Raw genomic sequence first — 259,137 nt, 5'->3', positions numbered from 1 at the left:
ATTCTAATGTGTCCAGTCGTAAATAAAACTCTCCTTCTATATCCTAATACAAATCTTCCCTCCACATTGAAACAGGTTTATCTTAACGCCACATTCATTTGATATTACTTCAGTGTAAATGAACATTCGTCCATCATTTTATATGGCACAAAAACTGCCAAAATTTGCAAAACATTTTCAAACCGGTTTTAACCCTACGTTTTTTGAAAATTTTCGACTCTGCAGTAAATGAAACTAAATGAAAAAAAAATAGGCGATTTTTTTAAGGTTTTAATCTGCTCAGGGCAAATCTGATTCAAATATGATTTGAATCACTTTTCAATCATACTCTGATGATCTGAGAGTGGAATGAAGATCTTAATAAAGACTTATTGTACTTGTTGGAGACGATTGACCGATTTTTGAAGAATTAGTGAAGGCTGAAAAACTTCCTCGAAAATTGTCATAAACATATGACATTAGGTTCGTTCGTAGAATAGTTTGCAATTTATTGGAAACTCGTTTTATAGTCGCTCACTTCAAATAATGCTCTGTAAGTGCATTATGCAAAAGAATATCAAATTTGAAACTAGTCAGAAACGGTTTGACACCGTTGTGCAAACAAGCCTAACATATCCCATCAAAACCCATCACATAAATCATAAAAATATTTTATCTGAGTGATACCAAATTACATTTTACTGCCAATATTTCCATATTACCGTGGTTAACAACCATGTGATGCGGTTGTCTAGATCAGCGTTTCTCAACCTTTTTAGACCTGCGGACCTGTAGAATTTGTCCAAAAATTGCGCGGACCGGTCAACTATTTTGAACAAAAAATTTCAATAGGTATTAATGAACTACTATTATAATATTTTTATTATCATTTATTTACAACAGTACGTCATAAGTACTGTTGTAAAAATTTCACGTTATAAAAATAAGTATTTATTATAATTTATAAATAAATAAATCTTTAACAAAAAGCAGAAAATTAAAAAAAAATCACATAATCATTGCATATAAACAAAATAAAAAATCAATCCTAAGATTAGCAAAAAATTAAATATCTAATTTTTGTTTATTTGGCATTAATGTGACGATTGCTGCTGCTCCTCTTCAATTAACTTTTCAATTGTGGGCTCTAAATTAGTCAGGCTAAGTCGAAGTGGTGGAACAACCGAAAGCCGATTTCTAAACTTATTTTTTATAACAGCTGAAAATCCTGTTTCACATAAATACGTTGTTGCGAAAGGGAGTAACATTTTCATCGCTTTTTCGTGTAGAGATGGATATTCATTTCTCGTATTGACCCAAAATTTATCTAAAGACGTGCTTGAAAAATTTCTTTTCAACATTATGTCTGAGCTAATCTCCAGGACGGACTCATGTTCTCTGTGAGTAAAATTTAATTGACTATTGTCATATGTTATGAAAGGGTTTGTTATCCACAAATTTTTTTCATATTTGGTGTTTTCAGATGGAAAATATCTTTCGAAACTACTATTTAAAGATTGTAAGTGGTGTGCAATAATAATGTTTAATTTTGCTAGGTTTAAATAATGTTGTGAATTAACAAAATCATAATAATTATTGAATATATCAATATTATTACTGTTTATTTTATTCAAACAAAAGTTAATTTTTTTCTTAAACGCAGCTATTTTATTAAACAAATGAAACGCATTTATCGCAGTTCCTTGTAAACTTAAATTTAACTCATTGATATATGAAAATATATCGCTTAAATATGCGAGTTTTGCAACCCATTCTATATCTGATAAATGTACTTTTAAAGAATTCTTTTTGTCAATTAAAAATGTTTCGACTTCCGTTCTTAACTTAAAAAGCCTAGTTAAAATCCTACCTCGCGAAAGCCACCTCACTTCTGTGAGCAGCAATAATTGTTCATATTCTGCACCAATCTCTTGACAAAATATTGCAAATAACCTACTATTCAAATCGCCTTTTTTTATAAAATTTATAATTTTTATAGATTCCGCTAAAACCTCATTTAATTCGGTTGATAGACTTTTCGCTTCTAAATGCTGTCTGTGGATTATGCAGTGCTAATTAGGAAATCAGAATTAGCTACTTCCTGAATTCTTTTCGTAACACCACAATGTTTAGCAATCATACTAGCCACCCCATCAATACATACACCAACACAGTTTTTCCATTCTAAAGAGTGTTTAATAATATTTATTTGCGTTAAAAATTTCAGAACTTGTTGTGTATGAAACCAATTCGATACAACACAGTAATTCATTCTTCTTTTATTTCTTTAAAGACAAAATCAACGTATCTAACGTAACAAATTAATATGGCCTTTTTAGCAATGTCGCACGACTCATCAATTTGAATTGCAAAAAAAATTGATTCCTTTATCTTATAAATTAATTGAGACTCAGAAAAGAAGAGAAAAAATATGTTTTTGCTAGCGCCTGTATACATTATAAAAATTATTAATAAACTTACTTGTATTCAAATGAATGCCGTCACACCCTGATTACATGACTCCGATACTTAAACAAATTACAACCACAAGCACATCTTTTACCATACATGTTCGAACATTTCCGAACAATCCCGAACATCGCATTATAGTTTTGTTCGTTGAGCCGATCGTAAACGGTTTAATGTTGTGCTAATTGTAAATTATGTAAAATGAAATATTAATTTTTGGATAATAATATCTTAAAAAAAATTTTAACTTGGGCGGATAAAAATTGTCCACGGACCGGTTAAATTTCTCTGCAGACCGGTGCCGGTCCGCCGGACCGACAGTTGAGAATTGCTGGTCTAGATCATTTCTTGGATCTGGTCGAAACAACACTGCAGATGATTGAATGGGTGAGAAGAAGATTCCAAAATACATAATTTTAATGTAAAATAGTCTTTTTGTTTATTGCAAAACGGTAATATATACAATATACACAATATGGCAATAACAGGTGAAATAACTGGCAGTGTAAAATTATATAGAAATAACTAAATTTTGGCGCAAATTTTTTTATCGAATGGTATCGATCCCCAAACTGAAAGGCCCTTATTTTATGCTGGATACATTTGCGACTAACCGAGGGGTAAGAATTTAAAATTTTATCACTTCTTTAAAGATTAATTTGAAATCATCAAATGTTCTAAAATTATCACAAATTTAAGAATTTAAAGAATAAATTTATGCAATATGCCTTATACATTTTACTTCCGAAAAGTTTTATGTAAATTCAAAATTAGAAACGGCTGAAAATCAATAAAACAATGCATAGCTGTTTACATATTATAATACTATTAATTAAATTGAAAAGCATGTCGAGAGTTTTAACGGTTTGTTATTATTCTGTTGTTTATGGTACAAATGTTAATTAATTGTTTTAATTATAAATAATTTGCATAATTTTGTTTCATATTGCTTTACATAGCTGAAGCTTGAGGTAGAATCAGAAATTCCTAATTTTTGAGCTTACTTGAGTTTTATTAAAAGACATAGCTAATTTCAAATTTCATCGTTGAAATTGTTTTACTGCTATATAACTTTATTGCTTCATGATCCCGTATTAAATTGTAAACTTTAGTAATTTGAATTAATAACTCTTCTACTAAAAGCGATCACCTGCTTAGTGAAAACTCAGTCTTAATACTATAAATACATTACACTTGATAACATAAATAACTCAGGGAGTAAATATGGGATTATACTGTGTTCGGTTTCAGAGAACATTAAAAAAGCCCGCTGATTCAGGTAAAAAATTCAACATTATTATTAAAATTAAAATGAAAAACATCACAAAATAAAACAATAATAATGTTTTTGATATTATATTATTTTGTATATACGCGAAAATAAAAAGCACTTCCATACAGATATGATTACATTTCCATAGTAGTATCATAAATAAATAATGGTGGTAAATTGACTTCTCACTTACCATTTGTATAACATAATTTGTTTTCTTGATGTAAGAATAGATTACCGATACTTATTGAATTTACATAATGTAAAACCTGTCGCCGAAGAAGTATGGACCTTTTGTTAAAAAGTGTGTCAGCCGTATGATATATGAGAGCGTTCCGGCGAAAGTGTATTCGGGGTTCAAAAGGTAAAATGTCATCTGGTACATAAATTGGAAGTATTGATCAATAAAGCGTTTACCGTTCTGTTCCCCATTATATACTTTCGTGAATATAATATACCCATTTTTGTTATCTATAATAAATACGTTAAGTTAATACCAACACAATATTCGCTAATTTCATTTTCTCATTTATATGTGTGCATTTACCTGAGTGTGGTTTATCATCGTCAACGTGATGTCTAGTTGAAACTATTTAAGTGTCCGCCACACCTACAATCTGTTCAAAAGTGAACGAAGTAATAAATCAGCCCTCTAAACGGATTTCAGTGACACAGAGAAACCCTTTTAACTAGAAGATTTCCAAGTATTTAATTTAGGTATCTCATAGCAAAATGATCCTTTTACCGTCTATATCGATTTAGCATTGATATCAAAGAGAATAGCGGAAAAGTAAAACACTTTAGAACACGGTGTGTGTTGATACAATGTAATTTTGGTAGTCTCTAATTACAACTTGCTGCATTAAACACGTACCAATAGCTTTCGTCTTTGTTGCTCTAACTGAAGTGGCTCTTTTCCGTTCGTTCCCTTTATTTAGGAAATAGTATTTCCGAACAATTTTCGCCAGAGACGAACATGCAAAAACAAGTCGAACGAATGGAGTAAGAATAGAAAACGGGTCGGTCAGCAGTTATTTTTTCCCGGTCCGAGATAGAATTCCCATGCAAAGTATCTCGTAAAATTTTAGGGGTTCGCCCGGTAATAGCGGAAGCGGATTTCTATGCGTCTCCTCTATAAAATCATCGAACCGGTTCGATTGCGGAACAGAACGAAACGACCGAAATTAGCACAAATATCACAAATAAGCGCAATGTAAAACTGACGAAAAAACCGGGAGCCACTTAACCGTATCGAATATATCAGGGGTTATTGGTAATAAATGTCAACGCGTTCCCGGGACTCGCACATTAGTATAATACGGGAACGCATTATGATGCACTCAGTGACGAACCGGGTGAATAAATAATTCCTCTTTATGACCTATAATCCGTAAATCACTCCCCCTTTCGGCGATGACGTGCGTGTTACGGTACTTTCTGTAAATGTACCAAAAATACTATCCGAAAAATTGATTTGCATGCCGGCTTTTGGTGATAAATCAACCGAACCAACCCATCCCCATTGTAAATATTCAGAGTGTAAACTGTACTATTAAAATACAGTACGATTGAATAAAATACAAAATTGTGAAATTTGTAAAGTGCTATTCGACAGTTCATTTCAATTTTACTATAAAAGTATATGTGAAACGAAAATATAATCAAAAATACATATTTTTAACACAAATAAGATGTACTTAGTTATTAAGAGAAATTGTAATTTAAAGTATAAAAAAAATCATAAATCGAAAATAAAAGTTAAAACGATCCATTGTGGATTTCCAAATCGATACCATACAGGAAAAGAAACTTTTAGTCGCCATCAGAATTACCTTTCGAGCGGTTTGTTGCTACACCAAATGTGTTTTCCTCCCGGGGGAATGTGGCCCGCTCCTTGCCATTTACTCTCAATATAAAACTTAGCGCCTGGGTATTTCTATATAGATAGATTAGGGCGAGGTGTTGGACCCAAGACGTATTGTGTGTAACTTTCAAAAGGTTATTTGTACCTTCAACATACGTAATTTAGAAATATATCTCTACCACAAATTTATTATTCTTTCACCAAAAACTCAAAAACCAATTTAAAAATGATGTCTTTAAATTTTTTTATTGGAACTATAGTAAGGGTCTTAACTTGGATGAAACAGTTCCGTATAAGGACAAGGGTCGGTTGTAGACTCAGAACAGCCCCCAATGTACTATGTTTGCACGAGTTTTAGAGTTTAATACTATTCATAAAAGTCGCTGACACACTCTGGTTGTCTTCTTATGAAACGAGACAGAACAGTGGATGGTGAACGACGCTGCTGAAGAATCGGAAACTACGAGGGAAAACACGAAAACGCTTTTACCATTTATTACGCTTCGAGTTACTTGAAGAGTAAAAACCGTATTTATATAAATTATGATATATTACACGTGATCAGTACATTTACATTTTCTTCTTTTTCAGTTAACGATGTATCAATATATTTTTGTTATATAATACCTAATAAAAAACCGAAATGGATTGGTTATTGTTTAAATGGAAATTTGTGATTGCGGTTTAACGCATTTGATAATTAAAAGCTTCTAGTAATTCATTCTACTAAAATTCCAATACTTGTCAAAACCATAATAATTCATTACAAATGCAACAAGTATTCATAAATTACAGTAGGAAATATGTTATTGGTACGAAAATGAATTGAATTTGCATTAAAATTTTAATAGATACATTGTTATTCCTCTAATAAAAGTTGTGTCTTCTCTTGAACTAATTACCTACCTCAATGTTGTAATCGAAATGGTATTAGGGGAATCACCTGTTCTCTTTGTTGCGAATATTGATCATTCGAACTAGTTGTTTACTATTGCCTTTGTGTTTTACTATCGTTAAGTGTTTACTACAGCTTTGTTTAATTACATACTTCGCCGGTTTTCAAAGTATGTCTACAATTGCCCATTAACAGTGATGTTGATTCCAATTATATAATTGTCTAAAAGGCTTTTATACAAAATAAGAAAATTGTCAGAAATAATTGCTACTTTTACAGATTATTGCAGTACCATACAATGAATGCCAATTTATTTTCCGTAGATCAGTTGTGTGTACATAATCAGAATGTATGATACCACCTAGCAAAAGTATTCCTAGATAAGCGTTAATTTCAGATGTAGTAATGGATTTCCATATACGAAGTGATTTTGTTACGTTATCTGCATTTGAGAGTTGTTATACAGTTCGGTAAGGTTAACGGTGACGTTTGTCTTTAATATAGAAAATAAAAATTTGTTGTATTACTAGTGTATAAGATAGTTTTTTGTCATCAAAGCTGGAATATAATGTCAAAAATGATTTTTAATTGAAATAGTTAGAAAATATGTTATAACTGAGAGTTACATCTCGAACAAATTGTTGTCAAGTTTGTGGGTCACATACATACGAGTTGTGCAAAATTTGGAACAGATATTTCATTATTCACGGTCACACGGAATTTAATGGCATCCATTATGTATGATTTCGTTACACGGGGACTATTTTCAAAGTTTAATTTCAATTTATTTTTACCGCGGATGAACCCGTGTGGCACAGCAGAAACGGCAGAGCCGCTAGTGTAAAATTTACGAAACCGAGTCTGCCTGCGAACTGCACGGACTTTTTGACACGCTGCCGGGGAAATTGTCCTCTATTGTGCATCTGCACCAGGATAGAGTGTGTATACGTTTCGATCCACTTTGAAGTTTTATCCACAAAGCAATTTAGCGGGGCGAAATCCTGTCTCTGAGAAGTTTTAACTGGGACGTATCCGACAGAAAACGTCACTTATACATTCCATTATTCCACCCTTACATCTCCACTCCGGAAATTTAGAAGTACCACTTCTGCGGTAGGTACACTCCTTTTATGCCTTGTAAAGACTTCTCCTTACTAGAGCATCGTGTGGAAGATAATATTATTTAAATTATGCTACTACTTTTAACCCCACTTATGTAGTATTTATTATATAAGAGAGTATGAATCGACAAAGTTTTCAATCCTAGCAACATCAAATATAACTCAAGAAGTTATTTGTTTCTGTAGTCGTAACTTGTTCCATGCGTGTTGGATACAGTACGTAAAACTGCTTTAAAATTCGTGCAACGCCACGGTCAACCAGTACTCTACGGAACACGTTGCCTTTAACTTTTAGGTTTACGTTACTCCATGCATCTGGGGAAACGTTTGGTCTAGGAGTAGTACTGAAAATCTCAGTTCTCTCTGGATCAATATCCTTGCTAGTCTTTTTCTCTAACATAAACCAATAAAAAAACAAATTTTCTCAAATCGATACCAAAACGACAAGGAAATTTAAGAATCGAAATTAACGCCATTATTTCTCATGCAGTTAAAACAGGAAATAATGAAAAATAATGGTTTCAATTAAAAAGGAATTAAATGAATCGATATCTCCACAACCGTTCGATGAAACAAAAAAAATTGTGAAGTTTGTTATCACTGAATATTTCTACGTGACGTTTGTGAATTTCAAAGTTTTCAGTTCGCGGGGTCGGAAAAACTGCGAAAGATTTTCGAGTAAAAAATTGGATCAAATTCATAATTTTATTTCAAACGGTATGCAAGATTTTCAAAATCAAATAAATAAATGATAATGGCAATAAAAAATTATACCCAATAAACACAAAAATGTGGAATTTGAATAAAAAGCATGTAAAAAGAATGCTAGTAAAGAAAATACTGATTCTACCAATTCAAACACATATCGCCTAAAAGTTTGCCAATTTCGCATCGGTATTGTGCTCCTTTAATGTTGCTCGCTTTTTGACATAAGTCAACGACTTAATTTCATAAAGAGAAATCTAACGTCCTTAAATGGCTGGAGCGAGATGGCAATTCGACCGTTTTTCGAGATTACCGAACTTCTTCTTCAATATATAGATCATATGTTTGATGATCATCGTCAGAAACTTATTTTGGAGGGCTAATCGAAGTATGTTCCAGGGCTAGCGCAGTACTACCTATGATCGACATATTTTAGGTAGAAAGGAGAATTGTATGAGCAATGCGAAGGAGTAGCCATGGGATTACCTCTGCCAATTTTATATGTAGATGTTTGAAAAGAAAGCGTTAAGGAAGAGTTCGTGGAAGCCAAAGCTTCCATTGCGTGGATGACACTTTCGAATGATCTGGAAACACGGAAAAGAGCAACTCCAGGAATTCCTAGACCACCTAAATTCACAACACTCCATAATCACATTTACTATGGATATGGAAGCTGCAAAACTTTCCTGGGTTATTGATCACTAGAAAGACTGATGGAGGCATGGGACTGGGAGTGTATCAGAAGAAGACACACGAGCAGATATGGTCCAAGCTTTGTTCCAGTGCGCAGAAAGGATGCACGACAAAAAGAATTAAATGAAAGAAGAAAGATTCCTATAAGATGTACTGCAGAAGAACGGCTAGACTATGAAAAGGGACATGCATTTGAGACTAATCATTAAGATAAGTATTTATTGCAATATGATTTCTTGGATAATACACCCACTCCTTTGGCTGTTCAGTCCTTCTTATTTGTCCGTCGATCTCATTTTAGTAAGTTCCACTTCTATGATGACTGAAAAATTTTCTTGCGGCACTGTTTATCTTCTCAAAGCTGTTATTTTAATTACAGTATGCCAATAGATCTTTTTTAGGTCATATTTCATATATACAAACTTATTTCCACTATTTAATAAAAGAAAATGATTGTCGTGTTGTTTCTATAAGTTAAATTTAATTGCACGCCGATGGCGTTGTTTTGTTTACTTCGTCCATTTCCTGTAAGCTTAGATTTCTTGAGCCAAAACAAACCAATTTTGTGTTACGTATCCAGCTCTATCTGCTGGTTTACGAGATATGGACTACCTATAAATCTTTTTCTGAAAAATATATATAAAAATTGATTGATTTTAATTAAAAAATTCTAGCAAAATACATTAATCCTTAATAATCTTTTTACCAGTAAGCACATCTAAATAGATTGCTTACGAAGTTTTATTATTTCTCGGATTTATTTTAAGATGTAAAAAATTTCTAAGACGATAATAAGCTTATCATTATTTCTCTTTCTCAATAATAACGATATCGACATTGTTTTACCCTGAATGAACCAGCTCGCTTCAAAATCCAATCCGAGCTTACCCAAGTTGAAACGGATCTATATTTTTCAATACTCCTACCTCTCCGTTAATTCTCCACATGCAGACAGTGGGCGAACGTATACCATCAGAATACTACGTTCGTGTAATCTTCCATCGCGAGTTCAAATCCAATTTAATTCTCGTAAATGATGACGACGGCGATTTTACCTATATTTTATCACAAAACGTTTTATATAACCAAAGCGTTTTTTTTTTCTTTTATACAATTTGAAAAAATGTTGAGAAAATATGTTAGTTTGAAAAAGCACAAGAATGTTGAGGATTTTTAAACGAGAACGCCAAAAAGTGATTCATGAAACCCCGACAATGCCCGGAAGAAATTCTTTTGCCTCAGTAGCGTGCGGTTGCGATTTACAAAGGTTTCGAATATTATTCTCATCAAAATTTTCCTGGAATAGAGGGGTAGACGAAAAGAGAATAGCCCGCCGCTCCGGTTAGAAATTATGCAAATTTAAGAGACCTTTTGGGGGATTTTAGGCTCATATAGGCTCGTATATACGCAGATACCTTTACAAATCGTTCCAGTTTATGATCGACCGACCACAGTAAAACATGTTTCTTTAACTACCCTTGTTCGCTTTACTCTCCTTTTAATGCCTTTGAAAGCATTTTAAATTACTCCGCAGTTGTAAAACTTCCTGATGGCTCGAAGTTGTTATTTGAGAGTAATTACTTTAAATCACGTTTTATTATTCATACGCTTCTTTGTGATAAAAGGCAAAGCAAAAGTAGGCGGATTCGCTCTTTCAGAATTTGTAGGATAGAATCAAAGTTTCGATGTATTTTTATCGAAGGGATTTTAAAGGTGGGTAGGGATCCAAATACAGACGTTCCTAAAAAAATATTTAACTCCACCTACGAAATAACGAAAAAGAGTGGGGTTTTCTTTACAATTCATTTCAGTGGAAACCTAATAGGAAAAGGAGAAATAAAACGTCAATGTATATTTTTTCTTCATGTTTTATAAGTAGTTGGGGTAACTTCAAAATTAATTTAATTTCACCTAGTGCCGAGGTTTCTCGTAGCACTCAAACGAAACGTATATATAAATTTTTACTTTTCGTTTATGGGTCCATGGCCACATCACCACCATACGAAGAGAAGTACCCTTTTTAAAAAAAAAACCGGTTTAATGTCGGCGGCACTCCATCAAAGGTGATCATTTTATTTTTTCACGAAAGCGAGTACAAACACGGTCCCGGATCGAGAGTCACTTAGCATCCGGGCAGCCATTTACGGACTAATGCAGTAGAATCCATAACGCGTAATGGAGGCGTAAAACTGCCGTTATACGCAATATATGAGAACGTTAGTGGCAGTTGCAAACTCGGTATTACCCGGTAATTATTACGGAAATTGTATTAAATGAGATGTCGCCCGGACGGCCCACACGAGCCCAGATAAGGGCTCCCCTTAAAAATAATTGAATCGCCTCGGTCGGGAAAGCGAAAATAATGTTTTCGCCATATTTGCGGTTAAAATACGTTCTCGGGGAGCTGTAAAGTAGTGAACTTTTTGATTGAAACTGAAATTGCTACATTTGTTGTAAACTTCAACCACCGTAGCTAATTGCTTCTCATAAAATTTATTATTTCCCAAAGTTTTTGAAAATATATTGCTGTTTTCAAACAAGTATATTATTCAAATAAAGCGTACACATTTTTTGGTTGAATAATTCAAAAAACATTTTACGCTCCTAAGAGATTAAAAATACTGTATTATTTAAAATAGTAGCAAACCATTTTAATATCGCAAAATAATTTCAATCTATTTTAACAAGAACTCGCGAAAACATTAATCAAATACCTCTCTACCAATAACCTGAAATTCTATTTATTTATGTATTAATATACAAAATGTTTACACAACATATATATCTGTTCCACATTTCAATTAATGTAATATAATAAATCACATAGAGATGCGATGTTTCAAGATTTATTTCCATTTGCATATTGCGAATACTATTTATGACAAAATATATGTAGCATAAAAGAGGATTTCAATTATTATTTTTTTAATTTATTCAGCATATTTTATATTTTAGCATACTAGTTACTTATATAACAGAGTCGCTAAGTTTTCTTTGACGATCGATCGTGCACGATGACATGTCATACTGAATAATTAAACGTTGAATAATTACTAATTTATGTTATTACTTGATAATGTGCAGCATTTAGTACGTTAATTAATACATCAACGAGAATAGGTCTTTGGAATTTCATTATAGCTAGCGATAAGAAATCGTTTAATCCCTTAAGATTAATAATCGTGGGTCTAACCGCTTGCCGAGTAATTAATTTTCTTGTTATCATTATCGATAGACGTTTGGTATGGAGGTAGATGTCCAGTCAATATGGGATATTGTGATAGATTTATGACATTATTGCACATTAATAACGTTTTTCATTAACATACATATATTGTTTTAATGATTATGTTTTAACATTTCGCTATCTTAAATAAATTGGAATTTTTGATCAACAATATGGCATCGTGATGACGTGATTAAATAATTAAATCGATAAATCGTAAACAAAAATGATTATAATAGTAAGTAGGTAAAGCTAAACGTAAATTATTGGATTTTGTTGTGCAACCTGGAAAAGCAATCGAAGATCGAGACCACGCAGCGATATCAAAAAATTATGCTATTTAGGATGAAGTTGTAGGTATGGAATTAATAGCACAGTTAATTCCTGTATTGTTATTACAGCAGCTTATATAGATTTATTTAAAGCAATAAGCTATCATTTATGATTATATATGAGGATTATAAAAAAAAGTTTGATTCTGAACCCAATCTGGTTCAGCATACTTAAGAAGATCGATCTTAAAGTAAGTCTTTAAGTATCTTTGAGCTTTTGGTACACTTAGCAAGAACAGAGATTGTCCCCCGCCGAAATGTTGAGGAGTTCACCGTATTTATACTTACATGCTCGGTTCTAGCTATCAGGGTGTAAGTAAGTTCATGTGTTGATAATGATGCGTATTAAACATCACTTTTGATTACAGCGACATGAAAATTGTTTTACACCTCATTGGAATAAACGGAAAAAAACTGTTGAAGAGGATGTGAAATCATCAGAACGAGATCAAATAAGAATAAGGTAACAAGATAGTAACAAAACTTATTATTTTTTGAATTTTTTATTTAATTTCCTATTCACTTAATTAATTTATACCATTTATTTTTTACAATACTCTACGTTGTAGAGGTGCAGTTTGTCGATAACGCTTTACCGCACTCATGCCAGGTAAGAGCCGCTCCTTACCTTACATAACCTGCTATAACATGGAGACCGCTACGAATTATGTATCAGGTGTGTAATGTACTAATATTGTCTTAATTATTTAAATCTTCATTTTGGGTTTACTAAACTTTGAACATTACGAATTAGGAACTAAAATATTGTTATTTGATTTTATAAAACGTTAAAAAAAAGATCTTCATTCAAATAATCTATAAATGGATGATTATAAATCCTTAAAGTATCTGTCAGCAACTGTAGATAACGTTCGAAATCAAAACACTTTTCGTGAGAACGATGCAGAGTCAACATAATCGGTTAAAAAAATAAACCTACGTTTATAAAACTCTTACGGTTTATTTTATTAAAATTAAAAATAAACGCAAAATTTAATCTTAATAAGTCCAACGGATGCGGTTTCATTCGTGAGAAGTATTGAAAAAATCGAACCAGCCAATAAATAAATAAACGTTGAGCTTTAACTAATGAGAGATTTGTTTATTATAGATTTATATACAGGTGTCCCGTATCTTCCGCATCAGAGCATTATATGGTTGTAGGATGCATTATTCTGAAACGATCTTTCTAATAAAATTTTTTCGAATTGTTTATAATAACCGCACGGGAACTGTTTAACGACAATAAGCCGATCGTAAATCAGACTCAGGTAATCGGTGCCACCCTCGGCCGGTCCGCTACGCCGATGATAACTCGTTTCCCACGTGTACTCACCAATAGATTCGACACGGAAAGAGAAATAAACTTTTTCCGTGAACGGTATTGGAGAGACTTTAAACAGTTCCCTTGCGGTTATTATAAACATTTCAAAAAAATTTTATTAGAAAGATCGCTTCAGAATAATGTATCTTACAACCGTATAATGCTGTGATAGTAGATATAGAAAAAACGTATTCAACAATTTCAAATAAATCGCATCTTAATTTTACACGAACATCTTAACCGAACTTATTACCATTTTACTAGTTAACTTAATCTCCTTGTATATAATTACATATATCGTTTTACCCTTAAATTGGCTATCGACCGTATAGTTTCCCTCCCTTATTGCTTTGATGTCATCTTCCTGTAGCGATGATTAATTTTCTTATTGACTTTAGGATAGTTATGTATACCAAGTAATAAGATACCTTTATGCAAGATATAGCGTATTACTAACATCATGTTCGTACCTTTAGCCAAATTTAAAATTTATTATATTGATTTTTATATAGAACAGAATTAATAAAAAATTTAGTTTTAATTTACATTGTGTGCTGGTACATAGAACTCGTTCAATGTGGATTTTTCGAAGAGCTCAAGAATCACGTAGTGGTGAGCATAGATCAGCGATGAAGTAATCAGTGGCTGACTGCGAGAGCTCGGTATCTTAAGGAAATGTGGAAAGTGACCCTTTTGTGGTACCAACGTATGTGTAGCAACTTAGGGAGGTATATATCAACCCCTATTGACGGCGGGGACGTGAACGGACACCGAGATTTCTAATTTGACCAATTCGGAAATCGCTGAGCTAGGAAAGGGGATATTAAAACGCCAATGTGTCCGATTTATGTCGCCAAACGTCGTCTTACAGAATGGAACGGCCGATAATTGATGGAACCTACAGCCGAAAGTAGTCTAAGGTCCCTTGCCAGATATGTACTACTTTCGAAGTGGAGGGTGCTTAAAGTGATATTTCGATTTACAATCCTCGAATCCCCCGTTGAGAAGTTCTTATTACTTTAAAGGACTTTTTAATAACTTCGATCTGGTTTCACATTTTTGATACATTCTTTTATTACATGATTAATTGATTTCTTAAAATTATTAATCTAATCTTAAAATGTTTATTATTGCAATCATTTTATTTGCCCATATTATGTATGTTAATTAGGTAAATCAATGAAAGGGAAAACTTGTGGGTGAATTTTTGTTTGTTTTGTTGAGAAGGGGGCTATAATAAAGTGCAAAAATAATCTAATAAATCGGGACTCCCCAAGTTTATTCTGAAAATATAAAACACATTCCTTTTTTAATTTCTTTTAAACTCTTCAATAAAGAAAATATTTGATACATTTAGAGATATTACTGTTTCAAAATCAATTACGTAAACGTCCACGCAAATACGATACCTTTAATCAATTTAGGAAACTTTGCTATCATGCTCCATTTAGAAGTTATGGACCGGGAATGGAATTTACTTCAATCTTCCAGGAGCAATTTCACGCCTTTCGTGTTTCATTGTCGATAAAATACAAGGATCGAAAATTTTATTTTTGAAGTACCTAGTAGTACTAGGGACGATGTTCGAAATACGTGAAACCTATTTAAAATCGAAATAATTTTTTTAAGTAATCAATATCGGGTCTTTTTCATTAAATAAGGAACCTTTTAAATGTAAAACTTCACCAGGAAGATTTGAATTTCCTGTGATTGCATTTCTTTGAGAAACTTAACGGACGGAAATATATGTGCATAGTATATGAGACAAAAGAGTCGATAAGTGCGTAGTTGAAAATATAAATTTGCATAACCGATTTTCCGTTGCTCGAGTTCTGAATATGAAAGTAGAAATTACGTTCTTTTATATCAACGAAGTTGTATGGAAAAAAGAACCAAAGATGGCTCGTAGCTGTTTTAATTAATAACAGTTTAACGAAGATATTTCCTGTAGAGGAGCGTTGGTTATAATGGCCATCTTCCATGCGGTACTAAATTTTAGTCAAATAGCTATTTGTCAAGTCATGCATTAATTAAGAACTAATTTCTGTGATTAATTTCCCTCGTCATTTTGGGAATGCAATGAATACAAATTGTGTACTAATATGTCCTTCAAGTTTTGTACAACATTTTAAATCAATTATTGTTGTATTTACACAAACTACGTTTCAAAATACCTTAAACATTGATGAAAATAGAACACCTGTACCGTTTCGATCATATATGTTGATGAACCATATCAAACCAGATTCAATATAAATGTAAATCTAACTGCAGCCCTGAATTGTCAACTTTAACCGGATTTATATGTATATTGATAAAAAAACGTTAAAAATAAAACAAATTTTATAAATTTTTGAATATTTAGTATTCGATGTTGGATCATAAAGAAATAAATAACACTCATATATCGCATGCTAAATCAATTTAGCTGGATACAATTTTATTTTGGACTACTACTAATAAAAAATAAAATTTAATCGTGTCATGTTAAAAAAGGTGGAAATTATTACAAAACTATTTGTACCTGAGACCTGTTGAACCAATCTTGTTAGATTGTTAAACACCATTAAAATGATTTGCATAATGAAAATTTAAAAATGCACCCAGCAATTTTCAGGATAACAAAAGTTAACAAGTTTGGTTAAGTAATGAGATCGATTTCCACGTTTATTCGATAGAGAATTTCCGTTAAACAGTGTATAGTTAGATACCCTTGTTAAACATGGTATGTAACTAATTTGAACCCGGATATTGTTACACTATTATCATCTTATTTTTATGATGGGATCGGTTAGGTAAAATAGAGATCGACTCGTTATCCATATTCATAGGGGATTTTCGATGTTGCAGCAAACGGCGCCTGCCGACCCGATATTAAATTCGCCGTAATAGTGCCGTTACCTCGGTCTACTATCTTTATGCAAATCGATGGTATTTTCTAAGGCGCGGATTATCGCTTTGGGCCTTTATTATAATATGGAATAACGGACGGGCGCGCGAACGAGTTGTATCGTAACATCAATGTTGTAGAGGGTCTATATCGTTAACTATCATCCGTTCTCGCTAATTTCTGATGGAGCGTGAGAAAATCACATTTCCCCACTTAATATAGCCTTCCCTATTGGATTATGGGGAACGTTGCACACGTAGATGTTGGCGTCGCGACGCTGCCAGCGACAATTTTATCGATTGGCTACGAAGTAGGTACATTACCTTAACAAGTTTAAAGACGGCACTCAACTTAATTCGGTCTCGTTTATGTTTTCCGTCTGCCGACGAGCTCCTCTGCTGCTCTTCAACTCCGCGAAAGCAAACGACTCACGTGTTTTGAGCGCTTCGTTGGTCCGGGTGTCGTCGGGCCCTTTACCGGTTGAGTGTGCAAAGAGAGCGCTCGTTCAGGCCAAAGAGGAAGAGGACGAAGACGGAACGGTAGGAGAAGAGGAAAAAGTCCCCCGAAGAGATCGCAAATAAAGGAACATCCCCGGTTCCTTCCATTCAATCCCATTCAACGCAGACATCAATTTCAATAAAAATGTCTGCGTGGTACCTAAGCCTCGGGTCGAGATCGTCGAGAATTCCAGAGAGGACGCAAAAGGGGCCCAGCGGCCTCCCAACTATTCAATACAATTTCAATAACAAATGTGACAAAAGAGCGACCGAAAGCTCACTTTTTCGTTCTCTCCCTTTTCCGCCTACCCCTTGCGAAATATTGAAATGGGTCCGACTTAATCATATCCGATGGGATTACTGGGTATGTTTTTTTTCGGTCCTGTGTAGTAGTAGGTACAGAAAATATAAACACGATCCCCCAGAGTATGCGATATCCTCGGAACGGTTACATTTTTATATCTCCATTTTTATCAACTCAATTTTTAAAGAAGAAACTCAATTCGTTACTTTTTAACATTATTTTTTAATACATATTTTCTCTTGTTATGGTTGATTAACTTTGTAATTTTACTTCTCCTAAGTTTGTAACCAGTTCAACCATAATCAAACTTTGTAGTTTAGCAAGTTAATTTATTTCTCTATCCACCAACGACTTTTCTCAATTTATCATGATTCTTTAAATACTAGTCTCGAAAATTTTATTAGACGGAAGCTGCTTAGTGTCATATTCTTGCCTCGAAAGAGGTCATTGCGGTCATTAAGTTATGCGGTCATTACAGAACCGGGCTAATAATGACCATTTGTGCGGGTGCCCTTCCAAAACCCACAACAGATGTTTGACATTCTCGAGCAAAGTCCCATGCGATTATCCTTCTCGAATTACATTTCACGTAATGCCAATGTCAAATGCGACGGTCGTCGTCGAGTTAATAAAGAAGGAGGTCTTTAAATCGAAAAGTATTCGATTTCATTTGTAGATATAACGAACCGTACTTACTCACCTACTTAACGGAGTAGGGGGTGGGGAAAGAAATTCGAAACTTTTGTTGAAGTTACAGAAAAGTTTTATTAAAAGACGAATAACTTATCAAATGACGTTTCCGTTTTGTATTCAAGGAAATAATAAATAAAAGATAGAAAGGAAATGTTTTGTATTTCTATTTCCTGTTAATTTATATATTGATAATTTATAATAACATAAACAAATTTTCTTATTCCATTAATTTTGACACTCTACCTGTTCACTACACATTCCAAATGCGATATGTTGTTCAACATGTCACTCAGGAGTCCATATTCTTTACCTGGACATTTATCCTGCCATAGTGCTACCCACCCCTTAAAGCTTCTCTGCATGTGGTATAATACCTTGTATTATTTATTTTAAAGAACTTGTCTCCTGTTTTTATCAATATTAATAAGCAGGTTGTCACGCAAGCTCTTCGCTTATTAACTACATCTCGATATCTCCACCAATATGCATTATACATGCTTTGAAACTAAATTTTAAAACCTAACTCCGCAAACAAATTTTTCAGTTACGCCACAATCAAATCCGTCCGTGCTGTCCATACCAAATCTGTGCAGAAAGGTCCTAAAACACCCATAACAAAATTACAATAAATCAAAGGACATTGGGACGTTAACCTTATTTTGTGTACGTGAACAAGCAGATGTTACAATAAACTGGCTCATAAGACTGCAAAAAAAATAAACCAGACCTGTCACACTTAGCCGATTACAATAAGGGTTGGAAAATTTGGAGCTACACTTGGTAGGAACCCTGGTTGATGGTTAAATAGAGTAAACCAACTCGAGTAACCAACCCAACCCAAGACTGTTAACTAATTCTTGAGACTCTATATGATTTAATTTAATACAAACTGGTCATTTAGGTGTGGATTATAATTACTAATAGGATATAAAGGGTTTTTTTCGATGAGACCTACTCGTATATTAATGAGGCCTTTATAACTTCAAGCGTCCCGATAATCCTGTTGCTGATGATAATGAGATAGTAAATGACTTCTTGTGTTTTTGCTTCAATCTACAAGATTTGGAATTGAGAAGCCTGGGAGATCACACCTCCGAGCAGAATCCTCGTCTTCAATCTAAACGCAAGTCACACTGCATCACCCTTCTGAGTTTCTGCTGCAGTTGCCAGCATCACAGCATGTTTATCAAATACTTCCTAGAGTTCATGAAACCTACTGACAATCTATTATAACGTGCAATCGGCGCAGCAAGTATCAAACCCTCTTCAGTCAACTCTAAAACCTTGTCTAAACGATACCTCAAAACATTATTATGAGAATTGAAGTTAAGTTCAGTGATAAATTTTCCTTTAAAATCGTAGCAGAAACGTTTATAATAACTTATAAAAATTTTGATTTTGGGAAGGTCACAATAACAAGAACAACTAGTAAGTTCATAAAAAATTATGGATTTTAAGATTAAATCAACTTACAAAGCGATTTGATAATGATATGAAAATATCTTTAAGCTGCTCGATTAATTGCACGCAATGTAGCAATAATAAATTAATCTCACCCCATGTTATAAAAGCACTAATAATTGCTCAGTTATAATCTCCCCAATGCTTAATTAGGTGCTTAAAACTCGCATATTAACTTAATCCCAATCACTAGTAGATTTTAAAAGTTGTTAGATGAATACTTATTTTCACGAATGTACACATTCCCTAGAATAATTGATAACCTTGACAGTTTCTAATTCGATTTAGGATTAAATGCTCTTGTCTTTAATAAATAATAGACATGGTGCTTAATTCTGATTAGAAACGGAATAAATATTAAACATGTATATTTAATATTGTTAGAAATGATGGTTATTAGTAACCGTAGGAGAAGTTAGAAATTTTGACGAACCCTCCTCAACTCTATCTCGACGGAGTTGAGAGACAGTTGCGGAGAGTAAACAAAATGACGAGTTGAACTGTTTCTGACAGTCGGAGATGATGCATGCCTAATTAGCCCAACCAGCCAGTTATATCTTTGCAATGAGCGGGGCGGGGAAGAAGAACAGGGGCGACGGTTTCGCGTATAAAAGACCACTTTCAGATGATAATCAATTACACGATTAGCGGAAAACGTGGATTTGACAGTATCGTGCACTGGTATTGTTCCCGTCTTTCGCCCTGATAATGGGGCGTTTCGTTGTTAAGAGATAGTTTTATAATTCAGCCTGACTGTCGCTGTCAACGGCAATAATGGAATATTTAAAACGGCGGGCCACCGTCGAGTCGCGATTGTGACAATGAAGCTTTATTCATTAAAATAGACTTGTTTACCTAAAACCACGGTTATTTTATATCAGAAGAATGGATACAGCTTCGGGGCAAATTTACTTTAACGCTACCCGCTTTGAATTTTTTATCTGTATCCTGCATGTTGTAGCGGCCTATTTAATTCCAGTTTTTTTTTTGTTTGAAACTTGTAGAGCTTGCAATACAATTTTCACGCTCAATGCCCCATTTTTAATCGATTATGTTGTGGTCGCACCTACGACTAACCTTTAATATATTACACGTAAATTATTATTTTATGTAATAAATCGATAAAGTTCAATTTTTGTTTGTTCGAAAATTATTAATTCGTATCCCCATTTTGTTTATTGTATGTTTATGGAACTAAATTTTTAACTTCTTTAAATATATCAACCTGGAAATTAAAAATTCCTAAAATTTTTTGTGATATAACTGTTGCAGTTTTAAAGAAGAACTAAATTCCCTACAAATGCTTTAAAATAAATTAAACCTTGCAATTTTTCAACAAACTTTAACGAATTTAAAAACTTCAATTTGCTTATTGTAGTAAGCGAATTTAATCACTTAAGATTCCTTGATAACTTCTTATTAAGGTCGTCGGATTCAAATCTTATAACGGCTTCTGATGGCTGGTTTTCAGAATTACTTTTACAACTAGCATTACGGCGCAAGTGGAAATTTTCCCTATTAACGTTCGAATCCGTAAATGAATTGCGAATTACGGAGGAAGAGAGATGATGAGTGAGTGACCGCGGTAATGCGGTTGAATTGTGCGTTTATTACCGGAGGATGTTGGAAATGATCGGGTAGAGTATATGGACGTATATTCATGGAAGAGCTACATATTATAGGTGGTCCTGGTAATAAACGGCTGCGAGTGAAACAGCTCGAAGGTGCATTAGGTGACATGGATATTCACTTCACTGTCCGGCAAATCTGAATTCGTGCGAATACTTAATGTGCCCGTTATGCAGATGTAAATGGAAATTAATAATTATTCACAGAGAATCGTTAAACAGTTTGTTAATCGCCTTTTAATCTCGCCTTTCAAATATCAAAAGCTATTTGGGATTTTTATTCAATTCAAAATACGTTTTAGTAAAGTAAAACAAATTTTATGTTTACTTAATGGTTGTCCTTTGTATTATGTAACCCCTCAAAAGATCGTTTCGTCTATTAAATCAACCCCAAGTTTACCTCGAAACGTTTCGTTTGAAATCGATCGTAAATAGAGAGCTTCTCAGACAGATCTAACTCTTATCGGCCAAGCCATCTGCCCTGTGTCCCAACAAAAGAGCGTTCGTCAATCACGGTAAATGCGTCTGCGATCGAACATACTTAAATGCAATTAGACTAAAGATCTTTCGTCTGGGATCGTTTATAGCAGACGACGCAAGATATCGTAAAACGTATCGACGTAATACTTGATGCGTGTATAACACGCCACAAAAACAGTTTAAGAAATGGAGCTTTTCAATTATCAATAACAAAACACAATTACAATCATCAATCCATAATGATTGTACTTTATAAAACGTATTAAAGATGAAAGTGCCTCTTTATTGCTACTACAACGATTGGATCTAAATTGAATTTTAATGGAAATCATTATTGCAAAATTTATAACGGCAAATATTTATATTGTAAGTAGTAAATCAATAATGTGCCTGGTAAACTACAACTTCGATTTAAAATAATCGAAAATAAAAATTAATTCGAAATAAAATTTAAAAAATATCTTTAATACTTACTACTTTCACCACTTTTGAAAGTTGCATGTGTGGTTGTAATAAATACTAAACATTGTACGGTACGAACTGCGAGTACGAGATTAAGGAGCACGAACGTGAAGTCAAATTACTACCCGGAATCCTAGAAACCACATGGACGTGTTGAAAAGTTAATTGAGCGTTCGTCAATTCAATTACCGGAGGAGATTGCAAATGTAACAACGTAATGTAAACTATAATTATAATATATAATATGCAACGGTTCATTATGCACACAAGGAAAAAATATAGCATTGATGTGATTTGATAAAAATCGTGAATATTTTATTTCTTTAAGAGGTCAACTTAGAAGTAAAATAACTGTTTATCCTAACTGCGTTATCATAGAGGTCGATCTAAGAAGAACAATCTGATTAACGTGTATAAAAATGCTGAAAAATGTCATTGCGTGCTAACCTACGAAAATAATAACAGCACTACATCAAGCTTGAACGTTTAGAAAAAAACACGCAAAGGCGTGCGCAATTACTAACGCTATATGAACCTAATTTATTAATTACTATAATTGTTTCCACCTACCGTGGAATATTGTTTAACCACTCCTATTATTATTTATTTACACTTAGTACATTTCTTCATTCCATCTCTAATTGATATAACATTATTGTGACATAAATTTCCTAATGGAGTTGGTGAAGTTTTGTGATGCAATCATATATTTACCTTGTTCTGATAAAATATGCGATAAAAATGTTTTGTTTCAATGACATCTGATATGTTGTTTAAACGAGAAGTGCTTTTTTGCACGCTATGAACAGAAGACAGGTTATCAAGTCTGCCTTAAACGTTTTGTAAATGCGTGTCTGTTCCAATATGAAAATCTAAAAAGAATTACCAATATAAATTTCCCTCGAGATACGATTTCTTCGACTTATTTTGAACTGCAATGAATCGTTTTATAAAAAATTAAATAATGTGGGAAAAAAGAAATTAATAAATCATATTAATTGAAATATGTACTTGTTGTAAGTATAAGCAAAAGTTTATCGAATTAAACTAATATAAATTCAAACTAAATGGAGAATTTATACAGGAATAATTGGAAATCGATTTCTACGACCCTTGACTTGATGGAATGATCGCCACAGGGAAATCGACATCATAGAAGGAAAGGGTGGATGACATAAACGCAATTTTTATTACCAAAGAGTTTGTCCGGTGGGAGACGGAAACTCGCAACTACCTCTCTGGCAAATCAAGTGTTTACTACTACTACCCAGCTTAGTTTAAACTCTCACGAATATAAACTAAAATTTAACAACATATTATCGCGTTTTAAATTTTATGTTTAAAACTAGACTTTAAGTAGGATTGGTTTCTGGAAGAACAGATTTTTGAAAACAGTTTTGCCATTAAAAAGGTAAGGAAAGAAGTACTTCGGCAATTTACCTTTTTATATCACTTTTAAATAATTATTTTACGACCAATTTTTTTTGATAAAATGTTAGTATTAAAATGTTCTGCCGTGGAGTAAGGTATCAAATAAAGGGTATTTGTGAACTAATGCATTCTGAAGATGCAAGCTTTTAAAATATACTATGTGTTATATGTGGCACATTTACTGTTTGAAGAAACTAGGAACTCGTATGTATAGGATACTTTATAGGCAAAAATCTCATCTCGAAGGATGATACCTTTGGGAAAGATGAGAAATCACAAGAAACACTTTCTCGAACTGTGCACGCTCAAAGCAGTGTTAGACTCGAGTTTAACCCAAGATTACCAAAGAGTTTTGTAAGTCCCAATATAAGAACACTACATCGAGTCCTTGTTGAGTTGAGACTTGTTTGTTGAAAAATAGTTAGTCAGAAAATTACCACAGGATGTTCCTTATCTCTGGAAGTGTTGTCGTTCCGATGAGCTTCTTAAAATTGAATATCGGGTCAAGAATTCTGGCTTCAGGATCGTTAAGGAATTCTCTTCAACGAATATATGAAGTGTAAACGGAAAATAAAAGGACAAACACTTTTATCAAAACGAATTATGATTTATGTAGTTGCTGTACTAAATGTGGCAAAAAATATGGCACATGTAGTTTCTGCCCCCAATAGGTTTGAACGGATAGATAATTAGCTGTTAGTTTGTGACTAGTTCAGTGTTTTATGAATGTCATGTACGAGGAATGATTAATTGCAAACTAGTGCGGAATTTGTAACTGTCCGATCGTAACTATGACTTAATTTAAATTTTTTTCACAAACAATTCCGTAAAAATCAGCAAATTTTAAAAATTGCTACGCACCATGCACCAATGTAATAACGAATTCAGCTTAAAAGGCTGACAGTAAAATCAGAATCGCAACTCGTAATTCACGTTGAATTCACGCGAATTAATTTAGATTTGGCAGACGAAAAAAATGATTTGCAAAATAATATTATAACTCTCGATTAATCCCTGAGAAGATTAAACAGATTTCTATTAAATTAAAAATTTTAATTGTGATGGTGTTTCTGCAAACATCACATTTTTTCGTGTAATAATACCAGATTAATACAAAATTAATTATAAAAGTAACTAAATACTCCAAATTGCGAACCACCTAATTAAAGACGGAAGATAAAGAGAAGTGAAGTAAACTTTTTCCAAGCGCACCTGTAGTAACGCTAAACTTTTTGACGTGATGTAGCCCAATTTTAAACTGGGAACACTGTTTATCAAGATTTAATTAACAAACTCGAATTCGTTCAAAAACCCATCTTACTTATTTCTAAGAAAAAAGTCTTACTCATTTCATAAAGTATTAATACACCGTACTTATGACGTATTTTGGTTTTAATGCAAAACAATTCCTTGTATCTTTATGATTGGAATTCAAACTGAATGAAGTTTATCAAGATTTAATTAATATAAACTTGAATATTCGTTCGTTTAGAAACGGATCTATTTTGGAAGGGGGGTTCAAGCGGGGGGGTTGACTAGATAATAAGGATTTTAGCGCGTGCGTTACCCCAACGGGTTCTTCCACTGTTGAACATGGAGCGCAGTTTTGGCCGCGCCACCGCCCGCGATCGTTCTTCAGAGTAGAGACACGCGACATCTCGCGACGGACATACGAAAACCACAACTTTTCAAAGCGCGCCAAATTTGGCTATAGATATTAATCGTTATTGCTAAATATTACAAAAATACTTAATCAAAGATAAATAAAAATAAAGAACTAAGAAAAAGAAAAAAAGTTTTTCGTGCGGTTGTAACTCCGCAAAAGTTATCCGAGTGATACTCGTATAAGTACTTTTAGGACTGTCTGTTACCATCGTTCTGGAATCGTTTTCTCGTCGAACGGTGAACAAAGAAAAGTTGCTCGTTACCATATTATGCACAGTCGATGAAATTCCCGACAGGAAGGGATATATCAAAGAGGAGGAGGTAATCATTTTCTTTATAAGTCGGATCGAATCGATTTCACGGTCCAGTTCAATGAAATACGTGTATGCATTGATGGAAATCTGAATCATATTTAATATATAATTTTTATAAAACAATAAATATTAAAAATAAAAATATGTCGATGTATATTGAATAAAAATTACTACAAAGTATCGTTCGATTATTCGATAGCTATCAAGTTAATACTTGCATGATATCGGGCAATAAAATTAATATCTAAATACTAAAAAGTGTTTTAACGGAAAAATCAAGCTATTAAATGGTTATTATTTAAATGTACAATCAACTTTATGACAATAGGCAACAAATTTTTTAAACAGTGTTTGCATCACTAATTAAACTAAACTAAAGATAAAGATTCTGAAAACTAGAATAACAAAGATAAAGGTTCATTTCATATCAAAGGATTTTTAATCAAGATGGATTAGGAGCGCCACCTCGTGAAATTTATTATTATTCATACAGAATAATCTCAAAAGAAAACCAACTATAATTAATTTATTTTTCTGTTCCACAATAAATAAATCATAATCCTGTTTAAAAGCGGGACTTTGGTTTATTTATAATGGAAAATAAATACAACACGTAACAATTCCGCGCATTATAGAAAATCCGGATTTAAATTGAAACCATTTTGATTTGGTAATAATCAAAGATAATCCATCAGGGTTTTGTATTAAAGCTGTTGACAGTCTTTTAGCAGTAGCACCAGTAATCAGTAATTTGTACCAATCTACTTGTAGAATGTTTTGATGTGTCACATATCAACTACACATTGAGGTTGGGCACATTAACTGCTAAAGTATATGTTATAAAAGATGATTCATCAAAACTGAGGGTTTCTACATAATCAAAGAATGCACACAACATTATGACCATATTTTTAGAAATTTAAATAAAATGTATGGGGATTCCAACAAAAAATGCAACGTTGTTGCCGAATATAAAACGAAAAAGGTCTTTAAGGCTATTAAAATTCATAACTTCTGTAAAACTCCAACTAGATTCATAAATTGTTTAGGGATTATAGAACTCTAAAGGGTACAGATTCAAATAAAAGATATAGTATTGTTTCAAAAATTGAAATAAAATAGTTTTGGGTGATCAAATCGAAAAATATCGGAAAAAAATGTACGCTTTAACGTTAACATAACTTTTTTGAAACTTGAAAGAAATATTCAGGAATTATAGTAAAAACTGAGCAGATTCAATAACCAATTTGAAATTGTTACGAAGTTTCAGATCAAATCAGAAAAATTTCAAAAGACTTTGCAGAAGAAGATTTAGCAGCGCAGAAATTAAAATTCCCAACCATAAAAAGTTCAACCGTTCCATTCTTTTCACAAATTGCAAATGACAATATGTTTATTTTTGCTACAACTATTTCCATAGCTTTCAAAATGACTACTTACTAAAAGATATCAGACATTTAGCTGAATGATTTATCTTCCTTGAGATATCTGAGGAAAGATTATAAACAAGGATTCTGTAATAACTAGTATTACAGCAAGTATTATTACAATAACATATAAAGTTGTAATAAGTATATTTTAAAGTAAATTATGTTTCCAAAGGAAGTTTCAATTAAATTAGAAAGAGGACCATGTGTTAGCGAGTTCTGAGGTGGGACTAGAACGTATTTTCAAAGTATTCGACGTAAAACTCATACTACCATCAAATTATTTAGAAAAGAGTCAAGGTCATTAACTCCTTTTCATATAAGCCCACTATTTATAAACGGACGAAATATTGATTGTTGCCATAATCATTAAAAATTTCATACTTTCTTTTATATTTATTACTGTTTATACTTATTTTTATAAGTTATTGAAAACTTATGGACGCTTAATAACAATTTGTCCATAATTATGCAATGTTGTGTAAAATTGAAAATAAAAACTTATTGTTCTGTTAATTTATATAAGAAAATTACGTGTTCCTGGTTTTGTTATTAAAATCCCATCAATTTTCGATTAATCATTAGATTTCTATCGAAAACCTCACACAGATCGTAAAACGTATCAACTAAGCCGATTAATTATTTACCATTCCCGAAACACCCAATTGCCTAATTGCAGAAAGCAACAATCGCATTTTCCTCTTAAATCGTATTTTGATGGTAACAAAGACATTTAGTTTAGTTTTTCAACATTATCACATTAAATTGTTTAAACTTCGAAATGTGTTTTGAAGCAAATATTGATCACTTTGTATCTGGTAACTTGAAATTTGAGACTCTATATTTATTGGAATTGTTGCCGCTCCTAGAAGTAGTATTGGTATCAACTAAAGATCCTACCGGTTTCAATACTTTTGCAACATCATCAGGAGTACTGAGTTAAATTAAAAAAATTCATATACTCGCAATTCTAAAAATGAAAGAATCCTGTTTGGTGTACTAAAACTACATTAAATTTACATTAGATTGCTTTTTATTTCATCTTCGTATCCCATTTACTTTTTGTGATATGATTTTTTTAATTTATTCTTTATAAATTTATGCCGAGAGAAACATTCATGCAGAGACTAATTATAAAAATTATGAGGTCCAAATTCATAGGGATAAACAAATAATTTCCAACAAATTAATTGCCAATTAAATTCGGTTTAATATCGTTTTTCAATTCATAAACATGTTATTTAAATTATCAAAAACCGAAAACAAAAAAAACGGATTATAAATAGCTTGTTATTCACTTTAAATATTGTGATACTTTAGACATCTTGTGTCAAGAGCATAATAATAATATGATTTATAGCTGTTATATTGGATACACAATTGGTTCTCTTACACGAAAATGTGATTAATAAAAATCTTGCTGAAGAATAAATTCTTTTAACCTTGTCAATCATTATTTTAGATCTACTTGTATATTAAAATCACAATACCATTCATTTAGTCATTGTGTTATGTTTAGTCAATTGATTTTAATTCCTAAGCCAGAAGGTTATTAATAATAAAAAAAACAATATGTGTTTCATTAAACGCTACATAGGGGACAATGTTAAAATTTAATAAAAATGTTTTTGTCGTATCTTCGTTAATATTAAAACCCGCTCGAATCATGTACCAACAAGGCGATCTTTATAGACGTCTCCTTCCGGATTTCATCTTTTCGGGTCTTAAATAAGGGCATCAGTAAATTTTTTATGAAGCGTCAGCTTTACGAGATATCGTGAATGCTGCATGATCCCGTCATAATCTAGAATTGCCCAGATACCGCGTAACTTTGGCGCTAAAACTTATTTTATTATTCCCATTTATGTAAGAATTTTAAATATAATGTATTTTTAATAAAAATTTTACTATTTCTACCTGCTTCTACTTAATGTCTTTTTTGGCGTGTACATAAATGTTGGAATACATCTTCGCGATGTTCATTTTTAGTCTTACCTTTCCATAAAATTTTCCGTTTAACGAGCGTTTATTCAAGCGTTATATGGGACAAGCTCATCCTGTTGGAAATATTGAGTTCCGCAAGAAGCAATTCAACCAACACTTGATTGCATTTTTCTTGATTTAGAGCGATCGCCAGTGAAAAATGGTCCAACGAATCAATCATTCAAAATATATCGAACTATGTACTATAAATCTTTATCGAAAGATATTTTAACCGTACATTTTTAGTATTATTTATTTTATTATATATTATTATGATCGTATAATAATATTATAATAAAACCTCGATATAACGGATTAATACTAGATCAATTTCTAGTTTTAGTTTAATAAAAAATATAAATCAATCTAATGTTGAAAAACAAATAAAGCAAGAACAAACACTAGCATTAGAACTAACACTAGACCCAGAACTAGAAACATTCGGGTTTAGCCGTCTTAAGAGACGTACGGCTAATCCCGAATGTTTCTAGTTGTAGGTTAGCGTTGGTTCTACTTTAGTTTAACAAAAATATACAGCTATGTATCTAACTAACACTAGAACTGGAAATAGTCGGGTTTATCTATGCGTTCCCAATTCCAATTTCGTGATTAATAAACAAAGTGATTTATTTTTTTTATGATTCATCCATCTCTTATCAGTATTTGCAGGGATGCATTAAATAGTCCCTTTGTGTTTTATTGTTAGTGTTCACTTTCAGAAGCTCATTGAATTTTCTAAGCTTCAAGTTGATTACACTTATTGTACAAAGTTCTCCATCGGTTTAACGCTTGAAGGAGCCTTACCTTTGTGTTGGGTTTATTATTAGGAATCCTGTTATAAAGTTAATTATGATTATTCCGATGTGATTCAGTGAACAATAGAAAAATTTGAAATATATGAATATGTAGCGGTCAAAACCAATTCTCATATTTTTCCTTTCCCTTTTTCGCAAATCTCTCTCGAGATATAGAAGCTCCATCTCATAAGTTCTCTTTTATCCTTAATACCTTCTCCAATTATTCTCGAGGGATTCACGGTCTTTGCTTTTCTTGTTTGCGGTGTTCTCTCGTTCGTCCTCCGGTATTATTCTCAATTTGTGCGGTGGATTCTAGCCCGCTAATCTTTACTTATTTCGAAATCTCTGTTTTCTACGTTTCTGTAATTATCAAGGACAAAAACAGTTATCCAGGAAGTTTTCGTGTTAAATTAAAATCGCGTTGTAACGGTAATATGTAAAGTAGAGTTAAAGTGAAAAAGGTAAACATAAAATCAAACGTGTACACTGAAAAGAATATACAATTGACGGAAGAAAATAAGATGCAAACGAAATGGGTACAAGGAGTAAAGTTAGAACATAAAAGTTCACAAGCCCTGTTAACAAGATATGCGGCATTGCATGTTTGGGAAACAGGGAGAATATAAATTTGTGCGCAAAACGGAACACCGTAATAAATTTTAACGTTAAATTCGGTAAGCAAACGAAATAAACTTGCGCGCAATGTACTCGCGTTTAAGGAATATTAGTCTCACGATTAGTTTGTTTGTTAAACCTCCCAACAAAATAAATAGCACGCCGAAGTTCATTCCGTGCGACGTAATATATCAATTTTATCTTGGAATTATAATAAATCAAAGATATCTGTTGCATCGGACTGAGCTGACCGCGGCCGGTTTACTCTAAACTCATACCCCTTTAGTGATTTATAAGCTACTATAAAGGAGGTTTTACTATACAATTCTCGGTATAAAGAGTTGAGAAAGTATCCCCCCTTTTCAACTTTCCTATTTTATCAGGCCAGGATACGGTTGTGTGGTTTTGCAAAATGTGATACATATTCAACGATATACGTCAACCACATATTACTCTTTCAGCGGACAATTTAACTTTAACTATAATCTTTGGTTTATAACTTCCATAATTTTCTTTATCCTTACACCATTTCAAAAAATTTATTATTCTTTTTCTTAAATAAAATGAAAAATCTCATTTTTACCCAACAGTTTCTTATTAAACTTTATTAAATTTTTATAAATTAAGTACTATTCGTCTAACGTCATAAATAAACAAAAAAATCTTATAAAAAATCTTAATAAAGTAAAGGTACTTGTAATTGAATTGAAATTGAATTATAAACTAAAAACTTAAATTGAAATAAGAAATATGTTAATTTTAATAAATTATAAAATTCTTTGATTAATGTAAAAACCCAGAAGTAGTGATACAAAAAATAGGTTAGTGTAGAATAGTGTCGGCAATAAAATTGATTTATGTGAGTAGACCAGCGACTTCATACATCCCCATAGAAAATAATCCAGAGGTAAAATCACATAATCGCGAAGATCAATTCACAGGACCATTACGTGAAATTATGCGCTCATTGAATGTTTTATGCAATAATCTGATTATGTGGTGCACTGTGTCCAATTCTCTCCTATTGGAGAGAGAATGGTGCAAGGTATGTCTTCTATGGAACAGATTTCTCTCTCTTCGTATTAATCCAATCATATCCATTTTCATGTTTTAGAACTACATTGACCTGTAAGATTTTGATTTATTGAAGATAATCTCACTTTTTCTGTTCTTCATCCCGAATGGTTCTTCATCATAAAATAATAATTTTAATAATTATTTGTGATGCCCATAACTTGTTATCCTCCAATATAGTAGAGTATAGATTGGTAGATAGGAATGGATTGATTTAATAGCTCTTGATAATTATCAAGAACGTTATTTGCTACCTGATTACACCACTTGTAGTCTCGAAGTGTAATTGTGCTACTATTTTTCGCCGGTCGAGTTTGTATGGTAGTGTAATTACTTTACCCATAACTTTATCGATATTTCAACACGTTTCAACTGATGTAGGAATCATTTCAACATTACTGTTTCATTAATAAAAACACAGTTGACCCATTTTCCGAAAAAACTAAAAGTAAAACAATTTTTATGTTCAAATATTTAGGCTAATAAAAAAAAGAAATAAGAAACAGGAAGGAGTTACTTTTGACGTGGATTGTATAATAATGATATAAAAACATCTGTTAACGATTTCAAGTCGAATATAAATTATTTAATTATTTCCTGCTGTATTCGCATTAAGCAACGTCTTCAAATTCTATGAGGTAAGTGCTCATTAGCCAAATCTTTCCACCTTAATACGCACTTTAATAAGCGAGAATCTTGGAGTATAGAGTAGTAATAGACGTTTCAGCAATGATGTTCACGTTTCAGTTCCTTAATTCAGATAGAGTTTGCGGTTGGTATCTGCACAACGTGAAGGTTGCTGTTGCAGAAAGCAACTCTTATACCTTCTTTAAGCTTTTATGGGCTTTAACTAGAGAAATGTCGAAAAGTCTCGAAAGTAACGTTTTATGTATTTAAGAGGCTTTCTAAAACTCGAGCTCATTAATAGTTTTAAAATGTTTAAATTAAATTAATGCCAATTGAAAAGCTCGCTTAAGCGTTTTATGTCCTTTCTATGCTCATTTATATCCGAGTTGATGAAATGTCTTTATTTTAAAGTTGAAATGCTTAAATGTAAAATGTGTCGAGTTTCTAGAATAACCGTTCCAATTAAGTAATTTCTTATCGTTCTTGTTCAGACATTTTAACTAAAACTAGTTAAAATGTTCCTTTTAAAGTTTCTTTGAATTTTAATATGCTATCTAATTATCATATCATATCCACATGCCTTAAGTGGAATTGAAGAAAGTTTTAACGAAAATGGCATGTCTTGAATCTAGAGTTTTATCCATCTAAACTGAATGAGCAAATTTTCTTTTCGAGGGGGGTGGGCGCATAGTCGAACCCAATATAAAGTCCAACTCGAATTCACGAACTTTGTTTTATTAGAAAAGGAATCCCTAAAGAGTGATATAAAATGCGGCGCAGTTTTTCATAATTTAGAGTGCTCGAAAAGTTTACGAGAAAAACCACAATTGTATTTTTCTTATACTCAGTTTATAATTTATGGGTATTTATTGTTTTCTCTATTCAGAAAAAACATTTTTTATTAATTCAATTTATTAATCATATCGGGATAACTCATTAAGATTATCCTCTGTGATTGACAGTCTAATACAAATTGGTTTGTCCTGTATATAGCTTTAATGCGTATACCTTTAGTAAGATGGTGGAAATGCATATCTCACCATCGATCTTAAGATGTCAGAGCTGTCCTCGTAGGCACTTAGGCAAAATTAATATTCTAATCCTTGCTCCGGTTGCTACTAAAATTACATCCGTTTCGAAATGAGTTTCTAAGTATTAATGCCTAAGAGAAGGAAAAGATCTAAAGTTGTGTCCAAGTTTACTAAAATATTACATTACAAGAATTATAAATGAGAATATTATATATTAATTAAATCATCTATTTGTGTAATAATAGTTAATAATTTCTCTTACGAATAAATCATTTAATTAAAAGCTTAGTTAAAACGTCGTCTTAAAAATTTTAAGACAAAAATCCACAAAGATAATTTTGCTGTTCGCGTATTGAACAATGAATGGAAAAGGTCTTTTTCATTTACGAAGGGAATTGCGTCCGAAAGAGTATGCCTTCCTACTCTATTGGGGTTGAGGTTGCAGGGATTTGCCCTTTATGACCGAAATATTATAGCGGTTTCCACCACGACGAACATGGAACAATCTTTTCCCCGCTTTATTCAATAAAATTCAATCTTTGAACGAAAATATTACCCAGTCTTCTAGGCATCGTTGCTGAATGAACCTGAATATTAAAATTTTAAAACCTTATGAAAGTAACGAAAAAAAAAATTGTTTACACCGTTTGTTTACTTTTTTTTTACGAAATGTTGATTGTGGTTTTATAATGTGTTTGCGCGAACCCGACATCCAATTGATAATCAAACATAACCGTTTAATAATGGAAAACATTCAACAACAACATCCGAAACAGTGTTACACCCAACGTGCAAATTTAAATCGACAATTAACGCGGTAATTAACGAATTCTGTCGACATATACAAAATACGATAATTGGACCCAATTTCAATTAGTGCTATTATTTAATTAACTTTTAATTTTCACCCACAAACCTTGAGCGATTTTATTTAAATTCGTGCGAATGAAGATTTCAAAAATCCACAGTGAATTTCTAATAAGGGTCATTATTCGTATTAATGAATATTCAATAAGAAGAAATTAAAAGGAACTTCGAATACCGTCGCGATGAATTTAAATTGGATTTTTTATTATTAAATTAACGCAAACGACTGTTAATTAAGAACCAAATCCTACTATGAAAGAAAAAAATGTACAAAAAGCTATAGAACAAAGGCAAGAAACTCAATTTTAGCTGCACCAATATACAAGTCGCATACTTGTTTTTTGAATTACTGCTTTACAAGTGTAGCTTAGTAGAATATGTTTTAATTAAGTCGGCTTTAACATAGGGCTAGTACTAACAATAAGTAATACTACACTTTTTATAAGATGTTGAGTAACTTTTCTAAAACTTTCAGAGTATAATATTCCGACTACGGTGGAGGAAGGAGTAACAAAAATGATTTATTCTACTGCAGTTCTGGGCGTGCTCATCTCTACTTTATGGCTGCAAGGTAAGCGCATATAATAATTTAATTTTGGTATAATTTGCCCTTAATAGCCATAAAGCTGTAATGTAATATTATTTTTTAATGGCGTTTAAAATTTTATAGTTATGGCGGTGGCTGACCATTCCTAGCGTACAACCTGCTTTATGGTTTTAGACAAAATCGATTTTAGCCTTTCTCGTAAAAAGTCTTTTATGCTATTACCATTACTTGTCTTCACTTCATATATCTAAAATAAAATTATTTATGAAGTGCAAACACATGAATATAATTTCGTTATTATTCTCTTTTCTAATTATTTGCACTTTAAACTGTTTTAATGAATAATTTTAATACACACAAATTCCAACAGCTATCCACACCGTTGCATTCTTTGTTAGTTAGTTCTAGTTTTAGTTCAACAAAAATACACTACAATCTAGTGCTATGTAACAACTGAAACTAGAACTAACACTAGACCTAGAACTAGAAAGTTTCGGGTTTAGCCTTGCGTCTTCAGAGTTTTAATTCTAGTTTTAATTCAATGATAAATATATAACAGTCTATCGCTGAATAACAATTAAAAGTAGAACTAATACTTGCATTAGAACTAGCACTAGATCTAGAATTAGAAACATTCGGGTTTAGCCGTCTTAAAAGACGTGAGGCTAAACACGAATGTTTCTAGTTCTAGATCTAGTGTTAGCTCTAGTTTTGCACTAGCACTATCACTGGAATTAACACAAGACCTAGAATCACTAGAATCATTCAGATTTAGCTGTATTAAGAGATGTGCGGCTACCCTAGTCTAGCGTTAGTTTTACTTTTAGATTAATAAAAATATACAATAATAGAACAATCGTCCATGATTTATACACAGTATAAACAACTCAAATTTATCTATGAACATGGAATAGAACAACTTGGGGAATAACTCGACTATTAATATTATATTATTATTATTAATATTATCAACATATTAATAGTATGATTTTAAACTATTTTGTTTCATTATATACGAAGTGCATTCTAACTATATGTAAGTTCCGTTATATCGAAGTTTTATTGTATTTGTTTAAAGATGAGTGTATGTACAAGTTCATTTTAACAATAGAAAATAGCCATAAACGTGATGTCTATTTACCGCGGTCTGTTGAGGAAACTGTTAGGTTAGGTTTGTTTGAGTTAGGACTCCTGCAACAACCATTGTTAGAATTCTCTCAGCTGCTCGACAATGGTATACGGACTGCAGTTGAAATAAATCATAAAAATTGTCCCGACCGCGCACTAACCGTAATAGGAACGTTTTAATCATCTGGGGAAATTAGAATGATGACCTACGTAACGGAAGAAAAGAAATCCAATCCAATAGGAAGAGCATTATGGACCTCTATTATGAAAAACGTAAATGAAAAATTATCTAAGGATAAATTGCTTTTAAGGTTTCGTTCCGTATCCGGATTGCGTTTTATGCAGCCGGAATAAAAAGGTGCCTCAACCTAATTAGCGGTTAGCTGGTTAGCAGAATTTAATCCTGCTCGGCAGGTTAAAAATGTAGCTCACGGGCGCCGACAAAACTCGAAAAAAGAAAACGTTACGCAAGTACAAGTCAAGCTTAATGAAAATTTTTTTAGAACTCCACATCCATTCGCCCTCGTCTCAAATTTTCCACAACGAAATGTGTCACCTGCAACTACGGCCGTAGATTTTGAAATGGGACAGTTGTTCCAGTTCTCGATATTGATTATTCTCGAATGGCACGATATATTAAAATGTAAAAATAGATCGTCTATATATTTCTTTTTAAGTGACATTTTAAAATATAAATTTCGTCAATATCATTACGAGAGGCAAAAAACATGAGGTACAAATACATCAATAAAGTAAATGTGACCTTTATTTTACAATTTATGTTTTAATCCAATTGGACACGTTTTTTTCAAATCCCCGTTAGCCAAATTTTTTCAATACTAATGTATCAACCCACAATATATAAACCTCCTAATGATACGCTTCGAGATAGTTACTGGTATGACATTTGCTGGTTGACGAAACTTGATTTAATCGATATGATTGGAAAGATATTCCAAGAAAGGTCACATTCCGAATATAGAATTTTAATTATCACATTACTACTGGGAACTTTAAGTTTCATAGTTTAATACTCCAGGGACACATATGTCTCGCAGTACAATACTGTTGGGACTTATACGTAAACTTCGTTTTCAGAGTAAAATATTCAGACTTCTTGTGAAAGCGATAAAAAGCACATAGTTCATGTTGAAATGTTCCCATTGCATTTATACACCGTAAAGCAAAAAGAGAAATAAACTGTCGAAAGTCAATCCAAAAACTTTCGTACTATTACATTGCACTTCTCTACATTTCAGTCTTAATATATAAATATGAAGAAAATAAGATTAATATTGGATTCTTTATATCATAAGAGTTTCCAAGTTAAAAGGTGATGTGAAATATGGGTACAAGATTAAAGTTAAGTATTAATTAATTCTTTAATAACAGATATGGATATGAACCTTGAGTAATAGCTACATGAAATGTTGGGTAAATGTTATGTAATCCTGAGAATAAGCTTATTACGGTAGCGATACTAGTAAAAAATACATTCAACTCGTGGTGAATCGTGGTGAAAAACCTTTAACTTCAATACCGAAGACATTTACAGTAACAACGCATTTCTAACAACTCTTAGTTACGTTTGTGGACCTCTGTCCTGTACACCTTATTTCGAGCTCAAAATATCTCTAAACGATAAGAGCAGTTTTATCATCTCTCTTTGTACTAGTTTGTAGTCCATTTTTTATTTAAAAGTGCATCCAACTCCAAAGAGACGCATGGGAATCTCTGTCACCTCTCCATTGGGCGCATCACTATTATCAGAGCATCAAACTCTTAACGTAAAACTACTTTCACGCATCTCTAGTATCAATGCTTCTCTGTGAGGATGGTAATGTATAAGCATTTCTGACACATTCATCATATTCTGTGTTGATGTATCTTTTCAATAGTCTGGAGACACAAGACTTTGTCCAATAGTCTCGGTAATTTAAAGCACCACAATAGAGATGAGAGTTGTCCAGAAATGTCTAAATGTTGTGAAATGGTTTATAAAATTCCCTATAAAGAATCCCCAGGGGAATACAAAAAGAACTTGATTTTATTGCTTATTGCAGAGACAGTAACAGCCATAGTTACTAATGTGATTATATCAGCTGCAGTTATTTCCATTATAATGCGATTTAGATTTAAAATTGTGATGAAGTCAATTCATTGATGTTCCAAATCTTTACAGTTTTATATTAGAGAAGAAAGATTAAATGGTCAAATAGTATGACCCCAAGAGTCCGTATTCGAAATGTCTTGTTTTTGTTTATGAGTGAGCTAATAAGTTTGCTCAGCTTGTTGATGATTAGTCCACGAAGAAAGGGATCCCTGGGAATCTTTAACATTTATCTTCATAAGCATTTTTACCATAACATCTTTATGTAGATGCAGATATAATTACAACATACCGCGCAGAGGGTTTGTATCGTACTACGAGATCTTTGCCATATTTCTACAAGGTGCATATCTGCTGTCAAATTATTTCTAGCTTCGAGTAATATAAAGATTAAATGAATCATTAAAACATTCTGCACAAAGAAAAGAGTTTTAAATGTACATTTTCAAAATCAAAATTAATTTTCTATGAAGTTGCTGGCATATTTTGCAGAATTGGGGTGTTAAAAAATATTCTTTTGGCGAGATAGATAATATAATAGTAAATAAACAAAATTTTAGCTTTAAAGAAAACACTTATGAACGTTCGGTACTAAATTCCGGCTATAAGTTGGGAACAGGAGCGAGACCTGTCGCCGTCTTTGCTACCAATAAAGTTGGTCTGAAGAGATGAAACGTGTACCGCGATTCTGCACAGAGATATGCTCACATACACACTTGAAGCGTATGCACGCCTCCGTTCGCGCGGAACAAAGGTATTCCGCATCTTCTTATCTTGACGGTTACCGATACGAAGCGTTCTCTATATGTAAGGCGAGGAAAGACATTTTACCATTGTGCCCGACTAACGGCACAACGTAGACGCTTTTCGTACTGTTCGTACATTACGAAACGTGTGTATATATCGTCGAATCCGAATCGATTCGGGAATGGGTAGAAATGGGGAGCGTCAACCGCGTCCGACTTTTATGGCCCCAGTTGAAATACGCCTCAGAGTGGATTGTAATTCACCTGAGAGTCACTAGTTCTGACAAGCTTTAAATATCGTCGCACTGTGCCGAATTGCCGTCGATCCTAATTTACAACAAACGACACCCGATAAAGTTACCACATACGTTCGTTATTAATTCCCTAACGAAGGTGAACATCATTTTTGTGATTCTAAAATTTTATAACTCTAGATAAACTGTATTTCCATATTTCCACATTTTTGTTGGGTATTATTAAACTCCCAAGAGTATTCAATTAAACCACGCAAATCTTCGTGACCATGAAATTTATAAGCCGGTATAATTTACAAGGGGTTCTAGTCTCCAGGGTCGATGAGAATTCAACAACTCCACCTTATAATAACAACTTTGAATAATACTCGCTTCATACTTTGTATTAAAATTTTATGCGAAACCGAATTGGATTTTGATATCATCTTCATTAACATTATAAAATAATAATAACGGAATTTGCATTTTTCAATTTTAATCATCCGCATGTTTAATAATAATATTTTAAGAATATAATTGAGTTATTGTATTTAATTAACAAATTATGTTAAGTGTTTAATAATGTTTTAATACCATTATAGAATGAAATTACTATCTGTGGTGAACACTCGACCAATTTAAACACAACCCCACGTTCCACAGGTACTCCCATCTGTCATTAGTGAAACTTAATAGAGTAGGTAGCGTAGAGCACGTTTAACGATACCCGGTATCAAAGTAATAAAGGAACGTGAAAGCAAAAGCACTTAGTGTGGTAGCGTCTCTAGAAAACCCACAAAAAAAGAACGAAGGTGCTGACGGTACAAAGAAACATATTGCGCGGTTAATGTGGAGAAACAAGGCGGCGAATTTATATCGGAAGGAAAACACGCGCTCCGTGGATAAAAACGATAAAAACTTCTTCGCGAAAAGAAGTATTAAAGGATTGTAATGGGCAAAACCAGGGTCATACTACGTCTCCCAAAAGAACACACACAAGCGGAATCTATAAACCTTTCTTTTAACGGCGGGACGAACGAATAAATCCTCGATGTGGATCCTGTGATGGTGGGTGCGTGTGTCGGAAAAAGGTAGATAAACCTACCTCTTTATTTATATTTTACCACACCCAACCTTTTAGGGTGTACATCTCCCCGACACGCCCTGCTAAAATTCTCGCGCGAAAAGGCAGTTAGGGGAAAAATTCGGGGATCGGTATAAATGAAAACACTTGTCTAGGCGCACTTTAAAACCGGAAATACCGTACGTGTAAATCCGTGAAGGATCTACGGTTTTATAAACGCGGATTTATACAAACTTTTACCTTGGAAGGCGTCTCCGCCTTTGATATTACCTTGCAAAACCTCGCAATTAGAGAATTTAATGAAACTCCGAAGTGACACTCGAAATAAATTGCACGGATCCATTTGGCGGAGAGGTCGAAACAGAAACAAGAAGGCAAGATTGATTCAACCCCTTTATTCGGAGGTGATTTAAGTTTCAAATTGGGATAAGAATTTCGGAATTTTAACAAAGGACTTTAATCGTGCCAATTAGAATCGGCAAAGATAATAAGTTGAAAAGAGTGTTACAAAATCCCTTATTAATGAATTGATTATAAAACACTTTCAATGAAAACCAAAATAATATCAACATCCCACAACAGCTGAAGTAAAATGAAATAAGTCACCTGTATAAGAATACAGAGTGAATAAAGAAGAATGTGAGAAAATTGTGTTGGAACTGTAACACCTTTAATAATAAAGGAAATAATTGATATAACGGATTAATACCGAAAAGGAAGAGTCTGTTATAGCAAAAAGTCCGTTATATGAAAAATAAACAACAATCTAACGCTAAATAACAATTAAAACTAGTACAAACACTAGACCTAGAAACATTCGTCTCCTCGTTTTACTTCTGGTGGAGACAATACTACTATAGAATCCAAGAGTATCTAGAATGTTAACGGTACCAGCTCTATAAGCATGAAGAACATGTAAGCTCTTTGCAATGGTTTACTCGGCTAATACAGCCTGTTTATGTCAACCGGGTATATTGTAACTATAAGAACGAGTGAGGCTCAACAACGAAAATCTACTGACTTGGTGTCATGAAGCAAATCTCAGAACTTACGAAGACCAACAACCCCAAAAGTCCAACAAGAATACCTGAAAACAAGTTACACACCAAGACGTCGAATACTAGCGCTAAAACTGAACCAAGGTAGAGATGACATCCGCGACCAAGCCTTCAAAGACGACACTTAAACGAACGACTAGAAGATAACATCGACAAAACCTTCAACAAGTTCTTTCCATTGATTTCACTAATGATATTGCTTCAGCTACTCAAATTCAACGCAGGATCAGAAGCTAAAATGGTGCTGATCAACGATACTGAAGTTCTACTGTCCCGTCATTTAAGTGTTTCAAATTTCGCAATGTACACCAGATCATCTAACTAACCACGAAGAAACATCAAAACATATGATTAAAACTACAATCAAGCATCACGTCAACCCAATACCGGACGTATGACACCTGGAAGCCACTAGTGTTGCCATTGCGATCACTGACTCACCATCTACAGCCGATTTAAACAGAATCTTCCCCCAGAAAATCATCTTAGAAGGGGAATTGAATTATAACTATTGTAATAGGAGCTCCAAATTGCCCACGCCTGCCGACAGAAATCTAGAAATTTTTCTTAATCAACGGTAATTGACCCGCAGGAACCCACTATGTATTCAACCAGCACTTTCAACGTTCACGATTACTCTGTGTTGAAGAAAGTGACGATGTCATATGAACTCTACATCATCCCCAAGCTGTATCAGGCCACAATCCAGTCCTGCGGCAACTGGGCTTACGAACACAAAACGGGAGCTGCTAATAACACCCGAATGTTGCTAGTTTTAGATCTAGTGTCAGTTCTGGTTTAAGTTCAACGAAAAATATACAACAATTTAGCGCTGAATAACAACTAAAACTAGAACTACCACTAGACCTAGAACTAGAAACATTCGGGATTAGCCGTTTTAAGAGACGTACGGCTAAACCCGAATGTTTCTAGTTTCAGGTCTAGTGTTAGCTCTAGTGTTAATTCTAGCTCTAGTTTTAGTTGTTATTCAGCTTCAGGTTATGGTATACTTTTATTGAACTAAAACTAAGTCCTCAGACGCACGGCTAAACCCGAATGTTTCTAGTTCCAGGTCTAGTCTTAGTTCTAGTTTTAATTGTTATCCAGCGCTAGGTTGTTGTATTGAAACTAGAACTACCGTCCTTGATTTATGCCCCGTATAGACAACTCGGGGAATGCCCCGAGTTTATCTATGAACATGCAATAGAGCAACTTGGGAAATAACCCGAGTTTAGAGTTTTTTAAATAATTTAAACAAGTTATGAGAAATTATATTTTTATATTACACATATATTTTTTTAAATGTTTACTAAGTGAATTATAAAATGTATGGTGCTTAACAAGCAATGTAAAATTATTGATTACTCTCACAACCGCAACCTTATAAGGGTTGTAACCACCCTAACCCTTAAGTTAATTCACGCGTATTTTATCCCCCCACAACTTTATTGACGTAAGAAATTTCCTTTAAATAGAACGTTTCCCCCGTATAACCAGTCAGTTTACCCTCACACATTTTTACAATCAAATACATAATAAATTTAAATCTGAATAATGTAAAAGACAGGGAGTAAAAATGTATAACATTTCAATCTCAGAACTTTATAAATAGATCACGTTTCGGTTTTCCTCGCTATTAAATTTATGTTGAAGCGTCAACAAACACAATTTCCTATTGTAATTCCGGTTTAGTTTGCGTCGAAAATTACACGAAACCAGAGCGGAAACTCTTTGCCCGCGAAAACACGCCACGGTCTACATATTTCTCAAGCTAATGCTCCCGCGGTCGCTGCACATAAATAGTTGGTAAAATATATACGGAGGAATACAAAGAGGAACGTGAACGTGAAGAGAAATATCCATACGTATCTGTCACACTGTCGCTCTTGCGGCCGAAAACGTCGCGTCGACGAAGGAACTATAACGACTAGAAAATAAATTCTCACCAGTGTGCATTCTGTGGTCCACAAACGTTATGTTTGTGTTCGTCCGCTAGCTGTGAGCGAGCGACATCGACGAATATTTGCGCTTTACGAAAAAGTCTACCAAAAATGCAGTAGCACTCTAACAATAAGATATATAGCCGGTGGGACACGCTTTGGCCACCCTAGTTCATTTTAAATTTAAGTGAGTTACGCCACCACCCGGAAGTTGATTAAATTACACAAGCCTGCGAATTCAAAGTTTTTTTATTTTTATTTTTGTTCCGTAATTCGGAAAATTAACCCATTTCGGACGCTGAACAAGCAATTCTATTCAGCAATATATATTCAATATTATATAAAAGTGCGCAATAATATTTTATAAAATTTATTAAATTATTTTTAAAATAAAAATGAGGATCAAAAACATATTAAAAGTGAAATAAAATATAATTTTGGATGCGATGATTAAGGTAAAGTGGAAACATGCTGAATAATTTATAAATTAATGTTATCTAAGTGCAAAGGTCCGTTCCCTTAACCAGCAACCGGTCACGAGTCGTAGCGTGAATCAAAGTACTTAAGATTTGAACCTGTTAACTTAACATTAAATTTCAACCGTAAATTATGTTAAACATGGTCCATAAACGATTTTGTAATTTCAGAATATCGTTCATTGCAGCATCGAAAAATTTATTGTTAATAAGTTCATAATGCATAAAAAGCCAAATTACATAGGTCAAAAGCATTTAAATTAGGAACACTCAATTTTATTACGCTGTCCTTTATTTCCAGTTAAAATGTTAAAATTCACCCCGTTGTAATTAGTAGTAACGTTATTAATTCAGATATATTTTATTCATGAAACCACACGCGTTGTTTTCACGTATAAATTTTAAGAGCATTTATAAATATATTTCAATAATTAAAATAATACTGTTATACTGACCAATTTAATATAAAATTTTGTCATAATTTAATTACAACAGATTAAAAATTATATCGCAGTTATAATTACTTTAAATTCCTTTTTATCTATTATTTCAGATTTCGTTAAAACACTTTCCACTTTAAACTAATCCGTACTATATAAATATTCCATTAAATAATCCGTATATATAAAATAAACAATAATATAGGTATATGCACGCTATAATCATTTTATCATTCATTAACAAACTGCATTTAATGTGAGTGGCACTTTCGATGTTACAAGATAAAATGTATCAAACACAACAAAGCTAATTTTCCATAATTCCCAGTCACGGAAATTCCCTGCCACTCAACTAGTGGCGTGCATTTCTACTTTTAACGATATAATATCTAATCCTACATTGAAAACAAGTATTATTATATTCATTAAAAAATGAAAATAACACAGTTATTAAAGTGTTTCTGAAGCCGATAAACACTTAATTCAATATATGATTTTTCGTATCTATGTAGAAACGTACATGTAAATTTTAAAGATATATGTCATCCTTATAATTAATATATACCTATAGATGGATATGAACAAAAAGAATTCAAAAAAAAAATGTTTTCCTAATTTTATAAATAACCTCTCTCCCTCTCTCTCTCTGGCTCTAGAGCCCGAATTGAACCTTAGCCAACCTCAACCTTTGTCTCCAATTTTCCCTGTCTCTGACCACTTTCTTCTCCCTATCACCACCTTGGCGTCCCGACTGATTGCATCCTGATTGCCCTCCTTGCATCCTTCTACTGATTAGTCGCTTAAGCATTTTCTCTTCTCCCATTCTAATCCCATGACCACCTCATCTTACACGCTAGAGTCTGATGAACTTCGATAATGGCGAGTCCTTATAAATGTGATGGTTGTATCTTGATTTCCATATATAAATTTCTTATACTGGCCTTATTATTCTCTTTAATATCAAAAATATTTACAATTTCTGCCGACTTCTGAGTCAACGTCCATGATTAACTGACAATTGGTCTAATCACTGTTCTCCATATTTAATATTTGGTTGTTCTGGAAACAGAACATCTTCACTTCTATTTCCTCCTTCATTCTGCATTGTGTTTCCGGTATTTTCAGTTTTTCAATGTCTAGTTTTCTATGTTTAAACATATGTTCTATTTGGTTCTTTGTGATACCGTCTGGTGAGATCCATGTCGGTTTATGTACATTCATGTATGGGAAGCATGTTGAGCTGATAATTCACTGTTTTCGTTAGTCTCATTGTGTAAGCTGTCTTTCTATGCTGCCCAAATATTCGACATCGTTGCCAATTTTTGCATTTGTGTCTCCAAGTAGTATTGTAAAGTCCAAGTACTAATATCATTTCCAGGGATCGTATCGTACGCTACTCGAATTCTACTTACTGATAAATTGTCTCTTTTTTATCTTGGTGCAGCTCTTCTGTTAGGCTATATACATTTATAATTGTTACATCGCAATACTTTGCACGTACTCTTAATTTGCATAGTCTTTCGCTTATGGATTAAAAGTGCACTATGATCGATTTTATTTTGTTATCCACTATAAAGGCTACTCCTAGTTTCCTTGGGCATGTGTGTTTCCCGCTATACATTATAGTAGGGGTTTTTGTGCCCCTGATGCCTAGTCTGATACCTAACCGTCTACTTTCTAGTATAGCTTTGATTGTTGGATTATATTTCTTTATTTCAATACTAAGACTTCTTCAATATTCTAAGGTTCCATGTTCCAACCTCATAATCCAATTTCGTTCGTGGTAGTCGTCGTTGATAAGACCACCCATCCGAGGCTAGGTTGTAGATTTCGGTACAATTAAGTTTTACGGGAATGGATTGTTAACCTTTAGCCCAATCCTCCTCCTTTATCTGGGCTTACAACCGGCAGTGATGATTCCTGGGCTACTCAATCCACTCATCACTATTATTATTAATAATAGTAACTAACGAATTCAATAAAATCTTGTGAAATGTCGGAAAATATGGGAAACTAGAGTGGATTATATTTCAAAATCAAGATAGCGCAGATGCTACTATAGTTTTACTAGATTCACATCACTGGTGGTCTCTAGAGTTATGGTTACACTGTTATTATTGGAAAACTGAACTGAAAACTCAACTAATATATACTTTTGTGACGTTGACCTTTAATCTATCCATGGCTGGAAAATGCCAATTGTTCGCTTTAGTCCCGCAAACATTTTAATAATACTGACCGTTTAATTTCGAGCCATGCTAACAGACACTCTGGTTATTATTATATTGCACCAAAAAAATCTGATGAAATCTGGCAACATGCATAGCATCCAATAGTAGTGTTTATAGTGTCGCCTGCTTCTAAAAAAGATAAATAAGGCCTTAAAAAATATAGGATCTCTACAAATTATAATATTTACCTATATTAAAATAAAAATTGAGATAGATATCCATGTTGCAAATAAAATTTGAATATAGAATTAAATAAAACAAAATAGGTTAACTTTGCACTTGCATAAATATTTTAATCGGGACCGGTTTCGAAGTTTACAACTCCATCCTCAGCCGAAAACTATATAGAAGTAATAAAAATGCAATTAATCTATCTTATAAGACAAAAAATCTTTTAACAAATGAAACGAACAAAACAAAATACTCACTGTCAACAGGCGAAGCTAACAGATGTAATCATCTTAAAAAACGTTTTGAAATGTTGAAAAATTTTTGAAAAAGTGAACAAATTTAAATTTTATACAATAACCAGAAAAATCGTTAAATTCGCAAAAAATCAAAATGGAGGAGACATGAGACGTGACGTGGATGCGTAAAAAAGTTATAATGTAATCTAAAAAACAATGAACCAAATCAATTAAAGCCAAAATATCATAAAACAACTTACAAAATAAAAACTTTAGTTGAGTTTAAATAAAATTCTTCGTGAAAATCAATAATGAATTATTACGACGCAGGTATGACCCAAGGTTTATATGTATATTAAAGGTTGTCTAAGTTCCTATGCTGCAATACTTTGATTTTAGTTTGTGGGCGAGGGGCAAGAGCAGGAGTGTTTCGTGACGTAAGCGATCACGGATTGCGCACGCAACCTCATGGCCATGTGGTGCTCCATGCCTTTGTTTAATTTGAATTGCTTGGCGGTATTATTTTCCACATGTGACGTAATGCGCAGTATGGTTGCGTACGAACCTAGACAACCTCTTATATATAAACCTTGGGTATGACCATCTTGGCGGAGCGAGAAGAAGAGACTGACGACCGAGAACCAGAAAAGTAAGAACGCAATAAAACCGGAAACAACAAAAAATTTAAAAAATTAAATCTTTAAATTGAAATTAATTAGATATGAAAAAATAGGTTTGCGAAAGAGTTGAAGTTGTTCATTCAGGAGTTGAAAATTATTAATATTTTTGTTTAGTAATTTCTAAAATTTCAAGAAAATCTAGTTTAGTGCTTTTATTACATGAATGTAAAAGTTCAACTCCTCCATAATCTATATTATGACCAGTTTCTATGTGGTTTGAAGATATTCGAATTTGTTTTGACTTTATGTTCCCGGATTCTAGTCTCCAGCCTCCTCCCCGTTTGTCCGATATACAGGGTGTATCTGAATGACTGCAACAAACTTCAAGGGGTGATTCTTTAGTGAATTTTAAGGGTACTTTGATATATGAACTATGGGCGACTTCGGCTCCCTTCAGGAGCTACACCCCTCTAAAAATGGCGGAAAATTTTGGTTTATTTTTTTTTTCTCAAAAACCATAAACGCTAGGAAAATGAAATTTGGGGAATATGTTTAACTCATAATAGGGCACGTTTTGACCCTATTTGTACTTTGCACCTACCCTTCTAAACTACTAAACGTAACCACCCCCGTTCAATTTATGCCTAGATTTTTTATATGAAGATGATAAATACATTGGAAAAATTTTAGTTAGATAGATAAAACTATTATAAAACTTTTTTGTCTCTCTGATGTTCTTCGAAAAATTAATAATTTCTGAGAAAAAAAATAATTAAGCAAACACTAATTGTTAAGCTGTGGGTTGTTAATCGAAAGTTGGAATGAATTTTTAATGAAAAAATCTTAGTAGGCTTTGCAATCTTTGTCAGAAATATTTTTGACGTTTAAATGTCAGTGGTTTTCTTACTTTATTATTGTTTTATTTAAAATTTTGAAACGTCGAGTGAACGAGCGTAAATGCGATAGAACTTTGTTCAAAAATTAATTTGAAAAACAATAATAATAGTAAGAAAAACTGACATTTTAACGTCAAAAATATTTCTGACAAAGATAACAGAGCCTACTAAGATTTTTTCATTAAAAATTCATTCCAACTTTTGATCGACAACCCCGATGTTTAACGTGCAGTATTTGCTTTATTATTTTTTTTCTCAAAAATTAGTCGTTTTTGGAAAAATTTTAGAGAGACAAAAAAGTTTTAGGATACTTTCATCTACCTAAATAAATTTTTTTTAATGTATTTATCATCTGCATAAAAAAAATATTAGCAAAAATGTAAAGGGGGTGGTTACGTTTAGTAATTTAGAAGGGTAGGTTGAAAGTACAAATAGGATCAAAACGTGCCCTATTATGAGTTAAACATATTCCCCAAATTTCATTTTCCTAGCGTTTATGGTTTTTGAGAAAAAGAAATTAAACCAAAATTTTCCGCCATTTTTGGAGGGGTGTAGCTCCTTAGGGGAGCCGAAGTCGCCCATGGTTCATATATCAAAGTACCCTTAAAATTCACTAAAGAACCACCCCTTGAAGTTTGTTGCAGTCATTTAGATACACCCTGTATATACTTTTATAATTAAAGCATCTGACCAAGTATACACCGCTCTCATCAAATATATTGAAAACTTTTTTAGTGTGATTAGTTAATAAATTTAAAATAGTGTTACGATTTGAAAAAACTATTTTAATATTGTAATTAGAAAAAATCTTGTGAAATTTGGCTGTTAAAGCATTAAATTGTAGAGGTTTATAAATTAAAGAATCAGTATTATGTTTTGTAATAAATTCAAATATCTTCAAACACCACATAGAAACTGGTCATAATATAGATTATATAGGAGTTGAACTTTTACATTCATGTAATAAAAGCACTAAACTAGATTTTCTTGAAATTTTAGAAATTACTAAACATAAAAATATTAATAATTTTCAACTCCTGAATGAACAACTTCAACTCTTTCGCAAACCTATTTTTTCATATCTAATTAATTTCAATTTAAAGATTTAATTTTTTAAATTTTTTATTGTTACCGGTTTTATTGGGTTCTTACTTTTCTGGTTCTCGGACGCCAGCGTCGCCAGTCTCTTCTTCTCGCTCCGCCAAGATGGTCATACCTGCGTCGTAATAATTCATTATTGATTTTCACGAAGAATTTTATTTAAACTCAACTAAAGTTTTTATTTTGTAAGTTGTTTTATGATATTTTGGCTTTAATTGATTTGGTTCATTGTTTTTTAGATTACATTATAACTTTTTTACTCATCACGTCACGTCTCATGTCTCCTCCATTTTGATTTTTTGCGAATTTAACGATTTTTCTGGTTATTGTATAAAATTTAAATTTGTTCACTTTTTCAAAAATTTTTCAACATTTCAAAACGTTTTTTAAGATGATTACATCTGTTAGCTTCGCCTGTTGACAGTGAGTATTTTGTTTTGTTTGTTTCATTTGTTAAAAGATTTTTTGTCTTATAAGATACAATGCGATCAAGAAAGCCGGTCCGCTAAAAACTACTTTCCCAAGCGCTTGATGCCAATACTTACTGCCCTCGTCACAGCGGTCACACCCTCCTTCCACTTGTTTTAATAGTGGTGGGGAAATGGGAGGAAACTTTTAGTTTAGTAAACATAACCTTAAAAACTCACACGCACAAAATTAAAAATGTTACTGTCGTTAAACAAAATTCGAAATGAATTCTCTCTGGAGTTAGATTGGTGGATGTAAATTTAAATTATGATGAAAATAATTAAAAAGGATTAATTAATAAAAAGAAAACCCTTTAAACTATTCTTTTGTAATTAATTTATTTCATAAATCAAAAAAAGATCTTTTATTTTATTATAAAAATAAAGGTTTAGAAGTTTTATTTATTATAAAACGAATTCAAAATCTTGACCATTCTTTTCTAAACATAAAGTGATTCTTCTTTTCATATTATCGAAGACCTGTACAAGTTGCTCTGCAGTTATTTGTTGAACATTGTGTCGTATTGCATCTTCCAATTCTTCTATGGTCTGTAAACGGTTTTTGTAGACAGAATTTTTGAAATGACCGAATAAAAAGAAATTTAGTAGGGTTAGATCGGGTGAGTGAGATGGCCAACATCCTCTACCGATTACCCAATCATCATAAAATTCATGAAGGAATCTTTTGTTTGTTCGTGCAGTTGCATTGTCATGTTGAAAAAATCCTTCTTCCAATTCATCATCATGTAATTATTCAATGAATTCTTGTAACAAACCACTTTGACAACTTTCCTAATGTCATGACATAAGGTAATTCACTACATTTTCCAGGCATGTCTCCCTAAATTTCTCTACACAAAGACTTGTTGAATATTTTCATACCCCATTTTGATCTTTTACTCCATTTCGAAGATAAGATTGGAGAAGAAACTTTGAAACTTGTCTTCTTCTAAGGTGAACGGCATGATTTAACCTAAAAATAAATCAACGAAATTTATACCAAACCGATTTAAAATAAAATAATTATTTACCTTAGAGAAAAATCACAATCGAATTTTTGTCTTAATAAAGACAGATAATATTAAATAAAACCGCAATAAACTCATAATGAAATATTGAAAACACCAAACCCCAAAACCAAGAACACGACTCTGAGCTCAGCTGATCGAAACCATTGAAACTAAAAATCGATATCACCTCGTCGACCAATAAGAACGTTGAAAATTAAAAACTAGTAGAGATGGGAGGAGGCTGTGACGAGGACAGTAAGTATTGGTATCAAGCGCTTTGGAAAGTAGTTTTTAGCGGACCGGCTTTTTTGATCTCTCGGTAGATTAATTGCATTTTTATTACTTCTATATAGTTTTCGGCTGAGGATGGAGTTGTAAACTTCGAAATCGGTGCCGATTAAAATATTTATGCAAATGCAAAGTTAACCTATTTTGTTTTATTTAATTCTATAAAATAAAAATGTCTAATAGAATAATATTCAATCTTTCACGTTGAAAATAAAATATTTCAAGTGATATCGAATGGTTGGGATATAAGGTTGGGGTCTTGAAATGCATTCGTATAAGAAAATTTATACCCCGATCGTTACGTACCCTTCGTCACGGTGGAAGTTCGGACCACCGAAGAACGACAGAGTGACATATACACATGGATATCTAGCGGCGTGTCCGACATCAATCCTCGGTTCGCCCTCTCTTTATACTCTTCGCCGAATACATTTTACAGCAACTTTTCCATGGGTAGAACGGCCTCACCACGGTTTTCGACCGTATTTTTCCCTCGACCGGCCGTCAGAAAAATACATTGCGGACAGAATCGTTGTTTACCGTATGTGTCTCACTCTCTCTCTGTATGTGTGTAATATCGGGGGCGTTGTACAGAGGGCAAACGGTGGATGTAATCCAGATCCGGATGGAATCTACGCCCGTTATTAATTCGAGAAACTCGTGCCACATGGACAAACACGATATCACTGTGTATACGCACGTGGATTCGTAGTCGTTATACACGAACTGTTTCTTGTTATTCAATATCCCGTAAGCGATTTCCTGCTTAATACCATCTAAATCGTAACGTAACAATTTTATTATTATAGTGTAATTAAATCGCTTTTAAATATTTCAATGCTACTACTTAAATTTATGTTAATGACAAGGTAGTTAAAAATAATACGAGTTAAGATATTCAAATCGTCTTAACTTTATGGCAACTAGGGCGATCATAAAATTTGCACGAACCAAATGTCTAAAAGACGAAAAATTTATCAAATTGAAATTAAGAGTGTTTTTCAAGTCAATAATTTTAGATGTGATATTCCAAAAAGTTTTATATTGACACTTTTAATAAAACATCCAAATCAAACTTATTACATAAATTAAATGTAATTGGCTCAATTTTGATTAACAACTTTATAACCTACTTGCAATTTCATAAACCATCTAAAGTTTATATCTTACGATATACCAGGATTGCTTGTGGTAGGAGTTAAGTAAATCCTTGAAGCAATAAAATTTTATGACTTCTGTTTACTAGAAGCTATAAGATCTTAGAGAGGCTTTAAAGAGATTTAGTTATGGAAAAGCAATATTCTTACACTTGACTATGAATATAAAAGTAGTTATTAACTCAATTAAACTTAAAAATATATATATTTAATTTTATGTTATTATTTATTATGATCATATTGCTTTAGATATAACACGTAGTAGTTGCCTTCAATTAAAAGTTAATAAATAACAGATTTCCTGAAATAGTCTGATAATAGACTCACTCCATTGCCGGTAATTTTCCTGGGATTAGAAATACTAATTTAAGTAATTTTCCTTTAACTTGTAAAGATGTTAGGAACAATAAACCTGAACATTTTCAAAATTTATCTCTAGAACTAAATCAATAGCAAAGGGAAACACTTTATTTTTACTATTTTTTTAGTAATGTTAAAACAATTAAAAATAAAAGCAAAGTTAGATGAAAAAGAATATCCAACTGATTACGTGATTTTTTCGCCGAAATTTTTTATTAAATGTATATAAAATGTACATAAATGCAAAGCGACGAGCGCAATCGATTACTGCAGACGCTCTAAGTACTTTTGATTATGCATGAGACGTGGAAGGGGAGCTAGAGGGCTCACAGGTGGCACAGGTGTCTCCAATGATCATTCTTTCTTTCTTTCTAAAGCTAAAAATAACATTTGTCCAGTTGCGTTTCGAAAATGGCTTATAAAATGATGAATATCGTAATTTAAAACGTTTCATTTTATTCCACTAAAATTCCAGTTTCTAGCAAGACATAAATGAACTTGCCATTTTTGGAGAAATGTATACATTCGAGATTTGCACGCTCTAGAATATTTAATAAGTCGCAAGTGACCAAATTTATTGAGGTTGATGAATCTATAATAAAAAAAATTTATTGCTAAACATATAGATTTAATCTGGATGAGGTGATTTATCCACTGTTCAGAAAACTCCAAAAATCCCGGCTTCAACTGGTCAAAAACTAGGTCCTTGACTAGTGCTGAACGTGGTTAATTTTGTTGCTACTGCAATATTTTTTGTTAGAAAAAATAGAAAGGAAGAACTGTTTGATAAAGCACTTCCCGAATCCCTGGGTGTGCATCAGGAATCTGGTTAGATGATCTCAGATTTATGACTACAGTGGCTTAAGAATTTTTGTAAGCACGCACATCCAATTCCAGAAAGAAAAGTTCTTGTACTGTTGTAATAACATCATCCTTGTGTGTTTTCCTGCACATTGTACATACAAGATGCAACTTCTTGATGTGAGTTTTTTTGGGTCTCTTAAAACATAGTACCATCAATCTTGCACCACCTGGTTAAAAAATCATAGCGGACGTGTTATTATTGCGTACCAAGTTAGTGCTTTTTTCTAAGACTTCTACCAATATTCTAGCCAACTCTGTGTATATGCGACAATTATAGCATTAGTAAACACTCAAAGTTGCCATTTCTAACTATTTTTTGGTAGCGTATTCTGGTTTTGCGCATGGTCAAGATATCCATCTTGAAATCCAACCTAACCCATTCTAACTTTTTCCTCTATCCCTTTCTTGTTCATCCCTTTCATTCCGAGTCTGAAAAATAGATGAGATTTCCGAACTGATCTGCAATTCGTATACTTCTATAATATTGAACGGTTACAAGTCCCTTCTGATCACGAAGCTCGTTAAAATATCAATAGGGTTTCTCTGCAAATCTGGTTAGGAGCAAGCTTTGCCACAATATTTATTTAGTCCTGTATAAGTAATTGAGAATCTCTAGATATAAACTATGTATTTTCAAGTAATGGAAAGAAGAGAAGACAAGGTCGTCGTGAGATTGACTTGGTCTGTGGAATGAAAAGTTTTTGCCTCATTATCGATTTGGTAATTTTTGATAAAACTAAAATTAATATTGAGGATTTAAATTTTGCGAAATTTACACCATAAATAAAACAACGAGATATAAAGTATTCCCATTTTTCATCCTAAATTTATTCAACTCACTTTGCATTACGTACCTTATAAAACTTTCAAATCTAGAATTCCATAAGACAAATTAATCAGACTGAATTATTGCCGTAGTAAATATTATTTTTTCGCATGTTGTGACAAGCTTATTTATTAAGCCAAGATTACGAGTGTTGAAATTTCTTCATATCGTACTTAAATCATGTAACAATCGAATTTTTATTGCGGTTTTAGATAGAAGTGCGAGTTAAACGAATTTTCTATATAATAAAGTTTTCTGTTAAAGTTTGTTGTAAGTAAATAATAGATAAAGTTGACACGTAAAAGTTTAAATCCGTCTTTATTAAACTGGGTGTTGCAATCGGCACGGATTCCAAAGTGTATTGCGACAACTTCGACGCACTTGACGTGTAGCCGTGTTGAGTTGGCAAAGTACCGAAATCTAATAAAACCGGATATTAGATTGGGAAGCTCCGCCGAATCGAAATCGGCTCGAGACACCGATAGCAGAGACGCAAATTTATCCGTTACACCTCTTTCCCTTTTCGAAAATCGATTCCAAGCTCGAACGTTGCGTCGCTACACAATAGACTTTTATCATATTCCCTCTTCGTTTCTTTAAATATAAGAACTAGAACGTTTCCGGGCTTCGAGACAAATCCGTTTCATAAGATTCCTATTCTATCGCTCGTTCTCTGTGTATTCAACAAATACAGTCGAAGATGGAGATCTCGTCGCGTAATAGCTCTCCATATACGTAAAATAGACGAATTGCTGAGATTTTACATTTGTTTCGGACGTTCGCAAACAAAGTTCTTCAACGAGTCGTTTCTTAAACAAACCATCTCGTTAGTTTTCGAGAGTTGGAAATTGTGGTGCTTTTTTAATGCCCATTAAGAACGAGACTCGGCATTCTCTTTAACGGTTCTTCCAAGAGACATTAAGCTTTATGTTGTCTGTTACTTGCACCGAGATAGAATCTTCATTTCCTTTCGTTTTCATTATAACATCTTTTTAAGGTTTTGAACGACACAATACGAACGCTTATTGGTCATTTATTGTACAAAGAATACGCTTGCACAATAAATGTAATACCATTTATGTTTCAAAGCAGCCATTTTTTAATATTTTTTGCCATAAATAACAAGATCAGTAAAATGGTATATATCGGCCACTACAATTTTGAGATTGACACTAATGGCTGTTATTTTTTGTCAATTTTAAATTGGAACTGTACAATCTGTCAGTTAGTATTTATGGAGTTAATCGTCAAAATGCATTCTGTAACTTTATTGTAATCCAATACTTTTTCATAAATTACAAAATATATTTAGTTTGCAGAATTTTTCTTTTGTTCTATAAAACGTTTCAATTTTTATAAATTCTATCACTTAAATTAAATAGTTCATACTTGTTTGTTTGAAGTATAGTTCTAAATTAGTTTGCCAAGTATTAATTTACGATAATCTCGCTATACCGAACTAAAATCAATAAATACCAAATAGGTTTCTAAACTATTATAATAAATTAATACTTATATTAACATTACCGAAATTTATATCTAGAAATTTCCTTTTTTTACATCACCGTTGTATTTATTCTCAACGATTTTTATTTCTTTTTGAAAGTGAAGATTTGATTCGTATGCAAATAGCCGAATGGTACAAAGAAGAGCCCCCATATATTTTAAAACGGGTCCGTAGTCAGCGAAGAGCTCGTTGAGCCGTTATGTCGACACACGGCACGCGTAATGATGATTAATGTAAATTGACTATGGGGGCGAAGTCATAAAGTAAACATGCACTCTGACAGGCATCAGCGCGTCACCTCTTTTTTCGTTTTTTTTTGGTCATCCTCCTCTGACCCAGGATTTTCATGATAAATTTCCTGTCACAAAAAATATCGTCACCTACCACAACGAATATATCACGTAAATCTAACCGCATTTTGTACTCCACGTATGACTATAAAAACATAATGATTTTTCCATTTAAATTCTTGATATAAAAATACGAAATTGATCAATAACTGGCGAGGTAACACGAAATAATTTTTCATATTACCTTTAAGTTAAAATTAGGTCATGGGGAGTGGTTACAATTGCTGAAGTAATTTAAACGGCGACAGAGAGAAAGTACTTTACCTACACCACGAAACTATACACAGTCTACAAACGCCTACAAAGGGCTTTGTTTTAACAGTCCTTTAAATTCTATTTTCGTTGCTTTGATTCAAAACCTTTTAGCTAACCGGTTCTTGCTAAATTAACAAAATGATTGCTTTCCTTGTCCTGCAATGAACCACCCTTTACGTAAACCGAAACGTTTCCGATTCAATATTTACAAGCTATTACAATCGTATTTACTTACTTTTTATGTTGCTAACGTGAATATGTCATACCAGGATTTGACGAATATTTAATTATTAAATTAAATTTATTTTTAATACTTTATTTATTTCACTTTCAAAACCCAAATACAAAGCATATAGTAATATCTGTAAAAATGTTGCCATGAATACTAATCAAGAGACTACATTTTGGACCTAAGGACAAGAAGTTAGTCACGTTTTGTGGTAAATCACTCCGAATTGTCTTTGAACAACCAAAATTAACGGTATATCGAATATCTATGAATCGTGATTAGTACAGATGATAAAATAGATCAAGAAACACGCAACCAAATAGCAAAAGCAACTAAGTTTGTTACCAACCTATGATCAGCTTAAATATGGAGATAAACACGAAAAGACGAAAATTTGATGAATTTCGTTGTTTTACAAGTTGTCAATGATAACACTCGAGAATCAGAGCATGTTAAAAAAAAACATTTAGAACAAAAGTTGTAGCAGATTTTATTCTTAACAATATTGTTCTCTTACAGTTTTGCTTTCAGATGCATAGATATCGAGAAGAATACGAAAATATTAAAATTTAATGTATTCGGTGTTTTTTGTAAATTGTTGATGATAACACTGGGAAATCTGAGCATATTACCAAAAAAACTTTTAGAACCAAAATTGTAGTAAATTTTATTCTTAACAATATTGCTCTCTTGCAGTTCTGCTCTCAAATGCTTAAATATCGATAAAAATATTCTTAGAATGAAGGTTGTAGCAAATATTAATCCTAATATTGTCTTGCACTTTTGCTCTTAGATGCGTAAATAATGGAAATTTTGAAAATCGGTAGACTATCTTCTATATCGGTAGATCTACTCTACCGATAAATCGTTAGGGTTGGCAACACTGGTTACTAAATACATAATAACCCGATGCGTAAGAAAGAACTAAACGCCAAAGCAAAAATTTATCTATATAAAACCATTTATACACCCACACTCACCTACGAGTCGGAAACATGGACAATGTTAGACAGACACAAACCAAAAATAACAGGTGGAGCTAAACCAGAAGAGACGAAGTAGGAAACAAGATCGTCTGCGAAAAACTAAGCTTGAATATTTTAGTAAAGAATATAGAAGAGAAACGGCTAAATTGGTATCAGATAAATAAACCAAAGAAATTGTAGAAAAATCCAGTGGGTTGAGATAGTAAAGAAAGTGGCGTTGAAAAGGGAGAAAACGTCCCCTAAGAAAACAAACATAAGTTCATGTATAGATTACATTACCATTAATGGCAGTCTAGGTTCGGACCTATATCATACACAATGTAAAATTTATCTTATTCCAAAAAGTTTCCATGCATTTTTAAGTTACACTTCAATACAAACCTTGTTTTCATAACACATTTCTGACTGGTTCAGGTACATCATGTCATAGTTATCTTATTATGTTTATGAACTCCACTCAATTTCTTGATCTACCTAATAATTTTAGCTATTTCACTTAATGACTTGTCTTTTATACTTGATCTAATAGTTCACTTGCGAATGGGTTGCGAAACCTCCATTTTTCAATAAAATTACGAAATTGTACTAAAGTAATTTTGAAGCGGCTTTTGCACGTATGAAGGATTATTTGTGGATTATCTGTTTATTTGTGTATATCTACCAATATTGCCACAGCTATCAACACAATTGACATGAAACTTAAGCCGTTAAGTCTCAAGATTAAAACATAACAACTAAAATTACCTGTATAAATAACCGTACTAATAATTTGAATTGAGTAACACGTGCAATTGATTTGTACGATTATTGCTTTAGAAATTGATGTAGAGTTCGTGTAAGTAAAAGAAAACAGTTGGAACAATCGGACAACTTAATTGATGAGATAGCTTCAATTGCCGGACACATTGAAGTATCAATTCCAGCTAGCAAGACAAATTGTGTTAAAAGCGACATAGTACGATAAAAATAAAATTTAAAAAAACTTAAATCTATTTTTAAATACCTATCCGATATATTTTTTATTATTATCTTTCAAATCACGCTCGATGAGTTACTTTTGTTCGACTCAAACTTAATTTGCTAATCAACTCTAGATTAACTCGGCATTCAAGCACGTGTCTTTCAATATGACATTATAAAGTTCAAGAACTGTAAGTAGATTACCGTTCTAATTTGCCGTCTGCGGCCGTTTTATGCTGGGAACGTCTTTTCGTCTCCAACGTTTCTAACGCATTCTAAACCGTTTTCAATATTAAGCGAACGAGTTGGAGCAGTCCGAATGCCGATCGAGTTATTTCCATTATTGGAGGAGGAAGCCGAATCAGTTCGATGCAGATTAAGAAATGCAATAGAAGACGGACGGAACGGAACGGTGGGAAATTTACTGGCTTAAATCCGATTTCTTTTTCTCCCCTACCTCTTTGGCAAGTCAGAGATTGAATTCACTATGTAAGATTGCTCTTTACAACATTTACTCGTTTTATCAAAATGTTGGAATTACGATATTAGTTTAGTTGGTACATTTCCATATTTATTAAAACGAAATAAACAACAAAATAAAAATAGGAGAAAATATTATAGCCCCTAGAGAATAACAACCCTCGTTATTGCACTTGGTTTCTCACGAATTTGGTTTTTCCACTTTAAAAGTTATACAGCAAAGTCCCATTTTGATGGCGACAAAAGAAGTTTATGTCGATTTTAACCATCCTCGGGGGCGTGCTACACGAACCGGAAAGGTCTATTTAATTTCTCTGAGGGACGTGTAAATGAAATAATAATATTTGTCCTCGGAACGCGTCGGCTCGTCCATAAATCATTTGAATTTCGAGCGGAAACTCGTTATGCCGCGACAAACATTGCTTAATCTTATTTGATAAGTTATTCCTCGAGTTTCCCTTTCAGACTCTTGTCAAGTTACGGTCGTAGAATTGAAAAAAAAAATGTAACATTAGACAGTTTTAATTTATTATTTCTTTATCTTTTTATTTTTCTTCAGACATTCAAAGTAAAATATTATTCTATATATTACATTGATGGAAAATGTGAAATGGTTAATGTCTGGAAAATAGATTGCACATAGTGAGTCAGTTATTTACAATCGTTAAAAACGTAACGAGTGCATTTGGTGGTAGATTGAACAAATAATAGAAATTCGTAAAGGTTTACTCTAGTAATTCGAAATATCCAGTAAACGAGTGAATACGTTTATTGTATCGTATCAATACCAGCTTCCAACACACATTTCATTCAACTTTTCATTTACATCGAATATACATTTTTAAAGTCTATACAAAGCGAAAACAGTCAAATGCATTCATGGGGATGTTGCAATGTAAACATCTCGACAATATAAAATAAAACAAAATCTTGATCACTTCTGTTAATAAACAAATTGTAGCGGTCGTGAGTATCTATATTGAAAGTTTTATTTCAATTTTGGACATAAATGCTTTTTCCTGTTATTCAAAACTATAATATAAAAAAATAAAAAAACAACGAAAAATGTTGAACAGAATAGCGAGTACTGTAACAATGACAAAAAATATACGTACGTTTGTCCATAATAGGCCGTTTGATGTTTCAAGTAAAATAACAATTCCAATTCGAGCTATATATTGTTTTTTTTTTAAATGAAATCCAACCATCGACTCGTGTAAACAATATTAATAACGTCGTGTTTCTGATTTTATGTAAAATTTGTACTAACTTTTCAAAATATGGGATTGTATTAATACATAATTAAATATCTTTAATGTTTAAGTAAAGTTTACAAATTTGTTGAGAATTTATAACGAAGGATTTCCGATTCAGGCCACGTACCTAACGAACAGTTTGCACTTTTGATTAAATTAGTTTGAGCAACCAACATTAATAATTGAGCAGGTGAACAACTAATGAACTAATCTTCGAATTATCTTAATTACTAGACGTAGTATTTCTAATCTGAGTAGCTCAAATTTGTTGTATTAATATAGGACGCCTATTCTTATAATTTTGATTATATAAATATTACTTAACTCTATTAACTGTTAACTCTCTCTAATAGATTCTCAGATACTAGCAATGATAAATACTGTATCATGCTAACTGCATGAATGAATGTGTTGGTGAAATTGCGCTGTATTCAAACATACTGGATTAGTCGGATGGGAATTAGATTACGATAAGATCTTATTACTGCAAAATCAACAAACAAAATCTACTTTAGCCTTTTTGTTAAGTAACTATATCAATTAATAATTATGGATAAGTAATGAAAACTATGAACTATAAAATAATAAATAGAACCCAAGGTCTTTGTGGTCTTATCAGAGCCCAGACCAATTGTGTAACGCAAGATTTAGTCTGAGCTGAATTGTTGATAAAATATTTATGCCGACCTGAAAAACCTGAACTCATGTTAAAAATCCTGATTCGTTGTAATCATAAAAAAGTTTGACGTGTCTTAAGCACACTTCCGTGATATCGGAAGTTTCTAACTTTTCTCCTTTTATTTTCTCGATAACCAATCCCTCGAAAAATTAATGTGGCAGCTGTGCTAATTTCGGCTTCAATTCTTTGTTTTCTTCCTCTATTTCGACTATTTTAATTGCATAGTAACGCCTGAGGTTTTGTTACACCTAGGTGATAAAAATGGTGATAGTTTAGTGTTTTAGTTGATGCTTGGGCTCACTAACCATAATTCTCTTTTTGGTTATTAAGGTTAAAGATTTATGCTAATACAATACTGAGATGAGCGGTTATACTTCAAGAGGTCTTTGAAGAACTTGTACATGATATGCTCTCTCATGAGTGTGAGCAATATGACTCTAATTGGGTTTCTTTTGAACTTAATTTCTCTTAAACTCCTGATAAATGGAACCTGAAACTGAATGGAAATTTTCGGAACAAATAAATGTTTTAAAACCTTTGGCAGAATGTCATAACACTATTTCTGATCAGAACACTACTTGGGCTTCTTTTAAAACTCCTAATGTTAAATCTGTTGGTTAATTTACTCGTCAGGCTAAATATTTTAAACCTTGACAGATGATTTTTATTGAACTTGTCATGGTTTAAAATCGAATTTAACCTTAAAGGGGTATGCCAGCTTAGAGACCAGAAAATAAAAATAACTTTAAGATCATTTTCTACTGCATTGAAACCTCCTCAGTATTGTAGACATTTAGGAGAATTAAATAATGTTGTAATCAAAATATATTTCTGTTATGTCAACCCACATTTCAACTTTCAACCTAAATCCATATCTACATAACATATTTAATCTAAAAAAATTTACATTCGATTTTATGAACTCGTTTATGTTCAACAATAAAGTATAAATAACGACGTGTTGGGCATATTCGAGGGTGTAAAGCAACAAGTTGAATAAAAGGCGGTGATTTCAGCGAGAAAACATTAATATAAAAGTTACCCTAAATCTAAATCCTTGAACCAATTTCACTTGAAATTTTATCTCTAAATATAGTTTACAATAGATTTGGGATCAATTTGGTATGCGCATTTCATGTAATAACGACAACTTCAAATGATGAGGCCTCCTTATGGTAATAGGATGTATCTTGCACACTAAGATTTCGTAGCAATCCATTCATGGTGTTTTGATAACGAAATACGCGTTGCAATATCGTCTTCGTCGTATACCTGAAGTACTGTAATCGGGCTCGCCCCAGTTATATTCTATTCCCTTTGCGGCGTTTCCTTTGCTTTGGGTGATTAAAGTCGCGTTCGACGAAGGTTCGGCGTCTCCAACAATTTTACAAAGACAAACATGCTCTGGGTAGACTATCGTGCTTCAAATTCGTTATTACGGCAGACAAACGATGGTAACCATGGGGGTTGGAGAGGCGAGGGGGAATCGCGTGCATATTAGTTACAACCTCTCGAAAATGGAACACGAAAAGTCAATATTTCGTCTATCCCATTATGTATATGTTTCTACTTGTAGTTTAATCCAGTAGTTAATTTTGCTTTCGAGGAAACCTATCTGATTTCCTAATATAAACTAATAATATGTATCCTTAATGCTTAAAAGGTTTTACCACCAATCTTTATCTAAAATATTTTAATGAAAACCTTTCATCGTTATATAAAACATTTTTAATCGATTCGAAAATCGCGTCTTACACTTTATATTATCCTTTTCAAAGAAAACTTTAAACGTCAGTGCTGGTTTTCAGGAAAACGTCAGGCCAATATGATTGATCGTACCTCTTTAATTACAGGTTGTTCGGGAGCAAGTCTGAAGGTCGATCCGTCGACTTTGCCAACGTTTCTAACGCCCAGTCAAGCATTCAAGGTCACGGAGAGGGAAACGGTGCTATTGCCCTGTAGGATCGCTAATCCTGGTAAGTTAAGAGTACTTAATCGTCCCCCACTGTAGTTCGCACTTTGATCTCCAACGAACATGACAAGGGGAATAACGGCGACCCTTTGCATGTTTCAAGTCAATTACCGTAGGGCGCTATTCAATTCAATTTACTCTTGGAGAGGCAACTTCACGTTCAGGGGGGCGAGAGGAATGTTGAAGTTGCGGAAATCGTTACTAATCTGAATTATTTAATATGCAAGCGTTCGGTAAGGTAAATGGATTAGGTTCTACATTAGAATAAATTATTTTGATTGTGGCATCGATATGTTTTATCCACATGTTTTGCACGTCGCCACAATCATCAAAAATTAAACGTGGTTAAACTTGGATGTTGGAAACGAATGCGGTCAGTTTAGGATTGGAAATAAAACATAAATGCAGTATCAATAAAATATACGAGATCGTTTTAATTTTTGAGTTTGTTCTGAATCTTGAGTCACAGTTTTAAATAATATTCTGTTTAAGATTTTTTTGTGATGACATATCCATGTAAACCGCATTTCAGGTCAATCGATGGACGAGACCAAATAGACCGAGTGTAATTGCTTTAGGATGTACGTATTGATTTAATTGAATATCCGGATTCGATACGTCCAATTAGTTTTGTTTAACTTTGATCGACTGTGAACATTGGCGAATGGACTATGCCAACATTCTGGGCCGCACATACAAATTAATTGTCCGTGTACGTTATGAACTAATGCGGAGTACCCCAACTATATACCTCTACTTCTACATAATACTACTACGTATTGTCATTACTATTATTCTGAGCTCGGTGGTGATTGCTAATTAAACAATCCCTTCCATAGTTTTGTTTACATTGAAACTGCTTTAATAATAATGTGAAATAAATTTAGCAAAAAGTTCTTGTTGGACTTATTATTGAACTAAAATAATTAACAAATGATTTTTAGTAGATCAATAATCCGCTGGGAGAACTATGCAAATATACGCTTAAATGTGGTATTTGCCAAAACGCTGAATTAAACATTATACAATAATAAAATTATTGGAAATAACAACGAGTTTATTAAACTGTCGAGAATTGAAGCAAATCGTCAATAAATAAATCCCATGGATACAGCATAAAAACTTTTTTTTTAAATTGTATTAAAACATTTATCATTGATAATTGAGTAAAGTCGTTTTTGTACACTTTAATTATAACTGGACAGAACATTCAAGACTTGATTAAGTTTTTTAAATAATAATTACAGAAGTTTCAAAAGTTATGGCAAAAATTAATAAGTTATGAAAATATTTATATTATTATTTTAGTTTAATGCTACAAGCAACAATATGTCGAGCTTAAGGGGAAGAAGTAATGAGATGATTGAGTGCATCGGTATATTTGTATGCAAGCTGGCCACAACTTAAGACCTTTAACATTTAGCCATTTATATATAATAATCAAAATCAAGAATTTAAAAACAGCTTACCATAAGCTAACTAATGAATTATTTAACAGCTCTTTACTTTATCATGTTAAATGTTGGGATATAGCATCAATTTGATAACCAACACTTTCCTGCAATATTTCATCAGATAAGTCACTTTAGTGTAAATTACTCAATTTGTACTGCTTTTCGCAAAAGCATAATTTTATCATAAGCTTTTCTGCTCCCACACCACGGCTTTACTTTCTTTTATTTTTAATTGCACTATTCAATTTATGGTCGCACATTAGTTTGAATCACAAAATGTCAACCGCCACACATGTTATTAGCCAACTGCCAACATATATGCCACGTAGCAGAAAAATGCAATATTCTAGCTAACACATTATCATGAATTTATCACCAAGTATAGAATAATTCTAAAACCAGTACCTCGAATTAATTCATTCTTCAAACCAGATTCAGTATTTACCTTAAGATGATACCAATTCCAAGAAGCAAAGAGACTTTATACTATGCTATTATACATTTCAAAACACCCTTCATATCGACAAATTCATGAGACTCCCTGGTGGGTTCTTAACGATTCAAGAAGGTATCAGAATTGAAAGGAATTCGATGATGTTGGCGTATCAGATGAGACTCTTTCAACAAATACAATCAGTATGTATAATCAGGTGTGAAAATAAAAACCATTCGTCTTGTCGCTGTCCGAATGTTTATACTCTGTCATTGCATGAGGCAATAAGACTATGGGGAACAAAAGGTAAAGAAATCAACACCTTCATAGACTGCTTAAAATCCATTTACCGACGAGAAACATTAATAAGAACTCCTTAGAATTTACATTTACCGTACGATAAAATACTTGTAAAGTGCCACAAGAGCAGAAGGTTGAAAGTAGAAAAGGTCAAAAGGGTACAAAGAGGATGTGAAGCATTTTCGTTCTCAGGTTAAAAAACCGCCTTCTTTAACGTTTACCATCTGTTTCCAACATGAATATTAATTAAATCATTAATTCCATTTCTTAGTTTACTTTAACATCATCATTATTGAATAAAACAAGAAAAATATTAAACATAGTCTCAAATATTTATATTAATTAACAATCTTGCAACAATATCATTCTCCACTCTAGACAGGTTTTATTTTACAGGTATTTATTAATAAGATTAAAACAGTTAAACATTCCCTTCGTATTTAAAGGTATTATTAAAGGTCGTTTTATCTTTTGAAAACGAGAAAATAATCAAAACATGAACGACGGAACTGCCGAAGACCTGGGGTCCGGATTAAGAATACTTGGATATGCAAATATTTGAACGAATCTCCGCGACGAAATCTCGCTGAAACGTCATATTTTCTCTACCCGTGGGGTTCAAGGGGGAAAAGAGAAGAAAAGTATAGAGAATCGAAATAAAAATGCGGGCGATCGCAAAAGCATAAACCGCGCCTGGAGTTTCAGCGACCCGAAATGAAATCGGACGAATGCAATTCGTCTAAAGATACGTATTGATTTAATTTGATATCCGGAGTTGGGTACATCCAATTAGTTTTATTTAACTTTTATTTTGTAACGAATCCCAGGCCAACGAACCATCTTTTCCTTTACTCGTTCAAAATGTTGAGCAATAATCAAATTACAACGTGATGGTGTTTAAAATGTAAGATAGTGTTTTGAACCGATTATAAAACTCAGCTTTTACTATTACAATTCTTTTACAAGTAGAGAAAATGAAATGGTCCAAAACGAACGAATTCTTATTGTTGACACCAAACAAACTAAATCATCTTGATAATCGGTGATGTCTGAATGAAGTCTGAATTAGATATCTATTTGAATTCATTTTTAAAAAGTTTAGCATCTCAAAAGCAGAAATACCTAATCTACAATGAAGAACTGCTTACTACACACAATACAATTCGGTTCTATTAATAATCAAAGTCTAACGTGATGATGTTTAAAATGTAAGATAGTGTTTTGAAACGATTATAAAATTCAGCTTTTACTATTGCAATTTTCTTACAAGTAGAGAAAATGAAATGGCCCAAAACGAACGCTTCTTATTGTTGGGACCCTTTTACACGAGAAACTGGACTTTTACGACAAAACATAAGATAGTGAGTTTAGTACAAGCGACACATGAAGCTTTTTTGTTACGGTACAAATAAAATTCTCTATTTTAATTAAAATAAAACCTCTGTTTTACGAATTGAGGTGTATTGAAAGCTGTTTGCGTAATCAGTAATACCATTAGAAAACACGTAAACAAATTAGTGTAATAACATTACAGAAAATATTACGGTGGCGTTATCCTAACGATTTTACAATAAATATTTACGTGTAGTGTTATCACGCATTACGTGATTGATGCGACCATTAAATGTCATTATTAACCATCGTAAATTAGCGTATACAAAACCGTGACAAATGTAATCATTAATCTATGTATTATGATAGTGTGTGGGAAACCTTATTTGCCCATTTAATTTGAATTAATTTCTTTTTTTACGCTCACGAGGAATTTAAGACGATGGATTTAAAACTAAGATTTCTTGTTACTTTTGATTTAGCTGATTTTCTTTACTTGTCTCTTGGTTAATCCATTTGATACATCGTTTCAGGTCACTATATATTGGCGTGGAAAAAGGGAACTGCAGTTCTATCAGCTGGGAACGTGAAGGTTTCACCGGATCCGCGGATAAGTCTCGTCAACGGATATAGTTTGGAGATCAAAGGGGTCGAACCAGCGGACGCTGGCGACTACGTTTGCCAAATCGGGACTTTGGAGCCTAGAGAAATTACCCATACAGTTGAAGTACTCGGTAAGTGTACCACTTTTCTTCAATTTAACACTTATATAAGAAAACTTCAAATATAAAACTTCTTTAGAAATAATTTAAAATATTTCAACATTTTCTTCAAAGAGATTTAAATCTTAAAGTTCTCTTAATTAAACGTTTTAAACTGTAACGAAGGAAATCACTGCCACATTCTCAAGAATAAAGCACCTTTAAACACAGACTTGGTTTCGTAGATTGGCCCGTTGTGAGTCATAGTCACAAAGGGCACGCTTTACTGCACCATTTAGTGCACGCGAAACCGTAAAAATGCCTGTTTTTTTCGGATTAGTACTCATCAAACTTCACCGCACACTTTACGTTTCCCCCAACTACTCCTTTACAGTGCATTACCACATACGATTCACGTGCTGGCCAATTAAATCCGATAGTAGCGTACGGGAACCCGAATTGCCCTACGGTTCTCGTTAAAACATGCTTTTTGATATTCATGACACCCGTTAAAAAATAGTTTATTTACAATCCGTTTACGGCTTTACTCTGTGATCGCGTTTAAACGACACGAAATTAACCACGTTTATTGTAATGAGTGATGTTGTAAACCGCTATAAATCAATCTTTATTAATCGGATGAAATAACACAAGTATCAACTTTTATTAAATCTTCTACAATTTCTTGTTTATTATTTGACTACTTTTAGTTCAATAAAAATATACAGCAATATAGCTCTAAATAAGTATTAAAAGTAGAGCTAACACTAGCACTAGAACTAATACTAGACTTAGAACTAGAAACATTCGGGTTTACCCGCACGTCTCTTAACACGGCTAAACCCGAATGTTTCTAGTTCTAGGTTTAGTGTTAGTTCTAATTTTAGTTCAATAAAAAATATATAACACTAGCATTAGAATTATTAGAATTATATCCTGAGTTTATCTATGGACCTTGAACAGAGCAGTTAGGGGAATAACCCAAACATTTAGGTATATTTAAATATAGCGATGCATTAAATATATAATATTAATTCGTTAGTTAATCCGTTATATTTAGGTTTTACTGTATCTCAAAAACCATTACGATGATAAAAGATATCGCTATTGGATAATTAATTATAAATTGAATAATTACAATACTCGAAAATGTTGGTAACGTAATATCTAGCAATATTTAATCGAGCAAATAATATTCACAATAATAGGTTAAGTTGATAATTTAATGTAACGTTGAATTGTATCTTTATTAAACTAAAATTAATTATACTCTAAATAGGAATAAATCTCATGCAAACACAACCAATAAACGGTGTAAAATATCCAATAATTTGAATAGTTACAAATGAATTATATATATAATTAGTATTATTTCCTTTGTTAATAAACTACGTTCACGCAGTAAATATTAATCTTTTCTTAAACACCAACTCTGCAAGCCAACTGACGACGAAATGGCTAATATTTCCAAGTTAATGAATTAACTGCAGCCGTTTCTACACTTAATGTTACCAATTATTCTTATGTTGGGCGCCGTCTCGTGGCCGAAATACCCTTTCGCAACTTGTACAACTTCCCCAAACTAACAGGCCATTGCAGATTATGGGCCGGAACAAGTAGAGTTTATAGAATGTAACTTTTAAAATGTACGTTTTCTTAATGTAACTTACCGTTCGAATGTGTTGAAGGGGATGCTGCCTATTAATTCCATAGAAGTTACGTTGGTGCGATGATCCTTCTTTAGAATGTGTTCTAATTATATCCCGAGGGATTAAACACTCTCCGGGTCTTTGATGTCACGTTCCCACTGTGCCCTATTTACTATTACTAATTAATATAGCCGTGAAAAATAGCAGATGGGGTCTTTACGATGGTCATGATTAATGCAAAATTTACTAGGGTTCTCGCTAATTGAGTCCTATGGGAATACGCACTCCATACATACCAATCACATTATTTATAGCAAAATTTGTAGTTAGATGATAATTTAGATTTGGTAGTTGTCTAAAGAGAGGAATTTTCTGTGAAAAGCTAAAAATTTTCTGGATTTCATTCGAGGTGGCCGTTTACGAAGGCTCAATGTAACCTGGTAGAGCGAGAACTCCTATAACGGGTCTCAATTTTCCAGTACGCGGTTACGTGAGCAGTAATCTCGTAGCTCGGGACTTTCACATACAACCGTACGAAAAGGATATTGCAGTTTCAACGCCACACCGAACCAAGAAGACACGCCAAACTGACCTAACGCCGCATCGACAAAGAAACCGAATTAGTATTTCAATTAAAGCTCTTCTCACCAGTCGAAACTGTTTTCGTCTTATCAACGAAAAGAACGCTTAAGAAAAGTTTTGAAAACGAATGTAGCGTTAAGTTGCTAAGCTTTAAAGGTAATCAGTTCTCTACACATTTCAAATAACGTACTCAATTAAATAAAAAGTAAATAGCTCGATTTTATTATAGATATAGAGATTGTTTAAAGTATATTTCAAGCAATTTATTCTAAGTGAAATTATCTGCTATAGATTCTTTGTAAAGGTTGTTAGCCTATCAGTGCAATTTAATCCAATTGATTTACCAATACCTATAATGAAGGAACACGAAAGGCGTGCTATAGAATAAGTAGTAGTTAGGGTTCCTCTATACTGGGTTCATTTTTACCAAACACTAGGATATTACTCTGAATCTTTAATAATAATAAAATCTAATGAATGCAAGTGTGAAATATTATCATCTCGTCTTATTTGCAAACGCGTTATATTTTACTTTAAATTACAGCGATACTTATCAACCTGCTAACGTTGGCGAATATTTAAGCAATTCGGTGAAACTCGCAACTTTGCCTCATCAGTCCATCTTAATATTTTTAATTAACTCACTGTGCGTGGCTAGAGCGGGATTATGATGCTGAGCGGGATGATTTTTGTTAATACATATTCTTATACAGGTTTTTCATGTTACTGGTAAAGTTTAATTTGACATAGCAGCTCATTTTTTTTTTCACAGCTTATATTAAAATAAACTAGCGATTTATTAGAACTTTATTATATAACAAACATTTTGTAACTTAATCGTAAAGTATTTTGCAATTAAAGAAGTGCTGCATTTAGTTTTTATTCAAAGACTCATGGAAAGAGATGGAGTGTGTTCCTTTCAGTTCACTTTGAAATGTAATCGTTTTATGAACAAACTTTAATCACCCCGTCTTCTGGTTTGGGAAATGGAATCCGGCTGAGAATTAAATTCGCAAAGAGCTTATGCCGTTTCATACTCTTCTTTGTGTGCGTCGACAGGTACTAACAGGCATAAAAAACAAACCATATAAAATCTGCGTAATATATAAAATAATAAATCCTAATATAAATAATATAATACAGAGAGAATTATTATTAAGAAGAAAGTTTTCTACGAGATGAAAGAATGTGTGTATTTTTTGAAATAAGAAAAGTTTACGTACGGAAATGAATAGACGTCAACGGAAAGGACAAAGTTCGATATAAAAAGCGTTTGCTTAAATTTCGGCGAATTCACCCCATACATTTCCCGTTCATTGTGAACATCACGCAACCTATTAGCGTACCCCAAACAGCTGCCAACCCTTGTCACCCAAGTTCTTTTTCGCTTTATTCACACTACTTTATTTATGCCTTGGATACATTTGCTTCTCCATGACTAAAGAAAAAGGGAAAAACCCGTCGTTAAGGAGTTGTAATGGACGAAATACACTTCCACTAAAAGTTACCGAACCGTAAATCGTAGAGAACATGTATCTAGGGATTTAACAACTTCCCATATGTGCAAGCAAACTGTAGTTCGAGTGTAAATAAATTTTTCTTTGTTACCTTTTAAAATGCATTAAACTTTATGTTTTTAAAAAAAATATCATTGTTCCTGAAACGGGCATTAATCGCTTTTATGAGACCACTCGTTAGCTGGTCATTTTATTTTGAAAGGGAAACGGCACACATACTTCAGAGTTGAAACGAGATTGCTTGTAATTACTGAAGTGGCTTCTCTCGGCGCGGTTCTCATCATTGGGGGAAGAGAAAAATGACGTGCAACGCTTATAAACGACCCCAACTTTCGGAAATTACCTACGTTCCAAACAGTTCTACTTAATAGGGTCGGTATTTTGAAAGCTAACCGGCGCCGCCATCATCGCAAATATCAATATTAAAGTCGCCGTTTGGTCTCGCGAACACAAAGGAATACTCCGTGTATATGCGTTTGTTTACCACTGTAAAATGTAGATAGACTTTAGAGAGCAATTAGAACTTTATACTTAAAGAGGATGACCGCGGATAATTTTTTTTAAAATGTTGGGAGAAATTTCGTTCCCTAAAACTTTCTGGGGAGCTTTAAACGTAAAGTTTAATTATATTACAGCGGGTGAAATTTCAGCTCTGAATCTGTTGTATGCATAACATCGTGCATTTCGGCAACTTTGGAAATGTATCAACAACACGGAAATATGAAATGTCATCACGTGAATGCATCCATTGTTTGGTTACTATGAAATTTAAATTAATTTCATATGTATAATTCTATTATATAGAGTGTTTTTAAAATCGGCCATAAAACACATCATAAATAAGAATAAGTTTTCTTCCTATTCTGACGATTATCATGCGCGAGGAATAAAAATAACACATTCAATAATAACTAAAAGTATTGTTGGACGATATAAAACCACATCAATTCGAACGTAAAGCTCTTCATTCAGTTTAACGAATGAAATATAGTACTATTATTCCGCCTTTTGCACAATTGCTTTCATATTTTTCTACTTCGCTTGTTTTATCTATACCGTGAAATATTTAATGTGGATGTTCACTGATCTAGACATTGTACTTCATTCATAGTAATCCTCGATGCTGAAATAATTGCGCATTATTATCGTTTGAAGTTTTATTAAATTTATTTCAATCGAAACATAAATAATGAAAAAAAGTATTACTTTAACAAGCGAGTATCTTAAATTAATTAACTTCGCGCGTAGTTCCTGCTATGCTAACTTCAATAATAGTAATTTCCTGCAAATAATTCGACGAAAAACGCTATTTGATAAAAGGTAGTGCACGGAACACAGGTAGGTATGGGGTTTTTAGGAAATTCGCTAAAACGTGTGTGCAACCGTGCGCCCTGACAAAGTCAAACTTTGCACGAAAATTGGCCCAGTTTAGTAACCTAATAAAGGACATGGTTGGAAGCTAAACTCGAGCACGACAGAAACTCGGAGGCAAGGAACAAAAAGGAATAGAGAATGGTTTTGAGAGAGAGGGAAAGAACGGAATGTTAAAATAAAAACGTAGAAAATAGTGGGTGAGTTCGTGTAACTGGGCACTTCTTTAATGCCGAACTTTAATAAAAGACAAAAGACTAAAACTGCCATTTTTCATGCTTTTGTTCGGCATTCAAGTTAATAAAAGAAGTTTAAACACCTACAATAAATAGAACGTAAAAAATTAATTAATGGCTTTTGGTTCCAAGCTTAATAAATAACCAGCGGGAATAAATATCGATTAACAAAACAATTTTGACAAATTCAACAATTTAAAGCTTTTGATTTTTTTTAATACAAATCGAAAAATATGGATTTCCCGAACCCACATTAAAGTATATGAGGTTTGCGTCCCCGTAGGACATGAGACACGTACCAATAGCCTATAGACCGGCCATCACGTTATTTTTGGTCATATCTCGATTATTGGATTGACGTCCATTCTACCGTATGCCATCAACAAACCTGACTCGTTGCGGTTCAAACCTCACTACTATCACATTTTATTGCAAACAATGCAAAAATAATAGTGTTCATAAAAAAAACTACATCCATTTGAAATTTTAAAAAACATTTTTGTTGGTAAACTAATAGCACCTATTTTCGGTTGGGAAATTTAATCCGGTAATAGGTGCATTACATCAATGTGAATTTTCCACGTCGAAGTTTTTTTTTAAGTATATACAACAACCATTGCGCCAGAAGTTTGGACATTGTCAATTAAATTTAACATGTTCAGGGTGGCATCCACCTGCAACCCCACTAACGGATAGCGTCGATAAAAAGCGGGTCGGACAAATGGAAAAAATATGCACAAAGAGTAATAAAATTTGCAAGTATTATTACTAAAAACTGAAATGCATTGGTGGCTTATCAGCACAAAATGCAAATGTTTATAACATTTCTGTACTCGCTCCCGGAAATACGTTTTCCTCTGTCGTATGTTTCGTTTATTTTCAAATGAATTAAAAGTTTTTAACATAAAAATTGTCATTGAATACATAAAATTGTGTTTCAGTGTGATTTTTTTAAACGTTTATACATTTCACATCAATGATGTTAAACGAAATAAACATACAGTGAATTTCATTTAAGATGTGATATACAAAAATATATTTCCATAGAAGCCAGGGCGTACCTGCTTACTTTATAAGTAGTTAAAGTAGTCTGAAAAGAAGCCCGGTTAAAGATACACGGTTAAACCCGAATGTTTCTAGTTCTAAGTCTAATGTTAGTCTAAAGACACACGGCTAAACCCGATACTTTCTAGTTCTAGGTCTAATGTTAGTTCTAGTTTTAGTTCAACAAAAATAATCAACTAGAACTAACACTAGACCTAGAACTAGAAACATTCGCATCTCTCAAGACGGCTTCAAAATTTATATCTGATTAGCCGTCTTGAGAGACGTGCAGCTAAATCCGAATGTTCTTCTTCCAAGTTTAGAACGTTATGTATTAGAGTACATAAGAAGTAAGGTATAAATTTTATACCTCATGACCAACAAGCTTAATTTGATTTTGAATGTTATTTGCCATTTTTTGATTTCTTCTTAGATATTCGAATTACCAATACGAAAGCTTGGAACTTTAATACTGTCTTCTAATACGATTCTTCATCACGTCTGACGTAACTACATAATCATTTTTGTAAAACCTGTTACTTGAGAGAACAATTTGGTGTATTTTCTTTGTCTCATTTTCGTCTATTATTTCAAAAATGTTCTTCTACTTTCTCTTCGATGAATGGAGAAGATTTCATAAAGCCGATTTGTTCCATTTCGTTCATAATTTCTCATATCTTCCTCTTTTCAACTGCGGGTTTAGAAACCTTTATGAGAATCAATCTCCTTGAAAGTGCCCAGATTTTAATTCACTAACGTATTATACTAATACCGCAAAACTTGAAAAAGTAGAGTTTTGCATTAAACCAAAAATTGTTATATTATATTGATTATAATTATTATATTGGTAGATTCATCGACGTTCTCTATAACCCATAATATGATAAAAAGATAACTCCTCGTGCTTCTTTGCGTTATGCTTAAATTGTTTATAAATTATTGTAATCAGCTTAGATAATATTTAGAAAAAAATTAAAGCTATTTAAATACTTTCAAAAAAAAACTAAATATATTTAAATCCCAATACGTATTAAACTAAAACCCAACCCTTGAACAATCCCTACATATTCAAACTCTATTTAAATTGTTATGAAACTGTTATGAATTGTTATTTCTGAAAATGGAAGCGAATTCAAAACGTGGAATGCACAGTAGCTTCAACAATGCTCATCCATTTTATTCCTTTTTTTAGTTGGTAAATAAAAATTGAAACTGTTTAACATATTTATCTGTATGTTTGTACAAAAGTAAACTAACAATTTTTTTTTTATTCAACTCCGTGTTTTATAAAATTAATACAACGAATTCAAATCTCTTTGCTACTCCAGGGGCGTTAGGATTGAATACAACTAAATTACGTAAACTTGTAATAAATTCTTTATCCAAGTTTTTTAATGCGACCTTCTTTGCTTCATCTCTTTGTATTTTATTATTTTTCCTGTTGTGTTTCCTTCGGACGTCTTCTCCTTTTCTTCAATGATGGTTTGCATATTCTTTTCACACCCTAGCTGTTGTTTAGTCACCACCCTAGTTGTCGTTGTTCTTTATGTTCTTCAATTGGTTCTATATTAAGGTCTGTTTTACAGACTAGCAAGATATTTGGTCAATTTCACTTTTCACATAGATTACGTAACGCTTCAATTATAACACTTTTAAATGCGTTCCACATTTCTTGTACAGCTCATTTCCCTGTTACATTTCACGGAGTGCGTATCGTATACAGTGCCTAAAAAAAGTATTTGCGTATGTATTTTATATGAGATATTGGGACCATGGCGTAATTACTCAAAAGCTCTACAATTTTATTTGATAAAGCCAAAGCGTCACAAAATAGTGGCTAGTTTTAGGTTGATATAATATTAACAATTGACCCTTAGCCGCAAGCAACCTTGGTTTAATTAGTCAATAGATCTACAATTTCACTTGATAAAGCCGAGGTCGCTTGTATCTGAGGCGTTACATTATGATGACCACTTTGAGATTGATACAATGTCAATTATTAACCCTCGACTGTATGCAACCTCTGCTAAATTCGTTAAGAGTCACAATGTGATGACCAATTTTAAGTTAATACTATAATCTTAATCACTAATTATCAATCTAATCTTAATTAGTCAACAACAATCTACAATCTCAATTGATAAAGTCGAGACCACTTGCAGCCGAGGCGAAATAATATGATGACCAGTTTTAGGTGGATATAATGTTAATCATTAAGCCTCGGCCGCAAGCAACGATATGTATGTCTGAGAAGCTGTAACATTACGATAATTAAGTTTTTGGCTTAAACGATTTTCTATCACACTACTTCTTTTATACAACTGACTGGCCAAGATAGATTTGCCAAGCTGTACGCCAGAACTCTCTGCTGTTCCATTTTTCTGAGCTTCTAATGATTGCTGCGTATTTCGTAGCCTCTTTTAACTCCAACTTCCTTTTTTGTTGACCTATTCTCTCGTTATATTAAAATATAATCAATAATTATTGATTAATCTCCTCTGCTTGGTTGTGGTCTTGCGAATTTATGTATGTCATTATTTTCAAAGAAGTCATGTATTGTGCAGAAATTCAAAAGTTTCTTTCCAATCCTTTATTTTTATCTATCACTCTTTTGAATATTTGATCACTAACTCCGCCCACTCTTCTCTGGCTCTTTTTACTACTTCGTTCAAATATTCCACGAACTTCTTTATTATCTGCCATTTCTCTTCATCGGGTCCATATACTGCTGTTACAGTTTTCATGCTTGTTATATATTTTAACAATATTTTCAAGTCTGCCTTCTCAAATTCTTCTTCTAATTCTATTTCCGACTGTATTTTATTCTATCTTCGACTGTCATTCCCATTAAAATCTCTTTTCCTACTTCTCGAATTTAACTTTGAATAATTTGTTTTCTTCTTTTATCTTATTCATATCATGATGAAATAGAGATGCAATACTTTAATTTAATTATTTATTTGTTGGAGATTGTGATTTGATATAAATATTTAATAGGTTAAGTTGTCCGTAAGTAACAAGAAATTTTTGTTCCTTTTTCTTTATTGGACCTTTTAATAATAAAAGCTCCAAACGGTTCGATATTAAAACGTCTACCTTTATTCATGCCTTTCCTCCTCCTTCAGCATTACCTGCTTCCTGATAAAAGTTACGCACTTAGTCTGTTTAAGCCAATATCTTGGCAAGTCCAGCAATAAATCTTAACTGAACGGGAACGTTCCATACCGAAGCTCTGAGCTCCCTGCTTTGGACCTGCCCATTACGTTCCGAAGAACTTTATGAAGTAAAGAACAAAGTTCGTACTTTTCCGCGGATACGTCCTACGCCTCCTCGCCGTGCATTAAATAGTTGGCGAACTTTCGTTTTCCCTTGATTTTCCATCCGCGGCGCAGGTTGACGTTTTATTATTTCCTTTTTTTTCGGTTGTTATTCAGCATGTACTACGCGTGAAAGTTTAACTTATGAGTGAGCTTTCGGACAGCAATCGGCCCGGTCCATGTTTATTTATAAAGTTCGCGCCGTACCGATATTCGGGAATGAAAATGCCATCGATTCATCGACGCCAAGCTCGGTTGTCAATGAAATACTCCGTTGAAGTAAAATCCAGCAATAACTACTAATAATAACCGTTATCCATCGTGGATTTTCGCAGCCCTGTGGAGTAATAAAACTTTCAACTAACATTTCATATGCCACACAAAATGATTCAAAAGAAAAATAAGAATTTCTGCTTTTATAAATTTAGTTATAAAAAAAATTTTTACATTTTCTGTTCTTTTACGATTTATAGTTCCTCCTTTAATTCACTATGTGTCCTCGGACGGACGTGCGGAGGTGAAAAAAGGATCCGCTGTCAGTTTGGAGTGTAAGGCAAGCGGAAATCCAACGCCGAAAATTACATGGTCGAGAAAGAATAACGTACTTCCGAATGGAGACCAGACGTTAGTCACTCCGATTCTAACTCTAGATAATGTGGACAGACACCAAGCCGGCATATATTTGTGCACGGCGAGTAATGGAGTAGGAGAAGCTGTTACCCAGCAGATTATCCTTCATGTGTTATGTAAGTATGGTTTTAGAGATAGAGAATTACGATGTAACCCTTTAACGAGTGTAAATTTTATTAATTAATTTCAACAGGCATAATAAGTAAATTAAAGCGTTGGTTGATGAAGAAGAGAATAAAATGATATAATCAATAAATTAATCATTAATACCTAATATAAATAGAACAATTACAAAGACAATAATTTTCAGAGGTAATAATGAAATTTGGTATTATCAATGATTGGAAGGGCAAATGTCGTAATTATTTCATACACAGTAGCGAATTTCGAAACCAATTAGTTTATGGTTCAGTTTCAGACCATTAACTGCACCATTGAATGTTGAATGGAAATGCTAATTGCTCCTCTTGGTAACGTAGTTCCGGATCAATTTACACGAATATTTTAATCTTGCAAAATGTGTTACAACATAAACAAACTTATCGTTATGAGGCATCTATATGACTTTATTATATTTAATCTTTTTTATTTTATTGAATTTTTTGTAATTCAAAAGTTTCAATCAAGCGCGAAATATCCTGTTCAAACCAGTATTAAAAAAAATTGTGGGAGTAGACGAGTCAGTTGATTTTCAATGCCTGTCAAAAACAATCACTGTGGGATAAATTGATTAAAATTGGATTCGTATTGTTACCGATGCAAAAGAATGACGCGCTCTTCCCATCTCAAATAAAATATTTTAGAATAACATGGAAATGTTTTAAGAATATAACCTGAATGGTCGAAAGAAATATTTGCTTTAAGAATATTGAATAAGAAATTTCTGATTATAAACTTACGCCTCAAAGATTACTATAAATTTATTAGTCTTCTTTAAGAATATTTCTTTTCATTAAAAAAATTTAAATGAAAATAAAATTAATGTTTGTCATATCAGTTTAAATAAAGTAAGCAAAGCAATATTATAATTTAAATGAAAGTAGATCAGCTACTGTAATAAATACTAGTAGATGAATGCAGCTCAAGCGAGAAATAGCTTTAATAAATTTAGAGATAGGTAAAAGATGCCGTTCAAATTTGTAAAACTTTATGGAGCAAAGTTTCATTAAAACTTTTAATGGCTATCGTACTTTAAAGTTGCAATCTGCGCGCTATGTGTTAAGGGTCGCGTTCCGCGAACTTATTTGCCACTCGGATCATAAACCGTTTAGTGCAATTTCCTTTAAACACGTTTAATTTTCCCCCCTTCACTATAATATAACCAATAACTCACTACAAATATTTAAAAAATAACGGTCAAAAGTTCATGGCTAAAAGTTTTTACGCATTATTCAAGGATAATATTTCGAGTTCGGAATAATCGAGGCGAATATTTCGGGGCAGAAAATCGCAAAACCAACGCAGGGCTATACACTTGGGCCCAAGGGGAGGATAACAACTTGGAATTTACTTAAGGCTTGGTATCTTTTATTTTCAGATCCCCCGGAGATCTCGGTGGAGAGTCCCGTGGTGCATTCTGGAGAAGGTTTGGAAGCCCAACTCGTCTGCATCGTGCACGGAGAAAGTCAACCGGAAGTAAGATGTTTTCTATTTTCCTAACCTTAACACAAATTAAAATGTTTTTAAAAAAAAACTTTTAAATATTATCTTTTAGATTTTTTTAAACCTTTTATTATTTGATAATTAAATCATTTCTTCAACCTTAATAATAATTTTTTTATTATTAATTTTATTTTAACATTGTCTCTTCAAAATTCTTTTGAAATTATAGCAAGTATTCTTTCCTTTTAATAATTTGGTTATGCATCTATAACGTAAATTAATGCAATAAATGAATCATGAGATCGCTCCAACTCGGAGCTGCTCGTCTCAATCACTACCAGTCACAATGTTATAAACATTGTATAACATTAAAAAAACAATATTGGACCGAAATAGAAAAATCAATATTTCGATTAAAAAATACATTCAAATCCTATTAATCTAGTTCATTATTTATCGAAGGTGATTCTTTTATGATTTTCCCTAGATACATACATACTGATAAAACGCAAACAACTCATTTGCAAGCTATACATACACACGGATGAAAGACACATACTCAAAGCCAACGATGAATAAAGTATAGGACATTAAAGAAATAATCGAATAACTCGAACACAGAAAATAGTTGAAAGTGTTTAAAGAAAATAAAGACAATTCTGATATTGTAATTAAACCGAATTGCTTTCAATAAATCGACAATTTTAGATTTTGGTACAAACAACCTGAAATTAATAAACAATTGGTTGAACAAATGTTCACAATCGCACTCTGTTATACCTTGTTTTTAAAGAAGGAGGAATGAATACAAAAGTTAGATCTACAACTTGAAATATTACCAGTAAATATAGTGGTATTAAAAATAAATAACTATCTTATTTATTATTATTATTTTTCATTCTTCTTTTGGCGTTATAAGCCGTGGTGGGTTTTAGCCTGCTCAATGATCCTCTTTCATTCTGTCTTCTCGCCACACATCCGTCTCCACCCCCTAACTCCCACTAGTAATCCAACCTGGAATTCTCCTTGTTGTCCTCTTATTGCTCATTCATCCCACATACCCCATTTATACAAGTCTCCTACTTTTAATGAACCTGATAATGTCGATAATATCTATTAATTGGTTTAATTCGTGATTCATTCATAACTTCCAGGAATTTCACTAGTTTAGGACAAATCTAGGTGAGATATAATAACACAAAATATATTCAGCGGTTTTTGACTTGTCGTTGCAAAGTTGACAAGTTAGATCTTCAGCTTGTCTAATGTTGAATAGATAATATTCTAGGGACGTATCAGGACACTTATTGGTTTTCTTTTGGGACGGAGTTATCATACTCTTTGCCTGTCTGTGTGTTGGATGTTCTTTCAGGCGCAAGGCTACCTTCGAGTGCTAATTAACTGTTTTAAGTAGTAGATGTTACCAAAATTACCTGTAGTAGTTTATTGCAGATGTTAGCTCTTTCCGCAACTCTTACTGCAGTCCTGGAACAGACTAAGGATGCTTCTATTAATCTATTAGGTACAAGGTACTCAACTGCTAAATGTTTCTCCCCGTAAGAATATTTCCCTGCCCATCCTTACATCCATGTATCTTGGTGTAACATCTTTCGTACTTTCTTTCATTTTCTTATAGAACCTTTTACTCTCGCCTTGTTATAATTCTACCATTTTTCTTTCTTCCGGTTTATCTATTTTCTCCACTCGCTTTTCTATGCTCTTCATCACACCAGTCTTCAATCTTTGGTTTTTGTATCACACCAGCACTGTAGGTGCGCTGTATTACTCGATGTCTCAATAATTGACAGTCTACCAGTTTCTGATTTAACTTCATCTTATATTCCTCTTTTAAACTACCAATCTCAGGTCTTGCTGTATCACATCGTGTATTATTAGGTTGTTGGCCACACGCAAGAGTTATTTGGTGTTTCATTTTAACTCCTACTAAGTAGTTATATCATCCAGACTCTGGATGGAAGTATCCCACCTCTTATAGACCAATGGTCTCAGTATCTGCCACGTTCCTTTATATACATTTTTTGTGTGACCCTTCATGATCACACTTTATGACTTTCAAGTTATTGCTTGCTGCAAATTATGCAACTCTGAGTCTGTGACTACTTGTTTCTTCATGGACAGTTTGTTTCCCAAACATATCTTTAAAGTAGACCTCTCTGCGAAGTTTAGCGTTAAAGTTTTCGAGGACCACAATGGCGCAATGTTTTAGAATTCTCTCACATACTATTTGCAGTTCATCATGTGATATACTTATGATGCATAGTCTAGCAGACATTGGATGAAATCCCAAAACTGATCCATGGATTCTTTTGATTATTATGAATCCAATTCCGTATTGTTCTTGTCTTTCTTTGTATCCATAGAAATATAGCGAGCAGTCTCTTTTTTTTATGGCGCTCTTACTTTTCTTATCCACTAAATTGCTAGAACATCAATCACGTATTTTTCAGACTCTCCGGCTACATTGATCAAAGAGCCGGGTCGCAAAATGGTTGGAATGTTCCAGGTTCTAAATAGCAAATACAGAAATAAATATAACAGAAATGAAAGACACCAAAAATTCGATTAAAATGAAACCCACCGAAAAATCTAATAAAGTAAAAATTTATTGAGATAGATAAGGAAAAGATCCAAACAATCGATGTAATAACTGCCAATGATATGAATGTCAGATATTAGTATCTAATAAAACGATCTACATCCAAAGTTCCTCTTTCTTTTCTATAAGTTAGGGACGCGAATTAAAGATAAGTTCAAAAGATAAGTTCTATTATTGCTGACCTATATCTATATTATATTTGAAAATTAAAGTTTAACCCGCATCAACGCCTTTTTAAGATAATATTATTTATTTAAGTGAAGAAAGCTTTATGGATAATTTTATTATCTCTCTAAAACAAACTCAATTAAATCAATTTTTAATATTCTTACGGAAATTCGTCCGAATTATACCTTAACTCCTTATCCTACTTTAACGAGTTTGACTCTTGATAAAAGTTTAACGCAAAACCTAATGTCAAACTCGGATAACCTTTGATATATCGAAAAAAATCGTGTTAATCTTTATCGTGATTGCCAATCATTTTTGTTTACCACATGTTTGACTCTTTTTGGATTGATGAGTCGTTTGAATTATTGTAAAATAAATGAATCCAGTAAATTGTTTGTTTCGAAAAGTAAACTTAATCGTACGAAAGGATTTAATTACAACAAAATTCGAATACATTCGAAAAGCTCAAGATACACATCGTAGCTTTAATTACTGCTTTAAGTAAACCTTTCGTTTAAAATACTTAAACTGCGTTTGTTGGTAGATTTTATGGTATAGAGATACAATGCAACTGGACACTACCGAACAACGTAGCATGGAGTCACACGGTTCGAGGCACAAGCTCGTTATCCGTAAAGTCCAGCGCTCGGACTTCGGCAACTACACTTGTACCGCGGACAATCCGCTAGGGAAGAGCAGAAAGACCGTCCAATTAACGGGTAAGGAACGGGATCGACCTCTTTGTGAGGAAGGGGCCAGTCATTATTTTCAGGCAAGAAATAGAACGTTCACCGCATAGGGTGGAGTGGGAAAGAAGGTCAGGAAAAAAAACCGATGGTAGACAAGGGATAGAGGGGAAAATGGAAAACGGGGATGGGAATAGTAAAAATAAACGCTTCCATACCGTTCTTGTGACCGTTGTTGCAGGAAAACCGAACGCTGCGAAGTTCAGCAGTGCCTCAAGGGGTCGATGGAGGGACAGCTACAATATTAGTTGGGCGGTCCACTCGCTCAGCCCCATCGAGGAGTACAAATTGCTCTTCAGGCGGCTGCCTGAATCGGCCGCAGCGGCCGGACACGAGGACGGACATCCGCAACCATTGCACCATCAGAGCCAGAGAAGGATCACCGGAAAGGTAATTTACACTCGAACACGTCTCTAACTATACAAGCTTATCTAATCTAATATTTATTCAAAAAGAAAACAATTTTTATTATTAAATCGCTTTTTTTATTCGTGGTAATTGATCCACATCCATTCTAAATCCCTGAAGATGTGTATCCCAGTAATCCAACATGAGTAGAAAATGTACATAATTGCAATCCGTAATTTATGGTTCCAATTGGTCCGTATTGACCAATTCACAAATCCCAAACGTAGTATTGCAATCTAGATTGCAGTTCTAGGATTGCCATCACTATTTTTAAATTTAATATCTTTCCAAAATTACGGAATTGTTTTGCATTAAACATTCTGTATAATCTCACCACACCATAGTAGAATTAACGATGACTAAATTCATTTTTACTTCAACCATAACAATCGATGTTATACAATACCAACCGCGATTGTTAACTGAAACAATTGTAAATACAAAAACGCCAAACACCGCAGCGTTTGTAAGCGGCAAATCGCATTGTCCGAACATACAATAATGACCATAGTTTGTGAAACAAAATTTGTTAATTTCGAAACCTGAAATACATTCTTTGTTTAATTGATTATTCGCGAGAATGCTGCGTTTAATTGTAAAATTATTATTATTAATTATTATAACGAAACGGTTGATATTAAATTGCGTAGTTGGTATTAGTTTAATATTATTTATTTTCCATTTAATTACAAATTGCGTGCTGTGACAATTTAGCAGGTCTATTGCTATTCTGGAAAAGGAAAATCGATTCTAGCCGTGGAGTTGATTAATTCTAGCAACTTTTTAACTTGGCTTCAATTAACTTTACAGGGCCTAAATTTAGATTTTCCACTAGAACCGTACACAAATGTAATTAAACAAACTCTATTAACTAAAAAAAATAAGTTAGATATAATTTCGTTTTAATCGAAACTATTCGACCATGTTTGCAACTTAGAATTTGCTGTAAAAATCTATAATGTTAAATTTAGTAGTAAAGAACAAAAAACTGTAAACACTCGCAGACATATTATTTCCACGCAAGCTAACAATTTCCCACTCGAGTGAAAATAATGCTGGCGCTCTGTGGAAATGTAAGCAACGAAAATATGAACGAAAAAACAATATTTAATTTTTATATTGCGAAATCTTTTAAATTGGTCACTCGATATTAGAGAAACTGTAACGTTCAACACAGTTATTGACGATATTAAACGGTCGATATTTCATTAAGTTGAAGTTAAACGTCGCTTCCGATATTTGAGATATTAAAGATAAGATCCGTAATTTATGTGATGTACAGGTTGTTTCAAAAAGAAAGGGGAAATAACAATGTTGATGTATTAACAGATTTCTTTGTTACTTAAAAAGATTAATAATCAAATAAATTCACCCAAAAAAAGAACTCAAAGGTATATATTACGATATTTACGATTTCGTACTATTCCAATTTTTTAGAACACTCAGTACAACAGATTGGTGTTTGTTGCGAAAACTAATGTGAATTAAATGAAATATATTGCCTTCATTTTCGTAAATAACTAGTCTAAATCTTGTGGTAATTGCGTTTCCTCCGCTAACAAGGATAAATTGCAAAACAATGACCATCAATCCAAATCAGTGATTCTTAACCTTGTTAGTAGTGTTATCCCTATAACCTGTCTGGTTCCCATTACGGACTAATTTTTTTTATTATAATACTATAAATAATGCTTTAGTAAACATATTTTTCCTTTATATATTTTATTATATTTAATCGAAGATATGCTATATATTTTTTCATAATCAAACCCAATTTCAGTTTCTCCTAGGAAAAACTTGTTTTATTATACTTGAACGTCTTCGCATTTATAACAAATGACATAATCAATAAAATAGCGCATTGGATAAAAGTTGGAAGTAATCGTCGCTAACCTGACTCAGATTTATCAAATTTAAGAGCACAAACGATGCAAAATTTCTCAAAAGAAATATTAGCTGTTATGAGAATCGGCTATCCAGGTGGGCCATCTACATACAAATGGTTTGAGAGATCCCCATAGTATATCACAACAGGTTTGTTGTGTGATTGCATTTGACGAATACACGACGAGTCACGAAATGGATTTAAGTTCATTATTTCATGTCTTGTTTTTTTGGTTTTAATTAAATAGAAAATAAAGTGATGAAAATATCTAAAAATCGTACTGCGTACATAATCTTGTTAGTAACAGCGTAGCATTAGTTCAGACACGAATCCAAATTACGTAGCGAGGTCGAAAAGTCTTGATTGTTAACCGGAGCTTTTACTCCGTAAACCCCCGGAACGGACCGACCGGACTAATTACTACCCCGACTGTCCTTTCTAAATCCCGATAATTAGTAGGACGCTACGTGGCGAATACTACCCCAATGTCGATAATAATATTTCATCTTAATTCCGTAACTAGCTGAAACCATTAGTTCTCGTTTAACATACAAATTGCCGCGACAATAATTAAGCAAAGTGTTTTCACCCTCGCGTTAAAAAAATAACGCATCGCTGCGCCCTTCGTATAATGCGGAGGGCAGCGAAATTTTAAAAAATAATCATAAATTTTGCGGTTTTAATTAAATTTCCCGACCCAAAACCCACCCCCTTTGCTGGACCCCCTGAAATTCATCCAGTATTCATTGATTTTTGCGTTCCCCGACAAAGGATTTGTTTTTGACCCGTTCGCAATTGGTCCCGTAATTTTTTGCGAGGGAAAATTTCTTGTTCAAATTACCTGACGGTTCGATTAAAAAAGGAACGTTAATTCCCTTGGGTTAATCTCTGAAATTGGTTTCTGCGCACTACAATTTACAACATGAAACAATCGCTTATTTTAGGTAAATCCGCGGGGAGTCGGCGCACTTCAGAATTCTCCTCTAATTAGAATGGTCTCCGTCCAACGGGTAATGGTTATTACGGGCTACTAAGGATTTACTAAAATCCGTTCAAAATAGAAACTCCATAAGGCTTCCTTATCGCCCTTTATTTCGTAACAATAATATCCCTAATTATTAAATCAAATAACACAAATTCATTAAAAATTCGCTTAAATTAACTAAATAATTTCTAACTTAATTTTTATTGTATAAGTTTGATATTTGTTAGCCCACTCTATTATCATTGTTAATAACTTATCCATGTTTGATGTAGTTAACAAAGTTGGTTGTTCGTATTATATCCACAGGAGGGTATTGGGATTTACGTACAGCAGCACCAGCAGTTCATCGACAGGCGAACCGATTGGCGTGATGTTATCCTGCAGGCAGATCCAAGTCAGTCGCCGAAGGGCGTCCAATCGATGAGCTATATAATCAAGGGCCTCCAACCGGGACAAAATTATGAGGCTAAGGTGCAGGCTCGCAATCGGTATGGATGGAGCCCAATTTCTGAACCATTTACATTTCAAACCACAGACACAGGTTGGTATTATCATAAACATAAAATTAACATAACCAAAAATAGTAAAAAGAAAAATAATACATAGTTATAGAAATAAGATTACAATCATGCATGATTTTTACCAAATACATAACCTTTTATACAAGTTAAGCCCTCCATATGGCTTAACTCGTATCATTATATTACATGATTAATTTTAATTTTCAAGCTTGATATCTAAAGAGTTGATTTCAAGGTTTGTCTTGGAACTTACAAAACTCTTTTAATAATGATATTGATTATTAAAACCTGTCTATATAAACATATCACAAAATCACTGACACAAATATCAAGATTATAGATTGATTGCTATTGAAATCAGTTTCCTTCCGAAAAGTTCCAAGTGAGGGTAGCAACCTCAATTAAAGTGTAAGATTGAAGTTACATACTGTGTAAAGCACCATCACGATGAAAACTTTTGAAAATTAAATATTGATTGCCGAAACCAGCCCGCATCCTAAGATTGTAATTTAAGAATGTAGACTTTTTAGAATTTTAAGAAATATTGCACCTCTTTAGGATGGCGTATTCTTTTCTAAAATTACTCTACATCCAGATGTCGAAGAGTCGTAATGATTTAAACTTATAAGATCATAAACTTCAGAATCCGAAGAACTAGAAATTGGTCTTGAAATAATGTTTCACACTAACCGAAAAGATTCTTGATTATAAATTTACCATAATAGGTTTTGAGATTCCTTACATGTTGTTAAAGAAGGATTAGATGCACTTGTTGTATAATGAGAATGGAATCTTGGGATGTAAACTTCTACAGATGACATATTATTTGCTGAATTAAGCCTAACTCCAGATTCTAACGATATCATTTTTTGAAAAATGTAAGATAGAGAGATTGTTTGTTGAAACCTATCTGCATTTTGAAGCTATCTATATTTTGAGGTTGAACTTACTTCAGCTGGTAAGATAATGCTCTCTGAACTTTATCCTGCGTGTTGTTTAGAAAAACTTTCGAAATCAAATTTGTTTATCGGGGTCATGTAAGGTTATGCACGTTAACGCCTAGAGATGTTATGCAATTGAATTTGGTCTTTGAAGAAAATCGATAGTTTTAATTTCCATGAATTATTTATTTCATTACAACACACCTAAAAATTTCACTACAACCACCGTATTTATTTTCTGTGATTAAACAAGTTCGAACGCATAAAGTGGGGTATCAAAGGCGAACAAATAGCTAGATTAGTTCTAAATGAAACATAACGTGTTATGCAATCGTAATTGTAACATTTATGAAGAGATTTACGTAGGTATATTTGAAAGTGGTGGCACATAAACGCGCTAGTTACATCCAAAAACACATAAAACATACCTATACGAGCGCTAACGGTCCAATCACAGATCTAATTTGGCTAAGAGCCCTTTTATATCTCCACTTTTATATCTGGATGAATACGGACGCTAATGCTCTAAATTTTACATAATAAAACGGTCAATATACTTTACCTTATTACATAGAGATTCAATTTATTACCACGTTTCAGATTCTGTATTTTTATGTAAAATTAAAATTTTTAAACATTTTTATTTGTTTTTATTTCAGATATGACTTATCCGGAAAGACCTCAATCACCTAGCCATGTCTATAATGGTAAGATATTAATAGTAATGATTCTAGATATAATTATAATAATTACAGCTTTTAAACTTAATTAAGAAAGGTAAAACAACCTAATATCATAAATTATTCTTGAGACATTTACGAACATTTTATTTCTATATCTCTTAATTATTTTATTAGAGATAATGATAGCATGATACACTTAGTTTGTGGTGCTTTGATCTTAATGGAAAACTTTGTTAACGTGGGTCTTCATTAATATGGAATTATACGGTATTAGGCTGCTTTTCCCGTAATCAACTATTTAAGCTCGACTTAATGCATTTGGTTTGCAGAGAACGAAATACGCGACTTGGGAATGAGGCTATTCTCGAGCTCCACCAATGTAATATGTTCGTTTCGATTATCGACAATTAGTTTGATAATAATCTCGGTCAGCTTGCTCTCTTGAACTGGAACAAATTCACCGTATTAAATTTCTCTAAATCCCGAAACGTCCTAGAAAATTTCAAATAACGCAGCACCAAATATTTATTTTCACTTCTTCTTGTTATTAATACAATTTCTATGATTGCTAAAGAGAACAAATACAAACGAGGAGTCATATTCGTTTCGCTGTAAGTAAAGAAAAAAAAGTATATTCTATTTAATCTTTATATTGAATGTTCGCTATTTAAATGTTAACGACAGGGTATAAATTCTTTCAAATCTATTTGTATTCTTTTTTTGTATTACATTTTCTAGTATTTCATTTCAGATGTAGTAATAGAATATGTTTTGATTTTTGAACGTTTAAGTTGTATATTTATAACTTCGATGTACGTGTATTATAAATAAGATAAGTGAATTAAAAAAAAACTATGTGACATAAGTTGTACTAAATCATAAAGTTGAGAAATCGGAGGAGAATAGGGCAAAGGGCGGATTAAACAGTTACTTACTTTGAATGACCAAACAGACAAAAATAATGAAAAAAAAAGAATAAATGAAGATGAAGACTATATATTTTTGTAACGAAAATTGTAGAAAATGAAAAATTAAAATTTGTCTCGCTGGCTTCGGCATGTTTATTTACAATCTTTAAACCGGCAAAATTACAAAAAATTCGCATGTAGAATTATGTATTTATGTATAAAAGTGATATTTAAAGATTTAATATATTACATATAAGTGCATAAAAAATTTTTTTTAAGATATTTTGGGAGAATTGTCTAGGTGTTGCATACAAATTGTATAATTGATAACTTTTGATTATGATTAATTTCAATATTATATTATTATAAATGGTTTTGAATTACAAGTATAAAACTAAAAAATAGATGATTTTAAATTTTATCTAAACTTGAATGATTGCAATGCTTTTTCATAAATGGATTAAATCCAGGTAAGAATTCCTAAATTAAAAAATGTTTTAATGTTATTTTCTTCATTTGATGCGACTCAAATAAAATATTTTGTTGCATTTATCATTTGATATGATTTAAACGTTTTAATTTACAGATTCAAGTTATTATTGAAACTGGTTTCTTTATGAAACTGTTTATGAAACTTTGGCCATAAGATCTTGATAAGTTAATGATATCAACAATCCAACCGTACTGACTTTGACCACAATTGTCAAAGATTTTCTTGGACCCATCGCCTTAATTTTTGTTTGACCATATCAAATGAGACGCCAAATGGTTGCTTTAATACCATAAATTTTAGCTTTAGCCCCATGTTGTAGTATATAGAAGAATAATGCCAAACCCATGAAATCCACATCAATAGCATATACTTGCGTAAAATGCATTACCATATTGCAAATTTGCTTCACCAACAGCTTCATTTATACGAACTACAGACCAAAATCCAATTATAGATTATAAGTAAACTCAACCCAACTCTAGAAGCTTTGCCTTCAATTATCATTCAGTAATAATCCAAATATATCAATCCATACACTGTTAGCAAACGTTTTTGAAACACAAATAATAGCATGCATCAAATAAAACTCTTGTCATTAGCCTTAAAATGGAATCACAAACGCATATTGATCTCCTTCTCTAATAGAACACAATTTCATATAGAGGAGATCCTTATAAATTTTGAAATCATCCCAAAAATATAATTCGAAAAATAACAATAAATAACGGCCTCAAGCTTTATGCGCAAGTTTCATTTCATTTAAATATTTTGTTTAGTATGTTAATAAAAGCTAATAAAGGAATCACAAAATAACGGCTTCAAGCTTTATGTGCAAGTTTCCATTCATATCTACGTCCCGTTTTCAAGCCAGTGAATGAATAGTCTCTAATACCTCTTCCGGGGTAACATCAATTCTCTATAATGAATAGGCGAAATAGGATTGTTCTGGAAATTCTCTGTAATATAGTAATAATCGCATTTCTATATCATCACCACCTTGTAATACTGAATTCTAATGCTTCATGAAAATCATGATCATGAAAATCCTGAAATTCATTCCGGTCAATAATTACCGTATTAGATTGAAATTTCCTACCATAATAGTCGACCCGAGATCGCGAAGAGAAATAGACACAACAAACGTGAAAATGTACAGGAAGAGCTTTCGCAATTAATCGAGTGAAATTGTTGTTTAACGAGTATAGCTTACGCAGATAACATTTTAGCAATAAAGCATTAAATAATCTGGTTTCATGTAAGTGGAGAACGTAGAATGATAATAACTTGCTTGACAATAATTAAATAATTTGCCGTTGTCTTCAAATGACTATCAAATTAATATGTATATTATAACATTATATTTAATATTATCCCTTGATTTTCCTTATTTGAATCACTTCATACTATTATGCTATTAGCAAATCATTCCAGCTCTTGGTAATGATCCTCAAATTAGGGAGATGATCAGAAACACTAATAAGAAATTGATTTTACAAAATACATGTCTCGCATTTCATTGTCCAAAAACAATTACGCTGTGAAATTTTTGCCAAGCGCAAGTACTAAATATTAATAGAAAAACTAAACCCAACCCAACCAAATAACAAAGGCAAAGGGAAATTATCAAGCGTACTTGTTAAATAGAGACACCGAAACAATATCAAGGATATTCGTATAATTAAGAATCATGTACCCATGACAATATTGTGGCCAAAAATAAAATATCGTACTTAGCTTGACAATAAGAATGTCAATAGAATATCGTATGTTCAGAGCTAAGTATAAGGGATAGAAGCTAATCTATCAAGCGTGAAAATAAGAAATAGGGGCAAAAATGAAAATATTGATATGTGCAAAAGCATATCAGTAGAATATCACAGAAAAATCATGGTCAGAGGATAACGTAAATTATCCAGAATGATTGCATAGAAACCGGCGAAATAATCTGCATAAATAATTTTTCATAGTAGCAAATTATTATGCGTTAATGTTGTGAAACTAAATATAAAGAGAGCAATAATATCGTGAATAATATCAAGAATATCAGAAATAAAAGCAGATTACAGATCTCTGTTTTGTATGTACCGATACCATCCGAAAACTAGACAACGTTGTTTAGTCAAAAATTTAACTCTACAAAGGATATCCCTCATTCCCTAGTAAATACGCTTGCTATAACTTATTAAAATTAATATAATCATACCATAGCCATAATCAGTTCTACAACTTGTAATAAAGTTGTCAAAATTGTGACAACACGACACATTTCAACAGTTTCGCCCAGTTTAGTTAATCCTTTGATTTTGATACCAGAATCTTGTCTCTGTATTTGTCTGGCTCGGAGGAGTAAATGGCCATAAACCCAAAAGGAGGCAAGATAACTGCAACAACTGTAAACACTACTATAATTAATGGAGGATATTTCCCGACAATCCAAATTTGCAATTTATAATGTACAAACACAACGATGCATAAAGGTGCTGTTAGAAACCCTTCACAGCCTAATTTGACTGTATTACCGATAGTATAATTATACTGTTAAATATGTTCGTGAGTATGAGACTAATGTGTAGTATAGTATATGATCATTACAAAATAATCACTATTACTTATTAAATTTTGAGTAATACTTTAAAGTATACTTTTAGCCAAAACCACATCAATTGATGAAACCTGCCGATAACTAAATGTATTATTAGTCATGGTAATAAGATAAATAAATCATGATTTTGATCCTAAACTCAAAAAATTAATTACGAGTTTAACGAGAATCTTGTATGTTATATCTCTATCAATCACAAACATGACAGAAAGCTAATTCATACACACATTCAAAGGATATGTGTAGAGTTTCGTTTGCAAAACTAAATATACCCTGTCATGCGTTTATATACTGACTTGTTTAAGTTATGTTCAGAGTATTCGTAGATAATTCAGAAAAATCAAACTCTATAATAAATTGTTAGGCTGCCAAACAACTGTTTTTCACTCATTTCACATTTAAACATTATCCGGCACACTTAATTGAATCAAAATTCAATCAAATCTTGATAATTAGCGGATGTAGTTTTATATTAACTTACAAGTAATACAACGCCCGTTAATATTGATAAACTTTTTGTATTTGTCAATATTTGGCAAAATAGCGCAAAATAAACAATTTTTGAAATTCTAAATCATCTAATTAAACTTTGTATCTGTAATTCAAAATCACCTTGTATAGTTAACACCAAAAATTATCTGAAATACTACTTATCATTAAAAAATCTTATAGTGGCTACAGACACATCTCTCAAAACTTAAAATTAAAAAATTAGTTTCATTGATTGTACTTTTTCAGTTTTAAATCAAAAAGAGAGATTGAACAAAAATTAATAAATTAACGTTTAAATATTTAATTTTAATACAAGTTACCCCAACCGAAAATATACATAACCAGATGCCTTTAATGTAAACCAAATCACGTAAATCGCACGCCGTGGTTCCAACAGGTGCTGATTAAGGAGGTTAATGGAACTTAGAAGCTGCAGTAAAACCGCAATCTGAAACTCCACATACACACCTGTAACTATTATCCGGCCGCATACAACACGTTTATGTATATAATATTTTCATTAAGTTATAAGCCAATATGTTCTAATTTAACACTGAAAAAGTACACATTTTGGGCTTATAAACATTTACAATCAGAGCATCTAAAACTGAACTATAAAAGTGTATTTATCTTAGGAAGGTTCAATATCGAGCGCTCCTTTTTTTGGTTGTTTGAGTTTTAAGCTGCCGTCGTGAAAGTGTGAACATAATGTCACCGTAACGGAAAACGTTCGCTTAGTTGAAAGGTAAAAGAAAAGCATCTAAATGAACCCAAAAAGAAAACGAGAGAAACGTCTCCTTGCTTTGAAACCACACTCCGGCACCTGTTAATTGGTGTCCTATTACCTATTTCGCTTATTAGTTACCGTCAAAGGGTCCAACAAAAGCATAGATAGAGCTATACATTTTTCTTTATTTACCAATTTTTTATTTCTTTTCTTATAGATATACGTGTAGATAAGGCGCATTATTAAACTCCGAACATTGCGCCTGTAATTATACTAAATGTTGATCAGTTTTATATAGTATATTAGAAAAAAAGCTAATCGATTAAGACTAATGCACTTTTTCCGAGCACAATATTAAATTTTTTTTTTTATAAATTTATCATAGAAATATTTACGTTACGTTCAGTGATCGATATCTACCTTAAAAATAAAACGAACCAAAGCTGACTAAATAAACTGTGTGTTACATAGATAACTCTAAATGTATAGAATTTTTGTTGCAATGATAAAAAATAAAATAAAATGTGCAGTATAAGCTTGTAATGTTAATAATTTAAAAATAATTGACAGCGCGACCAGAAATTGTAATTTCCAGAATTACCATAAACGTATAATCCCGATCTGATTGCGGTCACCATCCAATCCAATATAGGATTTACGATAATTATAAAAGAATTATGTTAACTAGAATATTGATACAGCTTCAAACAACACCATCTAATTAATCTGCTGCATAACACCATCTTATGTTACACATTTTATACAAAAAATACACAAAAAAAATTCGTTATGTTGTAAGCTATAAAAAATCTCGTATTAAGTTTACTTTTAGGAAACGTTACAACAATAAAAAGAAGTAAGCACACGTGTTAATGTTGTCGTCATCATCAAGTATTGACAAATTTTGTGTAACGTCAGGACGAAGAGAGTTAAAGGTCTGTGAAGGTGGCGATGAAACCGACGTATAAACTATTATAGGAAGATGTATTTTTTACTATGTATTACATAAAAAAGCTTATAAGTGTCGTGATATAAACGTATATAGGTTAACCCATTAACTGTGTATGTACGTAAGTAAAAAAAAATCATAACGAAACCGTTCTGCAATTTCTGTATCGCGGGAATTATTGACAGAAATAATTAAAAAATGAATAAATTAATAAAAACGTGTGACACCGTCAAGATTTAATTGTAAGTAACATTATATTTAGGTATGGAATCTCGTCGCTATATAAGTATCGCGTGCTATTACTGTAAAGGATGAGTATTTACGAAATTGTATGGCATACATGGAACTGACAAAGAATAAAACGTGTTTATATTGTACATTTATAGAGTTTTTATTCAGAGAAATATCCCAACAAATTACTGAAACGTGTTATAATGAAGAAAGCTTTTCCATTACGACTAAAAGTTTAAATATGAACAAACTAAATAAAATATTCTATTAAAATATAAAATGAGTAATGGAAAAGAAATTTTAACTACATAATTTTAAATAAGGGTAAGTACCTATTTATTATTGTTTATTAAATATAACATTTTACGAACGAAGTTTTAATAAACAATTTTTAATAACATAAAAATTACGCGTGTAACGTGTAATAACAGGAATCCGGATGGATATTACTCGAAAAATAAATTATGCACCATCAGGTAGAGCAAATTGTACAATTGCAATTAATTTCGTGAATATAAATTCCCGAATTCGATGTTATTGCAATTGGAAGCGATTCATAATGGTGCCATGCGATTGTATCGTCTAAATTATGTATATTGAGAATGTAAACTTAGTAATATTGAATTTATAGTTGAATCAATTTGTGTAAATAATGGTTATTGTTTAATAAATAATATTTCGAGAAAAATTATTTATCTCGTTTAAAAAATCAATTTTTTAAATCCAATAAATTTACTTAGATTGTTATGTTTAGTGCTACTTTTTTATGGATGTCGCAATATTTAGAAGAGAGGACAGTTTTCATCATTTTAGCATCCATTTGTGAGCCATTGAGCCTTGAGCTGCTGCATAGCTTTCCCTCGGATGGCCGCAATCTGCGTCACTGTCTCTTTCCATGTTGTTCTAGGTCTCCCCATGGCTCGCCTGCCCTGTGCTCTCGCTTCCATGTATATCCGTGGTTTCCTCTCCTATCCCATTGGCCAAACCAAGACAGCTTCAAAAATCCTCCAAGAATCATCCTCGACCGACTGCATATTAAGGTATTCTCGAATATGACTGTTCCATACTGTGTCTTTCCTATAACTCTCCAGATGCATTTCATTTGGACTGCATTAACCCTAGTGACTGACCTGGGTGAGAAGTAGAGTATACTTGTTGATGTGTTTCAAAATTTTTTTGAATTGATTCAAAATTATACTTCTCAAATAATGAAACATATGATCCTAAAACTCATACAAACAATCACACAATGGAAGGTATTGATCGCCTTGATCAACACTTAGCTGTTCAACACCAAGAAAATAGGGTAAGAAGTATTACAAAATGATTTTCCATTTTTTAGATTTAGCATCATCGGACTCATTTGTAATCTACCAAAAATGTGGAGGAAAGAAAACGCCACTGGAATATAGGACAGATGTACTTCTGCATCCCTAACCAAGGTGGATTGACCTTGCAACGTTCTTTTTCCCCAAAGTGAAGAAGTTGTGTAAAGAAAATTAAACGGAAATCGCGATACCATTGCCTGGACTGCCATATTTGTCTATGTGATACGACTGTTGTTTGGATTCTAGCGTAACATGACAAACCCAAGTTTCATCACCGGTCACAATTTTGCTTAAGAATTCATCTCCTTCACGATTACATGGAGTAAGAAATGTCGAAGCACTTCCAAGCCGCTTCGTTTTGTGAACATCCTTGAGCATTTTTGGAACCCAACGGAAACACAATTTCCGATAATTTAATCGTTTTGTGACAATCTCATGCAATAAAGTGGATCAAAACGGTACTTATTTTACAGACACACCTCGTATAAAAGATTGAATTAAAGTTTTTAGTGTACTGATACTACCTTTTCTTGATTTTTGATACGTCTCAACGAGTTTTAGATCACAATAATATCTATAATGGATAATGGAATTCATGATATACACAGGTAAGTGTGTTTTAAAAATCATTTCCTTTTCTCATTTTTTGAGACATTTTTTTCAATTACAGAACCAAGAAATATATTACAAGAGAAGTTCAAAGATCTGGTACATCTGAGTCAACCATCCACCTGAATATGCTAGGTCATTTTTTAAACGTTTACCTCATACCCTACAAAGAAAAAAGTAAACAGGACATTTCCTTAAAAAAAGAATAAGAACCACTTTCATCATATGTGACATTCCGCGTTCTTTCAGTATTTATAATATTTTTTCATTTAATAAAGCAAATTCTTATAAATGTTGGAATTTTTAAAAAAATATTTTATTTAAAAATGTATCAAATATAATCATCAAACTGGTATATGTATAAGTAAGCATAATAAGATTCCATAAAAATAAGTCGTGATAGAAGCAGTAAAATTCACCTCGATGAGAATTAGCTTAAATCACAAGATAAAATTTGACACAATTACTACTTTTTTAAAACTACAATACCGATTATACTGCAATTATGTGTATAACTGAAAAACGATTATGTAGCGTTCTAGTTGTTACGGAACTTGCTTATTCAGTTAGTGTGTTGGCTATTAACGTATTTATTTCGCTTCAAGAATCGCCATCATACACCGACGAATCCAAACGGAGTAATTTCTCATAAATATTCAAGCAACCACCGCGACAGTTAACAATACCAAAGGAAATTGACGCATTATTGTCAGACATTGTTACGGAGTTGCGCTAGACTTCAACTGTTGCAGACCTTGGTCGTAGTTTCTAGACATATTCAGACACGACAATAAGTAGCGGTGCAGTTTATGCAATCGCAAAACGGTGAACTGCAAACTCAATTTACGTTTTATCAACGTCAACCATACTCGAACGTAATTCTCCTTTTCATCATTTGCATTTGATTATATCATACATTTTAAATGGAAAAGCTCGTAGATTTTTTTTGAAATAAAAGTTTTATCAAATAAACTCATTAATATCTATATGAATAAATAATAATCCTAAAAGTTTTATGAGTACATAAACTAACGTCAATGTATGCATTCGTCATTTCTATGCACATATTTATCGAATGATCTTTGGAGGATAATGAAATTCAGAGGTCGTCTGAAGGTGTTTGTCGTACATGTCACGTACTCCAAGCGAATATCGAACGCTACCCCCGTAAAAATAATGATAATATTCGATGTTCTAGTCGAACTCGATCCGAGTAATGAACATAACATCTTTTATGTCGTATCGTGGAACATTTTGCAATATCAACATTGCTGAAATTATTTCGGTTTTCTTATAATAAAGCAATATGGTAATGTAACCGTATTGTTATACATAAAATGAACCTAAAAAGAAAACTCTATGGAAAGATGGATTAGCAACTGAATGACCTCCTCCATCACCAAGCTTGACAACACACTATTTTTCCCACCAGAGTTTTCAATATGCACAAAAAAAACAAGAATAAATGTATTCAAAATATTTGTATATAATGATCAATATAAAAGTCTAAAAATTTAATGCTTAAGTAATTTGCTTTTCAATAAGAAAGTACTTATAGGTTGTAAAAGCTTTCTGAAAAAAGCTCCTTTTCTTTAAAATAAAGTTAGGTATTCAGGTCTTTGTCAAGGTATGATTTATCGGATATTCGATAGCTTTATCAGGTTGGATACTGGATGGACCAAAAAAAAGGTTGAGCAGGTGGAATATGTGAGGAATGCACGAAGTTAAACTATCTGTAGGTGGGTGGGTAACTGGTTCCTTGTACGTGACCTGAGCCACGTGACTGGATGCTGGAAACGTGGGATAAGGTTGCCAAGTCGAACGGTTTATTCGCCCGGAGGGATCCGCTAATCAAAGGGGTGCGACGAATCGGAACGTTCTAAAGGTTTAGAGCATATTAAATTTGGTAATTTCAAAGGAGTTCGTTCCGCTGTCAATCGCACATTCACGCGCGAACCTGAAACCGCTTTCCTTCGAATACTCCGCCATCTCGCTCTCCTTATTCCCAGTTTACGTAAAATAAAGCCATCTTTCTTAACCGCCCCTTTTCAAACCTTTTCGAGGTGAAACGATTAAGCCTAGAATAATTTATAGAAAAGCTTTTGTTGAAGGATTAAAGTAGGGACAAAAATATGCAATACAAAATAAAATATCCATAATTCTCACTATTAAGTTAGTCTAACACTATTAGTTGATCACTTTGATGACGTAAACAGAGAAGTACTGCAAATAAATTCTACACATTCCTTCTATTTATTATACTAGTCTGTGTCTTCACAGCGTCGCAGAAACGAAGCCCTTATCATTTCAAATATCGATTTTGGCGAAATAGTTTCAAAGGTATTTTCTATAAGCTGCCATAAGTCACAAGAGATTTTAAAAATTCGCAATTGCAAAAATCAAGTAGATTTAAATTGTGGGGTTTGGACCGAACCTCATTCATTTAGGAATTTTTATTGGATAATTACAAAATGGGTAGGAATTTTACCATGTATGTAACAATAAGTTAAAGTTGCTACTTAATAAATTAATTGCTGTTAATTATCACGTCTATTTTAATTTATTTTGCAAAGGACTTCGATTAGTATCTCATTGTTCACGGTTCGAAAATGTAGTTCAATTCGCTAATGACACGATTCAAGTTTTTTGCTGTAAAATGAAAAACGCAAATCGAATTTTGCAAAGCATCGGTACATTACTACAAATTAAATCCCTTCAAAAGGACGGGCGTTCGATGTGCGTACCAACAAAGCCGCGTTCCGGACACGTTGCGGACTTTTAAAAGCGATTTTTCAACCATAGAGAACATCACCCCTCATTGACACTACGAAAAAAAATTCTACCGAAGTATGAATTCCAAAACCCTACATGTATAGATATACTGATGTGCGGATGTGTTGATGTGTAGATATGTGGATGTATCGATGTGGTGATATGTACATACCACAACAACTTTTTTTGTTCCTCACATAGTTTTCTGAGCATTATTAACGTAATTAAAACAAGGTTCAAAATACCATGTTCAACAGCGATATAAACTCCACTTCATAATCTAGACGTTACTAGTTCGCTTCGCGTGCTACTTCATATATTTTCATATTTCCACCACCTGAGAGTCGACGGTGGCTACAAATAACCGCCGATAGCTGGCGTAATTTTGATTTATCGCCCGACTGTGCGTATAGAAACCGCACACGTTGCCTAGAGAAACCGCGGTCTACTACACACATACTATTACTAATAAGCACCAGTCTACGACCGACCGCTTATCACACGAGAAATTATAATGGGGCAGGTCCGGGTGCGACAACCACATGGACACGTGCCTGAAATTACCGGTTATTTATCGTTTCCACATAAATGCCATACACATTACAGTTACACAACGATAATTAACTTCAAACTGGATATATAAAATATTACAGTAAAATCTCGATATAACGGATTAACGGGGTAGAGAGTGTCCGTTATAGCCAAAAGATCGATATATGAATAATTTTAATCCACACAAATTCGAGCAGCAATCCACGCTATGTCGTTCAGTCTACGTGGCTTTACATTTATACCAAGCACAGTAGAATCTACATCCTGCGAACAGGTGCACAGCTCGAAATCCCATTCGTGACGTCAACGCTGAATAACAATTAAAACTAGAACTGACACTAGAAGCTAGAACGCTAGAACTAGCTAAAAATTCTCTAACGCAATCACTCTAAACATTTTTTTTTACATCCAATAAACATATTTGGTACTCTCTGTTTTGCTCTTGGGCAATAGTTTCAGGTCCCATGTTGCAGATTTCTCTTATGCGCATTCGGGTTAAATATGGCACTTGTTGAGTTGTTACGCTTCTTTAGATTATCTGTTACCAAATCAAATGAAAGTTTTTCCAGAAAAACAATTCGAAGCATATTTCAACCAGGATTTTTTGAATTGAACACAGAAAAGGCGTTTGTGGCAGCTATGTTCAATACACGATAAAAAATTACCATAGGCCACCTTTTTGTGTTTCTGGCACAGTTATAATTGACACATCGACTGTGTCAACACCACCCATCGTTTATTGTCAACATTATTATTTCAGGTTTTTTTTGTAATTTCCTCTATGCAATCATCGTCTTGCATAGCGGATACGGACAGGACCTTTTTTCCTGTTTTGGAACGTACGACGCTAATGTACAATTTTCTGCAAACCCAAACATACTTGTACCTGCTGGTTGTACACCAATTATAAATCACATAATAGTTTTTGCTTGTTCTTTTTTATGGTGCCCACTACAGTTAACTTTATTTTCAGCAGGCTTTCGTATAATGGTATACTAGTGTACCAGTTATCCATGGTGATGTAACTCCCACCGTTCACTATTGGTTGTACAAGACGCTCAACAACTGCTTTTCTGCTGTTCTCGACACAAAAGAGTCCAGAGGGTTGTTTTCCAACGTAAACATCCATATTCATTCGCCGACAGTAGTATACTCTGATGGCGAATAATTTTTCTTGCAATTAGAAATAAACAATTTGCACAAATCTCGTATGGCTTAATCTCGGGTTTAACCGTCTTATGAGACGTACGGCTAAACCCGAATGTTTCTAATTATATGTGTAGTGTTTCTTTTAGTTCAATAAAAATATACAACAATATAGCGCTGAATAACAATTAACACTAGAACTATTCCGTCTTTGATTTGTACATCGTATAGACAACTCGGGGAATACCCCGATACACGATTTTCATGAGTGTTTATCTCACATTTTTATAAAAGTTAAAAATCTTTTGTCTATAAATTTTTTAACGAGTAAGACAGGAGGTAAACTAACTGCGCTTCCTCATTAACCCTTATTATGGACTGTCAAAACGTTCAAAGGGTGGCTAAACTGACGAGGGTGCATGTTGGGAGCTCTATACCGTTACGAATTAACTACTTAGTAATTATACGTGTTTTTTTTTGCTAAACGAGACAGGAAGCACTTCAGAGAGCGAGTCCTCGGCTGGGCTTTTTAACGATCGTCAACGTTAATATTTCACAATATGCCTTAATGACTTTATGTGCTTTTTGCATTAGCTGATACTTACAATACGCACTTCATATTCTCTCTGAAAGGTACTATGTTTTTTTTTAACAAAAGGAATATAAAAAGCGGTTCCAATAACAATTGGAAATTCCAACGGTTGTAACTGAAAATTGCAACTTCTAATTAAATTATTAAGTTAAATTTATTAAAAGTCGTTTGGAGGAAAGGTGTTGGTGAATAATTTATTACTGGGGGGTATAAAATAGTTGCCACGGGTAGAAAGCTGTATTTTGAAAAGCAATAAGAGGAGTTTGGCCATAATTTTTCCCTCTGAGCAGAAACTAGTCTCACTTTCCTTCGGGCGCCTCTACCGCCACCGTTAGTGGATTGCAAACCAGCAAGCCGATTTTCCGTTTCCTCCGTTTAATTTAATTTAGATTTCCGGAATTTTCCTTGCAAAGCCGAAGGAACCGCCTTGGCTAGGCGCCGTTCGGCTCGTCTACTTCGTCCTTTACCTTTTGTGCCCGCCGGCATAAAAGCAAACACCCGCTTAATATAATTCAAAGAGAGGGATTTCCCGGATCCCTGCGTCCTCGGTCCGGACTTAAAGGAATTGATTAAAGTTAAAAGGATTAGATTTCAAAGCGTGGTCATATAAACCGCCGTTATACCGCTTCAAACACCGTCAAATAAACTATATCTCAACAAATCGATCATCACTCCAACTTTTTATTTATACTTAAAACTATTAAAGTTAGACAGAATTCAATTTAGGATTTCACAAAATTTTAATGAAAAAGTTTATAAAATAATCTCTCTAAAATTTCTCTTGGTTTATTACGGGACTTTTAAAAGGGAATTACGTTTTCAGTTTAATTTTAACCGTAGGACAGTTACGTCACAGATACGGACAGTAAAATCACGACGAGAACAAGCAACAAAATGTTGAATTCACGTCATGTCCGAGTTCCTATCTCGCCGCCCTTTTGAAAAACTGGATGTATTTTTACGTACGCTTTCGGATATAGCAAACACAAAGAAAATAATTTTTGTATATAACATTAAAATTTCATTTAACTCTTTTACATTTTTCCTAAACAATGGAGGAAATAATTATCAGAGTTTTAATTAATTCATCATTTTAAACAACCCCTAGGGGATTTTTGATTACAAAAATTTTGCGAAATAAAATGTAAATAATTCGTGACTTGTTTGTATTCTTGAAATGAAACTAAAACTAAAAAGTTTTGGGTTATAAAATAAATATAATGTATAATGTACACGTTCCAACTTTCAATTAACTTTAATTTCTATTTTAAGTACTTATATGAACTTATTGATTAGATTTGTTTACGGATTTGCAATGGGAACTCAACCTGAATACAAACTACACCCGGAAGCATTCCAAAGCATTTCAAACGTTTCGTGAATTTGAAATTGGCACTCGCGGCGACGTTGCTACGTATCAACAACGTGTCGTTTCTCCCAAAAGGGGAAATTTTAAGGTGCACTTTATCGCATTTTGGGTCAGGTAGCACATCATTGGATTAAATTGGTTCTCACTTTTAAAAACAACTTTTTTTTAGATCTTATACGTTTTTAAAAAATCTAATCAAAATTGAGATGATAAACGCATTAATAACATGCTTGTACCATTTATCGTTAAAACCTCTATTTAACTGTCATAATACTCTAGAGATTACATGGGGAAAGTCCAATGTAGTAATTTGAACTATCCAGGAACAACTTTCCTGACCGACCACGAAAACAGACCGACTATTAAATCGTTCGGTTGGTTTTTTGGTCTATTATTCAACAAATACTCTCGGGAAAGTTACCTCTGTTGAATTTATTTTATTCTAACAAACAGTCGACTGTTGTTTATTTGTAAACTTTGCAGAACGACTATATAGTTGCTATTCGTTTACAAAATACTGTAGGGATTTGTAATGGATCCCATTAAATATATATGAATTTCAACATATTTTTTAAACAATCACATTTTGGTACGTAATTAATTTTATTCGTTTATATCAGTTTATTGGAGAACTGACGAGGAATCATCTGCACAAACCGATACGTCACCAACAATTCCATCCACATCATCAACGCGAAAGAGCTAGTATTCGATCAGGTGCACATTAGATATCGACATTCTGTCACCATTGAGTGGTTACAAGTATTTACTGATAATAATCGACGTACAAATAGTAAATTGGTCCTTATTGAATTGAATAACCTTTAGTTTACAAATTGGTTTAAAATATAAAATTGTTAAAATTTGAAACGATATTTCTCTGTATTATAATAACAAATATTTTTGAAACTCTATTTATAGTAGATATAATCTACTATGTGTATTATCACAGGTGAATCGTTTACATCGGGGAACTTCTAACGAAGACTAAAGGCATAACTCTACCTCACTAATAATATTGTCGGCGTGCACATTCATTAAGTATTAGAACTTGCACCTAAGGCCCTTTATTGTCTTAAACAGGGCTTGTCTTGGCAACACCGCCCCGAGGGCGAGATGCATATGTCAGTCCTTAACACGACGCTGATGAACTAGTACAAGAATGTTAATAACTCTGGCGTCTTATTACTGGAACTAATCATCCCTAAAATTTGCGTCTAATAATTTTCCAGGAATCTTATTAATCAAATATGCTATCACCGGATTTGTTTCAATAATTGTTCATAAAGATTTAAATAAAATTTATGAAAATAAATAATATATAAACAATTAATAACTCAATAAATTAGAAAGTAAAATTAATTACAAAGAAAAATGGAAAATTTTGAATTACAAAATCAATATGTGGAAGCATTTGTGCTATTTTATTAATTCAGTGGAGAAAATACAACAAACCATTAAAAATGAGATTCCCATTTATTTGGACCAGAGACCTGCAACGAATGGCTCACGTTGTGAATCACATTCGCTAATTCGTTGCTTCGGTATTGCCTGTATTCGTCAATAGAACCGTGAATCATGTAGTGCCGTGCTCTTTGAAAAGCAGCTTTACAATCATTCGCTGCCAATCAAATTGGACAAACCGAAATTTATCCAAAATCATTTGAGGTTGAATAACTTTTCAAAAATTGTCTAATATAATAAAAATGTGTCTAAAACTATGTAAACTTATCTAATTATATAAAATCGCAAAAATTTGTCTAAACTTCGCTTAACTTTCACAACATTTTTTAGAAATTATCAAATTTAGATAGAATTAAACACATTTTGAACTATTTGTAAAATTTAGACAATTTTCGACGTAAATAATTTAGACAATTTTGGCAAGTTTAGATAATTTTACTCACATTTTGATTATTTTAGACAAAATATATTTTGAAATATTTTGAACAAAAATAAACAATTTCAGACAAATTTTGTACAACTTTAACCAAGTTTAGATAACTTTGGACAAATTTAGCGCTCACAAACTAAACAATCTTGGAGAAGTTTAGATAATTTTAGCAACATTTTGATCAATTTAATCAATTTTTTTTACAAGCTTAGACAAATTTAAGGAATTTTCGACAAATTTTTATCATTTTAGACAATTTTGTACAACTTTAACCAAGTTTAAATAATTATATACCGTCAAACGGAGTAAACTGAGACTCGGGGGTTAATACATTAACCAAAAAGAAAACAGTGGTTATTGATCCTAGAAAAAGTGTATTTAAGGAACCCTTTCCACTTATAGATAAAGTTGCTGCTTATAGATATCTAAGTGCCACAACCGCTTAGATATTATTATTTTAACCAATTTTAGCCAACTTTTGGCAAATGTAGGTAATTTTAGACTCAATTTAGATAATTTTAGACAATTTTAAACCTTGAGGTCAGATAACTGGGCACGTAATGACGTTCGTGAAAGATTTAACTTTCAGTCATTCCAAAGTTTAAATTTCCCATCATTGTAGTTCACACATAGATTTTTGCAACATAGAGTCTTTCAACCACAAACCCAATCGTACAGCTATGATGCACTTAAGCTGAGATGATTACCATTACCCGAACTTGCTTCAATTTCCTCACAATAACATTACTACCATCTATAATAAATAACACTAGTTTACAAGAAAAATCTCGAAGACTGATATTTTTTTATAACGTAGAATGTTACACACTATGTAAAATAAAAAATATACTGAACATGAACCGTTACTATGTTTTTTAATTTACGATTTTCCACATTTTTGGGTATATCTCGAAAACTGGACGTAATGGAGAAAAACTGAAGCCAGTTTCAGAATCAGCACAACATTCTACGTTAAAAAGTCTTCGAGGAAAAAATTGATTAAAATTTGTAAGCTAGTGTAATTTGTTGATTAATACCAGATTATTGATTCCAACACCACTAAAGCACCGTCTCCAGAGTTAACAATTTTCTGCGACACTCTCAGAAATCATTCTTACAAAGAAAGAATGACCGATCGATTCATCGAAAGGTAAAAGTACTGATGTTAGAATATGCTAATTTAGAGGTAGAGATTTCAACGCCAATTTAGCAAAGTTTTTATTAGAGAATGATTCGATACAACATTGAATCCGTCAAAGTCCAACACTAAAATCCTAAAGAGTTACTAAAGTAAGTAGTTTTATAATCCAGATTTCAAATTGTTTGTTTCAGTATTTTCAGAAAACATAAAATGCTTATTTACACTTTTTGTTTGCGAATTGTGATGGGATACACAAATAGAAAGTGAAAATTAACGTTATTGACTAACTAGCTTTACGTGGATAAATCCGGCATTAAATTTGTAGTATTGCAAATTTTGGCGATAATTTCGCTAATTTTACATTGAGCTATTTAATATATTATTAGCAAATTATCTATAACATAGGTTAGTGGCTGTTAATAATGTAGCAAACATTTTTTGGGAAATACCATAAAAGCAATAATACATAAAGTTATTTATATTGCAAAAAAATTATGTTGGGAGTAATAAAGTTGATATAAATATTTTTGATATTGTAATGTAGTGTGTAATTTATCATGAGTGAAACGTAAATTGCTCAATTTGGGATTACAAGAATGCGGACAAAGGGCGTACAAATTGGCGCACATTTGTCAGTTAGTTAGTTCGTCACACGCTTTGTGCCCTTATTTTCCCTCACAGTTACATATTCACAAATCATAGCGTAACGTAACGAAGTTTGCGGCCTGGACTATACGGTACAACGTACTTTTTAGCGCAACACAACGGGTCTACGGTATTATTACAACCTTTAATTCAGTTCTGAATAACTGACAGAAACATGGCGGTAGACGGCGCGAAAAGTACAAACAACTGACACGAAACTAGTTAGATATTTATGTAATGCTTCACGTAACTAACATTACGAAAGCTGCCGTTTCGCAGCTGGAAGAAACGTGGAAATAAGTGTTGCCGCGGTGATGTTACCAAAACTCGCTGCGTGCACGGGTAAAGTTTAGATCTAATTTCGGAGGATTCGCTCCCCGGTATCTCACAAATTTTTGTTGGTCTCAGTATAACTCAATTTGTATTTTACGTAGTGTACCTATGATGTATAAACTTTTGTTTCGATCGAGTAAAAAAAAACTTTTCTAAAAATCACTTTGTTTTAGGTATTTCGAATTTTATAATTTCATAATGTTATTTTAAGATGTATTTTACTGAAAAGGAGGAGCACAGGATAAAACGGAAATTGCAAAAAGGGAAATGTGAAAACAAAAAAAAATCGAGGTAAATCCTATTTTCGAACATAAAACTCGTAACGATCCGAACCCATTCAAATCTAATATCCGATCGTTTCCCTTTACCCTTTTCCACATACATACATGAAATGTATAGGGATAGATGTACGCGATCAAATAATAAATGGACGTTGAAAGAGAAAAAAAAATCTTGAATTATTATTTCCAATTAAAAAAAAATGACTTTAATGTCGAATCCATTGTTTCACATCAAACATTTTTTGTAGTATTGGTAAACTCTGACATCAAAGAGGAAATGAAAATATTTCTAAATCTAATTTAAATATTCCAGTCTTTGACGAAGGTAGGGAAAAAGATAAATTCCCTAATTTACATTTTACGGTAGATACTGAATCGCCCAATGAAACCACAGGATTATTTCATACTTGATAAAGTACGGATAACGCCGCATATTTCGAAATGTCGCGCTATATATTAGTCAATATCCAGCTACAACTATAATATAGGACAATCGAAATGAATAAGCGCACTATAAATATTACAAACCGGATATTAAAGTGGGAAATATTAAATCAGTATTTCGCTGGGGAACAAATTGTACCCTTCGATAAACGCACTGTGAACATAACATAAATACGGTGCGTTGTAAAACTGAAACGGCCCTACTAGGTAAAGAACCGAAGCACTCATGAAAGTAGCGCGGTGTGTGACGTTTCCAATCGCATGGAAAATTTAGTTCATAAAGTCTTATTCGCGCGCGCAGCCCGGCGCTTTCTGTATTCAACAAATATAACTCAGGGATCGAAAATTGGATTTTATGTTCGAGAACTTTATATTTGTTCTGACACCGAAATTGGCCCAATCCCTGACGTGCTCTACGTAAGTTCGTTTCGTAGACAAAACTCGTTTCTCAAAGGCACAAATTCACTTCATATTCACAGACGTGAAAAGATGAAGGGCGGAGTACTATATTACATATGCACTAGGTACGTGCATCACGTAAATGGTCTTCAAAATACACAACAAATACAAACATTTTTACATATAAAAGTTATCAAATATTCAGTAATTGTTTTTGCAATCAATAGAAGTTTTTATCGACGGAATCGAACTTCATATTTCTTATATTTTTATTGAAACCAGATTTAATTAATCAGAAAATTAATACTAAAAGGTTTATTCTTCCATCTTGATTTAGTTATTCTATATGAATCTTTTAAACTATAACTACAGAGCTTTGTTCAAAAGTTCATAAAGAAACTACAACCTATGGAGACACATCGCAACGTCAAAATTAAATTAGTATTGGTAGTCGAGGTAGTCGAAAGATTTTAATTACTACTCAGAGAACTCCAAAAATTATTGTAGTGGTATAGAGGGGTTTGACCATTGTTCTAAATATAAGTACTATTGTGTTAAAATCCTTCTGTTGTTGTAATCTATGGTGGCTACTTTCCAGAAAATACGTAGCGTATTTTCATTTTGACGGAAGCTTCTATCTTGATTATAGCAAAAGATTAATTTATCATATACTGGTTATTTGTGCTAAAAATGACTGTTTAAGTTGCTTAATAACATATCAGAAACTTTACTTTACTACTTTCAAACTTTATACCATCATACGCATTATAATAGAAACTGGAGTATCTGGTTTTTTTAGTTTTTCATCATAGAGCATGAATCATGTTTTTCAAAATAGTTTGCAACCATAATTGTCTTCAGTAGGAAAAAGAATACTCACAAAAGAACAACAACAAATGTTGTGTAGTTCTTCTAAAGATTAAATTCAAGGATGTAACCACGTCTTAGTAAGGCACATGATATTTTGAGTTCAATAAGTTGTTACATAACTCCAATAGTTTGGTGTGAAGACTTCAAAAACGGTCATCTATGTCGGTGACAATTTTATCATGTGTATGTGCAGCGTTAATTTTAGAAACATACATTTTATCTTCATAAAAACTTGTTCTCAGAAGCGAGATTTTCAAAGAAGAACGTTTTTTTAGTTTGGCAGCAGCAAGGACTTTAACCGTTCACGAATTATTACATGAGCTGTATTCTGATAGTTACAATGTAATCAATTTAACTTTAGTATTAATTTATGCATTATTGGTTCAGAGAATATTTTTTATCATAGTAATTTTTTATAATACAGATTTGTGCAATTTTTACAAGACCAAGGCTGGGTTGTTAAAAAGAATTCCTTATATAAAACAAACAACCTTTTTTACCAAAATTAATTTTATTTGTAATTTGAGGAAATATATTTACTTGGTTAACACAAAATGTAGTGTTCATATTTCGCGTAAATCTATACTATAAACAACAGATACTGACACTCAAATTTAACCAGTTTCTTGTTCGCTGGAAATTCGACCTTAGACGTGATCAAGTGCCGGAGCATTTCATGTAGAAGGACTAGTAATTAACGTCAGGAATGTTGTAGATCAAGGTGTTTCCTCCTCTATACAGTAATTGTTGCAACAATAACCCCTCTAACATGTATTAAATCCTAAATTAATGTCCAAGCAAAAATTATCGTGATAAAATCTAACCGAAAAATTTGAATTCGCTGAGTTTTAAAAATTCGTTGTCTAATACATAATCAATTCGAAACGACTTTTTACTTTTCGAGAGCAAATTGTTGGAAAATACATTTCTGAAGCGAATAAAATTAGCGCATCGGAATCATTCGCAACGAGAAATGCGACGTCCACTAGGGTTGGGTCTCTTTTCCTCGACTGGTGTTGAAATGAACCACTCTTGTCTGACTTGATTATATCAAGTCGGAAATTTGCATACTTCCCCGACAAACTCCTGTTCGGCGTCTCATCCCCGTCGCCCTATTTCGTATTTCGACGCTTGACTCTAATGCCGAATTGTTATCGTATTATCCTTGAATTCAATATAGAACATACAAACTAATGTTGTTATCTCAACAAAATTTAACGTTCACAGGTCATACATCTACACATTACAGTTTTATTGTTGATGTAGATACGTTGGTATACATTGTCTTTGTACGTATGTTTTGAGAAAGTATTATCGTAAATGATTCGGTTGTTTAGTTAAAGGTGGATTTTGGGATATTCCGTTAGTTTCCAAAGGTTTATTTCCTTGCTTGTATCCTACGAAAGTAGTTTCAAATCGAACAATAGCTTACCGAATTCAATTGTATACTCTTGTATACTCGTATCTACCTAATTTACTATAAAGAGGTCTTTATACCTATTACATGAAACATTTACGGGTTAATCCGTATACAATTGATTAACCACGATTAATTATTTTATTAATATAAATATACCAACAATATATACTAATGCGATCATTTATTTCGTGCTAGGTAATCGCGTATGGTTTACCTACATATTTGTTATAGTCGCATCTGGTCGCATACGGTTGTATCAAAAACGATTTCGTGCCGTTCCTCTCATAATTATGTTGAACGCGTGAATTTATTTTCCACAAATTAATTGCGTTTGAACAATTTATTCTGTCTGGTGGAGTATAATTTGCTTTTCGCGGTTAGAGCTCGATGTGCGCGAGAGAAATGTTTTTTATGATCACGAATTTATCATTATGATTCTGTCAGGTAAAAAGCGCAACTCGGGTGACATAGCGCATATTAGCATTTAATATGTACGTCCAATTTTAAATGAAACAATTTCATATTTTGTATGGTCATTAAATTGGTATTTATGTGTAGAACGAACGTAATTCCGGCAGTGGTACATGGGGGTTGAGGTGTCTCGCAGGTTTTCAGCTACTATCGCAAGACTGAAATTTGGAAACGGTCGTTTTCCGTCTCACTTGTATAAGATTAAGATTTTGTCATCTCCGACCTGTGAATGTGAAGCAGAATTTGCGGATCTGAATCACATATTGTCGAGCTGCAAATTTCATGAGAAATAGCGCCCAAGATTTATTAATACGTTGCTTGCCTGTCGTTTTGTTTTGCCTATTAATATCGTTCATGTAATGAGTTGTAACCTGTTCAATGTTTTTTATCAAAAAAAATAACGAATTTAATTAATAAACGAATAATCAGTAATCGAATATCTCAAAATCTAAAACTGAAAAATTTTTTTTGACTACGTCGTCAAATTCTCTGTAAAAAAGTGTCCATATAATATCTTAGTTATAATACTCTACCTATAATAATAACCAAGATAATTGCACTTGCTGGTTTTACGATATTTTCAATTTTGGCCTCTAGGGGAAAAACAAAAGACGATAGCGCCTTGAGGTTTTTGGCATCAACAGTTTCTCGAAAAACGTGATCATGACATGTAAGCTACTTTTTTTCTAACTCTTATAGTTTCCGAGATAGCCTATTCGGACATCGAATTTGAACCACCCTGTACAGTAACGATCTAGAAAATAAAAATTATCTTCTAATAATGCTTCTTCTTCTGTTCTGCCTGCATTTTTTTGTAATGCCGGCGACCAGCTCCATCTTTCTATCTTTTTGTAGCTCGTCCTGGCAGTCCATTGGATCTGCAATATCTGGCAATATCCACATTTTCAGCCTCGCATGTTTCCCCACATTTTCTTGCTTCTTCTCTGATCCCATACCGTGTTTCCAATGAAAGCTCTCAAAATCGCCATCTCGTTGGAACGCAACATCCTTTTGATTTCCACTGTTTGTCCACGCCTCTGCAGCATATGTCATTATTGATCTGACACGGACTTTGTATATCCTAACTTCGGTCTCAGTAGATATCCAGTTGTTTCTGTAAACGACAGGTTTTGTAAAGTTGTTCTTAAGTTCTCCATAATAAGATATCATACGCCCAAATAAGTATAGTCTGTTAGTTGCTTTAATATGTAGGCAATTATTTCTAGTTTACATCTGCATTTCTAGCTTTTATCATAGTTTTTGTTTTGGTAACATTTATCTCCATGTTGACCTTTTCCGAATGTACTCTAAAACCTTGCAATAGCCATTGTAGTCCATCTTTTGTGGTTGCAATCAATATTGCGTCAAGGTTGTTGAATTTATGTAGTTGATGCAGTGTCTTGGTTTGCTTTGAATTTCTACATTAAATAGGCCATCTTTTTTTCTTGTTCTTATAGATATGTATTAGCATTGATTGTCCTTGTGCCAAGAGATTAAGATTTTATAAGTATCACTTATCATGTCGTGCTCCCGAATTGTTGTTTTTAATGTTTTGGGCGAGGCACGACTCAATCTTCTATTTTAGAGTGATTTGTATGCTTATTTGTTTGAATTAAGGGTCTTCTCTTTACCTCATAGTAATTCTTCCTAACACCAAATTGTGGTCCATTCCTTGAAACGTGATTTTTTGTTAATCCTCAGCTCATCGTGGGAACCAACATCTTACCTCGTTCGTTCATTACTTCTTCATTAAATGTTTTGTAGGTGTGGTAGCCTTTCTATTAACAACTGTAATTGTACATAAATACCTTCAGCTTCCTGATGCAGCCTTCCAGCAAGATTCCTGCTTCAGACGCTGTACTTTCATCTTTGGATTTTCCCGAGTGAATTTTCTTTTCACTTATTGTACAATTGTCTATCTTGAGATGCTTTGATGCATTCACCAAATTGTTTCAAAAAAGCTGAATTCTATCTCAATAATAAAACAGAAATAGCTCACACGAAGCTATGTAAACTGTGATGAGAGTGTTTCGACTATTAAGATTATTAAATCGTCCTCCAATACAAAGAAAAATACATAAAGAAATTTTTGTTTCTATATTGCTAAACGAATTATAATAAGTATCAATAAATAACTTTTAGCGTTATCTATAATCGACCCTTTTGCTGCCATTACGTATCTAAAATCTCCCGAAAGTGTTGTATGTACAAATTCCTCAAATATATCAACTCTACAATAAAGTCCGGGAAATTCAGGAATTCCACAACCAAAACCGCCCGATACTATTCCAACTTGAAAGCCATTACAAATAAGAGGACCTCCCGAATCGCCTTGACAAGCATCTCTTCCCAACCCAGCAGGATCTTTGGCGCAGAAAATCGTATTTGTAATCAAATGTCCCAAAAAGTTTGTACAATGCTTTTTCGAAATCACTTCTAAAACAGCACATTTTACGTGTGAATTATAAGATGCCCTTTTCTTCCTCGCTCTTCTCACGGATTGAAGTCCAAAACCCATCACAACAGCTTTCGAGCAAGCAGAATTTTGTATACCATTGAATTGTTTTGTTGTCATAAGCTTGGATAATTTAACATCGTTGTTTATATAGATCGATTCTTTCAGGTGACTGAGACCTATGTCGCTATCAAGCGGTTCCAAAGTAAAATTAATATGCATATAAGCTTGATTTATAGGAACTCTTTGAGAGAAGCCTTTGTTCCACACTTTCATACCAACTACCGCACTAAAACGAAATACATCGCTCATCTTTTTACTACAATGAGCTGCCGTCAAAACCCACAATGGACTGTAACAAGTCAGAAAAGATATCTATATTTAATTCGGGGAAGTACAGAAATATTTTGGGAGTGGGGACAACGGATGAGGGACTCGCGAAAAGAGCAGGCAGACAGAAGAAGTTAGAGAGAGTGTGGTCGAGAGTTAGAGTAGAGGCATGGGTAAAGTGTGGGAATGAAAAGTGGAAAAAGACTAAAAGAAATTAAAAGAGAAAAATAAGAGAAGAAAGTAGAGAAGAAAAAGGTGTCAATCAACCCAAAAACCATTATGTGAGTACGAGATAGAAATAATTACTGTTTTTTTTTTGTTTATTTTATTTGCGTTTAAAAGAAATTAAATTAAAGTATCTCATTAATTAATTCAAAGTTTTTATTGATCTTTTGTATTTTGTTTATTGACATCCGCCGCTTGATCCTTTCCCCATTGTCTTTTGACGCACTTAACCACGTTACGAGGCTCCTATAAAGAGTGGACCCGAGGAGAATACCCTTCTCCGAGAATATACTCGGGGGCCTCTTACCACCTCACGCTCGGGGGTGGTAACATATTTGGTGGCAGCGGGGTGGGATGTGTGTTGAAGACGGGTGGAGACGTGTTAACGGTGAGATGTATGTAAAAATATGGGAAATTCCCCTTTATTCAAATTAAAATTAATCCCAACAACATAGATTTGGTTATGTAAAAATCGAAATTATTTTCATTGTTATTTTGTGTCGGTCATTTGAGTTAAAATAGAGCTTCAAATCTTTTTTTTTAATGAGATAGAGAGAGAAAGGTAGTATTTTTGCTAAAACAAATTTATCATATTATAAACTGAGATCCAGACGGTCTGAGCTGTTCCAGCGTATCGCACTTTAGAAATCGCGAAATCATCAAGTTGCGAATTACTCTTGATAACGGACCCCTTTATAAAATTTTTATTTTGCAAATACCATATACTTACATTTTATTTAAGTTTTATTCGAACTAAAAACCAAAATAATGGCTACAAATACAGATGAAAAACCTATCGTAAAAGTTGAAATGCCTAAACCATCATTAGCATCTATTTTAAATTCAATTGAAAATTTTACTGGTAAAGAGAACGTTAAACATTTTTTTGAACGAGTAGAACAGAGAGCAAGTTTAGATAACATTGGAGACGAAGACTTAATTAAAATCGTGCGATGTAGACTAACGGGAGACGCATTCAGTTACTATAAAAGCGAATCAAATTTATCAACAAATGAAATAACATATAAGCAATTCAAACAAAAATTTATTACAAAATTTTCGAAATTGAAAATACCAGGTCAGGCTCAACTAATTTTGTCAAGATGTATACAGGGCCGTAACGAAACTATCAGTCAATTTCTCACGCGACTAAAATTAATTGGACAGGAGGTATTAGAAGAGGATTTAATTGACGCTTCACAGGCGGAACGGGAGGGTATAATTAAAAAACATAACAATATTCTATTGACGCAATTTAGAATGGGAATAAAACGGGAAATTTCTAAGATTATTGGAGTTTTGCTGATGCGAGAGAGTGATTTAACACTCGATAAAGCCGCAGAAATAGCGAGTCAAGAAGAATTGAACCAGATGATGACGGAAAATACAATTAACTACTGTTCACATAGTTATTATTCTGAATATGCTTGTAATTTCTCTCAAGAAGGTGTTTCTAAATCTCAGCCTCATTCAACTGCACCACGGGTTAGTTTTAATAAACCAAATTTTAAACCACAGCAATTCAATAAAAAGAATCGCCCATCCATTTCATATCATTCATCATTTTCTAAACCTTTCGAATCTAACTCAACAAAACCTGATTTTAAATATAATCATAAATCAAATAATGTGTGCTATAAATGTTATCAACCGGGACATTTTTCTGGGAATTGTCGGAATGAGGTTGTTTGTAGATTTTGTAAAAAAACGGGTCACGTAGAAGTTAAGTGTTGGAAAAAGAATAACCAATCAAGGGGACAAGCCGGTACGAGTAACCATACTACTCGATCCCATACTCAGTTTAACCATCAAAATGGAAATATAAGAAATGAATCACGCAACCCAAATGAAACACAAAATTTTATAAGAACGGGAACCAGTCATTTAAACCTAAATGCCACCTCGTATGTACCCCAATCCGAGGGAAAATGTTAAATCCAGGGGTTAATGATCAGATTACAAATAAAAACGCAATAGTAAAATCAGTTAGCAGTGCTATAAATTCAGAGGCAGACAAATCCATAATTTTTTTAACAATGGGGTGTACAAAATTATCATTTTTGATTGATTCGGGTTCAGCAGTATCGTTATTGAAGGAGGAGAGTTTACTCCGGACAAAAATTAATTACCAATTAGATTTGCAACAACATATAACTTTAAAAGGTATCACGGGAAATGAAGTAGAAGGAGTAGGATTTTCTTTGTTAGATTTTAGGGTGAAAAACAAGAAATTTAATATTAATTGTGTGATTTGTAAAAATATTGCCATTGAAACCGATGGGATAATCGGATGCGACTTCCTAATTAGCAATCAAGCTATTCTTGATTATAATCAGGGAATTTTGAAGTTAGGACATATTCACTTGAAATTGATCATGACATCATCAAAAAGACAAAAATCTTCTACTGCGCATGGGAACTGTTTACAAAATGACATGAATATGAGCGAGAAAAGCAACTGCCAAACACAAATTATGAAAACTCCCTCTCCAGTTTTAACTAAAAGTTTCCCATTTAAGGTGTTAACATCGAAAAATGAAGAACTATTATCTTCCAATAAATCTTCGGGATTGGGTTTTGGTTTATCAAATGGGTGCGATAAACAAAAGATAGGGAATAAAGAAAATATGGAAAAGGTTGGAGTAATGCAAACACAAACGAAGGATCATCGAGAGAAAGAAAAGAACACGGAGAGATCATCGTCATCTGGACCAAAGATGATTGGTGATACAGAACGAACAGTTGGTCCCTGTTCGGCTCTGTTGATGGAGGCTTTAGAAATTCCGGGACGATGTGAGGTTGTTTGTGAAGCTTTACAAAACCAATGGGAAAAAGATGAAGAAGTTATCATTGAACCAATTGATACGGGTGTTTATGGGTCAATGTCAGCAAGAGTTGTAACAAGGGTAAATAAAAATCAACGGGTTCCGGTGCGCCTGATCAACGTCACCGAGAAACCATTAATGTTGAATAAGGGAACAAGTGTTGGAATTATTACGCGCGTAAATAAAATTGATATTGAACACAAAGGAGATGAGAATTCATCAGCTGGGATTTGGGAAGAGGTACCTCAACTTGAAAATGTAAATGGTGTAAATAGCACTACTCATAAAAGGGAGAAAATGTATGGTAATTACAGGGAATACGAAGAGAAAATATCGAAAAATATTGTAGAAAATTGGGATATTCTTGAAGATAAGGGTAATTTATTTGATGCGCCGAGGGATTATAGCTTGGCACAATGTGTGAGTGAAGATTTGAAAATGGGAGCAGGAATCGCTGCTGAATTCAAAGAAAAATTTATGGGAATAAAAGAATTAAATAAACAAAATCCAAAAGTGAGAGATGTTTTGTATTTAAGACGAGATGGAAGGTATATTTTGTACCTTATTACTAAAAGAAAATATTTTTATAAACCAACTTACGAAGATTTGTTTTATACCTTGGGAAAATTAAGGGAATTTTGTGAGAAAAATAATATTCATAAATTAGCCCTACCAAAGATTGCTTGTGGGTTAGATGGGTTAAAGTGGGACAGAGTTATCAATATGATCAGATGGATATTTAAAGGATCAAATATTTGGGTGAGAATTTATCATCTTAATGGGTTGGATAGGGATGTGAACCCTTATTCAGTTCGTGTAATAGATACTGGAATTGAAAACGCGGAGGATGACATACAAAAGTTATTTGATTTAAATCATTTGAAAGGTGAAGATAAACGGTTATTATTAAAATTGTTAATTGAGTACAAAGATATCTTTTTATTTGGAAATAATAAATTGGGAACTGCTAATGGCGTGAAACATAGAATTGTTACAGAGGCTTGTCATCCAATTGCAAAACCACCATACCGAGTACCACATAGTCAAAGGGAAATTTTAAATAAAGAAATAAGCAAAATGCTTGACGAAGGAGTGATTGAAGAGTCGCAATCACCTTGGTCAGCACCTGTTGTTATGGTACCGAAAAAGTCTGATAATGGAAAACAAGAAGTTCGAGTATGTATTGACTACCGAGGGTTAAATTCAGTCACTAAGAGGGATTTCTATCCGTTACCTAACCTGAACGAAACAATAGATAGATTGGGAAGTTCTACCATATTTACAACACTAGACCTTGCTTCTGGGTATTGGCAAGTGGAAATAGAAGAAGAAGATCAAGAAAAAACCGGATTTAGTACGCCAGAAGGGCACTATCATTGTAAAAAGATGCCATTTGGTCTGGTCAATGCGCCCAGTACCTTTCAACGGTTAATGAATACCAATTTATCGGGATTAACGGGGAGTAAGTGTTTAGTTTATTTAGACGACGTTATAGTATTCAGTGGGAACGAAATAATTGAACATTTAAACAGGCTGAAAGAAGTGTTTGAAAGAATTAGAAGGGCAAATTTGAGATTAAAACCAAGTAAATGCAAGTTTTTACTATCCGAAACCAAATATTTGGGTCACGTTATTTCAAACGAAGGAATCAAACCGGATGCAGAAAAAGTTCAAGCTGTACTTAATTATCCTAAACCAAAAACTGTAAAAGATATTCGGGCATTTTTAGGATTAGCAGGATTTTATAGGCGGTTTATTGAAAGTTATTCAGCAATTGCTAAACCTTTAACGGCATTAACAAAAAAGGATCAACCTTTTATTTGGGGAGAAGAACAGGAAAAATCATTTACTTTACTTCGGAAATCCTTGTGTGATAAACCTGTTTTACACTATCCTGATTTCACACAACCTTTTTATCTAACCACGGATGCTTCGGGAATAGCAATAGGAGCTATACTAAGTCAAAAAGTTGGAGGACATGAAAAACCTGTGGCATATGCCAGTAGGCAACTACAAAAAGCAGAAATGAATTACTCCACTACAGAAAGAGAATGCTTGGCGGTGATATGGGGCGTTAAACATTATCGGGTATATTTGTTTGGAAAACATTTTAAAATCATAACAGATCATCGACCATTAAAATGGTTATTGTCAATCAAAGATCCAAGTTCACGTTTAGCCCGATGGGCATTAACGCTAGCAGAATACGACTTTGAAATAACACATCGACCAGGACGATTACACGGAAACGCTGATGCGTTATCCAGAGTGCAAATAGAGGCAGGAGTAAATTCTTTAACCACCGAAGAGATAAAAACAATAGCAGATAAACAGAAGGAGGATTGTTTTGCTAAAACTATTATTGCAAGAATTGAAAACGATCCAAAGTATTTAGATTTCTTTATTGACGAAGAGGGGATACTATATAAAACAAAACAACAGAATGAAAGATACCATAGATTAGTAGTACCAACGGAATTAAGAAAAGAAATTATGTATCAATGTCATGACTTGCCGTATGCTGGACATTTTGGAGTCGATAAAACCAAGTCTCAGGTGAAGCAAAAGTACTATTGGAAAAATATGGGCGACGATATAAAAAGCTACTGTGACAAATGTTTAGCCTGTAACAAACGGAAAAGTTCGTCACATTTAAAACCAGCTCCATTACAATTATTTACGCCAGCACAGGAACCATTTGAAAGGGTATCAATGGATATCGTAGGACCATTGCCGATCACCTACAATGGAAATAAATATATACTCACGGTTCAAGATTATTTTACGAGATACACCGAAGCGATCCCATTGCAAAATCAGAAGGCTGAGACAGTGGCGAAAGCTTTTGTGGTGCATGTGATTACGCGGCATGGGACTCCAAAGGTATTACTTACCGATCAAGGCACAAATTTCATGTCGAAATTAATGGACGAAGTATGTAAATTACTACAAATCAAAAAGATTCGCACTACTCCATATCATCCACAAACGAATGGCATGATTGAGAGAATGCATCGAGTTTTAAAGGACTTACTATCTCATGTGGTAGATGATAAACAAAAAGATTGGGACGATTGGTTGCCATATGTAATGATGGCTTACCGAAACAACGTACATTCTACTACCGGAGAGTCTCCATACTTTTTACTTCACGGAAGGGATATGAATCTACCCTACGAACTTTATACCAAACCAGATCGTTATCGATATGATTATGACGACAATTACGTATCCGAACTGCTGGAACGATTACATCAATCGTATCAGTTTGTGAGAAGTCATGAGGTCAAAGCTAAAAATAAACAATTAGTTCAATTTAATAAAAGGGCTAAAGAGAAAAATCTGGAACTAGGTGACAAAGTATTATTATATAATCCAGGGATCAAAACTGGAGTAAATTTAAAGTTAAGTAAACCATGGGTAGGACCATACCGAATAATAGGACAAACAGGTCCAGTAAACTTTAAAATAAAGGAAATTAATGGTTCAAAAGTCGAATTAGTACATTCGAATCGTATAAAACTCTATAAGGGAGATGTTGAAGAAAAGAGAAAGAAAGAGTCAGATACTAAAGACCTAGAGAACAACAAATTGAGTTTTGATATAGAAGAACCTACGTGGTATGATTGGAAAGTATTTCCGGACCAAAATAACGAAGACGGAGGGGAAGATCTGTTAGAAGAACAGACAGCTCAGAGTATAGTGGAATACGTTCCAGAAGAAAATATAGAAGATACTAACCTCGAAACAACTGAACCAGGGAATGATACAACGGTTCAAAGAGAAGAAAACACTGGGCATTCATATCTTACCAGAAGTAGAGGTGATGTACCAGAATTGCCATGGGTATTACCGAAAAGAATTTAATAATTTTTATGTATACATTTTGTTGGTTGTTTTCATTGATTATTATTAATAAGGTTTTATCTATCTAGACATAGTATATTGTTAAGGCTTCGAATATTAATACATAGATATAATACGTTTTCTTGGGATTTATAGATTTATAGGAGTATAATTGTTTGAATACATTAATAAAATATATATTTTCAGGTTCTATTTAACTAGTTGGCTACTGATTTTTACGGGGATGTATATAAAGGGTTTAATTGTATACGATTGTCGGGGACCATCTACCAACATTACAGCAGTGTCGCTTCACGATGTGGCACCCTGTCCATCTCCGCAAACAAACTACACCGAGAAGAAAATAAATGTCCGAGTGATTCAGAAAAATGACTATTCCAAAATAAAATCATGTTAGTGATGTCCACCAAGGGTTGATGAAAACCATCAGGCCAATTGGACGAGATGAGTGTCGAAAACTTCATAATACTGGTACTTATATAGGATATTCAGGGAATGTTATTTCTAATATAAAAGTAAATGCCACAACATCTGCATCAATTACCGTTGCTGGGAAGTTATCTATGAACGGAGATTGTGAAGGAACAGTTTATACAGAAAATGGTCAGACATGGTCTAGGGTAGTTGTTGCTGCGGCTGTTACATTTATGTTAAAAGAATATTATGCCACTATCGCTTTGGATTCTAATGAAATATCATTGATGGGAGGAGTTACATGTCCATTTGTAGATGGATACTGTATGGATGTTGAAGCAGGTGAAACTATTTGGGATGAAATAGAACAAGGAGCGTGTAAGAAACGGCAATATTCAATTATTTATGAAGGTATTGGAACAGAAGTTTCAGTAAGTAGTCAGGATACAGTTGAAAATTATTTGGTTGTTGAGCAAGACGAATACATCTTTGCATTGAATCTACTAAGGAAGGGTATTGTATGTAATTATGAGGTTTGGGTTACCGAACATCCTCGATTACTAGTAACAAAATCTAAAAATGCTTTTTATCATTTAAATTCTAAAACTCATGACGTCAATAATATAAATCTGTTGACATATGTTAATTCAAAATTTATGTATATTGAAATTTCGTCAAAATTATTGTTTAGAGAGTTACATGTTCAAGCAGTATATCGAAGATGTTTAATAAAGAGAGAAGTATTGAGAAATAGATTGTTGATGGCACCTTTAAATACAAATGCTATTGCCAGTATTTTCAAGACTTCTCTGGGGTATATGGGAAGGGTTTTAGGGGAAGTTTTATACATCATTAAATGTGAACCAAAAATCGCAGAAGTGCGAAGGGTTGATAAATGCTATAATGAATTGCCGATACTGGTTAATAACAATGAGTCATTATTTATGGCTCCAATCACACATGTAGTGCAAGAGCATGCCGAAGAGATAATGTGCTCTCCGGTAGCTCCTTCACTATTTTACATAGAGAACCGATGGGTAGGATTTAGTCCATATCCCACAGTGTATAATTCTCCAGCTTCTTTAGAAATTAACGATGAAAATAATATAAAATTTAGTCCTATTCGAAATTTGGGAAGTGGAGGATTGTATACTCAAAATGAAATTGATAAGATTCAACATAATTTTCTGTTTGGATCCGAGCGTGATGCAATTACCTCATTTTTAGTCAATCGGGTTGCAGGTAGAACTGATGATTCAAACCAGTACGACACAACAAAATTATTTAGTTCAAAAGAAATTAAACGAATCGCTAAGTCGACACTAAGTTATGCTTGGGGTTGGTTTACCGATATTGGGATTTTTATGTCAGGATTTATGGGAATATACATAGCATTTATCATCCTAAAATATATTTGTTCAGTAATTTTAAATGGTTTTGTTTTATACCAGGCTCTGGGATGCGGATTTTCGATTATTGCCAGTTGTTGGACGACTTTAACTTCATGGTTTTTACATCGAAGTTATAATCACAAAGTATCAGATCCAGAGAACCAGGAAGATTTTGCACGAGTACAAGATGGTCATTCTGTTCAACCTACAGCACCCCATAGCAGTAAAGTGATGTATCCGGAAATCCATATTGTACAAGAGACGCCATGAATTTTCGATTAAATATGTCGTTACGTGTTTGTAACACAAAGACACTCTTATTGTCTGTAATTAGGTTAAGAAGTTATTGTTATGAAAAAGGAAAAAAAAAATAATAATTCATTAAGAGAAAGTTAAGAAAGTTTGATACTCATCACCATGTGGAGGTAATAAGTTTCGAATAGTTTTTTTTTTTGAGTTGTTAAAAATTTTTTAAATTTATGAATGAAAAGTTTTGATTTAAACAAAGGTTTGCATATTGAATAACGCAATATATCTTATCAAAATAATTCTCCGAAAAAGAAAAAAAAATGCTGGGAAATGAAAAGGAAACGCCTTCCTTTCCTTAGAATGGATTAAAAAAAAAAACAACTACGAAGGATGAAGCTGTTAGTTATCGGGCATGTCGTATGGAAAACGATACAGAAAAAGTAAAGACAGGAAAAGAAAAAAAAAAATTACCACAAAACTTCGAAAGAAAGAAAAAAATACATATATATTAAAAAGTAAAGAAAAGAAAGAAAAAACAAACAAAACAATATATATGTATATGTTATGAAGAAAAGCGAAAATTAAGTTATAACTGTAGTTGACACAGCCAGTTAACACTAATAGTAACGATGATGCTCTACAATGAAAAAAAAAAATCTTGAATAGATATATTGTTTGGGTAAAAACGTAAACGAGTATTGATAACATGTTGATGACCATGTTGATGAGTATTTAAGGCATTAGTTTTATAAACATATATGTACTTTATAAGAAAAAAAAAAAAATATTTCAATTTCTTTTTGTAATAGAGTTAAGTTTATTTTGATGTTTAATTATGTATTGGATTTTTGATAAAATTGTTGATTGACACTTGGATTATACAAAATATTTCTGTTTTCTTTTTAAATAAGTTGTTGGTAATGCGTAACCAACATCTTAATTAAAGGGGGGAGTAATGTAACAAGTCAGAAAAGATATCTATATTTAATTCGGGGAAGTACAGAAATATTTTGGGAGTGGGGACAACGGATGAGGGACTCGCGAAAAGAGCAGGCAGACAGAAGAAGTTAGAGAGAGTGTGGTCGAGAGTTAGAGTAGAGGCATGGGTAAAGTGTGGGAATGAAAAGTGGAAAAAGACTAAAAGAAATTAAAAGAGAAAAATAAGAGAAGAAAGTAGAGAAGAAAAAGGTGTCAATCAACCCAAAAACCATTATGTGAGTACGAGATAGAAATAATTACTGTTTTTTTTTTGTTTATTTTATTTGCGTTTAAAAGAAATTAAATTAAAGTATCTCATTAATTAATTCAAAGTTTTTATTGATCTTTTGTATTTTGTTTATTGACATCCGCCGCTTGATCCTTTCCCCATTGTCTTTTGACGCACTTAACCACGTTACGAGGCTCCTATAAAGAGTGGACCCGAGGAGAATACCCTTCTCCGAGAATATACTCGGGGGCCTCTTACCACCTCACGCTCGGGGGTGGTAACAGGACTAAGCAAAGTTCCACCACAGAAAGGTTTCGATCCTTTCACGATTGAAACTAAATATGAATATTCTTCAGGTGTACAATCGTATCCATGAACGATTCGCATCTTTAAATTTTGCCCAGATTTAATATGCGAACGTTTAGTCGGGTTCCTGGAGGAATGAGTTATTTCAAAGTCGTTTGTATGATTGCACTCAAACATGTTTGATGTCACTATATTTAATATTATTAATAATAAAAATGTATTCATTTTAATAGTAGAATTTTTTTAACATTTTCTCGTTATTTTAAATGTCAAAATGGTAATATTTTATATTGTCAGAAAACATGAATGATGTTGACGTTCAATTAGAAATACAGGTACATCTATAATTAATATTTTCTAACTAATAAAAAAACAATACAAAAAAAGATCAAATGAATATCGCTTGAAAATATAAAACAAGAACCTCTAACATTAGGTTCGAAATCGTTGTGGTCTCTAACCGACATCGATGATTGTATTTCCTCTATAAAATCATGAAAAATATCTACTCTGTTATAAAGTCCCGGAAACTCCATTAATCCACATCCTATCCCAGCTGACACAACACCAACTTGAAGATCGTCACAAACGAGTGGACCACCCGAATCGCCTTGACAAGCATCAGCACCAACCATACTAGCATCTTTTGAACAAAAAACCGTATCGGTAATTAGATCTCCGTAAATATCTTGGCATTCTTCCAAAGGAATTGGGTCAACGTCAGCACATTGAGAGTGCGTTTTAAAATGTCGATTAGAATAACGTGGTTTTAATTTATTTTCTCGTTTGAATTCTTCCTTGGTGTTTTGTTCACCAAAACCCATAACAGTAGCAGTACGACACATATTTCCTTTAATCATATCCGAATATTGTTGCCGGGTTACCAGTTTCACTATTTTCACCCTTTTATTCAATTGCACCTCATTTTGAAGTAATATAACACAAATATCATTTTTTAATGGTTCCATTGCAAAATTTGGGTGCATAAAAACGCTAACGATATGGGTCTCTTGAAATCCAGGAACGTGAAGTTCTTCTTGTCCAACTCTTAAAGTATAGTAACGAAGATTTTTCATTCTTTCGCAACAATGAGCTGCCGTTAATGCCCAAGATTTCGATATCAAACTTGCCCCGCACATCATGGTTGATCCAATCATAATCGACGCTAAATATCCATATTGGGCTTCTGAACAATCGTATCCTCTCACGACTCTTTGACGAACTTTCTTTTTTTTCTTCTTCCATTTTTTTGATGAAGATGATGTGGAATTCTCGTACATGATCGTAGTAAAGGCATGCGCGTCTTTGTCATTTGATAAAAATTGTGGCTCAAGGGCTATATTTTCACTGATTTTTAGTTCATTTAAGTTCGTTTGAAGTTCATTTGAAGAAATATTCGTCTCTTGAGATTTTATTGGAAAAGGTATTAACAATAAAAAGAATGTTAATAATACAATATTGTTAGAATTTATCATGGCAGAAATTTTTTCGTGTGATTTTTTTAATTGGCAGTTAGGTTTTATTGTAAAAGTCATTGTCATTTATACGACACACGACTTTGTTTCAATACGACATTTTGATCACGATCAACATACATAAATGTTTTATCAATTTTAGCCAAATACAAATCGGGGAAAAAACGTTAGAAAACGTCGGCCGCCATAGGTGCACGTGATACTTGGGGCGGCAGACGTCTTTTGACTTGCCATTTGGTGCTAGTAAGATTGTATCATTTCTGCCGTTTCCTTCTTCTAGTGTTGAGATGATTTTACCCCAAGGAGCCGAATAAAAACCAATTTCGATAATTAAAAGTACCAGCACACAAACTCTCTGTCCTTCAGAGCATTCATCTTCACTTTATCAACTTCTTTATGAAGCGTACTAATGGCGTCGATGGTTGATCTCCCTTTAGGGTAGCCACACTGGTTATCATGCAGAAGATGCATTTCTTCTGCTTCTCTGTGGAATCTGTCTTTGAGAAGGCTTTCTATCAGTTTACCCGAGACATTACATAGGCACTAAGCCTATATGTCGTTTCAGTCCCTTGTTTTTGCGATTTTTCAATCAACACCAAGGCGGACGTTTTCCATATTTTTGGGAAATTACTTATTGGACACCTGCTGTACACTTCTAAGAAATCTTCCGGGTAACTACTGACTAGGGCTAAAAGTATCTCCGGCAGTATCTTATCAGGTGCGAGAGCCCTTTTATGTTTGCCCCAGTTTTCTAATATGATTCTCCACTGCTTCTTCCGGGATTGCTGATCTATTCATCAACATCCTCGAAATCGGCCGAGATTCTACTCTCATCTACATCTTAACCAACTATTGCCAAATAATCATTTTGATATTAATTTTAAGTTAATTTTAACCTCGTTTATACATATTAAGTATATTTATACCATAATAATTGTTATAAACATCTTTAATAACAAAAATTGCTACATATACAAGAAAGTGATTAAAGAAGTACTCCAGGAAAACTCCCTTTCATAACGGTTTCAGCTTTTCTGCAGTACCCTATAGATACTTTAACAAATTATTGACTTATTAATAACCAAACACTGCTAAGAATACATAAAACATTTGCAAAATAAAAAAGATTATCTCCAGCATGGCTCATACGTGCAACTTCTTGAAAGAAATCTTCATAAATATCAACACGACAATAAAGACCTGGATAATTTGGATTTCCACAGCCAAAACCAGCCGATACAATGCCTATTTGCATATCCTCGCACATAATCGGTCCACCAGAATCACCTTGACAAGCATCTCGGCCTTCATAAGTTGTATCCACTCCACAAAAAATTGTATCGGTGATAAGTTTATGAAACATATCATCGCAATCTTCGTAAACCACTGCTTTTATACTAGCACATTGCACGTGTTTATTAAACGCCCGCCGGGAACGATTATTAACGTTTCTTCGAAATGGTGCCTTTTTGTGCTGATGTCCAAATCCCAAAACGATAGAATCATCACATTTTCCTTCTGAAAGTAAATTAGTAAAATTGTCTTTAGATGCCAATGTTACTATTTTAGCGTCTGCTGCATAGACTGGATCTTGAAGTGATATAATGCAAATATCGCTTTGTAAAGGATTGAAAGAAAAGTCTGGATGTGCAAACACTTGGCGTATTCTGTAAACGTTCGAGGTTGATTTTTGGTCCAAAGTCTTCATACCTATGTGCACCGTATAATAATATAAATCGTTCATAGCAACACAACAGTGAGCCGCCGTTAGTACTAATTTTCGCGACACTAAAGTTCCTCCACAAAAAGGATTCCCACTACCAGATAGAATTGTTGCTAAATATTTATATTGAGCTCTTGCGCAATTGTATCCCTTTACGATTCTTCCCTCAATAGATTTGTTCTTTGCCGTACTTCCTTCAAGTTGAGATCGCTTTTGAATTATTGTCGTTGTTAGATTCATATCGAAATCTAATATTGAATCAAGTAGCGATGTCTCGTTAGAATACATATTCTCAAGTATTGCTGAAGATATTATCATAAAATAACATATTCTCAAAGATATCTGCATAAAATCGATGAAATTTATTAATCTTTGAAAAGTATTTGTTATGTCAAGCAGTTTCCATGAAAACAATTTCTCATTTGCAATAGGTCCCTTGATATAGCTTTGGGATTTCAAACGTTGTTATTCAGATGATTTTATTATCACAAAACAGACGAACAGCAAGAAAAAGTTACAACTAATGAAATCTACGGAAGCTTGCCGTTTAACGTCCAATATAAAATCTTCAAAAATATCAACTCTAGAATATATTCCAGGAGTCGATTGTCCGCATCCTATCCCGGCAGAAACGATGCCAATTTGAGTTTGATTACAAAACATAGGACCACCAGAATCCCCTTGGCATGCATCGCGTCCACTATTAGTTGGATCAGAAGCACAAAACGATGTATCAGTAATTATACCTTTAAAAACAAATCTACAAATATCCGTATCGAGTGCTTTAACATTAACACACTGTACATGAGGATTACGTCTCTTATCAGACGAGTACATCTCATATCTCGTTTTTTTTCCTGCCGCATACGCTGTTTGTGATCCAAAGCCCATTACAAGAGAATTATCACACAATTGACTTTCCATCAACTCTTTGTATTTTTCCTTCGAAGCGACATTTGCCAGTTTAACATCACCATTAATTTGGATTCTATCTCTTAGGTGTAAGATGCAAATGTCACTATCTATAGGTGTTGCGCCATATTGTGGATGAATGTAGATATTCCTTATTCCACTACTCTGTTTATAATATCCATATGGCATAACACTTTGACCAACCCTTACCGAATATCGAAAAAGTAAATACATCTTTGCGCAGCAATGAGCAGCAGTTAACACCAAATTATTGGATATTAAAGACCCACCACAATACGCGCTTCCCCCATACACTATTAAAGCAAGATAAGCATATTGATCCTTAGCACAATTATATCCACTAATTATCCTTCCGAAAACAGTTAAATTTTTGGGAGATCTAATATTTGATGGATGAGGTACACCATTAAATTTTCCAAAAACTGAAGAAACATTAGCATAAATTAAAAATGTTAACAGTAACCAACATTTGAGTAATGTTGACATCGTTGACATTATTAAAATTTGAAGGATCCCATCACTTATGATTTATGATTTATTCGTAAAGTAACGTGAAATAACATCATAACAATTTTGATCATCCCTGTACCTAACCATCCATCTTTGTATCATCCCAGTAACACCACCCTAAAAAATCTAAGTTCTCCAAACATTATTTACAGTTAATTCATTGCTCAACTTTTTAGTTTTTGAACTCAAAAGATAATTTGTTATCTAAACGAATAATTTACGGCGATATACTTAAGAATACAACATTACATTCGTTGTAAATCGACCAATTGAAACCACAACGATTACCATGCATTATTGAGTTTTCGATAAGACGGACGAAACGTCAAAGTTGATTTTTTAGGTTATGTTAAAGTACCATTCCTAGAGACGATGAGTGTTTTCTCAAAATTTCGCGATTTCTTGCACCGCCATCGTAACAAATTCATCGTGACTGGTGTCTTATTCACAGGCACGTTCTTTTTGTTGAGATATGCCCAAAGAAGGCTGCGCGATTGGCAAGAACGCGAGGCGAAAGAAATATTGGAGAGAACTCGGAAACAACAACACTTTGAGAGTACCGAACGAACGTGTAATCAGACGATTATTAATCTTTCTGGTGCACTAAAAAAATCTTTAACGAAAATATTGAATACAGATGATATAGTTGATACTTTAAGAGGTAATCCTGATAATAAAGTTGATTTATGGGAAAAATTAAAGGTAAAATGAATATTTTTAAAGGGATTTATAATAAAAAGGAGTTTTTTTTAGATTCAAACTTTTACAAGGGCATGTACTGCGATATATTTACAAGTTATGTTGGTGATAACGTTGAGGATTCAGTTAAATGTTCTTGGGGGATGTTTGTATAAAGATCCAAGTTTAATATCAACGGAATTACAGGAAAAATATTTAGTGATTTGTCATAGTTTGTTAAATGGTGGTGTACAAAATATTTCTGAGATCATTGAGAAGGAGTTAATTAAGATTTTACGGCCAATAAGTTTATCTAGACAGTTGAAATTAAATGATATAGAAAATATTTTCTATGCACTACAGACGAGTATGGTAACCAGTAACAATAATCCCATTTTAAATTTTAAAGAACATTTAATTACAACGGGAAATAAAACAAATAATAATACCCCAAATGGAAACGAATTCTTTAACACCATGGTAAATTATAAATCACATAAATAATATAGCCTTAAATTTAATCTTTTATTTCAGATTCAAGACACTATCGATCTTTTAGATAGTGATGAAATAAAAAATTTGGCAAATCATTGCGTTAACAGAGGATTTGCACTTTTAAGCGATGGTATTTCCGAATACTACTTACCTCCTCAAAAGGTGATGGAATTACCCGAAGGTGCCCCTTTTGTTCATCCGAGTGATATACAAAAACCAATGGCTAAATTAATTCCCATCATAAACGGATTAGTAGGCAAAAATACGTTCTTTGATCAACTTACTGAGCAATTAGTTCTTAATGCTAAAGTAAAAACGCTCGGGGCGAATATATACGAGTGTTTTTGCAGTACAAAATAGATTTTTATAACATATAGGTTAGGTTTAAAATGTAAAGTAATGAGGGTTAGATTAGTGCGTTTTTAACTGTTTTTTTTTTTTTATTAATTTATCTGGGATATTATAAATAAATACATTTTTTGTAATAAGTTTTTTTTTCTAAATAAAAATTAAAAGTTTTTATTCAAATAATTTGAATTTGCCGCTTTCAATGAGCAGTAATATCACCATTACAAATTAAAAGTCACTAAAATAAAATATGAGAACATGGCGAACTGCGTATGACATTTTCAATTTAGCTCAAAAGTTTTTCGGTTATGTAGTGTTGATTAATTGTATATAATTGGACGTGTTTAGCAATAAAACGGAGAGTAGCAACAATCCAAATGTGGTAAGTTTGTAATTTGTATAAAGATCATAAAACGTAAATTAATTTCTTATATTCTCTACTTATTTACTCGTTAATTATTTTTTTTATTTTATTAATGGATTGCTGACGCCGATAAAGTGAAACGAGCGATAAACACGCCGTTATCATTACTAAGTTTATCAATTGCGCGATTTTATGAATGGAATTTGTTTTTCTGCGCGGCCCATTGCTCAACATTTATCATATTATAAAGTCTATATGCAGACCTCTTGGAATTTTATGCACGTCTGAACGTGTTGACGTTAACTTCTAGTAGTCTTTAATTGAATGAGTGTCTTTATTAGATGCTTACAGTGTATAGTGACCAATACGTTTTATTAAGATAAATTCTAACTAATTTAAATGTACTTTAAGCAATTACTTAATCAACAATAGGTAATTTTTTACTATTTTTTTTACTTCTATAAATAATGATGGATGCTTGACTTGAAATTATGATTGATGATCAGCAAATATTAAAAGAAATAGTTGTCGGAAAATATTCTGGTTTTGCGCAGATGTTTAAACTATTTATAACTAAAGTTAAAGGTTTTTGTAAGTGATTGATGTGGTACTGAATGATTTCTCCTTGAAAACTATCTAAAAGATTATGAATTCAAACATTTGTTTTAAATTAATTGACGGTGATGATTCATTTAACCGCAATAAAATGATTAGATATTTTTCTGTATAGCTTTATTAATTATTGTGTATGTATATAAAAAAATAACTCAATATTTCTATTAATACTGAGATCTAACCTAAAAGATTTGTAAAATAGCATAATGACAGATGAAACTAAAAACTTTCAGAATACCAACATAAATATGTAATTGATTGGAGTACATTACACTCAACTTTCTCTCATTTTATATGACACTTATAAATTACAATATTTCTAAAATGTCCTTCGGTATAACATGGAAATTAAATTTTAAAACATATTTATTTCAATATATCTTTGAATCTGTTGGTTGTTTGTTATATAGGGTGGCTGATATGTGTCACTGCGTTGCTATGGTGATAAAAACTTTTAAAAGTAAGAAAGTAATTTTCAAAGTTCAATATCTCGCAAACTGTTAAGTTTAGTTTTATGATGTGTTTATGAATTTTATTTAGAATTTAGAGATGAACTGAAATATGGAATAATATATTATACAGGTGTTTCATTAAAGAAAACGCACCTTTACTTCGTCGTTATTTTTTGACTGACCCTGTATACTTAATTTATCTTTATTGTAATAGATTTTAAAGAACACTAAACCTTTTGTATGTTAACATACTTTGCTAGCTACAGTGGCGGACAAAAGTCTACACACAGCATTGAATGATGAGTTGTTTGTACAACATAAAATCAGTGTTACAGTGTAATTAGAGATATTTACTTATTCACAAATCGCATAACAATTACATACATACTAAAAATTCAACAAATAATACAAAAATTAATAGGACTAAAGTTTACATACACAATAGTTTTTAACTAAAAGTAAATTATTAGGTAATGTAACGACAATTTTTAAAACTCAATATTTTGATGGCCCTTCTATAACAGCACGCAAGCGTCGTGGCATTGAAGCAACTAAGTTTGTTATCTCTTCTGCTGTTTTCGCATCTATGATTTCGCGCTACCGGATCTTACGTTCCAAAACCTCTCAAAAATGCTTGATTGGATTTAATCCGGATTCTGAAGAGGTGTATTCAACTGCCTGGGTGCATAATATAGCAACCAATGTTAGAGAAGGTTTGCTGTATGCTTGGGGTCATTGTCTTGCTGGAATAATCAGTGATTATTGAGGGTCAAGCTTTTCACTGATGGCTTCAAATTTTGTTCTAAAATACTTTTATATTTATACCAATCTTTCCTACACCAGATGCTGCTACCGCTCCCCAAACCATGACACTACCTCCGGCGTGTACAACTGTTGGTCCAAACTTTTCAACTTCCAAAAAGGTTGCACCAGAAATCCGTTCCCTTGTCGATATGAAATTGAGCAAATTCTAGTCGAAAACGGCGATTCTTTTTTAAAATCAGCAGTTGAACTCTTTGTACGCTACTTGAATGTACAGACTTATTAGATACAGTCGCGATGTGGTCAGCTAATTTTAGTGCGCTAACTCTAGGGTTTTTGCTCACTTCTTTTAACATGGAGCTAATATCTCTTCTAAAAAGTTTCTTTCGCCGACCTATACGAACTGTTGCTCGGCTTAGATTTAGAATTTTGGTCATTTGGAAGTAAGATTTCTTTTCAATGTTTTATCGCCGATTTTCTTATTTCAACAGAAATCTCTTTTTGCGATGATATTTTGCAATCAGTTAAAACAGTGAACTAAATATTAATAACTAGATCTGTAATCCCTACTGAATTAAGAAAAAATAAAATGCAATACTTGATTTCTTTAACTCAAATGCATTGTATAGACTTTGAGATTGTGGGCTTTTGTCGTGTTAGTTTTTGCGTTGTTTGTTGAATTTTTATTATGTAGCTATTGCGCGTTTTGTTTTTTTGTGTCAATAAGTAAGTATTTCTAATCACACTGTATTACTAATTTTCTATTATCTTATTATGTTTTACAAAATCTTCATAATTCAATGAAGACTTTTGTACGCCACTGTATCTTACTTCAGGAGATAATCGATCGTCTTCATACATATCAGCGACCCTGTATATGTTGTAGCTAGGTTTATAGGATTTTTATAATGTATGTGCTTTTATAATTTTATTATGAAAAATGTGATGATAAAAAATTTCAATCAAATTGCGAAATCAGAAGTGGTTCCTTATCTAATCACAAAGCCAATTTTTTTCATACAAACTGAGTTTAATAAGTACAGGGTGTCACAAAAGTCCGGTAGCACAGTATTTCTGTTTTGACATAAATTTTATTCAAACATTAACAAATAACATTGTACAATTGAAATTCGAAGTATTCACCCTTCGCCTTCATACGGACAAGCAGATGCTTTGGGAATGCAGTCATCGTGGCGGAGAGGTATTCGACATCGAGATCGTCCTATGCCTTCTGAAAGACGCTTCTTGTGGGAATAGCACAGGCTTTCAAGGATCAACCACACGGAAAAGTTGAGGGGGTTCAAACCAGGCAAGTAGGGACACCACTGTTAAAGCACCTTAACTATGTGCGCGATCATTAAGTCTTGTTGGAATGTCTATGGGCGTCCATCCAAGGAAGCACTTCTTTCATTAGAATCTCATCAAGGTAGTTGTTCTTGACCCACAAAAATCAGCGGTGTCTTCTTGGTCAAAGTCAATGCGGCCCAAATCATGACTTGAGTAGCATCGGGAAAGTAGCAACCACGCTTATTTTCTTCCTGAATCGTTTGCTCGAGGATTCTGACGTTTTGGCTGTTGAATGTTTGTCCTGTGCACAGATTCACGGCTGATATTTAGCTTCTTAGCCATTTTTCTAAGACTTCTCTTGGAATTCTGGCGGACTTTGTCCCGGATAGGCTTGACCATGGTGGGAATCACGACAGTCTCTGGTATTCTACTTCTGAGAAGATTCTCGATGCTACCGGTTTCCTAATAACTAAGGAATTTTGGATTGGATACCTCTACGGGAAATTTTCTAATCTTTTTCTGAGTCACCCCAGCTTTGTTCAGCTTCAAAATCGTGACTGTCTACGTTGGACATCATTACCTGAAAACGCACAAAGCAATTTTTTTGATACAACAAAATCGAAAAAACTTAAGCTCTCGTACTTTTGTGACACTCTATACTACTGTTTCATCTTTACATTTTTTAAAACGCCCTTTAATTGCTAACTTTTATAAGCTAACTTTCATAGTTTCATCTTTACATCATAATTGCGTTATTCTTTTCCTGAGCAAATCTTTCACATTTCCTGCCATACCACTCGTTTCTTTGTTCACAAAATCTTGCTGGCTGTTTCTAATAGAGCCCTCTCGATGATACTCCATTCTTCATCTATATTTTCACTCAAATCCGTTTCTCTTAGACTTTTACTGATATCTTGCTGATATGCGTGTAGGGTATTCTTAACTTTTCCTACAAATGTATTCCATTTCATTCTCTTTGTGCTTTTGTGCGTTATCATGCTAGATATTCTTTGCTGCAAGATTCTTTTTACTAAGAAATGGTCACTATCACAGTTTACCCCTCTGCATGTTCAACAATTTTATTCGTCCTTGTTGTTCCTGGGATCTGTCACCGTCTGGCCTTATAGATGTCCTTATTTTCATTGCCATGATTTTAGCCATTTGGCACAGTCTTGTTTCATTGTGCAGGGTAAACTTTGCCACTATTTCTGTTGTGTGTTGTTCTTTCTTGTATTAAAGTCGCCCACCGCTATCAGCAAATCATATCCCGTAAATCCGCACCTTCTCCAGGTTATCATACAAAACGTCCTTTTCTTTATAATCACTTGTGGCCAATGAATATCAAAATCAATTTCCAAATATATGAAAAAATTAAATATTTAATGTTTTTTAACTATGTACATTTGAATTTTGAATAAAAGAATCTATTTCAGTAATATTTATTTAATTTTTTTTTATTAAACAGATTCAGAAAACGAATACCATAAAAATCATTTTGTTATACTCGAAGTTTTGAAATTGTTAATAAGCGTGCAATTAAATTTGTGTCGTTTACTATTATCAAAAGTGTCAAAGTTCACTGCAATTCGATGTTTTAAACATTCTAAACTGTTTAATTATGTACTTCCAATCAATTTAAAATTTCCATCGTCGAATACTAAATTTAAACGCTAATTATTTTGTTGTTGTTAGATCCTGTTTCGTGTAATTAAAAACGATGCCAATCAATCCTTAAATAAACGTAAAAGAACAAAATGTCTTCAAATCCCGGAAAGTGTACCTGCGACGACGACCAGACCACTCCCGACACGGACAGTGGCGATTCTGGCGTTTCATCACCAAAGAACGTCACCAAAATTAGAATACCCGCAATATTCAAGAAACTACCCCATTTAAAAGAAAAAAAGGATAAGAAAGATTGTGGAAAATCCGTAGATGGTTACTCATCGCGTTACACTTCCGCGGGAAGTAGCGGAAGCGGTAACGATACGAGCAGCAATAAAAAGTCACCAAAGTGGTCCTTGAAACTGTACTCGAGCAAGAAGAAGAAAAGTTCGCAATATAAAACTTCATGTTGTAAATGTAAATGTTCAAGACGATGCGAAATCACTCCAAGTAATAATAATAGTGATTTGGGTGCTGGTGGGTTATCGGATACTGATGATTCCGCTGACGTTTCGACCAAAAGTAATGAAGAACCAAATTTTGAAAACCGAACAGAAACAGTTGAGGCTACCGGGTGTAATAAAGGACTTATCTTTCCTACTTCTTGTATTACAAATTTACAATGGTAAATTTTTTTTTTGTCATAATTCGAATTATTGAAAATTTGTTTTTACCTAGGGGTGATATAAACATGGAAGATATTGATGAAGAAGCAAGAATCGAAAGAGCTCGCGAAATCGAACAAGGAGTAGATGCGCCACCAAGTTTTCGACATGCGCGAAGAGTCCAGCTTCTTTGTGGCGACGAAAACGATCAAGCGCTTCGACGTTTACAAATTTTGTGTCCACCTGATGTGACCATTGATTCGCTAAGAGCTTTATTCCAGAATGTTACTTTACGGTCGTGTCCGCTGGATGTTATTACAGGGTGTCACACACAAGTGGATTTTATTCATTGCTTAGTCCCAGATCTCCTTAACATTACCAATTGTAGTTTTTATTGGGGTAAGTTAGAATAAAAAAATTTATTATAATAAATTTTAACTTAATGATATAATTAATTATTGAATTTAGGTAAAATGGATCGTTACGAAGCGGAACGTCTCCTCGATGGTAAACGCGAAGGTACGTTTCTTCTTCGCGATTCCGCCCAAGAAGAGTTCCTTTTTAGCGTTTCCTTCCGCAAATACGGCAGATCATTACACGCTCGTATAGAGCAATGGAATCACAAATTTAGTTTTGATTCTCATGATCCGGGTGTTTATACTTCAAACACCGTTTGTGGTTTAATTGAGCATTACAAAGATCCAAGTAGTTGTATGTTTTTCGAACCAATGCTCACATGGCCGTTACATCGTAACTTTGTTTTCTCATTACAACACCTTTGTAGAGCATCAATTGTTGGTAAATTAGCTTACGATGATGTTAATCAATTACATCTCCCGAAATCTCTTAAAGTTTATTTAAAAGAGTATCATTATAGGCAAAAAGTTAGAGTGGAAAGATTTGATGATGATGTTGCTTGGCTTGATTTAAGGAATTCAACAGCAACCTCTTAAATTTTTTGTTGATTTTGTTGATAGATTAGTTACCAAAATTAATAAGGTTTCGATTTTTTGGAATGTTGGAATGTTTTGTGATTTTTTTTATGGTTTATGAAATGGGGAAATTTATAAATACTCAAGTTGTTTTCATAAATTTAATTATTTATTAAGTTAAATTTTAGTTTTTTTTTTTAAGTTTGTTTTGATTTGATTGTTGCATTTGATAACGATTAATTAATGATTGTGCATTTCTCATTGCATAAATGAAATTTAGTTTTATGGAAACAAATTTTAATTAAGTAGGGCTATTTAAGGTAGATACATATCAACTAATTGATAAATAAAATGAATAAAAGACAAAATGTCCTTTTATTTAATTAGATTTGTTAAATTATTAACTTTGTTGCAGAAAATATTTTGGGAAGATCTAAAATAAAAATATTTGTGATTACAAAACAGTATTAGAATCATTTTTTATATAAATAAAATTAATCATTGTAACTAAAATAAATCCGAACAAGTTTTATTTATTAATATTTAGAACAAAAACCAAAAAATCTCATTAAAACATTCTAATTTCAATAAATCGTAACTGAATCGATTTTAAACATTGTTGACTTAGTCGATATTAGACAAAATGGAAATAAGCTATTTTCTCATTATATTAAAAAAGTTTATTACTTATCAGCAATCCGTTTGCAAGTTGTGCAATAATCCTAAAGCATTCATTCACTTTAAAAATTGTAAACGGAAATGCGACCTTGCATTAATGACGTAGTTAAAAAAATAGTGTCCTATCGTTGACATAAGATTCCAGTATTTTTTTATAATGTTTATTTTATATTTGTAGGAAATATTTACTTTATATCGAATGAAAATATTTAATTTAAGGAATGCGAAGATTCTGAATTTTAAACAAAAAATTGAAATAAAATTTTGTTTCTTAATTAAAAACAAGGTTTATTTAAAATTAACCAAGTAACATAAATAAGGATTAGCTTTTAAGTTTTTTTTTAATTCTTAATAAATCAAAGTTTGATCATTGATGATCACATTGCCTTTATTATTATTGAACGACGTAGTTAGTTTAAAAAATTCAATTACAATTTCGTTTGAACTTTAATATCATTGTAATAAAGATATTTTAAAAAGTTAACAATTCAGTCCACTTAAACAAATTGTTTTTAATGAACAATTCAACATCACTTAATTTATATGTATTTTTTTAAAATTGGTTTTTTAGTTAATTAATATCGCATTTATTGCGAATATGAGTAAAATGAATATGTATGATAGAATAAAAAATATTTTTTTAAATAACTTGTATCCGATAATGAATTTGTGGACAAATTCGATTATGTTGTAAATAGTTTGTAAATTTTGTATGATATTTGAGTATACTTAATTTATTGCAAATAATGTTTCTACAACTTTCGTATAATTACATTTGTTTTTTGCATTGTAAAGTACAAATACAAGTTGTATGCAACAATTTTTCGTTTTTATTCTTTACACCAATCCCCTGAATTATAAGGCACTTGTTTTACACGATTTATAAATTGACAAATTTCAAAAAACTAGTAAAAATGTATATTCCGCCTCATATACATCTATAAAAAGATTTGATGCCATTTTTTTCGGTTGATAGTGATGAAAAGAACAGGGGATTCCCAGGGTTGTAAAATATATACATTTATATGCTTCGATTTCAGTGTAAAATGCTTTAATCAATAGGAAGAAGTCTATTAAGAATTAGCAAAAAAAACCTACGCAATTGTTAATTACGGATTTCATGACAAAGTCTTGAGATCTTCCCTAATTCGTCAACCAATGAGGCAGAATCACATCAAGAAAGCTCAAGTGATGAGAGTGACTATCAGAAAATATTGATAGTTCATGGAAGTGATGGAACTTATAATTAAGTTTTAAGAGTCTGTTTTTTAATTTTTTGCTCCCAATGTAAAATAAATTAAATATGTACTTATATTACTTTCATATGATTATTGTTTTATGAACTAAGTACAATTTTGAGTTTTCCTTACTTTTGTTTTACTTAAATAAACGACTGAATCATGCATATTTTTCATCTCACACCATTTTGCTTAGCAAAATCCAAGATTTCAAATTGCATGGTTTTGTGCAGAACCTATTTTCCATGTAAATTGGGGATAAGTGAATATAATTATGCTATATTAGAAACTAATACCAATATAATGCAAAATAATGATTTCTGATAACAAAACTTTTATTATAATTAAATTGTTATAACAATTTTAACGATTATTTTTATTTAACTTATTAGTTTTTTGCCAACGGATTTTTAACAACAATTATCACCGAATCACCACGAAGAAACATCTTCGATATAAACCGATCTCTTGCAACCGGCTTTTTGCACTATAACAAAAAACATTTTTCGTAAGTAGATATTAAACAATTTTAGAAATTAATAACCTACCAATCCTTTCCCTTTTCTATGATCTTCTTTCCACATTTCACGAACATTCTCAAGAATCATATTCATATGTCGATCAAACGTTTTAACTCTCCCCAAAATTTTCTTATTATTGCGACAATTGATTAAAACTTGAGTATGATTAAGAACTGATTGTTTCAAAATCGATAATGGACCAACTTCAAGCTCAGGTTCTAACTTTAATTCTGTATTATTCGTCATTTTTACGAGCTTTATTATTTTAGCTTAAACAAACGTATTTGAAACGTTCAAGAAAGCAATCTGTCAATAGAAACTAATACCAACATAACACAAAAAAGATTTCTAATAATCAAAATTTGATTGCGATTAAATTGTTAAAAGTTTTAATGATTATTTTAATATTAATCAAGTTATTTTATTTAAGTTATTTATCTTCCAATCTATTAAATAAGTACATCTCCAATATAAATAAACACCAACATAACAAAAAAAATAAAATCCCTAGATTCCTACACATCACTTCATTGGTCACATTTCCACATCTTTAAAATAGGTTATGTTAAATATTCAAACTATTTAAATTATTTTTATCGGATTGTTTGCTTTATTATCAAATATAAGTGAGATTTGAGTTTATGAGATTACAGTTGAGATTATAACCGGTAAGAGTCAAGTATAAATCAATTTTTTGCAATGATGTAACTTTGATAATTTTTGCAGATATCAAAATGCAGGATAAACCAGCGGAAGGTGTTGAAAGTAAAAAGGCCTTAAAAAAGGAGGCGAAGAAAGCTGAAAAAGCCGCTAAACGTGCCGAGCATAAAGAAGCATCTGGAAAAGTTCAACCTACTGTTGAAAATGAAGGTAAAAAACCCAGATTTAACTAAAATATATTTATTTATGTGGCGACAATTTTTAGTTGATTACTCTCAGGGAAAATATGGCGTTTTACCTTTAATAAGATCGGATACGAATGCTATAAATCGCGACTTTACCGATGTAAAAGATCTAAGTGGTACAATTGTTGGAAAAACAGTTTGGGTGAGAGCTAGATTGCATACGGTTAGGGGACGTGGAAAGCAATGTTTTATGGTGTTAAGACAACGAGAGTTTACAATTCAAGCAGTTTTTAATGTCAGCGATAATGTTTCTAAACAAATGGTTAAATTTGCAAGCAAGTTAGTTAATTAAATAATTTTTTCTGCAATTTTTTTGCAACAAAATAATTTTTTAGCATCTCTAAAGAAAGCATTGTTGATCTCCAAGCTGAAGTTGTAAAAGCTGCTGCAGAAATCAGCGGGTGTTCTCAACGCGATGTTGAATTAGATTCAAAAGAAATTTGGGTTGTTTCAGCTTCTGCCCCACAATTACCTTTACAAATTGAAGATGCTTCTCGTCCAGAAACTGCAGAGGTATTTTTATTTAATTATTTATTTTTTAAAATAAAATTATTATTTTAGTCTGATGGATTAAATATTCGTGTAAATCAAGATACACGGTTGGACAATAGAGTTTTGGATTTGCGAACACCAGCAAATCAGGCTATTTTCAGATTAGAAGCCGGTGTTTGTAAATTATTCAGGGATACTTTAACCGATCTTGGATTCACTGAGATTCACACCCCAAAAATTATTTCAGCTGCCTCTGAAGGTGGAGCAAATGTATTCACTGTGAGTTATTTCAAAGGTAAATTACACTAAAAAATTATTTTTGGACAAATAAATTAATTTTTGTACTTTTAGGATCAGCTTATTTAGCTCAAAGCCCACAACTTTATAAACAAATGGCGATTGCTGCCGATTTTGACAAGGTTAAGATTATATTAATTATCATTATTATTAATATTATCTTTTTTGAGTAGGTTTTCACTGTTGGGGCTGTTTTTCGAGCTGAAGATTCAAACACACACCGACATTTAACTGAATTTGTTGGTCTCGACTTGGAAATGTCTTTTAAATATCATTATCATGAAGTTTTACACACAATTGGTGCCATGTTTTGTAGCATATTCCAAGGATTAAGAGACAAGTAATTCAAAACCACTTATTTTAATTTAATCATTTAAATTATTCTTTTTTTAAAGTTATTCTCGCGAAATAGAAATTGTTGGAAAACAATTCGCCGTGGAACCTTTCACTTTCTTAGACCCACCTTTGATTCTTCAATATGATGAAGGTCGAAAAATGTTAGCTGAAGCTGGAGTTGAAGTTGGGCCTGAAGAGGATTTAAGTACACCGGCGGAAAAGCTTTTGGGGCGTCTCGTTAAAGTGAAATACGACACCGATTTTTATATGCTTGATAAATATCCTTTGGCTGTACGCCCATTTTATACAATGCCGGACCCTAATGAGCCAAAAAAATCAAATTCGTATGATATGTTTATGCGCGGAGAAGAGATTCTTAGCGGAGCTCAACGTATTCACGACCCACAATTGTTAACTGAGAGAGCTAGTCATCATGGAATTGGTGATTACTAAAAATATTTTTGTTTGAAACATTTAATTTTTGGGGTAATTTCAGATTTATCAAAGATTGCTGCGTACATTGACGCTTTTAAATTCGGTTGTCCTCCCCATGCTGGAGGCGGGATTGGAATGGAAAGAGTTGTTATGTTATATCTTGGATTAGATAATATTAGAAAAACTTCTATGTTCCCGCGTGATCCTAAACGGATTACTCCTTAATGCTTTGTATTTTATATGAAGATAAATGTAATCATTGTGGTAATAAGTTACCACAATGATTATTCTTATTATTATTCATTTTTGATAATAAGTATGAATTCAATTTAATAATCACCAAGTCTGTTATTGTTTACCTAGATATGATGAAATTGTAAGTTGATCTTTCAATTTTGGCGTTATCCAGTGTGCGCCATCAGGAGGCGAACTAGCATTAGCACTTACAATTGGACCGCGTTATGCATCACTTGACTAAGCGACAAATGAACAATGTTGAGAAAAACGAGATTTTCGTTTTCATCTCTCTAAAAATATAAGACTTCGCAGAATAGACAGACTCAAACTTATTGAAAATTGTCTATTTGATCACAGAACACTGATGACAGCCATCATAAGCACAGAATCCACTTGATCAGTTGTTTTATGATTATACAGGTGTTTCTGTAAGTCGTGGCATTTTAATTACAAATACTAGAGTCATAATGATGTTTTGTGTAAAAATTTTTGAAGAAAATTATCTAGAGTTTGATTTTGTACTTTTCAACTGGTTTCTATTTTATATAGAATTTACGTCTAACTAGTTTCGATCGTTGGCCATCTTCAGAGACTCTACAAATAGATTAACATCCTCATCCTACCCTTTTACAAACAAGTTTCTTAATATTTCTTTTTCTTTTATTAAAAAGATCACATATCAAAGTCGAAATCAGATTATTAGTTACTAATTTACAAAATTAAAGTTTAAAAGGTTGTAAAATGAAATTAAGGACGAAGTGTTACAAGTTTACGCAGTTTTTTAACAAAAAAAAATATTAAAAAACTCGATATTAAAAATCGACGATTTTTTTTAATCAATGTGAAATGACCTAAAAAACACGTTAAAAATAAAAAGAAAGTGCGGAAAAGTGACTTAACACCTTTGATTATATGTAATATGGATTGAGCCAACGAGAGAGATAGCATGCGCAAGGGGCGCATGGTGATCGAACCAAGATAGACATAGAAACGTACTGACATATAATGGACGTGCGTTAATTTTGGCGGTAAATTTAAAACAAAATTAATAAATGAGAAAAGAAAAAAAAATAAAATAAAATTTCCTTATTATTTATAATACTTACAGGTGATGTGAAACTGTATTATCGCGAACTTTGCACTCGAAACAATACATTTTTAAACATAATGGTGTGCCTGGCTGTGACACAACAAAACGATAAACGTCAGGTTTGACACTTTTGTGCGCATGCGCCCGTCTGGTTAGTACCGTTTTATGTCTATCTTTGTTACACTTTCACATTATCGCTTTCCATCTGCGTCTATTCACTTTGAGCCACATTTTTGTTAGTAGATATATTCAGTTGCTCAATCCATATTATATATAATCAAAGCTTAACACTATACCTAACTTCAGGTTTAAAATGTCAACCTCAATTTTGACATATTTGTAATCTTCATTAAAAATCCTTTAAAATGAGAACAAACACGACATAATTTATCTTCAATATTTATGATGTTATGGTCAACTTCCGGTTGAGAATGTCAACGTCAATTTTGACATATATGTAATCGTGAAAAATCCTTTAAAATGAGTCCAAACATGATACGTTTAATTCCAATGTTACTCGAGATATAAGCAACTTCCGATTTGAAATGTCAATGTCATTTTGACATATTCTTAATTTTTATAAAATGTATTTAATATTTGTCACAAAAACAAAAATATAATAAAAAAAAATCAAAAATTAAGGTTGGTATTAATATTTAAAAATTAAATTGCTATCTTCATTGTTGCTAACTTCGGGTTTAATGTTTTTTATTCTAACTTATTTGTTTTTTGAGATAAGTTAATGAAGATGACAAATATGTCAAAATTGATGTTGACGTTTCAAACCGGAAGTGATTGTATCTCCATTAATATCAAAGTTAAATATGTCGAGTTTGTATTCATTTTAAAGGATTTTTTTATAAAGTTGACAAATATGTCAAAATTAATAGTTGGAAGATCGAACTTTTTGGTTTTTTGAGATAAATGCGCCATGTTTGGACTCACTTTAAAGTTTATTTTATGAAGATTACGAATATAATAATAAAATTAAAGTTTACATTAACAACTGAAAGTTTTTTTCATGACTAAACACGAATATTTCTAGTTTTAGGTCTAGTGTTAGTTCTAGTTTTAGTGCAATAAAAATATGCAACATAGTGATATTTTATGCTAACCTACCACTGTCGTTTGTAAAATGGATAAGATGAGAGATGTTAATATATTTGTAGAGTCTCTGAAGATGGCCAGGGACTGAAACTAGTTAGACTTAAATTCTATATAAAATAAAAGACAAACTTTTAATTTTATACTAACATCATTCATTTATTTTTTCTATTGTAGAATTTCTTGGTCTATCTAAGTGTCGTATCTAAGTCGGTTCTTAGACGTATGATGCAAATCGGACTTAAAATCGTATAACGTGATTAGCTTAGTAGTATTAGCGCTTAGCTTTATCCTTTAAACAAATGGTATTTTAGGTCTTTTTTCTAAGATAAGTTACACCTTTACCTACCAGACAGCATGAAAATCTCTAAAAACGATCAAATGTCGCTTAGTCAAGTGATATATAACGCGGTCCAATTAATTGTTGTTAACAGAGAAATCATCTAAAACTTTCAATGACGTGAAGTAAATCTATCTGGGATTAAAATTAAACTAGGAAAATTATATATATATTTCTTTTATTGTTTATTTTACACAATAAACATAAAAAAATTCTTGTTTAAAGTGATTCAAATTTTAAGTAAATAGATTTTCTTGGACTTAATAAAAAAATTCTTCCATCAAATTCCATATCTTTATACTTGTCCACAGGAACAACTCTAAATTTTGAAAGAATTTTAATAACACCTACTAAAATAGCTGCTTTTCCAAATCTTAAACCTACAAAAAAAACTTTGGTGTTTATATTTTTGCATCAATAAAAAAAGTTGGAAATTTACCAATACAATGTCTGGGTCCTTGACCAAAAGTTATATTTAATAAATTATCCTTAATATTAGCACTATTAAATCTTTCCGGATCAAATTTATTCGGGTGGCTAAAATTGTTGGGGTCATAGTTCACGCCTTGAATGGAAATGTAAACGTTTGTTCCGCGATCAATAGTAATGTTTGTGTTTGGAATTTGATAATCGTTTAAACACACGCGGTCGAGGAATGGTAGGACGGGATATTTTCTGTATGTTTCTAAAAATATCGATATAATTGAATAATAAGAGATTATTAGGCGATTTCTTAAAATACCTTCAGTTACCATATTTAGATAAGTCATTCTTCTAATTGTATTATAAGAAATATATCCGTCATTATCTAATAAAGTCGTTTGGATTTCTTCTCTAAGTTTTTCTTGTATTTCTGGATGATGAGCTAATTCGTGGAATAAAAACATTAAAGATGAACCAATTGTTTCAAATCCAGCAACCCAAAATTGAAGGGCTTGAGCGTATATTTCATTTTTGTCTAAAAATAGAACCATAATTATTTATTTATTTATGTAAATAATATTAAACCTTGAATATAAATTTGTTTTTTATCCAACTCTAAAATTTTCCCAACGAAGTCATCTATGTTTGTATCATCTCTATTTCGTATCCTTTTAATTTCTTCAATCATTTTAACAACAAATCCCGATCCTTCTAAATCTATGAATTTCATGTTAAACTTTTCCACTAAATTAGGTAAAACGAAATATGATATAAATTGTATTCCCCTCCAAAGATTGCAGGGGAAAATTTTTTTTGTGAAAGTTCTCGAAATTGCGTCGTTGTCCATAAAAGAATTTGCTTCTATTCCCAAAGCGTTTGCTGTAATAACGTCAGTAGAAAACGTATGAAACATTTCTTTGGCATCTAATTTTCTATTTTCATGAGTTTTTATGAAATCAACTAAATTATCACCAACTTTATTTAAATTTGGATACATTCGCCGTATTTTTCCAGTTGTAAAAGTTGCGCTAAAGCTTTTCCTCATTAATCTCCAACTCGGATTCCTTAAAGCAAACATCATCTTCGTCCCTAACGGATCACCTTCGTAATTTGTAGCCACAGTTCTATGATTAAAATTTTCAAAATCCTTCACTAAAATCGTTTTTATCAAGTTTACATCTTTCAATAAAACACTTGGAGTAGCACCAATGTGGAAACCCACTAATTTATTTTCTGTCCGATTATACGCATTCCAAAGAAAATCACCAATCGACATTTGTAATGTTAACATTTTTAATGTTCCTATTATTGAAAATATCGATAGGGAGTGCACATTTTTTTTTAACCAATAATATTTTAAAGAAAAAAAGTAAGAAATTAGTGTTAAAAATGCAAAGAATAATAAAACGAGTAATGTCGACATTATTGAACTAAATTTATGAAAATGAAATGTATTTGAAAGTTATCCGGTTGTAAGGTTTTTAATTTGTTTGCTTTGACTTATCTATTTATGTAGAATAATAGTAATTTACTCGTATTTTGAACTAAACTAATTGACCTTGTTAGTTGAGGTCATGAACATTTGTTAGTCTTCCGGTCTGAGTCTAAACCAAGTCTATACTACTGTTCTGTGGTCTAAACGCACTCTTAGCTTAAAATCCACGTTTCCTTCAGAAATCGTCCCTGGATGAAATGAATCCTGTAGACTTTAATATTGTTCAAAGTTCTTTACTTGCACAATCTTTGTCATAGGGGTGAAATTAATTCGTTCCATGATTTATAGCCTCCCATAAGCGTATGACTAATAAAATAAGAAAGAAAATTAATTTTAGTTGAAGTTGTATAATAAAACGTTATCTCACATCTTCTTATAGCTTTATAAACGAGTTAATGACATAAAAATGTCACACAATGTATTCAAGAATGAGTTTAATTTAAAAGATGACCTTTAGAAAAGATTAATAATGACCTTCGTGTTATTTTTATTGCTATCGATAAATATTTTTTTCGTCCTTAAAGAAATAAAACTCGTTTTGTATAAATAATCAGATAAGCATCGTATAAAAGATGGCATATAAAATTAGAAATTAGTACTCCAACAACTCGATCAAGAATTATGTGGTTTATTATTTACTTACTTTCTATACCTCTAATTTGGTTCTTTTACTATGTATTGTATCCAATATTCTATTGGAAAAGAACAAAAATTCCATACGCAGGATTTTCATCGGCTTTTTATGGATTAAGAGCACTTTCCATGCGAATTTCTTTAGGAGGGTTATTGTGGAATGTTTACGACAGTAGTGCCGCGAAAGCTAAAGTAATAGGATTTCATTTATTCGGTAGACCATGCGTTGTTGTTAAAGATCTCCAAGTGATGAAACATATTTTAATCAAAGACTATGAAAATTTTCAATACAGGACCGTTGAAGTAAACGACAAAAGCGATCCGATTGGATCGAGAGTTTTATTTTTCTTAAGAAATCCTTCTTGGGAATTAATGAGGAAAAAGTTTAGTAACACTTTTACTGCCACACGTTTTCAATCAATGTATTCTCAAATGGATTTTGTTGGTGATAATTTATTGGAGTATATTAGTGACAATTCCGAAGAACAAATTAGCGCTACAGATATTGTACAAAAATATTCGACAGATGTTATTACTTTAACCGCTTTTGGGATAAAAGCTAACAGTTTTATTGACAGCAATGCAATTTCCATTAAAACTGCTAAAATTGTTTTTGAAGGTACTTTTTATAGAGGCGTGCAATTTATGAGTTATTTCATATCGCCTATTTTAACTAGAATATTTAATATGCAATTTATTCATAAAGCTGGTGTTGATATTTGTTAGGCAACCACATACACATGTATGTATATGTAAACATATAGTTAATAAGAGATAATGTAATGTGAGGTTATGTTAATTCAATAATAAAACAAGTAAGAGTTGTCCCGCGTTTTATTAAGAAGATTAAGCCTTTTTCAATCGTCTTTAAGCGTGCATCTATCAGGTTATGGGCCCAGATCGCGCCTATGTGAGTAAAGGACGATCAGTAGAAGAGAAAAAGCGAAAGTCGATTCGACCGGAACGTTAAAAAAAACTAACCTAAAAAAAAATCGAACCTGGTCACAGACGATCACGTTGTTCTTTTTTGATTTATTGGTTATCACGGGAATTATGGCTAGCTCCAGTTTACCTGCTGTGGAAAAGCTAACAGGTCAGGAGAATTATAACACGTGGAAGTTCGCTATGCAAGCGCTTCTTGAGCACGAGGACTTATGGGGATGCGTCATCGGAAATTCAACGTATACCGCTGATATTAAAAGGGTGACAAAAGCTAGAGCAAAAATAATATTATCGGTAGATCCAATCAATTACAGTCACATACAAGACACCAAAACAGCACAAGAGGCTTGGGATAAATTACAATCTACATTTGAGGACTCAGGCTTAACAAGAAAGGTTGGTCTCCTCAGGCAGCTGGTTACTACACGGCTTACAAGTTGTAAATCGACTGCAGAATATGTGAATACAATCACGACGACCGCACACAAATTAAATAGTTTAAATTTTAAAGTGGGCGAAGAATGGATCGGAGCGTTGTTGTTGGCAGGCCTACCTGAAGAATATAAACCGATGATCATGGGTTTAGAGAGCTCCGGAACCCCAATAACAGGTGACTCAATTAAAACAAAACTTTTACAAGATGTCAACCATACGGAAGATGCTGAGTCGGCGATGTACGTACAGAAAAAAGGTTCTTCATTCAAAAGTTTTCCCGAGAAGAAAAATAACAAAAAGGCCATACGATGTTATGCTTGTAACAAATACGGACATTACGCTTCGGAATGCAAAAACAAGTCGAATAAACAAGAAGGGGAAAACAATCCTAAGAGTAAACAAAAGGCATTTTTTGCTCTGTACAGTTCTGTTGAGTTAAAAGAAGACCAAAGCTGGTATTTAGATTCATGCGCTTCATCTCACATGACACCGCATGCTGAACTAATAGAAAAAGCACAATTGCATACCAGAACTGAAGTGATAGCAGCTAATAAGTCAAAATTACCTTCCGAAAGCAAAGGGGAAGTATTTATTCATACCTCAGAAGACGATGAAGATGTCATTGTCGCGAAAAATGTACTACACGTACCTGATCTTGCAGTAAATCTCCTTTCAATCAGCAAAATAGTTCGTAATGACTATAATGTTATTTTTAACAAAACAGGATGCAACATAATTGACAAGTCAGGCAAAGTAATAGCAACCGGTACAGAAGCTGGAGGAATTTACAAGTTAAATACCAAAGAAGTAAATGGGGAATCTGCTATGATTGCGACTTGTTTGGGAAACATTTGGCATCAACGCCTGGGACATTTAGGCAGAAAAGGGATGCAACTGTTAATGAAAGGTCTAGCCAATGGATTAGATGGGATGGAAATAACAGAAGATACATGTATTGCGTGTATTAAAGGGAAACAAGCGAGACTCCCTTTCAGTTTTAGTGGGAAACGTTCAAATAGCATACTGAACTTAATCCATTCTGATTTATGTGGTCCCATGGAAGAAACCTCAATTGGCGGAGCAAAATATTTCCTAACCCTAATAGACGATCATTCAAGAAAGGTGTTTGTTTATTTCTTAAAGGGCAAATACCAAGTTAAAGAAGTATTTTCAGAATTCAAAACTATGGTCGAGAATCAAACTAACAAGAAAATAAAAACTCTTCGCAGTGATAACGGTAAGGAATACGTAAACCATGATTTAAGAAATTTGTTGCAGAAGGCTGGTATCCGACATCAAACTACAGTACCATACAGCCCTCAACAAAATGGTCTTGCCGAAAGGATGAATCGTACCATCGTAGAACGAGCCAGGTCAATGCTGATAGCAGCCAAATTACCTACAAAGTATTGGGCTGAAGCAGTAAATACGGCAGTCTATCTAATAAATAGATCACCCGCTTTCGCCACAGGCCGTACACCAGAAGAATTATGGTCAGGAACGTTGCCAGATCTGTCGAATTTACGAGTTTTTGGTTGTCCTGCTATGGTTTATATACCGAAAGAAAAGCGTCAAAAATGGGACCCAAAGTCTGAAGAATTGATCTTCATGGGTTATTGTGAAGAAACCAAAGGTTATAGACTTATTAACCCTGTCACACGGAAGATAACAAAAAGCCGAGATGTGATTTTCTTAGAAAATGGAAAACATCCAGAAAATTCGGATCAGAGGTTACCAATGAAGATAACATTCCAACAAGAAAAGGAAGAAGAGGAAGGACAGAATGAGGTCAACGCGGAAAATAGTGAAACCGAAGAAGAAAGAGAAGAAACGGACGAGTCATATACACCAAATGAAGTATCGAAAGACGACTCGGAGGACCAGGCACAAGTCAAAGTACACGAAGTTCGAAGGTCTAGTAGACAACCCAAACCAAGGCTTATGGAAGACTTTGTTACATATTTCTCCTTAAAGCAGGATGGTGAACCCAGTACTGTTGAAGAAGCACTAAAAGGATCAAATAAGGAACAATGGTCAGAAGCAATGAAAGAAGAAATCAATTCCTTATTAGAAAATCAAACGTGGGATGAAGTGAAACCACCAGATGACAGAAAATTACTAAAAACAAGATGGGTATTGAAGATAAAAAGGAATCCTGATGGTAAAATAGAAAGATATAAAGCGAGACTAGTTGTAAAAGGGTGCAATCAAATAGAAGGCATCGATTATACCGAAACATATTCACCCGTCGTAAGATACAACTCGATCCGATATTTACTCTCCTTGGCTGTTAAATATGATTTGTCAGTGCATCATGTAGACGTAACGACAGCATACCTCCAAGGACCGTTAGATGAAGATATCTACATCGAAATTCCAGAATTTCTAAGATCATCGAAAAATGAACATAAAGCACTAAAATTAAAGAAAGCAATGTACGGATTAAAACAAAGTGGGAGAGCTTGGAATAGGAAGTTATCTGATGTTTTGAATAACTTGGGTTACAACAAGTCAAACACAGATCAATGCATTTTTTATAAAGGATCAGGCGATAACATGATTATAATTGCAATTTATGTTGACGATATAATGATCCTAGCAAATGATGAAGGAAAAATCAAGAAATGTAAGATTGAACTACAGGAACACTTCAAAATAAAGGACCTGGGAAAGGCCAGTAACATATTAGGTATGAGAATAACCAAGAACAGGAATTCTGTTTCTATCGATCAGACTGGTTACATCCGAAGAATTCTTGAAAGATTCAATATGGAGGATTGTAATCCAACCGCTACACCTTGCGACCCAAACCAAAAGCTAAATGATGAAATGAGTCCAAGCAGTGTGAAAGAGAAAGAAGCTATGGCGAAGATACCATATAGACAAGCTATAGGAGCTTTATTCTTCCTTTGTCAGGTCAGCAGGCCAGACATAAGCTATGCGACGAATCTGGTCAGCAGATTTTGTAACAATCCTGGACTACCACATTGGAATGCAGTTAAACGAATTTTTAGATATTTGAAAGGAACAACTGAATTAAAATTAACTTTCAATAAGAGTTCAGATCAGTTTTTGGAAGGATACAGCGACGCTGATTGGGCGAACCACTCGGACAGAAAGAGCATCACTGGATACATATTTAAAATGCAAGGAGCAGCAGTTTCTTGGTCCACAAAAAAACAAAATACAGTCGCTCTTTCCACCACCGAAGCAGAATATATGAGTTTAAGTTCTGCATGTCAAGAAGGAATCTGGTTAAAATCACTAATATCAGAACTAGACCCAGATTATGCCAAAGAAGAAACTATCATCTACTGCGATAACAAAGGAGCTATAGATTTAGCGAAAACAAGTGGCTGTCGACAGAGGTCGAAACACATTGATGTTCGCCACCATTTCATACGCGAAAAAATCGATCAGAAGGAACTAACTATCCGACATATAAATACCGATGAAATGGCAGCAGACAGTCTCACCAAACCCCTCTTCAGGTCAAAATTTATTTTTTGTAACAATTGTTTTGGATTATGTTAAGTTTTTTTTGAAATGTTAATGATTAACAGTAATATATGTTTAAGGGAGGGTGTTAGGCAACCACATACACATGTATGTATATGTAAACATATAGTTAATAAGAGATAATGTAATGTGAGGTTATGTTAATTCAATAATAAAACAAGTAAGAGTTGTCCCGCGTTTTATTAAGAAGATTAAGCCTTTTTCAATCGTCTTTAAGCGTGCATCTATCAATATTGTTAAAGAAATGATTAAAGATGTTGGAATTTATCGTAAACAAAACAAAATTGTTAAAAATGATTTTATTGGTACTATGCTTGATATGTTAGAGAACAAAACTTACATTGAAGGTAAGCTAACCCCTTTTATTTATTTTTTTTTTAATTGATTTTGTTTGTAGGAGAAAAAGAAATTTATGGCCAAGGAGTACAATTTTGGCTCGCAGGATTTGAAACAATCGGCTCATCTCTCATATTTTTATTATACGAATTAGCTCACCACCAAGAAATTCAAGAAAGATTAAGAAAAGAAATTATGAAAACTTTTGAAGCAGAAAAGGGAAAGATATCTTTTAAAGCAATAAAAGAAATGGAATATTTAATAATGGTAACAACAGGTAAATTTTGTCGCTATAAAATAAAAAATACTTTACTAAAAATTTTTTTTAGAATCTTTAAGAAAATATCCCATTTTACCATTTTTGGACAGAAAATGCATAAATGATTACGTAATTCCCGATACCGATTTAAAAATCGATGCTGGAACAAACGTTTATGTCTCATTATTAGGAGTTCATTATAACCCAGAAAATTTTCCAAATCCTTTTATCTTTGATCCGGAGAGATTCGCGAAAGGACGTAAAGGAATGAGTGAAGATTTTAGTTATTTATCGTTTGGTGCAGGACGACGACATTGTATAGGTAAAGATGGTGTTCAAAAATCATTAAAGGACAATAAATAAATTATTTTTTAGGTTTAAGGTTGGGTAAAATGTCACTAATGGTAGCTGTGGTAAAAATTTTGGGTAAATTTCGCATACATTGCTTTGACAAATATTCTGAAACTAAAGATCTTCTTGATACTAAAGGTTTTTTGTTGGGGTCCAAAAAGAAAATATTATTTAAATTTGAAAAATTATAAGTTACAAATAAAAATAATAATATATTGCTAAATAATCCTCAGAATATCATTAATACTTTAAAATAAAAGGCGAATTAATTAGACAAGGTTAGTTTGTTTTTGCACAGCTCACCACTTTATTGTATTGGCCATGTTGAACTTTTTCATGGAGATTCTTCAAGCACTCAAGACATTCTTTGAAAGTTGTCATGGGCTCAGACAAGAACTTTTTATTTTTAAATATATGGCTAACTTCATAGATAAGAGTCTTACATATTGGATCACGATGGTTAATTCACATAAACAAGCTGGATAACGTTGAGTTTACAGACGATTAGTGTAAACACTCGAGGTAGTGGAAAAATATGAAGACAAAGGACTCACACTAAATGCTAAAATGCACTTAAGAAGATAATATCGACCAGCTTGAAACCTTTGAGATATGATGTTATAGAAGAATCCTGAGAATAAGCTGGGTGGGCAGAACAACACGGAGATATTAACACGTTGAATGCCACAATAGTCACTAAAAGGCTATCCATTCTGGCCGGAACAATTTTAAAATTAAATAGGTATGAGAATCAACTGGTGCTTCTCATAGCTGTTGTAGAAACAATGCACATGAAATAAAATGCTGTATAAGAGCTTTCAATAAACTGAGTCACAACATATCTCTAGAAACAAAAGTAAGAAATCTGAGATGCTATATCTTTTTCACATTGTTATATGGCATAGAATCCTGGGCCTTGACAGAAGCCACAACTGAAAAATTGGAAGCTTTTGAAATGGCGAACAGGGAAATGCTACAAAAAATGAATAAGGAATTGGAAATGATTTGCACCCTCAAACGCAGAAAACTTAAGTAGCTGGGAGATGTCATGAGAAATCAATACAGATATTCCCTGCTCCAATGCATAATGGAAGAGGAAGTCAACAAAATCAAAACTGCCAACTTTCGAATCGGATAAGCACCTCAAAACAAAACCTTAGAAATGTTTACTCAAACGAAAGCGTTTTTTTTGCACGCAATTTAAAAAATTGATAATGATTAACTATAAAACTCAAAATCATTATACCACCTTTTAATAAGATTTAATTTATTTTTTCAATCAAATCAATAACAATTTTAACATACTTTAATCATTCAATGTAACAATAAAAATATGAAATCACATTAATGGGATGTATATGTCTAAACTACAAGAGTAGGTTGGAATAAGGAATGTGGATTTTTTTAATAATACTAATGTGACAAATTATCTCATGGTTGGCAGTTACTATGTGAAACACACTTAAACAGACCGATTCAATTCATCCCTTATAATGGAAACTTTAAAAAATTAATGTTAATATGTGTTCTAGTGGTGCAATCATATTGGCAATAGTTAATTCGAATGGATTTCAACAGTAAATTAAGTTTGAAACTCAATATCTCATCATATTCTAGGTTTTTTTTAATACTACACTAAAAATTTTGAGGTAGATTTATCAACTTCCTTTTAGTGTTCTAATAGAAAAGCTACAAATATAAAGTTATAAATTTTGTAGATTAGGAAATTTTCACTATATTTCGTATAATAAAATATTACTAAACTACTATCTTCAGATGAACACATTTTTTTTGCAATTTTTCATAATCAATTATCAAGTGTTAAAATTAAGAATACTTGCCATGTTTCTATAGATAAATTAAGTCAATTGGATTCTTTTAACTTTTTAATCCTTTAATAATTAAGTTTTGATACACATTACTGTAAAAGTACATTAATTGTAGATAACTTGAAAGCTTTTACAATAACAATGAAATAGCACTTCAGGCTATATTAAAGGATTAAAATGTTAAAAGTGTATCTTATATAGGTAATAACAAATGTTTTCTTGGGCGTTTCTTAATATAAATCTTGCAAACAACAATCATGCTGTAAAATCCAGTAATAAATAACAATACTCCATAAAAAATCAATGTTGGAAATCTCACAGGTGACCATAATACTGTATACGAAATATTTTCTCCTTCTAAAAATATTTAATGTATTAATACGAAATTAATTCGTCGTTATTTTACCAATAATTGCATAACCATGCCCAATTTTATCTGTACCCATTCTATAAGATACCGTTGGCACAATAAATTCATATGTGTTCAAATCACTCAATGGATAACGAAATATTTTATTTTCTTTGGGGATTATTTTAAGAGTATTTTTATCATTTCCATTATGTTTCATATCAATAATTGATGCAAAATGATCATGCGCAGAAAATATAACATGGGGTTTTGTTGATTTTAACATCTAAAAGTAACTTTCATTTTATAAAAATAAATCACTCAATAATTTTAATTTGTACCTCTAATTCATAACCACCAGATTTTTTCAAAAGCGGTATGTGACTTAACCCCACATTAATTTTATTCGATTCATTGTCTTGAATTGGTTCAATAAAACTCCTTGTAAGTATATTGTATTTGTAAAAGTTTACCATCTTAATAGAAAATGTATTTGTTTGATGGAATGCGTTGTAAAAACGAATAACCTTTTCTTTAGTGACAATATCATAGCCTTCACCCCCTATATCATTGTCACCTGGTAAGTAAACATGCTGAAGAATAAGTTTAAGCAAAGAAAACGTTAACAATTAAATTTATTACTTTGATAAATTCAGTTGAGTGTCCGTAAATTCCATGAAATCTAGCTTTGTAAGTATCAAATTCTTTTTGAGTGGCAGTTGAGCCTTCATCGAATAAATCACCAAGAAATATAACTACATGTGGGTTAACAAAATCAAAAGCTATATTGTAAGTTTTTAATAAGTACCTAAAAAAAGAAGATGAATTAAACAATTTTTGAAAATAAATTATTTACCAATCGCTATCAAATATCGCCAAACCAGTTAATGGATGTATAATTTCGTTTTGAAGACCAATTAATTGGGGATCAGCCACCAAAAGAATTCGCAAGCACTTGTTACCATCTACACATTCTAATTTATTAAAGTTGTACTTGGATACCTTGTATAAATACACCTCAAAAATATAATACATAGCAAAAATCACCGTTATTATAAGTACATATTTATTAAAAACCAGTCTCCTAAAACAGAAAGCTTTATAATTATCCTACCAAAAAAATCTTTTACATACTTTCGTGGACGTGTCATTATTTTGATTTCTATTAAATCATTTATGTATTAAATGAAGAATAATCGATTAATTAATAATACAAATAATAAAGAAACCGATTTGTTATGCAATTCATCCAAACATGATTGAAATGTTTTTCAACATAATTTGACATTTAAATGGCATTTTGACATTTCAAAACATCAAAACAAATCGTCTATTAAAAATTTTGAATTTATAATAATTATAGTTTACTTGAAAAATATAAAAACTAAATTAATATTAATTATTTAAGTAAATCAAATATTTAAGAAGCAATAATCACACTCTATATATAAAAAATGCTAGGTTAAAATCAACTAACTTCACATTATACGTGAAACGTCAAGTGTCAAAATAGAGTTATTTGTGAGTTTATTGTGAGGAAAATCGCCTAGGCAATATTTTAACGTGTCAATACCTGTATTACAGGCAAGGTGGTTACTTAAACATGTTTAATTAGAATTAATGAACGCGATTCTATTGGAACGCGTCAAAGTTCGCGGTTGTGTATCAAGATCGATGCCCGATGTTCGTTTACCAAATTTCGTACGGCAGAAATCGTTTAAATTTGCGCTAGGAATACACACTGAGACAGTCGGTTTTCTAAGCGCTCGTTAGAATGTAAAGGCAACGAAACAGTGAACGGATTAATTCGCTGAATTAAGTTCAATTGGAAGAGTTCATGTTCGATCTCAAATTTAAGAAAAATAATCTAAGAAAATGACGACCATCACCATGGAAGAGTACGAGCTTATGAAAGATTCGAAATATAGGATGTATGTTGCAGCTGTTGATAAAGCACTGAAAACTTTTGAATTGTCTTCGGAATGGGCCGATTTAATTGCCGCACTTGGTAAATTAAATAAGGTAAGGGTGGTTTTATTTTTGTTAATTAAAAATAATCGTTGGTTTAAGTATTTAAGAAGAAAAGTTTCAAGGTGATTATATTGATTTTGTTATGGTGTAACAAATTTCATTATGTCTTGTTTATTTTGAAACCTCAATCTGTTTTTACAACCTTTTATATTTGTCTTAGCATTTGTGAAACAGCAAGAAGATAAGTTTTTAATTCCCATTAAAGTTATCTGTTTAAATCACATGCGTTTTAGATGTTAATGATTTTTACAAAATCTGTCTTTAAATATTTACGTTTTCCATATCTGTTGTTTAAAACATTTGATACTCATAGGTTAAAGTAAGTGTAAATTTAATTGGATTTCATTTTAACATGTACATAATATTATGTATTTTTTAGCACATTGTTCAAAACATTTTGTTTCAGCAACCTATTATGGCTAATAAAAGTTATTTATTTTGTCATGGAGAATAGCATAATTATGAAAAAAATATCTGTTTATTTAAAAAAAGCTTACTGGGGGAAGACACTCCTACAAAGATATCATTTAGTGATTCTTAAAGAAAGTTATTATTATGGCTACTGTTAGGTGATACAATATATGAAATTGATGCTGTGCTTGTATGGCAAGTTTTTTTCCAGACAATATCCTCCACTAAGAATAAGTTGAGTTCATGTACTTGCATCATTCTTCTTCACTTGTTTTCGTTTTGTTTTTCAAGAGATTTTGTTTCATGTGTTTTACTTTATGGAAGTTTGTTCAGTATCAATTGATTCACAATTTCGTTATCCATCTGTTGGTATTATTTGCTAACAACACATAGTATAAATAGATCTGGACGCGAATTACAATTGCATTGTGTAAACGCAATGTGCAAGTTAGTCAGTTATTCATGTGTCTGCTACATCACCCAAATTTTATTTTATAGTCCACTGGCCTTTCCCCTCCAAGTCCTTAGGACTGCATCTCGTTTTTCGCGCTCTTAAAGTAGCACTCAGTGGCCTTAAGTAAACAAACTGTAAAAGTCTCTGTTATTTTCTTACATATTTGAGATGCCAACAAGATGGAATACATACAATGAAGTAAAATTTATCAACAAAGAAGAAAAATCTTATGGAATATTTTTGGTGCTATATTATGTAAACAAAGTGATAATATTTTCGTGATCTGTTGTTCCAATTACACAACCAATTGTGCAATGTTTTTTGTTCATGATTTTATCGCGTATATTCAAATCAGTTCAGTAATTAATGATCTTTATTTATTGTTGTTCTAAAACTTTGCCAGCACCATCTGCGTTGCGTCCATAGCCTATATCTGTATAGCTAAAGCAGTAATAATGATCCATTACCATAAGAAGAGCACCACTGTCAGTACCCTTGTAATTGTAGTATTCATTGCCAGAGTTCGATGTTGCTTGAATTACAATGTGTTTTCCATATATTGTGTCACAACATCTTGGAGAATTTCATTCAACGCGGAACCCCAACTGTAACTTATATTATAAATCTATTTCTAAGAAACAAGTGAATTATTGGAAATCTTAGCAATGCTGATTATATTTGTCTAAAAAGCTGGTCTTAGCAGTTGTAGAAACGGAAACCAAATAAAATCAAACTAGTTGTTAATAATAAATCGACTAGACAGTTCAGATGGGAAATGATCCTAAAATATTTTCTAATTAAACTTTTTGATACATCTCAAATTTACATCACAAATTAATTCACAATCAATACAAGATTTTATTTTTTGTATTGAGTAGTCAGAAGTCTTAAATGTAGCATCTGTGGTTTAAAAATAGATCCAACTCCACGTTAATTAAACAAACAACTATTATTTGTTACGCCTTTCTAAATAAATCATTCGTACTGCGACTGAAAATTTAACTCTATTTTTGTATGTACTTCGTTTGAATAGATGATAATAATATAGGACAGAAAAGAAGAATGACAACAAATTTAATACAGATGCGTTATCTAAAACTTTGTTTGAATTAAAGTAACGTAATTTTTTTTACGAAATAAATACAACTTGTGGTTCTGTAATAATCTTTTCCCAAACGCAACCCGCGTACTTCCGCTCATTTACTTCCGCTCATTAACTTCCGCTTTTAATTTCCAGTTCATTTAATTGTTTAATAAACGAATTGTTTCAATGAGTTTTTTACGTCAATTTGTGTTATCTCAAAAATGAGGTACAATAATTTCACAATTGATCCAGGTGATTCATATAATTGGAGAAAAAAAAATTTGTTTCAAACATATTTTTCGTATCAGTGAAAACCGTTACTTAAAAAACGAATTGGGTTGTTTACTTCACGAATGATTTGAAACGTTTTGATTATGAGTAATGCGAGATACACAATAATAACGTATATTGTAAACTATATACACTTGTAAATTATTTATCTAAATGCTTTTTTTTCTTTGTTATGTTTTTAGAATAATGTTTTGAAGTCCAATGTTTATTTTCTTAGGTTTTGTTAAGTTATACAAAATTTCCCGTAATTCCTCGTCGGATTAAAATCAGCAAACGTTTAGCACAATGTATGCATCCGGCGTTACCTTCTGGAGTTCATCTGAAAGCTTTAGAAACTTACGACATCATCTTCAAATCTATGGGAACCAACAGATTATCTTTGGAACTTTTCATTTACAGTGCAGGTAAGATCAATTAATTTTTTGTAAACAATTCCGGATAAGTAATTGACGTAAAGGAGGCACTTCAAGTTGTTAAGAGCGGATGTTTGTTGTAAGTTGTAACATGTAATCTTATCAAATTTCAAGGTAAATTGTTTCTAAATTTTGAAATGTGAACTAAAATTTTAATAAAATCATCTTCACAAACTTAAAAATTTTACAAAAAAAAACTTAACATTATCAACTGCTTCCAACTGTATTAAAACAAATTCCAAAATAAACGAATGGGATTAATTGGGTGAAAGGAAGATAAAACACGTATACAAAACAGTGATAAAGCTACTCATTACCTGGAATTTCTATTTTTACTCGGGTTTTGTAAAAAAAAATTGTTAACATACTTTTAACATTAGAAAATTGCATACAATAAAACTTAAAATGTTTTTAAACTTTGTTTAATTAAACTTTTTTGTAATGCTTTCAATTTTTGCTTAGATATTGATTATTTGTATTTTTTTATAGGTTTATTTCCATTACTAGGCCATGCAGCGATGAATATAAGACCGTCACTTTTAAACGTTTATGATACACATTTTGTTCCATTGAGAGAACGATTACGACCTGCTTTAAGCGGATTTCTAAGCGGCGTTTTACCCGGTTTAGAAACTGGGTCCGATTATTTCGACAGGTAAAGTTAAAATTAACTAATTTTCAACTTTTGTTCTTATCAAGAGAGAAAATAATTAACTTTATTATACATAAAAGTACTGTTTTATTCAATTTAGAGTTTACGGAATGTTTACTTTTGTCATCTTGATTACTAACTTGTTTTATCACCTATAAACGTTCTCGTTTTATCGCACGTTTACTCAATATGGGGTCATGGTTATAAAGATTTAATGGGTTTTAATGGATTTGTTTTGTCTAACTGGATTATATTTTCTCATGCATATATATTTCTCTATTCCATGTTTATAGATAAACTTAGGGTATTCCCTGAGTTACAAATCAAGGACAGTAGTTCTAGTTTTAAATGTTATTCAGAGATAGATTGTTGTATATTTTTATTGAACAAAAAGTAGAACTAACGCTAGATCTACAACTAGAAACATTCGGGTTTATCCGTCTTAAGAGACGCACGCTTAAACTCGATCTAGATCCTTATTTTATATTATGAACCTTAACCTTCAAATAAACAACATTACAAAGCATGAATAGAATAAATTAAGCTTTTGCTAATTCACATCACGAACGGGTATTCGAGCTGTGCACCTGTTCCTGGGATGTGGCAATCCTCTTAGATTCTACCATAATGTCAAGCCATGTAGACTGAACGCAACAGAGTGGATAGCTGTCCGAATTTGTATGCGTTAAAATTATTCATTCAAACTATAATGGACACTCCTTTCCCCTTATTAAGCCGTTATGTCGAGGTTTTACTGTATTTGAATTTGACATAAAATATTTGATACATTATTGTGTAATTAATAACATATAATTTTACAGAACAAATACATTACTAGAAAACGTATGTGAAGGAGTTGGTCCATCATGGTTCTACACATGTATTTGGCAATGCGTAAAAAGTAACAGTCCGGTAAGATTACCAGCAATAAGCTACGTTCTTTCACATTATAGTCGTAAAGTTTCAATGGAAGATCAGTTATATTTAATGGGAAATGATATAGATGTTATGGTTTCCGGACTATGTGCTGCCGTTTATGATTCAAGTATTCTCGTTCAAAGATCGGCTTTAGATCTTTTAATGGTGTGCTTCCCAATGAATAACACTCAATTACTTTATGCCGACATGGTTCGTTTGGTTATGGCTGCGTTAACAACGATTTTACGAAGAGATATGTCCTTAAATCGGCGATTGTACTCTTGGTTATTATGTGCGGATGTAAACGCACATATGAGTATAATAGATACGGAAGAAACGGAAATAAGCGAAACGCAAAATAACTCGATTGCTTATGATCTTATGTTGGAAGCTTTAAAAATTATTTTAAAAGAAAAAAGCACCGAACAGAGCATTAATGTAGTTCCGTATCGATTGTTGACATCGCTTTTTGAAAAACCCCAAATTGGGCCGGTTATTTTGGACCACATTTTATACGAAGTATTTCGATCTCTTTACTTAACGTGTCTTCATCAACAAAAACAAAGAAACGCAAGTGTTAGATGCGTATCGTTTAACGGAGACTTAACTAGCTTAAAACAAAGGGAAGAAACGACTTTAACCAAACAATTTATTACTAAGTATTGTCAAGAGTTGGTTAAAAATGCCAACTTATTATTTGCAACGTTACAACCTTATTACATTTGGGCGTATCTCGAGAAATGTTTTGAAAAGGCAGCTATAAATCTAAAGAACGTTACTAGAAATAAATTGGCGGTGAATGATATCGGATCAGGTGAACCATGTCTCGTAGAAATTTGTATTTTATCGGAATTTCTGTTAGATATAATTCCTATTGAAATTTACGATGAGAACACGCACGATATCTTACCGAGTTTGTTTATGAAAATCTTGGTCGTTTTGGAGAGAAACATTGAAATTTTAAATCGAAATGAGATCACAACAAGTTTACAGTTATGTACAAAAATTTTAATGAAAATTCAGCCAATTACAGTAAAACAACCTCTCATAAAACCAGAAGTTGATGTTAAGGTATAAAAGTAAATTAAAAAAGCAATTAGTTTTTCTATAAAATATTTCTTTTTCTTTAGCTAGTAGAAGAAATACATGCAGACAGTGTTGATTCATCAACAACTTCAGAAAAAGATAAAGAAATAAAACCGGGTTTAGAAAAAAGTAAATCTGATTCGAAAATAAATGAAAATCTAAACAAAAACGAATTAAGCGTTGAGGATAAAGCGCGCGAACGATCGAACAGCAATCAAATGTCCAAGAAAAAAGATAAAAACAGTCCGAAAATAGATAAAAAATCTAAAAACAAAAAATCGAAATCTAGCTCGAAATTATACGAATTAAAAAAAGACGAAGATGAAGAAAAATCCTCTGAAAACGTCCTCGAATTTGTGGAAAACGTTTTAGTTGTCGAACAACAACTTCCAGAAACACCAACAATTGAAAATAATATTAAATTCGAAAATAAACACATTATTTCTTGTTGGCAAATCTATAAAGATTTTTTCGTCACGTTCATTCGCCATAAAATCATATCTGGATTGTGCGTCGAATCGCATTTTAACACCCTAATTTGCGACAAAGAAAACCGCACCAAACACCTTGAAGCGATTTTAACGAAATGCTTAGAATCCTACACTTCAATGAATCGTCACGATTTTTCATGCACCTCCACCGAAGTTGAATATAAATACGACAACTTAAGCAATGGGTCTGAATACGACGAAGCGATGACGGTTGCGTGTAATATTTTATTGGAATTCGCGGCTTTTCCAAATATGTTGAATAATGCAGAGCAAGAAACCAACATTCCTTTTTGGTTGAAAGTGTTGATCGCTAGCGCATGTACTAGAAAAGCTTGTAAAGATGTTCAGTTAATCGCTATGAACGCTTTATTGGAGATTTTTAGTTTGGCAAAGAGTCAACATTATCAAAAGAAACAAGAAGAAGGAAATACTAATGTTATTATTACCGGTATTTTGGAAAGTGCACATGTTAATTATATTGAAGAAAATACGTTGGTGCTAAAGGTAATTTATACAATTTGATTATAAGATTTTTGTTGTACAATAATATTGTTGAGTTCTCCAACTAACGGGATTTCCAATAGGAACATAACAATTTTATTTTAATATTAGTCAGTGAAAGTTAATATTTTTATCATAGTGAAGTTCATGAACTAGCAATTTGTGGTAGTACTAATCCTACCAGATAGGCTGTGCTGTGTATAGTATAGTGGGTAAATTTGAGTCGAGATATTCACTATTGGCTGTTGTGCAAGTAAGACAACACACTCATATCGAGTATATAGCAGACCTAAATGCTCTGTCAAACCATATTAAGAACTGATGCAAACTGTGCAAAAAATCCTGAATCTTATTGAAAAATCATTTTCAGCGATGAAGCTCATTTTTGGCTTAATAAATTTGTCAATTAGCAAAATATAAATTATTGAATAGCAACAAACTCAGATCTACTTCAAAAGACTCCATTACAACCAAAAAATGACCTTATGGTGTCGATTTCATGCCTAAGATGTGATTGGATCACATTTTTTCGTCGTTTAAAATAATCGCCATGTTGCTATTCTTGGGCAGAAATGAATGTATTTAACATAAGTAATATATTATGTGGTTCCAGTAAGATAGACAACGCAAGCTGTTTAGCAGCTTGGCCTTAGAGAGAAAGATCTTCCTCAAGTTGAAGCGCCATATCGACTCTACTAGGATCTTGATTAGGACAGAACAAGCACTAATACGTGACAGAATTCACAAGGATTTTAAAGGTTGCAGCAAATAAACTACGACTCCACTTCGCACTTTCCAATTCTATGCTTAGAGAAGACTGGGACAAAACATACAGAATAACCATAGAAAAGGCCGAACGCGACAAGCAAAAGTTTTTAGTTCCAAACGTGCTAGTGTTGGTCTTAGGAACAATATCGAATTCCATAACTAAATTTAAGATGTCTACTACATTTGGACTACATTTCAATCCAATATTTCAATTATTCTGTGTTTTAGTTGAATATAAAATTGTTATGTTCTTATTGAAAACATTACAGCAGTTTTAAGTGCTCTCTTTGGCTAAGAACTGTATTTATCTGTGGCTTAAATGGAACTAATTAAATCATAATTTTTGTTTAACTTTTAGGTCATGTGTGAAATATTATGGTGGTTATTAGGAACCCTTTCAAACCAAAACCAAATCATGCTGTGTGTAACATTACTTTATCAATTACACAACATTTTCAATAAAAAATCAATCGTCGAAGATGTAATAGGTCATTATTTAATTGATGAAAATTTAAACACAGAACATTTAAAAAAATTCACGCTGCTTCTTCATCTTGGTAGAGATTTAAACATAAAACTTCCAGCTTATCAATGTACAGTTCGAAATTTTGATAAGTAAGTGATTTAATTATTTTTTTATTTTATTAATAATTTATTTTTAAAGGTGTCTTCTGAAAATTTTTGATAACTTACAAAACACAGAAAACGCCAACATAAAATTATTAGCTGAAACATTTTTGACTCACAGTTTATTAAGAAACGATATGGCACGAATTTTAAACCCAATTTTATTGAAATTGTTGGCTCCAAGTACGTCTCGAATTTCAATACAAAAAATTAGCATACAAGACTCAGAATTACAAGCAAATAACGGCGATAAAGATTCAAATAAAATTGATGATGCTAAAGCGAAAAAAATTTTTGCGATAAGTAACGTAAACGGGAACGTAATGTATCATGTAACGGACACGCCAAGTCCGAAACCACAAAAACGAAAATGGTACTTATTTAATAAAGGATTTAAAAAATATAATCAAGTTATAAATACAACAACTTCAATATCAGAAAATTCTAGTGTTATCACAAAGAAAAGTAAAGAATATAAGCATTTTGAAGTTACTTCAGTGTCAGATAAAAATAGAAATAACGTTAAATTGTTTATAAATCCTTTAAGTTCCAAAGAAATTTATCCCAATGGAATTGATGGATCTTACGTTCAACTTGATCCACACAATTCACAAGAATCCTCAAATGAAAGCTTGTCAAGTCCTGATTTAACCCAATCTAGTAATGAAGATTCTTTATTAAGCAAACAATATGAACACCAAACATCTCGAACGAGCGAATCAAGTAAAAATATTTTAGAACATATTGAAACAATTTCCAATGGTGTTAAAGATTCAAAACCGGCAAACAAATTATCAAAATCACAAAGTTTTGATGAAAAAGCTAATGAGAAATTAGTTGAAATTGAAAACTTATCCTTAGTTCATAGTTGGTCTTATAGCATATCAGATTCAGATAATTTAAACGCCGAATTAGAAATGAGTACTTCAGCTGAAGATTTCTTTAAGGATTCTGATAATAAAGTTGTGAAAGATGTTTTAAATGAGATATTAATTAAAGTTTGTGGTGAAGAAGAAGAAATTTGTGATTCTCCCAATACAAGGAGATCTTTTGATGCTGAGATAAGAAACAGTGATTGTTACAAAAATGTTTGTTTATATCCCATGCATCAACATATGTGCTTATATTGCGAAATATTTGACCTAAATCATATTTTATACGCACTAAAAACTTTAAAAAATTGCCTCGTCGCAAATCCACAACTTTTTATTAAATGTTTAGCAACAACTGGTTTAAAAGATTTAAACAACAACGAAATTTTAATATTACTAGCACGTCATTATAAATCTACACTAGGTTTAAATTTTTCTGGTGATTTAAATCAAGAATATTTAAATACTTATAGAGGCTACATGTTTTTGGATGTTGTTATAATAATTTGTTTAAATTATGCGAGATCTTTCTTTTGGGATCCAATTATTAGCGAAGAAGAAATTTATAATAATTTACAAATTCAATTAAAAAGTTTAGAAATTTTAGATTTAATTGTAAAAAACTTGATTAGTATTGTGAGCGAAAACAGGAAAGGTTTTGCTGTTTACATAGCTGATATGTTATTGAAATGTAAATTACAAGGAGTTGTTCTACATTGTTTACTTACATCCGTAAGAAATTTTGATAAAGAAATGACATTTGCGGAAGAAGTACTTTTATTTAATAATTTTAAGTTATACGATTCACATAAAAAAGTTTCTGAACACGTCGAAGCATTTCAAATTCAACTATTAAGATTAATCCAATCGTTAATTATACTTGAATATCAAGTATTCTCCATGCACGAGGCCGCTGCTAATATCCAACAAACTATTGTACCAAATTCTGGAGATAATTCAACTTATTCCCCAACGATTTTAATTCCACAACAAAATATGTTTTTGTCGGCAGTTTTAAGTGCTCTTAGACATAAAAATATGAAGAATTTACATCAAAATTGGTGCAATATGATCACATCTTGCCTTCCATATTTTGGCGATAATCTAAAACAAATTTGCACCAGCGTTATACACAATATTTGTAACAACATAGAAATTATCGCCGACACTTACAAAAATACAGAATTACCCGGAGAATTAAGCGCCGATTACGCAACAACCCAATTAGAATCTCTAACCATCTTGTGTCATTATTGTTTATTGGATTCTTCGCAAACCGTTAACCAAAACATCCCCGCAAACATGAATACACAAGTTACGAATTCATCGGAAATATTCAATAATTTAATGAACGTTTTCTTTTCGCCGATCGGACTCGATAGTACTTTTAGTAAACAAAACACCGATTCTTATCAAAACGTAAGAAAAGTTATTCTAAGTCATATGCCAAGAATTATTGCAAGCGTCGCTAAATTATGGCAAACAATTGTTGGTATTGAAGGAAATTATTATGGAATTTATGGAAATTCTAAAGTTGTTAGACAACAGTTAATGGAATTTTTAAGTCCTATTTCTATTCATCATAGTGCTAGTTTTTTGGCTGCGGTTGCTGTTGCTTGGCATGAAAGGCGAAATCCATTTTCTAACGTTAAAACTGTAAGTAAACAACAGTTATTTTAAACATAATTTGCAGTGCCGGATTAAACCGCTTATGCCCGATTTAATTTTTTTTAGATTTTTTTGTTTCCAGTGTCATTTTGGTGCAGCATTATTTTTAAGAAAATACTATTTTGTCATAGTTTTTTTGAATGTTCCATTCATGAAACATTGGGTATAAACGGGACCATATACTTTCTCAATCAAATCAACATATATTGTCCATTATCTTGTGTGGAAGTGAACAAAACAGGATTCATGCAGATTGACTTTACATTTTTGACAAGACTATCTCGTGTTTCTTTTTTACAGAAAGCACAGCGATTTTCTTCCGTGGACAATCCAGTGGTTGCTTTCTTCAAATCGCACTTGGGTTGGCACTCTGAAAGCCAATTTATGGGATGAACTTCTTCCTCCCACCGGGGGAATACCATATTTTTGTAAATACGTTTGCACAACTATTCGAAAATGCAAATAATCCATTTTTTACCCAAGTCCTTTTTTATATAGTTGCCATCCGTTGTACACTGAAATATAGACACAAAACGCAAAAATTGCCAACCACCATTTCTTCGATCTAATGGAAATCCTGTTCTTATCCATCCTCTCTACACCGCCCATAAATTTATTGTATTGAGCTATTACATGACGTTACGCAACTGGCAACCTTTTTTTCTGTTTTGATATCCATCTTTCCACTCTACCATTTTTCTCCGTGCTTAATCAAAGTATGGAACCATACTTTCATCAACACTCAGCCTTTCTTAGAGTTCTGAGTATTTCAAAAATTTTGAATTCAGCATTTGCATCAATTCTCTTAGTTTTGCAAATTTGTCGCCCGGAGGAAGGTTATTATTATCTGCACAGTGAAGATATCTTTTTATCATTTCGAATCTATTTCTTCTCATACACTTCATTAGTGCCATATCGCAAGATTCAGTTCTTAGCTTCCACCACATTCTTCAGCATTGGAAACTCGGAAATTAAGTTCACCTTTTGCTGTGCATATAACGTCGTCATTTCTGTCAAAAATGATATAATACTATCATCAAAAAAAAGCTCAAACCATTCCACTAGATCAGAAGAAATGGCTGCTGATTGCATTAGTTTCTCAAAGTTTGGAAACCCAAAAATAAGATAGGATTTTTGCCAGTTTCTTTTTTTCAGTAACTTCTTTTGTATTTCTGACAAAAGTTCGTTGATTTGACTCTTCGTCAGTGTCGCTATCACCAATTGTAAAAGTCCGTCCTTGATTTGTAATTTTTTCCATAGCTTCCATTTGAAGCTGTCTACCATCCAGTTATTGATGTCGTTGCAGAAGTCTTCATTGCCGCTATCTTTAGCACTTTCAGCACCATCATCTAGACTCTAGAGGAGTGACAAAATCATCAGCAGCGTAAAAATGCTCGTCTTCTATTACTTGAATAAGTTCAGCAGTTATGAGGGGTCTGAAATTATTAAAAATCTTTATGGACCCGTTTAGCCCATAGTTCTAATATTGGAAGTTTTGGGAAAAAGTGTTTTTTTTTTGTACTTTTTGTCTTATTTGTACTTATGTTGGATAATCCGGCACTAACTATTTATTTTATAGATTAATTCAAATTTAACTTTTAGATTTTAGTTGAACCAAATTCAAGCCAAAATAACTTGGTTTATTTAATATCTGCGATACGTGTGATTCCATTAGATAATCTCGTTCAGACTGTTATAGCCGTGATAAAAAACCCTCCGCCCATTGAAGGACTCAGTTCAGATGTTTTATTGGACGTGTGTGTTTTAGAATTATTTTATTGGTAATTTATAAATAATTATTACAAAATACAAATAAATTTAAATTATTTTTTTAAAATAGTTATATGAGAAATGCTTCCACAACGCAATTATCTGAAGCTTGGGGTTCCTTATTAACATTAATTAGAGAAGGTTGTTCGTTGGGTCCACAATCGCAATTTTTAGTGGCCGCTATTCTAAATGAAATTATGATTAAGTGTTGTCCGTTAGAAGAACGTAAAGATCAAAAAGATTTGCAAGATGTCACAGCGAAAGTAATTTTTTAAACTTAGAAATGAATTAATAAGGATATATTTTACTTTTATAGCTAATTGAATGCGTTTCACAAGTTTGTGGTTCATGTTTAGAACAAACAACGTGGTTAAGAAGAAATTTAGCGGTTCGTGAACAAGATGAAGATAGTATATCATCAGTAAGCGTTGTAACAACGAGTAATTCAGATATTTTAATGGGACTTAATAACAATTATAGTGTTCAAGCACAATTAGTAATTATTAAAACGCTTCTTTTTAATTCTTTCAATTTTTGTGTTCTTTTTTTAAGGTTTTATCAGAAATATTAGCCCCAATTTTAGATATTTGTTTTGGTTCGTCAGAAAAAGATAAAGTAAACACAATTTTAACGTCACTAATGTGCAATATAGTTCCGTACCTGAAAACGCACACTGTCCGTAACATGCCTAGTTTTAACGCGTGCTCCAAGCTTTTATCGAGTCTCAGCAGTTACCAATATACAAGGAAAGCGTGGAAAAAAGACGTTTTTGATCTCGTTTTAGACAATAATTTATTTCAAATGGATTATTCTTGTTTGAAATATTGGAAGATTATCGTTGATCATTTAATGACTCACGATAACACAACGTTTAAAGATTTAATGAGTCAGTTTTTTTTAAATAAATGATTTTTGCAGTTAAGTGTGTATTATTGTTTAGGTCGCGTATCGATGACACAAAGTGGAAGCTTGAGCTTATTTTCTTCGAGAGAACAAGAACTTGAACAGCGAGCGCAACTTCTTAAAAGATTGGCTTTTGTGATATTTTGTAGTGAAACGGATCAATATGCAAAATATATGCCAGATATACAAGGTATACATATTACATTTATGTCATTTTTTAAATTTAATTTTGTATTGATTATTTTTTAGAACAATTAACAAGCAGTTTAAGATTAAACGTCCCGAATGTACAAGCCCAAGTATTTCTTTGCTTTAGAGTTTTATTACTTAGAATGTCACCTCTTCAAATTACTTCATTATGGCCCATAATTATTAGCGAGATGTTACAGGTTTTTATACAGATTGAGCAACAACTTAGCACGGAAACTGATGAATTTAGGTATGTTACAAATTAAAAATTATTATTGAATTGGGTTAATTAACACTTTTTTTATTTGGCTTTTTCAATAACTAACCTCAATATTATGTTTTATTGTTGTATTGAATAACACATTTTTCTCTTTGTGCTTTTGGGAACTGGTTTCTGCTAATACAGGAATAATACCAGGTAAAGTTACATAATCAGTGTAAATTAAATTTAAAAATATTATTAGTTATGCAACCGATTATAATTAACTTCATTATGAATATAATAAATAATTTATTTCAGTTCACACCTAAAACTTCTCTCTACATTAGACCCAAGTTGGGCTACAAACTCCAACAATGGTTTACACGCATTTGGAAACCCACACTGGTTACAACTACAATTATCAACAGCAAAATTATTAGATTTAACACTTTTATTACCCGCAACAGCATTACCTCAATTTCAAATGTAACTAAATAATCCCTTATTAACCCATAACTTATTAATTTAATTTTTAGGTATCGTTGGGCTTTTGTAGAAGACGATATATCTCAAGTAACACACCAAGGCGATGGTAGAAAATCAAATTTCACGCCACACGTAACAAGAATATCGAATTTAATGGATGAGAAATTTAAAGATTTGCCCATAGAGACCATGCCTACAAAACAAAACGAGTTATTATTAACGGTAAATAATATCACCCAATTAAAAGAGTTGCATCCGTTCTTTAAGACGCTCAGTTTGTGCTCGAATCGCCATCGGACCGATTGTAACGGAATCATTTGCATGGAACAATGGACAAATAAGACTGAGCACAAAAAAATGCAGAGTATTTTGGAAAAAATCGATCGCATTATCGAAAATGACTTTTTAGATAAAATACCTCGATAAATAAGTATCTAATATGAATTTGTTGTTGTTTCGATGGTGTTTTTGTATGAGATGAATTGATATTAAGTGAAAGAATTTTTCAAAATTATTTAAGAAATGTTTTTAAAGATTTTAATTAAGTAGATGGAAAATATTCTGGAATCACCAAGTAGACTTCTGATAAACCGACATGTTTGGGACTTTACTGGTGCTAGATTACTAGAAATACACAATTATAAAATGATAAGACATATAGCAGTTACATTGTCAAGATGACGTTTTGTGGCTAATATGGATTGAATAAATAAGAATTTGCAAACTCGAAGAAAAGTTGAAATCGAATGTATTTTATATTCCAGAGTATAGCATCATTAATTAACAACAAAAGGTTAAAAAAATCACTGATGTTCTTTTGCTTCCTTAAATCTATAATCTAAATTAATAATTTTAACTAGAGTTTGTTTCAGCAAATATTATAAACTTCGATGGTGCGTCGGTCGCCTCTTTCCAGCTGATTTGCACCATTCCTACGTCCGAATTTTGCTCTTCAACATTCACTGTTTTAGGATCAATAACACTTTGTAGAATAACTTCATCCGTTAGTTCTTGCTCAGTTGGTTCGTTCTTATCAATTTCTGCAGATTCCTCTTCAGGTATATTTTGATATTGTCTTTAACCTAGATTTAAAGATCCACCAGTTTCGACGACTGCGTTTGGTCTTAGCTTCCTCCAACAGCATTGTAAAGTGACTTCTTTTACTAGAGATTAAGAAACTATGCTAGCATATATGGCATGTTTGACATTATATCTCTGTTAAAAGTCAGTCACGTCATAATCAGACTTTAATATGTCCTGAAGAAAGGATCTTCTATAAAAACATTTAATGTTGGAAATGTGTGGAAGAAATAGTTGATTGGATCAATGAGGTAAAATTTGGAGGCAAAAATGTTGCAAATATGTTGTCAGAAAAAACTCTGTTATTGGTGGATTAGCTTTGAAGGTATCCAAGAGGAGGAGGGCTTTGCTGTCTTCTGGCAGTTTAAGTTTTTTGAAGTTATTCTCGACCTGTGGGACAAAGTAGTGTAAAAACCTATCTTTAAATACTCTGTAGTCTATACCACCAGAAGTGAGAGTGACTCATCGCGTGAAAAAGTATGAACACACGTCAACTTATTGGCGTTATCTGTACCGTATTCGTGGGCATTTCATTGGGCATCGTAAAGAACAGACAGAGATATAATTTTTTTTAAAAGTCATGTTAGTCTTTGTTGTTCTTAAATCTCTTAAGGTGCTTTTTGTGCGAGAGAGATTGGGAGATTTGGTTAAACGGAAATTCGTCGAATTGGCTGATAACGATCACGTGACGTCGGTACGTTTGGGATAAATCTCCGTTTCTCCAAATACCCGAAAGTTGGTTGAAGTTTATGTTTTGCCGGTAAAATACATAACCTTACCTAACCACCGGAACGCCGTATCACCAAATACCCTGCACAGTAAATAGGTTTCGTTACAGTGTTAAATCTCTCAATACCGACTCTATATCGATCTATAGATCTCTATATCAAATCTTTAATTTTTTTTTCTTTAAATTTTTTTGTCTTGTTACTGGCTTCTCTTCGGCAAATTTTGCACTAAAACATTTATTTATACAAGATGCTGTCCCGTTGTTCCAGCTTAGGTTTTTCAAGAGTTTGCCTAGAAACAACTTTTTCAGAAACAAATTAGGAAACAAAATGAGGTTATCTTTTTTTTTAATGTCATAAATAGGTGATGACTGATGACAGTGATGACCCAATATTAAATTCATTCTTCAAAACATTTCTACATTTCTGATTAACGGTGAACTTGTTTTTTTTTTCTGTCCAGACTTTTTATTACTTGGCATTTTAGAAAACATGATAAACGAAAACTCACAAATCAGTACAATGTACACGCAACACTTTAACTTTTTTACTTCAATTTATTCAATACAATACACAATTAATTAAACAGCAATACATAAAAAAAATGGCACTCTTCGCTACGCAGCAATCAGCTTGAGCAAACAACCTTAAAGAAAGTGCTGGATTATGTGGGCTATTGGATGCCGAATTAACGGAAGTCAACTGTATATCATAGATGTAACAAATTACTTTTAACACTATACAAATCTTTACAAACATTTAAAACCTACTTATTTCAAAAATTCTTTCACTTAATTTTAATTTATTAATACAATTTGAATTTTTGCAAATTGCATTGGGTTTGTAAATCAGTATCTTTATAAAAGTAATTAAACAAAAAAAAAGTAATTATATGGTTGTTCTTGTGCTGATAAAAATGTAAAGGTAAATCAGTATTAAGATGCATTTGCGTAATGTGTATCAATGTTCAATTAAAATTTCATTTATTATTACAGCTTATTACAAGCGATTATTTATAATTTCTTTTTGAAGTAACTATTTATAGTGGCTATTTAGACAAGAACGTAGAAAAAGTAAAATCGTTGTTCTTTCACAAAAGATAAAATCACCATGCTTAAAATGTAGATAACTTGAAGATCTTTTAAAGAAAATTTGAAGCACAATAATATGTAGGTTGTATTATAAAATCTTTTTCTGCAGTCTTTTGTGAAAGTTCAATATTAATATAAGAATGCAATTTACTTTTAAGGTACTTTGTTGTGTTGATATTCCCATGTTTTCCTCTCATAAAAAGATTGATTTAATGTTATTTATCTACGTTGATTTTAAATATTATTTAGCGTTTTTTAAGTTGCATACCGCTCTGTAAATAATGTAAAGGCATTTAAGAAGGAATTTGAGAAAAGAAAATGTGATTACAATTGTGATGCATATGACAAAGGCAATTTAATTGTCTACATTAGAAAAAAATGAAGAAATGTATTATATTATCTTTATGTAATATTTTCTTTAATTACACTTTGCTAAAATACTATTATTTAGCACTTTTCTTTGTGTTCTTTTTTACAAACGGACATAAATCCTTATTTAAACAACTTTCACAAAGCGGTTTAACAGGTTTACATGTTTGTTGACCAAACCCAACCAATAAGTGATTAACTTCACTCCATAATTCCTTTGGTAACCAACCCTCTAAGCCTTTTCGAGTTTCTTCTGGTGTTTTTGTTTTAACCCAACCTAATCTATTGGTGATTCTATGCACGTGTGTATCTACGCCAATTCCAGTTATTTCATTCCATGCTGTTTTCATGCATAAATGTGCCATTTTTGGCCCAACCCCAGGAAGTTTACATAATTCTTCAACTGTTTTTGGAATATCACCATTAAAGACATCTTTAATCATTTGAGTTGATTTTTTTATATATTTAGCTTTGTTCTAAAATGTTATAAGTAATTATAATTTAAAGTATCATTATTGTTTTATACACCTTATAAAAACTAACTGGATATAATAATTCACTTAATTTTTGTTCTGTAATTTCTGAAATCTTCTCAAGTGTACAACCATGTTCTCGAAGTCTTAACATAGCAGCATAAGTCACTTCATCTTTAGTTTGGCTGCTAAGCATTAATGATAAAAGTGCTTGATATCTCTTATCCTATAATTTATGTAGATTATTAAAATAATTAAATTAATAACATTAGTAATTTACTTTGGGATCTGCTGTAGTATCAGGACATTGATCACACCCCATACTATCAACAGGAGCATCCTTATTCATTCTCATCTCCCTTAAATTATCTAAAACAACTTCCCAATTACCAGGTCCAATTCCTTCATATTTAAGAATTTTTTTTGGAACTTCCTCATATTCAACTTTAACATGATCTCTTTTATGACTTAAACTAGGTGGTTTTTCTTTCTTAAAACTTGAAAGGGACTCGTTTTCTTTACAAGATTCTTTCAATTCTTCTTTAGGAATGTTTTGAGGTTGTTTAGGAACAGATTTAACATTCTTTGTTGTTTTGCGTTTAGGCATATCTAAAAGATGATTTTGCATAAAAATAACTTAAAGTAAATCTACGAACCGAAATTATTAATGATGTGTTGATTTAACCACAACGAACTTCTTAGAAACTTTATATATTTGAAGTTTTGTAAAAATGTCATGGATATGTTGGTATAGGTTATGTATTTGACGGCCCGTTTTTTATGTCACGTATGGGTAGGCAACCACTATTGCACTTTAAATTAGCAAATGCTTAATTTATTCGTTTTCTTCTTCTTTCTGTTGCCCCAATTTATACATTACGGTGTTGGGTTTTGAATCCATCTTCTCAATCTCTCCCTCCCATTGGGCTCTTGGTCTACCACGCTTTCTCTTTCCTTCTGGCCTCATCTTGAACATTTTGTTAGATATTTTATTTTCTTTCATTTGAACCAGATGACCACACCAACTTATGGATTTCCTCTATTATATTGTACCAGGGGGTTTAAACTTAGTACCTCTTGCGTAGGTACTTTATCTCTGCTGCTGTTACATTTGCTTAGTGCTTGTCCAAAATCGTCCAAGTTTCTGTTACATAATTAAGTGGGTATATACATAGATGGTTTTATATAATTGTATTTTTGCTTTATTGTTCAGTTCCCCTCTATTCTTACTTTCTTTAATTTATTCTATTTGCTTATGCTAATTGTTTATTTATCAATAACAATTAAAACTAATGCTAATACTAGTACTAGAACTAACAGTAGACCTAGAATGTTTCTAGTTCTAAGAACTGCAATTATGTCAAAAATTAAAATGCAAGATATTCTTCAAAGCATTATTATTTATTGAAAAATAACTGATTAAATACATAATGCATTTCTACAAAATATTCAGTCCTCCAATAACATTTTTTAAACTAATTCTAAACTAATTATATGTTCGTCATATTTTCAAAAGATTTTATAACAAATATAATAATACCAATATAAAATAATAGATGCAGAATATCAAGATGCTATGCTATATTTTGAAAAAGATGTTCCTTTTATATAAGAATATCGAAATAGCAACCCAAAGAGCTGTACCCCATAAATTCATGCCAAGATAGGCCGAGTGCGATTTAACATTCGGAATCCAAGCAAATGGGAAAGTATTTTTGAAAATAACGTGCCCTACGTATAAGAAAATCGGGTTCATTCCGGGATAGAAAAACGGTCTTCCCCCCCATTTCCGTTGTAGATCAACCAAAACATACAAAAACGCCTGGATTATAAACGCCATCCCACCCAAAACCAACACAAACGAAAGTGACCACAAATTTTTGTTTATTGGAATTGCACCTCCATTCTTAGAGAAATTACAAAGAATACCACCAATTAAAGCCTAAAAAAATTAATTTAATTCTTCTAAAAACATTTTCTTCTTTTATACTTACTGTTACAACTCCCCAAATTAAGAACCTAACAGTTCTTTGAAGAGGACTTGCATACATGCTAAATATTCTTCCAGCATGAATACCCATGTAAGCCAAAAATATTGAAGTAAATGTTGAAAGAAAACCTAAAAAACCAAATTAAAGTATAATTAATTCTTTAACTTTTTTATTTACCTTCTGGGTCAAAAGCTTGGGTAGTTTGATAAACAAATGTACATGTTGGTTTTTGATACATATGATTACCAAAAATCTCTCTATCAATATATCCAGCAACCCCTCCAGTACATAACTCATGTTTAGCATGATCATGAAGTCCTCCAGGACCTAAATAACCCTTACCACAACCAGGAACATTCACCAAAAATGTAATACAAGTATGAATGATAACAAAACAAGCAATAATACCCCATTGTGGGAGAGAAACACATAAATCTTGAATTAGATTAAATCTTCCAGCCTAAAAGATAAAATATTAATAAATGTTACATTAAAATGATCAATAAGTTTACCCCTTCATTAGTTTGTAAACGTTTAGCAAAAACAGATTCAATCAATCCAACAACAAGATAAGTTACTCCAATGTGCTGTAAAACTCCAGGAAATCTCAATTTTCCAATTTCAGTAACTTCACCGTGAGAATTTAATATTAACCCCAACAAAACTAACATAGCTGAACGTCTTAATACTTCAATAACTAATTGTCGACGCGGTACAGCATTTCTAAGTTTGGTAGATAAAGATATTGTGTAAGACATTCCCATTAACCAAATAAACCTAAAGATAAATTAGTTTTTTTTAATTTAAAATACAAAAATATGAAATAGAGATTAACCATGGAAAAACTAAATCAGCAACAGTTAAACCATTCCATGGTGAATGACTAAAAAACCAATATTTTCCACCTCCATAATTCACAAAAATCATAATAACAATACATATTCCTCTAAATGTATCAATAGATTTTATACGATTTGGGTGTTTTAATGGTTTTGGTGGTCTTTCAACTACCAGAGGAGCGCTATCATTTAAACTTTGGGACAACTACAAGAACAAATTAATTTCAAAAATTGGATTAAATTATTGTTTTAATTTTTACATTTTCATTTTCTGAATTGTTTGCAAAAATTGGGTATCTTTGCCAAATTGCATTATTTTTGGTACACTTATAGATGCATTTTATCATATACCAGATGGTTCCAAATAAAAAAAGGATTATAAAAGCACTTAATATCGCTGAAAATACAAAATTGTTTAATTTTTTTTTTTAAAATAGATTACTATTTTTTATTTACGAATATATGGGTTATCAGCTGACTCTTTTATGTAAATTCCTGGGCATTTAGCTGTAATATTCCAGCCGTATCGGTAATGTTCTAACAACTCAGAACTCCAACTGTAAACAAAGCGATAATGAAACAAAATACTTTAAATAAAGAAGTGAAATATATACCTGCAATTTGCTCCTTTCATATTCAAAGAAAATCTTGTATTAATAAGAATTGATACATTTTGATTAGGTTGTAAGGATGTGATATTTTGAAAATCACATCCATCACACTCCCGGTATTGTCCCGTAATTTGAACGGTTTCATTTAGGGTGTTTAGTACGTCTAAACAAGCTTCATCAAAGATAAAATCAGGGGTAGAATCTTTGCACTTATTCTTCGTGGTGAACAACATTGTGACTGCAATTCGATTTTAACAACACTTCCGTCAAAATATTTTATCGTTCACATCGCATTAAAACAGTTCATGCACGGCACTAAGTCTTCGTCACTTCCAGACGCATTCCATTAAAGTACATAACAAAGGTTTATTTTGATAACAAGCTGACTCACATTTACGCTTTATTTATCTGACGTATATCACGTGATGTAAATGTTCGGTTAACCAAAATAAGTTTTATTTTAGTATTTATTTAAGTTCAATTTAAGGATTTAACCATTTTTAATTAAAATTGTACAGGAAATGTTTGAATATGTTCAAACTTAGTTCAAGTATTTAAAAATAGAATTAAATTATGAAAAATATTATGTCACTTAGGTTCAATCAATCGAATCACGCTTATATCTTTTGCTTTAAAATCAAACGTCAGTAATGACAGCTTTATTAGGGATTAATTAGGCATAATATAAATAAGTAATAGTATAATTTAAATATTTTCTATGACTAGACTTTAATGGAAGTCATAATAAAGTCATATTGCACAAAACCAAATAGAGGATGGCAACGTGATAGATAGTGGAATAAGAATACTGTTTTACCGACGTTGGCTAAACTAAAATTAAAGCTTAAAATTAATTTGAATGAGGCAGTTAGCTGCATTTGAAGACCAAATGATATGTTTTGTTTGGAGTAGAAGATATTTTCTGTTACAGGAATATCAATCTTCATGTGAATATTCAGGGATTATGGTTCAACATCAAGGAACTGATTTTAAGCAAATCTGATTTTAAGAAGTTAAAGATGAGATCTTGCTAGAAATACATCGGTGGCTCAAGCAAGACATGTGCTTCAATTATAATTCAATCAGAATTGAACTCAAAATCTAACAAAATGGTTAGATTTTAATACTGTACCAATTTTTGAATCTACCTACGTTCTGAAATTGTATTTTATCTTCATATTACTTTTTTACATACTGTGGACGTAGGAGTAAATTTTTTTCAGTTGAGATTTGTTTATTAATAATAATTAATAATAAAAAACTAGACTAACAGCATTAGTTATTAAACCTATCAACAGATGTCGCACTAAAACTTAAAAAAATTAATCAAATTATAAATTATTCTTTTTTAATATTAGAATTAAATCTTTAACTAAAAAAATAATCAATATTACGCACATTAATAACTAAAAAAAGTAATAATATCTTTTTAAAAATAATAAAAAAGTGAAAAAAATAATTAAAATAGAGTTTCCAAATTTAACGATAGATGTCGTAATAAAAGTGATGTGTCGTGTTGTCAAAAGTCAAAATCGAAATGTTTCGTTCAAAAGTGCAATAACTTTGTTTATCTTCAAGCTACATAAAAAATAAACATTCAAAATGGTTTTAGCGGATTTGGGTCGTAAAATTACGACCGCGTTGCAATCGTTAACGAAGGCGACCATCATAAACGAAGAAGTAGAAAGATCCAGCTGTTGAAATTGAGGTTATGTTTAAAACACATTCACATTTTTAGGTACTAAATGGCATGCTTAAAGAAATATGCGCGGCCCTTCTCGAAGCCGACGTTAATATTCGTCTTGTTAAGAAACTACGCGAAAATGTTCGGGCTGTTATTGATTTTGATGAGATGGCCGGGGGTCTTAATAAGCGACGGATGATTCAAAGTGCAGTTTTTAAAGAATTAGTTAAAGTAAGTATGGTGTTGATTTGGATGAAGTTGTTGGAATGAAGGGGGTTATTTTAGCTTGTTGATCCTGGTGTGAAACCATATCAGCCAATAAAAGGTAAACCAAATGTTATTATGTTCGTTGGATTACAAGGTTCGGGTAAAACCACTACTTGTACTAAATTGGCTTATCATTATTTGAAGAAAAATTGGAAATCTGCTCTTGTTTGTGCCGATACATTCAGAGCGGGAGCTTATGATCAGGTTAAACAAAATTGTACAAAAGCAAGAATTCCATTTTATGGGAGGTAAATGATCCTTTTATTTTATTAGGGCATTACTTATTGATATTAATTTTATAGTTACACTGAAGTAGATCCTGTTGTTATTGCGCAAGATGGTGTGGATATGTTTAAAAAGGAAGGATTTGAAATAATTATTGTAGATACAAGTGGTAGGCATAAGCAAGAAGAATCTTTGTTTGAAGAAATGTTGGCTGTATCAAATGCAGTGGTAAGTACACTTTTAATTGGTAATTATTATATATTACATTTAATTAAAATTTTAGAAACCAGATAATATAATATTCGTTATGGATGCTACAATAGGTCAAGCTTGTGAATCACAAGCTAAAGCTTTTAAAGAAAAAGTTAATGTTGGTTCGGTTATCATCTCGAAATTAGATGGTCATGCAAAGGGAGGTGGAGCCCTCAGTGCAGTGGCAGCCACAAGCAGTCCTATTATCTATATAGGAACCGGTGAACACATAGATGATTTAGAACCCTTTAAAACAAAGCCTTTTGTAAGTAAATTACTTGGAATGGGAGATATCGAAGGTCTTATAGATAAGGTTAACGAATTAAAACTAGACGATAACGAAGAATTGCTTGAAAAAATCAAACACGGACAATTTACCTTAAGGGATATGTATGAACAATTTCAGAATATCATGAAAATGGGACCATTTTCACAAATTATGGTAAAAAATCACTTCTTTTTTAGGTTCACTATTTATACAGTTTTAAAATTTTGGTACATGATTATTTCTGAACCACCATTCATTCAAAAATGCTCTAAATTAGCACAATTACTCTTCAGATGCTATCAAATAGATTGTCATTCTTTGTATTACAGTATCTTATACAGGTGGTCAAAAATTTAATTACCTTTCTCTACATTTCATGGCAAGAAATTCGAAAATTTTAAATGAAACGACCCATATCTTATTAGGCTATCAGAAAGGGAATTTAATTCACTACAAATCATCTATAAACATTCCTATTTGTTGTAGTTTCCCTCATATTGGGAAATTAATTTGATTATTGGTGGTTAAACCACAATACGTCACCTAAATCATGACGTCACTGCACAGACACAGAAAAATCAGTTTTGAGTAACTTTTCTGATTATTCTGTGCCTTTTGGTTAATACCACAATGGCGGTATTGCGAGGTCAGTGTCTTTTCTGGTTATTTTGTGCCTGTAATACAAAAATTTTAAAACTGTATGAATAGTGAAACTAAAAAAAATTTTAAGTATATGTTTATAAATTGTTGTTTTTTTAGGGAATGATTCCTGGTTTCAGTCAAGATTTTATGTCAAAAGGAACAGAACAAGAATCAGTGGCACGTTTAAAACGTCTTATGACCATTATGGATAGTATGAGTGATAATGAACTTGATAGTCGTGATGGTGCCAAGTTATTTTCTAAACAAAATGGACGTGTTATTCGTGTAGCTCAAGGAGCTGGAGTAACTGGTAAAATTTGTTTAAAAAAACAAAATTAGATTGCATTAAAATAATGTCAAAAACAACTTTTTAGAACGTGAAGTAAAAGATTTAATAATGCAATACACAAAATTCGCTGCTGTAGTGAAAAAAATGGGCGGTATTAAAGGTTTGTTTAAAGGTGGCGATATGGCAAAGAACGTTAACCAGGTGCAAATGGCTAAATTAAATCAACAAATGGCGAAAATGATGGATCCTCGAGTGTTACATCAAATGGGTGGTATGGCAGGTTTACAAAATATGATGAGACAGTTGCAAAATGGGGCGGCTGGAGGTTTAGGTGGATTAGGTAATCTTATGAGTGGGTTTGGTGGTAAATAGATTTTTTATTTTCGAAATGTTAATTTCTGTTCTTCCTTGATTAAAAAAAAGATATAAAAATATGTAATAATTATATTTGATTTTTACTTTATACTTTAATTTCTATTAATAATTATAAATTATTGTAATAAGTTTCAATTATAAATACAAATCTTGGAGGTACCGTTTTTTAAGTAATGTTTTTATTCTATGATTTGATATGATGAAACATAAAAACAATAACAGATGTTATATTTTATTAAAATCTTTGAAGGAAAAACAATAACTAATTAATTAATGGTTTATTTATAATATTATCAATTTTAATTAATTAAAAGAACATAAATTATAAAGTATTTACAGGAAACATTTTACATATTTACAGCAGGACCAATTCGTTTATGTTGGAGCGGTTCAAATGGAGTTATATTTCTAATTTTTTCTTCAAGGTTAACTGAGTAAACATCAGCGCTTAACTCGTCAAGATCGACTTCTTTATCAGCTTTAGCTTTTTTGGTTATTTCATCAACCATTGCCCTACTTTCCGTTTCAATTTTCTAAAAAAAATTAATTAAACATCAATAACTCAAAATATAACATTTACCTTTAACTCTTCAGGCGTCACCAAATTAGCGGTTAAAATCTTCTCTTTAAATGAGGTAATAGGATCCCTAGTTTGTCGTACTTCTTGAATTTCATCACGTGTTCTATAACTTGTGCCTGGATCCGACATGGAATGACCAGAATATCTAGAAAGTCGTTATTATCGACTTTTAAATTTGAAATATTTTCATGATTACCTATATGTGGCAACCTCAAGTACAATAGGTCCTTTCCCAGAAGTGCAATGATTAACTGCATATCTAGCAGCTTCTCTTACAGCTAAAACATCCATTCCATCAATCCAAATTCCTGGGACATAATCACCTCTTGTGTAATAAGCTGTACTAGCTGCAGCACGTTCAGCGCTTGTGCCCATCCCTAAAATTCGAAAATGTAATCAAATTTAACGAGATTACAAATGTATGTTCCAAGCCAAGTTCAAAAAGTAAAAAGATTAGAGAAACAATCACTCGTTACATAACCTTAAAAATAAACCACTCAACTATACTTACACAAGTCTTATTAATTTTTTTTTTTAAACATGAAATAAAAAATAAACGCCACATTACAGACGGAAAAACTTATTATTTCGGTAATATGAAACGTGAAAAAAACTCAAAGATAACAACTTAAGAATGGAGATGCATAAATATAGATGTTTGAATTTCAAAAACACAAAACTTACCATATCCATTATTCTCACATACAAATATACATGGAATGTTTAAAAGTTTCGCCATGTTATAAACTTCAAACACCTGTCCTTGATTAGCGGCACCATCACCGTATAAACTAACGCAAACCCCATCGATTCCTTGGTATTTTAAGGCAAATGCTATACCAACTCCTAAAGGTACCTAAAATATTTTTAGATAAAAATATTTTTTTGAAGATGACCAAGTTTTTTTATTACTTGTGCTCCTACTATTCCATTTCCACCATAAAAATTATCTCCATACATGTGCATGGAGCCTCCTTTTCCACGTGAACAACCACTTTGTCTACCTGTTAATTCCGCCAAAACTCCTTGAACAGAAACGCCCATTACATAAGTCCAACCATGAGCTCTATATGCGGTGATAACAGCGTCATTTGGTCGAAGAGCTGCTTTTATTCCTACACATACTGCTTCCTAAATAAATACAGAAACAATATACATATAAATTTTTCATAACATTTATGTATTTAACTTAGAGCTGATGACTTGGATATGCTGATTTGATGTGTTTTTGTAAGTGTTTCTACGCAATTAGATGACATACAGAAAGATGTTTCTAGTACTGAAGATAAATTTTTATTCGGAATAAGGCTTGTTATGACCAAGAACAAGGTTCATAATTTCACTGGATATTAGTCGAAAAAAAGCGGCTTTAAGAAATTGAAAGATATTGTTATCAAACTCTTTGGTGTCCATATTTAACGCTTCAAGCTTTCTCAAAAAACTTAAAAGTTTTTGCATTTTGGATAAGAGAACGATTTGGGTGGTGTGTATTGTGCAATAACAGGCTAGGTATTGGAGATGGGTTTTGGGGTTGGCAAAAGAGACGCCGGAGTACATAGTCAGAGAAGAGGTGAAGGTTGATAAGTTAAGAGTGGAGGCGGGTAAAAGGGCGGTACGTTTTGAGGAGAGGGTTGAAGGGAGGTCTCAATGTAAAATTTTGGGGGAGTGCTGGAAAGAGATTAAGGCAGGGAAAGGGGGTTACGGGCAACGAGGAAGGGAGGAATATTTCAGAAGGGTGGGGTACTCAGTGAAAGCGGTAGATGATAGAAGGAGGGAAGGGATTGAGATGTGGAAAGAGCTGGAGAGCAGGGATAGAGATGTACAGAGGCAAGAAAGAAGGGGGCAGATAAGGGAGAGCAGGTACAACCCTAAGTACGAGGAAATAATAACGGAGGGATTGCCGAAGTACCTGTCGGTGGAGGGGGATGAGGAGGGGAAGAGGATGGTGGCAAGATTCAGATGCGGCAATGAGGAGAGAGCGAATAGGTATTGGATGAGAGATGATGAGAGGGGTTGTAGGCTATGTGGGGGGGAGTGGGAGTCGTTGGAGCACCTACTGAGGGAGTGTAACGAGCTAAGAGAGGAGGTGATCGGCTGGAAGCAGGTGCTGGGGGAGGGGGCAGAGGGAAGAGAATGGATGAGGGAGGTGGTGGCGACAAGGCAGCGTAGGGAGATGCGGAGAGGAGATGGGGAGGGGTAGGATAGGAAATAAAATGTATTGTATTGTAATGTGATATATGTAATTGTAGTATTGTTAAAATTTAATTGTTTGTGGAATGTATTGCTGATATGGTAGCAATAAACTTAATTAATTATTGTGCAATAAGTGAAACAAGTATAAGTTCTTGTTTCGCCACCGTATCATCCCATCATACAATCTTAGAGAAATGATATACATTGCAGAATATTTCAAAATTTGCCAAACTGCCTACAGTTTAAGGTAATAATGAATTAATATCAAAGTCGCAACATGATATAAATAATTGCTCTTTATATAGTTTGCACTGAGCAATTTATTTGTTTAAGACCTTTCTGAATACATCAAATCTCAAGTATTACATATGGTTGAACTCGTATTGAAATGTAGATTTCATGAAATAACATAAAAGCGTGTTATTTAAGAATCCTAAGTAGCTCATAATACAAGAAAACAAAAAAATATGGCAACATTGCGAATGTCAGTCTGGAAACTTGGTATCCCAAATTTTCTATGACTGACTGCCCATTTAGGACAAAATTAAGTGTTTCAAAGCTTTTGTTCCGCTCAGAATATCTGGGAAAAGACAGTACTCAAGGGCAAATGAGTACTACTTCAGAAAAAAGGACTCTAAGGGTGTTTCCAAACATTGCGCGGTGATTGGACATCTTCACGCGTTTGATGCCTCGCGCAAACTTTGTTTGGTATGTCCAAACTTGGGCGTGGCAGAATTGTTTCTTGAGTGTTACTGTTCTAATTCTTGCAAACATTTGATGGAAACATTACCCAACCCATTTTTGGAATTATATCAGTAAGTATATAAAATTGCAAAATAAAACCAAAGGCTTATGACTTTAAGAGGAAATCACAGAAGTAACTACAAAAAAAGGTACTTTGTGTTCTGTGGCTTGGATTATATTGTATTTTTAGACATGATTCTATTTGCCTAATAATTCCAGCATCAACATTAACTTAATTTTATCAAGCCTGTATTTACATAGTCATTTACCTGTCCTGAATAAAGATGACAAAATCCTCTAATAATTTTTTCCTTATATAAGCTACCAGCAGATGTTTCCATACGCCTAATAGTATGCATTTGTGAGTAATAAGTTATGGCATCTTCTTTGGATAATGTAACAGAAGTTGATGGGCTTTCTTCCAATTTATGCAGCCTAAATGGCTATAAAAAACTTAATGAATTACTCTACTATTTCATTCAAATCTTATAAGCAACAAAATCTTACTTTTGTTTCAAATGTTGCAGTAGCTGCTGTTGAATATCCATTTTTGGCAGAGAATCCCTTTAATTTCTAAAAAAAAATAACTTAAAGCAAATTGGACAAAGTAAATATTTTTCAAGCAAAAAAAAAAAAGATATTTTTAAAGAAATATTTTCGTTACACTCGAATTAAAAATATCTAATGGGGCCATAAAAAAACTTTGTTCATAGCCAACTTTATTTAGAACAATCCCACCTGTATATACTACATACAACACTTATTAACCTTCAATCTGTTACGTTTAATTCATTATTTACCTGAGAATCTCCACATAACTTTTGTAATAATCGGCACGATTTTGTTAACATTTTTATCGAAATCGCAAAAAATGATCACGATATTCAGTTGTTCGTTTGCTTCTTGACTGAAAGAAAAGGTCGTTGTATATAACCTCTAATTCATTTGTGACATCGTCGTTTTACGTCAGCTTTCCATCTTTATCACTCACGTGCTCTTTCACCATTCTATATATATTTGAAGGCGTGTACACACTGAGTGAGCATTGAAAAAACTAACTAAACTGTTTGGTCGTTTTTGATCATTGTTTCTAATAATGTACCACTTGATACTCGATTAAGGCAAAGAAATCAGTAAGAACATGTTAACAATGATGCTTTACAATAAAAATTGATAAAATTAAATTAACTTGTTGCTGTGTTTCATTTCTTTTGCGTTTCTTTAAGCTCCGATGAAAAAACATAAATTTCCTTATGCCTAATTGTTTATTCTTTCCAATAATGTACTACTTCTATCTTATACATAGTTATTGTTAATCTTCAATCATATCATTTACCTTTCTTCCATTATGACTAAAACTGGAACGCAAAAGAAATCACTGTATTTAAATATTTATGGTTCTCTCTTCAATCTTGCATTTATCCCCCCAATTCAGTTTTCTTTCCACAACCAGTACTGCTGGACTGAAGATTGAATATATGGTTCTGCCGGCAGGTTTTCGGAAAAAGCGAGGCAGTTTTTTTTTGAGTCAGTCTTAGAGTTCGAAACAGTTCAGAGGCTAGTCAATTTTGAGCTGGAGCAGCAACGGTCACTTGAAGAGGTTGGAAGCAGTCAGTCCTGTATCAATTGGGGAAATCAGTCCAGCTGATGGTAGAAACAAAGAAGATTTCCAGTCCTAGAAGAGAGTGAGATTGATCTTGGGTTGGAGTTTGTGTTCCTAGAGTGGAGTTCAGTGGAAAGGTGCAGATAAGAAGTATCGTTGATTGAGAAAAGCCCGTTGCAACGATGATTGTACAGCTGGTAGCTGCTTTTATTTACTGTTTCTGTTTGTTCTAGATAAATCTGCTTTTAGATGGTACTTATTGCATATCATTTCTATTTGACCACATTCAAATTATATTTGGCAGTCTTTTGGGCCATGTGCAATGTTGGAATCACTTCCTAATACGTTGGCCTACGCCAGTATTGTAGATGCTGGTTGTAGTCTCATCATTCAGTATGGAAAAATCTTCTTCCGGAATTAGTAGGGTTTCTGCCAATATTCTGCCAGATTTCATTAAATCCATGGATGGAACTCATTCATTCAAGTTCTCAATAAGAACACCCAGGAAATATAGGCACATCAAACCACTCTTAATACACATCACATGACATTCTGGCGTAAGCTTTAAACTTTTCTTGAACAAACATAATAATTACGAAAACAATAGTCTTATTAAAAGAAACATTTGGACAACTTACTTCAAAACTTTCTCACACTACGAAGACCAAATCCGGCTAAGTTGCTTAGCGTCTTAAGTTAAGTAGCTTAGGTTAAATTTTATAGGATACTTGTTTATGTACTAATTGAGGATAAAACGACTAAATAGCAATTTTTGCAAATATAAGCTTTATTTCAAGTACAAAATTTTACTACACATTACAATTTAATAGAAACACACTTAGTGGAAGATTACAGATACAGAATGTAGCATAATACTTTAAATAAATGCATTTTTTGGCGCTTATTGTGTTGGATTCAAAGTTCTGTTAATTACCATAGACACTTTGTTGTTACGTGATATTATCAAAAATATATATATATTTAGCTTAATTAGCTCAATAAATTAAAAACTTGAGAAGGCGATTGTATTTTGGGTTAATTTTGAGTTGGTAAACTTAATTATTTATGTATATAAATATTATATAAATCATATTGTGTACAAAATTCTAACCTTGAATGTGTTAAATTTCAGATCGCCAACTACCAATTGTATCACTTTAAAGATTTTGGTTTATAAAACAATTTAAGTAATTTAATTATAAATATTAATTAATTCCTATTGGTTTCTGTATGACCATTTTGATTTGAAAGGCCGTTGGCTTTTTCTATTACATTTAATGATTCTATTTCGTCTTTCGTTCCTTTTTCTTCCCTAATAAATTGAAATATAATTAATTTAGTATTTATTGAAATATTTCCAAATAACTTTTACCTTCCAAACTTTTCTCCATCTTCGATAGTTTCGGGAAGTTGTTTATTTAACGTTTCTGGTAACAATAAAGATAAACAACCTCCAATAAAAGCTAAAGCTCCAAAAATAATTAAAGGCAACGGTTGCCAATATTCGGACATTATATTTATAACTGGCGCAAGAACAGATCCTACTCTAGCTGATGTAGAGCCAGCTCCTAATCCAGCGTTTCTGATAACAGTAGGAAATTGTTCCACTGAAAAAATATAAATCGCGCCATAACTAGCAGTTATCGCTAATTTTCCAATCATAGCTAAAGCTACAACTCCCCATTGGCTACCTAAAATTTAAAAAAATTTGTACTTGGATGTAAAAAAAATAAGTTCGTTTTTTTACTTGAAGGGACAGCCATTGTAATTAACAAAGCAATACCAGCAGTAACCATACTTCCGCATAAAACACATTTTCTTCCCCATCTATTGATTGTTAACATTACAAATGTGTAAGCAGGAATTTCAACAGCACCTGATATTACAAAGCTTAAATAATCATTTCCTCCTAAGTTGCTTGTATTCCAAGATAAACCATAATAAGTCATACTGTTTGCAAACCTGAAAAGATTTAGATTTTTAGATTGTTTTAAAATAACTTTAAATCCTTACCAATCAAAAAATATTATCAATGACCGCTTTCTTAAATTAGCATGCTTAAATATATCCAAAACGCTTGGTTTTGATGTATTATTTTTTTCTTGCTCTTCGTTTAATTTCTTAACATCAGATTCAAGTAACCTATCTAATTCTTCTTCAGGTATTGTCACTTTATTTTCTTTGGCAGCAATTTTTATTAAATCTTTGGCTTCTGCAATTCTGTTTTTTGATATTAACCATCTTGTTGATTCAGGAATAAACCTACAATTAAAATCATTACATATTTGCAAGTTTATTTATTAGTAAAATCATTATTTACCACCAATAACAAAAGAAAGCAATCCCAGGAACCGTGAGAGCGATTTGTAAATGTCTCCATTCGCGGATGTAATAAGCGAATAACGCCGTTAACATGTAACCTAACGAGAAAAACATTTGACACACTGTACCTGCTATCATACGTTTTTTTGGACCTACCATTTCCATTGCTGCAAAATCAAATAAATTTAATCAAAAATTTAGTGTAATTTTAGACAAATACCTATGACATAAGCTACTAAAAAGACTCCGGAAGTTGTTGCTCCAACAATCGCTCGAGCTATTGTATAAGTCCAAAATTCGGGCGCGACTGCTGTTAAAAGCCCAAAAACTACTTGAATCACCAAACTTATAAAAAATATTATCTTTCGGCCATATCTAAAAAAGCTCTTTTAATCTGTGTTGCTTTAATTAAAATTATTTTATACCTATCTGATAGTTCGCCAAATCCAATAGAACCCAACATAACACCAATCATAAAAACAGAATCGGTAGTTGCTCGCTTATAAGCCGCGGAACACACCAATTGCCACTAAACATAAAGAAAATCAATCTACAGAAACCTACATAAACAATCAAAAATGTTATTAATTAAACAAAAAAATTAACTGTACTTACTTCCATCACAATACTGCTTTCATATTTTCTTGTATCATAAACATATTTATTACAACTTTGTTCGGTTCCATTCACCAACATGGAACAATTTGAATATTTTGAGTTTAAATTGTCCCAAGGGTAGTATTCTTGTGTTGTATTTAAATCTAAGGTGTATGTTGCGTTTGGAAATTCCGATGGTAATAAACATCTTTGATTTATATCAAAAAAATAAATAAATTATCATATAAAAAGCCTTTTAAACATAGCTTTTACCTGTGGTCCACTTTGGCATGTAAAAAAACGTTGGCTAATTTGTGGAAGGCACATAAAATGGCAGGTATACATATTAGGAAGTATATTCTTCTTTGGTATCGCCCGAAGTCGCCCAAAAGTGGTATAACATCATCGTAACCCATTATTAATTAATTATATCTGAAATTGTACGATGTACTAAAATGATTTTGGTTATAGTAAAATAACATCTTGATTAAAATAAAACCTAAATGAAATTGAATTGGTTCCAAAAGGCCAATAATAATCTATAAATAAGTACAAGAAGTTATGAAACGATGTTTTTTTTTTATTTTAGAATAAAAAATACTTAATTGATTTTAAAGAAAAAAGAAACCTTCATAAAATGATAAAAAATAAAAAAGGAAATTGAAACCGTTATACGTTTTTGTTCCAACGGTCAATGATCCCGTCGAAAATTTTCATATTTATTCTATTGGAATAATTATAGAACGATATAAAGTAGAATTTAGACGATTGCTTTAATTTAGTAGAAAATTAAAATAGATAGATACTAAATTGAAATTAATCATATGTTAAAACAATTTCTGTTTATTTCAGCATTTAGAAAAAAATTACTTATCTAATGGCGTTTCAAAATATTTCTTATATCTCAATTGGCGTAAATGCTAAAAAAACATTTATTTTGCAATGTTATTATCAAAGATCCGTCATTTATTGCTCACGTGCTGTATAATCACGTTCTCAATGATCTAGACATTAAAAGTTGTTGAGTTGCTCGTGAACGTTGGATTATCCTAAAAATTATTGAACTGATTTATGTAGATAAAAATATTGTTTATAACATTCTAGTAACATTCCATTTTAGTGCGATAACTTCCTTGATTTATTTTGATCTTTTTTTAATAATTATTGCAACCAATGTTAGTTTTGAAGTTAGGATGTTTATAATAATATTAATCTCAGCATTAAACCACTGCCTCAGAACCGGGTGAGAATCATGAAGGATAACTGGCAGCTATCCACGACGCAAACTGGCTGAAATTACTTGTTTCCAAAACCACTTCCCAATCAACCCTTTCGCATATTAATTACTAAGTCTAGTATTCTTAAATGCATTATCGTAGAGGTTAAATTAATCAAGGCCGCAGTGAAAATGCTTCAAGAATGTTTGAGAACTAATATTACCAATGATTTAAGAAAAGACACAAAAGCTTGTGATATTGATGAACCATATCAGATCTAATAGGTTGAAGTATCCGCAAATTAAATATTTTTCACTATCAGTTCAATCTTGGACTGCTGATCGATAAAAAAATATAATGTAATGTATCAATATGTTTAGGTTGTGGTAATACCTGAAGTAATTTGTGCAGAAATATTTCAAGGCTGAATTTCTTACAGGTGATGTTATGAGTATTTTTTTTGCAGTGCTATTAGCAGACATGAATCGTAATAACCCAGCATGGTCAGGACCACTATACGATATAAGTGTAAACATGTACTGTCTTCTCCCTCTTTCCTTACTGGTTTGTCATTCGTCCATTTCTCAAATGAACATATTCGCCACAGAAAGCATCTTACTGTTTACTATACATATTTGTTTTTTTTCCTATCTGGTAGCGTAATAAATAGTTATTAGTTTTAGGTATTTTATTTTATGTAAGATGCAGATCAAAAGTTTGGTACTATTATACTTTTGGAATGTTGCATGTTTCGGAGAGACCCGAGAATTATGTTCTTCAGCCATATTTATTTTCCTTTATATAAGATTCATAGGCACTTATTGCTGTTTGATTATATTACTCAACTAGTGATAGATTTTAATGGCGAAAAATTTGTAATAGCCCATCAAATAATGATATCACCCCATTTTTCCAGAAATTTCGAAATTGATGGATAACAAATTAGCATTTTACTACGAAGAATGGAAGTCATCATTGCTGCTTCGATTATAGAAGGCTCAATAGGATTACCAAGGTTCCTAAAAGAACGCTGGATAAATTGGATGGACAGTTGATTTCTTGGGACTGATCTAACTCCCAGTAAGGTGAAATGTAGATTTTGTATATACTTCGTTAAAGTATTTCACTTATATTCCATAGGAATGACTTGCTTGTAAGTCCTGATAAGTTTCGAACTATTATTGAGTTCCCCGTTACATCCGAGTTGCTTTAAGTGCCATCAGAATGGCTTCCTGATTTCATCTTATTTCCATTCCGGTCTTAGTATAGCAGGAATTTGAGGTCGAGACAAATGCCATCGATTTTGGTCTTGAGGTTGTAGTTCATTTACACAATACTTTATCTTTACAATATTACATCTGGTTATGATTTCAACATTAAGTTGTTCAGTAGATGAAGCGCTTTAATTAATTCCTCACCAATTTTAAATTGGACAACACATTACAGCGTATCGGCCGAAAGCAATCTTGACTAAATTAAGGATGGAGAATGTACCATTCAGCTGATTAAATTGAGGCCACTTGCGGCCGAGGCTTTATAATTAATACCATGCCAACCCAAAAGAGACATTTTATCTTAATTATTATACATCAGTTAGAAAAATAACAATTTACGAACACTTCTTCGTTTAACTTTGGTATTTTAAGAACCTTTAAATTGTTCTTGAAAATAATGGTTTCTGTTCTGATACTATTGTTTTCTTTTATAAATCAGTTTCTTTTGAATACATGGAGTCTATCAAGAAATGAAATAACTCCAATTAATTTGATATTCTTAATTGCTGATTACGCGATAACTTTTATTGTTTTTAGATAGTATTAAAAGTGTCAATTTTTTTAAATTAAACTAAACCAACATGTATGGATATAAGCAATGTATATTTTATTGGACTAAGATCAAAGAACATCGAACCATACGCTGTTATATATTGAGAACCAATTGAAAGGTCCAACCAATTAATTTTTATAAATTTTAATTAAAATCTGTTTCATTAACTTAAAAATAATATAAAAAGTGATAAATATCTTAAAACCTAACATATATTTAAAAAAATTTATGTACTTACGTACCTAATCACTTTTTGTAATAATACACGAACTAATTAAAAGATAGAGTATCAATTGAATAAACTTAATACAAAATCTGACTCTTCAAATATTTATTTACATCTCTTATCTTATCTTAATTATAAAATGATATATCTTTACTTTTTGGGAGACATTGTTGTCTTGAAAATAACATTTTTATTTGTGTATATTTCAAGATAAAGTATCTTTAATCTTTTAAAATAAAATTTAACACTTTAATTAAATTAAAACCGGCTTAAAATTTTTTTTAATCAACCCAAATTCATAAATGTTTCAATAAAATTCCAAATAGATTTTATATCTATGTGTATATCACTTTACTTTGTATTCTATCAGTAGAAAATGTTTATTTTTGAAACCGATAAGAAAATGCGTTAAAAAAACTTTAGCGTGGTGTAGATAAAAATGTGTACTTACATTTTAATTTACTTATAAACGCAAAATTTATGACCACAAGCCACTACATCAGCACATGAATGGTTCTTAAAAACGGGCAGAGCGGCAACGTGTGGTTTTGAAGCCAGAAACTTGTAAAGTTGTCCAAGCGGCGGATCAATATTTTAGGAAAAGAGGTTGGTCATTCAGTAGTTGCACGTGCCGCTGTGTTGTGTAGTATCACGCCATGTGGACGACAATTTCTATGCGCACGCGTTTTACTAGAGATGAGCCTCGGTCAAATCAATGACCGAGACTTCGAAGTTTCATTTACACTATGAGCTATGTCTAAAAAAAATATTTTGAGAAAAAAATAACAATTAAATAAAGAATATTGTGAAATGATCGCAATATTGTAAAATATAATATTATGAATATCTCAAAATTTGGTGTATGTCGAATTTTGCTTGCAAATTATTTACAGATAAATTAAATATTAATTATACCTTTGAAAAAAGGTGACCTTGACTCATATGACGAAGCAACATGGTTATATTAAAGTTAGGTTGTTGCTATGAAAGTCCGGAAGTCGAAAAAACCCTCTGTGATTCAATTTGTGGTGGAGACATACTTGGCATAATTTTACAACTCTTCTCAATCTCGAGCTTGCTCTACTTTTGCCTTATACTATAAACAATTAAACAAGATAAAGGAAGTATGGCTTCAATTATTTGAAATAAAAGTATTCCAAATTGGGTAAAGCAAATTCAAGTGAAAAAATCTCCAATTGCGGTATCACAAATGAATTCTTCATGAAGATAGTTTATTGGAATATTATTTACAGCACTAGTAAGATTATCTAATGGATTTTATAGCAGTACTTATAATGGATATTCATGAATCTCAAATGACAGCAACGACAATTTGGAAGGACAGGTTGGGATTAGTATTTTCAACAAATTTCCAATGAAGTTTCTTTAATGGTAGCCTTGTCCTTCTTAATAGGTGTCTAATGATAGTATTTGCAGTTGCTAAATTTTCAATCGCAATATTATTTTCCATTAAAAATGTTCTAACAGATCTCTTAAGGCAATATTTCCAATAAATATTCTTTAATGACAATCAAATCAATATTTTTCAATATTTCTATGTTAACATCTGTACTGACAAGATATCCATTTGCAGTATCAAGGAATTTTTGATGAGTTTACTACAATGGATATCTAAGTACATAAAAATATCAAATGCCAATAACTTTATGCATATCCCATAGTAGTGTCTTCAACGATAAATTTCCAAAGGCAGTATCTTAAGTAAACTTCTAATTAAGATACTCCAATGAATCTGCAATGTGCCTTGACTGAATCTTCTTCAATTGATCTCTTTTGAGTAACTTCAGTCACAAGCTTTGAAATGAATTTTCCACAAAGATAGTCCGCTGAAACTTCAATTGCAATCTGTGCCTTATGCCAGTATCTAAGATGGTTTCAAAGATAGTCCAATGAATTTTTAATGGCAGTAACGCCAATGGGTTTTGTGTCAGTATTTGCAATTATAAGATATCCATTTACAATATCAATAAATTTTATATGAAGATAGTCTAATAAATATCTAATGATGGAATCTACAACGGATTTCCAAAAATCTCAAATAGCAGTTACTCCAATGGTGTATTTGCAGTGACAAAATCTTCAATGGCAGTATCCTAAACAAATTTCCAATAAAGATACAACATAGATAGTAAAGTATACTAAGTACTCCTTGGTATAGTACCTATGATGGATGTTCATGGTTCTCAAATGACAGAAACGCCAATGAATATCTTAATAAGGAAGGGAATTTATTGAGGTTGGAAATGGAAAGTTAAAAACTTGAAATGCTTGTGCAAACAAGTAGAATGGAAAATTTCCTATAGGTTTTATGAGATCTTAAACTTTTGTCCGTGTTTTAAACAAAGGTTAAGAAATGATTAGGGCAATCATCATTAGTTTTTGAGAATTTGCTCCTATTACATAAAAAAGTTAAGGAACATCAACTAAATGATTCTAAAACGCAGGTTTTTTTGACTTTTTTTTGAATTGAAAAACAATTTTTTGAAATTCAGTTTGAAATTTGATAATTTTGAGGTCTCTCTCGCGACGTGCTTGATTTTTTGATTCGAATTATATCCATAGGACCAAATAGGTTGGGAAAAGAAAAGATTTCAGTGGTTTATTTAGTTTTTGGCTATCTCTAAAGATAAGGGAGATATTGGCGATGGAGGTTAACAAAGATAGTTGTTCACGCTACAGATTTTTTACAAACACTAAAGATTGGTTCAAGATGATGATATACAGAGTATATATTAACTAATTATTATATTTGATATTTAGTAATTTATTACAAATCACATAAAAATATATAAATACTTAATTAAAATATAAAATAGGTAGGTTTTTTGTATGTTTTAAGTAAATGGTCATCTCTTAAGCTTATTTACATCCAATTTTATCACATTTATTTCTTATGGCTTAATGGCGAAACATTTAAATACTTCTCAAACGTTTAAATCTATGTTGATTTGGGACGTTCCAATTTTTTCATATGTTCCTCAATCTTTTCGGTCCGCTTCAATAAACGAATTAACATATTTTTAAATTTGTGCATATCGTGTTTGTACTGACCCTAAAAAAAATTAATTTAATAAAAAGAATTTGTTATAGACAAAAAATTTTACGATTTGATTAAATTTGTCATCTATATGTTTTAATTGTTTCTGTACATGTTTATAATTTTCTTTTAGATTTTTTATTTCATCCGGATTTATTTCTTGGACAATCTATAAATTAAATTATTTCATTCTTAAATCGTTCAAAAAATATTTGTATTATTTTAAAACCTTCTCCACGTTTAATATCCTATTCTCATAACTTTCTAATTCAGATCCTTCGATTTCCGTTTCTTCCTTAACTAAAATAACTCTATTTATTAAAAAAAATGTTTGAGGATTTTTTTTACCATTTTTAATACAGGATTCTCCGTCTTCTTTCAACTGAAAACCTTCTCTACATTCGCACCGAAAACTTCCATGAGTGTTATGACAAATTTGATCGCATGGTTTATCTTCACATTCATTCAAGTCATTTTCACAAATTCTTCCAGTGAATCCTTGAGTGCAATGACATTTATTTGGTTTTACACATATTCCACCATTTTCACATGTTACGTCACAAATAGCTATAAAAACCATTAATAATAAAAATTAATAACATTTTATTTTTGTGCCTTACGTATATCACAATCCTGCAAAGTATCATTCGCCCGCGTCCACCCATGACAACATTCATACGTAAGTTGTTTTGAATGTTTTGTTGTTACAACATCTCTGTATGCTCGCTCATAAACTACCCTAAAAATTTTTGTACATAAAAACTCTTTTCAATTAGATTAATTTTTATGATTTTACCTCACACTGGTACAAATTTGATTGTAAAAACATTTTTCTCTGTAAGTTTTTAATGTAGGTTTACAATACACTTGTTTAGTTTTTGTTGGATAACTAGAATCTTTATGAACTGCGCACATATGTTTTCTGAAATAAAATTGACAATAAATTATTTAAAATTGAAAACGTGGACTTGAATAGTATTGAAACGTGAAGCAATAAATATGTTAGTTGGAAAATGTCAATGTCTTTGGTACGGTGTTCGAAAAGTAGTAAAAAAAGAAGTCTTCTGAGTCGCGTGAGAAACTTTATGAGATATTATCCTCTTTGTAGTTTACATAAAAACCTGTCTGAGTTATGGTAGTGTCCTCAAATATTTTTACTTGTAACTTCCTTCATTTGCACTTGTGGTTCGTTTAAAATTACATTTTTTTATTGAAGGTCTTTCGAATAATATGATGTATAAGGTTTATTGCAACCCACTTTTCTTAAATTTTTTTTAGTTTATGTAAATAAAAATTTTTAACCTTATATGAAAAAATTATCAGTAATTTAGTGATAAATTGGAGTATTTCTTCAATAAATTCATTAGAGCTCGATACTGGTTTTCTTTATAAGGATTGTTTCTTAATTAAAAAAATAAAGTAAATCAAGTTAAATTTACATGTTAATTAATTCGTCGTCATTGGTCCCAAAAAAAGGTTTAAATATAGTTGATAAAACCCCGGCAAAAAGCACACGCTGCGTGTCTCGTTTCGACTACCGAGAGATAATTAATTTTATTTCCTTCGCTGTCGGCACCGGCGATTACTTTCAATCTCACTCGACCGTTATTATTTCTTATTGTAAAATACTTAAGAGACCGTCACTTTTATTTATAAACATATAGGCGTTAAGAAAACCTCTTATAATTGTCTGTGTTAATTTTTTTTTGAATCTCAAAAGAGAAATGCGGAATGTATGATTTCTAAGAATCTATAATTCTGTGGAGTAAGTACATACATATATCGTTGTTTGTAGTATTACCTTACACACTATATCTATCTTTTTTGCAAGTATCCACAAAAGAAAATGTCAGTTGTAGCAGTTGTGCTGTACGTGGTAATAGATAGGTAATGTAGGTGTTATTATTAACACTTTGACGTTTGCAAGGTTCACAAAAAATCTCTACCTAGATAACGAACAGCTTTCTAATGGCATCACGTTAGTGTTGCTGGACGTGATAGTGTTAATGCAAAAAAACGACAACACGTGGTACGCTAAACATAAAACATGTAAAAGAACTTAACTTTTCAATTTATCATTGTCTCTGATTTTTTTCATTTTAAAGCACGGTTTTATTCATTATCTTTACTTCCAGTTTATCATTCTCTAGATTTCTTCGACTATTTAAAAGGTTATTAATTAACACCTTATTTTTAAGTTCAACATTACAACTCGTTACAACTACTGATTTAAAACACACTGATTCCATATATAAAAAGTGATTTAAACATCTCAACTACACCCTTTCTGAATTGACTACAATGTGTCCAATTTAATTTTAACTAAAAGCTTTGTAAACATGTCAGCCAATTATTCAATTGTAGAAAGATCCATTCCATTAATCTTTCTGTCACTTTATTTCTAACAAAATGATATTTACGTGTTTCAAGCGTTTGTGCTGACTTGTTTTAAAAAATCATGGATTCCCCACTTTAATTTTTCATCAGTTCATCATATTTTGCTGATGATAACACAGCTTCTTCAAAAATGTATAATACTTTGGAATTGAACTTTATGATTAAGATAAGTTTTGGGCATCGCATAAAGTATGTAATAAAGCAGGATTTAGATTTGATGTTCTAATATTATGGAATGAGCCAAGTAACCATATCAACAATTCAAACTAACATACAAATCAAGAAAATAGAAATCCATTCGACCAATAGAACATGGTCAACATCTTCCTGTCTGTAAACCACCAGATGATATGGATAAATTAAAGCTAAAAAGCTCTATTTTTAGACTATGTGTAGAAGTAATGGGGTAAGCTACAAAAATTTTTCAAAAAAATGTTATGGGAAAACCTGTTAATTTGGCTTGTCAGAAAAAATGAAAATTTAAAAAAATCACCACTACTTTATTTTTGGGAGTATGGAAATGGTTTATATCTTAAATTAAAGCTAAAAAGCTCTATTTTTAAATTATTTGTAGAAATAATGGGGTAAGATAGCAAATATTTTTCGGAAAAAAATGTTATAGGAAAACCTGTTAATTTGGGGTGTGTGAGAAATAACGAAAATTTAAAAAAATCACCACTTCTTTATTTTTGGGAGTATGGAAATGGTTTATATCTTAAATTAAAGCTAAATAGCTCTACTTTTAAATTATGTGTAGAAATAATGGGGTAAGGTAGCAAATATTTTTGTTTCTCTGTATCAGAGGCAGTTTCTACTGAAAGTGAATTTCAATACATAGAAAATTGTTTACTCAAGCCGAACTTAATGTTTTGGTTTTGGACTTAACAAAGGAGAAAGCTTAATTACTTGATTCCAGGCTCAAGGAGAAGAATTTATTAGCAGCAGGAACTTTCATTCATGTATAGGCAAAGAAAGAAGACATTTTCCCAATTTTTCTAACATTGCAATGTTTTTTAATATACTGCAAAATGGCTTTACAAAATACCCATGATTTGATGTGAATAGACTATAGGACAAGGAATGAAAAAAGAACCTCGTGCACCCGAAAAACATTTTGCTGCCACCTCGACACATAAAATTAGGACTACAAAAACAGTATGTGAGATATTTAAGTATATGTGCGAGATATTTTCTCAACTGTCAGAGGAAATATTGAAAAGAAACGTTTTTATTGAGGTTTAGAACCAACTTTGAATTACAAACGATAGTAATAGGTTAGGTTGTCACGGTTCCAAGTTCTTGAGTAACAAAAAGTGTAACTTCTACAGTTACCAAAATCCTGGGGACGCGAACGGTTCAACAGTTAGAATGTTTAATGAGACTGAAGGTACACTTTTTGAACAAACATCTTGATTTTTGCCCAGATAATTTGGATAATGTCAGTGAGCTATATCAGGAAATTTCAGGAAAAGCGGGAGCGGATAATGTAAAAGTGTTAATTGTTGTTTTCTTGTCTATATTTGGCATTTCTTTTTGGAAATGACGTCAAAATCAAGCTGGGGTTTTCAATAACGTATCTAATTAGTAGATCATTTTCATGTGTTATGCAAACGGTCCTTTTTGTAATTAATGCGACAGGATTATATTCAAATATAGCATCCATTGCGCATTATCGGATTTCACATTACAAAATAATTTGATGTAACTCTTTCCGTACCTCTAGTGGTAAAGTACAGACAATTTAGACAAGTTTGAAAAATGTTCTTTAGTTCAGTGTTTCAATAGCACTTTTAATAAATGGCAAATTGATTTATTTTTAGTACCAATATAAATTAATAACTCATTTATGGCACATCTTTGAAAAATGATTTTATGTAGCAATGTAGGTAAGATATTCTATGTAGTAATGGGTACCCGTGGTAATTGCAGCACAATAAATCAACCTCTCATCGTTTATGATGCAAATTTCGTCTTCCCGTTTGAAGAAAGAAGAAGTGGAAGATAATATTTTGCAATATAAGTAACATCGTTTTGTATTCTTGCACCATCCAAATCATTTACTTATTTTGGTAATGTTTTTGGGTTAAATTTTCTGGTTTCATCTAACACATTTTTTCATTGATGAGGTTTATACTCTTTTATTATAGTGAGAGACATCGACGCTGCCAAGTCAAAAATTTTTTAAATCTGCATAGGTAAAGTAAGTTAAGGCAGATAATAATTAATATCATTCTTGTAAGCAATCTTGGCCAAATTTAGGGTGGAAAATCAATCGTATTCCCAGATTATGGTGCAAGTATAACACAAATACAAATTTTTACTTCTTGTAGAATCAACGATAACAAACCTTACATTTATTCAGTCCTATCTTTTAATAAAGCTGTCACCAATCGCATTCTAAAAACAAACAAGGTTGGTATTCAATCGCGATAGCCTTTTACTAGTGCTAGTGTAACAAAATTTTTGATATGTCAAATACAAAATGTTCATTAGAATTCCATATCAATCACGTTAGAAATGTGTATACAATATCTATCAACGAATCTTATAAATGGGTCAGTGTCGGTATTTAAATTAGCATATGTGATCCCGTATGAATTGTGGCGTAACCCACTGGCTGAGTACCATACTGTGAATTAACCGGTGTACTTACTACGTGTGGTTTTAGATGCCAGTTCTATTGATAATCTAACTGTATTCAATGCCGCGTTCAAGCTACCATCTATTATGTGAAATAACGCAACCATTAATTTAGACATTCGAATGTCTAGTTGAAGTACAGTCAATGTTAAAATCCATGCATCAAGACTTGTGTTGTGTTTTATCAATCTATATTACCATACAAATTTATAAATAAAGTTATCTATATCATGGAGAATGAATTATTTCATACTAACACTAACGATAAATAAACCAGTATTGAAATATCGATGTATTTAATATTTTTTTCTAATACAAATAACATTGTGTAAACACGTACCCTATGTATTGATCTCTTGTCAATACAGACAAGACGTCCAGACAGTAAATAAACTATAACATAAAGAAATATTTTTCTCGTTCGAGTTATGTCGTCTCACAGCCTTTTAACTTTGCATCGTAAATTAAGCTCAGAGATATTACTCATCATCGTTAATGGCTGGACAATATTTCAATTTTATTCTCCAATCCTTTCTTTCGTTTTATTACGAGATGTACTTTTTGGGACCATTAATTGCTCGATCCGTATTCTACTTGTTAAAAAAGATTTAACTCGGGTTTCTGCACGAATGTATTCTTTATGAATGTGTTATTTATGAATGTTGAAGTCATCATTTTATGATCCACGGATTGATTTAAACTTTAATAATAAATGTTTACATTTACAGCTTTTATATTAATCAATAAAAGACACGCTAATTATTTATTTGTAATTTATAATCTAAACGATTAAAATAATTGCCAGTTTAAATAAAAATCAGCGGTTTTTCTGTAGATAACGATTAAAACACTGTGTAAATATAAATTATTAATTAACATGTTGTTGAGTAAATCGGATTTATCTCGCCGATGAATGGAAATATATAAAATACATCTACATGTGTAAATTAAATCAGTTGGTTTCTTGTGATTGATGACTTTTGCCACCGAAACATTAATCAAACAACATTTATATCATACAGAAGACGATATGAAGATAAATTAAGCGGTAGCGAGCTTCGATGTCAAAATGTTTTTAAACGTTTTTTTTTTTAGGTTTAACAACCGATCGGTATCGCTGCACCTTCGGCACAAGATCGAAGATAAAGGTCCTTGCACCGCGAGGGACGGCAATAAACCGTATGAACAACGAAAGAATTACCACAAAAAAAAATTAAACACAAAAAATAGGTATTAAAAATAATACAAAATTAACACTTACCCTGGTCGTACATCCTTTCTAACATCAACTTCCGGTGGAAGCTCATCAAATTTTTCAACTAATCCAGAATCATCTGCAGAAATAAATCGTTGATTTAAAGTAGAGTTAAATTTTTTTGGAAACAATAAAGCTGATATTGAGGGTTGAAAAAAATAAGAAAAAATAAAAAAGACTATGTATAATGTGAGTCGACGAAGCATTGTTGTTCTTGTTTCTTTTGAGGGTCTGTCGCGGGCGAAGTTTGCACGTGGAATGAGACGAATTGAGAGAGTAGAGTGAAGGGAAACAGGAGAGGCAACAAGTTCCCACAGAGACTGCACGGCAGCCTTGCGAGGTAGCAGGAGGAGAGGACGCGATAAAGAAAGAAATAAAGAAAAAAAACGATAATGAGTAATTGGCATGAGAATGGGGCAAGTGACAACGTTCTCACTTTCGCTAATAAATTTATCCAATCCCTTTGTTACCACTTTTAGACACATTTTAACTTCGTCTTTACACATTTTTGTCATATCTACATCTCAATTTCTACAACCACGACTTTAACCTTTTAAAATCATCAGCTATTTTCCAACTCCTATAAAGAAGCCAAACGGAATTTCACCCTTTTGTTAGCAATGTTCACATTAACATATTAATCGTTTTGGGCTGGGTTATTTTAATTTATAATTTAAATGGATTTCCTCATTATTCAATTTATTTTAAATGTGGTGTATTTGTTCTTGACAAAGCATGTGGGAAGTGTAAATGACAGGGAAGGTTAAAAACACACTCCTTATTATTAGTTATTGGGATTCGGAACCTTTCTCTTGGCGCAGCAATGTTTATTTACATTAATTCGGTTCATTGTGATGCATAAATTTCCATAATCATGTTGATTGAAAATTAAAAATTATTCATTATTTCTAGAAAGATCTTATTTGAATTGGAAATTAGTATTCAAACAAAGTATTTTTGTTGATATAAAAAAATTTTTGTTTATGTTGTTAAAAAATAATAAAATTTAAAATAAATATCGGTGTTATATGCAACCCAAGCAACTTTTTTGATAATTTAATATTATTTTGCAATAATCAAAGTTTAGCCCTCAAAGTTGTTAGGACGTGAAGAGGTTGATGGTGATGGAAGTTCATATTGTATAGTATCTAACTCTTCATTATTAATGTATAAATACAATAATATAAATGTCATTACTTAGGCAACCCAAATATCAATAATAGTTTAGTACAAGCAAAAAATTGTAGATGGAGTCACCTTAATAAATCAAATTTAAATCTTATTAGGAAATAATATATATTATAACATTTAAAATAACTTCGTTTTTAAAATGTTCTTATTGTATTATATTATTTTCTCTAATTTATCTAAATTTATATACTTAAATAAACACCTATATAAAAAAATCTATATTTTCATTGAAATGACATTTATTTAAATATTTGAATTTAAATTCATATATGAATGTACAAGTGTGGTTTTTGAATTAAATTGGAGTGTAGTTTGAATTGAGCTTTTATATGAATGAAAAGTTTTAAGGGACGGGATTTTAGGGCACCGGGTCGATCGATAGGACGAGAAAACGCCACCTGCTGCTGCTACTGCTACTGCCTGGTTCAGGAACGTCACGTAACGTTACATGGAACAAGGTCAAAAACGTGCTTCTACCGTTCCACTTGCTCCTAACCGAAAGATCCTTCCACTTTAGCCACAAAGAGAAAAGAAAACATTTTTTTAAATATTTCTCAACCACGGATTTGGACAAAAACCTTCAATTAATTTTTATTTTGCTGATAAATCTATTAATCAGGAAATAAAAATCATTTTTTTTGTGTTACATTGTGTCCTTACATAGAGTATTTCCGTGTGATAACGTGTTGATAGGAAAAATAACATTAAATACTATCGATGCAATATATCCTGTGATGAAAGCCTGACCATGCCAATAATTTATCAGTTGTTGTGTCTTATTTGGATTTATTTTGACCCCAAACGCCGTCGTCTTTAATCTATAACAAACTAAACAAACTATGTAGTACTATACTTTTCACATTACATTTTTTGCAAAGTATCTTATCATCATTTGCAAATTAAAATAGTAAATTATATAATTTTTACAATACTAAATAATATTTTAGTAGAGTAGAGTAGTTAGTAGAGTTAGAATTTGATACCCTTATTAAAACGAAGACTCCAATAATGTTGCAATTATGATTGGCAAAAACGATAAGTCTAGATACGCCAGGAAAAACAAATCAGTTAATTCTAAGAAATTTTGGCTTATTCCACAGCAACAAATTATTTTCTATCAACGTGTTGTCGTTATGAATTATTATACGTTTGTCTGAGAATCCATATATATAACAAATATGTTTTTGAATGTAGCTGGATTTTCCTGCAATAAGGTTGCTTATGTTACACATGGTAATCCTTCCCGTAACGCAATGATAATTTATAATCGTAATTTCTAATCTTATATATTATGTGCTGATCAATTTCTTTTTTCTAATCTAAATTGCCTACTTGGACATTCATAAGAGTGTTTGCATGGAGAATATTACACTATTTCGTTCCTTCTCTTTCTATTTATCTGTTCTTTTGATTTTTGCTTTCTTCCTTTTGTACATCTCATTCTGTTTCTGCCAGTCTCTCTCCGGTCACAACCTCGTATTGTTGTCATCGTTTTGTGATTATGAAATAATTTAAAAATCTTCTTTTCTGTCTACCTCTCATGCTTCTCAATATCTGATCTGCTGATATTGTTACCGCATTTATATCTAAAAGAAACCTGAAAGTATCATCATTTTCTCTCCAATTATTTGCATTATATCATTCAATATTTTTCCGGATCTTGGATCGTCTTGTCCATGGAGATAACACAGCTCTTTTGGATCTGTAACGCACTTTGATTGCTTATCTTCGTCCCTTTATCATCTGGGCAACCATTTTCTTCTTTTTTTTTCAACCCAACCTAACACGGTTCCTCAACCTCCCAGTGTCTCCCTACGTCTCCTTGCTGCCAGGACCTCTTCTATCCATCTCCTCCACCGCGCCTGTCGCCCAGAACCTGCCTGTGAATCACCTCCTCTCTCAACTCATCACAGTCTAACAGGAGGTAGATTAAAGATTCTCAGCCCTCCCCACACAGTCTACAACCCTCTCCTCATCCTCCATCCAATATCTATTGGCCCTCTTATCGTTACCACATATAAATCTGGCCACCTCTTCATTCCCCACCGCCGACAAGTACTTCGGTATTCCCACATCCCTATCCCACTACTCCAGTTGTCTCCACATCTCAATCCCCTCCTCTCTTTTGTTGTTCACTTCTTCTGTTGAGTACCCCACACTTCTGTAGTATCCCTTCTCTTCTCGTTGCTCATGACGATCCTTTCCTGCCCCAATCTCTCTACGACACTCCCCAAGATTTTACAATGCGCACTTCTTTCCACCCTCACCTTCATTTCTTCTCTAAATGTGTTCTCCACCCTAACCAACCCCAAACACTCACTTGCAGTATCTGATCGGCACATCTTACAAAACTTCATCAACTTCTTTTTGTCTACGTTCACCTCCAAATCCTTCCCCCTAAAATACCCATCCAGTCATACACGTACATATATTCTTTATTTAATCAATACATTTATAAATTGTGAATCCAATTACTTGGATAGTTTGAGATGTTTGTACATGACGAAACTTCTTTAAGTTAGTTGTACCAAGTGTCCTTAACAATGTTAGGAATAATTTTATCTGATTACTCTGGAATTGTTCTTTGTTTTCTTAGTAGGTAACAAGTACATCAGATAGTACATTTTCTTGTAATTCTTCACACATTTTTCTCAAAACTTTCTGTTTTGTACGGAACCTAATCATTTACAATAACAAATTACCATCGGTCCAATTAATTGCGTCAGAAATGAAGTAGCAATGACTGGTGGTAGGAAGAACGAGACGTGATAAGGTGAAAAACAAAGTATCAGTGCAAAACTAGAACAGAATCCCATAGTACAAATAATAGAAAAAAACAACTTCAGTGATATGGGCACCTGAGAAGACTAGGCACCTAGAAGACCTAGTAGAATAAATCGTAAATTCTGGGAGGAGAACATAAAAGAATCATCCAGAAAGAGAGATGGCACAAATAAAAAAATTAATAATAAATAACACAGGTAAGAATAAAGGAAAAGGTTGAACATCATGACACCATAAGGTTAATTTGATTTTCTTTCTTACGCATTTTTTTCCTTTTAAGTATTCTATGTTATATTTTGCTTTGGTATCTTCGTTTTGACTTTTTGAGTTTTCTTTATTTCTCCCTTTTATTATAATAAAGTTCAGCCCGTCGCCGAAATATTTATAAATTATATTGCATGTTTAAAAGTGAAGTTTTGTCCATAATGTAATTAAGTTAATAATTTTTTAAATATGATATTTTTTGTTACGATTTCTTAATTTATTTTTACAATAACTGATAACAGTAATATTCCAACTCGAGAATAAAAATATTGATAAATTCTATTTGTCTCACTGAAATATCAAGCTTAGGTCAAGGGTTAAACTCGTTAAGATAACACCAATAATCACTGCCATATAGAAAATGTTAAAGTTAAATTTATCTAAAATGCATCGTTTAAGATGACTTAAAAGAATAATACTGGTAATAAAGATTAAATTTTTTTATTAAAAATAATTTTTTTTATTAAATTTTACATAAAGATCCCTGTAACAGTCGTAATGGCACATAGAGTTTCACAAAATCACTATATGTCTATTTCTTTTTCGATATACGTTTTAATAATCGTCATGATTTGCATGTCCTCCAGAAGAAATTAAATTCACTTCGGCGATATCGTTGGTTTTCCTTCCAATTGTCTCCTTATAAATTTTTAATTGAATGTAACCCATGAAGCAAACGATAATCGTTAAAAGACATAACAACACGTAAATGACGTAGATATTGCCGGATGTTTGTGGTGGTTCTGGCATTGCAAGTTTTTCAATTTTAACCATTTCCTTTTCTAAACTAATATCTTTTGTTAAAGTTTTATTACAAGATTGTTTTAAACTTGATGTGTCGTCTATACTAAACATTACTCCATCGTCGTTAAAATAATCGATCATTTCTTCAACTACATAACATGGAAGATTGTTATTGTCAACCGTAATGTACACTAATCTTTGGGCGTGATCAAATAAATCTTTATAATCAAGTTCAGTTATGTCGTTGTAAGATATATCTAACGTGTGGAGATGGTATAATTTCATTACGTTTCCTTTGGCGATGCCGTGAATGTTATTATGAGAAACGTTGAGATATCTTAACTCGGGCATTGGTGAAAAAAGGCCCAGCTTTAATACGTATAATTTATTGTAAGGCATATGTAACTCCCTAAGATTGTGTAATCTAATAAAAGTGGCATATTGAAGTGTATGAATATTGTTATTTTCTAAATCTAAATATTCGAGCTTACTAAGTCCTTTAAAAGCACCATTTTCGATGTTTTCTAATCCGTTTCTCGATAAATTTAATTGTTCCAAATTCTTTAACGATGAAAAAACGTATGCTGTCAAATTTTGAATTTTATTTTGAGATAAATCCAACGATATTAAGCTCGTCATATTGATTTGATCTGGTTGCAATGCCGTTAAAGAATTATTTCTTAACATCAAATGTTCAAGGTTTGGTACTCCAACGAAAGAATCCGTAATTTCTTTAACGTAATTATTTGTTAAATCTAAATGCTTTAAATGGCCTAATTTTTCAAACGACCCCGAATCTATCGATTTAATCAAATTATCATTCAAATGCATGGTTGTTAAATTACCAAGTTCGGAAAACCCATTTTTTAATAACATCCCCAAATTATTATGCGACAAATCTAAGCTTATCACATTTTTTATTCCTTTAAATACACCGGGGGCAATACTTGGAATCGAATTATACGATAAATCGAGTACTTTTAGCTGGATCAAACCCATAAAAGCAGCATTAGAAAGTCCTAGAATGTTACTTCTTTGTAGTATTAAGGTTGCAATTTGGTTGTTTGTGATATCGAAGGCATTCGAAGGTACATTTCCTAAATCGCAATTTTTGCAAATCAACGTCTCGTCTAAACTGTCGAAACGATATGGGGTTGATTTGAAGAAATTTGACGTTGCGTTTTCACATGTAGCTGTTAAAGAACCACGTTCTCCATATGAACATTTCATATTACTCGATTGGTATAAAGAACCGTAAGCGTAAGCGGAGGCATATGTTTGTATACTCAGCGCAACGATACATAGTAATAACTGAAAAAGAAAAAAAAGTAGTTAGTAAAAAATCTATTCTGATATTAAGTTAGATAACAAAACGCAAGTCGAATTGAAGTTGTAACGAATCACCAATTTCGCATGATCGAAGTTGGATTAATTTAAAATTTATATCTGACCAAATTCCCAAAGTATGAACTTATGAAATTTGATTTAATTTTTGAAATTTTAATAAAATAAATTTGGGTAAATGATTTTATTTCTGACAAACATCTTTGTATCTATTGATGCATACATGACCAACACTTGTTAGGTTACTTTATCGGCTCAACACAGCTTGTAGTGAAGGACAAATACTGTCTCCGAAAAAGTAGTAGAAATCAGCACAAATCCTTACATATTGTTGAAACTCTTTGAAAATCAATTAAAAATTATTAACTATATTTGGATAACCTTGGATAACTGTCATGTTCATAGAGTTCAATATCTGCTAATTCAAATGTTGTAAAGAATTACTACGTGTAATATAGCCTAAAGACAATCGAAACTCGAGAAAATGAACAACACATGGATGCGAAGCATGAACCATGTCGACAGGAGATAGAAACAAATTAAGAGTTTTTTTAAAGATAGATCTTGCGCCCGACATATGGATCAATACAAGATGTACTGGAATGTGCAGAATAAAAATGAACCACGAATTAGGCCAGCTCGTGGATGGTGTAGACACAGTACGACACATAAAATCACGAAGAATATCATGACTAGGACATGTAAAAAGGATTTAGGGAGATAGAGAAGTGAAGAGAATTGTAAAATAGACACTACAGGTACAAAGAGGCGATGAGAAAGGCCAAAGAAATGATAGAAGGATGATGTGATGAAGGACGACAGATCGGAATGGCATCGTATTGTGAAGCAAGCTAAAGTTCATAGAGGACAGTAGTGCCGGAAGAAGAAGGTGAAGAAGTTAGTACATCAACATTAATTCAGACATATGGATCGATACAAAATGTACTGGAATGTGCAGAATAAAAATGAACCACGAATTAGGCCAGCTCATGGATGATGTAGACACAGTACGACACATAAAATCACAAAGAATATCATGGCTGGGACATGTAAAAGGATTTAGGGAGATAGAGAAGTGAAGAGAATTGTAGAATAGATACTACAGGTACAAAGAGACGATGAGAAAGGCCAAAGAAATGATGGAAGGATGATGTGATGAAGGACGACAGATCGGAATGGTGTCGTATTGTAAACCATGCTAAAGTTCATAGAGTAGTGCTGGAAGAAGAAAGTGAAGAAGTGTAATACCACAGGTTCCATATCGATGCTGCTTTATTTGTTTTCATATGTTCTTCAGCTTCTTACTCTGTTTGTTACTCATAGTGACGTATAAATAATGGTGAGTGGTGGACGTACGATGTTTCTAATATAGGTCAAATATCGCGATCTGCAGACTTCTAATAGTAAACAATTTCAATTTTTGTCTAATAAGTTAACCAACTGCAATTCTCACTAAATTCGAATGGCAAAACTTAATTAGACATCAAAATTAATTCTTATTTAGCACCAAATTATACAAGTAATAATTTTGCTGAGTTTGCATTAAACTCTTCATAGAGACATAATCAAACAACTTTATTATTTATAATTATTTTCCGTGAGTTGATTATGGCTTGTAATTTATTTATTGTAAACATGATAATAACAGAGTTAATACTAAACGAAATTGCGTATTTATTGCGACAATACTATATATTTTAAAATCAGTGTGTGATTGACTGAAAATCTAAGGTTAGTATTGTACCACTCGCCGATATTAAATTATAAACAGTATTTGCACTGTAATCATAAATGTTATAAAATTTATAAAACGGAACAAAGAAATAAATTTAATCTCGTATTAATCATTATATGACAAAGACGTACTTGGTAATAATGTTCATATATAGCTTATCACTAAGTAGTTGTACACCGGAAAACTCCGTTGCGTATTTATGTTGTTATAGCACGGAAAAAATGATAGAAATGAACATGAGTTGATAATGAAGTATGAATAATAAAATTATTTTAGTGCTCTTTTAATATAAAGAAAAAATAAGTTTAATTTTAATGTTTCCTTTAATTAAAATACAGAAACAATAAAATTTTTATTGATATTTATAATTAGTTCTTTTTATTATCATCACACAGATGACCTAAGTTCACTTTTGATATTTAGGTTACCGTTCGTCGTGATAACAAAGTTCACACTCTTAATAAAATTCTCCGAAATAAACATTCGATTTGCATTATTATTTACAAAACTGCAGTAATGTAAATTAAATAAAATTAAAAAAAAAATTAAATCATTTGTTTTAATAATTCAAATATTTCTAAAAAAACAATCTTGATTGTAATAATTAATTATGAATAAAAGGCTTTTTTTACTTACTTTATTCGAATTCATCTTGAGATTTTAACCGAGACGATAAATAAAATAATTACGTCCCACTTTGAAGTTTAAACTTTTTGGATCAACAGCAAAATCAGTTGTTAGCTTTGTCGCCGCGCATTACCGAAACCACACTGACTGATGAACTCCATACGAGCTTGTTTATTTGAATCGGGGATGTTGATTTCCTAGAAAAGGAACGACGCATAACACGCACTCGATGGAATCATTCCGTTTCTTACATCAGAAATGTACAGACATAATAAACAGAAATGTTGATTTATTTAATTATTTAAAATTTAAGTGTTGGTTTCTTTTCTTTAGAAGCTCGTTTAAGCACGCGTTTAAGCTCGTTCAACATCGATAAACTACTGAGAATCACAAGTAATAAGTGATTCAACTAGGTGTAATTAATGCAGATGAGAGAGTTCGTATTTGTTATAGACTGCACGTTATATACAGGGATTTTATACACGTGTCTATAAAAATAACATAGTTTTATTTGATATATTTATGTTTATTTGAAAATAATTAAATTTTTTTACTCAATATGAAGGGTTTTGACATTTTTGTACTAGAATTTGTGCATTCAAACATATTGATCAACACCCAATAGATTTTGCAATGGAGATATTGATGTATTTATTTAATTAACTAAACAGAAGATTGTGGAAATAAATTCACGTATAGTTTATAAATTAAGTATGAACTCATATCTTTGTGACATAACACAGAAAGTTTAATATTTCTATTTTGGCCACCACAGTAATTTCATAGCACATAAAGCTTTGTAGTTTTGACGTCATGTAACACAATATATATGATTCCCCATTTCTTGAGAACCGTGGGATGCAACTGACTCATTCCATACTTTCATTTAGACTCATTTCCATAATTTTTATTGATTTATAGAAGAATTTATACAGTTGTTTTTTATGCCAAAAGAAACATAGAATCTATCAAATTTCTTAAAAGTTTTTAGAAAACATTTCTAGGTGTTTCCATGAATTTCCAACGATACCTAAATTCATCCAGAGGTTTCAAAGGAGTTCCAGTAATTGATTAACAAAACGTATCTTTGAGGTTTTCGGCTACAAGCATTAAAGGCATTAAATGAAAATACATAAATATAGTTTAATAAAAATTTATTATTATACATCAACAAATTAGATGTTTTATAATGATTCATAAGCTGTATGATGAGTAACAGTTTCATTAAGTTGTGTTAAATCTCTCTCCTTACATCTTTTTACATACACATATGTCTTATAAAGAATTAATCCAATAATTAAAATAAAAACACTAACAAAAATTAATAATCCATATAAAAATGGAACATGATTATGGCCATTATGATTTGTTATTAATTCTTCAATTTCAACTAAATTGTTCATTATGTTAGAATTTTTCGTTACATTGCATAAAATACTTGCGTTATTATCAATGTTTAAACTAAAATTATCTAAAGGAAAATACGAAATCATTTCCTTTTCGGTATTACAAGGTAAATTATTGTGGTTTACGTTTAATAAAATTAATTTTGGAGCGTTTTGGTATAATTCTACGTAGTCCAAGTACGATAAATTGTTATGTGATAGGTCGAGATAATTTAAATTAAACAATTTTGCGACATTTCCTGTTGGAATTAAAATTTTATTGATATAGTTGTGAGAAAAATTGACAGTAATTAATTCTGGGAGTGGTGTGTATAAAGAGATTATTTTTAAAGAATTTTTACTTAAATCTAAATATTTTAAACGTAGTAATTCCGAAAATAAATCAAAAGGAATCGCTTTCAAAGTATTGTTGTTTAAATTTAAAATTTCTAAATTTTTTAAATCATTAAAAGCGTTTGATTCTAATTCGATGATTTTATTATCGTTTAAATAAATTTCTTTTAAATTGATTACAGAACTAAAATAATTCTTTGGTATAACGGAGATGTCATTGTTTGAGAGGTAAAGTTTTAATAAGTTGTTAATTTTGAATTTGTTTTGGAGTTTATTTAAGACGTTGTTACCTAAATAAAGTTCTTCTATGTTAGATGGAAATTGAAATCCATCTTGTAAAATTTTTAATTTATTATTTTCTAATTCAAGTAATCTTAATTTGTTTAAATTATTAAACGCACCTGGATAAATATCAATAATCAAATTATCCGATAAATCCAAATGTACCAAATTTTCCAATTCCGAAAATGAATTTTTTTCAATCCTCCTTATTTTGTTTCGTTTTAAATTAAATATAACTACATTTTTGATACCTTTAAACGTACCCGGTATTATTATTTGAATACTATTATTACTTAAATCTAATTTTCTTAAATAATCCAATCCAACAAAAGTAAACGGAACAAGCCCGGTTATGTTATTACTTTTTAATGATAATGTAAAAAGGTGATTATCTTCAAAATCAAACGTTTCCGGTGGGATATTTCCTAAATTACATCGAACGCATTCTAAGTTTTCTAAGATTTCATTGAAGGTTATTTTTGAAAAATCTTCTGAATACATTCCAAAGCATTGTAAAGTTGATGACCCGGAAATTATATTACAACTTCTTTTTGATACATTCTCCGTTGTTGATGTGTATATAAAGAAGTAAATAAAAAATAATATCTGAAATGATGAAGAAAAGAAAAGAATAATTTTAAACAATAAAAAATTGAGGTCGTGATTAGTATGGGTGATTCATTGCTTTTTTAGAAATAAACTCATTGTGATAAAAAGAAGATTAAAAATATTAATATTTTATGTTTTATTTTCATTTAATAAATTTATACTTTGGTTATAACCACATACTTTTTTGATAATATCGGAAAGGTAACGAACATTAAAAAAGAGATTATATACTTAAACGACAGGCTTTTAGATTAATCAATCATAATTGTGAAATAATTATTTATTATTTTAGATCGAAGATTATTTTGTAATAAGTAGACAACTTTTTTATTTAGATTTAATATTTTGTCAACGTAGAAACGAGGCAGAAAGGAATATCTTAGTACAGCGTTGGTTAAAAAAGAAAAGCTTACTTCGTCATATTCAGTGACGTGATATCTGCAGGAAATTCAGCCGAGAACCAACAAATATGTATTTACGACGATTCCAAAGTACCTGACTTGATTACTCTGACTATGTCAGAATAATTTTTACCATATACTTCTTCTACTTTTCTCGAAAAATCAGTTAAACAATGTTTGTGAACGATTTTAGTGCTCATAATTACTAGACTCTATCGTTGAGAAGTTTGTACCCAAGTGCCGAGATGGAATTTTAAGAATATGAACAAGCAAAACTTTCTTGAGGGATAGTCTAATGAATTAACAGAACTTAGCAAAAGAGCCGATTGTAAAAAAGCAGACCAGAAGTATGGAAAAAGTATAGACTACAAAGTTAGGAGAGTCGTTCATTCGATATGAAAATTATAAAGAAATTAAGCAGGTTTCAAAACATGCCCAGGAAATAGATTGTACAAAATGCAAATTTAATAATTATTGGATTTTAAGACACATTTTATATTATAATCAAATTATTATCGTGTAAACCTACCTGATTTTAAAGACAAAGGTGAAACAGAAGACACAACTCGTCTTCCAACCCAAAACCTCTACTACTAAATCCGTTCCTACATTAACTACCTGATAATGGAAATCATTTTGGGTAAAACATGTAAATCATTTATGGAGAAAGGAGCAAACACAAGAAGCGATATCATATAAAGGATACATTGAACAAGCTGATTAGTAGATCATATCTATTTAGGTAGGTGGCCTAAATAGATGAGCAAGACAAACTGGATAGATTGAAAACCTGCTTTCAGAGGAAAAAAAGACGGGCGAAAGCGCACGAGGAAGATCAGCGATAAGATAAGGTAAGGAAGGAATGGAAAAGGTAAACACCTAATATCACCAAAACCTTGTCAAGAATATAAGGATTGAGATCGAGGGAACCTCAATCTTGTAAAATAACAAATAATTGAAAAAAAAAATTTTTATTAACTTTAATTTAACAATTCGATATTTTTGTGCAATTCTTAACTGATTAACAGGTTATTACATCAATTTCTTAGAAAATATTATTTTTAATACGAAGATAATGCGGATAAATTTTGACTGATAAATCAAGAAGTAAACAACGTTATCTACACGAACTGCTCAGAGAAGACTCCAAAATGTTCCGTAAGATTATAAAGTCCAAAACAATCTTTTAAGTTGAATTAAACAATTAATTATTACTAAAAGATAAACTAAAAAATTTAAAAAACACTTACCATTATCTTTTCTACTATTCTATACATGTTTTCTTATTTCATATTACCGATAACTTATTATTGTAGTTGAAGAATCGAACGTTTGGATCCTTGATGTTTGGTACTCAATGCCAAACAAACAATGTCTTATCGGAGGAAGTGGAAACATCGGTACCAGATATGCTTTGAACTACATACTATTTAATTTCAATATTTTTTCTTCTTTTATACCAAAACTCAGTAGTAATCTTCATCTTATTAAATACCATTAGTAACTTTGTATGATATATATATAAAAGTTTTAGACATTTTAAAATTCTTTTATTTTCAAAAATTAAGTAATAATAATTCGCCAATAACTACAATTGTAACAATCAAATTTTTATTTATGCATTGTTACCAGATGTACGTCAACCCATAAACGCATATTTATTGATTTACGTGATTTAATAAACCTTACTTCATTTAAAACGACCTCACTTAACAAAACCGAATTTAAATAATTCCCATGCGTTTCTAAAAATCACGTTCGACAACAACGGAAACTAACACTTAATTATAATATATACGTAATTACTTATACATGAAGGTACTTGTAAATCTACTTATCGACGTGGTTTCTTATCATATCACTTAACACAAAAATTTCAATCTCTCCCGTAAAAACCGAGCTGTATCGAAAACATCAGGTAATAATTGTTACGGTCGCCCATAAACCTTGTAATACGCGCTCGTTTACTTTTGATGGTATAAATCAGGAAACTGCGGCAGTTCGTGTTCAAAAAACCCAACATATAGACATGTTCAAGTTGATTATTGCGTGTCTTTTCGTCAATATAATCGGTTTTGTTGTCAGTGTGCCGACAAATAATCGATTCGAATCCAGTTATGGCTGTAATTATGAGGTAAACGATTTTATTTATGATTTAGTTTTTTGTTTAAATAATTAAGTTTTTAAATAAATGGGTTAATTTTTGTGTCAAGGAAATAAAAAAGTATTTTTATCGACTTTGAAAATAACTGTATTGTTTACATTTTTACATCTCGTTAAACAATTAAAAGATGAATATTAATTCAAATCTTTGTTGTTCTTCAAGGAATTATATATTTAAAACGTTTCAAGGTTTCTACATTGTTTGAGAAATAATTTAATTTATAGGCATGTCATCCAGTAGATCCAGAAAAACTGAACGTTCATTTAGTGGCACATTCCCATGATGATGTTGGTTGGTTAAAAACGGTGGATCAATACTATTATGGAGGTAAATATGTTCATTTAAAATATAACATTTTATGTATTCTTGTTTAAATTGAAGCTAAAAACTACATTCAACAAGCTGGAGTTGAAAATATTATCAGTTCTGTTGTTGAAGCACTCGACAGAGATCCCAATCGCAGGTAAACATATTTATCTTATTTGAGTACACGAGCGATAATTAAATTAAATTTGGAGATTTAATTTTTAATATTTGATAAAATTGAATTCTATTTTATTTATATCAGGATGGCAAATTAATTAGATGAAAATTTATCAAATCTTTAATTAATCTTAATTACGTTTTGTTTTTTGTTGGTAGGTTTATTCAAGTAGAAACAGCATTCTTTTGGCAATGGTGGAAATTACAATCGGAGAGAACTCGACAAGTTGCCAAAGAATTAGTAGATAATGGCCGATTGGAAATAATTAACGGAGCTTGGAGTATGAACGACGAAGCCGCCGCTCATTATCATTCGATAATCGATCAATTTACTTGGGGCTTAAAGTAATTACTTCTTTAATTAATCAAAACAATTTAATTAATTAAAGCTAATTATTTAAATTTCTCAATTAATGTTTTTTAGAACTATTGATGATACAGTTGGAAAATGTGGCAGACCGAAAATTGGGTGGCAAATCGACCCATTCGGTCACAGCAAAGAAATGGCAACAATTTTTTCACAAATAGGTTACGAAGCTGTGTTTTTCGCAAGGTTAGATTATAGAGATAACATTAACAGACATATCCAGCGAGATTTAGAAATGATTTGGCAGGGAAGTCAAGATTTAGGTAAGATTACTCACTAATACAACTATAAAATGAGTAATAATTTCATTTTGGTTTTAAAATAGGAAATTCATCAAACATTTTCACTGGTGTCTTATACGATTTTTATACAGCACCAGCGTATTTCTGTTGGGATGTTTTATGCTCTGACATGCCTATTGTTGACGATGAAACTAGCCCAGAATATAATTTAGATGATAGAGTATATTAAAATAATAACTAATAAAAATGTAGATTACATTTCTCATTTTTAGGTAGAAGAATTTGCTGATTATGTTCTTAAAGGTGCTTCTAATTTCAAAACAAAGCATCTTTTAGTCACGATGGGTGGTGATTTTACTTATCAAGCAGCAGAAATGTATTTTATCAATATGGATAGATTAATTGCGTAAGAAAATTTAATTTCTTTTTACAAATCTACAAATATAGTGGTCTCACCAGTTTCTCTGAAGTCTCTTCCCTCTATTACTGCACTTTTTTTTGGGTTCCCTTCATTGTGCCCACTTCCTTTTGTCTCTATCCAGTCTTTGTTTACTACCTTTCTACTACCATCAGACTATTTTTAGTGTTTCTCTTCTCTATCTTACCAGTTCCTTTCAGTCTCTCAAATATTTCTCTATATAGCTTCTATCTTCTATTCGTTTCGTTGAATCTCCTGTATTCTTACTGACTCTTCTTCCCTTTTTCCAGTTCCCATTTCTAGTCTCTTTTCTGGCTACCAAATTGTCTCTCGATACAAAAGTTACTGTCTCTATTCTATCCTATCCTTTTATCACCAGTCTCTTGCCAGCCCATCTTGTCTTTCCAGTCTCTCTTATTTCCAAACCAACCCAACCTAACTACATCTATAAAATAATATAGATATAAAAATGAATTTCTCTACTTTTCAAATTTTTAAAATTTCTACGATTTTTTATGTCTTCTTATGTAGTAATTCAAACAATTTTTCTTTACAGTGGATTTAAAAAGCTTCGTCCTGACATTAACGTAATATACTCAACTCCATCTTGTTATGTTAAAGCAGTTAACGAAGCTGCTAAAGCACAAGACATAACTTATCAGGTTAAAACTGACGATTTCTTCCCATATGCAAGTGATGCCCATTCGTATTGGACTGGTTATTTCACATCGCGTCCAAATTCAAAACGTAATGAACGTATGGGAAATAATTTCCTCCAGGTTCGAACTTTTTTTAAATATCATATAGTTTAAGTAATTTTTATGTTTATACTCACAGGTGATTAAACAACTAAATAGTTTCAAACAATTCGCTGATAATAACGATGACGAAGACAATTCTATTCTATTAAAAGAAGCGATGGGAATTATGCAACATCATGATGCTATTACTGGAACTGAGAAACAACACGTTGCACAAGATTATGCTCGTTTAGTTACAAAAGGAATTCATGCCGCTGAAGAAGGAATTGATTCTATTATTGCGTAAGATACTTACTTATTATTAAAATCATCGAAAAACATTTTAATTTTTTCAGAAATCTTTTAAAGAAAACTGACGATGTATCCTCTGTAACCTTACCGTTTAAATCATGTCTTCTTGCAAACGTATCACATTGTGAAGCCTCATCTTTCGATACTTTCACAGTCGCAGTTTATAATCCTTTGAGTAGAAACGTAAATCATTATGTTCGTTTGCCTGTGAGTGGAGATTCTTACACTGTAACGGGACCTAAAGGTTATAATTTAAAGTTTTTACACTAAGTTACTTAATGAGGAGTTGTTGTAGGAGTCGTTTCAAGTGCAATTTTGCCGACCATCCATGATTTTGAATACGTCGACGAAATTACGCCATTGTCGCAGGAGTTAGTTTTCTTGGCTAAAGACGTCCCGCCCTTGGGATTACAGTATTATTACGTGGATAAGTCTACTCGGCAGGAAAATGTTACGGTCGAAGTGCAGGAGATTAGACTTGGAACAACGGTAGGTTTCCTATTTTCTGTCAGGGTATATATTTCGGTTTTTACGAAGTACGTGTCTACCGGTGATGCTAGACAACGGTCAGAGGGATTTCAGGGGATATTTGGGATTACGAAGTTTATTCGGTGGTGAATTTACGAGTGTTTATTTTTAGACGTGAAACAATTTAGTTTGTAATATAGAATTAAATAAATATATGTTTAAGTAATACATTTTTTGTTTGTTACAGGAAACAGGATTTGAAATTGATTCAGAAACTGGTTTATTAAAAACAGTAACAATGAATGGAATCACACTTCCAGTAACTCAAAATTTCATGTATTATAATGGCGCAAATGGTACAAATATTGACGGTGAAAGACGAGCTTCCGGTGCTTATATATTCCGCCCTGCTAAATCCACTCCAGAAGCTTTACCGATTTCCACACAAGCAACGTACAAAGTGTACACTTCTGATTTAGTCGATGAAGTTCATCAAGAATTTAATGATTGGGTTAAACAAATAATTCGTGTTTACAAAGAAAATAATCATATTGAATTTGATTGGCTTATTGGACCAATTGAAAGTCCAGAGTAAGAAGCTAAATTACAATGCTTGATTTTATATTGAACTGAATACTGTTTTTATTTATAAAGGTATCAAGGTGTTGAAGTAGTAACTCGATTTATTACCGACTTGAAAACAGATGCCACGTTTTACACTGATTCGAACGGACGGCAGATGGTGAAAAGGGTGCGCAATTTCAGAGAAACATATGAATATACGAATGAGGAGCCCGTTTCAGGAAACTATTACCCAATAACATCCAAGATTACCTTACAAGATCTCGAAAGGAATATTGAGTTTGCTGTCTTAAATGATCGGGCTCAAGGTGGTGGAAGTTTAAACGATGGAGAAGTTGAATTAATGGTGATTACTATTGATGTAATTTCTTGTAGTTTGAGTTAAACATATTTCTTTTAGGTTCATAGAAGGTTATTAAATGATGATAACTTTGGTGTTGGTGAAGCTTTGAATGAATATGAATTCGGGCAAGGAGTTGTTGTTCGTGGGCAGCATTATTTAACATTGGGGTCGATGAATTCGAACTCTGATGGAAAATCATCTGCTGCCCAACAAAGAGATTTGGCGGCTAAAAAACTTTTGGCACCTTGGGTTGTTGTAGCACCTGCAAGTGATTCTTCCTTAGAAAATTTAAGTTCAAAATTAAACTTCGAGGTAAAATATAAATCATTAACACTTTTAATTTATACAAAATTTATTGTTTTAGTTTTCCGGGTTGACTAGATCTTTACCAGAAAACGTGCAAATCTTAACTTTAGAACCATGGGGAAGCAATAAAGTTCTTTTCAGATTAGAACACACCCTTTCTAATAACGAAGACGCAACGTTATCACAACCGGCTGAAGTTAACATTGATGTGTGTAGCTTTTTTTATTATTTCGGATATTTTTTAATGCTATTTTGAAATTGCAGGGACTTTTTACATTATTCGATATAGTCGATATGCAGGAAATGAACTTGGCTGGCAACGTTCCAATAGATGAAATCGACAGGATGGAATGGAACGGAGTGTCATCAGTAAAAACGCAATCGCAGAGAGACGTTCAATCACCCATAGTTTTGAAACCGATGGCTATTCGTACTTTTATTCTTACCATTACCAAAAAAATTTAAAATAATTGGTTAATTCATAAAAGAATTACTTTAATAAATTCTATTTTGCATACTAAAATTTATTACTTTCTTCGACCCTTTATGAAATAAAGTAACAGGTTTCAATAAAACATAACCTGCTTGATTACTGATTACTTGAAGGTTTTATTAAACATTAAACTCACTGCGCAAACTGTAACTACACCAGGTTTTTATGGGGTAATAAAGAAGATTGACTAACTGCACTTGAAACTTAACTAACTTCTAGAATGTAATTTTACTGGTTTAAGTATCAAATGACAATTTTAAAGCACTGTGTTCGAGTTTTTTCTAATCAAATATAGTACATTTACTTATTATATTAAATAAAGTAGGAAAAGAAACAATAAAAATAGGAAGACATTTTTAGAATTGAAAGATTTTCAATGATTCGAAAAATTTGAATTTTCCTTCCTTTATGTGAACAGCAGAATACGAACCCAATTTTATTTAATCTCTTTGGCCGTTCTCCAATATTCAAGCTCTTAACAGAAATAGGGTGCATTCTGTGCGATTTACATATCAATGTGTTCGAAATGAATTTCACAATATTCGTTGACATTGTATTGAATTTTTTAGATAGAGTTTTCTTTAGATTTGTAGTTGAAATGATTAAAAATTTGTTTTTCATATCGTTTAAAGAACGCCAGTTAGCTTCCATATTTCAGGAATGGAACAAATTTGTAGTAAAAATAGAGAATTGAGCAGCGGATTTAACATTAAGGTAAAATATATAAAAAAAAATTAAAATTATTAACAAAATTTATTGGGAAAGAAAAGGAAATAAATGAAATGGATAAAATGGTATCCATGACGTAGTTCTCTATATGGTATCGTTGATCTTTTAATGCACTTGTTCAGTTACAACGTTGTTCTTTTTGAAGTATACTTGTCACATTAGTGATTTGCACCATCCAGTCATTTTGTTGAAGATCTTTCTGCAACTGCTTAATATGAACGTCAACCTCAATGCTGCTATCAACTGCGGTTGGTTAGCTGCAGAATTTTTTAGAATTGATTTTGAATGTTTTATAGGACGAAGCAAGTTATTCAATACTTCGAGAAAATGATTTGAGAAACAACGAAAAAACATTTTGAAGCTCAGATGAATTTGTAATGGACTTAAACCATGAATTCTTCAAAATATCAAGACCCCAACATAACTTTTTCTAACATTAAATTAAGTTTAGAAAGAAAAAATTGAGGTTAAGCTGAGTTGTTTTTTTGAGTTGAATCTGTACAGCATGAAGTTAGAGTGTTAAAGAGAGCAGAACTTGTTACTCAAAACAGCTGCTGTGGGATCTTATTTTATGATGTTGGATCCATACTAGTGATGGAACGGATAGTGATTGAAGAAATTAATTTTATAGCGAATTTTGAAAGTTATCGATGAAAATTGCAACATCGAAAATTTTATCAAAGCTTCAAATATTGTTTTCTCAAAAACTAAAAGTTATTTTTCAAAACGTGTTGGTTCATTGGAAAGAAGACACTTTTATTAACACTTTGGGAAATTTTCATACTCATATTCCAAAAACTGGATTTTATACGAATTTTTAAAACTTAATCGGCAAAAATTGCAAAATTCGAAAAAATTGTTGATTATTTCAAAAATTTATTTCTCAAGACCTAAAAGTGATTTTCCAAAACGGTTTTTTCCATTAAAAAGAGGATACTTTTATTAATAATTGGTGATATTTCCACAACGATCCTTCAAGAAATGAATTTTATAGCAAATTTTGAAAGTTATCGATCAAAATTGCAACATCGAAAATTGTATCAAAACTTCAAATATTGTTTTCTCAAAAACTAAAAGTTATTTTTCAAAACGTGTTGGTTCATTGGAAAGAAGACACTTTTATTAACACTTTGGGAAATTTTCATACTCATATTCCAAAAACTAGATTTTATACGAATTTTTAAAACTTAATCGGCAAAAATTGCAAAATTCGAAAAAATTGTTGATTATTTCAAAAATTTATTTCTCAACAACTAAAAGTGATTTTTCAAAACGGTTTTTTGCATTAAAAAGGGGATACTTTAATTAATACTCGAAAGTGATAACAGCGACAGTTCTGTTAGTAATGAATGTGATGATGAATTATAAGCGAAGAGAAGAAAACTAGACGAAACTGCAACAAGAGATTTAATATATCGTATTGGGATTGTTACAATGAGGTTGCTAATGACAAACCCGATATAAATAAAGTTGTGTTCAATGAAAAAAGTCCTATTGGGGTCGAACTTGATTATTATCTGCAGTGTCCAACACCTAAAAGAGATACTAATTCCTGTGAATGATGGAGTACTAAGTAATAGGTTTTTAATATACTCGCCGGATACCGGATAGTGCCGGATATCCCTTCCACCACTAATCCATACCCACTGCTATCCAAGGCACTTCCAATGACCAGGACGGAAGTGTCATAAAAAAGAATTACCCTCTACTGTCTTTCTGTAACACGCTGCTCTACTACAATGCAGAAACAGTCAGTCACCAGCTATTTACACATTATTATCTAGATATCAGATACACAGCCTGCAAATAAACAGTTGAGTATGCAGAGGAATAACATTATTGAATTAGTAACATCTATCAGCAACTACCTTTGCTTTGTGCTTGCTATAATATAAATCAGCATGATTGTAACTGTGTCCGCTTTAACGCAGATGTTCGCAGAAAGGACGTGTACTGTCTAGTTTATGGCTGTTTTCCTAGTAGAACTGTTTGTATCCAGAACTGCAATTTTAAGTCCCACGGCATCTCATATTTGATCAGTAGCAGTGTCTACGTCTTTTCAGCTTTCCAGGAGAGACCATGGTCTGCATTGCAGGTATGAGACGAAAATCACAAAAATAGTTAAGAACATGAACACGCGCTGTAATCTCGACTTCGCAGTAGGACCATTGAAATGAATCATCATATGTGTTCTGTAGAATTTGTTCCTAGTGTATTCGCCCACAAAGAAATACATTGTATTGCACATTTTCAGGTTAGCCGTCAATAGTAGCAGTAGATTATAAAAGCTAATCCTCTGCCTCGGTCTGTGTTGCGAAGAAGTAGGTTGCGAGACTTTGTCAGTGACAAAACATTAATGGGTGGACTCAGGACTCTGTGTGTATTTGATTTTCCCATACTTATACCAATGTTCTGATACCTTGGTCTATATCGATGACTACTTATGGATGCAGGAGCAGCGCCATTTTTTATTTTCCTGGGTTGATGACTTTTGGCAACCGATGAGCTATAGTAAATATGGTATCATCCTCACTCTCAAGAATTCCTTTCTATAGAATATATCAATGTAATGAAATGTCAACTTTAATTGTTGAAGTTAACTTGTAAATCTCTTACTTGATGGTTAAAATAAGATGTGTCAAATGTGTCAAACAAAAATTTAAAAGATAACAAGAAAATGAAGAAAATGAAAAAAGTAAATGGTAATCATAAAAATGATATTTGTTCATTTTATCTCGGATTTTCTTTTGAGTATCTGATGGAATCTATGTCGTCACGTCTGAATGACGTCCTTCCACGTTAAATCCGGGTGGTCGTGTACTTTGCAGAAGCACACACAAAGATCCGCCGCGCTTCGGATCTATGCGGCTACGCGTGCGTCCTGCAGGATATATTCACGGCCGACGCAATCGACGCCGTCGCCACTGCCGCGGCTAAAACCCGGCTCGTGGATTCAGTACCCCTGGCGGAAGTGTCGTTAAACAACGCGTCGTCAACTTCACAACCACGACTCTCCGACACATTACCACAAATTTCAAGCAAAAAGACGAAAATATTCATAAAACGTAATTTTTAAGGAAGTAATGTAATTTCGAAATTGTAAAAAAACCAACAAAAATTAGTAAGAAAACTTAATTGATTTTGTTGAACAAAAGACGGATACGTTTTAAAATCCTCACTTCAAAGGATAAAAAGCTGTCGTTGGAGGGTTTCTGAAGATTTTTCGGTGATGTCATAATCGTATTAACTGCGAGGCGTCCGGATTTTGGGGATTCCGTGATAGTTTCCAACACGAATTGACTAGACACAAGATAACGGGTAAATATTTATAAAGATTTTTATGATATATTGATGTTAATCGTGATTACTAAAATGTTTGTGTCATGTTTTCCTATATTAAGAGAATTATTGATTTACCTTCAATCAGTTAATTTGTTACGGAAGATGGTGACATAACTCCGTAGAATCTCTTCTTTTCACAATAACATTATATTTGACATAATTTGTCTATTATCAAAATTTGTGATTTACTCTATGTGGCCTAATAAATATATTCAACTAATTTAAGTTGATAATAATTTTTAATGACTAGGAGGGTTTAAGTTGCTAATTAGTTTTGAGAAAAACTGGTATAAGTATATTTTATTGCATGTCATAATAAAATTACATCTCCGTTGTACATAAAAAAAGTACTTATATGTAATTATGCGACAAATAATAAAATTGAAATATAAAATATAAAAAAGAACAAAACGTTTGGATCAATACCGAGAATAATAAAAAAACTTTTGCATTATTAATAACATTCGGAATTAAGTACTCATCAAGCACAAACATTTTTTTTTGTACCATTACTTTTATAAATAATAAACTAAGTTAATAAAGATCGATAATTTACGTTACGTTTTATTGATTACACATGTTGAAAATAATTATCGAAGAAAAGTAATGGAACTGTGCCACCTGTCGCATCTGCTCGTACTTCTTAAAATATTTACCCCCATAAAGTTCAAGAAAGAAGGACATGACGAACCCAATATAAAGTTACCCAAGTAGTACAACAAAAGGAATCAACATTATATTTTAAAGTGTGGTTTCTCGAACTTGTGTTTTAAGTACAATTCGCAAGGTACAATTTATAATTTATAAACCTACAAAAGTTTTCTTTACAAAAATTACGAGTTTGGTACATTGAATAAACGTATATTAATTATTACCGAGTTTTCATAAATTTTAGCCGAGCTTCTCTTAGGCCCACTTTTACCACCTCTTGATAAATTTATCCGATAGATAATTACCATGGTTACAGCGGTTTTAAGCGCTCTCATTGGCTAAGGCCCACTTTTACCATCCTCCTGATAAACTATGTAAAGGATAGTTGCCATGGTTACGGCGATTTTAAGCACTCTCATTGGCTAAGAGCGGGATTTATCTATCGGATAAATTTATCAAGAGGTGGTAAAAGTGGGCCTAAGAGCGCCAATTTATCTATCGGTTAAATTTATCAAGAGTGGTAAAAGTGGGCCTTAGACGGCTAAACCGTAACTTTTTAGTTCTAAGTCTAGTATTAGTTCTATTCTTAGTTCAAGAAAAATTTACAACAATCTAGCGCTGAATAACAACTAAAACTAGAACTAACACTAGACTTAGAACTAGAAACATTCGTGTTTAGCCGTCTTAAGAGACGTACGGCTAAACTCGAATGTTTCTAGTTCTAGGTCTAGTGTTAGTTCTACGTTTAGTTCAATAAAAATATACAACAATCTAGCACTAAATAACAACTAAAACTAGAACTAACACTATACCTCAAACTAGAAACATTCGGGTTTAGCCGCACGTCTCTCAAGACGGCTAAACCCGAATGATTCTAGTTCTAGGTATAGTGTTAGGTCTAGTAACAGTGCTAGTGTAAAACTAGAATTAATACTAGACCTAGAACTAGAAAGTATCGGGTTTAGCCGTGCGTATGGCTGATAATAATAAAATAACAAAAACTAGAACTACCGTCCTTGATTTATAACTCGGGAAATACCACTAGTTTATCTAGAATATGGAATTGAGCATCTTGGGGAATAACTTGAGTTGGATTCTATCTATGAGCGCTAAAATTTAAATTTTAATACTTTTTGCAAAATTTAATACTACAAATCAAAAAAAAAATTATTTATAATAAAAAATTTACTTCATATTTTGTGTAATCCTATAAAAAGTAATTTTCATTTCATCCATATACATTAGAATTATTAACAAAGACAGATTGCAAGGAATATTAGGATTATGTGATTTGACTTTCCCGAAGCTATTGATATGCTTCGATGTTTAGTACTGCTTTTAATACAAGTTTCTCCGAGTTGGCTGTGGATCATTTTGCGAATGTAACCCGTAATTAGAGTGTTGAACTTGACTCTAATTTGAGATTAAAGAAGCATTTCAGTAGTCTTCTTCAGTAAGATTATTTCGACCTAAAGCAAAGGTTAAGTGTTCTTTTATGTGAAGCATTTAGATAGTAATCCATCTTAAATTACGGGGATTAATTTTACTATTTATAAACAAGTATTTCCAAATACAGCTGTATGGATCAGTTGATGTATCGCGTGTTTATTTATATTATGAAATGTATACACAAAATTTGTTTTATACATAGATAAAAGAATTCTGTATTGACAGAGCATCTTTCTCGTTAATTTCTTTTTGCTTAATATATCCATCGGGTTATAACGTTATTGGCCTTCCGATTTCATCCGCATCTTTCCATGAATCCTTCCTCCTTGTGTTGTCTAGTTTGTACAACTTTTTTAGTGTTCTTTATGTCTTATCCTGTATTGGTCACACTTCATAGCTGCAGGTTATTATACATCTAATTATTGAATTGTATATTCTGCTTGCTTTTTTATTATATGTTTATCGCCTCGTCAAGTGGTTTGGTGTTTTGTTTGCCGGAAATAGACAAATCTTGCTGTTCTTCTCCAATATACATGTATTCTGTTATTTGCAAATTAAACTCTAAGTCTCATTTACCATATTCTTCAATTAGTGTGTATCATATATTCCGCACCATCAATATCCTGTGCAATCACAACTCGATCGTCACCAAATTGTCAAGGTGTATCATTTCTCTACTAAGAAAAAGACCCCAAAAACATGGGCGCAGGGCGTGAAAGATGTGATGACAGCTAGACAATGAGCTAGGGAATGCACAAGATAGACAAAAATGGCATGTTGGTCGCGATGATACGCTGCATGCTGTATTAAATCGCTATAATGTGAGGATTTATATAAGTGTTCTGTAAAGCTTTTCAGAATTTTATTACAGAAATACTGTCATATGCTTTTCTTAGATCTACAAATAACAAATGCACTTCCTAGTCATACGCTATTTTCTTTTCTATGATTTGAATTAATATAAGCAGATGGCCAATAGTGTATAATCTTTCGAACAACAAATTTCATACAAGCAATTATCATTTGAATAACTTAAGTAACATAATAATTACTGTTTATGCAACCCATTTTACCCCACAATTTCATTTAGGCCTGTTTTGGTTCATGAGTTCTGTAATTGCGAAGAGTTCTGAACTTTTCTGCGCATACATAATGCATATTAAATATATGCGCAGAAAGATTTAGAACTGCTCAGAACTTCAGAACTCTTGAACCAAAATAGGCGTATTATAAAAATTTGTTAACCAGTTCGGAAGCGCTCTCTTGCGAAGACACGACGTGTTCAAAAAAATTATTGTATTATACAGTGTTTGTGGGAGACGAAATAATTAAAGTGAGCCTTCTTTTTATTAATCTTTTACTTTTATTTATCTTATCCATTTAGCGGATAAAATTGAATCAACACCTTTTTATTTGAATCTGTTTTTTTTGCTGCGCAGTTTCAATTACCATGATCAATTATTGATTCTTAACTTTATAAGACTATATTTCCTGTTTAGTTATTTTGATTTTACATTGTCAATTTCATAGTCAATTCTAGATATAATTATTCAACGAGAACTTAATTCTAAGATTTATTCTAAGAGTAAGTCGTATTTGAACGGTAACAAAAATATGTTTATAGTACTTTCATGTGATTGCGCGTTTTTCGCATTATTTATCACAGTGATGAATGGATATCTTAAAATCTAACTTTTGAATATTTATTTAAAGAGGATTAAAAGAATATATATTTTAAAATAGTTCTTTTTACGACAGCTAGACATGAAATATTACTTTTAACTTTATAACTTTTTGACTTAACACATTTTTTCCTTACCTCTTTTATTAGCTTTTAATTCTATTGAAATAATCACTTTATTATTAAGAGTATTAATTTTAGCATTTTAAATATAAAACTACACTATTAATATGACCGTCACATTAAACGTATCACTATTAACCATTGTTACGGTTATAACAATGTAATCTTTATTACTTTTGTTGCAAGAAATATCCATAAAATTCGTTTCATAACCAATTTTCATTTTATTTAGGATCGTAGTTTGATATGCTCTTAATTTAACAAGTACAGTAAAACTACGATATAACGGACCTCGTTAAAACGGACTTCGGATATAACGGACAAAATAGATAGAATCGAGTTGGATAGAATCTAACTCGATTGGATTGTGTTCACAAGTTGCTGTATTTCATGTTCATAGATAAACTCGGGGTATTCCCCAAGTTCTCTATACGATGTATAAACCAAGAAAGGTAGTTGTAGTTTTAATTGTTGCTCAACCCTATATATTTTTCATGGAACTAAAACTAGAACTAACACTAGACCTAGAACTAGAAAGTTTCGGGTTTAGCCGTGCGTCTTCAGAGTTTTCAGTTCTAGTTTTGCACCAGCACTTTTACTAAAACTAACACTATACCTAGAAGTAGAATCATTCGGGTTTAGCCGTCTTGAGAGACGTGCGGCTAAACCCGAATGTTTCTAGTTCTAGGTATAGTGTTAGTTCTAGTTTTAGTTGTTATTTAGTGCTACGTTGTTGTATATTTTTATTGAACTAAAAGTAGAACTAACACTAGAACTAGCACTAGAAACATTCGGATTTAGCCGTCTTAAGAGACGTACTTCTAAATTCGAATGTTTCTAGTACTAGATCTAGTGTTAGTTCTAGTTTTGCACTAGCACTATTACTAGAACTAACACTATACCTAGAAGTAGAATCATTCGGGTTTAGCCGTCTTGAGAGACGTGCGGCTAAACCCGAATGTTTCTAGTTCTAGGTATAGTGTTAGTTCTAGTTTTACTTGTTATTTAGTGCTAGATTGCTGTATATTTTCATTGAACTAAAAGTAGAACTAACTAATAGAGAACGCAACGATTTTAATTTAATAAAACTTGACCAATATATTAGTTTACTACTACCTGCATAATGTTCTAATTTAGATAAGCGCTTGGGAAAAGAAGCTTTCGTGGAAATTTGTAGTTTGTATAATCAAAAAATAGCACAGTAAATTCCTCGAATGAGAATTTTACGGCAACTCGGAAAAAGAATGACATAAACCGTAATTCAATTGGACACCTTACCGTAATCCGATTGGTGCTGTTGTTGATATTGTAGTGGACGAAAGTTTTATTCCCAACATTTTGGAAAAGCGTAATTGCGTGACGCGTTTTTTGGATTTATGAAATTCTCACTCAACTCAACAGATTATTTTTTTTTTCGTTTTTTTGGCGAACGTTCAAATCTTTATTTTTGGTAACATTCAGATGGTTTTGCGATTGTTGTGTCAGATGTGAAAAGTATTTTGATACATGTAAGTGTGAAATTTGAAGCTTAAATGGATAAATAAGGTATTTTTTTTTGTTAGATAAAATCGATTACAAGTTACTTAACAACGTGAAATTAATAATTTCTAGCTTTTATCTCACTTTAATAGATATTCCAAGCATCGCTTTCGCCAGCAAAATATTGATTGATATTTCTCAATAACTAAATTTTCAGAATTATTCTACAAACGACACGTGCAATAAAATAAAACCTTATTTCAGTAATATTTGAAATGTTTGGAAATACGATTCAATTCACAGTATACATTACGTATTTATAGAGTGACGTGGTATGTTCGAATATTAAATTAAAATCAATGTAGCTTTCGTGAAAATTCCCGGAATTTTCAACGGGAGAATCGCGGTATGCACGAAATTGCACGAAACTGCGGTTCAGTTCAATTTGGTGCAAAATCAATGTTGCCGTTAAGAACATCCCATGGCCAAAAATATCTACGCGAATTTTATAGGGATATCGCGTGGTGCATGCAAACCATGGAGATGGTTGTGTCTTTTAATGGTGAATATTGGGTAGTAACCGAATTAGGGGTTGTTCAATCTCAATTTATATTCATTTCACACGACAAAAAAAAAGTTCTGTTTTTCAGTTTTATAAATCGAAATTATCGGGCTAAATTGACTTTCAAAATACTTTTCAGGGGTGTAATACCAACCAACGTCCTGCATGAGAATGTTTTCAAACCCGTAAAAGCAGCACTGCATTGGGAACACGGTGCTGATAACGGGCTTTAAAGGAAATTGTATTTACGTAAATATGACCCAAATATTACATCGTGGGCGTTTAATGAAACTTGGAGAGTACGAAATTTCGTTTGACTTTAAATTTATAAAGTTTTGAAACACTTCTTTTTTTCAGTTACATTTAAGTTAAATTTATGTTGTATATAATAACAAGACCATTTTAATTTCTGCCAACTTTAGCTGGTTTACAACAAATTTTAGATCCATTTCAATTAATTCTAGCTTCATTTCAATCAAACCTAATTTAATTTGAACTTCCGCATTCTTCATTTACTCAAATTTAGCTTTTGAAATTTACTGAAAAAGAAAGTAATCTTTTATTTTTAAACTGTGTACTTGTTTATGGTAGATTTATGAGATCGAAATGTTATGACAAGCTCAAAAGTGTATCATACTTTTGTATTATGTATATAACTTTTTTCCTACTTAACTTTTTGATTTAAAATTCTCACACAGAGTTTCGGGAGGTATTTCACATGCTTCAAACATGTTTTGAAGATCAAATACACACTAATTTTTATAAACAAAATAATTTATCAAAATAACGCAAAATGATAAATCCATCAATCGTGAAAACACAAGATATTTCCAAAAGCTCTGAACTCTGGAGTAGAGGTTGTAGAGTTGAGGTTCGGAGACTGGCTGGGCCAGTTCATTACAGCCCAACGAGTCTCGGAGCGTTCAGTCTTCTCTTGATCCACAGAAGGCTGTGAAACCCAACCCAACCAAAACCCAATCCAACCTAACCCAACTCAACCCAACCAAAACCCAACCCAACCCTCTACCTGCAATCCACAACTCATTCAATGCTCATAATTCACGTTCAATGTCCACTGCGTCAATGTCCTAAATCTGGGATTGCTCCTGCTCAGCTGTATGGCGTTCCTGTCCTCGAGGGAGTGGTAATTTTTGGTCTTCCTAGACGTTTTTTCATCACAAAGCCTCCCTGGGTTCCCAAATTCTTAAGAACTCTGGATACAGCAGATTGGGTGATCAAAAACTGTTCTGCTAGCTGCGTCTGTGTCATCTTCTGACGCCAGCTTTTTACGATCGCCTTCTGCATCCTGTGTTCTTTCATCTTCCCATGTTTGTAAACCCAGAAAAATAAAGTCTCATATGTCCGAAAATAAATTTTCGGAAAAATATTGAAACAGCTTTAAGTTTAGAAATATTGTGTAGGAAAATGATTTTGATTGAAAATTTGATACACTTTTGTGCAGCACTGTATTTAATTCAACAATAGGTGACTTAATTATAAAATACAAAACGTAAAATTAACTCGATTTAATTACTAAATTGGAACGTTGTAGGTTAATTACGGGACGTTTACAGTTTCGTACTTTGTGAATTACAGCAATTCTAGAGGTGCTCACCATGTTTTCGTTTACATGCAAATTTATCAAGGCTCGTTTATTGACGTAGCTAATTTGTAATTTGAAATAGCAAACTTTTACTATTCGCCCCCAACCGTGTTGACTAAAATAGAGTAGTTGGTGATGACGTTTTTGTTTGAAAAGTTTACTTTATGAGATAAAAAGTCCAAAACGTATAAATTTAAAAAAAGTTAAATATAAAATTAAATAAAAACGTGATTACATGGGAGATGGCATGAGATCAAAAAGGATTCCACATAGGTCAGTGCGCAAAGCTCGTAACAGTATTGATTTTGATTCTGCACTAGATAACGGGTTTCGAAAGCGGTTTCCGCTATCAATCGGTCAAATGCGTCGCATTAAGCTCATTAACGGTTTAATTAAAATTTCTTAATCATCAACATGATATTAATTAAAAAATAAATTGAAATTAAAATTTTCTATTTTATTTGATTCTTTTATATTGTTAAAGACATAAAATTTAATTCTTATTTGTTGCGAAATTGTGTTTGGTAAAGGTTTTACAAGGATTTGTGGGTAAAGATTTAGGACTCTTTGAAAATCCTTCCTTAGCTACTTGAGGAGACAACTTCCTAAAGTTATCGATTGGGTTTTAAAATATCTAACGTCAGCTAAACTGTGAGTGGTTGTAAAACTTTGAAAGAAATCACAGCAAATCTCTGAGATTTATACATCATCTCTTAAGATATTTTAAAATCTCCTTAAAATTAGAAAAGCTTTAACACATCATATAACGTATATGATATTCATAACATTTAAAATTTTCACCCACTTGAATAACATTGAGTTCTTCCACGCTAAACTGAATAACCCAGTTGAATAAATGAATATAATTTGAATTTATTTTTAGAAATTAATTTATTTTGTTCAATAGTTTACAGATTGATAAATGGCAATGGACCAGCACAATTTGGTGCTGTGTCGAAGGTGATCACCGTGCGGTTATGGGGCCAAGGCTTCAAAGTCGTGGCCCTGCATCAAAATCGTCATCAAAGTCACCATCAGATCCATCGTCAAAGTCGCCACCATAGGAAACCGTACCAGCGAGATCGTGATCATGATTCATCCGCGGGACACCTCGACGATGATCGCTTTCGGCGGTTCAGAAGACGAGGTCATCTTCTCGCTGGAATCGCTCACGCAAGCAGCCATAATATTTATTATGGGTGTGGCGATCATCGTTGCGAATGTCCTAGTCATTGCTACTTTTGTCAACTATAGAGGTATGCATAAAACACGTAATTATGAATTTTTATTATCTTTTAATACGTCGTGTGCTAATCTCTCTTTATCTGTGCAGTAATTACTGCGTATATTGCTTATTATTTATTTGTGAAAAGCTTTCGCAACGGTCGTTAGCTTAATTGATACTGCCGCATTGGGCTTTACTCCGTTTTACAACGATCTGGAAAATTGGAGGGCTTTAAACATGTATGTTTTAGATGGTTGGCTTCCTCTATTTACGTTCAATTAGCGTTACGTTATTTCTGTTCAGGGAAATGTATTTTGTTTTTGGGGTTTGGCATAAAAGCAAATGAGTTCTTTAGGATGTCAATAAAGCTTTGGTTCAAAATCTACTATTCTAACTTGTCCTATTTAAATACGAACAAACAATTTTAATAATATAAATTTGCAAAATTATACAGCATATATGATTCAACATTTAAAAATACTTATACAAATACATTAATAAAAATGTATTAAAACATGCATGATTACAAGATTCAAGCTTAGGTTTTATTGAGAGCGCTCTTGTTACATCGAAGCTCCTTCTTCGTGTTTTCTAGTACTAATCAATTCTTTTTCTAGCGAGGAGAAGGGTTGTTAAAAAATTATCTTCTACTTCTATGGCTCTACAGATCAAGTCGTGCCCTTGCCTCCCTTAATCTTTGTTTCCACTCTTCCTTGTTCGACGCTGTCCCTTTTATTTATTTCAAAACACTCACTATCTTGATTAAATTTCCAAAAAGTATTTTTTTTTTGTTTTATGGCATCCTTTGGATGCATCTGATATACATCTACTTGCTGCTTCACGGGTGTATAAGATCCGTTTAACTAAATTTGCGGTTAAACGTTTTCTTCTTTCCTCGTGGCATTATCCACTTTGAAATTATCAGCGCTTATATCTAAGTTTTTCAAAAAATTTAACTTCTGCGCAGAAATGTCGATATCCATGTCTGCTTTTAAATATTGCTCTCCGTAATCTTCATCTTATCCACGAACACTTATTGTAGGTATTGAGTAGGTGTTTCACATTACTCTCGATATTATCATAAAGTTATAGTATTTTTCTTACAGTAAACAGATGCCATTTCATGTGATGCAGACGATTTTATATTATCGACAATATTTAGCAAAATATTCTTCACGAACTTACTATACAAGCTTTATTCATTTCTGCTTTATTTTCACCTTTACATTTCCTTTTTTAAGTTACCTTCTTCCGACAGAGATTTGATCGACCCATTTTATATAAGAAACATGTAAAAATGGCTTAAATTAAAACATATTTACATGTGTTTTAATTTAAGTCAAGGATGTCTCCGATTAGACGCAATATGTGTTAATCAATATTTTGTTGAGATGGTAATTATTCTATTTACTGTCTTAATAAATACAAAATTAATTGCTCCTAATTATTGTAATTATAGTCGAACGGAAAAGGCCAGGAAGTTAGTGAGCAGCATAAAATAAGATTTATGACTTTATTTCTAATTACTTTAAATGATGATCTTTTAATTGTATTGTGTATTATGCACATGTTATTTTTTTAAATTCGCTATAAAGTTGTTTTCTTGAAGGATCCTTGTGGAAATATTACCAATTATTAATTAAAGTATCCTCTTTTTAATACAAAAAGCCGTTTTGAAAAATTTTGAAAAATTTTTTGAAATAATCGACAATTTTTTCGAATTTTGTAATTTCCGCCGATTAAGTTTTAAAAATTCGTATAACATCCATTTCTTGGAATAAAAGTATGAAAATTTCCCAAAATGTTAATAAAAGCGCCCTCTTTCCAATGAACCAACATGTTTTGAAAAATAACTTTTAGTTTTTGAGGAAATAACATTTGCAGTTTTGATAAAATTTTCGATATTGCAATATTCATCGATAACTTTCAAAATTCGCTATAAAATTAATTTCTTGAAGGATTCTTGTGGAACTATCACCAATTATTAATTAAAGTATCCTCTTTTTAATACAAAAAGCCGTTTTGAAAAATCACTTTTAGTTCTTGAGAAATAAATTTTTAAAATAATCGACAATTTTTTCGAATTTTGTAATTTCCGCCGATTAAGTTTTAAAAATTCGTATAAAATCCATTTCTTGGAATACAAGTATGAAAATTTTCCAAAATGTTAATAAAAGTGCCCTCTTTTCAATGAACCAACACGTTTTGAAAAATAACTTTTAGTTTTTGAGAAAATAATATTTGCAGTTTTGATAAAATTTTCGATGTTGCAATTTTCATCGATAACTTTCAAAATTCGCTATAAAATTAATTTCTTGAAGGATCCTTGTGGAAATATCACCAATTATTAATTAAAGTATCCTCTTTTTAATACAAAAAGCCGTTTTGAAAAATCACTTTTAGTTCTTGAGAAATAAACTTTTGAAATGATCGACAATATTTTCGAATTTTGCAATTTTCGCCGATTAAGTTTTAAAAATTCGTATAAAATCCATTTCTTGGAATACAAGTATGAAAATTTCCCAAAATGTTAATAAAAGTGCCCTCTTTCCAATAAACCAACACGTTTAGAAAAATAACTTTTAGTTTTTGAGAAAATAATATTTGCAGTTTTGATAAAATTTTCGATGTTGCAATTTTCATCGATAACTTTCAAAATTTGCTATAAAATTCATTTCCTGAAGGATCCTTGTGGAAATATCACCAATTATTAATTACAGTATCCTCTTTTTAATACAAAAAGCCGTTTTGAAAAATCACTTTTAGTTTTTGAGAAATAAATTTTTAAAATAATCGACAATTTTTTCGAATTTTGTAATTTCCGCCGATTAAGTTTTAAAAATTCGTATAAAATCCATTTCTTGGAATACAAGTATGAAAATTTCCCAAAATGTTAATAAAAGTGCCCTCTTTCCAATGAACCAACACGTTTTGAAAAATAATTTTTAGTTTTTGAGAAAACAATATTTGAAGTTTTGATAAAATTTTCGATGTTGCAATTTTCATCGATAACTTTCAAAATTCGCTATACAATTAATTTCTTGAAGGATCCTTGTGGAAATATCACCAATTATTAATTACAGTATCCTCTTTTTAATACAAAAAGCCGTTTTGAAAAATCACTTTTAGTTTTTGAGAAATAAATTTTTAAAATAATCGACAATTTTTTCGAATTTTGTAATTTCCGCCGATTAAGTTTTAAAAATTCGTATAAAATCCATTTCTTGGAATACAAGTATGAAAATTTCCCAAAATTTTAATAAAAGTGCCCTCTTTCCAATGAACCAACACGTTTTGAAAAATAATTTTTAGTTTTTGAGAAAACAATATTTGAAGTTTTGATAAAATTTTCGATGTTGCAATTTTCATCGATAACTTTCAAAATTCGCTATACAATTAATTTCTTGAAGGATCCTTGTGGAAATATCACCAATTATTAATTAAAGTATCCGATTTTCCGAATCAGTAGTGTGTATTGTTAAAAGTTAAATAGAAATAATTAGGTGCAATTTATCAGGTGTAATCTTACAATTAGCATCAGTTAACTAAAGGAATTAATTGGCATATGCATATGGTATGGTATCGATTGAATGATTTGCAAATTAGGTACCCAGCAGGTGTAGTTGATCGATTGATTGAATGTTGAGTGACGCCGTTCCAATTAGTTTCACCGACAGTTTTCCTATTAATTATAAATTGGAATTGATTTTATGACTTCAAAAGCAATTTCGAACGTTTGAATAACTACTACTACAAATGTTCTTCAAGCATAAACAATGTGTCGCATAATGAGCTGTGTGCATATTACAGATGTTATGTTGGAAAGCGATACGTTATTTCCAGTACAATTTAATTTTGGCTTATAGCCAAGAGTATATAAATTTAATATATTTAGCAAAATAATAATCGATAACCCTACAATTTAACCTTCACTCTGGCGTTTTGCCGCGATATAAAGCCCATTATTTTATATCACATGCACCACGGTATTTTTATTGTCCCGTATTTGGCAGATAAATTACGGCTTGCATTTTATGATTCATATGCGTGAAGCTAACCGGTATGACCTTAAAAGCTTTTCTTTTGTGAATTATTGCTAAAATGTAGCCGAAAAATGTTCCCTCTAATATCATTTTTAAATCGATATTTCAACTATGTGAATCACGTTAAATTTCACTGAAATTCAGAAATAAATTGTGAAATTCAAGCTTTGTACGTTGGTTTTTCGCAGTTTTCAATTAATCCTTTGTAGTGTAAATCAACAATAACATACGTAAACAAGATTAAATTTCATATTAAAACATTTTTGCTTATTCAAAAAAAAGGGAACATAAAAATATGGAGAGAAAAACAAGATGATATTTATTATCGCAAAAACAACTATAATTCTCGAATTCGATTCTATAAATTATGAAACCGAGCAAGCGGGAACTAAATGGCCATTTATCAGAGACGTACGTCGGGTACAGCGGGGAGAGATATCTTACCGAAAGTTTGCGAGGGCCTTGAATGGAAAGTTGGTGGAAACATCCGCCACATTTTCACGAAAAGCACTTTTCTCGCTCTCTCTCGGATTAACATTTGTTCCGGTTGCCGACGACGGATTCAAAGAATAACAACTATTTTTAAAAGAAACTCAAAAGATTTCAAGAGTCGATACTTACTTTAAGAATTTCAACACTTTAATACTAGAATATAATTTACTTATAATTTTGTTTGCTTTTTAGGCCAAACTGATGTCATCAACTGTTACCTACTATCATTATCCGTCGCGGATTTACTCTGTGGTTTATTGGTCGTTCCACTTTCCGTATATCCAGCACTAGTTCAACAATGGGTTTATGGAAATGTTGTATGCCGTATAGTTGGTTACGTAGAAGTAACGCTTTGGGCGGTAACCGTTTACACCTTTATGTGGATAAGTGTGGATCGATACTTGGCAGTGAGGAAACCACTTCGATACGAAACCATTCAAACCAAAACTAGATGTCAATGTTGGATGGCATTCACATGGATTTCCGCAGCGATGATGTGCTGTCCGCCACTATTAGGCTTCAACGAACCAAATTTCGACAAAGAATCCTACATCTGCATGTTAAACTGGGGAAATATGGCGGCTTATTCGATCACTTTGGGGATTTTGATCTTAGGTCCCAGTTTGATTACGATCATTTATACTTACACCTACATTTTTAATATGATGAGGAAACTGAAAAGCGGAGTTCCAATCCACGATAAAGAATACGCGACGGCGTTGTCGGAGAATCTGTCGAATCCGAGTCATATTATGTCGTTTGTACTCGTCGCTGTATTTTGGATTTCGTGGACACCGTTTGTTGGGGTCAAATTGTACGAGTACTTTACTGGTGTTAAGTTCCAAATGCCGTTCCTTCATTTTGGTATTGTTTGGATTGGATTTATGAACTCGTTGTGGAAGTCGTTAATTTTGATTTTTTTGAGTCCCCAATTTCGACTCGCTCTAAGGATTTTCTGTATGACGATTTGTTGTCGATATAAAGGACGTATGCAAGCTGAACTTATAGGTAAGAATTAAATTTTGTTTGTCTCTTCGCCCATAGAAATTAATTATACAAAGCCATCAAAAATGATTAATTTAATGTAAATTTTTTTAATATAAAATGACTTTTTTATAGATTTTGGTCGACGTTTTCATTAATAAAAATGGTATTAAAAAATTGATGCCTTATTTGTAACAATAAGTATTAAAGGTAAATATATAAATTGTATTGTTGTTGAGCACATTTGTTGCATATTTGTGTTATATATATGTGTAATACTTATGTTAACTAATGGCTTTGTGTGAAATTTAATTATTGATTAAGAAGTGGTTAAAATTAATCAAATCGAATTTTGTGAGATCTTCATTAAGTACTTAAAATACTCTAACTATCTCCTAATCTGATAAAGTTTTCTGTGTAACTCTAATGAGGTTATTAAAACCATTAATGATTAAATTAATTTTTCATTATAGGTATGGAAGCAGACGACTGACTACCCTTTCCTTTTGGTGGATGTTTTCCATCGACCCGATTTCCTATAACTGGACTCTTTGTCAGAGACTACGAGTATATAATGGCCAAGATCCGTCGACTGTATAACTACTGAATTAAACAAAACAAAAAATAAAATAAAAGAGTAAAAAACTAATTTAACAAAGCTTACGAAAACAGAAAATTTAAAAACATCAATTGATAAAACCGTTGTTATGACTAGAGTTTATCGTCGTAGCTTAGATCGTAAAGACAAAAGCAGTCAATTATAGTTATTACATTCATATATTTGTATATTAATTAATTTAATGATGAAATTCTCGATAAAGTAAAATGATTATATAATTACTATTTAGTGATTTTAGCAGCGCATTTTACCTCGAATATAAAATCAAAGTGACTAAAAGTAAAATCAAAAAGTTTTTTAAAGTACAAATTTTTTCGTTAAGATCTTAATCATCTATTTTTCCAAAATCTGATTACTTTAGTGATTATTTTTTTAATACTGCATAGGATAACACCAATACACACATCTTTGGTAACTTAATCATTTTACTAATCTTACTTAAAATTTTATTAATTAATTAATTACGTGCATTTAATGTGATACCTCTCAAATGAACAATAAATTATCAGGTCGTTAACATACGTGTTGCTTATATCTTTTTCTTTAATGTTTAAATAATAGATTTTTCTTCATCTTTAAGTTAGTTGCTTTTAATAGACTACTAACCATGTATCGTTGCCAAAGATGAAATTATACATTCCAATCAAAAAAAAGTAAAACTAAAAACTATATATTCGCATTTATTGTACAATTTAATGTTATAGATGTGAAACAATATGGATATCAACGAAACCTTTTTATAAGTGTAATTTACGAATTTAGATATGTAAGTGAAAAAAAATTTTAATGTTACTATTATTGTTGCAGTGTGAGATGAAGGATAAATGATGATGTGTTATGATTTGGAAATGAATAGGAAATTTAAACGATCTTTTTATTCACTAAGAATTTATTTTATCAAAGCTTTAATACCAGCTGCTATGGGAAGACCTACTTGAGCTCCTTTTACTGCACCATTACCCTTCAAAAAGAAATTTAAACTAGAATCGGTTATAATTTTTGAACATAAAAAGGGAAAAGTATAATTATGTTAATTTTAGGCTGATTACGAATTTTTTTCAACACTCAAGTTTCTCTTATTTTTATAAGGCATCAATAGATTAACAAGATTTAGATAAACCACAATATTTATTGTGGTTAGGAACAACGTTTGTTTAATTTATTTCTTCTTCTCTTTGTCGGGAAATGTGTACATACCCCAAGAAAAGTGGTAAAAAAAGTAAATAGAACGAACTCTATTAAATAAAAAATATTAAATGGTATGGTCAACACTCAACTTTCTCACATTGATGATAAATTAGCAACCTTTTCTGATAAAAAATACATTTGTTGCAAGTTTAGTTAATGTGGAAGACTAAGTCACATGGAGAGCTGGTTTCCGAAATATAAGAACTCTAAATGAGAGAATGATAGATGATTATTAATTATGGGGAGCGGATTTCTCCTATTCTATATATTTATAACTTCAATGCTCATGTTTCTAAATTTGTTAGGCAGTTGTGCATTGTACTCACTTTTACCAAAATCGAAGGAAAACTTGGATACTTTTTAAATTATCACTTAGAAAACAATCAAGTTTAGCATTGATTAAATTCGAAATGACCTTCCAGTTGTTTGAGGTTGGGTTAGGATTAGATTTATGAGTTGGATATGACCAGTGTTAAGTTAGATTGTTATTAAAAGGAATTATAAATGGGTGAGGTTTGACTGGAATTAGATTGATTCCTTTCAGAGTAAATTTCTGAATACCAAATAAAATAATTAGAAAAATTAAGTGGTTTGTAGTCATGATTAGAAAAATTCATTACAAAACCATTTCTTCTAAATCAATGCTAATTCATCATTGTTAGTTTTTACTGGGTTCATCTTTAGATCTGCCTCACATGACGTAATCCAACCTCATAGCAAATGTTCTGTCGATTTTTTGGTAACTACTTTTATGTTGTCTTGGTAAAAATGTGTTTTGTTAGTGTGGTATGTATGTTCTGGCCAACATTGCTTTTCTATAAAAGAACATAGTCTGAGGCTTTTAGAGGTATTAAGAAGAAATCGCCAATTAGTTGCATTTTACTAAGTGATATCTCTCTCTCTACATAAGACTTAAATTTAACACATATAGAGAATAAAACAAAATACAAAGTCAATCCAATCCGATATTTCGCAATTTTGAACAATATACATTCAATGGTTGTCTCTGCATAAGCCGTGCTTTGGTCGAATCCTGTTAGCAGTTTTCCAGATGCGGCAGGGAAGTCAAAATCAATTGACTTGCTGATGTGTTCACGTGTCGGTTTATTTCCGGGGCTTATTTCCCCAATTCCGTTCTATGTTAAAGTTCTCATTGAGTAGAGTCTTAGCTGTCTTATAGTCTACAGCAGGGTTGGGTTGGGTCTAAATTTGATCATGGTGCATGAAGCTGCTTAAGCTTTGGAATGTAACTGAGCGTAGAAAGCCAGTGTATGGGAGCAGTTTTTCTGCAGCCAGTGATTGTTCGCATGGTGAAATTTATGATGAGCAGTATTCGGCAAACTGTAAAAATCCTAGAGCCGAGTACCGCAGGGTTGAAGCTGTTCTGGGTTCTATCCAAGATCACACCTAGGTACTGTGAAGTTGGTTTGTGCGCCACAGGGTGACCACCAAATTGAATGTCTAGTTGATGTGACCTGTTTGTTATTCTTAGTGAGACCTAAATCATACACTGAATCATTCAATTTTGATAAAATGAATTTCTTAAGGACACATGACTCTTCCATATCAAATCACGAGTTCAAATTTATTCTGCAACTTGTTCATCTTCAGATATGCCTCATATTTCCAATCAACCTTTGCGATGTCCGGGTACAGATAGTGGTTAGTTAGTGTGCTCTGTATGTTCTGGTCAATATATTGAAGCTTTGTTCTTTTAAAAGCTCGTCACTCTAGTATGCACATAGAATTCTAAAGCAACTCCAATTTAACTAGATTTAGAATAGATCTTACAAATAGATCTCAAATCATCTTCAAACTGTCATGAAATGGTTCTTAAATAATTCCTAAAAATACTTTTGTATGAAATAAATAAACTTTTCTTGAAAATCTGAGAAAAAATTCGTAATAAGTATCTAAAATAAACTTGAAAATACTTTTTCTCAACTCGTGCTCAAAGATGAAACTTTGTACTTATATTATTAAAAAGATCTTTTTAGTTTACTCACAATTTTTTTCCAATTTACTTTCTTTTTCTTCTTACAATAAACAATATTATTAATCATTGCTATTACAAATAATATTAATAACAAGACATTAAAAATTTTCATCTTAACAATTAAACAATACACTTGATAATAACAATATGGTTATTAAGAGTACGTAAAAAATCAGTTAAAAAAGCACTGCAAAAAATAATTAAACAGTCCTATCAGGTAATAATAAATAAAATTAGATGTTGTATAATTTATTTAAAAAAAATACAAATTTGGGACTTCAACCGAAACTTATATTGCTCAATTTGTTTTTGCTGTTCGTAAAAGGGCGTGCAAATTAGTTGTAATAGTACAGTAGAGAATAAAAAATTTAAAAATAAATTGATTACTTTAGAAGCTATGTATATTATGGCGTCAAACAATCAATGTTGTTCGCTGTTGCTCGGTTTTCATTAATTCATAAAAAAGCTGCGAAAATATTCTCTTATTAGTATAAGTATAAGAAATTTTGGCATCTAGTTAATAACAACTGTGACATCAATAGCAATTTGAAATTGAGCAATAGCCAATAAAAGTTAAATAAAAAAGTAAACTAAAATTAATAAAATAGAGCCAAAATTTGTATATAATCATATAATATTTTATGGAACGAATGTGCTAATACTTATAAAATTTATGCATGCGAAATTTAGAAGAAACCTAGTTACAAAAATCTAAATGTGTTTAACTTAAAATTTATTTTTAAAACAATTTTATTAAAAAAATATTTGAAAAATTCACTTTATTGTATTTATATTAATAAAAATTGTATCGCTTTTCTAGATAACATAGATAATTATCTATTATAATAGAGGCCGTTTATAACCATAAATATTAAATTATCGGCCATTTCGTGATTAAAATATCCCCGAAAATATGCAAATGACACTATAATATTAAAAATTTTAATGAAAAATGCGTTTATTAACGAAACGAAAAACTTTTAAATAACTTACATTTAACTTAAATATATACAACGTATCCGTGTATAACGTACTTAAGAAGAATAAATTTATGTTTTGAATTTATCGTTCTGACGAGTCAAATCCTGCTGAATCCAAGGTGCAGGCGGTATATGTTTCCAAATGGCCTATTTCATCAAGGGCGCACTCTTGGCAGGCTTCAGTCAATTACATTTTTCGAGGAAAATATAAAAATAAAATCTACCCAAAAAAAATTTAATCCATTTTTATTATTCCTCTAAAAAAGTAAATAATACTAAAACACGTTGCTTGCTACGTATAGCGCTTTTTTGAAAGAAAAAAAATAATAAACAAGATCATGATAATTATTATATCTTATTTAACTGAAAATAAATCCATAATAATAAAATAAAACTATTTATGGAAATAATGTGTCTGGAAATAAATAAATTAATAAACAATCAAGTTAAAAATGTACAAGGCACAAACCAAATATATAAATAAATAAAACTATTATGTGTCAAAAATGTTTTAAATAAACATGTAACATTGCTGAGAGTGCAAGGGTTGATACTAGAAGAATTATTTATTTTCATAGAAATAAAAGTTTTAAATTACATGTTATTTACATAACTAATACTAATAATAGAAGATAAAATTACGGTCATCGTTGTAACCCTTTCAAAAAACTAATGACCTCTTCTTTATATTACTTATTAGATGTACTATTAAAAATTAGTACACAATTAAAGTGTACTATTAAAATGTACTAAATTAGTAGCGTTCGTAGTGCTCTAAATAAAAAAGAAAATATTTAATTACAACATTTGTAGTATGTTTGAGAGACAAAAAAAAACAAAAATGTAATTTATATATTGTAGATAGATTTAGATGATGAAGGGAAAATTATTTAAATACGGTTAAAACGTAATATATGAACGTTTTTGAGCTCACTACAGTCTAATTTTGTACGTAGCACGCTAGTTTTGTACCATAGATATTTGTATGATAAATGTATAAATTTTTTAGAATTACGGGAAAGTGTTCACATGTTATAGCTTCGAATATACAATTATTTTAAATAAAATGTTTCCTGAACTACAATAAAATAATCTTTTTATTTATAACATTATAAATTTAACTAATAACAATTTTATTATAACGAATTAACAATTAAATAACAAACTTTGTGTAAATTGTTTTGTATTAAGTATAAATAACATAAACAACAAAATAACAATTTAATTAATTAAACAAATTTAGCTGCTTTCATTTCATTTCTTACACATTGTTGATAATTTTTCCAAGAATGTTTTTCGTTCGAAACAAATCCTCTGTTAATTCTATTTCTCATAACAATAACAAATTCATTATAATCCAAAGAACCATTTTCACCATCGAAAATGGTAAAAATTAAATCAATTAAATGTTGGGTTAAATCACATCCGCAAATTTTCGAAATTTTATTAAAATCTTTTTTGGAAATTGAATGTTGCGCAAGTTTAAACATCCTAAAAGCAACACTAACATCATCGAGGTTTGTTAATAATTTGTTAAAGCTTTCGAATTCTTTAAAAGTAATACCAACGGGGTTTCTTAAGCGATTTAATACTTTTTGTAAACACTGCTCGTACACGTTCGTTTCGAGATTGGAATGTTTTAATAAAATTTTAACGAAATCTAATTCGGAAATTTTATGCGAATTGTTCGAATATTGATTAAATTCGAATCGTAACACTTCGTTTTGAAAGTTTATTATAAATTTGTGAAATTGTTCGTATGTTAATTTTTTAGTTCCATCAACTCCAAAAAAATAAATTATTAACGTCGTATCTTTAAAACAATTTTTGTTTAGATTTCCTTTTGATAACAATTTGTGATTAAAAACATTTTCCATAATTAAAAATTCATTTTTTCCGATAGTTCGATTTTTATCCGTATCGAGCATATCAAAGGCTATTTTAAATCCAGATTCGGGTCTTTTTAATATCGATAATAAAAATAGATATTCCATATAAGATATGATTCCTTTATTATTTGGGATATCAAAAATTGGTGAGATTAATTCATTTTTTGTTAAAATTCGTGCTTTTTTTTGTAAATTTGGTTCTATTTCAATCAAGGATTCCATAAAATCTTTTGGAGTCATAAATAATTGGTCCTTGTATTTGATCGAAGCGAATTTTATAAATCTTTTTTCTCTTGATGATGTTTTTTCGTTTAAATCTAATTTAATTTCGTGTACATTTTTAAAAATATTTGTATAATAATAAGTTGTGTAAATAAATGTTACACCACCAAGAAGGGTTAAGAAATGATATGGTTTTATAAAATATTTGGACGCAATTTTTGTTTTTGGAGCGTGATAAACATATTTAAATCGAGTTAATGTTTTATTTAATAAAAATCGTCTTAATATACTAGACATTGTTTATTTTTTAGATTTAGATTTAAATGATGTGATGATAACTGAAAATAAAAAAAAATTGTTTAAATTCTAAAAAATATGTAATAATATGTAATGCAAAATTAAACTCAACAAGCTTATTATCTTGTAAAATAATAAGATAAGAGCCAAAAATTAACTAATTTCTATTAAAAAATTTCTTTTTACTTTATAACATTTAAAATAAATTGATCTAATTATTGATCTATTATATTAAGAGTCTTACCGTTCCAATTTTTTCCCCATTTTTCTAACTAATTAATTTATATCGACCTTTGTCTCATTTTCCATCAGATTACACACATTATATTGTTTAAACTGCAAATACCCAAGGTTTTCCCATTCGTTCATATTAATCCCCACCACTGTGAAATAATCAACACTTGTAAATACTACTTATTCACTCAAGGAATAGAATGATGACCCCTTCCATCGTTTAGTTTAGTTACGTTCGACTTCGACCGCGATTCACGTTGAATCTGATAAACAATGACGACGTATAAGTATGCAATTATCTGATAAAATATGCTTTGTTATGACGGAAAAGAAATTAAAACGACGAAATATTTAATGTAATTATGAACTATTCGACAAGTAGTGGTAAGATCTTTATTATAAAAGAAGTAAATGAACGAATTAATTTTTTTTTTGATTGAGAAAGTAGTTATAAGTGGTAATTCAAGAGAATCAACTCCGCTGTTGGAGTCGAATGGAAATCATTTGAATTATTTTTATATTTTGACTTTGTTCTTAATACTTCTACTAGGAGTTTCTGCAGGAAGTTATTTATTACTTAAAGGTATGTTTAAATTTAATTCGTTATGTTTTTTGAACTATCTTTGTTTATTGACTCATCGTAATACATGATTCATTTTCTTATTTTATACAACGCAAACTATTCTTTAAAACCATTAAGAAAAGGGAATTTTCCGGTTATTCAATAGATTTAAAATAGACATGAATAAAAGAATGAAATAATGCAGATTCAATAAAAAATGCTTTTGTTCAGATTGCATTATTAGAACCTTCTACCAGTTCAGTGACTTGTATAATGAAAATAAACGGAGTTAATTTTAGCACAATAATAAAAATATTTTAGTTATTTATTTTTACTCGTTAATAACAGTTATATAATAACAATTATATAGAATACAACATAATTTATTATTAATGTAAAAATAAATAAATCAATTTAGTTCTATTTTTACACTTCGACGAGCAATTCTTCCATCGTTATCAAGATAAAATGTTGTCTTTTTGCAATCGCAGTAACTTGTTGATCTAGATTCCGTCTTATTATTTTATAATTACTTGCATTCGCCAATTATTGCGTTGTTGACCACCTTTTCCAGAAATTTTGAAAGTTTATTGTAGTTGCTAAAAATTATTTAACCGATCTAAAAGCTAAGTTTTGCTAATTTGTTAATGACTTGCCAATTAAAAAATGATCTGGCTTAACTAAGCTTTAGTTAAAGGTATGTGGCCATGCGACTGCTTTTAATTGAATGCGTTTCTGTTGTATCTTTATATGCCCACACATCATTTTTAAATTTCCGGTGATAACAAACTCGTGACTTCTAACTCTCAACAAAATTGGATCAAGATTATCATGGGATTATAAAACTATTCATAGAAACATCGTTTATCGCAAAATGTTAAAGAAACAAGAAAGGACTTTCTTCCTTCTTGTGTCAAAAAAGTGTCAATCAAAGTGGTTGAAGAAAACCGATTCCGCAGATGTACTATATGCAGATTATTTTTGTCGCATTGGATTATCATGTTATTATTTCTAAAATAGTTAGTGAGTGGATTACAGAAACAGATAGATTAACGCACTTGATGTAAGAGTTCTTCGGTCGTTTATTGGATGCTTTAATTCAGTTTGAAAGACTCTGCTAAACGATGCAATTTTTGAAACTACTTCAAGTATTAAGCTGGAATCTGTATTGTAAAGGTTTGCAAATTATTTGCATAACCCCATTAGAGTCAGTCTCAAACCATAGTCTCTTTTACATAATTCTGTAAAACATTACTTTTTTAATGATAAGCAGCAATATAGCTTTATACCTTTACAAAATCCCAGGACTGTGCACCCTAGTTATGTCCTAAAACTCTAGTCCAAACACCAATCCCATAAAATACCCTTTTCTTAGTGTTTTAGACACCTTTGCCACAGCTGATTATCGCGTTTGCATTTCCGTTCTTATTTGCTGCTATTACTTTCCTATTTATTATTCTGTCTATGGTATATAGAAGATATCAGAATGGATTAATTAAGTAAGATATGTTCCCATGTTGTTTTAATTTAATTTAGTAATTTACTAATTTATATAAATCTAGTTATAAATTGCAAAACAACAAAGTTAGGCTGTCAGAAGTTGAGTAATTATTCGATATAAAAATGACTTCTTAGATTGTCCAATTTAAAGCCAGGTTTAAAATATTTATAAAGGTGAATTTTTGGAATATTTTTATACTCTTGAAAAATTTAATTTAAACTTTAAAAATAATATGGTTCTTATTATAAATACCTATACTATCTTAACCAGTATATAAATAAAATAGTTTAGTTTATTTTTTGATAAAATTCTATAAATAATATTGTACTTTTATCTATAAGATACATTTTTATTTTTGTTTCAGAGAATGGTTGGGAACATTTAGGAAAATATCCACAACTCTTAAACATGACAAATATTACTTCAAACAATTGATAAGTGTTTTTTACTACTAATTACATAAAATTAAGAAAAAAGCATTTTCAAATTTTATTAAATGTTAGGAGTAAAATGGAACCTGCCTGATTATCTGTGATTTAAAAAAAGGATGATTTTTTTGTGTAAAGTTGTTTATATTCTCAATTTTATCTAAGACAATCATTAACATAATGTAAAATAGATGATGAAGTAAAACTAAAAGACTGTTATAAGTATTAAATGATTATCAAGATGCCATACTAGATTAAAACGAATTCTGTTGCATTAAGTAAAGAAAAAATTATCTAAATAAACGTTTACACATTAATGATTAATAAATAAGTAATAGAATTTTTTTGTTTTCCTAAAAATACAACCCTAAATAATGCGACCCACACTAAAAATTATCTTATTCTACAAATTTAATATTAATTAATTAAACATACTAACAATTAATTATCAATTTAATTTGGTACCTAGTTCTAAAATAAAATAATTACAATTTTATAACTATACTAAAATTAAAATGTAAAGTGAACTTTCTTTTTTATCATGTGATGTAAATTAGTGGATTTATCCCTAAATAATTAATTTTTAAAATTTGTTACAAAAAATGTAGATGCTCAGTAGTGGATTTAAATTTGGTTTAAACCAATTTATTAACCTAAATATACTCTAAATATATGATGTAAGGTAGTGGATTTATTGTTTAACTCAAATGAATCAATTTATAAATTTAGTTCTATCCTAAAGTTGTGATGTAAATTTTTGGATTTATTTTTTATCCCTTATTAAAGATGTAATGATAAGTAGTGGATTTAGTATTCTAAATAACTCTACATTAGCTACCTATTAATCTACTTTATACAATTAATTTCATCTATAATTTAATCTACCTCTAACTTACGAAAACTTCCAGATAACCCGGTAATATCGTTAAAATTCGCAGCTCGTCTTCTTGTAATAATCCCTTTATCGCTTAACAATTTCATCGTATCAAAAGATAACAACCGTTCTCTTTTCGCTTCCAATTCTTCTTTCCATAATTCGATCATTTTCGATGCGTCCATTTCACCTCCATATTCTTTTGGTAAAGATTTCGAATCGATCACCTTATGCAGGTCACTTTCACCTTCAAAAACCTTTTAAAAACAATAAATATTAACGGTGTTTTTTTTAAAATAATTTTTATACTTACATTTAATCTTTGTTGCAATTTTGGACTTAACCTTGATTTTGCAAAATCGAGGACGTATTTTAAAGCCCTTGGAACATTTGTAAAATTAAATGCTTTATGTCGAATTGGGTAAGAATGCTAAAAATTTGTTTTCGTTAATTATATACAAATCAATGTATTCTTGAGTTACATCATCGAATGTTGTAACATTATTTACAACATATAATCGAGTAAAAGAAATTTGTGAGCATATGGCTCGTAATAAAATGAATGAATCTCTCTCTTCAGACTGGTTTTCTTCTACTTTCTCCCTATACTTTTTTTAACCTGCTTAGTAAATAGTTGGTTTCCCACGAAGCCTTAATAATAATTTTTAAAGTTTTAAGACTGAGGTAAAATAACAAATATCGATTAAATTTTCGAATTAAGAATTTTAAAGTGAATGGAGAAATGTATTTTTTTATTAAATTAACTTACTTCACCCCATTTAAGTAAAGTTGCAAATTCCGTAACATTCCACATAGCAACATAAGCTGGGGTAACACCACTTCCATCTCCAACATAAGTGACACCAAGAACTTGATTCTTTTCGTCGTTCAATAAAGTTTCAAGGGTTATAATCGCAACTTTTGCAACATCGACAGTTGTATGTTTATACGGGTCGATTTTATCTTGAAAAAATAAATAACTAAGTTTTAAAAACGACAAATATAAATTATAACTTACTTGGAATGCACATAATGATTCTTCGGTCGTGCAAATCTCGATAAGGAGACACAAACATAAATCTAAAAATAATCGATTCATAAATGATAAATAAAACTTTGAATTAATTCCAAATTATTAATTACTCACCCGCGATTAATTAAATCGTTCACGTTTGGATTCCTGTAATCCAAATCGTAACAAATCGATTTAAACACTCTTCGAAAATTAAGATATTTCAATAACATTTGTTGCGCCATTGGTAAACTAAACTTTTTCGTTCGTAAAAAGCGCAATAAAAAATTGTCATCTAAAAATATAAAAGAAATTAAATTGTTATAGTATAATAATTTCTATTTTTAAATGGGTTTTAAATTTTTTTACATAACAAAATATGACGTAAAGATGGGACTAAACAAAAAAATACTTTCTAATTTATTCATAATAAATACATGTACTAAAACGTTTTAACTTTTTTTTGTTGTTAAATGAAATTGTTAATTTTTTGTGCTAAAAATGTCAAAGTTTGAAAAGATTAAGTAAGTGTATTCCATACATTAACACGGCATTACACAATCTTTAAATTATCTTTTCAATTAACTTCGATTAGATTTGGTGTTACAAATCTTCTTGTTAATCTTCTGGAACTCAAAAAACTTCAAAAACTGTCCTAGAGAAGTAATTTAATGAAATATCTTGAGACGTAATCAGGTCTGTTTGGCTTGTATACCAAAATCAACTTTGGCAATATGTAAGGATGTTAAGTTGGACGATTTCCTAAGGGCCTGTTACATTACGGATGGATTGCTCGATAATTATACCACAGTATATATAACAGACAGTACTCTCACTCAGTGGCGGCACGTTTGATGTGGCGAATTGATTTTCAATGACCTCGAAGCCATTATTCTGGCATAAAACACAACAGGTCCGCATTAAAAATATTTAAAACGTCGAAAATATTAAATTAAAAAAGTTATTCGCAATTAAATTTCTGAACTGATAAAAACATTAGTTATTGAGTTATATATTATATAAGTAATAACGTCATTATTTATAATATTTGATATTTTATTTTAATCTTTACACTTGTCGTTACGGCTCTGCATAAAAACAAACCTCACAGACACACTGGCGATTAGCAAGATTTAAACCAGCGTAATGGCCGCTCGCCTGCGTAATGAGGGCTGCGCATATCTTCCCGCCAAACCGAGTGAGAGTACTGTCTGTTATTTATACTGTGATTATACTCTGTTTTTAAACCAGGAGGAGTAAACGCGAAAGTCAGATTTACACTAGGAAAAATCACTATTATAGATATTTTGGCGGTAATTTTAAATTAATAATTATTATTATTTATTTATTTACTTATTATTGTATTTATTTTCGTTTGTTATCGTCAACACTAAACATACAAATTAACATTGAAGTTATGAGTGTATTTATTTCAAAATATAATAAAGAAGGGTTTAAGAACACAAAATTTACAATAATGACAGGAAACTGTCGAATTGTCAATAACCTAACCTTCAAATTCAAAATCAAAATTCAAAATTGCCTGTGTGTGAACTTCCTCGCATTCAACCAATCACGTGCAAGGTCAATCTGGTGACAAATTTAAAATACTCCTCCTGGTTTAAAAACAGAGTATAATTGCCAAAGAAAACTTCAAGGTATAATTAATGTTTGTAAACAAAACTAACCTTACCTAACATTCCTTCACGCTATAATTGACATTACAAAAGAAAATTTCACGCTATAATTGCCATTACTAATTGCCAAAGAAAACTTCATGGTATAATTAATGTTTGTAAACAAAACTAACCTTACCTCACATTCCTTCACGCTATAATTGACATTACAAAAGAAAACTTCACGCTATAATTGCCATTACTAATTGCCAAAGAAAACTTCATGGTATAATTAATGTTTGTAAACAAAACTAACCTTACCTCACATTCCTTCACGCTATAATTGACATTACAAAAGAAAACTTCACGCTATAATTGCCATTACAAATTGCCAAAGAATACTTCATGGTATAATTAATGTTTGTAAACAAAACTAACCTTACCGAACATTTCTTCACGCCATAATTGATATTACAAAAGAAAACTTCACGCTATAATTGCCATTACTAATTGCCAAAGAATACTTCATGGTATAATTAATGTTTGTAAACAAAACTAACCTTACGTAACATTCAGCGTCTGAAGACACAGGGCTAAACCCGAAACTTAAAAATATACAACTTAGCGCTGAATAACAATTAAAAGTAGAACTAACACTTGCAGCAGAACTATACTCTGTTTTTAAACCAGGAGGAGTAAACGCGAAAGTCAGATTTACACTGGAAAAAATCACCAGAAAATATCACTAGATATTTTGGCGGTAAATTTAAATTAATAATTATTATTTATTTATTTACTTATTATTGTATTTATTTTCGTTTGTTATCGTCAACATTATACATACAAATTAACATTGAAGTTATGAGTGTATTTATTTCAAAATATAATAAAAAAGGGTTTAAGAACACAAAATATACAATGGGGTCATACACGATTTTTTTTTATTATATTTTCTGAAAGTTTATATAAAAATATAGTTACCGTTATTTTTTTTTTTAATATTTTCGTACAAAGTCATTGTTAAAAAAATTATTGAAAATTTATATACCCATTTGCGCTTTTAAAATTCCCGCGTTGATGACGTACGATTCTCACTTTTGCGTCCCCTGCTACCCGCTCAAATGCGAGAAAGAGATGAACGTCATTTAGGTTGTATTGAAAAGAGGTAGAGTGTTTGTAGGTTATGTTTATTATGTTTTGTTCATGGATGTAATAGAGACACTCTATTACATCCATGGTTTTATTTTGACACTGTCACACCGCAAGCGCTATCTAACGGACAATTTAACTTGTTTTAGGCAGTGCGGTTCCTACGTCACAGAAAAGCCGCGAAATTATTTCGTTTGAATATTTGCTATTTTTCACTTCAAATTACGCAAAATATAAAATTGATCAAAATATTTCTTTTACTTTGTGTTCATGCATATACTTGCATATATCGTTTGACATAAAAATTTTCTCTAAATTTAATGAGTGTGTATGACCCCATAATGACACGAACTTTGATTATATATAATATGGATTGAGTCAACGAGAGAGATAGCTTGCGCAAGGTGATCGAACCGAGATAGACATAGAAGCGTACTGCCATATAATGGGTGTACTGATAGAAGTGAGATAGATATAGAAGCATACTGACATATAATATATCTATCTTTGTTACACTTTCACATTATCGCTTTCCATCTGCGTCTATTCACCTTGAGCAACATTTTTGTTAGTAGATATATTCAGTTAGCTCAATCCATATTATACATATATAATCAAAGGACACGAAACTGTCGCATTATCAATTACCTAACCTTCAAATTCAAAATCAAAATTCAAAATTGCCTGTGTGTGAACCTTCCTCGCATTCAACCAATCACGTGGAAGGTCAATCTGGTGACAAATTTAAAATACTCCTCCTGGTTTAAAAACAGAGTATAGTTCTTCAGAAAAATGACTGTGATTCTAAACAGAGCGAGGTTAGCATTTATGTCAAGTATTTCTGACGCTAACTCTCTTGCAATCACTGGCTTATTGTAAGTCAGGTAGTCTTTAACAACTGATCAAGTGGGCTATATCGAGATAGTGTTGCTAGAAACCGGGCAGAATGGAAAAGACTTGTGGAGCGGGTCAGGATTCATAATGGATTGTCAATAAAATTGTTGGCTATAAATTCAAGGAGAACTTTTTGGCAAAAGAATAGATCATTCATGAACATAGCCGAAGAGAAGAAAAACTTCTCAATTTTACACACAACTGGTTGCTTACTAAATTAGTCTGGCAGCTCAAATTCACTTTGATTTCCTGAAATATCTATGGCAGTGCAGATCAGTCATGTAATCAGACCAACTTTAGACCGGAGGAAACTATATGTTGCATCTCACATTTTGTGACATTGGGTGATTAATCCTGATAGTAGAGAAACAATGCCGTCTAACTCTGTAAAAGTTTTCGTGAGTCCATAAAGACATTCCATCTATCATTCACATTGACTGTAAAAGTTTGTATTTTTTAGAAATGATATACATTATTACTAGAAAATTAGGTAAATGCTCTAAGGAGCCATATATGGTACATCTTTTTCACAAAATCGTTGTCCAAACGGTTTTTAAGTCGTTTGTGCAAATGACTGCGATGATAGTGGCGTAGACTTACGGTCATGGATTACAATACATACATCAATCTTCTATATGTCTGTTTAATATCGAAAGCAAAGAAGTATGGCAAAACACTAGGATAATGAAATTCTGATCTTCTACATTGTTGATCGCTGATTATCAAAATAAAAAATTTTTGACATCAATAAAAAAAAAATAATTACCTGTAATACAATTTTCAATATCTCGATTTTGTTGAATCCATTCTTTAAATTGTTGAAGATATTGATTACGAACCAATCCATCTTCTCTAAGTTCCTTAGCCGCTATAGAAAAATATCCAAGATTTAAAGATTCCTTATCGGCATCCTTTAAATCTTCTTTTCTTTGCACGCAAATTTCCGGCATTTCTAAAACAGAAATATTTAAATATTTGGTTACAACAAAACCGAAGGTTAAGTCGAGATAACTCAAACTATTACAGAAACACATTAAATCATATCTTTGGTTACGTAAAATCTGTCAAAACTTGGTTATAACCGGCGTTTCAAATCTTGTACATGTTTGTGTAATATTTAGCATTTTAAAAAGAACAAGATTCAAAGAAAGATAGTTTTCCCGGACGTAATCGTGATTTACTCGGAGTTCGTTTACGTAAGTGGCTTAGAGAAAAGATATGTTAAATTTAAATGTATGTATTTATATTGAAAAGAAAGCTGAAACCGATGTCTCATGTTCAGCTCCTGAAACGGCTTGTGCGTTCGTGTGACTTATGTAATTTTGGAGAACTTTCTCAACTGTTATACAATGAGTTCCTGTTGCGTTATCATTGTATGGATTTTGTTTATTTACTTATTTTTGTAAAACTGTTAAATTTCTTTTCCTGCCTACAATAAATTAAGCTTGTGCTGTTAATGTCGTAATTGGTGAAATTAAGTGTGAAAGTTGTTAAGATTTAAATAATTTTCGAATAAAACTATAAGATATGATTGTTTAGGTAATCAGATTGAGTTAATTAACATAAACAATTAATAAATTATCAAAATTTAAGTAAGTAACATAAATATGTACTTTATAAAAAATTAAGATAAAGAAAAGTTTTTACAATTTACACTCCATGTGTCTATGTCTCAGAAGTTAGAGGAGAGTTAAAGAAGATTAAATTAGGGCAAAGTTAAATTGTCATGGGAATATTAATTTCAATCTAGAAACTCTGTAGAAGTCCATAAAATTACATAAACTTTAAACATAAATCTTTTATAGTTTTTGACATGATATAATGTATATAATTTTATAAGTGTCATCAGAACTTTGCTTTTTAAAGGAATAAATAAGCCATATAATACAATAATAGTGAAATAAATAGAATAAAAATGTTTTTTAATGTGTTCAAGACATTGAATTCAAAGTTGACGTGGTTCAGGTTTTCCTAAAGATGATTTATAATTAATTCGAAACCGGTAGAACAGAAAATAAAACAAATCCATCAGAAAAGTGCAAAAAGTCGAGTCTTGTTTCATTCTGAACGATGGAAAGAGACAACGATGATAATAATTATTTTAAAAATATTTCTGTCAAATTCATATCATTTGAAATATTTAATTAAAATAAAATGAAATAAACTAAATTAACTTTTTAAAAAACATTTCAAATTCTACTTGATAATATTAAAAAAATATATATTTCGTACTTACTTGAGGGTTTTGGATTTAAGCTCACACACGTTAACGGTTCATAAGTGTTTGTTCTTCCCGCGAACGGCTTAAAGGTGAAAAGGTGATTCCCTATTTAAGAAGGTGGTGGGGTAAACCCCAAACCACCGGCGACGAACTTTTGGTTCATTCCACCGCCAATAACTGCTGAACCAGCATAACAATTAAATTATATACATAGTTATACATAGTCTTTGTTATTAAATTTACGCATGGAGGAGTCACAATTTGATTCATCGATGTTACGCAATAATCAAAACTTAAAAATAATTTTCTTTTTGCTGTACGTGTTGTATGTCGGATATCTTTTGACCGACCTTCGCTTTGTTTTAATAGAAAAAAGTGGAACAATGTCATATTTTTTTTGTTATATTTGTTCATGTAAATATTTTTGACTATGGTGTGAGTAATGGATGAATAGGGTTATATTTCTAAAAATTGATTCATAGAAGTTATATTATTGATATAAAATTAAACTAAGTTATCATTTTCAAGATTAAAACATAAAAATAGAGAATTATATTCGAAATCCATTTTACCAGTATTTGTTAATAATTAGGAAAATAATATTTAAAGCTTTTTTGTACTTCCAAAGAACGTTCTAAGTTTTTAAAATGTTAACGTGTTCGTAAATTATACTTTAATCATTTATATTTTATCTTAAAGAATTTTAATAATGTAAAACTTGACGTTTGATATTTTAATCTAATATTGCATCTTAAAAACTAGTCTCTGAAGATGGCTATTACCCGAAACTAGTAAGACTCAGTTTATTATTTAATTAAAGACCAGTTTTGAAAGTAAAAAAAAGCTTTAAATATTATTTCTCTTAATTATTTATAAAAATAGCTAAATAGAATCATAAATAGAATCTGTAATTCTTAAAATATTGGAAGCGAAATTTCACCTGGCAGAGGTGGTTATAAAAAATGGTGGAGCAAAATGGTTTTTAATCGATTATCTCTAAAATGCATAATCTCAGCTACTTTCATAGAACATTGGGTGAATTCAAAGATTGATTCTACTTGAAGTTTTAAATTCAGTTGCTATCTCTATACATTTCTGTATTCTTGTCGCGATCTGAGATAAGAGATAATTGGGAATTGCGAGATTCCTCGAGAACTACCTATTAGGAATTTAATTAAAAAAATATGAGTACAAATAACTTAGACATTTTGATATTCTGAAAATAGACGTAGAGATTTTGATATCTAAATTAAAGGCATGGAATTGGCTGAATTCAAACATAAATGTATAACTCAAGAAAGCACAACGAAGTTATTTCCATATCTTTCATCGGAGAAAACATTGAGTACAAATATGAAAAAGCAGAAAAAGAACATACAGGATTTGGATTCTGAGGATTTCCAAAACTCCGTTTTGGTCAAGGTATTTGCCATCTGGTGGCAAATATATCTTGTATCATATTTCGTCAGCAATTATATTTACAGACTCTCTCAGTTCTTTAACGTCATTGAAGAATTGTGGGGGGCTAAAACAAGACAGGCATTATTTGATATACAGGATGTGTCAAATGTCTGGAATATAGCCAATAACTTCGCCAATTGTGGTTTTAAAGAAAAATGTTTCAAATACAAGTTTCTTTATTAATCATAGCGCATTTTTTGACGATACTTGTTTTTATTTATTGTTTTTTGTTTCGTTGCTATGGCAACCAACGTTATTATTTTAAATGGGATGCATTTTTTGCATGCTATGCGATGAACATATCAAATCTATGGTTGAAGAAAGAAACGGGAAAAAATGCGTTTTTTGTAAGTCTTACAATTAAATCAGTTAATTACAATCAAAGTAGGCTCT

The 259,137-nt window shown here is 31.9% G+C and overlaps 23 protein-coding genes and 4 long non-coding RNA genes across 38 annotated transcripts; 11 read left to right on the top strand and 16 right to left on the bottom strand.

Annotated features, from left to right (window-relative positions):
• Positions 1-25,332: 25,332 nt before the first annotated feature.
• On the top strand, positions 25,333-94,463 carry LOC111425821 (limbic system-associated membrane protein). Its single transcript, XM_023060079.2, has 11 exons — positions 25,333-25,713; positions 34,603-34,698; positions 62,672-62,794; positions 66,843-67,043; positions 77,200-77,472; positions 78,894-78,991; positions 82,291-82,465; positions 82,674-82,882; positions 86,077-86,311; positions 87,892-87,939; positions 88,245-94,463. The coding sequence occupies exons 2-11, from the start codon at positions 34,644-34,646 to the stop codon at positions 88,358-88,360; spliced, it is 1,533 nt and encodes a 510-aa protein (XP_022915847.1). The 5' UTR covers positions 25,333-25,713; positions 34,603-34,643; the 3' UTR covers positions 88,361-94,463.
• LOC111425822 (uncharacterized) lies at positions 43,328-47,119 on the bottom strand. 2 transcript variants are annotated; one of them, XR_011639716.1, is made up of 5 exons: positions 46,788-47,119; positions 46,549-46,733; positions 46,309-46,460; positions 46,129-46,249; positions 43,328-46,074 (listed from the first exon to the last, which is right to left on the bottom strand). It is a non-coding gene; the product is annotated as an uncharacterized lncRNA (long non-coding RNA). The 2 variants fall into 2 exon arrangements; XR_002707739.2 differs by having other exon boundaries at positions 43,328-46,249.
• Positions 49,243-58,431, top strand: LOC139429009 (uncharacterized). Of its 2 annotated transcripts, none has more exons than XR_011639717.1 (3): positions 49,243-49,329; positions 49,384-49,567; positions 50,975-58,431. It is a non-coding gene; the product is annotated as an uncharacterized lncRNA (long non-coding RNA). The 2 variants fall into 2 exon arrangements; XR_011639718.1 differs by lacking the exon at positions 50,975-58,431 and adding an exon at positions 49,622-49,933.
• Positions 49,932-50,940, bottom strand: LOC139429011 (uncharacterized). Its single transcript, XR_011639720.1, has 2 exons — positions 50,643-50,940; positions 49,932-50,584 (listed from the first exon to the last, which is right to left on the bottom strand). It is a non-coding gene; the product is annotated as an uncharacterized lncRNA (long non-coding RNA).
• A 606-nt stretch (positions 94,464-95,069) lies between the features above and the next one.
• Positions 95,070-96,536, top strand: LOC139429010 (uncharacterized). Its single transcript, XR_011639719.1, has 3 exons — positions 95,070-95,357; positions 95,660-96,253; positions 96,316-96,536. It is a non-coding gene; the product is annotated as an uncharacterized lncRNA (long non-coding RNA).
• Positions 96,537-112,678: 16,142 nt separating this feature from the next.
• On the bottom strand, positions 112,679-113,350 carry LOC139429164 (trypsin-2-like). Its single transcript, XM_071194664.1, has one exon. It carries the CDS (start codon positions 113,348-113,350, stop codon positions 112,679-112,681), a length of 672 nt encoding a protein of 223 aa, XP_071050765.1.
• A 44-nt stretch (positions 113,351-113,394) lies between these two features.
• On the top strand, positions 113,395-123,656 carry LOC139429007 (uncharacterized). 2 transcript variants are annotated; one of them, XM_071194305.1, is made up of 2 exons: positions 113,395-113,649; positions 120,472-123,656. In XM_071194305.1, exon 2 carries the CDS (start codon positions 120,702-120,704, stop codon positions 122,358-122,360), a length of 1,659 nt encoding a protein of 552 aa, XP_071050406.1. In that variant the 5' UTR covers positions 113,395-113,649; positions 120,472-120,701; the 3' UTR covers positions 122,361-123,656. The 2 variants fall into 2 exon arrangements, with proteins under 2 accessions (XP_071050406.1, XP_071050407.1); XM_071194306.1 differs by lacking the exon at positions 113,395-113,649 and having other exon boundaries at positions 120,032-121,130; positions 122,151-123,656.
• Positions 123,657-126,390: 2,734 nt separating this feature from the next.
• On the bottom strand, positions 126,391-127,338 carry LOC139429163 (trypsin-like). The gene has a single exon (XM_071194662.1). It carries the CDS (start codon positions 127,336-127,338, stop codon positions 126,391-126,393), a length of 948 nt encoding a protein of 315 aa, XP_071050763.1.
• Positions 127,339-127,429: 91 nt separating this feature from the next.
• On the bottom strand, positions 127,430-128,489 carry LOC139429012 (trypsin-3-like). Its single transcript, XM_071194308.1, has one exon. It carries the CDS (start codon positions 128,476-128,478, stop codon positions 127,516-127,518), a length of 963 nt encoding a protein of 320 aa, XP_071050409.1. The 5' UTR covers positions 128,479-128,489; the 3' UTR covers positions 127,430-127,515.
• A 290-nt stretch (positions 128,490-128,779) lies between these two features.
• Positions 128,780-130,188, top strand: LOC111425850 (peroxin 3). Its single transcript, XM_023060125.2, has 3 exons — positions 128,780-129,195; positions 129,247-129,651; positions 129,706-130,188. The coding sequence occupies exons 1-3, from the start codon at positions 128,866-128,868 to the stop codon at positions 130,024-130,026; spliced, it is 1,056 nt and encodes a 351-aa protein (XP_022915893.1). The 5' UTR covers positions 128,780-128,865; the 3' UTR covers positions 130,027-130,188.
• Positions 130,189-130,266: 78 nt separating this feature from the next.
• Positions 130,267-136,801, top strand: LOC111425849 (Suppressor of cytokine signaling at 36E). 3 transcript variants are annotated; one of them, XM_023060121.2, is made up of 4 exons: positions 130,267-130,396; positions 135,187-135,784; positions 135,838-136,163; positions 136,233-136,801. In XM_023060121.2, the coding sequence occupies exons 2-4, from the start codon at positions 135,249-135,251 to the stop codon at positions 136,715-136,717; spliced, it is 1,347 nt and encodes a 448-aa protein (XP_022915889.1). In that variant the 5' UTR covers positions 130,267-130,396; positions 135,187-135,248; the 3' UTR covers positions 136,718-136,801. The 3 variants fall into 3 exon arrangements, with proteins under 3 accessions (XP_022915889.1, XP_022915891.1, XP_071050408.1); XM_023060123.2 differs by lacking the exon at positions 130,267-130,396 and adding an exon at positions 130,718-130,810; XM_071194307.1 differs by lacking the exon at positions 130,267-130,396 and adding an exon at positions 133,427-133,516.
• Positions 136,802-139,000: 2,199 nt separating this feature from the next.
• Positions 139,001-139,379, bottom strand: LOC111425980 (probable small nuclear ribonucleoprotein Sm D2). The gene is made up of 2 exons (XM_023060302.2): positions 139,161-139,379; positions 139,001-139,099 (listed from the first exon to the last, which is right to left on the bottom strand). Exons 1-2 carry the CDS (start codon positions 139,377-139,379, stop codon positions 139,001-139,003), a joined length of 318 nt encoding a protein of 105 aa, XP_022916070.1.
• Positions 139,380-139,600: 221 nt separating this feature from the next.
• LOC111425939 (aspartyl-tRNA synthetase) lies at positions 139,601-141,937 on the top strand. The gene is made up of 9 exons (XM_023060230.2): positions 139,601-139,801; positions 139,860-140,003; positions 140,059-140,317; positions 140,374-140,551; positions 140,600-140,825; positions 140,882-140,949; positions 141,001-141,167; positions 141,223-141,605; positions 141,660-141,937. Exons 2-9 carry the CDS (start codon positions 139,868-139,870, stop codon positions 141,821-141,823), a joined length of 1,581 nt encoding a protein of 526 aa, XP_022915998.2. The 5' UTR covers positions 139,601-139,801; positions 139,860-139,867; the 3' UTR covers positions 141,824-141,937.
• A 2,599-nt stretch (positions 141,938-144,536) lies between these two features.
• On the bottom strand, positions 144,537-146,490 carry LOC111425934 (cytochrome P450 6k1-like). 2 transcript variants are annotated; one of them, XM_023060224.2, is made up of 4 exons: positions 145,378-146,490; positions 145,112-145,327; positions 144,809-145,054; positions 144,537-144,749 (listed from the first exon to the last, which is right to left on the bottom strand). In XM_023060224.2, the coding sequence occupies exons 1-4, from the start codon at positions 146,213-146,215 to the stop codon at positions 144,589-144,591; spliced, it is 1,461 nt and encodes a 486-aa protein (XP_022915992.2). In that variant the 5' UTR covers positions 146,216-146,490; the 3' UTR covers positions 144,537-144,588. The 2 variants fall into 2 exon arrangements, with proteins under 2 accessions (XP_022915992.2, XP_022915991.2); XM_023060223.2 differs by having other exon boundaries at positions 144,809-145,327.
• Positions 146,491-154,708: 8,218 nt separating this feature from the next.
• Positions 154,709-156,184, bottom strand: LOC111425936 (Metallophosphoesterase). The gene is made up of 6 exons (XM_023060227.2): positions 156,075-156,184; positions 155,797-156,024; positions 155,583-155,748; positions 155,282-155,533; positions 154,998-155,226; positions 154,709-154,948 (listed from the first exon to the last, which is right to left on the bottom strand). The coding sequence occupies exons 1-6, from the start codon at positions 156,089-156,091 to the stop codon at positions 154,785-154,787; spliced, it is 1,056 nt and encodes a 351-aa protein (XP_022915995.1). The 5' UTR covers positions 156,092-156,184; the 3' UTR covers positions 154,709-154,784.
• A 247-nt stretch (positions 156,185-156,431) lies between these two features.
• Positions 156,432-171,277, top strand: LOC111425989 (protein DOP1 homolog). Of its 2 annotated transcripts, XM_023060313.2 has the most exons (16): positions 156,432-156,962; positions 159,429-159,615; positions 160,114-160,279; positions 161,098-162,265; positions 162,325-163,275; positions 164,399-164,655; positions 164,705-167,195; positions 168,810-168,988; positions 169,048-169,240; positions 169,294-169,473; positions 169,530-169,863; positions 169,918-170,070; positions 170,130-170,319; positions 170,476-170,487; positions 170,590-170,757; positions 170,808-171,277. In XM_023060313.2, exons 1-16 carry the CDS (start codon positions 156,816-156,818, stop codon positions 171,181-171,183), a joined length of 7,152 nt encoding a protein of 2,383 aa, XP_022916081.2. In that variant the 5' UTR covers positions 156,432-156,815; the 3' UTR covers positions 171,184-171,277. The 2 variants fall into 2 exon arrangements, with proteins under 2 accessions (XP_022916081.2, XP_022916082.2); XM_023060314.2 differs by lacking the exon at positions 170,476-170,487.
• A 2,766-nt stretch (positions 171,278-174,043) lies between these two features.
• LOC111425990 (Nth-like DNA glycosylase 1) lies at positions 174,044-175,279 on the bottom strand. Its single transcript, XM_023060315.2, has 4 exons — positions 175,155-175,279; positions 174,779-175,107; positions 174,554-174,724; positions 174,044-174,501 (listed from the first exon to the last, which is right to left on the bottom strand). Exons 1-4 carry the CDS (start codon positions 175,234-175,236, stop codon positions 174,100-174,102), a joined length of 984 nt encoding a protein of 327 aa, XP_022916083.2. The 5' UTR covers positions 175,237-175,279; the 3' UTR covers positions 174,044-174,099.
• Positions 175,280-175,880: 601 nt separating this feature from the next.
• LOC111425870 (heparan-alpha-glucosaminide N-acetyltransferase-like) lies at positions 175,881-178,359 on the bottom strand. Its single transcript, XM_023060159.2, has 8 exons — positions 177,943-178,359; positions 177,785-177,885; positions 177,589-177,725; positions 177,325-177,533; positions 177,002-177,266; positions 176,667-176,949; positions 176,493-176,617; positions 175,881-176,440 (listed from the first exon to the last, which is right to left on the bottom strand). Exons 1-8 carry the CDS (start codon positions 178,170-178,172, stop codon positions 176,078-176,080), a joined length of 1,713 nt encoding a protein of 570 aa, XP_022915927.1. The 5' UTR covers positions 178,173-178,359; the 3' UTR covers positions 175,881-176,077.
• A 1,074-nt stretch (positions 178,360-179,433) lies between these two features.
• LOC111426055 (signal recognition particle 54k) lies at positions 179,434-182,111 on the top strand. The gene is made up of 7 exons (XM_023060401.2): positions 179,434-179,619; positions 179,678-179,854; positions 179,909-180,138; positions 180,193-180,343; positions 180,399-180,809; positions 181,395-181,587; positions 181,652-182,111. Exons 1-7 carry the CDS (start codon positions 179,542-179,544, stop codon positions 181,936-181,938), a joined length of 1,527 nt encoding a protein of 508 aa, XP_022916169.1. The 5' UTR covers positions 179,434-179,541; the 3' UTR covers positions 181,939-182,111.
• A 93-nt stretch (positions 182,112-182,204) lies between these two features.
• LOC111426056 (pyruvate dehydrogenase E1 component subunit alpha type II, mitochondrial-like) lies at positions 182,205-186,426 on the bottom strand. Of its 2 annotated transcripts, XM_023060403.2 has the most exons (8): positions 186,259-186,426; positions 185,966-186,031; positions 185,728-185,901; positions 183,434-183,652; positions 183,206-183,377; positions 182,718-182,898; positions 182,522-182,666; positions 182,205-182,474 (listed from the first exon to the last, which is right to left on the bottom strand). In XM_023060403.2, the coding sequence occupies exons 1-8, from the start codon at positions 186,307-186,309 to the stop codon at positions 182,289-182,291; spliced, it is 1,194 nt and encodes a 397-aa protein (XP_022916171.1). In that variant the 5' UTR covers positions 186,310-186,426; the 3' UTR covers positions 182,205-182,288. The 2 variants fall into 2 exon arrangements, with proteins under 2 accessions (XP_022916171.1, XP_022916172.1); XM_023060404.2 differs by lacking the exon at positions 186,259-186,426 and having other exon boundaries at positions 185,728-185,911.
• A 1,759-nt stretch (positions 186,427-188,185) lies between these two features.
• LOC111426054 (organic cation transporter protein-like) lies at positions 188,186-193,852 on the bottom strand. The gene is made up of 10 exons (XM_023060400.2): positions 193,702-193,852; positions 190,254-190,412; positions 189,999-190,188; positions 189,809-189,912; positions 189,604-189,758; positions 189,382-189,550; positions 189,075-189,323; positions 188,809-189,023; positions 188,434-188,752; positions 188,186-188,373 (listed from the first exon to the last, which is right to left on the bottom strand). The coding sequence occupies exons 2-10, from the start codon at positions 190,394-190,396 to the stop codon at positions 188,271-188,273; spliced, it is 1,647 nt and encodes a 548-aa protein (XP_022916168.2). The 5' UTR covers positions 190,397-190,412; positions 193,702-193,852; the 3' UTR covers positions 188,186-188,270.
• A 2,149-nt stretch (positions 193,853-196,001) lies between these two features.
• Positions 196,002-202,878, bottom strand: LOC111425952 (epidermal growth factor-like protein slowdown). Its single transcript, XM_023060242.2, has 7 exons — positions 202,607-202,878; positions 197,105-197,230; positions 196,929-197,047; positions 196,657-196,875; positions 196,538-196,608; positions 196,376-196,477; positions 196,002-196,323 (listed from the first exon to the last, which is right to left on the bottom strand). The coding sequence occupies exons 1-7, from the start codon at positions 202,804-202,806 to the stop codon at positions 196,210-196,212; spliced, it is 951 nt and encodes a 316-aa protein (XP_022916010.2). The 5' UTR covers positions 202,807-202,878; the 3' UTR covers positions 196,002-196,209.
• Positions 202,879-207,264: 4,386 nt separating this feature from the next.
• On the bottom strand, positions 207,265-211,474 carry LOC111425949 (chondroadherin-like). The gene is made up of 2 exons (XM_023060238.2): positions 211,299-211,474; positions 207,265-208,894 (listed from the first exon to the last, which is right to left on the bottom strand). The coding sequence occupies exons 1-2, from the start codon at positions 211,311-211,313 to the stop codon at positions 207,395-207,397; spliced, it is 1,515 nt and encodes a 504-aa protein (XP_022916006.2). The 5' UTR covers positions 211,314-211,474; the 3' UTR covers positions 207,265-207,394.
• A 952-nt stretch (positions 211,475-212,426) lies between these two features.
• Positions 212,427-215,687, bottom strand: LOC111425950 (chondroadherin-like). The gene is made up of 2 exons (XM_023060240.2): positions 215,571-215,687; positions 212,427-213,916 (listed from the first exon to the last, which is right to left on the bottom strand). The coding sequence occupies exons 1-2, from the start codon at positions 215,595-215,597 to the stop codon at positions 212,474-212,476; spliced, it is 1,470 nt and encodes a 489-aa protein (XP_022916008.2). The 5' UTR covers positions 215,598-215,687; the 3' UTR covers positions 212,427-212,473.
• A 520-nt stretch (positions 215,688-216,207) lies between these two features.
• LOC111426028 (lysosomal alpha-mannosidase-like) lies at positions 216,208-221,268 on the top strand. Its single transcript, XM_071194304.1, has 16 exons — positions 216,208-216,454; positions 216,709-216,811; positions 216,866-216,947; positions 217,127-217,312; positions 217,392-217,597; positions 217,660-217,796; positions 217,849-217,982; positions 218,551-218,773; positions 218,832-219,037; positions 219,091-219,290; positions 219,342-219,535; positions 219,762-220,105; positions 220,169-220,442; positions 220,497-220,751; positions 220,804-220,953; positions 221,010-221,268. The coding sequence occupies exons 1-16, from the start codon at positions 216,350-216,352 to the stop codon at positions 221,208-221,210; spliced, it is 3,000 nt and encodes a 999-aa protein (XP_071050405.1). The 5' UTR covers positions 216,208-216,349; the 3' UTR covers positions 221,211-221,268.
• Positions 221,269-224,914: 3,646 nt separating this feature from the next.
• LOC111425951 (G-protein coupled receptor DopEcR) lies at positions 224,915-245,405 on the top strand. 3 transcript variants are annotated; one of them, XR_002707760.2, is made up of 5 exons: positions 224,915-225,285; positions 233,765-234,113; positions 238,810-239,625; positions 239,737-239,811; positions 240,075-245,405. XR_002707760.2 is itself a non-coding variant. In XM_023060241.2 (4 exons), the coding sequence occupies exons 2-4, from the start codon at positions 233,948-233,950 to the stop codon at positions 240,092-240,094; spliced, it is 1,002 nt and encodes a 333-aa protein (XP_022916009.1). In that variant the 5' UTR covers positions 224,915-225,285; positions 233,765-233,947; the 3' UTR covers positions 240,095-245,405. The 3 variants fall into 3 exon arrangements, 1 of the variants encoding a protein (XP_022916009.1); XR_002707761.2 differs by lacking the exon at positions 224,915-225,285 and adding an exon at positions 228,585-228,742; XM_023060241.2 differs by lacking the exon at positions 239,737-239,811.
• Positions 245,406-245,463: 58 nt separating this feature from the next.
• On the bottom strand, positions 245,464-257,429 carry LOC111425947 (calcium uptake protein 3, mitochondrial-like). 2 transcript variants are annotated; one of them, XM_023060237.2, is made up of 8 exons: positions 257,299-257,429; positions 255,829-256,014; positions 251,539-251,698; positions 251,410-251,471; positions 251,161-251,354; positions 250,705-250,821; positions 247,037-250,648; positions 245,464-246,833 (listed from the first exon to the last, which is right to left on the bottom strand). In XM_023060237.2, the coding sequence occupies exons 2-7, from the start codon at positions 256,010-256,012 to the stop codon at positions 250,394-250,396; spliced, it is 972 nt and encodes a 323-aa protein (XP_022916005.2). In that variant the 5' UTR covers positions 256,013-256,014; positions 257,299-257,429; the 3' UTR covers positions 245,464-246,833; positions 247,037-250,393. The 2 variants fall into 2 exon arrangements, with proteins under 2 accessions (XP_022916005.2, XP_071050403.1); XM_071194302.1 differs by lacking the exons at positions 250,705-250,821; positions 251,161-251,354; positions 251,410-251,471; ... (1 more) ...; positions 255,829-256,014; positions 257,299-257,429 and having other exon boundaries at positions 247,037-247,214.
• Positions 257,430-259,137: the final 1,708 nt, after the last annotated feature.

Source organism: Onthophagus taurus, chromosome 2 (assembly GCF_036711975.1).
Source record: "Onthophagus taurus isolate NC chromosome 2, IU_Otau_3.0, whole genome shotgun sequence".
NCBI lineage: Eukaryota > Metazoa > Arthropoda > Insecta > Coleoptera > Scarabaeidae > Onthophagus > Onthophagus taurus.
Note: the sequence above shows the minus strand (reverse complement) of the source record. Positions and strands in the feature narration are given on the sequence as shown.

Bases quoted from the DNA above. Each gene is read 5' to 3' on its own strand.
- LOC111425821 (XM_023060079.2), top strand. From the start codon at position 34,644: ATGATTTATTCTACTGCAGTTCTGGGCGTGCTCATCTCTACTTTATGG. The intron at 62,795-66,842 runs GTAAGTTAAGAG...ACATCGTTTCAG, and splicing joins CTGTAGGATCGCTAATCCTG to GTCACTATATATTGGCGTGG. The intron at 77,473-78,893 runs GTAAGTATGGTT...TTTTATTTTCAG, and splicing joins GATTATCCTTCATGTGTTAT to ATCCCCCGGAGATCTCGGTG.
- LOC139429164 (XM_071194664.1), bottom strand. From the start codon at position 113,350: ATGAGCGATGTATTTCGTTTTAGTGCGGTAGTTGGTATGAAAGTGTGG.
- LOC139429007 (XM_071194305.1), top strand. From the start codon at position 120,702: ATGAAAACCATCAGGCCAATTGGACGAGATGAGTGTCGAAAACTTCAT.
- LOC139429163 (XM_071194662.1), bottom strand. From the start codon at position 127,338: ATGTATTCTAACGAGACATCGCTACTTGATTCAATATTAGATTTCGAT.
- LOC139429012 (XM_071194308.1), bottom strand. From the start codon at position 128,478: ATGTCAACGATGTCAACATTACTCAAATGTTGGTTACTGTTAACATTT.
- LOC111425850 (XM_023060125.2), top strand. From the start codon at position 128,866: ATGAGTGTTTTCTCAAAATTTCGCGATTTCTTGCACCGCCATCGTAAC. The intron at 129,196-129,246 runs GTAAAATGAATA...AGTTTTTTTTAG, and splicing joins ATTTATGGGAAAAATTAAAG to ATTCAAACTTTTACAAGGGC. The intron at 129,652-129,705 runs GTAAATTATAAA...CTTTTATTTCAG, and splicing joins ACGAATTCTTTAACACCATG to ATTCAAGACACTATCGATCT.
- LOC111425849 (XM_023060121.2), top strand. From the start codon at position 135,249: ATGTCTTCAAATCCCGGAAAGTGTACCTGCGACGACGACCAGACCACT. The intron at 135,785-135,837 runs GTAAATTTTTTT...GTTTTTACCTAG, and splicing joins TGTATTACAAATTTACAATG to GGGTGATATAAACATGGAAG. The intron at 136,164-136,232 runs GTAAGTTAGAAT...TATTGAATTTAG, and splicing joins CAATTGTAGTTTTTATTGGG to GTAAAATGGATCGTTACGAA.
- LOC111425980 (XM_023060302.2), bottom strand. From the start codon at position 139,379: ATGACGAATAATACAGAATTAAAGTTAGAACCTGAGCTTGAAGTTGGT. The intron at 139,100-139,160 runs GTAGGTTATTAA...TTTTTGTTATAG, and splicing joins ATAGAAAAGGGAAAGGATTG to TGCAAAAAGCCGGTTGCAAG.
- LOC111425939 (XM_023060230.2), top strand. From the start codon at position 139,868: ATGCAGGATAAACCAGCGGAAGGTGTTGAAAGTAAAAAGGCCTTAAAA. The intron at 140,318-140,373 runs GTTAGTTAATTA...ATAATTTTTTAG, and splicing joins ATGGTTAAATTTGCAAGCAA to CATCTCTAAAGAAAGCATTG. The intron at 141,606-141,659 runs GTGATTACTAAA...GGGTAATTTCAG, and splicing joins AGCTAGTCATCATGGAATTG to ATTTATCAAAGATTGCTGCG.
- LOC111425934 (XM_023060223.2), bottom strand. From the start codon at position 146,215: ATGTCGACATTACTCGTTTTATTATTCTTTGCATTTTTAACACTAATT. The intron at 145,328-145,377 runs GTTTAATATTAT...TTCTATTTTTAG, and splicing joins AAAACAAATTTATATTCAAG to ACAAAAATGAAATATACGCT. The intron at 144,750-144,808 runs GTAAATTTCCAA...TTTTTTTTGTAG, and splicing joins AGGACCCAGACATTGTATTG to GTTTAAGATTTGGAAAAGCA.
- LOC111425936 (XM_023060227.2), bottom strand. The intron at 155,749-155,796 runs GTAAATAATTTA...TTCTTTTTTTAG, and splicing joins GCGATATTTGATAGCGATTG to GTACTTATTAAAAACTTACA. The intron at 155,534-155,582 runs GTAATAAATTTA...CTTATTCTTCAG, and splicing joins ACTCAACTGAATTTATCAAA to CATGTTTACTTACCAGGTGA.
- LOC111425989 (XM_023060313.2), top strand. From the start codon at position 156,816: ATGACGACCATCACCATGGAAGAGTACGAGCTTATGAAAGATTCGAAA. The intron at 159,616-160,113 runs GTAAGATCAATT...ATTTTTTTATAG, and splicing joins ACTTTTCATTTACAGTGCAG to GTTTATTTCCATTACTAGGC. The intron at 162,266-162,324 runs GTATAAAAGTAA...CTTTTTCTTTAG, and splicing joins AACCAGAAGTTGATGTTAAG to CTAGTAGAAGAAATACATGC.
- LOC111425990 (XM_023060315.2), bottom strand. From the start codon at position 175,236: ATGACATTTTTACAAAACTTCAAATATATAAAGTTTCTAAGAAGTTCG. The intron at 175,108-175,154 runs GTTCGTAGATTT...ATCATCTTTTAG, and splicing joins ACACATCATTAATAATTTCG to ATATGCCTAAACGCAAAACA. The intron at 174,725-174,778 runs GTAAATTACTAA...CATAAATTATAG, and splicing joins ATACTACAGCAGATCCCAAA to GATAAGAGATATCAAGCACT.
- LOC111425870 (XM_023060159.2), bottom strand. From the start codon at position 178,172: ATGTTGTTCACCACGAAGAATAAGTGCAAAGATTCTACCCCTGATTTT. The intron at 177,726-177,784 runs GTAAATAAAAAA...TTGTATTTTCAG, and splicing joins AGCTGATAACCCATATATTC to CGATATTAAGTGCTTTTATA. The intron at 176,618-176,666 runs GTAAATAAAAAA...TTGGTTTTTTAG, and splicing joins CCAAGCTTTTGACCCAGAAG to GTTTTCTTTCAACATTTACT.
- LOC111426055 (XM_023060401.2), top strand. From the start codon at position 179,542: ATGGTTTTAGCGGATTTGGGTCGTAAAATTACGACCGCGTTGCAATCG. The intron at 179,855-179,908 runs GTAAGTATGGTG...GGGTTATTTTAG, and splicing joins TTTTTAAAGAATTAGTTAAA to CTTGTTGATCCTGGTGTGAA. The intron at 181,588-181,651 runs GTAAAATTTGTT...ACAACTTTTTAG, and splicing joins TCAAGGAGCTGGAGTAACTG to AACGTGAAGTAAAAGATTTA.
- LOC111426056 (XM_023060403.2), bottom strand. From the start codon at position 186,309: ATGTTAACAAAATCGTGCCGATTATTACAAAAGTTATGTGGAGATTCT. The intron at 185,902-185,965 runs GTAAGATTTTGT...AGTTTTTTATAG, and splicing joins CTGCAACATTTGAAACAAAA to CCATTTAGGCTGCATAAATT. The intron at 182,475-182,521 runs GTAAATGTTATA...AATTTTTTTTAG, and splicing joins TGACGCCTGAAGAGTTAAAG to AAAATTGAAACGGAAAGTAG.
- LOC111426054 (XM_023060400.2), bottom strand. From the start codon at position 190,396: ATGGGTTACGATGATGTTATACCACTTTTGGGCGACTTCGGGCGATAC. The intron at 189,759-189,808 runs GTATAAAATAAT...GAGCTTTTTTAG, and splicing joins TTTGGCGAACTATCAGATAG to ATATGGCCGAAAGATAATAT. The intron at 189,024-189,074 runs GTAAGGATTTAA...AAATCTTTTCAG, and splicing joins TTGATAATATTTTTTGATTG to GTTTGCAAACAGTATGACTT.
- LOC111425952 (XM_023060242.2), bottom strand. From the start codon at position 202,806: ATGCTTCGTCGACTCACATTATACATAGTCTTTTTTATTTTTTCTTAT. The intron at 196,876-196,928 runs GTAAGGCACAAA...TGGTTTTTATAG, and splicing joins TTTGCAGGATTGTGATATAC to CTATTTGTGACGTAACATGT. The intron at 196,324-196,375 runs GTAAAATTTTTT...AATTTTTTTTAG, and splicing joins ATGACAAATTTAATCAAATC to GGTCAGTACAAACACGATAT.
- LOC111425950 (XM_023060240.2), bottom strand. From the start codon at position 215,597: ATGTATAGAATAGTAGAAAAGATAATG. The intron at 213,917-215,570 runs GTAAGTGTTTTT...TCATCATTTCAG, and splicing joins GAATAGTAGAAAAGATAATG to ATATTATTTTTTATTTACTT.
- LOC111426028 (XM_071194304.1), top strand. From the start codon at position 216,350: ATGTTCAAGTTGATTATTGCGTGTCTTTTCGTCAATATAATCGGTTTT. The intron at 216,812-216,865 runs GTAAATATGTTC...TTTAAATTGAAG, and splicing joins GGATCAATACTATTATGGAG to CTAAAAACTACATTCAACAA. The intron at 216,948-217,126 runs GTAAACATATTT...TTTTGTTGGTAG, and splicing joins GACAGAGATCCCAATCGCAG to GTTTATTCAAGTAGAAACAG.
- LOC111425951 (XM_023060241.2), top strand. From the start codon at position 233,948: ATGATTCATCCGCGGGACACCTCGACGATGATCGCTTTCGGCGGTTCA. The intron at 234,114-238,809 runs GTATGCATAAAA...TTTGCTTTTTAG, and splicing joins TACTTTTGTCAACTATAGAG to GCCAAACTGATGTCATCAAC. The intron at 239,626-240,074 runs GTAAGAATTAAA...TTTTCATTATAG, and splicing joins TATGCAAGCTGAACTTATAG to GTATGGAAGCAGACGACTGA.
- LOC111425947 (XM_071194302.1), bottom strand. From the start codon at position 246,792: ATGTCTAGTATATTAAGACGATTTTTATTAAATAAAACATTAACTCGA.